This window comes from Centruroides vittatus, unplaced genomic scaffold (assembly GCF_030686945.1).
Source record: "Centruroides vittatus isolate TY-2023 unplaced genomic scaffold, ASM3068694v2 contig_370, whole genome shotgun sequence".
In the NCBI taxonomy this organism is placed as follows: Eukaryota; Metazoa; Arthropoda; class Arachnida; order Scorpiones; family Buthidae; genus Centruroides; species Centruroides vittatus.
The window spans coordinates 2,492,708-2,774,171 of NW_027122193.1; the positions used below are offsets into that span (position 1 = coordinate 2,492,708).

General features: G+C 31.0%; 12 protein-coding genes and 1 pseudogene across 13 annotated transcripts; 7 read left to right on the forward strand and 6 right to left on the reverse strand.

Annotated features, from left to right (window-relative positions):
* Positions 1 to 306: 306 nt before the first annotated feature.
* Positions 307 to 26,787, forward strand: Usp30 (ubiquitin specific protease 30). Its single transcript, XM_067270366.1, has 10 exons — positions 307 to 499; positions 8,617 to 8,790; positions 12,758 to 12,852; positions 15,344 to 15,442; positions 15,527 to 15,667; positions 18,225 to 18,284; positions 19,380 to 19,538; positions 23,321 to 23,523; positions 23,632 to 23,745; positions 26,530 to 26,787. Exons 1-10 carry the CDS (start codon positions 394 to 396, stop codon positions 26,741 to 26,743), a joined length of 1,365 nt encoding a protein of 454 aa, XP_067126467.1. The 5' UTR covers positions 307 to 393; the 3' UTR covers positions 26,744 to 26,787.
* A 2,808-nt stretch (positions 26,788 to 29,595) lies between these two features.
* Positions 29,596 to 31,334, forward strand: LOC136975352 (uncharacterized). Its single transcript, XM_067270409.1, has 7 exons — positions 29,596 to 29,780; positions 30,132 to 30,207; positions 30,362 to 30,421; positions 30,488 to 30,529; positions 30,607 to 30,627; positions 30,937 to 30,999; positions 31,087 to 31,334. Coding segments are annotated over exons 1-7 (438 nt in total). The 5' UTR covers positions 29,596 to 29,778; the 3' UTR covers positions 31,261 to 31,334.
* A 5,308-nt stretch (positions 31,335 to 36,642) lies between these two features.
* On the reverse strand, positions 36,643 to 53,706 carry LOC136975314 (transmembrane protein 127-like). Of its 2 annotated transcripts, none has more exons than XM_067270367.1 (4): positions 53,543 to 53,706; positions 44,585 to 44,889; positions 39,759 to 39,929; positions 36,643 to 38,284 (listed from the first exon to the last, which is right to left on the reverse strand). In XM_067270367.1, the coding sequence occupies exons 2-4, from the start codon at positions 44,859 to 44,861 to the stop codon at positions 37,938 to 37,940; spliced, it is 795 nt and encodes a 264-aa protein (XP_067126468.1). In that variant the 5' UTR covers positions 44,862 to 44,889; positions 53,543 to 53,706; the 3' UTR covers positions 36,643 to 37,937. The 2 variants fall into 2 exon arrangements, with proteins under 2 accessions (XP_067126468.1, XP_067126469.1); XM_067270368.1 differs by having other exon boundaries at positions 53,615 to 53,705.
* A 1,615-nt stretch (positions 53,707 to 55,321) lies between these two features.
* LOC136975353 (deoxyribonuclease-1-like) lies at positions 55,322 to 57,288 on the reverse strand. Its single transcript, XM_067270410.1, has 9 exons — positions 57,046 to 57,288; positions 56,891 to 56,979; positions 56,736 to 56,825; positions 56,546 to 56,646; positions 56,352 to 56,467; positions 56,129 to 56,283; positions 55,962 to 56,058; positions 55,827 to 55,878; positions 55,322 to 55,749 (listed from the first exon to the last, which is right to left on the reverse strand). Exons 1-9 carry the CDS (start codon positions 57,214 to 57,216, stop codon positions 55,343 to 55,345), a joined length of 1,278 nt encoding a protein of 425 aa, XP_067126511.1. The 5' UTR covers positions 57,217 to 57,288; the 3' UTR covers positions 55,322 to 55,342.
* A 970-nt stretch (positions 57,289 to 58,258) lies between these two features.
* LOC136975315 (ribosomal RNA processing protein 36 homolog) lies at positions 58,259 to 71,899 on the forward strand. Its single transcript, XM_067270370.1, has 8 exons — positions 58,259 to 58,337; positions 58,572 to 58,632; positions 58,947 to 59,018; positions 61,041 to 61,107; positions 63,332 to 63,436; positions 64,258 to 64,332; positions 65,426 to 65,543; positions 71,718 to 71,899. The coding sequence occupies exons 1-8, from the start codon at positions 58,310 to 58,312 to the stop codon at positions 71,846 to 71,848; spliced, it is 657 nt and encodes a 218-aa protein (XP_067126471.1). The 5' UTR covers positions 58,259 to 58,309; the 3' UTR covers positions 71,849 to 71,899.
* A 1,715-nt stretch (positions 71,900 to 73,614) lies between these two features.
* LOC136975333 (uncharacterized protein PF3D7_1120600-like) lies at positions 73,615 to 86,223 on the reverse strand. Its single transcript, XM_067270388.1, has 5 exons — positions 86,092 to 86,223; positions 83,869 to 83,938; positions 81,856 to 81,927; positions 78,452 to 78,562; positions 73,615 to 75,623 (listed from the first exon to the last, which is right to left on the reverse strand). Exons 1-5 carry the CDS (start codon positions 86,203 to 86,205, stop codon positions 73,615 to 73,617), a joined length of 2,376 nt encoding a protein of 791 aa, XP_067126489.1. The 5' UTR covers positions 86,206 to 86,223.
* A 246-nt stretch (positions 86,224 to 86,469) lies between these two features.
* LOC136975335 (N-acetylated-alpha-linked acidic dipeptidase 2-like) lies at positions 86,470 to 122,979 on the forward strand. Its single transcript, XM_067270390.1, has 19 exons — positions 86,470 to 86,537; positions 92,145 to 92,553; positions 95,198 to 95,330; positions 95,788 to 95,907; positions 99,480 to 99,597; positions 101,098 to 101,253; positions 103,062 to 103,140; positions 105,170 to 105,259; positions 106,872 to 106,957; positions 107,040 to 107,141; positions 108,751 to 108,833; positions 108,919 to 109,038; positions 109,967 to 110,040; positions 110,513 to 110,597; positions 113,378 to 113,543; positions 113,616 to 113,694; positions 116,742 to 116,834; positions 120,207 to 120,421; positions 122,568 to 122,979. The coding sequence occupies exons 2-18, from the start codon at positions 92,225 to 92,227 to the stop codon at positions 120,391 to 120,393; spliced, it is 2,100 nt and encodes a 699-aa protein (XP_067126491.1). The 5' UTR covers positions 86,470 to 86,537; positions 92,145 to 92,224; the 3' UTR covers positions 120,394 to 120,421; positions 122,568 to 122,979.
* On the reverse strand, positions 86,909 to 87,871 carry LOC136975334 (uncharacterized). The gene has a single exon (XM_067270389.1). The coding sequence runs from the start codon at positions 87,869 to 87,871 to the stop codon at positions 86,909 to 86,911; it is 963 nt and encodes a 320-aa protein (XP_067126490.1).
* A 3,588-nt stretch (positions 122,980 to 126,567) lies between the features above and the next one.
* On the forward strand, positions 126,568 to 128,372 carry LOC136975316 (glutathione peroxidase 1-like). The gene is made up of 2 exons (XM_067270371.1): positions 126,568 to 126,899; positions 127,832 to 128,372. Exons 1-2 carry the CDS (start codon positions 126,684 to 126,686, stop codon positions 128,171 to 128,173), a joined length of 558 nt encoding a protein of 185 aa, XP_067126472.1. The 5' UTR covers positions 126,568 to 126,683; the 3' UTR covers positions 128,174 to 128,372.
* Positions 128,373 to 136,112: 7,740 nt separating this feature from the next.
* LOC136975354 (uncharacterized) lies at positions 136,113 to 140,032 on the forward strand. Its single transcript, XM_067270411.1, has 5 exons — positions 136,113 to 136,479; positions 137,146 to 137,243; positions 137,782 to 137,904; positions 139,475 to 139,667; positions 139,782 to 140,032. Exons 1-5 carry the CDS (start codon positions 136,338 to 136,340, stop codon positions 139,937 to 139,939), a joined length of 714 nt encoding a protein of 237 aa, XP_067126512.1. The 5' UTR covers positions 136,113 to 136,337; the 3' UTR covers positions 139,940 to 140,032.
* Positions 140,033 to 145,783: 5,751 nt separating this feature from the next.
* LOC136975317 (serine-rich adhesin for platelets-like) lies at positions 145,784 to 196,894 on the reverse strand. Its single transcript, XM_067270372.1, has 12 exons — positions 196,367 to 196,894; positions 183,135 to 183,303; positions 182,697 to 182,764; positions 177,655 to 177,866; positions 175,569 to 175,729; positions 171,712 to 171,820; positions 171,569 to 171,614; positions 171,406 to 171,497; positions 166,540 to 166,752; positions 162,198 to 162,362; positions 159,892 to 160,062; positions 145,784 to 148,549 (listed from the first exon to the last, which is right to left on the reverse strand). Exons 1-12 carry the CDS (start codon positions 196,707 to 196,709, stop codon positions 146,066 to 146,068), a joined length of 4,233 nt encoding a protein of 1,410 aa, XP_067126473.1. The 5' UTR covers positions 196,710 to 196,894; the 3' UTR covers positions 145,784 to 146,065.
* A 591-nt stretch (positions 196,895 to 197,485) lies between these two features.
* LOC136975356 (transmembrane emp24 domain-containing protein 5-like) lies at positions 197,486 to 225,295 on the forward strand. Its single transcript, XM_067270412.1, has 4 exons — positions 197,486 to 197,688; positions 206,467 to 206,588; positions 210,154 to 210,346; positions 224,079 to 225,295. Exons 1-4 carry the CDS (start codon positions 197,503 to 197,505, stop codon positions 224,313 to 224,315), a joined length of 738 nt encoding a protein of 245 aa, XP_067126513.1. The 5' UTR covers positions 197,486 to 197,502; the 3' UTR covers positions 224,316 to 225,295.
* Positions 225,296 to 230,224: 4,929 nt separating this feature from the next.
* LOC136975320 (receptor-type tyrosine-protein phosphatase mu-like) lies at positions 230,225 to 274,759 on the reverse strand (annotated as a pseudogene).
* Between the last annotated feature and the right edge of the window lie 6,705 nt (positions 274,760 to 281,464).

Sequence of the window (281,464 nt, forward strand, 5' to 3'; positions counted from 1 at the left end):
CTGTTAAGATATTTCGTTATAAATCGTGTATTTAAAAAAAATATATATATATACGATCTCTATGAAATTATCTCCATAATCAGTAGACGGCGATATATCTGTTGGTGAGCCTACATACTACTGATGGAGAATGCCAATATATTATAGATCTGTAATATTATTTTAGAACCGATAAAGAAAAGTAATAATTTGTACTTTGTTAACACATATTTCCGAATATATAAAATATTAAATAAAATAAACAGAATTCCAAATAACGAAATTGCGCCATCTGTTACGACTTTTAAGAAACGAAAGAATTATTTTTTTACATCCACGTGACGAAAACACAAGTGTGACATCATTAATATGGCAGCGCTCTTGGTAAGTCGTCCGCGATTGAATTAGCAAAAGATGGATAGCGGACGATTGTGTTTTTTGGGTGCTCTGACTGCAGTTTTGATATCTGGCGTTTATATATTATGGGGTCCAACTCCTAAACAGAAGAAAAGAAGGAAAGGTAATTTTAATGCACAGTCCTTGAGTTTTGTACACACAAACTAATCAGTTGCATCATGTGAGATCAATCTGTTTCGCTTTGTATACAAAGATAAGTAATTCGATTAATTGATCGATTAATTAGCGATCAATTAATTGATCGATCACTCAATTGGATTAAATGCGATTTTCGCATTTAATCCAAATTAATTAATTTAATTTAAAATATTTCAAACCTTGTACAGTACATGCATTTAAATCAGATTTTATCATTGTTTATTAGTAAAAATTGTGCAAGTGGTTTATAGAATTTTAATAAAAACATGAATTTAGAATTTTTTTAGCATATAAAATACACTTTTTTTTTTGAGAATTTAATTATGTTCTAGATTGAATGAATAATTAAAATTCTTTTAGGCATTATAATTAATTTAAACAATGAATTTATGTTTGAGTGAGTTTGTATATTATATATAGTAAACATTGATCTGTGCTTGATATATGTGTACGAATTACAATTGCCTGAATATAGTAAATGCATATAAAATGGTATGCATTTCTTATTATAATTTTTGGTTAATGTTACCCTAGGTATCGAGATGGCGGCTCGTCTCCGATCCCAGCAATCGGAAGAAAGAAAACAGTGGGGACGCACGTTCTAACCTAACTTAACCTATTCTAATAATTAATGGTAATTTATTAGAATAGGTTAGAACGTGCGTCCCCACTGTTCCCTGTCTTTTGATTGCTGGGATGGGAGACGAGCCTCCATCTTTGATACCTAGAATAACATTAACCTAATTGTTAGTAAATTAATTGCTTTTCATTTGTAAGTTGTTAAAAATCATTAAAATACATATGTTGACATTCCATTATTTATATTTGGTATTAATTATTATCATTTATACTATGAAAGAAGTTAATGTAAATTTATGAAAAGTTTTAGTGCAATAGTTTTATTCTTGATTAAAAGAATTGTAGTTTTAAACTAATTTCAAATGTATAAGATTTCATATTTTGTTAATTTCAACTGTATATAATGGTTAATATATAATTTAACTGTATAACTTAAAATATTTGGAAGATTATTTTTAAGATGAGAAGATAGAAATGTAAATTTTGTTGCATACACTTTGCATTCCTAGTTCTTATATGTACAAATTAAAACAGTTAATTGAATCTGATTTTTAGATTAATGCCAAATGATTGTTGGCTCGTATCGGGTTATATTAATACAGTAGACTCCCCTATAACACGGGTTCATATAACACAGATTCGTATAACACGGTGAAAAAATTGCGATTGTATTCGTATAACACGCTAAAAGAGACTCGCATAACACGGTAACACGTCATCGCCGACTCGTGTCGCGGCAGGATTGGTAGAATCTGGACCAATAGCGGATATTGTACAAACCGTCAAGTTTAAACCAGCACTGGACCTACTAAAAAACATTTATTATTCAACGGCCATAAAAATTATATTTTTATTAATGATGTCTCCAAAATTAAGTTATTTTTTTGCGAAAAATTCGCTGATCAGAAAACACGCATCCGCCATTCGACGAGCAGCTCTGCGACAAAAACAAGCTTAAGCAATAGTGTCGTCGAACGATACACACTCGGTAAGTAATCCTACAATTTTTTGTTTATAGCATAGTTTATATGGATTATTCCCAAAAAATTATACGTGATTTGGAAATGTTGAGTCAAATTAGTCTAGAATTGATTAATTTTATGGAAGAAAACCTTTCGAACAGCCATAGCCCCTAAACTGCACACGTGCCGGGCCGTGATTGGCTCGTATTTAAGTGATTCTTACAACACGGATTCATATAACACGGATGTATCTACCGTGTTATAGGGGGGGTCTACTGTAATAGCATTAATTTAGCCAGTGGCGTAGCTATGGTGCTCCGGGCCCGGTGCGGAACCAGATTTGTGGGCCCCCGAAAAAATTTTTTGGCAGGGGTGTCCTTTTTTTGTAATGGTAATCGGGAACGTCCAAACAAAAATAAGTAATTTTTTCTATAAATTTCGGCTTTTGAATTTATTTATTCTGTTAAAAACATTGCGTTTAGACGTTCAATTTCTTTCGTTTGATGAATGATGCGTTAGGTATTTTTTAGTTTTGTTTACGTAAACGGACTAAAATATTTTTGTTTAGTGGTTTATATAGTGTATAACTAGATTACAGTTGAGTTGCTGGTTTTCCCGTGTAATAGGGGCCCCAGCTCGAGCATCCAAATGCCGAATTTTGCTTTGTTCTGATTGCCGTGAAAAATTTTTTGGGTCTTTTTTTCTTGTGATTTTGGGGCCCCATGGGCCTATCGCTTTCCAGGGGCCCGGTGTGGACTGCACCCACCACACCGCCACTGATTTAGTCTGACGTAATATTAGTTCTCATATAATCCAATTTTTGGAAATGCGTCTCTTAACCTTTCGACTAACCAAAGCGTACTAAAACAATTCGTTGGGGTTGTATTAGAATGGTCGTCGTAGAATAATATTAAGTATGCCATATTAAAAAAAGTACATTTTTAAGGAATATAAATTTAAAAAATTTTCTGACAATGTCCTTACTGCAACAGACATTTAAAGAAATTTTTTTAAGTTTTAAAAATTAATTTAATTTAAACTTTAATAGATGTTTATATTATCTTTTATTTATACTTTTAAATTAAAATTATTTTGAAAAATAAATTAGGAAATGTTATTTAAGATAACTAAAATTTTAAAATCCTTTATAATAATTATGTTTTTGATTTTTTAACATTTGGTTTAAGTAAATCTCATGAAGAATATAAAATATTTTATTCATTTTACTTTTTATTAATATATAGAATGCATTTAAAATGCAGTACACAAAATTACAATATTTTTAAAATTTTGTAAATAATAGCAAGGTCGAGGCCGAAATTTTAAATGCGAAAACGCGTATGTCGGACGTTCGGCACCGCTTTCCCGTAAGCCTAAAACTTTGACAATGGCGTTTGGAAAGTCGGTGGAATTGTGCTCGACATTCCAAACACCATTGTCAAACTTCTAGGCTTACGGGAAAGCGGTGCCGAACGTCTGGCGTACACGTTTTTGCGTTTAAAACTTCGGTCTCGACCTCTCTAATGTCATTGAATGTTTGAATGTTTTTATTTTATTTCATTTAAAATGATTGGCTAATAGGTTAAAAGTGTTTCAAACTAATTAACAAGGATGAACTAATCACTATAGTTAATTATTTTATCTTATTGGGAACATGAGTAGGGTGAGTGGATTATGCTTGAACTAAGTACAGTCTTCAACAGTAAGAAATAACGGAAAATTTCATTCGAATTTACAGAGTTTGCAGGAATGAGGAAAATATATAAATTTGGGTTACACTATTGATTATTTGTTTATGGACAAAATCACATTATTATCAATAATATCAATATTAAATTAATAAGCAATGAATTTTTCAATTAAATGTAACAATTTTGAAAACTTTATATCTAGTGATACATAATATCAGTAGTTATTGGATGTATATTTTTTATCCATTGTTATCAAGTGATTTTAAAGTACCAACAAAGTACACGATATGATAATATTATAAATATGCTACTGTCATTTAATTACTTGAGAGTTATATAAATTAATAATAATATATTAAAAGATATAGTTATAATAATACATTACATTTTAATAACACAAAATTTTGAAAAAATGCAAAAATACATTACATTGTAATCAATTAAGTTATGAATTTTATGCTATTATTTGTTCTCATATGTTATTGCATGTTTAAAAAAATGTGTATGAATATGTTGTTTATTAAGAACCAGGTATATACAGTCAACTTCTTGTAAAATTTTAATCTAGAGATGCTTTAATAGAATAGTATTAAAAATGCTACAGCATCTTATATACCAGGGGTGGGCAAGCAAGAGTTCAGTGGGAGCCGAAATGAAGATTTTGCAAAATGCATGGGAGCCGTAGTTCTGTACTGTCGTGGCGGATAGTACGGTAAGGCTGGGAAGGATAGCACTTTCGGCAAGAGCCGCACGTAACTCAAAAAGAGCCGCATTTGCTCGTGCCTGTTATATACTATTTTAAATCTTACATACTATCAAATATATTGATGATAAGACTGTCTTCTATTTTCATTTTCACAAAGTGTATGCAATATATCATTTATCTTCATTGTCTCTAATTAAAATGTGATTAAGATGAAATGAAAATTGCAGATTTATTTATTATTTAGATATCTTAAAAAATGATATAGTATTTGCCTACTACTTGTTACCAAACATACCGTATTTTACGGACTATAAGACGCACTTTTTTCTTCAAAAAATTGCCTCCAAAATTCAGGTGCGTCTTATAGTCCATAGCGTCTTATAGTCCGTAAAATACGGTAACAATAATTATACTTTAAAGCAGTACTAAAAAATATATATTATAGGCACAGTTGATTCATTAACCTTGGTTAGCAAACTATATCCTCTGGTCCAAACCTTGCCTACAAAACACAATAATTTAGCCTCAAATATATCACCGGTAACAGTTGTAATTGCAATCAAAGGCAAATTCAAACATTTTCTTACACGTGTCAGTATTTGTTTGATATGCAGTAGATGCTTGTATTTTGATAGATTAGAATGCAAAATGTCAAAATATTGGAGTATGAAGGTGTGTGTCATTGGAATTCTAAAATGATGCATTATGGCCGGTGATCTCTCTCTCGAACACAGTCTCTCACATTAAAACAATATTGACTGAGTCAAATCCACAATAATACAGTAAGCCTTGACAAAGTTATCAAACCACCAATGAAAATTTCTGAATATCTCACCTGGCCTTAAATCTGATTTTCAGAACAGTAGCCTTATGCTTTCACTATTTAATTTCACTATTAATTCTATTCAATATTATTTAACTTAGATATTATAGATGTGAGAAGCCGGATGAGATGAAAATTTTAATTAAATACAACAAAATATATATAATTTATTTAGAATAATGCTTAAATTTCACATATTCTATAAAGAAAAATTTTCTCAATACTTAATGAAAGTGAAGGGATGTGATCGCATCTTTCCCCGGATATACTCTCTCGGTAGGAACTCGTTAACTTAAATATGCAATCGTGTTACGCCATATAGCTTGTCCGATTTAAGCTGCTCTTTGAAGCTAAAGAGAACTCTTTGTTATCCTATACATGCGGGTAAATAATTTATATAAATAAATGGGTATTTTTCCTTTATAAATAAGTTGAAGTGTGCACTTCTTTCGGCTGCATTGTCTCTTGGTCTGTCTCTGTCCCAGACTCCTAGTGTTTACATATGCAACCCCTCGTGCACAATTGGAATAGCAGCCGAGGGTTCTGTATCGGCCTTAAAGGATACAGTGGTGTCAGTCCTGATGTAGGTGATGACCCTCTGGTCGCATAAATAATGTAATTGTAAATATGTAAGATGACATCTCCATATGTTACTTCTTTGGTATTGTTGTAGATCAGTGATTCCCAAGATCAGTTGCCTCCAAGGGGCAGTAGCACCCACTAATGCCCCTAGTATCCCTAGTCTAGTGTCTAGTGTCTATTGAGATCAGAAGGTTGTTCATATCCGGGGATGCTTCTGGTTGTTGCAGCACCTTTTTGATACCAAAGCCATCAATTTTGTTACTTTAAATTAAAAATAAATATGAGAATTCTTTGATAAGTGGGTAAATAACATAGTACTAACATTTACCTATCTATGAGGATATCCTCTTGGGTAAATGTGTTTAACTACCAAATAAATGTTAGCTACATGCAAGTCATGTAATACTTAGTGCTATATCATCCTTGTAAGTTATATTCCAAAATTTTTTAGATGAGTTTCAAACTGATACATGCAATAGTAATGTCATCATATGAGTTTTGATCAAGACAATCCAGAATTTTGGGTTTGAGAATATCATATAGTTTGGAGCAGTACCTTAAATGTAGATTAATTGCAAGACAATAGCACGAGGAACTGGTAAAAGCAGAAGGTAATAATTCTTTCCCATATCAAATGGTTATATACTGGTACAAGTACATTTAAAGTGGAAGATACAGCAGATGAACAATGCATCTGGCATCCACCAACAAAAATTAACATGTTAATTGTAGCCACTGTGTGTATTCTTGAGATTGATTGACGACGGGCTGCATTAATTCAGCAGCAGAGACTGAATCTTACTGACTGTACAGTCATATTCTTTCAAAAATATTGCATAAAAGAAAAGTTTGTACTTTACGGATACCGTATGTCTTGATGATACTTAGTAAAGCAGAATACGTAGTAATGTGTGAATACACGAGAGATTATTTTGAAGGATGTTTGATAAGATGAGCCATTGTTTCATTGCATTAGAATTCATAAAAATTTAGCATAATTTTCTTATTATTCTTACTAACACTAATACTTTACAGCTTCCTCATTTCTATCTAAGTGTCTGTGCAATATCAGCTTCATGATGTTACTGTGACAGATCTATCGTAGCCACATTCGTCAAATTTGTGCCAAAAATTTGTAATATAATTTTGTTAAAACTTCCATTTTTAACCTTATAGAATAATTATGTATGAAACCAAAACAACTAATTTTGATAATTAATTGTGAAAATAAAAAAATGTAATGATTTTATACCTTTTGGAATCACACACAATATAAATCATTCTGTAATTTGTATAATTTATGATTAATCTATCAATTAGGAATTATCGATTACCCAGTTTCTATCGTAGGCACAAAAAACCTTTCACACACTATTTCTAGCAGACAAATTAATGAGCACAAACGTTTTCGGCCGTTTTAAAAGGCCTTCTTCAGGTGCACTGAGGACCCTCAGTGCACCTGAAGAAGGCCTTTTAAAACGGCCGAAAACGTTTGTGCTCATTAATTTGTCTGCTAGAAATAGTGTGTGAAAGGTTTTTTTGTGCCTACGATTTTAAATTAGTTCTAGCTTTGTGTGCAGAGACCAGTTTCTATCTTCTATTTAACAGTTTTCAATAGCTGATGTAAAAAGAATGATCTAAGTTGGATAACTAAGATAATTTTAAGGTATTAACTAATATTCTTGGGAAAATAACAGGTGACACCTGTCTTAGTATTCTCCAAATCTTGAGTAACATCCATATATGCAAGATACTGGTATGCCACTGCATAACGTGGTCGGGTATTTTGTCTCAGAAGACATCTAGCTTGGGTAAAAAAGAGGAAGGGAAAAGATAGAAAGGATAGTTCTAGATCAGACTAAATAGAATGACATTGTTCTTTATTTATATGTATCTTATATATAGTGTGTGTATATATATAGATACACGAGTACATATCAACCCATCTTGAAGCTTGTTGTGTTATGAAAATTATATGATCGTTAAATCTGTGAATGTAATATGATAATATGTTACAAGTTGAACATTATTTTAAAGTAAAACTACTTCCATTCCAGTCATTTCTTAATTAACTTAACCGATTATATCCGTGCTGCGATTATCCGTGCACGAATTTAATTAAAAAATAATAATTATATGTGTATGTATTTTTTAAATAGTTGCTCATTTTTATGTTTACGCATCCTATAAGTGCGCACGTGTTCGTATTTAGATGTTTAAATCAGTAAAAGATTCCTGCAAACTTAATAATAATGAGCATTAAACATGTTAAAATAATTGTCTGGCTTAGAAATGTATAATATGTTGCATTTTAGAAATAAATACTGTAATTATAGTTCGGATTATCCGTGTCACCTCTCCCCACCATTAATATGTATAACTATCTACAGTATAGTGCAGAATTTATGTAATTTCAATAAACTATTAACCATTACACATTAATTAAAAATGGATTTAGTAATTTGACATTTATTAAACTGTACAGTACATTATTAGGAATTGCTGTCAGTCAATTCCTAATAATGTAAAATAAATAAATAAATGCTTGTTATCTAATTATGATTAAGCTATCATTAATGTGCGCAATTATTATAGATGTAATAACTTCTTTAGTTACGTCGCTACAGTCGAGATTATTTAAATTAAATAAATCACAAATATATTAAGCGTAAGATATTTTAATTTATGAAATAATTTCGCATTAGTGTCTGTAATAACAAGTATGAATTTTATTTTCAGATTTAATTCCAGGATTGCAAAATCTTGGAAATTCTTGTTTCTTAAATGTAGTCCTTCAAGCTTTGGCTTCTTGGTCCTCATTTCTTCATTGGTTACAAGGAATTTCCACAAAAAATAAGTTATCAAATAAACCAAACTATAGTCTGGTTGATGCGTTATATCAAACATTGAAAGGTTTGAATATTTAAAATTTATTATTTCAAAAGTTAAAAAAATTTAAATTAAATTAAATTATTTTAATTTTGAATATGTTATTTCTACATATAATTATTTCAAGAGTTTTTAAATATAAATTTTTAATTCATATATTTTAAAATGTGGTGTGTGAAAGGTGAATTGGAAGTCAGAGTTTATACAAGAACAAAACGTTGCTTTATACTTTTACAGAATTCATTTTTAAAATTCTGTAAAAGTATCTGTAAGAAATAATATATACAGAATTTTAACTTTATCACAATGTTATTTTATGCTTTATTGTAAATGAAGAATTACTCAAACACTTGAAAATTATAAAAAATTTTAAAAATGCTTTCGTAAACATCCCAACCCACCCCTTTTATCATGATGGAGACCCACCCACACCATTACATAACATTGGTCTACATCAAGTTTGCTGACTTCAGGCTGACGATTATTAGTAACTGAAGGATGCTGAACCTAAAAGCCTTATCCATTTTTACCAATCACAAAATGATGAGGGATGTAAGTGAAGGTACTGTTACACATCACTTTACCAATTCTCTGTTCTCTGTTGCAAATTTAACCTGGCACGGCAAATGTTTGTGGAAAGTGTAAGAATGTCCCGGACATATTTTGCTACATTTGTGGTTGTTTTATAACACCAAAATAAAGAACAAATATGTGAGATATTCGCTGGCTAGAGATTATTACTCTAAACCCTTCTCGCGAAGTCAGGACCGCTCACTTTGTCACTGGATGGCTTTTCCTAGCAGTTTGGCCTAAGATTGGAAGATGTTAAGTCTAAGAATTTTTTCTGGCACCAGTTAACAAATAACGTCTCTTAACTCACAATTCTATCGAGATGTCCGAATATTGACGTCTGATATCTACTTTGAGGGCTAATCAAGTGGTGGAGTCGTGCATATGTCAATAGGTAATCCGGCCCAAGAGAATTTATCTTGAAACCAATTAAACACTAACAATAAGTTTAATATGATAAATAAATTGAGTATTACATATGTAAAAATATACTGGGACTACATAAAGATAACAAACATATCATTGGCTTCTCTGATGATCCAAAAGGACCAAAATCGAATAACTAGTTACTTAAACTCTAAATGACTGAGAGAGAGTTTACACCGATAAGTGTAATACCTATGGTAGGTAGATGATCGGTTGTCTTCTCGTATAGTCAAGTCGTCGTCGGCATAGGGTCAGGGAGGACTTCACAGGAGACGGGTTTCCAGAGGAGAGACAGGAGATGAGAAGTTGATAGATGGCTTAGGTCCATGCTCTTCGAGAGGAGTGTCTGTCTTGAGACTTGGATCTTTGCCTCTTTTACCTGCTAATCTCCTCCAATTGAGGGAGTTAATCTTTCCTGTGTGACAGAATATAACCGTGGCTTCGCACAGCCAGCTGAGATGTATACTCGCATCTGGATCATCAGTTGATAAGATATGCTCTGGCCGTGGGAAATAACAAACTTCCATCCAGTATATCTATTTCCCATTTGTTATCTGTTCTCACAAACATGTAAAGTGGTCTGATATCTACTTTGAGGGCTAAATCAAGTGGTGAAAACAGCTTAACGGCATTAATCATTAAATGGAAGTTAGGAAAAACTTCTCTTCTTAACAAAAGGCTTTTGTTCCATCTCCAGATGGTCCAATGGTAAAAGCCTATAAAGTGTATTTTGGGGTTCAATTGGGTGACCAGGACAAGCCCTGGATGCCGCATAAAGTATGCAGATCACATGTTGAAAATCACAAATAATGGGCTGAGGGTCAGAGAAAAAGGCCTTAGTTTTTGAATTGCAATAACGTGGTGAAAGCAAGAACATGTTAATGGCTGCTATTTTTTATGGTGAATGCATTAAGCTTCAACAAAAAGTCTAAACATTCCCTATACTATCTAACTTACTTTCCAGGAGTCCCATTCCTCACTGAAATGAAATACCTGTCCTACTTCCATTGTTTGAACTTGCAAATTTGCAAGTTCAAGCAATGAAGGTTCAAGTGTCCTTACAAATACTGATAGTGTGATGAGGACTTTCTGTTGTTGTCAGGTGATGAAAACAAGATGCGCAAACCTTTCACTCAAGCTGAGTTAAATGATCTTGTATTGATAATGAAATGAAATGTATTGATGTGAACAGATTGATTGAAGCTATGGGGTGTAAGTACTGTGCAGAAGATTAAAGTCTCCTCATTGAAGAAAAGTTTAAAATGTGCATTGCTGCACAATGGCAATAAGTTAGCTTCCATTCCAATTGGTCACTCTGTACAAATAAAGGAACTTATGAAACAGTGAAACTTTTTTTTTTAAGATGAAGTATATTGATCACTGGTTTGCTTCAACGTGAAGGTTATATCGTTAATACTAGGTCAGCAGACAAGTTACATGAAATAGCCATGCTTTTTGTGACTATGTTATAGCTGTGCAAGGACTGAACACTGGACAAGAAAAGAGTGGCCTGTTGGAGAAATTTCAGGTTGGGGTCAAAAGAATATACAAAATGACTCCTTGTTGACCCTAATAAAGTTTTACTCTCTCCCCTTCATATGAAATTAGGGCTTATGAAGCAGTATACAAATGCTCTGAATAAAGAAAGTGTACATCTTCAAGTACATCTGTTCTAAATTTCTTGCACTGTTGTCTGGGAAAGGTAAAGATGGTGTTTTTGTGATCTCAAATTATACTACTGATGAAAGACAAAAAATTTTTTAACACAATAAACAGCATGGAGAAAGATTCTTGATGTGCATTTTCTGATGTTAGAAACTTTCAGTCAACTCCATCCAATGAACAAAGCGATAATACAAATACGTCTCACTAACCTTCTATAGCTTTGCAGGTAAAAACTCAGAACGTATCACTAATGTTTTCGACCCACTTTTTAGGGTCTTCTTCAGGTGTTCTATAAATATTTTCTGGTTTTATTCTAATTTTCAAATTTCCAGTTTCCAATGCTTTCTATCCTCGAATTTATTTTTCGAATCTTTTATAGAACGCCCGAAGAAGACCCTAAAAAGTGGGTGAAAAACATTAGTGATACATTCTGAGTTTGTACCTGCAAAGCTATACAAGGTTAGTGAGACGTATTTAGAAACTTTGTTGACAGCTTTTCCAGATGTTAAGAGCAAACATGAGTGTGTTTCCTGCATTTCCTGCACAGCCACATAAAAACTTTTTCCCTCAGATCTTGGTTCCGTAAGTGAGGAACAAGCTTCCACCAAGATATAAAGGTCATGAAACACCAATACCCAGGCATATGAAACAAAAACACAATAGCAGACTATTGTTGGTTCTTTCAATATGACACTATTGATTCCACCTACTCCAGAAAATCAAAGAAGCAAAAGTTGCCTGATTAAGCACTTATACATTTTCATTTACTCTTATGAATGGAAAATTACTTTTTTGTAGTCTTAATATAGTCATAAGTTCATTGTTATGTGTAATGAAGTTTATGAAATAGCTTCATAAAGATGAAACTTCTGTAAATAAATAAGTGTGAATTGTGAAAAATTGAGATGTGATACATAATTTCTGATTGCATATCCGGAATCAGCAGCCTTGAGTTGTGCAAAATCGGTTTAAAAAAAGGTTTATTGCCGACTTAGATGTTTTATGTGTAAACCAGTGTAATATACGTAACAGTAAATCAAAAATTTTCTCTTTCTACCTCACAATATTACTAGTGTAAAATAATGTTATCATCCTAATGGCAAAGATAACTGAATGAGATATGATTGAAGGAGTTATAAATGGATTTCTCTTTAAACTAACCATCAAAGGCTTTCAAGATATACTTGAAGAACGTATAACAAATAACTTTCTGGAATTGAATCCATTTATTAAATGAGGTTTATCTGTACATATATATTTTATGATAGTTGTATACTGAATATTATATAAAAAAAACTTTGTAAGTAAATTTATAATTATTGTATTATAGAACTAAATAATCAGAACAGCCATGATGTATATAGTCCTGTCAATGTCATTGAAGCTTTACAAGCAAGAAGATGGGTCATAACTAGTGAAGAACAGGTATATTATCTTGTTCTATTAATTAATGTTGTTTGATTTTTAACTATTTTGCTTAAAAAATTGTTACGTTATTCTTCTAACTTAAATTTATACATTTTTCTAACATTGCCATAGCAAATATCAATGACATTAATTCCGATGTACAGGTACTCCTCACTTTACGACCGAGTTCCGTTCCGACGACTACGTCCTTAAGCGAATTGGTCGATAAGTGAGGAGCTTGCGCCGGGAATATAGGATCGTTGTAAAATTATACAAATTATGCAACAAACTTCAAATTTATTCATAAAAAGACTATTATAGTATGCTTACTGCGCAATGTCATCATTCACCACTGATCGACACTCGATCTGAGAAAGGGGATTCCCCGAATTGCAGGTCGAAACTCGATTGGTCGTAAGTGCGAGTGGTCGTAAAGTGAGGAGTACCTGTAATTATAAGTAATTTGATATATAAATATTTCAAAAAGAAGTGCGTAAATTCAAATTTTAAATTTTTCTGGCAACATTTAAAATCATTAGAATTTAAATCTCGGCAGTTCCTAACTTACAAACATGTGTTTTTAAAAAAGATCTGTGAATATTGAATGTTATAAAAGAAGTTCCATTTCCAGTGTACAAAATCATTCATTAAGGTTTTAATTTTTTACGGTGAAATGCATAAAAATGTTCTGCAATAAAAATTAAAATGCATAAAACATTCAAAACGTTTAAAACCATAGATTAAACAGGGGGGAAAGAATAATATAGCAGAAAATGCTGCTGCTACAAGCTATTGAACTTGCAAGTTTTGTTTATCCTCTGAAAATGTACGAAAGTATAAATTTATCACATAAAAGTGCCTTATGGTTATCAAAGTAGTACGTAAGTTATCTAAAGTCAAATGTCCAGAAGTCAAGGACTGCGTAATAATTGAAGAAAATGATATGCAATTGGAAATTTAAATTGTTAGTATTAAAAAGTTTTAGATGTTTTATTAGAAACAAATTATTTTATAAATATTAGACATTAATACAAGTGAATTATACTATAAAAAACAGAAGCAAAGTATTATACTAAGTTTTACATTTGTAACAATTATAAAAGATGCACATTTGTGGCTAATTTAAGGCAAATTGTAGTTGAAAAATATAATTATGTTAATGAAATATGTTTGTATTGCTGTCTGATTAAAGCATTATTTTATTTTGGAAAGATTTGCATTATAGTAAACTCTTTTTATTAATCAGTTTTGTAAAAGACTTCATAATTGTCTTTCAAACCTTTGATTCTCTTTAGTTCCGTTGATCATCAATGGAACAAATTGCTTTCAAATCTGTTCTCATCATAGTTTTAATCTCTTTCTAAAAGATTGGGAAGAGTTAAGTTCTTAATTTTAAGTGGAAATATAAACTGCCATTTAAAATTTTAAATTGTACAGTCAAACCCTGTTTATCTGAATCAAATGGGACCAGAACCACTCTGTTTTTGATGACTGAGCAGTAAGTTGGCAGCCGATTACTCTGCGGGGTTGAGGGTTGAAATAAATATTAGACATTAATGCAAGTGCTCCATCCCTCACCATTCAGCCACCCTATTGTGGGCCTAGCCAAAGTCATAATAGGTTTGCTAAAAAATGATTGATTGCGAGCTTATTATATGCAAAACAAATTATGTTTTGCATATAATATATCACGATTTTACTCGTTATTAAGTCCGACCATACTGGAGATACACAACCCCATTATCTCCCCATCCCCTCAACCTTTAATCATCAAAATTTAATAACATCAATCCCCCTAATACACAAACCTCCTTGCAAAATTTCAGAAATTTTTGATGAAAAGCACAGCGAGTTATTAAGCTTCAAAGAGGGTGAACAAACCTAATTTAAAGTTACATGCTTTACTGACTTGAAAACTAGGTGATAGCAATATTTATAATGATCAGTCAATTTGATAAATTAGGGTCGATTTACACACAACAGTGACGTGCCGGCATAGTGACTGTTTGGTGCATAAACGTCGATTAATATCACACATAGCCAGTCAGAGTTTCATCTACGACACGTGATCTGTATTCTGTCGATCATACAAGTGTCGTACACGAAACTCTGATTGGCTATGTGTGATATTTATCGATGCTTACTACATTGTGCCGGCACATCACTGTTGTGTGTAAATCGACTCTTAATCAATATTTATCAGACTGCGCGCCCTTTTTGGTCATTATGAATAATGCTCGATTAATCACTTTGTCCATAACATATGTATATAAACCAGTCTGCATAAAAATGGACTATTTTTTTTATTAATATATGTAGAAATCTCTAGGAGGAATACAATCATAAATCTAATTAGTATATTTCCGATTTTAAGTCATTACATCTTTCGCAAACATATTTTAAATAAGAGTTTTTAAATCTGAATAGTGCATTCCTTTGATACATTTTGAAATTGGACATATTTATTATGAATTTTTACATAACGATTTGATGTATTATTAAAAATTAGGATGCTCACGAGCTATTTCATGTATTAACTACTACATTAGAAGAAGAATTATTGCCTCATTTGTCTGTATTGTCACTTTCTGATGTAAACCAATTAGTGGTGAGTATGATTTTATTAGTTATATAACGTTATATGAACCCATTTTTTTTAATATTCTATATTCATTTTAAAAATACTTTTAAGGATAAAGTAGATGTTACGGATCACCAGACAGGAAAAATTATAAACAGATTTTCTTATCCTCAAACTAAAGTTCTTAAGTATGAATGCCCAACAAGAGGACTTCTTGCTAGTCAGTTAAGATGCAAAACATGTGGATACAGGGTAAGTACAAAGATTAATTATTAAAAAGTAATGTGATCAATTGTAGATGAATTGAACAATATATAATAGAACTGTTGATATTAGAATAAATATTATGTAAATAGAATTAATGTTTTAAATCTTAAATTTACAGTAGAGCATCGATTATCCGACCCCCGATTAACCGACCACATTGTAGTCGGCAAATTCAAATGTTCGCTAGTGATGTGGCGCTACAATATTTGGCTATGTCTTGGCTACAATTTTTAACGATACAATAGTGGCAATTATTATTTTAAAAAAAATTTAGTTAGGCTTAACATCGATGAAAATTCAATGCGAAATAGGTTAATAGTGATATACTAATATACTAATTACATGGGATATACTAATATACTATACTAATAATGTATCTTTTTATACTTTTCGGTTATCCGTTTTTTCAGTTATCCGACCAACCCCAGTCCCCAATTGAGTCGGATAATTGATTCTTTACTGTATATAATTAGAAATTAAATAAATATGTTCAATGTTAGCATAATCAAAGTATTGGTTTGTTTGGAAAGTTCATAGCGATTTTTAAGAGAAATAAAAGAAACTGTTTTAAGATTAAAAATATACTTTTATTCTATTATGTATGCGCCATTGTTTTTAATGACGTGTTGCATCTATGGGGGAGCTTCACGATACTGTCTTCGTAGAACTTTCCAGTTTTTTCCGCAAAAAACTGATCCACGTGGTTTTTGCAAGCTTCCAAAGTATCAAAGTTTTTATCACGAAAGGAATTTTGCAGAGAACGGAACAAATGGTAGTCCGACGGGGCAAGGTCGGGTGAGTAAGGGGGGTGGAGTAAAACATCCCAGCCTAGTTCCAATAATTTTTGGTGTGTTCGTAAAGACTAAAAACAGTAACTAATGCATTATATTTCTTTTAAAAAATGGCTGATGACTTTTGCACATTAAAAAATATGTAGAAGAGACTAAAATGTCTTCATTTTTCGTCATGTCCAATCATCCGGAATGACAGTCTCCCATTGCAGAGATGACTATCGGTGATTGGACATGAGAAAAAATGAAGACATTTTAGTCTCTTCTGTGTATTTTTTAATACCTGTGTTATGATTTGTCATCTGCAAATCATAATACAGGATACTGAAGATATTCTTCAAAAAGCAATACACCAATTAAATCAAATAAGTGGGGAATATAATGCAAAAATTTTTTTAGAGGAAACTAAAAATATGTCATTTGAAAGAAACTTTCGAAAAAGAACAAAAATAATTGTAGATAATAAAATCCTAGAACAAGTAAATAATACATCATTAGTCAAGACATTTGAATTCTTCATAAGGAATCTTTTTCAAAGTTTTTAAATATATAATTGTCTGCAATATTTAATAAAATGTGCAAGACTCATCTTGCACATGTTATTAAAAGGTAATTACAATTATTCAAATATTTTTAATTTTTGAAGTAAACTCCCCCTTTTGGTTTTTCTGGATCTGCCACTGCTTGGTTTACTACTTGATTAAATTTAAGTTCATTTTATTACGATTAATAGATCACAATATTCCATATTATATACATTTATTATGCATATTTCAGAGAATATTTTATGATTTTATGACCTTAAAGTTGCAAAAAATCAAATAAGTCTGGTATCCAAACTATAAACTAAAAGTTATATTTTGGTAATTATACATTGAATTATTTATTATACAACAAATTTTATATTATACAGTGAGTGATCTGTTAACGAACAGTTCGGACTGCGAGCAAACCAGACAACGAACACTTTCACGAAAGATTTTTACGTTCAGACAACAAACGCATGCTCAAATAACAAACATCCGACCGAACAAACAAAGAAGAAGTGATGCTGCATTTAAGATTTGTAAAACTATATTTTAATGACATCTATACGTGGTTTATGGAACGAGACTTTCACAGTTGTATACATAACCTTTTTTGTACTAGTTAATTTCTGTCCTCTGAATACTTGTAAGTGCTTTTCTGAACTTTTATTTAAAAAACTGATAATATTATGGGGCCTAAAAAGAGTGGCGTATCAAGAACTGTGTTCACTATAGAAACTAAGCAAGAGGTAGAGAGTTGGCAGAACGTGTCTGATATTGTAGGTAGATGACTTCAACAGCCTGTAGACCTCTACAGTAGATACGATTTTAGCTAAGAAAGATATAATCAAAAAGATTCGAGCAGACGAGGAGTAACGAAAATTGTCTCTGAGAAACAAAGATGTGCCATCCGTGATAAAATGGAGATATTATTTACATGTAATAACAAACTAAAAGCAAACATAGTAAGAAAGTATGAAAGTTTTTATTCATTTTTTGGGGTTTCCAGAACAAATTAATTCCACAAAAATCTATGGTAAATGGATAATTAGTTAACGAACAATTCAGGTAGCAAACATGGTCTTGGAACAGATTACGTTTGTTAACCGATCGCTCACTGTATATTTTAATATATTTAATTTATATGTATAACATAATTAGAATATTATGTTATACATTATACAATTATATGATTAAATATAATTATTAAAATATATTTTTCAGTATCCCATCTGTTACGACACTTTTGACAGTATTTCTCTCACTATCCCAAATCCTCATTTTGTAAGTTTTTAAATTATTTTTATATTTACTAATGCAATACTTTTATTATATCTTATGATTATAAATAAATGGTATTATTGAAAGTTAATGTAAGGATATTTAATTTAAATATGGCAGACCCTCTTTGACCATTTGTTTTACACGTTTGTTTTTATGACCTGTATAAATTTTTTATTTTAACTGTATGAAATGCTGTATTTAAATGCTTTATGTTTTTGTTGGTTATAACTAGATAGTATGTAGTTGGAAGTATATTATCAGAAATGTAATCTTGAGTCCATATAGGAAGTTAGATGGTTTGTTTAACAGCAGTTTCTTGTTCCATGAAATAAGGCTGTAAAAGTTTTTGTTATACAGTAGACCCCCCATAACATGGGTTCGTATAACACGAATTCGTATAACACAGCGAAAAAATTGCGATAGTATTCGTATAACACGCTAAAAGAGACTCGTATAACACGGTAAAACGTCATCGCCGACTCGTGTCGCAACAGGATTGGTGGAATCTGGATCAATAGCAGATATTGTACAAACCGTTGAGTTTAAACGAGCACTAAAAGACATTTATTATTCAACGGCCATAAAAATTATATTTTTATTAATGATGTCTCCAAAGTTATGTTATTTTTTTGCGAAAAATTCACCAATCGGGAAACACACATCTGCCGTTCGACAAGCCGCTCCGCGACGAAAACAAGCTTAAGCAATGGCATCATCGAACGGTTCACACTCGGTAAGTAATCCTACAATATTTTGTTTATAGCATAGTTTATATGGATTATTCCCAAAAAATTATACATGATTTGGAAATGAGTCAAATTAGTCTAGAATCGATTAATTTTATAGAAGAAAACCTTTCGAAACAGCCGTAGCCCCTAAACTGCACACGTGCCGGGCCATGATTGGCTCATGTATTTAAGTGGCTCGTACAACACGGATTCATATAACACGGGACGTTTCTACCATGTTATAGGGGGGTCTACTGTACTTTAAAACATAATTTTATGGAATACTCCTTAAATTCTATAAATGTTTTTGAACTAATAAATGAATAGTCAAGAGATTTATAAAATACTAAAACTCTTTTTTATTTAGGGCCATCTAAGAATACAAGACTGTTTAAAGAAATTTATATCGTGTGAACTTGTTCAGGATGTCAACTGTGAAGGATGTGCCAACAAACAAAACTTCAAAAACTCTGATGATCAAAATTCCTATAAATCTACATTTATGAAGCAGTTAACAATTGGCAAGGTGAATAGAATTCTATCTTTTTATATATTTATAATTTTTTTGTTCTTAAACCATACTTGAAAATGAATTATTCTTATTTAAAGCTAGTCTTTATAAGTTATAACATCTAATGTTTTTTGAAATTGACGATGCAGAGCTTGTTTATTCAAAATATATTAGTTTCAAACAATATAATGAAAAAGTACAAAAATTATGTAGACTTTACATGTAGAATCTGCTTCAAAATTAATTAAAATCTAATGAAAATCCTATCACATACTTACTCGACTGATATAGTTAAGGTTGTTTTTAAATTTTTGTTATTTGATACATAACTTACAATATAGGTGTGGATGATGGAATTGACTGAAGACACAAACGAATTTATCTGTTAGTGTGGTTTTCTGATCTGGTGGTTGGTGGCTGCATTGTTCCTGGGATACTTTGATCAACATACACCAACCCAACCACTGTATTTTTGATGCAGTTGCCATGCTTTAGCCAGTTGAATTTGCCACTAGTGGCTCAAGGCAGACTATGACAGATATTTTGAACATGAGTCTCTTACTGCCTAACCCGTGAATTACCTTATTAACTTGAGTGACATCTGAATCAGTATTATGCTGAGAATGTGTTAGTCATTTTTTTCCCTACAGAAGTGGATATGCTTATATATCTAAAACCAGGTGTTAAAATATATAGTGTTTATAAATCAGCCACCTGTAACATCTGGAACACCCGCTCTTCAGCAGCTGCCCAGCTGATACAGGGACCTCTAGTAAGAGGACCTCACTAGTTCACTTTTGTATTAATATGTTTAACGTCCAACTCTAATAATTGATAAAATTCATGGCTTCAAAGTTTTATGGAGTTCTTGCAATACTCAGTTGTGAGCAGGAACAGTCATTATGATGAAAGAAAGATCAAATTTGTCCATACTGTCTATTGAGAAAGAACAGCTTGAATTCTTGAAATTGTTGCCAAATATAGAGAAATTAATCGACATGTTTTGCTCTCTTACTTTTTTCAACACATTATAAATGGTCGTAAGTTCTGATGTTTTTTATAAGTTTTGACATTAGAATAGAAAGAAAGAAGTAATGACTCATCTGTACTTGAATTAAGAGTTATAAAAAAATACTAATTAAATAAACCCATAAGTTTATTACTTAAATACATACAAAAAGATTTGGTTAAATTATTTATTGAGTATTCATACAATCATACATCTGTCTTGCTTCTACAATATATTATATATATAATATTAATATTATTTATTAGCACAACGTGTGACCTGGCTCTGCATAAGCACTACCAGGTTATTAATACAGATGCAATAACATGTAATTACAGAAGATATAAAAATTAACACAAAATGAAAGAATAATACAGTAGAACATAAAGCAATAAATATAAATAGACAGCGCAAAGTACAATCTACAATAATACACATGACGAGTAACAATGCTGACAATACATAGAAAAAGTGCATTATATACAGTGATTAAGAGTAGGAACGTTACATTTATATACATTAAGAGAATCAGTAATGACCACAATGAGATACAGAGGTGAGCTTGTGGTAGACCTAAATGATGATGTTAAGGTGAGAATGTAGTTCTTTATTGTCGATCAGATGATGGCAGTCACACGTCCAGTTGAGTTTACTGTTCAAAACTGCACAACGGAGAAAATTCTGTCGGTGACTTAACATGGGGCAGTCAAAGATATAATGATGGCTGCCGTCAGGAACATCACATAATGGGCAGAGGTCAGAGTCGCCAAGGAAAAAACGATGTAAGTAACTATTAAAACGTCCATGATTGGTAAAGAACTGAGTGTTGAAGTGATTATCCTTCTACAACAGTCATTGACTTTTTATTGTAAAGGCCTATATAACTGCTTTTTGCTTCATTTCTCCCTGTGGACTTACTAGAAGCTTGTGCTCTTGCCAACATTGTTTTGTGGCAAGAGCACAAGCTCTTTGCTCTTGTTTTGTAGTTCATTGGAACTACTAAGATCTCTAGTTTCAACAAGGTGATGACTAGCAAGAGAGGAGTTATTATTATTATGTTGGGTTATGCAAGATATATGCAGTTAACACTTTGTACTATGCCAGTCCAAAGTCAAGGTATAGTAACCAAAACAAAAATTAAAGAAGTGTATCAGCGCGTATCTGTATTCAGGAATTTCTTCACAATATGACATGTATTCAATGTAGTGGCCTTCTGTAGTGTGATGTATGTGTTTTTATTCAATTGTAATGTACCCAGGCTTTTGTGTAGTATGTGTAGTATGACACGTGTAGAGGAGAGAACGACGGGTACAATAAGCACTTTATCCATCCTCCACAGATGCCTTATTTCCTGGGCGAGTTCTGTGTACTTGCTGATTTTTTTCAGTGCATGTGTTCTGTACGTTGTGAGTGTTTGGAATGGATATGTCTATAATGTATATGATTTTATTGTGTTTGTCAATGAGTGTGATGTCTGGTCTGTTGTGGTAATTGTTTTATCTGTGATTATGACTCTGTTGTAGTACATTTTATGCATGTTGCTTTCCAATACTGTCTGTGGAATGTATTTGTAGTATGGTTTGTGGATGCCTAATAATTTGTATTTTTTTGCACGCTCTTAGTGTATTATATTTGCTACTTGATTATGTCTGTGTAAATAATTTGTCTGTGACAAGAGCTTTCAACCAGAAGTGATGTATTGTATAGTTTCTGGCATGATGTCATATTTCCTGCATATGTCATTTGTGAATGTTGTATCTTTGAGTATGTGTTTTCTGTAGTTTTTAGTATTTATGACCTGATCCTGTATGGCAATCATGAATCCTTCCGTCTCCCTAAAGAGGCATCCCCGAGCTAACCAGCTGTTTGAAGCAGTTTTGTCAACAAAATCCTGGGCCAGGTTGTAAGGATGCCTGCCATGGAGTGCCTTTCGAGCCCACGATTACTTAATGGTGTCTATGCTTTTTATGTGTTGTGTTGTGTGTGTAAGTTCAACGGTGTGTTATTTGAGTCTGCTAGAGTTACTGCTTTATGTAACTGTGACATTTCTTGTTTTTTGTAGAAAAACTCTCACAGTGACTGTATTTGTTTGTGGTAAGGTTAACTATGTCAATCAGGCTACGTCCACCATCTTTACGTGGAAGGGTTAGACTTTCTGTGGCAGATTTAAGATGATGATGTTTATGCTTAGTAAGTGTTGTTCTTTTTTTTATTTGGAATTGCTCGAGATCTGTGTGAGTCCAGTGTATAACTCCAAAGGAATATGTGAGTACTGGGATGACATGTCTTTATTGCTTTAACTGTGTGTTTTGCATTTAACTGTGTTCTGAGAATAGCATTTAACCTTCTTTGGTATTCTTTAATTAGTCTTTGCTTTATTTGTGCATGTTCTGTTAGTTTGGCCTGTTGGAATCCTAAATACTTGTAGAATTTGCCCTCTTCCATGGATTCAATAATATCTCCATTTCCAAGTGCAAAAATCTTCTTTCTTCTATGTGAATTTTCTGTTTTGATTATATGATAATTGCATATTTTTCTGTTGGTCATTAAAACTATTATTACTAAGAATATCTCAATTTTATGATATTGAAATGATAATTTTTGAAAAATCATTGTAAAATTCACTAATGACAATGGTAAAACCCTCCTTTTACATATTACCTTAGTACTAAACTGTTTTTTAAGACTTTTAGCAATTTCTGATAAAAACAGTGTTAATTTTCTTCAATTTCTGTATAACATGTAATTCTTGTATAATAAATAAATTAATAAATAATTGTTTTGTTAGCTGCCAGTATGTTTGTGCTTCCATATTCAACGAACTATTTGGTTGAGCAATGGCATGCCAATAAAATGTTCGGATCACGTGGCTTTTCCCGAATTTCTGAGCATGGACGACTACGTGTATCACGGAGGGAAAAACAAAAATATGGACGGAGTCATCTATCCTTGGACACGCTTAATTGGCGGAAGTCACTTTGATTGTAATAAGTGAGTTATTTCATAAATTCTATACATATTTTAAAATCGTCACTTGAAATTTTACACAGAAATGAATTAATTATTTTTTTTTATATAATTTTAAATACGAAAATTTAGAACAACAGACATTGGAGAAAATGATTTGAAATCTAAACAAAAAATTCTTATGGATGCATTTAGAAGACATTCTATTCCAAATCCCGAATCTCTTAGCATTTCTTCAGATGGAAGGTATGAGGTTTTTTTAAAATGTTAATCTATTCAAATTCTTTTAATATTAATTTATATTGTATCTTGACAAAGCTGGTGATATAGTGTTTATTATACTGTAGATTTAAAAAGTTACTAAAAATTATGTAATGTCTTATTTTATGTGGTGGTTGCTTGTCAGCAGGACTGCATAAAACAAAATTTATTTCATGGGAATTTGTGCTCCATCCCAAATAGGACCAGATAAGTACAGAGATAATTAAGCAACCATTTACAATTATAAAGTATGTTAAAATGTTAAGTAAAAATGAGATGTAAAATTATATTAGACTAAAAAATGTTATTCATTGTTTCTAAATACACTGCTTGAGAATAATACATTGAAACCAGGACATTCATTGTGAGTAGCATTAAATAATTAGCTGTGTTTGGAATGTCAGAAGCGGGAGAAGCACAGTTTCCATACTTAAGAGTAAAGCTTAGTTCACACTGAGTGCGATTCACTGGTGAAATCGAAAAACAGAGTAACAATAACACATCAGACATGACGTTGTTTCTGGCGAATTTTACCATTTCGCGAATCACTTTGAAGTTCGGAACCGTCGAGGTTTTTTGCTAGCGAAAAAATTTCGCCACCAATCGTATTTCCACTAGTTGTCACGCGGTTCTTGTTGTTTTCGAGATGGCCACAGAAACTTTTTCACACAATAGAGTAAATGTTGTAATTACAGATTTTTAATATTCCTCTCACCCTGCATTGTTTTCTTTTTGACGTATCTTTCTTTCTCGATAAATAAACAGACGTAGTTAACGACGGAATATCTGAAGCGGCCATTTTGTTTTTCGAGATGACATTTTCTCTCGCTTGCAAATGATTGGCAGCTTAAAATTTGCAATCGCTTTTCACTTTTGGTTGTATGGGTCAATTTCACTAAACGAATAAAACTCGTATTTTGCTTTTCTCATACGCTTTCGCTATTCGCTCAGTGTGAACTAAGCTTAAGATTAACTCATTAATAGTTTCTCATGCCACCGAAAATACCATTTACCATCCACATATAACAAGACCTACTGTAACAAGAATTTTGAATTAAGATTGTTATTCAGAGAAAGCTTGTCATTAGTTTTACATAACTAAAACAAATTATATCTTTCTAATTTTTCTTGGCTTTTATCCCATCAATCTGGATTGAAGGTTTGTTTTTCATTGCTTTTTATCTCGAGCAAGTCTGTTTTGCAATATATACTTTCATGTTATTTTGGACTGTCATTTTACATAATTTTGTTATTTCTCTTTGATCCTGATTCAATATACAGATATAGAGGAGACATTTTTTGCAATGAATATGTTGAGGAAAAAAAGAGCAATATTCTTGTCTATATTTTCAGCATTGTAGTTCTAGTTATAAACATACACATTGTCAAAAAATGTGATCACCCAGAACAACATGTTTTATTAGCAAGAAATATTAATAGAAGACAGTTTACATGATGATTCTGTATATCTATCCCTACAGCTATGCACTTCTCTAACTGTTGTGACAATGAATTTTATAGATGTCATGTAGCAACCTGGGGCAATCTGTCCATGCTACTTTTCAGAGCAGCTTCCAAGAAGTAATGTATTACACTGGGTCTCTGTGATTTCTGATATGGCAACCAAGCACTCCCAGACATACTTGATGGGCAAAAAATCTGATGAGTGCGTTGGCCAAGAGAGAACAAGTAGTTCCTCCAGATCTGGTCTTATCTAATGTGTGAATGAGTGTTGTTATGCTACAGTATCCCTCTGGAATGGCTTGTATAAATGGCCAAAAGTGCAGTTCCAAAATCTGATATTGGAATGCTGTAGGATGATTTCAGAAAACTACTAGAACTGATCTATTGTTATAGGATATTGCATCCTGTACCATAATGCAACTTGCAGTGTTTGTCTTTCCACAATCACTTCCAGCAATAGAACCACTCACTTTTTGCCCTCCTAGCCATCCGAAACGACGAGGTCAGGCTTTACCAGCCCGTGCAGAGTAAGTGGTCGGGAAGGGATTAACCCCTGACCCCCTGCTTATCTCACACTACTATTCAAATTTTAACATGTGTCATAACACTTCATTTTGACCTATACCACCTATCAGCTGATTTTGGCATTTGTCATTCCATTCTAAGGGGGTGATCACATTTCATTGACAATAAGTGTATAACTACTACTATAAAATATTCCAGTCTTACCCACCTGCTGAATTGAGGAATATAAAGGTACCACATATTTGATTTATCCAAATCTTATAAATTTGATGAACCAAACTAAATTTTCAGATAAAGATTATTAAATCCTTTTCGCTCCCATCAATTTTTCTTGATCCAGAATCTTTTACAACTTCTTAGTTTTTCATCTACTTCACATTTACTGTTATCTATCAGTGCAAAATTATCTACAAACAAGATTTATCACATCTATAGAAGAGATTCTATATTGTTTGCTTCTTCATAAGTTAAACTCCAACCAAATGCCGAATTCTATTGGGCTAGATATGGCTAAATACTAAATAAATTATGCAACCAGAGGGAGGCGTTATGCGCCATCTTTTATTAACTTTAATAGTTATAAGTATCTTCATAAGTATGTTGAAAATAATGTGTATTTTGAAATATTTTCAAAATATCTTTTTTGGCAGCTAAAATTAGTGAAAATCATACACATTATTTTTTATTCTTGATAAAGATAGCATATTAATGACATCAAATTAAATTCTAAGAGATATATTTTATTTATAATCTCTAATAATGATTAAAAATTAATTTTAGGAAAACTTTAGGAGGCCAAAATTACCTTTACCTGTTGAAAGCAGTCATCGTGCATTTAGGTAACGTTTTCTCCGGACATTTCATTGCGTACCGACGCAGTTCGATCAACCGACAACGATGGTTTTACATGTCCGACACCGTGGTCAGAGAAGTCCAAATTTCCGAAGTTCTACAGTCGTCGGCATACATGCTGTTTTACGAAAGGATTTCTTAAAAACTCCCGAGAATCGGAAGTAGTAATATATTTGTGAAAGATGATTTAAGCGTAGAGATTTTATAAGAACTAATTTAATTTATGAAATTGAGTTCGCCGAGTTTAGCGAACTCAGTTTTTGTAACATAACATTCACCAACTTACGGATTAATTAATTTATTATTATTTTTTAAATATCATTTTACTGTTTTCACTTCAATTTTACACGAGAACAATAATCATTTTACTTAGGAATTAGAAAGATACATATATATATATATATATATGTATCTTTATATATATATATATCTTTCTAATTCTATATATATATATATATATATTTGAAATTTTATACTAATTTCGCAAAGATTAACTTACATTTTGAAAAATTTTGCTGCAAAGATGATTAAACCTAAGTTTTTATATACTTTACAAGGCAATTTTTCATTAGGTGAGAAACGTTCTTCGTACGGCCTTATTCAGATTTATTAAAATTGATGCAAAAAATTTCTCAAGTTGAACAAATTTGTAAATTTTTTTAACATAGGGTGCTGCTAACTTTTTCAATTGACACGGCGTCGTTTGATTTCAATAAATAATTTACATTCTTCAAATCTTAACAAAACTCTGGATGTTTCAGTTAGCATTTTTCTCTCCTAACTTAACAATATTAAAACTGTTACATTAACAGATAAATATCTTCAGACTGACTCAACTTATATTAAAATATCAATATCTAATAGACTTCTTCTTATACAATTACATATCACGACATTTCCGAGTACAATATTTTAGTTAAAAGTTTTCATTAAAACTAAATATTGTCGATTAAAAGCAAGTTAACGAAGCGTATATACGTTTCGGATATCGTTCCGTTCGAACTGCCTACGACCCTATTTATTTTTCGTTTAAGGAGTGCAACCACCGGACGAAAAGTGTCGACCTCGTTATTTTTTAAGTCTTGGCAAAGTTTGCGCCAAAAAAATTTTTGTACAATATATGAATAGTATACTATATATACATACACATTATATATAAATATATATCTTATAAATTTATATAAAATTGCATAAGTTAACTATTTATGTCCAAATAAAGGAATGCCATTCTCGTTGATTATGAAAATGTGTTAGTCCCGCCTGTGATAATTTGTAAATCATTTTGCTAATGATTAAATCATTCATACTATACATGCAATTCATATAATAAAATGATCAAGTTAATGCAATTTTTCTTTTATTACCGGTGTCCGAGTCATTTTATTTACGCCACGGGGAGTTCGGCGCTCGTTACCGGATCGTTTATGGGCACTCGTTGGACACCTTTAAAAGTTTATCGAATTAATCAATATATTATGATTGTAAATGCAAATTAACAATTTGCATTTACAATCATAATATATTGAAGCTGACATAACACTATTTTGGAATTTACTCTCTCCAGCTTAGGGTACATTCTAAACACGATAATGATGTGCAATATCCTTCCAAAACGTGTGGTCATCGTTATCATCATATAATAGTATATGATGATAAGATTTCTAATATGATTGTATGGAAGACCATATTTAATTATGGTATCTGTTGACACTTACAAATGCATTTGTATGATGGTCGAGATGGAATCCGAATCTAATATTATGCCAATTTAACATCGTTCCAGCATTTTATAACGAAAAATTATGAAAATTGCGCCTGATAGAACGAACCCACATCTCTAAGCGGGATAATACTTTTAGGAACATAACCTTAATTTATGGCATTGAGCTTATGGGATGATTTCATAGACTGGAAAAGGTGGGCATCTAATCTGTATATTTTAAAAGATATTTTGGTTAATGTTACCTATGGTTCCAAAATGGCGGCTCGTATATGATTCAAGGAAATAGAAGAAAGGAAACAGTGGGACGCACCTTCTAACCTAACCTAACCTATTCTAATAATTTTGTTGGTAATAATTATCCAACAAAATTATTAGAATAGGTTAGGTTAGGTTAGAAGGTGCGTCCCACTGTTTCCTTTCTTCTATTTCCTTGAATCATATACGAGCCGCCATTTTGGAACCATAGGTAACATTAACCGATATTTTATTTAAATTTCTGATTAAGAACGCCCTATCGTTGTTTGGAATTTTTTAAAATAAAGTGACAAAGCCTTTGTTTTTACTATTATAAAACCAGTGGCGCGTTATCCTATGGCAAAAAGGGCAATTTCCTGGAGCCCCATCAACACGAAGGTCCAAAACCCATCTTTTATAAGAAAAGATTTCCCCAAAAATTCTCCCAAAGAAAACATGTCTGAAGTCAACACTGTATAGGGGTCCCCTAATTCAAATTTGCCTGGTCCCCGTGAATCTATAACGCGCCACTGTATAAAACTATGCATATTTTTTAAATTCGATTCTAAATATCGAATACAATAGCAATACAGTTCGGAAAAATTAGAAAAAAGAAATACTCAAAGAATAAAATGAATGCCAAAAACTAAGGTATAGGCGAAAGGTGATCGACTGGCAAATATAACATTGGAGAATTAGTGTCAAAGTCCCGATATAAATTAGTTTTCACCCATTTTTTACTTCCTTTTTTGTTTTTATTGATAGGATCATCGATCGATTCTGTAAAGAAAAATTAACCTAATAAACGTGTCTCATTTCCCTTTACAACGCCCCGTTTCCTTTATTTATATAGGACATATGTTTTAAAAAAATAAATTATTTTATAGTTTTGATGATTAATATTTTCTAGAAAATTAAATCATTTATAAAAACTGCATTAAAGTTATGAAACTTTCATTACTTTTTACACGGAGTGTCCTTGTTAGACCATTTATCTACGGATTCGTAAATCTTTTATTATTAACATAAAAATTCTATTATTTTCCAACTTCCTTTCTATTTCCTCTGTCGTTCCTCAGTCTATTTAACTTATTATACATATTTATTATTTAAATAAACTTTTTAAAATTCATAAAAATGCCGTCATGCATTCTGTCGCAAGGTTATAAATTCTCGGTTGTTAATGATGCTGCCAACATTATTCTCCACGTCAACATAAAATGTAAGTTGGATTTTTCATTCCTCTCCAGTTTTTAAAATAATAAATAAGGTTGATGTTACCCTTGGTGCCAAGATGGCGGCTCGTCTCTGATTCCAGCAAGGAAACAGTGGGGATGCACGTTCTAACCTAACCTAACCTAACCTATCCTATCCTATTCTAATAATTATCGTAATTATTACCAACAGAATTATTAGTATAGGTTAGGTTAGAACGTGCGTCCCCACTGTTTCCTCGCTGGAATCAGAGACGAGCCGCCATCTTGGTACCAAAGGTAACATTAACCAAAAATAATTAACAGTTTAGAATAATAGAAATTTATAAAATGCTGTGGTAAAACTGATTTATTTGTAGGGATCCGAAGAGAAAGCAAATCGTCGTCTTCACTTTTGTTCTTTTGGTGGCGTTTTGCGAGACGTTTTTCAGTCAGGTAACGTTTTCTATCGTTTATAAACTATTTTGCCATCGTTATAGCCGGCTTCAAAATAAAAATTGATTTAAGTTCTATGAATATTCCGCATTGCATCCTGAAGTACCCCACGTTGCAATTCACGAAAACATTTTCTGTTTGTTTTCTATTGTAGCAAAACATGTTGACTAACATACGTCTGTGCGTGTTATCTACGGATTCGGCGACATTACAGGTATTTAAATGTTTTAAATAAAAATGTACGAAAGTGGAAAGTAAATTGCCATTTCCCGTTTTTCAGAGTCAGTGCGTTCTTTGCAATAGGCAATTATTCCCGTCCACGGTATGTAAATATCCTAATTTTAAGTATATTTATATAAAGTGAATGTAAAATTGATTTTTTTTTTTCTTGTTATCTAGACACAAATGTGTACAAACTCGGTAAGATATGCTTTGTTATTTCACTTGGAATTTTCGGTTAATGTTACCTATGGTTCCAAGATGGCGGCTCGTCTCCGATTTCAGCAAATACAAGAAAGGAAACAGTGGGGACGCACGTTCTAACCTATTCTAATCATTTTGTTGGTAATTTATTAGAATAGGTTAAGTTAGGTTAGAACGTGCGTCCCCACTGTTTCCCTTCCTCTATTTGCTGGAATCGGAGACGAGCCGCCATCTTGGAACCATAGGTAACATTAACCGAATTTTCTGATATTAAGAACTAACAAGACTTTTTTTTTCTATTTAAAGCAACAATTGGCAGCCAATATAACTATTAATCAAGCATTCTGCTTAATCGTCAAGTGTATCGAAGTAAGTTTATTTCACTTTAAAATATTCTCTCTCCTTTTTAGAATAGTTTAAATCTTAAATTTCAACAAACACCGTATATATTTTCAGCAAGTCAATCAACAACCGACAATTATTGGTCGCAAGAAACGAGAACTGAGTAGCATTTTATTATCGAATTGGAGCGATGTGGATCAAGATGGAGAAGTTTGGCAACAGCAGTCGGATCCTCCCAACATAGACCAAGTTTTAGTTTTTGCCGTCGACGAAGAAGAAATAAGCTAGAAATAACGACTGCGAATTAATGATTTTTCTGAGTGATGTATTTAAATATAATAAATTTTAATTAATAATTAAAATGGATGGTTCCTTTGTGGTATATGAAGCAACACAAAGCGGAGGTAACACACCGTTATCACAAAACAAAACTTACATATTATGTATGATTCCTGCCAATGTATGTAAGGCCCTGGTAAGAATTTTTCGCTCCTGACATTTTGTATCTATAACGAAGGCTCCATTGTGGACCTTTGCCACAGACCCGAGATCGTGGGCATTGTGTGAAAGGACATAAATGTAGATATTGTTATTTTTCAAAAAATTTTCCAGATTCTCTCAACCTCGTTTAATTTTTCGGCTCGGTTTGTAATTTTTGTGTAGATTTTTATCGATATTGTCAAACATATAATGAACTTTTTGTGTCGGAAGTTTCGACGTAACAATAGTTAGCCTTGGCTATCAAACAAATGAAGAGGAACGAATGAGGGATGTTTACGAGATGAAGGTCGCATTTGAATTGGTACAAATTATTGGATATAATTTTAGTCACCGACGTAAAGACGTAAATTTAATTATATTTCTTTTTTGGTCTTTTCACACTAATTTTTATCGTTTTTTGTGTTGCATGCTGCACTAAAGAGCTTGGGTTCGTATCTAAGTCACAACTTTCGAGAATTTCCCGCGGACAATTCCACTAACCAGAAATCTAAACTTACATTTATAATGAACACATTTGAACACGCCATTCTATAGAATAATTCATTGTAAAATTGAAGAAATTGCAAATCTTTTTTAATACCCAAACGGTACTTACTTTTTGGATGAGCTTAGTATATTCTGAAATTTAGCCTCCTTTTAAAATTGATTTTAACGTCGAGATTATTCCAAACGCCGTTGTTAAACTTCTAGGCTTACAAGATGGTGGCGCTCAACGTTCGACGTTCACGTTTTAGAGACGAAAACTTCGGCCGCAACTTACCGTTAGCCAAAGAATTTAATACGCCGTTGTACTTTTCTTCCCCTACTGTATTTATTTAGTACGATAAAGTTTTACAAACAAAATTTTTGTTCTTGTATCTTTTTCTTTCTTTTTTTTTTTTAACTCTTTCCGCCCTGTGGGCACTAAGAGGGCCTCTTTTAGTAGGCCCATTATGGGTTCGGCCAGGCCCACAATGGGGCGACCGGGTGGTGAGGGACGGGGCCCGACATATCCGAACGGACCACCCCCCGAAAAATTCCTGGGGATTATTCGACCCGTTCGGATTCGATCCCGGGTCCCCCAGAGCGGTAGGCTGCCACCTTTACCGCTCGGCCATCCGGCCGTCTGTATCTTTTTCTAGGATGGGAACGGATTAATGGATAGCAGGATATCTCGAAATTCATTAAACATCGAGGCTTTGTCGTCTTCGGGAAGTAATTTTATCCATAAGTCGTTCGAACTCTTTTCCACGTGGTCCGTATTTAGTTTTTTGAAAATTCCATCCCCCATCCCAAATATTCTTTTGGAGATGGAGCATTAGACGGGTCGGGAAGATCCTTTTCGTAGAAGTAGCGGGTGACATACGGTTCAAACCGAACACGTTTATTCGATTTTCTCTCATTGCCCCTTTTTATTCCGGAAGAAAAGAAGCGTTTGTCTGCCTTTTTCCCGTCTGATTTGAATAACTTTTTCAAAATAGAACGTGGTTTAGGTTCTACATCTAACTTTACCCGTTCGTGTGTCAATTCTGGTTGCGGAATATTTAATTTGACGTCAGTCGGATTGCTGGATTTTTCTAGTGGCCGCATTTAGTCTTTGGGTCTAATATTTGTGGCATATTCTGGAGCTATAGACCGGTTAACATCATTTACTTGGGTTTCTTTATCAAATGCACTCTTGTTTGAACCGGAACGATTAAATTCGGATGTATCGGTCCCCTGGTCGCAGTTGGGAAGAGGTTGCAGCCAATCGACGTCAGTTTTGTATCGATATACTTCGGGAAATCTGATTATGCGCGACGTGGCAACCCTGGAAATCCACATTTCCATTTTGTGTTTGCACGAGAGAGATAATTCAATAATAACCATAATTAAAAGGCAGGACGTTAGGAATGTTGCGGAGAAACCAATGACGTAGAGCAATAGTTGATGTTTTATGATCCACGAATAATTGAAGTACTCCTCGTGTAGTCCGGATTTCGTATCACCGTAATTAATTGGTGTATTGTTAGTGCTGTTCGGTGTGCCAAGTTCTCCGTTCGAATTTGTTTTATCTCCGACTTCCTTTTTGTATTGTTTTCGGATGTCGTCGATCGAATAATCGTCGTATCGAGGACGATACGAAGTTTGAATCGTTTTTTTCGGATCCTTCTTGTATAAAACTTTGGTTCTATCATCGCGCGACTCTACGGGACTCGTCGAATTATATTAGAGAGGTTGCGGTCATCGTTTTCAGCCCAAAACGTGAACAGCGGACGTTCGAGCGCCGCCATCTGGCAATTCTAGAAGGTTGATAATGGCGTTTGCTTCGTCTAAAAGGTCGATTTAAACTTCTTTATTTTTTTGTGTTCGGCGTTAAAATAATGTCGAATTTTATTAAATAAAATGATTATTTAAGCATTTACGAATAAAATTATAAAGAAAGAAACGATTTTAATCCATAAATTATTTAATTATTCAAGTTTTTTGCAAGCGATGCGAAGTGCCTATAGAATTTACGGCTAATGTAACTCTTGGTGCCAAGATGGCGGTGCTTCCGGTCGCCATCTTGGATTGGCCTGGAGACTGCGCGTTTAGCGCTATTTTGATCGGAGACCACGTGTCTCCGTAAACATAATAATCTAAGATAAAATATTGATAATAAAAAAAACATACTCACGTTAACGATTCCTTTTTTTATATTCGATCCTACTTTTTTTCCCTAGCTTGGTAGATTCCAATTTCATTTTTTGCAGGTCCTTTCTTCCCTAATGTTGTCGTTTCTGCTACAACCTTAAAGGAGTGTTTGGCTGCCCTTTTATTCACACTTGCCTTTTCCTATTCCTTTTCTATTTTCAGTATTTGCTTCTTATTGAAGTTCGGAAGTAGTGTAGACGGAACATATTGTAGATCAAACCATTTTGGAGTTTTCCCAGTCCCTGGACACACCGCAACCAATTGTTTTGCGAAAACTTGGAAACTGTCTCCAGGTTTTCTTTATACTTATTCAATCGGATATATGCTTCGGATAGTGCTGAATGCCGTAATTCCATGTTGCCGTACATTTCAAACAATTTGAGGGCGAACCGAAAGACAAAATACCACCAAAATGGACATTGCCAAATATGCTTTCGAATGTTTCTTTCGTATGCCGAATACTTATTACCACTTTTACAAATCTTAGAAAACATGATTTTAAGTCTCTTCTATAGTATAATTTACATGTTTTAGCACACGAGTTGCACCTTGCATGAGTTCGTTGTAGTCCTAATTTTAAAGCCAATTATTATCATTGTCCCACGCTAATTTCAAATATTCATTTCCTCTGTCTATTAGAATTTGCGGGGAGTTCGACCTAACAAAAATTCACCGGACCTAATTTCTGCATAACGACTAGACACAAAATCACAAGAAATGAAGGTTAATGTTACCTTGGATAGCCAAGATGGCGGCTCGTCTCTAATTCCAGCAAGGAAACAGTGGTATAACCTAACCTATTCTATTATGGTAATTTATTAGAATAGGTTAGGTTAGAACGTGCGTCCCCACTGTTTACTTTCTTCTATTTGCTGGAATCAGAGACGAGCCGCCATTTTGGAACCATAGATAACATTAACCACCTTTTTAACTTTTTTTTGGAAAAACTATTGAAAAAATAAAAATCAAAAATTCCACTATAGATACAACACAACATTGTCAGTATCGTCTAGCTACTGGTTAATTTGCATATTTCCACGAAAAACTACCGTCTAACACGTCATATTTTACAAATTTGCATAATCTTTCACATTCTTTTTTTACATCACGTTAAACGTCATTACGTATTAAGTCAGTAAATTACATGACAGCTCCCTCTATCGCTATTACCTCATGACACCCGGATTGGGGATTACCGGAAGCGTCGCCATCTTGGCACTAAGGGTTACATTAACCGAATTTACATATGTTTGTCTTCATAATAGCTTATCATAATTCTGTAGTAGTAGTGTATCAATTAATTTTTATTAAATTGAAATTATTTTTTAAAATAAAACATGTTTACATTAAATTAAAACACAACGAATACAAATATATCATGTATATCAAAATGCATTATGTGAACAGTTTGATCATACAGGTCGTGGATAACACAGTTATTACATATGTGAAATCTTTAATTTAGCACTTCTTGTTCTCGGAAAACACTCGGATGAATCATTCTTTTTTGTCACATATGCTTTAATAAGGACTTTGAAATATTTATCTGTCAGTAATTTAATACAATTGTCACAGACACCTTTAATATTTGCATTCTTTAAGAAATAGTTAGTTTAGTTTTAATTCCATATGGGTTCCGTAACAAAACTATATTAGAATTGTTTTGAAATGTTGTTCGGAACACGCGACATAACTGTTCTTCAAAGAAGGAAAGTCCCGCGAAGAAGGTGGTTTCCATTTACTGACTGGATGTCGCATTCTAAGTCCAGTTCTCGAACAGGAAACGATGTCCGACAAATGCAGATCGGAATGTCTGAAGTTTCTCTCGACAAAGGTCTATATAACTTTAGGAGGATACGTCGGCAAAGGACCGAGATGAAACCTTGCGGGAAGCACCCCAACAAGGTAATGTTGTAATTACGGCAGTGCCAGTGGTGCCCAGGCACAGGGCGTAGACCCTGGGAAGCGCAGAAATGACCTGGACCAAGTTTTGGGTCATAGTTTTGGGGCGTAGTTACAGATGCTCGTACCGGGTGCATAAAAGGCTAGTTACGGCGCTGCAACGAGAGAGAGCCTCGTGGGACGCCACGGCAAAGAACGAGTGTCCTCGTAACCTGGGCTTAAATGCCTTTTCGTCTTGCAAATCGTTACCTTATTGGTTATTAATCCCCATTTCGGTCCCAGATTGCTATTTCTCCGTTACCGGTGAAATTGGACCAGATCAATTTTCCCGAGAAAGACAATTGATTACGAATAGTAACGTATATTCTGGAGAATTGAAGATCTTGCAGCAGTTTCTTTGTTGAACCTTTGTTCATAGAAATTCAATGTATAAAATTTCTATTCTCACACTACCCAAAACTTTACCTTATCAACCTCCATTATTATTAATCGCCTGTGATCTGACTTAAAATATGGAACAAATTTGAAATTTTAGAGCAAATTTTTCAAGGTTATGGAAGAGTTGTGTTGTTACCTTGAGGTCTTCAATTATACACAAGATATGGCATCAAATTCATTGTTTAGGGAATTTTTTGTCAAAATTAAATTTTATTAAGCAAATTACATGAGCAAAATATGTATTTATATATATAATAAACATTTATTATTTCTCTCTCTAATTTCACATCAAGGCACTTTGGCTTGACAATATCATCTTACATACATTTATATACAATTTATATTACTTAAATATAAAGCATATTTGCATTTGTTTCAATTAAATAATAAATTCCATTAACTATAAAAATATACGAACGATAATATACAACTTCCTTCTTTTGATTAGATACAATCTTTTCGATATTCAAAATAATTTTTACAAGGTTATATATTATTTAATAACAATAATATTGAATAAACTTTTGAATAATACTTTCAACAGTAAAAATTAAAAAGGATTTTTTTGATTTTTGATTTTTAACTTAAGTAATTAATAGATTATCAAAGTATCCGAGAGCCTCTGTAGAATTATTCCTTTAGTTATATACAAAATACATATTTATACAGAAGAATAATGAAGATTTTTGTAGTATTTTACACTTTCGCGTAGCTATTTATACATTATATATACGGTCGAGTCCGCACGAGCCGACGTCCCGAGGGAAAGTGAAAATGTGTCCGGTTATCCGACATGACGACTAAAGTGAAGTTGAAAAAAACCACAATACTGTACTACAATTAGGAAAATACAGTAGGGGAATGTACCTCTCTGACCATCCATCACTGGCACTAAAGTTGGTTTCTACCCCAGCAATTTCCATTGCCTTTTGTTTCAGTATCAGTCCTGAAACAGGAAGATTTGATGAATGAATTTGCTTTAGCCAACGTACCAGAGCATCTTCGACATCTTTGTATGGTGACTTTCTCTAGCGTTTGAGACGGCCACGACGAAAATCCAAGAAAACGTTTGTGGGACAGCAAAAGTAAGTTGATTTATCCGGTGGTGACGAGTTAAACGGTGTCGAGTAAACCGGAGTTTTTTAACATCAATGCCTATGTAAGTCGGCCGGGACCGCAGGAAACCGACTACTTAACCGACGGTGTCGAGTTGTAACCTATGACAACTTATGCGGACTCGACTGTATGTACTGCACATGTATAAATATATTATATAAAACATAACTTGAAAACAACATATAAATAAAGATGAGATTTAAAATATTACAAAATCTTAATGAGTTTGGCGCTTGGACTGTTTAAAATAAATATAGAATTCTAAATGCTAAGAAATGTACAACCATTTTTTCTGATATGCTAGTACTGTCTTCATTTAAGCACTTTTGTATTAAAGAAAAGGAAAATTAATTCTAAGGAGAATAAGGTGGGGGAGCAGATAAATTTTGCATCTGAGAACTCTCGATTCTGTAAGGCCACGTTGACGACACGTGAGGAAAATCAATCGAAAATGTTTCCGTGTTGTCTGCATCGTCGAGGAGCCCTTGGGTGCTTTGGCTCTCTATAATGGGATACCGCCTGAGAAGGTTTGCGGCAGCTGCAAGTATTGCCATGGCTCCCGCTCCGGATACTAAGAAGTAACTTACGTCAAATTTGATCTCGACTTTGGTAGTGGCGTTGATTTTTGTCGACTTCTGTTGCTGTTCCATCAAGGTCGAAATGTAGAAACATAAACCAATGACGACGACACACAATAACACTGAAAATTTACAGATTAATAATAACTTTCTTATGCATTATGTAGGTAACTTTTATGTAAATTTTTTAAAATAAAATAAAATTTTTCTTACTCTGTACATATAAATTAATACAAATCTAATTTTATCTTATTTATGTTATCTGTAAAACAAATCCCTGTTATTTTAACAATTCTTCTTCTTAGTTTTTGCAGTTAAATAACGTTGGCAACTATTTATTTTAGTTTGTAAAATACATCCTTTCCTGAATTTTAATGTATTTCTATAAGGACATCTGTGGCTTATTCTCAATGTATTTGGGTTTTCTCTTTCTTGATTGTGGAATTCAGTAGTGGTGGTAGATGTAACAAGTATAGATGTAACACGATTCTGCATTTTTGTGTATGTGTATACTCTAGATCAGCAATGGCTAATCCTTTTCCAAAGATGGGTCAAAATTAAATTGAAAATTTGATAACTCCAAATTGCGGATGAAATATTTAATTTAAACAATTAAAAACAAAAAAAACACAAATTTTAATTTATTTAACTTTTTAATCTAAGTGAAAAGAAAATAATAATGTGATTATAGCAGAAACATGTATTTCATTTAATAGGAAACCTACTGCTGTTTATTTGATGATAGTTTTTCTAACTAGGTTCATAATTTGTGGCCTTTAACAGTTTTCAGGGAAGACCTTGATTTCACATTACATACGCAAAACTTTGAAATCTATCAAAGACTTTTTTTTGTAATTTATAAAAACCTAATACTTTCTAAACATTAATGCGGAAACTTTGAAATGTTTCCGCATTGAATCCACCTGCAGCAGCGACGAACCCGTGACCAACGAATCACGGGTTTACCGTTGCTGCTCTAGATTCTATAAGAGGCACCTTATCAAAAACCTTGGTAATAAATATTTTTCATTTCGAAGTAATATAGTGTTTATCGAAGATTTCTTTTATACAGGTACTGATATTTCTAGATTGACAGGTTTCCATTTTAAACAGGTTTTCCTGTATTAATGATAAATAAAAGTGAATAATTTAAAATATTCTACTAAAAATTTTTCAAACAAAAATTAATAATAATGAATGTCTTGTAAAATTAACATGTAAAATGAAAATTGTAACAAACATCTGCAGCGTATTTTAATTCAGTTACCTGAAACGTATTATATTTATGAGAATCAGAGCTACAAATTAATTTGAAAAAATGATCTAAATATATTAAATTGCATTGCTAAATCAACAATGATAAAGTAAATAAATGATACAAATATATGATTTTGTTTGTCATATAAATATTTCATTAATTTACAGATAATAGTGATTTGTAAAAAAAAAAAAAAAGAAAGAAACCAATGATAAAAAAAAGTAACTTGCTTTTAAATGTCTCTCTCTCTCTCATATATAAAAGTATTATTTTCTGAATTAATTTAGTATTAAGTGTTATTCTTAAATTAATTTTAAAAATTTCAAAATAAAACTTACCAGTTAGAATATTAAAAAGAGAATTTCTTCTTATTGTTTTCAACCACTTATTTCTAACTCCTATGGTATCAAAAAAGAACTGGACAAGGGTAGTCAAAATTGCAATAAAACAAAGTGCTATAACAGTTCTTATCACATTTACAATGGCTGGTGTTACACAATATTTCATTTCTAGATAATTGGAAAAATTTAAAGTTAACTTATATTTTAAATTAAATCAATAGAAAAGCATTATTTTGAAATGAAGAAAACTTATATTAAATATATAAATTCTCTTATTTTTATATAAATATAACTTTTCTCTCATTAATATAAATCATCATGAGATACAATATATACAAATTCTAAACAGTCCAACTGTATACAGTATACACTAATTCATTTAATAATCTTACTTAATATTATGATTAAATCTAGTAAAATACAGAAATTTCAAGAAGACAAATTTATTTAAAAGTTTCCTAATCATAACTGGTTCGTTTTCAGCTTCACGTCACTTTTAACAGAATTTCTATTAAAAATTTTTTATCTTTATTACATTTCTCTGGTTATTAATATGCAAAATAAATAAATTAATTTAATTTTATAAAAAAGATTTATTAATAAACTTCTTAAACTGGAGTAAAATATAAAATTTAGAGAGTTCTAGCCTTTTCCAGCAAATAAATGTGTTTGATAAATAAATTGTTATACAGCAACACTTCCAAACCTAAAATCCAACGAGAAAAATAAAAACATTTAACCTTTCAAAGGCCATCTTCGAGATCTACTGGTAGAACAAAAACTGAACATAAAAGGAATTTAAATAACGTTTGTTTTGTACGAACATCACATGCGCAGGAATGCAGTAATAAATTACAAAATTAAAATAAAAACGATTAAAAAGAAAACAACATATACAAAAGGTTAAATGCTTATAAATAACAAAAAGTCAGAATAAACTATACCCCAAAAGAATTGGAGTACTGACATACAATGATAAGATATGAACATAATATATATATATATACTAAGCCAGAATTGTTTACAAAGCATTACATATTTTTCTCACTGGAATTTAGGTTTGGAAGTGTTGTCATATTATATACATCCAGTCCGGGATAGGATTTCTACATAAAAAATTGTTGCTGAAACAGACTATAACTCTTTAAAATTTAAAGATTTTATTATAATTTATAGAATACTTTATAACAATAGATGCATAACAACATAAGTTGTCCCAAAAGCTATTAGCAAAATATTAGCAATAGATTATAGTGAATACTTATACTACTGATTCAGAATAGTGTTTTTCCAGTTAGATACTCTCTGAAATAAACTGTAAATTACTTTTGTATCTATAAAAACAAACCGATCATTAAATATGCAACAAGAACAGTCCAGAAGACAGAAGAGACTCAAAGCTGAAATTTAATACGTGAAATATATAACTTCTTTCTTATTACATTAATTATAGGATGATTAAAAAATCATCCTATAATTAATGTAATAAGAAAGAAAAACAAAATATCTAGTTTAAAATACACTTGATATTCCTCATTTTAATTATATTTTGGCAAAAATAATACCAAAATAAAAAAATAATGTTCTAAATATTTACTTAAAAATGATCTTTAAATCTATTGGTATCATTTAGCAACTTCAGTGATTAGTGGATTTTATATGAAAACGAAGTGATTATCCAATGCAATATAACTTTCTTAAACTGCTCACACTGTCAATTAAAGATATAATTTTTATTCATAAAAAATTTATATTAAATACTGCACAATACAGTTAAAGTGAATTGGTCTAATTAGTCCCATTTGAAATCTATATGTCAAGTTAAAATAAAGTTCCTGACCTTCCTTTTTTGATTCTATGTGCTGGTTTATGGAATATTATTCTTTTTAATTTTGAATAAAATATTGTAAAATTTTGTTAAGTATTTTTGTATCTAACAATGTCTGTAACCTACTGATAATTTCTAAAATACTTTATTGCAAATTTAGATAAGATATTCTATTACTAATTGAATGACTTATTATACAAGAGTGACCTAAATTATCTCTCAATAAAATTAGTTATTTATATATATATATATAATGAAATTTACAAACTTATATACAGGTATACCTCGCCTTACGTCGGTAATTGGTTCCGGGAGAGGCGACGCAAGTCGAATTTACTTGTGTAGTTACGACGTAAGTCAAACTACGGTGGAAAATGTCGATAATGAACACTTAAAGACCGCTAAGTAAGACGACAACACAGAAACATAGATGTTTTCGTGTTTCGTTCTCTAGGATTTATGATGATTATATTAACATTTACTGTAAATATACATATTTTAATATGATTTTATGCGCTTTTAACGCTTTTCTAGTGATATTACGACTTCAATATTTGTGGTGGACTGACGTAAAGTAGAATAAAATGACTTAAACTTGATTTTTATTTTTCCATATACTTTTTTGACAAACGACGTATAATCGAGAACGACGTAACTCGAGGTATACCTGTATTCATTTTTTCTTCCAAATAGATAATTAGTGATTTTTATAAGCTTGAACTGCATCCAGACATGACTATATGACATACGAAATTTAATTAAAAGTTTAAACCTGTAATTGATTTTAATGTAAAATGAAATATTAATGAGATGTGAATATTCATCAAATTAATAGTTATAGAGATGTTAATAACAACATTGAAAATACAATTTTCAGTGTAATATATTTAAAAATAGTTGTCAAAAAATTAAATAAGACTAAATTTTTCATTGTTTATAATAATTTTTTTCATTATTAACTAATAATAGATATTGCAGTATGCACGGATAAAGTCGTGCGTACAACAACATCTATTGTACACATAAATATGTACAAAAAAATGTAAGTAAATCACAATAGGTTAATTAAACATCCATATCACATATCTAATGTGGATGTTTAATTAACCTATTGTGATTTTGATTATTATATTATAAATAAAATGGATAAGAAACTGTGTGTGTGTATATATTTATATATAGGATGATCCATTTTAATTAATCAACCCATTGAAATAATTTGAAAAATATGCATCCTACAAAAACAATCACAAAACCAAAAATGTTAGACCTCAAGATCATAATATGGAGCTACAACTGATGAAAAAGGGTCAACTTTATTTTCTTTAATGGGGACCTCTGGCAGCCAGATGGTTAAACAGTTAAAGTGGCAGCCCACTGCTATGGGGAACTTGGAATCAAATTCAGATGTGTCAAAAAATCCTAGGAATTATTCAGGGGGTGGTCTACCTAGATAAGTCACAGCCACATCCCTCAGCACCCTGTTGTGGGTTTGGCCAAACTCTTGATGGGCTTGCTTAAAAAAAATCCTCAAGTACTCACAAGATAGAAATATTTATAAAAGTTTTCTCCTTACAGAAAATGCAACATTGATCGAGTTAATTCAAATAAGTCTGATCCAATTCCATTACCTGAATAGTAAGCCACGTAAGCCATCTGCTGGTCATGAAGTCACCTTTATATATATAATTTCAAAATATGCTTACATCCATACTTAATGACATTGTATTAAATTACAATCTACAAATTGTAAATTACTGTAAAGACTCTTAGGCTGCTTTCAATTTTAAGATCCAAAGATACAGAATATCTCAAATATGTTTACTTTAAAAACTGGAACATGCCATCTTGTATTTACTTTCAGACACAAGTTTACTCTGAGCATACTTAATTTGATGTTTTATTACATGACTGGATGATCGGATCACAATCTATCAAGTTTAAATTCCTGTCCTTCCTTAATCTCGAGAATGGAGGTAGAAAGGTGAAAATCGTAACCAGATACGGAAAGCTTAGGGGCAAGAGGCCCCAATTAACTATATACAAACGTCTGATTTGCACCAGAAGTCATGTTCTTTTCAATTAAAAAATTTTCCCCCGAAAGGAGTTAGATAGATGATCAGTATGACTCTATTGCTAACAGGAAAAGTACAGTCAAACCTGTTTTTATGCGGGGGATAGGGACCGCATTAAAAAAAACGCATAAAAAAAAAATCTCACGAAACTTCACGAATGGCTGTAAATAATAGTTTTCGCAACACAATTAAAAAATATTTTTTTTATGCGGTCAACAGGGACCGCATAAAAAAAGTCTCACATAGAAAATAACTCAAAACCGTACGAAATAGAATTTATTGACAACAGATGTCAGCACTTGACTGCATCGTCTGGTCTATCGTCTGTTTTACATATTTTTGTCCAGGTGGTGTTTTGTTGACTTAAAAAGTAAATTATTTCATTTTTCGCATATTCATGCAATAATATTACTATAATAAGTGCATTTATGCTATAATAAGTTTATTTAGCTATAATAAGTCAACGTGAGTCATGACGAATCGCACGAGACTAGTCGCCAACTATACCGCACAAATTAAAAATTCGCATTAAAAAAATCGCACATAAAAAGAGCGCATAAAAACAGGTTTGACTGTATAATGTACTGTACACAGACATGACACTACTAATTTGAGGTGGAGAACATATATTTTAAATTAAAAATATGATTAAAAATTGCAGCCTGTCGTAACGATGTCACAATAAAATAATTGCTCGTTTCCTATAATGTTTTATAATTTATGATTTCAGTTTCTTTTTAATACTTCAAATATTTAAAATTCTCACAGTGGATTCTGATATTGAAATTATTTTTAAAAATAACCTATTGCAAACTTTCTTGAAAAATATAAAACAAACCATTATTTACAAATTTGTACTTCATTAAATAATAATCTGAACATTAGTTACTTTAAAATATTTTTAAAATTTAATACCTTACCATCATTATAGCCATGATATATAAAATACATGTCACTATCCTTCATCTTTGTAGATTTCACAGATTCGAAATAGCCCATATAAAAAAATTCTTGAACTCCTATATATTCGTGTGTGCAACCTCCTCCTTTTAAATAGAACCATTTAGGTTGCGCTAATGCTGTGGATAATGTTGCAATCACAATTATACTTAATATCGCAGCTGGAATGTTCCTTTCTCTTTCTTTCACCTGCATCCTCCTTTCAACCCAAAATGGACTTGGTGTAATGGCATACATTGTAAAAATTAATTAATTCCTGAACAACCTATAATTATAAGAGATTAAGTAAGAACTAAAATATGAAATAAAATTATATGTTAAACACAAACAATTCATAAAATATAGGATGTTGTAAGGAAATTTCGGCAGCAAAGAAATTATAAGCACACTATACATCTACGCATTGCATGCTAATCTGGTGTAGCCTATTATTATTGGTTGTTCATAAATTCTGTCGATAATGATTCGTACGATCTTTGTTTGCCATAATCATGCTAATTTCTATATTCAAAACAACTCTCAAATCTCAATTTATATTTCCATATTATAACTGATAACTAAATTGTCATGTTTGTCATGCAAATTTTTGTCTCATACTTCATTTTTTTTTTCAATATGATTAAGAAAAGGCTATATACAATTCAATTAAAGAATTACAACTTGGAACACACAGATAGACCATGTCAAAGACAATAATATATTAAATATTATGCCAACGATACAACAGAAAACAAATTATCATGTTAAAGTCAAAGAATGGGATGAAGTAGGAAGAATCCAATAGTTTCTGTCTTGATATGTACATGTTCTGTCCCAAAGGTAAGTGTGCTGATATTTTATTTCAAAGTACACAAGTTACATCAAACTACAAATGATCTCCTTCAAAGTACGACCTTTGCAAGGTCACACAGTGGTTCCAAAGTTTTTCCACTGGTCATAGCAGTATTTGAGGTAGTTTTCCATAAGGGTGTTTAGTTTGTCAGTTATGTTTTTGATGCTTTTCACTGTCCCAAAATGATGACCTTTCAAAATTTGGATTTTATTTTAAGGAATAGGTAGAAGTCACATGGAGCTAGGTCCTGGCTATAGGGAGGTTGTGGGAGTGTGGGGATTTTTTCTTGGCCAAAAACTCTCGAACTGATAGTGCTGTGTGAGCAGGCGCATTATCATGGTGCAGCAATCTTCTGCAATGTCCCTGCAGACTTGCTTGACCCATTTGTTCTACGACATCTTTGTAGTAGGCCTGTCCTGAAGGGTGAAAGTTCTTTGTGCACAATTCCACAGCTATCTAAAAAACTACCGTGGATCTTTGTGCCATCTAAACACCATGTTTCTCAATAAAGTGGCATTTCTATAAGCTTCAGTTAAGTCTGCAAATGTCTCGGTTGCAGATTTCTTGAGTTTCATGCAAAACTTTGATAGCATAACGTTGTTTGAGATTTTTCTCCATTTCAAATGTAACAATGTGTTAAAACACTATCTTACACAAAGATTGTTCAAGTTTGACTTAACTGATCAACTTGAAACAGGTCTAGACTAGTGTTGTGACGAATAGTATATTCAGCCTCAGACTGAATACCGAACATTCGGCCAAGAGCATGGCCGAATAGCCAAATATTTGGCCAAACTATTTGGCTTGATTAACGCACGTACAAAAATTGGCATGCAAACTGCATTATGGCAAGGACTTTGCTCTCCATTGGCCCGCTGTCACTACGCTTCGCCAATCACGTTAATTCTTGACAGTTGTAGCGGACAGACAAGAGCATCATGGCAGTATGTGATAAGTGACGATATCAAATGTGGATAACAATAAAATGACCTACACGTGTAAATAACGGAAAAAGAACAGAGAAGGACCGCGAAGTGAAAATATGAAAATAAATATGAAATTGAGTTGATAACATAATCGAACAAGTCGAGGCAGCTTATTGGAGCAAAATTCATAGCCGTCAATGCCAAATAATTGTTCTCATAAACTTTGGAAAGCTAAATGCTTGTAATGAAAGTCACTTAGTGTGCATGGGCGAATGCCTGGGGCCATTCAGGCTACCAAGATGTCTTGAATATGTAAAATCATAACTGTGACTTATACCAACGTCCTATCTGTCTCTTTTCTCCATTATCACCAGGCTATGAGTCATGTAATTGTAAAATGGGAAATCTATGACGGAAAAGTGACAAATTGAAAGTATCGTGCGTGCACATTATGATGTATGCATAGGCATACGTGGACTAGAGCGATAGAGGAAAGAGAAAGGAAAGAGCAAAGACGAGTGCTTAAAAAGAAGGATAGGCAGGGTCAGACCCTCAGATGTGCGACGATTCTCGAACGAATAGGTGTGTACATGTGCTGATCTTTGTAATTATAAATTGTGAATACATGTGACTGATATTATTTTGTTTATTATTTTCTGCAGGTTATAAGTTATAAATAAATATAAACAAACAACACTAACCCGATAACATTAAATCTAAATACCAAAATGATTAATTTACTGTGTTTTTGTTATTTCTTTCTCCTGTTTTTAGGTATTTGGCCGAATGGTAATTAAATATTTGGTATTCAGCCAAATAGCGAAAAATAAGCCGAATACCGAATAGTAACCGAATATTCATTGCATCACTAGTCTAGACATGCTGCTAAGATATCTAGCAACATAAAAATACCAATTAATGATGTGTTAAGCTGCACAGTCATTAAATAAAAAATCAACACACTTACTTTTGGAACAGATCTTGTATAATAAAACATTGTACAAATTACATGTATAAACATGTTTTTACAAATTGAAAGCAAAATGTGCTAAAACAGTTTAGCTTTATATATTAGTATATTTAGTATATAGTAGTTTAGTATATTTAAATGTGTATAACAGGTATTTATTTATTTTATACCAAATAAAAATGTTTGAATTTAACAACCAAACATTTTTATATGGTACTGAATATCAATTGTGGAAATGAGTAGTTTGATATTTCTTACAAATATTGATAATTTCTACATTATTAACAAACCCAACCTTTATTCAGGAAGATGGACTTCATTAACTTTGAAATATTTTGAGAAATCATCAGCCTCATTACAAATAAAGCAGTATTTATATGTATTTAATGCCTTCTGTGATAGTTTCTTCACAATAAACGTCTTCTACTATTAACACTGCAGTGAGTAACACAAAGTCACTGACAAAAAACCTTTTACAGTGTTGTATACGACAGAGAACCAACTAACGTTTCCAGCCTCCACCAAGGCCTTCTTCAGATTGAGAACTAAATTTCATCCCCCTCCAGACCGCCAGAACGATGCATCTGAGAAATAAACATAGTACGTGTCGCGTTTCACCCCTCCGCCTGGCTCCGTTCGAATTCCTCGAACAGGTACCTCCACACATGCATGCAGGTACCTGTTCATGCACCTCTACGAAGAAAGCCTTGGTGGAGGCCGAAAACGTTAGTTGGTTCTCTGTCATATACAACTCTGTAAAAGAGTTGTATATGACAGAGAACCAGGCCTCTTCTCTTCTTCTTCTCTTTCAAGTTAGAGCATCTCATTACTTAACTAAACATAATAGTACTATGTATTTCAATCATTAAATAGGCAGTTCTATTACATTTAAAAAAATATTACATACAAAGTGATTCGATTCATAATACACAATAATTCAATATAATGAGAGCTACTTTTCTTTCTCTCTTCTCAACTTACAAGACAAAATATTCTAATTGTGAATGTAACAAGATTAAAATTCTTGCATGCTTTAATTATATAACTTGCAGGTTCTTGACTTCACTTTGTTTCATTCCCACTTTATATTTGTTTGTTATATTGCACAGCTGATTTAGAAAAAATGGCAATATGTATACAGTATGTTGTGCAATTTAGTAAACATTACTTCTATGTTACAAACCCTTCTATTGATAACTACAATTTTATTATACTCTATTTGGAAACAGGATAAAATAACCAGGTTATGCTAAAAAATGGCACAAATCTTGACCATAAGAAAAAATGGAAGATATCATCCTTATTTAGGAGAGATTTTCATAAACAAGATACACTCATAAACTGGAGTTACACTGTATTTCAAAGCATAATTTAAATTGATAAAAACATTTCTGAAAAATCAATATTAATTATATTAAACTACTTTAATTCTGTTACTAAGTGAGAAAACTATTCAGATTTGAGCTGTGAAAAAGAAAGAACAAATTACACATAGGCTAGCAGAGATGAAGATACTGTGATAAACATTTGGAGTATCCAAAAAAAAAAGAAATTAAAAAATAAAACTATTCTCACATCCTTAAAACTAACCCATGGCAAAGAAGCTGAAAGAGCTGAACTGTGATGGTTTGGCACATTCAAAGGTCAGAAAACTTCATGTCACATAGTAGAAAATATTGAAATGAAGAAAAAGGAAGAAAGAGGCCTGCCAAGGAAAAGATGGATGGACTGTGTTGGAGCAGACACTAGGAACTCTGGTATAACTAGAGAGATGGCAAAAGATGAAACTTAAATACAGATGATAACTAAATAAAAAAGCAGCTAAATTCAAATTCAATTAAATAACGAAAATTCTCCACTCATTAAATAAGTAAAATCTCAATAATACATAAACATATAATAAATGAAATGTTATATGCTTATATATAAATGTTTTACAACACAATATGATTAGTACATCTGTCATTTGTATGTTTTTCCTAACTTTAGTAATCAAAAAGTGATGATAAACATCTGGAATTACTACAGATATTCTAATTGTTACTGATAATTGTTTCCCAAAAAATAAAATATAATCACCAAATTTTATAATTCAAATATTTTAGTACAGTCAACTCATGTTAATATGAATTGCTAAGAAAACAGAAGTTAGATAACTTTATCAAAAATCTGTATTAACAATTTTCAGGGTAAAAGTTGTATAATTATATGGATATAAGGCTTAATAGGCAATTGAAACCTTTAAATTATAATATTTTGAATTAATTTATGGGTGTACTATAGATTACCCCCTATGGAATTTCAGGACTTTGATTATATATTTGAACTCACGGGACTGACGTGAGACGAGTTCAACGGTACCCTATTTTTGGATCGAAGACGAAAAATAAAAAAGTTATCATACTTTTTTAATGCTCTCACGAAGACGGCACCATAGTTGCTAGTACTGCCATCTTGCGGTAAAGTCTGCAAACCTCGATGTCGGACTACGGTCATCTCTAGGAGGGTTAAACATGTGATACGAGAGCGGAGAGAGCAACGCAACTTCCGATCATCGCGCGATCGCCATTTCGGTTAATGTTACTTATGGCAGTGAACATGGCGGCCGTTCCCACTGTTTGTGCTCCCAACTGACCTCCTGGAGGGGAGTCGCCAGCAGGCCGCCATGTGCTAAACATCACTAGTTATTGATTCACGGTAGTTCTTGAACAAAGTAAAAAAAAGGGGGGGAAAACGTCTACTAAAGGCAATTTTAACGGCAAGCGACGCGACTCTCGATTGCGATAGCGAGGCCGACTTAGCTGAGAGAGTGACGTGACTCCCTATCATCGTGTGATCGCTGGAAAAAAAGTATGATAACTTTTTTATTTTTCGTCTCCGGTCCAGAAGTACGGTATCGTTTAACTCGTCTTGGTCTCCTGAGTTCAGATATATACCCAAAGACCCGAAATTCCATAGGTGGTAATCTATAGTATCCCCTAATTTACTAAACAAAGTTAAATTTATTTAATGATCTAACTGATTTTCAAATCAAACAAAATGAGAAGAGGAAACAGTATTTGTCATTTAGGTATGGATCAGTATATCAGAGTGATTAAACAAAACAAAGCTAAAAGAAATCTGATTTTTTTTCTGCTGATTGTTTGAAGTAGAAAATATTTTTGACTCCAAAAGAGTAAAAAAAAAGGAGCCAAACCTGGTATCATTGTATGCACTCCCCAATATGCAAATAGCATGTATTTTCACATCCATTTAAAGAGGTGGGCATCCTTAAACTTTAATCCCTACTTTGAGTACAGTAGAATGTCCAATAAAACTAGATGTTTGAATTGCTCTACAATAGAAGGTCAAACCAGTCTTTGCTTACTAGAAGAAACTATTCTACTCAAAATAAAACATTTATTAAATATCACGTTTTATTATTCACGTGGAAAAGTATTAAAAGCAACCTTTATTGGAAATAGTGTTATTTCTTTGGGATTGTGAAGGTAATTTACAGTTTGGTTTAACAAATTCTGAATAAAATTTTTGTTTGCTTTATCACGTGAAAATTAACATTGTGACAATAATGTTTTGCTACAGAAATGACAGAATTCACTTTATTGCAAGAATTTGTTTTATCAGTGTTCATTTTAATGCAAGTGGACTGTATTTAAATGATTTTATGATTCTGTTACATAAAAGATAATTTAAAACTCACATTAATTCGCAACATATATTCAATCTCTTCCACTTTTTTCTTATTGAAACATTAAACTAATTAATAATGCCATTTAAATTTCTACTTTTCCACTAATTTTTTAATGTAATTTGAGCACTATTCTTTTTCAAACTTTATATTTAGTCAAAAAATCTATACTAATTTCCAAAATAAGTTTAAAAATTCAAAAAATATAATGAAAAAAAATCTAACCTCTTATGACTTCTTTAAAAAATTACTGTTACATTAAACCTTATTATGTTACTACAGAACAATAGATCCTGACTTTTAATAACCTAATAGGTTCCTAAAAAACTAAGTGAGTCATTGTAAATCAATTGTAAATCTTTGATTTCCCATAGGACTGATACAATATATTAAGATTTGTTCCTGAAAATAAACATATTACACTGAATAATATAATATATTTTATGTTTGATTTACATAATATAACACTGTCATGGCCATTAAACAAGACACTTGCACTTAAATGCATCATTTCACAATTAATTAAAAATTTGTCCTAAGATCAGAGAGAGATAAAGTAGCAGATTTACAAGAATCCGTAAAGCAGAGGGTCTACCGAATTTGCAAAGTCAAATTATTGCCATTGTCAAATGTATAAATGTAAATTTTATTTACACTATAATTCACAATTTAGCAAATAATTAAAATGAATCATTATAAGAATAAATGAAAAGAATTTAGTCTTGCCATAAAGATTACAACTATATAGAAAAAAAATATGGTCAACATTTTCATAAATTTAAATTAAGTATAATCATTATAAGATGATTAATAAATTAATCTTATATTTATATCTTTAATATTTTAATCTTAATCTTATTAATCTTTATACATATACAAACCTGCGTAGCTTACATATTATTAGAATCACGTAATAAGTTCACCAAATTCATTACAGTGTTTAATTAACGTACCGAGTGTATTAAAATTTATTTAATTTAGATCTCTCGTGACATCATATTAACATTATTATAAACAAATACAAACAGTGCAGTCGTGTCCATTCTTATTTAATTTAATATTTTTTGTAACATTTCAAGCAAAAACAGCTTTATTACAAACATACGATGAGTCGTCGTCATCATATGTTTGTACAAAACAGAAAACAGAATTTTCTAAAATTATATCAGTTCACCAATTTTAATCAAAAATATAAATTTTTTATCAGTATAATTAATGTGAATAATTAAATTAACAAAATTTTAATTAATTAAATTTGTAAAGTTTAAATAATTGTTTTATACAAATGATCCTAAGATTACAATTCTCAGATTCTCGACTTCCCGAAAGGATCTGGGCAGGACTGTCGAGAGAGAAGAGCTTGTGGGGTTTCCCCAGGTCTATAGAAAACTTAGTGGGTCTACAGTGTTCATATTCTTATAAATGAATGTTACTTTTTATAACAGAAAATAAAATCTTTAAAAAGGTTTTTTAATTAATAAACATAATAAACAACAGTAGAAACTGGAGAAAGAACTTAGAAATAAAACCACACTCTATATCACTCCGGCGAGTAAAATTTAATAAACCAATAACTCGTCACGCAGACTCACGTACAACAAGAAAATTGTTATACAAAGCGTAGCTTATTTTAAATATTTTCTTTTATTTCATTGTTTTAGTGTGAACATCCAATTCTTTTTGTCCCCTCAAATGTTTTTAAATTTTAAGTAATATATGTTCTATTCCATTTCTACGTTCAACAACCGAAGACGATCCATTAAATCAGATCAAAAATCCTTTCGGCTCGTTAAATTTTACTCGCCAGAGCAATATAAGGCGCAATTTTGTTTCCGAATGCTTTTTATTAATAAAGAAACATTCTACCTACTTAACGCATTCGAAAAATTTCAATGCCTGTCAAGTGGGCAAACAGAAGCGCATGCTATTGAGCTTCGTACGAGCTCTCGGCGGCACTAATCGTAGGCTATTCCCATACGAACAAATAGAAAAATAACTCGACTTCAAAAAGCTCTTCTTCGATACAAGTTATTCCCATTCCGCAATTTACTAAACTTCGGAAGCCGCTACCGTCAGAGACGGGTAAAGACGGTGTTCCTTCCCTCGTTTTTTATCAAGTAGCAATAGCCTGCAATCCTTATACGGAAGGCAACATCCTCAGGAAGTTAAAATCATATCTAAATTAATTAATATGAAAGTATGGCTTAAATTCTTAAATAAATAACCGTAGAGGACAGATTCTGTAGAAAATTTCCTTAGTTAATGAAGCTTTTAATACTTCAGTTGTGTAAATTTTTTTAAAAATTTGGGTTTTTAAAATGTATTTCTCTATTGAATAGAATGTAATTGAAGATAATTTTCAGTATATATATAAAAAAAAAAGTAAATGTGAAGTTTAATATGAATTTAAATGAAATTAATTGCTTAATGCCAATTAATGACATAACAATTATGATTCATGTGAATGTCAAATTTATATATATTAATTTAAAGCATACTTACACCTCAGACATACAAATGAATGCGCAATAATGAAATAAAACGATCAAAATATCTTAATTTGAAATTATTTACTTTTTTTAAACATATTCTCACTTCTCGCGTACGCGCTAAATCGAATACACAAAACTAAAAAGAAAAAATAAATTAAAGTGCTCGTTCGCATCTTTAAGCCACGGCCGTGTTGCCAGATTAGAAAAATAATTTTTTTTAATGACGATAATAAAATTGAAGATAAATAAAATATACAGAGATTTAAATAAATTATTTTTAAAATTAAAATAATAGTATAATTTTGTTTTTGTTTGTTTTTAATTTAATTTTTTTTGGCTTGATGAGGTGCTTAAACTCTTTCCATCTGTTGGCCCGCTCTGTGATGATTATTTAAAAACATACTTATCATAGATACAGACGTGAGAATGGTAAAAAGAAGGATCCAATAAATCCAAGTCACTTTGTTCATGAAAATCTTTGAGCCGAATCAAACTCGAATTTGGATCCTTCTGTCATATGGAGACTAACAAGAGGGTCTTTATCGGGAGTTCGGTCACGTCCACAATGGAGGACATCCAGGACAGACCGCACGTGAAAACTTCCTGGATTGCTCGCCTGGATTCGTTCCTGGGTCCTCCAGAGTGGTGAGCCGATGACTTAACCGCATCGACCGGTCGTTCGACCCCTTTTAGTACGTCTTTTACGTCTTGATGTCAAAACAACACAATAGCTTTAACATGGAGACGTAAAAGAACTTCCAAAAATCCCTTCTTAGTGTGCATTCTCTCGGCGTACCCTAACTGTGTACCAAATTTCAACTTTCAACTCCTAACTGTTGTTTGGGCTCTACGCTTATTATTATCAAAATGAAAGGAGATTCAACTAAATATTAAATGATATGAATTTTGCCAAAAATGTCACGTCCTTATAATTATGTTACATTTAAAAATGCAGTTAATTTCAATAACAGTTTATTTTAACTATCATCATACATTAATGACGACGATTTTTAACATTATTTTGTCTTTATTATTATGTATCTAAAATTTCAAAAGTATATTACAAATTGTAGTTGAGTAATTAAAACTAAATTGTTGTTCTCATAATTCTGTTACAAGATCGATAACGAAAGCCGACAACTGTCAGTTTATACTTGTTATTTTAAGCTTTCTAAAGTTCTGTCTTTTTTCCTGTTGTCTTCACCCCTAATTCGTTTAATTTCGTTCGTAATGCATGCCCCATTCTTCGCAGATGTAGAGAATTTATTTGAAATATGCAGAAGTGTACTTTCGATCACTTTATCTTGTATGTTGTAATCTGCACTTCTTCGTTCCAGAAATAACTATTATTTTTTTTTTTTAATCGAAAACTTTCGGGCTAACAGGCACGTGGAGAGCCATGTTGTCCTGGATATCGATACGATTGACGTCTGCGTGTGCCGTTAATAAGGCCTCGACGATTTCCACCTGCCCCAAATTAGTTGCATCCATAGCAATTTTCCCATTACCATCTCAAATTAGTTGCATCCACAGCAATTTTCCCATTACCATCTCAAATTAGTTGCATCCACAGCAATTTTCCCATTACCATCTCAAATTAGTTGCATCCACAGCAATTTTCCCATTACCATCTCAAATTAGTTGCATCCACAGCAATTTTCCCATTACCATCTCCCATGATTTTACCATTCCCGCATTCTGCGAGGTTCCAAAAACGGGTTGGAATTAAGAATATTTATACTATTAATACGACTTTTGTGCATTCTATCTCCAAAATAAGAACATTACAAATATTTAAAATATTTATTTCTTAATTAATTGTCGTTTGACGACAAGTCAAAGTCGAACATATTAATTGTTGAACGTCACAATAGATGGTTATTGAGTACGATAATAAGCTCGGATCATTGAAAGAACTCTCATCGCTAAGAGCACCATTTTGTGCTTTATATTGAACACTTTGCCACATTTCTTGACTAAGAACGTCGGGAAATCTTTGAGAAAGAAACTGAAACGATTCTAATAAATCATTTAAATTATCAGATTTCTTAATAGCGCTAAAAGTAACGTAATTGCCATTTTGATCTTTAGAAGCACTCGTTCGGAAATCGAATTTCTTTCTCGCTCTATGAATAATCATTGGATCTGAAATTTTTCTATTGTCGGTAATCATGAAACACATCGATGGTTTCAAATTAATTTCAGCTTCGTCGGAAACTAAGATTTTAAAAATATACATATAATTAAAACGCTTAAAATGTGATTCAAATTTTAAATTGAAGTGACAAACTTACTTCTTCCTCTTAATTGAACTTCAATTGGCCAATGATCAGAAACATTCCTAGTCTGCGAATGTTAAGACCAGCGATAGTAATTCGAATCATTTGTGTTTTATACTGAAATAGTCTTTAAAAATAGATGTTGCTTACCTGTTCGATTGTTAATTCATATTCGTTCTGGAAATCGAAAATGTTAGCAGAATGGCGTATCGCCGCTTGATTCATTTCTTCTCCAGCGATGACAATTCTAGAAAAAGTTTTAAAGAAATTACTTGAAGTATAAATATGCCATTAATTTAAGGTACTTGAATATATACCTATCGTAAGGACAACTATTAACGTTGGTGGTTGTATCCACGTGATGCCCAATTAACCACGTAAAATCGCTTCTAGTCCATAAACGAATATTTCTCCAATCGCTAGTTCGAACATTACCACATCCGGCATTCATATCTCCCATAATAATTGCATTCTACAAGATTAATAAATTATATATAAATATTATAATAAGCAATTTATAATGTATTAACTGTTATTCACCTTGGTCTCGTATTTATTTTTGGCATAATCGTAAACATCTGCCAAGAAATCGGTTTCATTAGCCGCGTTACTTGGTTGTGTGTGAATACCAATGGCAATAAATGATGGCAAATTCTCTGTTAAAAGTTTATATAATGTTTTTTTTGTTATTATTTTAAATATATTTTAAAACATAAATAATAATAACAACTAACTAGTTGTTGGAGAGAGGAAATGCACTATATAAGGAGGTCTCATGAAGTTATCATCCTTATCGGGATATACAACTGCACCTAACACGGAAACTTTTTGTTTTCTAGGAAAAAATATAATAAATTAAAATTTGTATTTACAATATTGAATAAATTACGTTAACATATTTTAAATAAATATTTATTCGATTACCGATAGAAGAAAGCATATTGTTCTTTAGCTGTCTTCCTTCCCAGACGTTCACTCAAGGCCATGTCGTATATTACTCCTTCGGGCGCTACACTTTTTGTACAGAAAAAACTGTTAAAATAAACAAATAAAATCTTGCACAAATGATATTCAATTACCTGTTAATTGAATGAAGGAGACCATGAACGAGACTTTCGTCACGCGTTACAATTTCTTGTACAAGGATGACATCGTAACGAATAAGAATCTTGAAGACTTTATAGATTAAAAATTTCCTTCAAAGAGTTATGAATTATTAAATAATTTTACTTACATTCTTTACAATTATCATAATTTCTTCATTTGATATTTTGCTGGGTCCTAGATTTTGGATATTGAAAGATCCAATTCTTAAAGGTCGATCGACCGTTCTCAGACCTTCGTTTGTACAAAGTGTCACTTGATGCAAAGTAAATGCAATGGAGAGAAATATAAAATATTTCATAATTGCAGGAATTCCTAATGGTTTTCTTTACTAATGCACCATTAATTCAATATGTAAAGATGCTGTAAAAAAAGGATGCTTTATATCAATTTCCTTTCAAAGTCTAATAGATATAAAGCTTATCTTATCGCCTTTATTACACATGTAGTTTATAAAAATATATAAATATTTAAGTAAATTATGTAGCTGTACATGACATACATATTTTGTTTTTCCAGATTAGAAGATTAAAGGGTTGTAGTTTTAAAAATGTAAACAATTTTAAGGTTCTATACGTATAAAATGCACGAAATTCATTTACTTTTAAGGATTTTTATAAATAATTTATTAAAAACACATAACGCTAAATAATACGTGAAAGTTTTTAAGGTAAGCTATGGAAATCAATGCTGTAAAATTTAATTGTTTCGGATAAATTTTGTAATAAAGTATTTAATATGGTAATTTTTAAAACTCTTTTCACCCCGTGGGTGCCTTTTTGTCCATGTCCATAATGAATTAGGCAGGCCCACAATCGGGCAGCCGGGTGATTAGTGATGAAGGACGAAGCCCAACGTATCCGACCCATTAAAAAATTCCTGAGGAGATGCCCTCACGGATTCGATTCCGTTTACTCGGAGATGGACCGACGCTTCAACCGCCTCCGCCATCTTGAGTGAGTTAAATAGATTAAAATTAGTTGAAACAAAATTTTTTAAAAGAATTTTTTATTCTATCGACATTATAAAGTCAAACGTGACATAATTATAAATACCAATTTCTGTTCTTTGGTTAAAAGAGAGTGTTTTATCTAAGCATTTCTCATTTAACCAATGAAGATTTTTCAATTAACGGCATGAAAACAATTTGTTTTCTATTTACAGTAAATAACAGAATTTTTCGGGGAGTGATACGACCGGCTATGTCGGCCCCCATTTTCTGAATTCTAAAAAGTAATATATAATTACGGATCTTTCTTCATGAAAAAATTCATATATTTCTTACTCGTTAATTAAAAAAAAAAAAAAAAAAAAAAAAAAAAAAAATTTGCAGGTGGCGCTATTTAAACAGCTGTGCATTCACGTGTAGTTTATTGTGTTTTGGAAAACTTAAGATGGATGAAAACGATTCTTTGCGACGAGGTTAATTATTTTTAACAATTTAATTTAGCTTTAGAAATTATTAATCCTTCGCTTGTAGAATTTGCCAGTATCTTAATAATTTTTGTTCGTTATATATACTAACCTGACACATGTTGTTAGGCTTGATATACAATACAATACAAATAACTGATTACATTTTCTATAGAAAGTTTGTAAATAAATATTTTAATATTATACAAGTAATTCGTATTAACATAACAACTTACATTTTAGAATTATCTTCTACCAGTTTTGAAGAATTACAACAGTTAAAGGATAAAATTGGCATTAAGATGTATGTATTTTAAGTACAATTGAAATTCAATCAATAATTTGTGTAACTTATTTACCGTATAGGTTAATGTAACCCTTCGTGCCAAGATGGCGGCTCGTCTCTAATTCCAGCAAGGAAACAGTGGGACGCACGTTCTAACCTAACCTAACCTATTCTAATAAATTACCATAATTATTAGCAACCAAATTATTAGAATAGGTTCGGTTAGGTTAGGTTACAACCTGCGTCCCACTGTTTCCTTGCTGGAATCAGAGACGAGCCGCCATCTTGGCACCAAGGGTTACATTAATCAAATTGTATATATTTTTTGATAGGTTTAATAAATTAATGTCCAATTCTACAATGACATTGAAAAAAAGGGAATTTAAAAGAGAAAACAAAAATAGGTGAGACTATTATACAGTTTTTTCATTTTATATTTTAAATTATTAAATGTTAATAGATTATTGAAATTGTAAATTAAAAGTATATCTGTTAATAGTATGCGAGCACCTTTAATTATAATCGTGTTATGCCGTTTGTGTTAAAAATTGCAACGTTGCCGAATAGTCGGATAATTTCCTACATATATAATGGCTCGGTATACTAAAATCATCAAAATTTTGTTGTTATTTTATTTGTGTATCAAAATATTTATTTTATTGTCGATTCCTGCCATTTAGCAGAATCGACGAAAATTGTAGCTCGTACTTATTATATTTAAATTAATTGAAAAATTGCTTTTTTCAGTTTCGAGAAAATTATTTTTTTGGCAGAATTGAAATATTGAATTATATAATAATAAAATATGTTGATTTACTTAATAAATATGCTCGAAACTTTTGGTATTTGAATCATTTTGATATGTAGTTCGAGGCATTTAAATTTTATCGCACACGTCAATACGAACAGTGCGCGATTTTATCAATAATTTCGCTACTCTTATTTTTCTTTGACATTTGTGTTTTATTACATTTTGAATGAATATTTCCTAAAATTTTCACTTTTTTCAATAAATATTACTTTAATTATGTCCATGGGTGAATGTAGGAGGTGTGCTGGGTACAGCTGCATCCCCTTCTGGGAGTTTTTCCCAAGTCAGGATCTCAGGAAGTAAAAATTTTGTAAGGCATATTGCTTCCTTTCTGTACCCTTTCTAAAGATTTCTGGATCCACTATTGTTATGTCCTGTCTTTTTCTCTAGATATATATATATATATATATCTAAAGAAAAAGATAGGACATAACAAGGATTATAAGTAGGCTGATGCCATGTAAAATCAGGATAAATTTTAAAAAAGTATTAACATTTTCAAATTCCTCTAGGATGCTCAATAGAAATATAAGGATGTTCTCATTTGAATTTATTATTTGAACTTTTTGCATCGGATGATGGGATAGAGAAGTCCCAAAAAATGTATAACCAAATGAAAAGACTGACTCCTATATTATTCTTAGCATTTAATTTATCCTATATATCTGGAGATAAAGATCCGACAGGATGCCAGATGGCATAGCTGTTATCGTATCTACTCAGATGTTTTTCCTTTTAAACCATATAGATCTCCCGTCTAGTCTTTATCAAGAGTTATAGATTAGAATCCAATTCCAGACTGAACTTTCAGGAAATTTTTATGAAGCTCAATTTTGTAAATAACAGATATGAATTTTATTGTTAATTTAATATTTTTGTTTCATTGTTAATATCCAACTTTGATTAATTCTTTATTAATTTTAATATTTAAATATTATATTATATTTATTTTATTTATACAGGGTATACCATTTTAATTGATACGCACAAATATCTCGAGAAACATACGTCCTATGAAAATAATGAAAAACTGATATCGACTTCAATTTTTCGAATGGAAACATCCATTTTTTAATGTCGTATTCTAATTATATGCAAAAAATACAAACATTAGAAAAACTTTAAAAGATTATATGGTTAATGTTACCTTAGGTAGCCAAGATGGCAGCTCGTCTCTGATTCCAACAAGGAAACAGTGGGACGCACGTTCTAACCTAACCTATTCTAATAATTTGGTTGCTAATAATTATGGTAATTTATTAGAATAGGTTAGGTTAGAACGTGCGTCCCACTGTTTCCTTGCCGGAATCAGACGAGCCGCCATCTTAGCTACCTAAGGTAACATTAACCGATTATATTTTTTGTGTAGTTTGAATATCTCATGAATAAAATGGGTATTCGGTAAAATTAACAATGTATGTAGGAAAACCAATATCGTCATTTTATGACCTCTTTTAATGCGGTAAAAAGTTTTTCTGGAACGTTTCTTTTTGTACGATTCAAATATCTCTAGATATTCACGTATTTTGATTAAAATGGGACATCCTGTACATTTATTAATGACTGTTGCTCTGTATTTTAAATATAGCGATTAACATGTAAAATACTTTTCTAGACCTAGAGAAATATCTTCTAAGAAGCCGGTAGGTACGGCTCGAGACGTTTTTGGAATAAAGAAAAAGGTGATATAAATATATATATTCTTATATTACGAACATTATATGTATCTGTTTTAAATGCTTATCTTTGGATTCATATGCATAAAATGTTAGTACTTTCTCAATTAACCATTTGAGTTTTAATATATTTTGATAAGTAATTATCTATTTCACGAGGAATTGAATCTTGTCTTAATTTATCTTAATTATTCTAATTACTATTTTGTCATTACATTTACTTTGGATTGTCTTTTCAGTTTGTAGTGGTAAATGTTATACTCCTGACTCATTATTCAAAATTCTAATCCAAATGGCTTCTTCTGGAAGATTCATATCATTCTCATAAATGTAGTGCCTCCAATTAAGATTACTTTGATATTTTCAATGAATAAAATGTTTTGTTTAAAATTTGTTTGACAATGGACTATGTAAACGAATAGGCGACAAAGTGTAATGTAAGATGATTTCACCGAGAATGGCTGAACCGGTTTCTATGAAAGTTTTCACGTATATTCAAGATAATTGAGGGAAAGATAGGCTACTTTTCATTACCAAAATCATTAAATTTTATAGCTTTGATAGAATTATATCATTTGGTAAAGTAAATAGTTCACATCTGATTCTTATCGAGTCTTTCACGTGAATAGGAAGTTTTGCTTGGAAGCCGGTGGGTGAAGCGAACCATAAAATTCAAATACAATAAGCTAATGTGGTCATAATGGATAAAAATGGACGTTAGTGAAAGAGATTGCTTTGCATCATTAGACTGTACGACACAAATCATTGATGATGTTGCTATTTAAATTAGATTTCAACGTGCGCGTGGGAAAGATACTATTTCTGTTTTTCAGTACGCACCACAGTTGAATTTAAATCAAATTAATTAATAAAAATCACGTTAAGTGACATTTGCATAATATAAATGGCATCCGAGAATTCGTGTTTAAAGGTGCTCAAGTCAAATTAAATAACAAAAATTTATTATGTAATACATATTTTGCATATTACATTGCATTTATAGGAATTCTTATGCATGAAATACAGCTAAAAAAGTAAAAAAAGATTTTATTTTTGGGTCAGGAATGGATTAATTCATTTTGTATTGTTTTTATGAGAAAATTTGTTTTAGAACAACTTTTATGAATGAATTATGTTCAAAAACTGAGGTTTGATTGTATGAAAAATGACTTTTATTTAGCTTTACTTAAAAAACCCAAACTCCAGCAGTAATGTGCGATATTGGCACTAGAAGTAACTTCGAATAAATTTTTTTTATTCTACGAATGTAAAAAAAATTTGTTCCATGTTCAAATGATTGCAGAACCTGAAGATGGAAGCATAAGAACTCCGAAAACATTAGTTCTAGTGATGACATCACACGTTACTGCTGGAGTTTGGGTATTTTAAGTAAGTCTATTGTTTCCCAGTTAAATAGAGGTTATTTATATAATAGCAAGGTTGAGGCCAAAGTTTTAAACACGAAAATGTGTATGTCAGAAGTTCAGCACCACTTTCCCGTAAGCCTAGAAGTTTGACAATGGTGTTTGGAAAGTCAGTGGAATCATGCTCGACATTCCAAACGCCATTGTCAAACTTTTACGCATATAGGAAGGCTGCGCCGAACGTCCGACGTACACGTTTTTGTGTTTAAAACTGCAGCCTCAACCTCGCTATTGACTTTTAGCTGCAACTCCAGTTCTAACACTTATTAGCCACCAATATTTTTTGAACAGTGAACACGTAATGTCGATCGATAAAATTGAATTAGTTTAGCATTGTGATTCTGAGCAAAAAATCTGACAAGATTGAATTCTCTCATTTCTCTGCTACGGTCGCATTTTTTCAGACAAAGGTTGCCGATATGCCGCAAATTTGTTCAAGTGAGCCAAATGTGTGCATATTGCAATTTCACGCATACACTAATTTTACTTAACAGGCTTATATCATTTTCCCGAGCAAAACTGGGTACCTCAGTTAGTACTGTATATTGATATGACTGAAAAAAAAAAGTCAAATTTATTATAATATGTATGTAATTTTTAAAATCATTTCTATATAATCTTGTAAAAGTATTAGCATCAATATCTTTTCATGCCTTTCCCAGTAAGTTCCATGAATTTATTTCATGCTAGCAAACAAATTTTATTTTAATCAAACCTTATTTTTTTCAATAATTCTGTATTATTATAATTAATTGCATTTGTTAAAACTTCATGTAGTAATTATTGATTTGTTTATGTATTTACAGAAGATCAGAGATCCAAGGTTTGATGATTTATCGGGAGAATATAACGAGTCTCTATTTCAAGAGTCGTATTCATTTCTGAACGAAATGCAACAGAAAGAAAGAATGGTAAACATTACGGACTTATAATAACAACATTTAATTCAAAATTATTTATTTTAAATCACTTACTATTATACTCTTTATTAGCATGTAATTAATAAAATAATTACAAATATACAAACATCTCGTTTATATTATTCTAAATATAAATATTGAAGGCTGAAATTATCAGATTTCACCAGACAACAAGCATTATGAATGATTTGACTAATTACAAGAGAAAAATGTGATTGCACTGGCTTTCATAGTTGAGGAAATTCCCTCAATTAGCAAGGATGGATCCTTTTGAAAAACTTAATTATAAAATGTAGAGATAAAATTGTAGAAAACAAAACATTTAAGGCAGTTAAAGTGCTGGTCTATCACCTTGGAAATTCAGAATTACACCCAAGCGGCCAGAAAATTTCAAGAATTTTTCAGGGAGTGGTTGGTCCCTGTTCCTCACTGCTCGACCACCCATACTGTGGGCCTGGCCAAGCCAGTAAGTAGTGGGAATAAATCATATCCATTCCTCACTGAGAAGTGGACTTGTGGCAATAACTTGTAAGATGGTCCATAGAGTGGGGAGTCAAAACTAAAGAAAAAAACAACTTTATAAGTCTTATGTATCATTTAAAATATTTTTGAAGCCATTAATCCCTCAAATGCCTCATTTAAAACTGTTTCAAAAGAAACCAAGAAAACATACGTTCAAATAAATAAAACACCTCCAATTAATTCTATTAGTATTATTTTGAGACTTTTTATATGAATTAGAGCAAAGATTTGTCTGTATTTTGTTAAGGAATCTGAGAACGTGGAACATTAAATTGTGTTTAATTACATAGGAATTAAAGAAACAGATGAAGAAAGAAACAGATGAAAGGAAAAGAATGAAAATAAAAAAATTAATAAATAAGATTGTAAGTACTGTATTTTATGATATTAGCTCATAAATTTTTGATATTTCTTTAGCATTTACGAGTATTTTTATAACAACTGACTTTAAATCAGTAGTGTCTGATAAAAACCTGTGCTTACAAAAAAAATCTATTGAATGTGAGAAATTTGAAAATTAATTTTTCCGCCGACATGACACGTACAAATAATAATAATAGTTAATTGACTTTACTATTGTTAAAAATATTTGTAACGTTTGTAATTAATTCTGAGTATTACTAGCTACAAGTTATAAGTTCATTTTGCATTGTAGCACATGTACTTACTAACTTAATATATGATGATGATAAAATATTTTTAATAATTCAAAAACTTACTTTTCTGACTGTTATACAATATAACATAGGGAAATAATGGTATATGGTGAAATTTTAATCTATTTTCTTGCATTTCTAAATTTATACTTTTCTAATTTACTATATTGCAAATTATCTTCCAACTAGCAGATAGGCCCGGCGTTGCTCGGGCAAAAAGTAACGATAGAGAAGGTTAAGATTATTACGTTATAGTCGACCTTACCTGTTTTCACAGAATGCAAGAATTGGGTCCCCCTGTTTCCAGACTAATTAGAGAATTTTTAGATGGGTCTAGAAATATGTTCGATTTTCCGCAAAAACGAAAAAAACTGCATCTGCGTCTTGTACGTCGCTTTCTCATAACACTTCCATTGTTGACACCTCTATCAACAATGGAAGTGTTAAGCCTTAATCCTGTCCCTCTCCCCAACGGGGAGGAATTTCGAAAAATTCCTTCTTAGTGTGCGTTCTCGTGAAGTACTCTAACTGTGTACCAAATTTCAACTTTCAACACCTAACCGTTTGGGCTCTGCGCTGATTATTATTATTATCAACTCATCTCGATTATATATATAGATTATCATTTTATTTTATTAAGGTAAAAGGGGTCCCCCAACTCTGGTTACATGCATCCTTTCAACAGCTGATTGTTATATTCTGTTTACAGTGAAATTATTTAATGAATTTGCATTTTTTTCTATAAATTTTACATATTGGTTATTTCATGCTTTAATATATATATTATTTTTTCATAATTTAGGATAATCAAGAAAAGGAGAAACAAAAGAAAAAGCTGAGAGAAAAAAATAAGAAAATAATGAAGCAAGAAGTAATTGAAAAGTTAAAAGAAGGAAAGAAGCCATATTTTCTTAAAAAATGTATGTTAATATTAAAAAATATTTACACTTTTATGCATAAAAATAAAACTGCTTTCTTTTGGAGTTCAAAAGCCTTCAAACTTGGCATTCTAGTAATTTTTAGACAGCAATATTAATCTTCATGAATGCTACATAAAAGATATTGTTGTATAGCATTCTGAAAGATAGCTTCTCTTGTCCAAATGTGCTAGAATGTCGAAATATTGAAGAGGCTTTTAAGTTCAAAGAGAGCATTTATACTTTTAGTAAACTAATATTTTATATGAAAAATATTAAGGTAAAGTTCTTACCTATTTACATTGTTAAAAATATATTTATTCATGTAAATGACAACTCCATTTTAGTGCTAAAAAACAATTTAAAACACAGCAAACATAATCTGAAGAAAATGTTTCAATCACTGATATAAAATATTACATAACTGATGATTAAAATAAAGGAAGAATAAACAAATCCCAATTCAAACTGCTTTTTTTGGTGCAAAAAGTTTAGCACTTTGTGACTGTGTACACATCATCAAGAGAACTAAAGATGGTATTATGCATTTTCTCTCAAAGTAACGTCTCACTACAGGGTGAACATAAACAAACAAAACAAGGAAGATTTTTACACTGCTTCCCATACAATATATACAGGAAAGCTAACACCAAGGCATCTTTAAATCTAAATACTGTATGATGATGCAAGTTATTTTCTTTTAAATATAAAAGAAAATGATACATGTACAAGGTTTGTCTGGAAAATATTCAGCTATTTTAGATATTTTCCAAACCATTCACACAAACTGCCAGCTTACGTCAAGTTCGTCGGAGGAGACGTTACTGCATGTGCGTAAACAGCACTGTTTTGCGGGTCTTTTCTGCCAGCAGAGAGAGACTTAAAGGAACTTGCATACTGTGATTGTCACATTCACAATGATCGAGCAATTAGATCAATGAATCTGTGTCAAATTTTGCTTGAAACTTTGAAATTTGTGTGTGGAAACTATTCAAATGATAAAAGGTCTTTGGGAATGATGAAGCCCAGATTAAATTGTGGTACCAATGTTTCAATGATGCTTCAATTGAAAGCAATCCATGCTCTAAAAAGCCTCCAACAAACAAATACCCAAAAATGTTGAATGTGTACAAAGCATTTTTGAAAATTAATGATTGATGGTGTGAGAATAAGAACATGATCTGGAGATTCTATGGACTATAGTGTCACCTGGGTCTCTGTCCAACGAAGATGCAACAAAGTTAGAGCAATATCAAGGTTGATGGTTTTTCTTTATCTAGAAGGTGTTGTCTACCATGAATATGCTCCTCCAGGCCAGACAATAAAGAGTACTACATCAAAGTCCTTCATCAGCTGAGAGATGTAGTGAGAAAATGGCCACAGTTGTGAGATAGTAGTAACTCACAGCTTTGTTCCACCTACCAATTCTTTAGCTCTAGTACATGGGTCGGCAGTTTGTCAAGTGAGAAGAGCCAAATTGTGATGGAAATAAGATACCGGAAGTACCAAACAGCCACATCGAGGCTTAACTGCTTGGCCGATCGCCGACTGTGTTGAAGGATTCCCCCTAATGTGCGTTACAGGCATTCCGTGATGATAATAAATTCCTATTACAAATATACTAAATTATTTATATTGTTATTAGCTATTGGCCAAATGAATAATAACAATTTATACTGTTAATGTAAATAATAATTTATATTGTTAATTTAAATGTGCGAAATACGACACACGACGGGTGCCTCTAGTGGCCGTTTTTGGCATGACATTACACAGACGGACGAACACGCGTTCAATATGTTATATATATAGATATGCTTTAAATGTTACCACTCGCATGCGATTCATATTGATGAATGCGAGTGGTCATGTGCGGACAGGCTAAAGAATGGTAGAGAGTATGCCGTATGAGTTGAAGTTTGTTCGGCAGCTCTATCTCATAAACGCATAAGTTATAAGGCTGCTTGAGATGAGGTGAGATTGGAGTTTATGTCCGAAGAGCCGCAAACATCTATGCAAAGAGCCGCATGCGGCTCGTGAGCCGCACTTTTCGACCCCTGCTCTAGTACAAACATTTTTGGGAAAAATCACATCAGCAGTTTGATCCCTCAACTTGTGGATTTTCTGAAAGCTAAAGTTGCTATTGAAAGGGGGATTTCAGACTCTGGATGAGATTAAGGAAAATGGAGCAAGGCAGTCAATGGCAATCCTAAAAAGATCACTTTCAAGACTGTTTTGAGAAATAGAAGGAATCTGGGGTCAATGTGAGAGATCCCAAAGGGACTATTAACTTAAAGGGCTAGATACTTTTGGACAAACTTTGTGTATTATTCTGAATTATTACACTGCTGGCCATCGAAAATAGAACACCCTGAAGGAAGCGTCCAAATCAAGTAAAATTTGCACCATGCATTTGCAGCGATGAGATATGCAAATGATTAGCATTTCAGCGCAGATGCACATCACGGGTGCCTGTTGTGTCACCTGCAAGCGCTATATAAAGGGAGAATAGAAGGCTGTTTTGAAGTACTGGAATTGTTCTTTCGTGCATTTTTTTGGCGTAAGCAGCTTCACAGTATGCCACACAGAAGAAAACAAGCGCCTTTCGAGCACGTTTCCGAGTTCGACTGAGGAAGAATAGTTGCCTATGGGGATTGCGGATTATCCTTCAGAGAAATCGCCGATCGTGTTGGACTAACCAAGCAACTGTGATGCGGATCTGTAACTGCTGGATGCAGGAGGAAACGACAGACTGACAGGACCAATTGCACTCACTTCGTTGCACCACTGCACGTGATGACGGGCATATCGTGCGCATGGCAGTGATGGATTGCTGTTTCACATCACGAACCATATCACAACAAATTCAGTCTGTTGCGCAACAATCAGTGTCCACGCGTACCATTCGACGTTGTTTGCAGCAGAGTGGAATGTCCGCAAGGCATCCATTGCTGCGTTTACTGTTGAGTCAAAACTACAGGCGTTTGCGCTGGCAATGGTGCGACGAACGACGGACATGGACAACCGAATGGAACAACATTGTTTTTACTGACGAATCCCACTTCTACCTGCAACACCACAATGGTCGGATTAGAGTCTGGAGAGACCGTGGTGAGAGACTGCTGAACTGTTGCCTTATGCATCACCATACTGATCCTAGACCTGGTATTATGGTTTGGGGTGGTATTGGATTCCACTCCCACACCCCCTAGTACACATTGCCAATACACTGACCAGCCAGCACTACATCTCTGAGGTGTTGGAGCCTGTTGTCCTCCCATATCTTCAGAGCTTGCCAACGGCCACATTCCAACAAAGATAATGCACGACCACACGTGGCACGCATTGCTTAAGACTTCTTCTTCGCCCATCAGATTGCATTGCTGCCTTGGCCTCCTTGTTCTCCCGATCTCTCACCTATAGAAAACATCTGGTCGATGATTGCAGAATGACTGGCCCGGGATACACCACCCAGTGCTACACCAGATCAACTTTGGCAATATGTGGAAGCAGCATGGAATGCTATACTCCAACAACATATCCAAAGCCTCTTTGACTCAATGCCGAGGCGTGTAGCAACGGTTATAGCCAACAATGGCGGCAACACTCCATACTGATTCCATCATCTTCCTCACTTCACAAGACTGTATTTTCAATCATTTGATCTTTGTACAACATGTTATCTCCCAAATAAATTTGGTTATGATATCTCTGGTCCTTCTCGGTGTTGCATTTTGAATGGCCAGCAGTGTATTTTTAATTAAATGATTGTCACCAAATACATAAGTTGCAAATTGATGTTACTTTTTAGTTTTATAACTGGTGAGTCTAAAAAAATGATATAAAAATGTACAATGTCTCAAATGTGTCCCAAATCTGGTTGTTAATGAAAAATTAGCTCAGTCTTTTCATATACAGTCAAACCTTGGGTTACAAACTTAATTCCTTCTTAAAAGTTGTTCGGAAACTGATTTGTTCTCAAATTGAAACAAAATTTCCCATAAGAAACAATGAAAAATGGATTAATCTGTTCTCAACCCCCTCAAATCCTTACTTTTTTACCCTTTTAGCTGTATTTCGTGCATGAAAATGCCTACACATGCAATATAAAATATAATATATACCTATTAAAAGCAAAATATTCCATCACCATCAACAGAAACCAAAATCAAAAATAATTTTGCAAAGTGCTATAGAGACTCAAATCTGCCTGGATGAAATATAACCAAATCAATCAAGGCAGACAAACATCCTGCAAATTATGGACCAAAGCATAGAAGTGGACGCCCTTCAAAACTTACCCTGTGAGACCATAGAAGAATTATTAATGCAGCCTCTAATTCTATTGTTCACATGTAAAATTTGGGACGATTTGGGTATTCAAGTACATCATGAAACCATTTGAAAGGTTTTACACAGAGACAACAACATTGTTCGGTCTTGAATGAGAAGTGTTCCTGCTCTTAAGCCTGAGCACAAAGCTGACTTGATTTTTCTAGGAAAAATATGTCCACTCAATGGAATAAGGTAAGTTTCTCGTTTCGTTCAGACCTATCGCACTAGCACAAGAAATAACTACCTTTTTGTCGTATAGGTAATCTTTTCAAATGAAAAAAAAAATTTATTTGGATGGGCCAGATGGCATTCTACTGGCATGATTTATGAAGAGACCAAGTACTTTTCGTGAAGAAACTTCAGTGGCGGGAGTGTTATGGTTTGGGGTGCTTTTTCTGCATTGGATTTGGCATTCATTATCTTGCACGAACAGTGTCGACTATCAACAAGTTCTGGAGAATAAATTGCTGCCATACAAACGTAGATTCAGAAAAATTCCTGTTATTTTCCAACAGGACAATGCACCTATTCATGTATCATGAGATACAAAACAGTGGTTTGAAAATAAACGGGTTGGCCAGTTCGTCCTATAGAAAACATTCGGGGATCTTGGTTGGCCGAATTTATGACCAAAATCATCAATATGCCAACATTGAACACTTAAAACATGCAATTGTCACTGCTTGGAACTCCCTTGAGACATAGATCATAAAAAAAACCTTGTTGATAGCATGCCAAATCACATTTTCAATGTTACTAATAAAGGCGGTACACAAATAAATTACTAAATTAAACTATTTTATAGTATTTAATGCTTTTTGCATTCATTTACTAGTCAATTCTATACTTTTGTGGTGCTTAAAATCAGTTTGTTTTACAATTTCTGCTGTTTGCTGTGCTATAGGAAACTGAGTTTTGACAAATTATGTTTTCATAAATCTTGAACAATATAAGAAAAGTAGCTGCATCATATGTATAATTCCTAACCTTTATATAATAAATTTGCAACAGTTCTATACTTTTTTGGAGCACCTTATTATGTGAATGTCAATTAATGCAGTTTTATTAATCAATTTCATTTGAATTCAATTGTAATGTGTACCAAAAAATGGAAGACCTTACTCTCATGAGCATTGAAATATAATTTGAATATCATTATCATTGATGATTTGTGTCAAGACATCTAATGATGTGAGGCAATCTCGACATCATTCACTTCTGAATTGGTAGTTCTCTTGTTGATTGGTTGGGCCGCCAACTTTCTTTAACGTAGGAAGTTGACCGTCAGTGGCCAGCTCTGCAGAGTAGCTTGTTCAGAAACAGAGTTATCGTATGGCAGCTGGAGCAAATATGACATTCCAAATTTTGTTCGTAAACAAGGACATTCGTAACCTGAGGTTTGACTGTAGCTCGAATTATTTAGACTGTTGAATGGTTGTGTGGTTAAGGTGGCAGCCTACCACTCAGGGAACCTGGCATCAAATCCACATGGGTTGAAAATCCATAGGAATTTTTTGGGTGTTGTCCATGCAGGTATGTTGGACCCATTCTTCACTACCCAGTTGACTCATTGTGGGCTGTTAAAAAGGCCCACAATGCCTTTTTAGCACCCACAGGCAGAAAGTTAATTGTTTGGGATGTTGTTTTAATCTTTGTATAATATCGTCTTTTAACATTTTATTCAAAATACTTAAATTTTACAACAAAAGGTTTAGTTGATAGCAAATCTTTTAAAATTTTCTAAAAATTAATATTTCTTGACATTACCTGTTACCATAAAACATCATAAGTCCAAACTTTACAGAAAAACTTATGGTTCTAAGTCCAATTTTTTTTCTCTAGCTGAAAGGAAGAAACTTGAATTAATTCAACATTATAAAGAACTGAAAAAGTCTGGAAAATTGGAGAAATATATGCAAAAGAAGAGAAAGAAGAATGCATCCAGAGATTCTAAATGGTTAAAAGATATGTAACTTATTGTCAATCTATTTTTTTATTTATGTAAATAAAAATTAAGATAACAATTGTCCTGCTTGTTTTCTCTAATAATCTCATCCTTCTAAGTAATTTGTATCGATGAATATTTACGATATTCTATAACAGCGGTCAGCAACCTTTCTGACCTCACGGACCACTAAACTCACAATTTTGAATCCCGCAGACCACTATCGTGAATTTTTTTTAAACAATACAAAATCTGTAGAATAATGATCATAAAAGTTCAATTTTACTATATTAATATGAAACTCGCATGTTTAATTATAAAAAATTAATGCAAACCTACAGTCCATTGCTGCTTGTTTGAAATAAGTTTATGGGTTCTTAGCACTTTTCCACGAAGGACGACAATCGTGCACACAATATTGTTTATTGTTCGTTATTTATTGATAACAGTCACTCGTATTTGGATTTAGATTTGAATAAAAAACCCCAACGAGTGAAAAAAGCAACTAAACATTTTGCATTTCTTTTGTAATACTTTGCGTAACCTTCAGTTGATCAACGTACAAATTTCTCCAAGGACCACCCAAATCTTCTCGCGGACCATCAATGTTCCGCAGACCGCCGACCGCCGTTCTATAATACTTGTTTTTAATGCTTACTATTTATACTGATTCAGCCACGAAAAGATAAGTTTCATAAATTCATTAAGTCAGAAACATAATTTATGTAATATATAGATAACAATTGTAAGATATAAATGGTGTGCAACCTTTGAGTCTGTCTGATGTATGCTTATTGTATCTAATATAATGTAAATTAATATACTAATGTATATTCCAAAACTATGATTTGTCCTACACCAAATCATAGTTTTGGAATATGCATTAGTACATTAATTTGTGTTATGAAATTTGTATTTAAAAGCTCATAACACTAAAAGTTTTGGAATACACATTAGTTAATAATTTGGTCTATGTCATTATTTTTCTCAGTTAATATATTGGATGGAGAATTTGAGAGAAAATTTGCAAAAGCACAATATTTACATATAATTGTTTTAAAAATTTATTAAGTGTAACATTTAATTTTATGACACTCTTTCAATAATCAGTCGGATCCACAGGATAGCCAAAAGTCACTTAACTAAGATATATTTTAAAAATGATTAAAACAGATTTGGAATAGCTGTAAGTTATTTGAGATACAGTTAAATGCCTTAAGTTAACTGAATCCCAAATAGAGCGTAACATGCTGTTCTAAATCAATTTAATATTTTAAAGCCAGCCACATTATTCTGCCTCTTCCCAAATTATAGATAGATATGACTTTAATTTTAATCTATGAAATCTATTTATATTAATAAAATAAATATTTTTAATGATGTCCTTAGGACGTCATCTTTATTTTTCAAAGTAAAAAAACATCACAATATTTTACATATATTGTTTATAATTAAGAATCATCAGATTTTATTGAAGATATTAACTGATCTTTAGAATTCTCATATTTATTTTTGAGATAGTCTCAAGATTTAAATCTTGGAGCTAACTAAATACAGTATTTTATATTTAGTGATGGGATGAATTATATCTGTTCCTTTATTAATCAACAAAGCAAGAAACTACATCAAAAACCCATCACTAAATTATTAATATAAAAATATTTTTCAAAAGGTTAAAATTATTCTATTGTTCAACTAATATAACAATATAGAGTTCTTAATTGTACATACTTAAAGTAAAATATTAAAATATTAAGAAAACTGTACAAATTTTATTCAGAAAAATATTTAAACTTATGATAAAAGTTTTAATAGTACATCTTCTTCCACTAACTGATTTCTGTATGATTTTAACATGTTTAATCTAGTATTGTAAGAATGATTATTGTTATTTGTAAATGGTGTAATGCTTAGGCTTTGCTTTTCAAATTGTTGATTCTCATTTTGATATTCTGTTCCATTCATTTCTATGAACGTTCTAGAACCAGGAAATACCTTTGGAGATATTTCTATGACATTTCTGTACTTTTTACAAGATGATTTTGGAGATTTGAATTCTAATCGTCTTGAAACACAGTGTGAATTTACCTCAGAAGTGGTGTGCAACCTTTGAGCACTCTGAGACTGACTTCCATGTAATCTGTTGTTTATCTGAGACACATTACAATTTTTTAGTGGTTCCAATCTTTTTTCTTTTTTACTTTGATATTGTAATTTATTTAATGCATCATTTGACTGTCTGCTCGAAGTTAACTTCTTTACAGTCTGAGATCTATTATTACAAAGTTTATCAATTACATTACAGTCTTGTGCATTGAATCTTTTCTTCACATTCTGGGAATGTCTGTTAGGAGTGTGATGTCCATCAGTACATAAAAAACAATGTCTTGATTCTGCAATTGCCTGTTTCTTTTTACTCTGTAATCTTGTATTATAATCATGTGTATATTCTTCTCTATATGAAACAGTCATTTTATTCTGGTTTAAAGAAATGGATAGTTTTTCTTGTGATAAAGTCCTATTTTTATAGTTTATTGTTGGGATGGTCTTATTTAATTGATTCTTTGACGTTCTTTGTGACACACAAGACCACGTTGTCTGAAAATCAGAATCATCATCTGTTAAAACACTGCTTATTTGTTTGTGTTTTGCCATTTTCTTGTCATGATATACACAAGAATCATTTTGAGAAATTACTGTTTTAAAAGATAAATTTTCTTTTGACACATTTCTCTGAATTTTTGTTTTTTTACTACATTTTACATTACTATGATTCAAAATCTGAATTTGATTTGATTTTCTTTGAAAACAATCTTGGGACTGGATATAAGAACTAGTTTCTTGGCTTGTATTTGAAACTTCTTTTAAATATTGTCTATATGTTATTACCTGATCATTCTGTTTATTTGGAGTATTACGAACTGTTTCCAAAATAGAACCAGTATTCTTGGATTTATTTCCAAATAAAAGACTGAGAGAACAAGGGGTTGGTCGATAACCTAGAGAAGTAACACTTTTATCTTGTAAATTACTGGCTGTTCTATCACTTACGTATGCAATACTGTCTCTCAAAATACCACTCGAGATAGATTTAGATAATTTATTTTGATTACTTGATGTAGATGAAGTGTTACACAATGCCTTTCCTGTATTATTATGATGATAATCCAATTTTAGCCGCTTTGCAGACCTGAGAGAGTTTTTAGTAATTAGGAAATTACTTTGATTGGATTTTAGTTGTTTCTCATTTTTATCACTGTATTGTAAATCGTTTCCAATTTTATAAGTCTTATCTTCATCAAAACTTCTCAGTCTCTCAACATGTACTCTTAAATCTTTTAAAACAACATTTCTGTTGTTTTTTTCACTAGAATTATAAGATAAGTAACCAATATTTTCATTACTATACCTTTTACTTCTTAATGAATTTATATGGTTAGTTTTATCTTGACTGACTGATGTTTCAGAACTTTTGTTGACAGAAATGTGTTTAACAGTATAAGCAGAATTTTGAATATTTGAAAAATTGTTTTGAAAACTAGACTTACATTTCTGTCGTTTTAATAAAGTTGAGTTTTCATTTTTTTTGGATAACATGTCATGCTTAGTGATTAGTTCATCAAAGAGAACTTTGGAGAATTTCAAATCTTGACTGTCGGTTCTCTTAATTTTTAAATTATTTAGATTAAATAATTCAATATCAGTCATTACTTTCTCATTTGGAAGTGGTCTGTTTGTACATTCATGAGAAGATTTGTTATTAAAAGATGATTGTTTCTTGTTATACTTTCTATTCTTTTTCTCTGAAAGAAAAAATATATATTACAAATTCTAATTTTTCATATATTACTTGTTATTAATTATAATGAAAATTTATATATAAACTTTTCCATATTTTTAAAAATTTGTATCATTAAAAAATATTAAAATTTCTAGAAAGTTCATAATAAAATTTCATTTTAGAATATACTTTAACTGTATAAACATTTTAAAAATTTACTCTTAATTACAAATTTAGGTAATTTCTTTAATAATAATTTAAACAATATTTGGTCAGTTATATAGAAAATATATATAAACTTTTAGAACTGTCTATTCAAATATAATTTAAAATTTTCAACCTAACATTTATTATTACGAAGAACTTGCTTTATTATTTGAAAGGAGTTGATACATAAAATTGAAATCATTTACAAAATGACAAAATTAGGTTCAACAGTATAGACAGGAAATTATCTAGAAAAGGCAACATACATATTTCGTAGTAATGTAGAAAATATATTTCTTCCAGTTGCCAATATAAAAATATACATGAAATATGCTTAAATCTATAACATTTCATTCTGAATTTTAATGGACATTTACAGATTATTTTTAAATAATGTATTATCTAATGTACTGTACTTTGCACATTTTTCTGAGTCTAAAAACTCTCATCTTCAATATTTTTTTACTGTAAATTTAATATTCAGTTTTTATAATTTTAGAAGTGTTTTAAACTATTTGCACTGAAAAAAAAAACATCTAGAATGAGCTTGTAAATAAAATAAAATGAAACAAATGGAAAAACAAATGTAAAGTACTTTTTGACAATATTTGAGGAATGCTAGATGATTATAAATATTTCTTTGTGCATTCAGTATAATTTCAATTATCTGATTATTTATCCAGCAATGTATGATAATAATGGGCACAATGTTTGTAAAAGTTCTGTAGAACACTGCAGCAAAGAGAAAGAATGAAAGTTAAAAATAAGAATCAATTATACAATTTTTAAAACAATAAATTAATTTATTACACTGTACTTTTTATAATCATGAATAATGTTAATTATAAGCTTATCCATGTTACATACTTATTGGGCTGCAATTTGATAAAATTGTAAACCTATAAATTCCCACTGTCATCTGTCTTTCTTTGATCTAGAGAACGAAGTTAGATAAATAAAAAATGAGACTTTAGGGGCAGGAGGTGCTGATTAACTATACATGAACTTCCAGTCTAGACCCAGAATCACATGAATTCAATTCAAAAATTTTTCCCTGAATGTAGTTACATAGATAACCAGCATGACTCTGATTCATTCAGGAAATGTAAGTAATGTCTTGCCTCTGTATATCAGACTTGAGATCAGGAGAATATATTTTAAATCAAATAAATTAAGAATGATTAAAAATTGTAGCTCAGCATTGTGACAATGTCACAATAAATAATTGCTTGTTTATTATTCAAATAAATCTACAGTATAAAGTCTATTCTGTTTTACATCCCACATTTTTAATTATATGTATCACTCATTCTTGTTTACATCAACAACTTAAAAACAGACAACAAAAACAAATGCTATTTTAAGTAAATATCCAATATAGGTACGTGGCCGGCGCTATTTACATTTAATAAAAATATAAATACAACTTTTACAAAGAAAAATCATTGCATGTTGTCCTCCTTTTTCATCGTTTGCACCATCAGCAGTCCTTGAACAATTCACACAAATTTCAGAGACGACCTTCCTTTGTAGGCTGCTGCCTCCGCAAAAGAATGTAAAACAGGTAAAGCATCCTCTGGTGCTAATGCCACAATCGTGGCCACGTACCTATATTGGATTTTTACTTAAAATGTAATTTTTACAATTGTGGCATTAGCACCAGAGGATGCTTTACCTGTTTTACATTCTTTTGCGGAGGCAGCAGCCTACAAAGGAAGGTCATCTCCGAAATTTGTGTGAATTGTGCAAGGACTGCTGATGGTGCAAACGATGAAAAAGGAGGACAACATGCAAAGATTTTTCTTTGTAAAAGTCGTATTTATATTTTTATTAAAAACAAATGCCTTTTGAAGTTACTAAATTTTTTATAATTAATTTCCTGACTTAATTTCAGTATATTTTAACCTGAAGTCATAATAAGACATTCTTCAATAGCAATATTTCCCCCATTATTAATGTTAGAACTAAGAAAGAATATTAAAATGGGAATAAATTAGAACAAATGACAATGTTAACTACATGTACTGTTGATGAATGGACTGTAGAATGTAATAAAGCTTAAGAACTTAATTATCTATTGCAATGAAAATAAAAAAATAGAGTATTCTATCCTTGTCATCACTGGATACATATATCCAGTGATGACAGGGATAGAATCAATGAAGATCACTACTAAATTTTTTGTTCTGTATAAAATATATGGTAACTGATTGGAAGCATTTGTTTTGGTTGTATTATTTGATATTTAATTTCAAGTCAGTTGCAATTTATAATTGCATCTCCTTTAAATGAAATAAAACAGGTTGCTTAAAATACTTATAATCTAAAAAATTTCAATCTCTTTCCCAATATTATCTCCCAAATTTATGTTATTACATTCAGTTATCATTCACTAGAGTCAAATGCATAGAATATATTTTAATATTTGGAGAGTAGAAAGCAATAAACAACAAAAATTAACTTTTAAAATTGAAATTTTAAACATATTTCACTCAACTTTTATATACTGTATTCTGTGCAAACTAAAAATCTACAGAAAGGACAAAATGTTAAATATTGTTGACAATAAAAAAGCATATCTTTAGTTAAAAATTATTACACATTTCTTAATATGATTTTAATTAAACAATGAAATTATCCTACCTGATTTAGATTTCTTCTTTCTCCTAAATGCTTTTTGATTTAAGAAATCTGTGTTCTCAGGTAATATATTCTTATTAATTATTCTTGATATTTCCTTTATTTTTAAAATTTCTGTTAAAAACAAAGAAAAATGAGACGTTACAACTAATATCTTGATTATTATAATATTGTATTTTTACCATTTTATGACATTTATTAGTTTTACAAATAAGAAAAATCACTTATATCTAAATATTTTTAAAAGAATTAAGTTTTTCAATATATTAAACTAAAGTAACTAAACATTTTATAACAAAAACGTCTATTAATATGATCATATCATTACCATCAGACACATTTTTGATGAGTAGTTTTTATTGTGACATTGTCTTAATGCTGAACTGCAATTTTTAATTATTTTTTAAGTAAAAAGATCACATGATTTCTGGTCTAGACCAGTAATTCACATAGTCAATTGGGGCCTCCAGCCCTAAGCTTTCCATGTCTAGTCTTAATTTTCACCTAACTCTGTTCTTGAGATAAATGAAGGACAGACAGACAACAGTAGGAATATACAATTTGAAAATTGCTTACTTTCTTTAAAAAAAGTTAAATGTTTTCCTTTTTTTGCTTGTTAACTGTCTTGTCACAATTTACTCGAAGTAGGTGAAGAATGAGTGTTTTTACTGGAAAAATTGTTCTAATTTTATTAGTTTGTACATATAACCGATCCAATTGTTCAATTTTATCTTTTATATATTTAAGCTATTTGTACTTTTTTTTTTTTTAGAGATACAATAGATTATAAAGCTGTATAACAATGTTAAAGACTATTAAATTTCGTCGTTAGATAATTTTTTAGTCGATTCAAGAAGACGTAGTCTGTTCAAAAAGTACTTTTTGAACAGACTACGTCTTCTTGAATCGACTAAAAAATTATCTAACGACGAAATTTAATAATCAAAAATTTTAAAGTTAATTCGTCACCAGAGGGACACCAGAAATCTGCATTAAACAGCGCTTCTCAAGTGGATATAAAAGTCTGGAAATCTGCCACTGGATAGATTAAAATTGAAGATGTCTGTAAGATCCGCCAATTTCTGAATTTTTACCTTTGTTTTAATTTGGATGTTTTATTGTGTTTTTTTAAAGGAACTATTTTAACCCGGCGGCCTAGCAGCCTCGAAGGAAAGGTCCGGTCGTCAAAGGGTGTTCTAGAACACAGTTAAGAAATAAATGGTGGACCCAAAAATTACTTTTTGAACAGACTACGTCTTCTTGAATCGACTAAAAAATTATCTAACGACGAAATTTAATAATCAAAAATTTTAAAGTTAATTCGTCACCAGAGGGACACCAGAAATCTGCATTAAACAGCGCTTCTCAAGTGGATATAAAAGTCTGGAAATCTGCCACTGGATAGATTAAAATTGAAGATGTCTGTAAGATCCGCCAATTTCTGAATTTTTACCTTTGTTTTAATTTGGATGTTTTATTGTGTTTTTTTAAAGGAACTATTTTAACCCGGCGGCCTAGCAGCCTCGAAGGAAAGGTCCGGTCGTCAAAGGGTGTTCTAGAACACAGTTAAGAAATAAATGGTGGACCCAAAAATTACTTTTTGAACAGACTACGTCTTCTTGAATCGACTAAAAAATTATCTAACGACGAAATTTAATAATCAAAAATTTTAAAGTTAATTCGTCACCAGAGGGACACCAGAAATCTGCATTAAACAGCGCTTCTCAAGTGGATATAAAAGTCTGGAAATCTGCCACTGGATAGATTAAAATTGAAGATGTCTGTAAGATCCGCCAATTTCTGAATTTTTACCTTTGTTTTAATTTGGATGTTTTATTGTGTTTTTTTAAAGGAACTATTTTAACCCGGCGGCCTAGCAGCCTCGAAGGAAAGGTCCGGTCGTCAAAGGGTGTTCTAGAACACAGTTAAGAAATAAATGGTGGACCCAAAAATTACTTTTTGAACAGACTACGTCTTCTTGAATCGACTAAAAAATTATCTAACGACGAAATTTAATAATCAAAAATTTTAAAGTTAATTCGTCACCAGAGGGACACCAGAAATCTGCATTAAACAGCGCTTCTCAAGTGGATATAAAAGTCTGGAAATCTGCCACTGGATAGATTAAAATTGAAGATGTCTGTAAGATCCGCCAATTTCTGAATTTTTACCTTTGTTTTAATTTGGATGTTTTATTGTGTTTTTTTAAAGGAACTATTTTAACCCGGCGGCCTAGCAGCCTCGAAGGAAAGGTCCGGTCGTCAAAGGGTGTTCTAGAACACAGTTAAGAAATAAATGGTGGACCCAAAAATTACTTTTTGAACAGACTACGTCTTCTTGAATCGAATGTTAAAGACTATCAATTCATAAATCTTGGAAATATTTTATTAACATTCTGGGAAAACTTTTGTTCCTTTCATTTGTTAATAAACCGAAACTTTAAAGTAATTCTTCAATTTATATGGAAAAAATAAGAATATATTTTAAACTGTAAAGTAAAAATGTGCAATTTTCAATGTTTCTAAATTATAATATATATCAGTTTATTTTAAAAAAATATATACATTTATAATTATATAAAGTATTAAAATTACGGTAAATGCATCTTCACAATTCCTTTTCACACATTGGAATTCCATAATGTAGTCTGAGAAAAGATATGAGTTGACCTTTATTAGAGGTCTTTGTCTGCCTCAATAAATTAAATGTTAAAAAACTGCCCGATGATAGCACAATTATAAACATTATATTCATTTTAATTAGAATATTAGTTTACATTGAAACATACTTTATGCAAATATCACAATGCAGCCATGTATGTTGTATAATCAATTAATATACAAAATTATTGTTATTCAATTATATAAAGTATGTACTTTTGTGTGATAAAGACAAAACTGTGTAATTCAGGTAACCAAAAAAATTTAACTTGGATCCATTTTCTCTTATTTATAATTATTAAATTGAGTAACTTTTTAAACTTTTGTAAATTAAAATAGTTCAATTTGTTCATATTCAATGTTTTTTAAAAATGTTTTGTATTTTTCACCTTGTAGAACAAGGTGAAAAATACAAAACATTTGATATATATGCTGAGAATTGCTCAATTAGGAGCAAAAATATTTCTGAAGAAAACACTTTTGTTAAGTGAATCAGATAATTTATATTCTGGTGCTACCGATTTTCATTTAAAATAGAAAGATACTATAAAACGTATGTATTTCTGCATTATATACTACAGTAGATATCTAGGTGTAGTTATTAGGAAGCAATATGAATATTGTTCCGTTAAAGAAATTTTGAAGATTATTATTAAGGGATTCAATTACTTAAGGTTATCTTTTCTCTTTTCATATATTTTTTTCTATTTAATAATATATTTAAATCAGATACAACGTATGCGTTACCTGCTTCACTTCGACTTTCATACGCTTCTGTAAGTATCCCAAATTTACTTGTTTTTGAATTTCTTAAAACACCTAGAAATAATAGTTTCAATTAGCAGACATTATCAAAATATCCTTTAAAATGTAAGATAAATTTTCATTAACAGAGAACACAATAATCTCTGTTTGATATATAAATATATTACTGATATTTTTAAAGAATAAGTATTCAAAGTAATACACTCAATATTATAGTTAGCACTAATTTCATTTTATTTTTTCCCAAGTACAACTAAATAAACATTTTTCAAAATATTCATTATAGTTTTTATATTTAAACTGTTAATTTATGGTTTACGAAGTAAAATATGTGAATTTTTGCTTTGAAATTAAAATTGTATAGATGAATATACATGATAAAATTACTCATGTCATTTATATTAATTTTCCATTTCTAACAATATGAAGTCATTTGGAAACATAATTTAAAGAATGAAAGATATACAGTGAAACTGCAATATATTGTTCTTGAATGTATTACTTTCCTAGAAACAACATTCAATTTCTAGGGTCTCTGAACAAATCCTATTTAAACTATGGAAATTAAACTCAAATCAGCCATTCCTTAGTTTATCATTTTTGACATTTATCTTTTTCACTTAGGCAAAATTTTATCTAAAAACATTTTAATAATAATTTCATAATATTTATTTTTAGCATTTTCCCTTATTTTTTCAATGAACTTCATAGATATCCACAGATGCATGCTCACATTGTGGTGGCCACATAAAAGTTCGAACTCTCACAATTTATGATAAGTACGTCTTTTGAAAAAATAATTTAGATAAAGGTTTAATTAAACTTGACCCCATTTCCATTGATTATAGTGTTACCACCTGTCCGGTTTTCACCTGGACAGTACGGGAATTGACTCACTGTCTGGGTGAACTATTAATTTTGTCCGGGAATTTTGTAGAAATTGTGAAATTACGATAAAACAAAGTTCTTGCAAATATTTTTATAAATTTACACAATTTGAATAGCGAAAGACCTCACACTCACTGAAACTCATCTGCCATTCTGCCATGTTACTCTGTTTACGCGGACGTGTGATGCGCAACCTGCCTCTCGACCTTTTTCTTTTTTTTTTTTGCTTGTACATCCGTACACATCTTCTATGGAGCTAAATTATCTGCTCTTCCTTAATTTAGGTTACACACGTTACTCCTACACAAGTCCCTAGTCCCTAACTGTAACTGATTTAGAACCGACATGCACGTTACTCTTCTCATTGTAAAATGACATTGCGCATGCGTCGGGAACTTCTGTTCGAACAAATCTGACCTGCCGTCCGGGTCAGCGATTTTGTAAAGGTGGCAACACTAGTTGATTATAGTTTAGTTCCCTCTATGATGAAACCAATAGACCAGTCTTGTGGCTCCCTTGAAGTCTAACATGAAGAATACATATTTATTAAGTTATTCCAGTAGATTAAAATGGACCACCCTGTATATATAAACAAAAGGAAGTCAAAAAACTATAGACAAATTCCTATATTATAAAAAAAAATTATACTTTGTTTGATATATATGTATTTATGCTATAATACAAAGTGCACATTAATTTTACAGATTAATCACGTTTTTAAAACAAATTCTTTTGGACATAAACTAGATTTTGCTAATGGTCTAGATACAATTAATTTCAATTTGGAAATACAAATTGTTAATTAAAATATACTTTTTCTTTTGAACTAATTTAACTTGAATTCATTTTACTAATTACAACTGTTAATTGTAATCTACAGTTCAAACAACTGTTCAGAATTTATTCATCATTATTATTAATATTGGGGAAAGTTTAAATGAAATGGATAAGCATTTTGCCAAACAAAATTTAAAAGTTATCAATTTAAATTCTGCATAGAAAGCTTTAAATGCTATCATTTCTAATTAATTAGAACTTTCTTACTATATAATAATCTTGTTGATAATAAGCTTAATAATAATTTAATAAAATTGCATAAATTCTTACCCCTATCTACAACTATTTTCATATTTTCCAAGTCAATAATGTCGTCATCTTCGTCACCAATGTTTTCATACTGAAAATAGAAAAATAAATCAGGGAAAAAAATTATATTTCATAAATACTAAATCAAATGAAATATTATTGAAATATATTTTATGTAATATATCCACGATAACCTATATTTTGCATTGTCTTAATAGTTTTACATATTGGTAGAAAAGCGTAAGATAATAGTGGATGATGTTCTATCAGTATATTTTGAAACAAAACAACGTATCTCAACTGATTCATTTATAACTATTTTTAAGTAAGTTGCACTAAACAGTAAGATTCAGAAATTTGTGTTACCATACAGTAGCAAAAGATGTTTGTGTTTGTTCCAAATACATAAAACAATATCGATATCTGGAGTCAAGACAGGTCCCTACATGTCTTGACTCCTTGACTTATCAGCTTACTGCTCTGAGGACCAGGATTGAATTTTGGCAAGAATTCCCTGGATTTTTGTGTGTGTCAGATCCCATCCTTTGCCACGTGGCTGCCCCATTGTGGGCATGGCTGAAACTACAATGAGCATGGATATCCACAGAGGGGGAAAAAGGATCACTTGCCATCTTCTGGGGTCAAATAAAAAATTCCTCAGATTATAATTGTAAAAGTGATCGAGATGTGTAATCTTACACCCTCAACCATGGAACACTTTATCTTCTTAAAATTTTATTACTGTATTTTATAATCTACTTGTGAAAAAACCCAAAAAAGAAATAAAAATTTATTGATTGTAATTATTTGTCTTCAAGTTGGGAAAACTTTCTGTGGAGGTCAATGACAGTGGGTATGATTAAATGACCCTCTTAATATCCACAAAGCAGAGAGAGGGGGGAACTATTATTAAAGATATATACAGAAGAGCGTCGTTTATCCGAATCAATTGGGGACTGGGGTTGTTTGGATAACTTATTTTTCGGATAACCGATTATGTACAAACAAATATATTAACCTATCCCAAGGCCACTTCATCGCTTCCCTACTAGCGAAGCAATCAAGTGGTCTTGCCTATCCCATGTTGAAATTTTTCTCCGTTGCATGTCGCTTCGCATTGAATTTTCGTCGACGTCAAGCCTAATGTAAATTTTTTATAATAATAATCGTGGTTATTGCATCGTTAAAAATTATTTCTTTATTTTGTACAAACAAATAAATATATTGAAAAATATAAAAACAAAAAATTTATATTTTGGAAGTTAATCTAGTATCAAAAACATTCGATTCAGCACGACACAGTCTGACTGGAACATTTTCGGTTAACCGACGTTTCGGTCGATCGGCTTTCAGATAAACGACGCTCTACCATATATATATATCTAGTGGAAACTTGATTATCTGAACTTGATAGGACCAGAACTCTTTCAGATAATGCAGAAACTCATATTTGTATTTTGGGTACATCAAAAACTATGCATTTAGTTTCATGTACTATAAATACTGTAATGCAATTACTATATTTGAAAGTAAATACAGGTATTCCTCATACAACATGGTTTCACTCTAATGTGGTTCAAAAATTAAAGATATCCCCCATATAATACTGTTTCTGGTTTCGAATACTGAGTAACGAAGTTTATACTTAAAAAATTGTGAAATTTTGTACAGAAGATTTCCAAAACTGTTTTAGAATGAAACCAGAAACAGTATTATATGGAGGATATTTTTAATTTTTGAACCACATTAGAGTGAAATCATGTTGTATGAGGAATACCTGTATACCTGTAATATATATATATATATATATTTTTTTTTAAGTTCAAATAAGCATGTGTGTTTTCTCAAAGTTTCCCATGGATTTGAAAATATTGAAATTTTCAATTTGTATTGTGCCTTTCGTCAGGCTTACTTTCAGGAAAACTGATAGGTCAAGGAAGAAAAAAATCGTATTAACTTTCCTATCAACCAGGTGTCGTCGTCTTTACTTTCAAACTTTAGCCCTTAACTTGGTGATTCTCGACCTTTTTTGTTGTCACAGTACACTTTTAACAGTCGTCATAACAGTGATTTTTAAATGCAGTTGGTTATTTAGGTCACATTTTCGGAGCACAGTGGTCGAGAATCACTGCCTTAACTTAAGACTGTCACCACGTTTTGTTTTTATACATTAATCTTTGTATTTTGTTAAGTTTATTTAAACATTTTTAGGTAAGATTCCAAAGTTATATATTTGTGTCATACCTTTTCAACGATATTATCGATAGCAGAATAATATCTGTCCCGGGATTTTGAAGATAATTCGTTTAATAAAGTTTCAAAGTAATTTTCTTTTTGTTTGAACATTTTTCTTGTCATTCAGATTACGTTCCTACGATCAAACATCCAACTCGAAATTGGCGCAAACTTTTCGAAAACAAATGTTGCCAACTCGTAGATGTATTTTTATTAAAATTAACTGTAGGTCATCACATACATTAAATTAATTATTAATTAATTAAATGTAATAATAAAGTATAATAAAATGTTTAGCTTCAAAATTTATTATTTGTACGTTAGAATAATAAATATTTATACGATGAAAATGTCTGTCGCCAGAGGGAAAAGTAGTAACGTCAACATTTTTAAATGGAAAAATAATCACGTGTTTGTGGAGTGAAGAGTTTAGATTTATTATTAAATCTATAATGGTATTACTGACTCTATTTTTACTGTTATTTTTAATTAGTAAATGTAAGAATTTATGTAATATCAGAAATGATATTATATCAATATTATTTATTCTTGTAAACTATTTTATAAATATTTTGATGTTCTTTAATATGAAGAAGGTGTTTAACTCTGGAAAAATGAAAAAATATAAAAATAGTATCAAAATCAATTAATTTTTAAATAATTAACTGAGATAATTCGTATTTACCTTATCATGACTCATTATGAATTTATTATTATTATTATTATTATTTTATTAAACCTTTATAAGGAGTATACACAGCAAACGAGATATAAATGCTGGATTTCAAAAAAAAACAAAACCACAAGTCGAACACTTCCCAAGCGTTTAGGACTGTGTGATATATTTTCGAATGATGCGTGCAGATCCAAGTAAGGTGGCCTTTTGCAGCTGACAGATGGTGATTTTGTCAATATTTATGGTTTGCAAATGCCGGCCAAGGTCTTTTGGCACAGCCCCCAGTGTGCCAATAATCACTGGGACCGCCTGTACTGGTTTGTGCCAGAGTCGTTGCAGTTCAATTTTAAGGTCGTGATATCGGTTAAGTTTTTCCTGTTGTTTTTCATCAATTCGGCTGTCACCCGGTATGGCGACATCGATGATCCACACTTTTTCCTTCTCCACAATCGTGAGGTCTGGCGTATTATGTTCCAAAACTTTATCAGTCTGAATTCGGAAGTCCCAAAGTATTTTGGCACATTCATTTTCAACTACTTTTTCGGGTTTATGGTCCCACCAGTTTTTTCCTACAGGTATATGGTAGTTGTGGCACAGATTCCAATGGATCATTTGGGCCACATAATTGTGTCTCTGTTTATAGTCTGTCTGTGCAATTTTTTTACAGCAGCTGAGGATATGATCAATAGTTTCATCAGCTTCTTTACACAATCTGCAAGTTGGGTCATCAGCTGATTTTTCAATTTTGGTCTTAATTGCATTTGTTCTGATTGCTTGTTCCTGGGCTGCCAAAATCAGGCCTTCTGTCTCCTTCTTCAGTGCTCCATTAATAAGCCATAACCAGGTCTTTTCTTTATCAACTTTTCCTTCAATTTTGTCCAGGAACTGCCCATGTAACGCCTTGTTACGCCAGCTGTCAGCTCTAGCTTGTAATGCAGTTTTCTTGTACTGATTCTTTGTTTGCTGTGCTTTAAGGAGTTTTCTATTATTGACAGCAATCAGTGCAGGTTCGTTACTTTCCTTGACATATTCTGCCAGTGCATATTTTTCTTCTTCAACAGTTTGTTTTACTTGTAAAAGTCCTCTACCAACCAACTTTCTGGGCAAATACATCCGGTCTACATCACTGCGGGGATGTAATTAACAGTAAATGGTCATGAGTTTTCTCGTTTTTCTGTCCAGATTGTCCAATTCCGCTTGTGTCCAGTTTATGATACCCGCAGTGTATCTTATGACAGGTATAGCCCAGGTATTTATGGCCTTGATGGTATTACCTCCATTGAGCTTGCTTTTAAGAATTTTTCTGACCCTATGAGTGTACTCTCTGCCAACCACAGTTTTCACCTGCCCGTGTCTGATGCTGTCCAGCTGCAGTATGCCCAGGTATTTATAGGCTTCTGGCTGATGGCACTTTATGGATTGACCATTTGGCATATTTATACCCTCACTTTCAGTGATTTTGCCCCTCCTCAGTGCCACAGTTGCGCACTTGTCCAGTCCAAACTCCATCCTGATATCAGTGCTGAAGATTCGGACAATGTTAGTCAAAGAGCAGATTTCAGCTTCACTTTTTCCGTAGAGCTTCAGGTCATCCATATAAAGCAGATGTGAAATTCTGTGAGATTTTTTTGATATTTGATAACCAAGGTTTGTTTGTTTTAAGATTGCTGACAGAGGAATCATGGCAATGATGAAAAGCAGTGATGACAAGGAGTCTCCCTGAAAAATCCCTCGTTTGATGTTGACCAATCCATAGCTTTCATTTCCAACAAACAGTTCAGTCTTCCAGTACCGCATCATGTTTTCAATGAAGTTAACAACCTTTTTGCAAACCCCAATAGTGTCTAGGCACTTGATTATCCAGCTATGTGGGAGTGAGTCAAAAGCTTTTTTGTAGTCAATCCACGTCATGTGTAGATTAGTTTTTCGGCCTTTGCAGTTTTCCAGAATCATTTTGTCAATTAAAAGCTGATCTTTTGTGCCCCTACTTTTTCGTTTGTTGCCTTTCTGTTCATCTGGCAAAATGTCATTCTCTTCAAGATAATCTTGAATCCTATCAGCTATGATGCCAGTCAGTAATTTAAACATAGTGGGTAGACATGTGATTGGCCTATAGTTTCCAGGAGCTGTTCCCTTTACTGGATCTTTTTGTATCAAGTATGTTCTACCAATTGTTAACCATTCTCTAATATTTTCGTTTTGCAACATCTCGTTGAATTGCTGAGCTATTTTTCCATGCAGACAGGTCAAGTATTTAAGCCAAAATCCGTGCAGTTGATCATTGCCAGGTGAAGTCCAGTTCTTAACTTTTTTTACTCGTTTGTTAATCATTTCAGTTGTTATTTCCATCTGTTGCATTTTATTCTTTAAGAATTTTACTTCAAACTCCTTTATCCATCCAGCATTTTTATTATAGTCCTTCTCATTTTCCCAGAGTTCTTTCCAAAACTCACAATGTAATTGCTCTCTCAGCTGCAATATCCATCAAAATCAAATAAGCACAAGCATTTTAACCCAGTAATGTTTAAATCTGTTAGCTGATTTACATACAAATAAATAGTTTTTTGAGTATTGAACACAAGACTGTGTTATTTATTAAATACTTGGCTTTTTCCACCTTTATTAAAGGTGGAAAAAGCCAAGTGTTTAATAAATAGCACAGTCTTGTGTTCAATACTTAATACACAGTAAAAACATGGTTTCAGGAACAATCAAATTACAAATAAATATTTAGATTCCCGACATTGTGAATAAATGTAGAACTTAATGTATATAGAACAACATTTATATTAATATAAAATGCTTATAACGTTGTTCTGTATTATTCATTAAGTTAAGGACTTTGCTGTTATTTCGATGTTAAAGTTTATTAAGGTTTTATTTTTTGTTCACAAATATTTAGATAAATAAGATCCTTTTATAAGAAATTTAATACACTTATTACTTTAAATATTCTAAATATTTCTATAGTCTCAGTGGGGGTCTGTAGAACTTCCCTTTTCCCACTGTGTAGGGTTATAATATGTCACAAAGCTGTGCTCTAATTGATATTTACACTTGTTTAATGATAACAATAAAATGTATAAAATGTTAATTAATAAAGAATGAATGGTCACCTAGTGCTAAGCCAGTTGGTTTCCAATATATATGCATATATTAAAATTTTTTACAGTATTATATAATTTGTAAGATATATTATTTAATTTTATTATTAATAACATATTAATACAATATTTTCAAGTGTATTTGACGAAAATTAAATTATTAATAAATTTTTTAAAATATGCAACTGCATCCCTGAGAGGATGCATTGACATGTATTGTGATGATCTGCCTAGTCCCGAGCTTCTCTAGGGTGAGCTATTTTAATGGAAGAACTGGTTTAGCAAAAATGCAGTCGTACACATTGACCGAATCGGTAAAAAAACATGCAATGTGGATATGTTTCCGAACATTTTTGTGTTGCTAAAACTTTGTGCCCGAACCCTCACAACATCATGTAAATGTGAATGGTCAGCCAGCATGTTGAGAAGACTGAGCAACTACATGACAACTATAAAAGCTAAACATTGCCTTACAGAACTACCCTAATTTATTGTGATTATTATTTCTATGTCAAAATTGACAAAACTGTAAATATATTTGCATTCAAGGAATATGCAATTAGATGCACTGTAGACAATTGAAGATATGAAACATTATTTTGTAATATAAATTACATAACGTGTTGTTTCTTATTCTGCTAGACTCCCCTGAAAATTTTCTGACGACGCACGAGTCTATCTTTAAAAAAACTAAAAAGGTTAACAGAAAAGATTAGTGATATTTGTTATTTTCTATGCATATCTTCAGAAGATAAATCCCCTTAATTTTTACAACTCTTTCAAAAAACTTGTAAAATTAAAAACCAGCTGAGGAGGACAACATTGTGTTTTGTTGTTGAAATGCATACTAGTCTTTTGTGTGTCGCTAAGTGTTGAATAAACTTAAGTTAGTATATGCTAACTTTAAAATTTGGTTCATTGTGTTTGAACCAAATATTTAATCGATTATTTAAAATACAGACAAAAGGTATTTGATATATGAATAAATATCATATTCATGAATAAATCACCTTGTTTAACTTACTTTTCTTAACATTAAAGTTACTCTTAATGTCTGAAACTGGATCAGAAAAAATCTGATTATATATGTGGTTCCAATAGTATATTGCATTGTTATACATTGTACAAATGACATAGCGACAGCAAAACCAGAAAATTGTGTAACTTTGTATTGGCAAATTTTACAGGAAACCAATAAAACTTTTTATTTTCAAAAGTATACATATATTGCAGACAAAATTTTCAAGCCATCAAATTTATATTATTTACGTATCATGAATCCATAGGCGATATATTAAATTCTACCATTAGATGGTATTAAAATCCTATTTCAATACAGTGACTATATAGGTTACAGTGTGGACATTGCATGTTCCATTTTATATTGGTTAAAAGAGCCATATGATTAAAATTGCCGTTAAGTTTCCAATGAACTGAATTGACAGTAAGCAAACAGATACAAAGAGAGATTTTTTAACAGCTTGTAAGTTTGCAAGATAGATAAAATGATAAATAATAAATGACAGTTTTTTTAATATTGTTTAGCCCTCAATTTTATGTAAAGTATTCATTTATATAAACTTATGTGTACATATTTACTTGAAAAACAATATCTGAAATATTATTTTAATTGAAATTTTATAAACATTTTATTATTTATTTATAAAAATGAGTATGCATTATTTTTTTAGTATATAAAATCTGCTTTGATTCATTTTTGAATATTTAATTGAATGATAACATAACTTTCTAATTGTAAAATTTACTTTAGACTAGAGTTTAGCAAAGTTCGGCTATTTGGAAACGTTGAACTGAACTGAAGTTTTGACAAGCTGCAAGCTGAGCTGTGAGCTTTGATCGGGTTTGAGAGCTGAGCTGAAGAGTGTTGCATTAAAGCCCGTTTTTTAAATTCAATTGCGTCAGTAATAATAATAATGGATACACAGTGTCGGATATGTTTTCATTTATCTGTTATTAAAATGAAAGCATTCAAATAAAATCTATTTGAGCATTAAGCAATTGAACTATAAAAAGTTTTTAGATTAAGAGAATTGTTAAAATAAAGGCTGTGATTGCTTTTTCTTCATTTGTTTCCTAATTAATGCTATGTTATTCAATTCAATTTGCAATGTTTCAAATCTTTTATTCGGGATCTTTTCAAACATGCTCAGTTCCATTCATTTGAAAAAAAAAACTGATAGATGCTTTCTAGTGTTATTTTGAGATGTTATTGTTGGATTTTTACATCTATACTAAAATATTATTATCTATTCTTATTCTAGGTAACAAAGGAAATAAAAGAGTAATGAATGTGTTTATACCCGTAAATAATTGAAAATTAGTGTATATATAGAAATTTAACATGTCTCGTCGTCGAAACATTGAAGCGGTACCATTGATGGATAAAGACGACGATTGGAAAGAACAGGATCTCGAAGATTTAGTTTTGAATGATATATTGGATAATATAAAACATTATCCACAAGTAGTTTCATACAGACAACTCTGGAAATCAATTATTTTGATATCATTAGCTTCATCTGTATTAGGAATTATCACATCTTACTATTTATATAATGTATTTAATGCTAACAATTCAATGGTTCAAGTTGCTAAGAAGAATGTGTATATGCACATGAAAGAAAATCTGTATGAAGCTATTAATCATAAAAACATAGAAGAACATCACAGGTAAAACTTTTGTTAAATACTATCATAAACAATTATGTTTTTTTATATACAATAAACTTTTAAATGATATAAGATATAAGTATTTGTTTTTTAAATTTTTTCCTTGTTAAAACAAGCTAAAATATATGTTAAATTAAATTTATTTATGCATACTGGTTTCACCCATGATGCGGGGAATACAAACTTATAAAAAAATTACAGAGATCAACGTACAACAGTAAAAAATCACTATGATATTATAATTATTATATTACAGAGCATTCATTTCTTTAAAGTTTAATAAAATAATGTAAAAGATAAAAATTACTTCGAAAAAACTCTTATCTTAAAACCGATGGAGTCAGATGAAATCAGTCTTTTTCTTATTTGTACTATATATGTTAGTACACGGAAAGTTAATCTCCACTCTTTTCTGACATACGGAGGCTAGAAATTTCACAGTACTCTAATCTGTTTACTTTTAAACAAAATAAACAAACCCGAATAAAATTAAAAATTGTAAGGCAAATTGTTTAGGTAAATTTTGAGAGAGAAAAAAATTTTTTATTATTCACATTATATTACCCACAAATGCATTTCGCCGCTAACGGCCTCCTCAGTAGGGCTTTTTTCCCGAAGAAACTTTGATGCAAGTCATCCAACAGCAACAGAAACATCATCCACACAGTGAATACTTCGCGTACAATATATCCGATTAAGCTATCTCAGCATTCCGCAGTAATCACACCATTATTCAAATTCATTATGATGGTTTGCATAATGATTGCGTAATGTTCTTTAAATTTCTGCTTAATTACATTTTTTTCCCGATATTATTTTTCCCGATATTATTTTTAATATTAATAATATCGATAGAACAATTATTAGCCCGACAATGTAAAAATACTGGAGAAGTATTAATTTTAAGACGTATCGAGGCCAGGTGTTCCGACAACCTTACTTGTAGTTTCCTTTTCGTTTCCCCCACGTAAAAATTAGGGGTTTTACAGGAACATGGAAGTCTGTAAACCACACCATCTTCTTCCAATAATACTTTTTTCACATTAGGTCTTGTCACAAGTCCAAATAACCTGTTTTAACCTGATCGGAGCCAATTTAGTTAAATTATTACAAAAAATTTTTTGATATTTTTTGAAAATACCTTTAACGTATGGGAAAGAAACATACTTATCCACCGACTGTTTTTCCTTTTTTACTTGAAATCTGTTTTCTAAATATTTATTATACCAATTCTTAAGGAGTCTTTTCGGATAGCCATTCAATAGATATTTGTTGTTTATTTCTTTAATTTCATCTTCTCTTATGCTGGATCTGGTCGTTCTAGAAAAGATCTTACGTATTTCCATTAAGTATATATTTTTCTTTTGGTTAATTGGGCAATAAGATTTAAAGTTTATAACTTTCCTTGCACTACAAGGTTTTTCGTATTTGCAATACTCTAAATGATCATTGAACCTAATAATTGTTATGTCTTGGTAGTTAAGTCTGTTAAACTTTTCACTCTCTTGGGTAAACCTAATATATTTGTTAATCTTATTAGCTCGTTCTACTATTTTTTCTGGAAATGTTACTTTACTATCATACATAATGAATATATCATCTATGTACCGTGCAAGGAACACTATTCCATTAATTGTTGACAGGATTTTATCTGTATCAATCATGACTATTTCTGCTAGCTTCGGGCCTATAACAGAGCCCATAGAAAAGGTCTTTAAAGTTTCTTTTTTTAAAAGTTATGTCTGACTGGTTAATGACTGCATTTTCAGTCCATTCCAATATAGAAGGTGTCCAAAAGTTACCATACAGTAAAGTACTGTCACACTCAGGATTTAATTTTGAGGGGAGTTGAGTGTAGAGTTTGACCTGACAATCATCTTGATCCAACTCGTGTGAGGTTAGCCGACCGGGGGAGCTGTCTCGATAACCGAGCAATCGGCACAGTCGTGTGGGAGTGGAAGAAACTCACTGGGGCAGGCTTTCCATCGTAAATCTTCTTTTCAACAATATGATAAAGCATGTCCAGACTTATCTTCAGGGTCTTAGGAAACATTTACTTTAGAAAGTCAGATGATCTGCCAAATTACCAATCAATGATTAAAATTAATTTATTACAATTATTAAAATTATAATGAGGTTGTAGCTTAACCACCTATCTCTAGACGAAAGTTACTTTGTATATAATTATTAATTTAGCTTAATCATAGCTTGATAATTCATCAGATTGTCTGGCTTTAATCATAAATCATGTTTGTTGAGTTGTAGATTATATACATTTACTGTAGAATCGTCTCCTGTAGAAAGAACTTCAGTACACGGTACTTTAGGGATATCCTATATATATAAAATTCTGTAACTTATATTTAATTTTTATACTATATTTTTGTGCATATAACCCACAGTGGCATAAAAGAAAATTGCTAGAACAAAAATAAAATCTTTGCATAACCTACTCTATCATACACTCTGTACCTATGAGAGCAGAAATTGTTCCACAGGCTCGAGTTCATATTTGCAATTCAAAATCACATCTGTTTTATCACGTAATTCACACCCATTTCGTATTGTCTTCTAAATATGAATAATCTGCGAGTTATATGCACAAAAATACCGTAATTATAAAATTAATGGATTATTTTTTTAGAATTCTACAGAAAACAGGAAATGAGGAATTACTTTCTTATATAAAAAGTAATTGGATAAAAGAAGGGCTTGATACAGTGAATATTATGTCTTACAATTTTCTTACATCTTCTAGTGAAGGACGATCTGAACAGGTATAAAACTTTTTGTTATGCCATTTTGTAAGTGTGAAATGTAGTGATTCTCTTTTAATGATTGAATCCATTAATCACAGGCAAACTTTCATAGTAAATTAGGTCATAGTAAATTTATTTCTTCATTTTTAAAAACTAGAATCAATTTACGTACCGTATTTTCCGGCGTATAAGACGACTTTTTAACCCAGGAAAATCTTCTCAAAAGTCGGGGGTCGTCTTATACGCCGGGTGTCGTCTTATAGGGCGAGTATATCCCAAACTCTATATTTTAACTGTAAAAGTCGGGGGTCGTCTTATATGTCGGAAAATACGGTACTATGAACGTTTTGCTTAAAAGCTTTAATTATTTTTTTACATCTAATAAATTTTAATAGAAACTAAAAACTTATAATATTTTCGAAAATTGTATTAATTCATCTGTAACAATTATGAAATTTTTATATTTATTTTTTAGTTATCGATCATCGAATCAAGTCAGAATAATTCAGAAGGTGCGAAAGACGAAAAGAATCAATTTTATGAAGCAAAATGTATTTATTGTGATTGTCCATTCATAAAGGATCAAATAGCAATCGTAAGATTTGCATTTAAAAAATTTTCTTCATCTAATGCAGTTAACGCTTAGCAATAGTATTAAATTAAAGTTTTCAAATATGCTGTTATAAACCTACATTTTGGCTTCCACTCAACTCTTGCTTGCCCACCCCTGTAATATACTATGGCATTCAAATTATAATGATAAAAATTTTACAACAGACGACACCATAATAATTTCACAAATTATGAGAATATTGTTAATCTATTTAGGGTAATTTCAAGGTTTAAACATTTCTACTCTAGGTTACAAATAACCTCTTAATCAAGCACATCTCCTTTTTTACAAAATTTAATAACAATTCCACAACTTATATTGGTATACATTTGTAATAATATATAGATATATGTCAATTATGTATTCGTAAACTATACAATTCAATATTTACTTTGCCAAATATAATTAAATTTATAATTTATTTTGCAATATGTTTGTAACTACTCTCTTTTTATAGAACCCCAATTATCTAAGGTAAATTTGTGAGTACAGTAGACCCTCCCATAACACGGTAGATACGTTCTGTGTTATGTGAATCCGTGTTGTACGAGTCACTTAAATACATGAGCCAATCACAGCCCGGCACGTGTGCAGTTTAGGGGCTACAGCTGTTTGAAAGGTTTTTTCCATAAAATTAATCGATTCTAGACTAATTTGACTCAAAATTTCCAAAACACATATAATTTTTGGGGAATAATCCATATAAACTATGCTATAAACAAAAAATTGTAGGATTACTTACAGAGTGCGCACCATTCGACGCCGCCATTTCTTAAGCTTGTTTTCGTCGCAGAGCAGCTTGTTGAATGGCGGGCACGTGTTTCCTGATAAGTTATTTTTCTGCAAAAAATTTGCCGAACTTTGGAGACATCATTAATAAAAATATAATTTTTATGGCCATTGAATAATAAATGTTTTTTAGTAGGTCTGCCGCTCTTTTAAACTTGACGGTTTGTACAATATCAGCTATTGGTCTAGATTCTACCAATCCTGTCGCGACACGAGTCGGCGATGACGTTTTACCGTGTTATACGAGTCTCTTTTAGCGTGTTATACGAATACGATCACAATTTTTTTGCCATGTTATACGAATCTGTGTTATATGAACCAGTGTTATAGGGGGTTCTACTGTACACTACTATTCTTATAGCATAATTATAGCGTTTAAACTTAAAAGAAAGTTTAAAACATTAACAGATATTTCAAGATGATTTGTTTTATGATTTAACTACATTAAATCATAAAAGATAACTGACAAATCATTCATATTACTATAAATTAATACATATTTTCATTCTTAAAACTATTATGTATTAGCTGTATAATAAATGATGAGAGTGTTATTTTATTTCTCTTGTTGTAAACACAGAAAGGTAATTACTGCTTTTACAATTCAGTCATTTCATTTAAATACTATCTATACTAATACATGAAACACCCCTCTTCATCAAAGACAGCCGATGTGAATAGCTGTTGTCCTGCCATCTAACAGCATGGAGTAGCATATCGGTTTTTACCTTCTCAACATATTAATATTAAATTTAATATATTACTCTACAATACTGTAATCTATAATCTGTAGGCGACAATTAATTAATGGATAAAAATGTGCCAAATTAATACTGTTTATTACTCATATTTTACTTTCCAAGATTATTGACACTTTCCAATGTTGTTTGTTTGTCTGGTTTGATTGTTTTGACTGTATAGTAGCCTACATTCTGTAGAAATTTTGGTGTACTCATTCTTGTACAACAATACAGTAATATCTCGACTTATGCAAACCCAGAGTTACGTGATTTTCAAATCTCGTTGATATATCTTTTGTTTGAGCACCAAGCAACTCTTGATTACTCACTCCCCCCCACATTATTGTTCAGCTTACATGTTCGGATGTGTTGCGCGGAATCGATGCATAGCTACAATATATTTTGTGTTTGTCGGGGTAGAATCGTGCAGGAACACGATTTCCGCCTTTTTTTTTAAACTGGTAACGGTTGCCGTTACAAAAAGACGGTTGAGGAAGTGACCGTTGGAGTTTGGATGCATATCCGCCGATCGGTCGTCAGACCATCACACCACCTGCGGACCTCCGATAAAGCTACAACCTACACTTTTTTGGTCTTTTTATTTTATTTCTCTAAAACCTTCTTTCATAACAGTTTATTTGAAGTTTTTACCTTGCCATTAATAAGTGCACACATATATTCTGTTGCAAATACCATTACACATTGGTCGCAAACTTCTACATGCTTCAGAACACATACATATTGTAGTAACCGTGTCTTGATATTTTATTTACCCTGTTTAATAATAATATTAAATTTTGATGTGCGTCTAAATGTAGTACCTGAAATTTCTTGCTAACTCAGAAGGGCCTAACATTGTGGCATTTTCATAGCACTTCATTTCCAGGAGAATATCTTTAGGATCACTCAATGGTTCTTGGTACTGCAAATGCTCTTTGCATCGTACACAAGATATTCTGATAGCAGCCCAACCAGCAACATAGCTTTGTATTTTGGTCATCCAAGGATAAATCCTTAAACATTTCCATGATTCTTCTTTTTCTCGTTGCTGGTGGCAAGTGTAAGTTCACTATTAGACGTGGATTTATTCGTTCCAGCTGATCTTTGCATGTCATAAAGTTATCGAGATCTTTCTCACAGTTGCCTGCCTGCGATGGCTGCAACAAGTGGTTTATCATGATGGTTTTCATGACTGTCTGAAATTCACTTGCATTAGGGTTGTACACCTAATTCTCTTTTCATACTGTCTTTTTTTACATGATTTCCGAAATAAGACGGTCAAAGAAAACATTCTGACATTAATTAAAAATTAAAAATAAAATAAAAATTACTGTCAGTGTGAGCAAATGAAACAAAAGGAAGAAAGAGAGTTGATGAAAAGTAATAATTTGTTAGTTCACATAAGGTTTTCAAGTATTGCATCATTCTATCAGTTTATTTTTGAAGTATCATTAGCTCATAACATTTATATTGCTTGAGTGCTTTAGATTGAGAGTTTGGTGCAAACAGAGACAGATCTAGGTTATTCGGGGCCTAGTGCTTATTGAAGTCTAATGGGTCCCAGTTTTTGTTATATATAATGTTAGGTTACAAATAATAATAATATAATAATAATAATAATAACTCTCCCGTGGTCACCACGCTATTTTATTTCTATACGATAAGTGCTCATTGTTAATGAAAAAGTATTAAAAATTTATGATGATAATTCAGTTTCTGTGGACCCTTGGGGGTTCACAGGGTTTAAGCCCTATTATTCCCTATGTAGATCTGCCCCCGGGTTCAAAAGATGATATATGTGGATGGAAGTATTATAAAGCATATTTGTAAACCACAAAAGAATTGCATACTTCTCAGAGATTGTGCTAAACCAGGCCAGAAGATGGCAATGCTGTCACTTTTCAGAGCCAAGTGGAAGGGGATTTTGTGTAGTAGTATATATAATATTTGATAGTACTTTAATAATATATTAATTGTGATTACTTAAAAATGTATTGTATTTAATATTCATTATTATTTTTTTAGGGAGATTTAGTTTATGCAAATTATGCGAGATTTTCAGATTTTTTACAATTACAAGAATTAAATATAAATGTCAGTAAAAAAATTATCATCTCACAAATTGGAGAAATTCCCATAATAAGTAAGGTATGTGCAATTATTATTATTATTATTATTATTATTATTACAAATATTTTATAATATTATATTACAATACATTGTTATAAAATATTAAAAAATATACAATAGTTTGATGATTTGTAAATAGGATTGTTTCAAAACATTTAAAAACCATTTAATATAAAATAACAGTTAATAACATTTCTATTGATACAATATTGATTTTAATATATATATATATATATATATATATACAATGGATGATCATAAAGTCTTTTCGATGCTATCTAGAGAGATATTTAATGGTCGAAATTCAACTGAATCTGATATGATGATATTTCAGGATGTAGAAAATACTTTTGTAAAAAAATTTATTACTAAAACTCACCACTATGGCACTTTTGGCACTGCAAGCAACAAACATTTTATTTGTACAAGATAGTCGTGCTATACAGGAACGCAAGGGACCAAGTGCTGCTCAATTTGGTCCCCCATTTTGAAGATGTAAAAATCTGAAAACAATTAGCAGAGTTCAATGCCAAGCATAATTTGTTCTCTGTGATGTTTCTTGCATGCAACATGATATTGTCTTTCAATGCTGCCAAATTTTGAGCATGTCCTAAATAAACTACACTTTTTTAAGTATCCTCATAAATATAAATCAGAGAGATTAAGAACTGGGAAACAAGGTTGCCAAGTGGTAGGAAATGCACAACTAATCATTCTTTTATCAGTGAAATGCCGTTGCAGAAATTACTGTATGCAGCATTCAATATATGGAGGCATTCCATCTTGCATGAAAGTAGTTGACTCAATACATTCTCACTGTTGTAGTTGGGCAAGTGTTGAGCATCTCTCAGCATCTCTGAATCACCACAATTCATGAAATAAGTCCACTGGGACTAGCTTCTTTGAAGAAGAATGGTTCAAGGATAAAGTGAATGTATGTCATTACCTTTCCTTTTACTGCCCACAGAGTAATGTGAAAAACTAAAAAGTATAATAATAAAACACATCATTGTGTCTCATTATATACTTTTTAATACATACATTTAAATTCTCTAGGTCTTTTAGAATTTATGCTTAAGAAGAATTTCCATAAGTGAAATGCAATTCTGAGTTACTCTACAAATTTATAATTGATGATAACCATTAAAATAGTTAAGGCATCAGCCTACTAATATGGGACTCACAATTATATATGGATGAGAAAACTCTGGAATTTTTAATGGGCGGTCGGTCCCAAATATGTTAAACTTGTTCCTGACCACCTGTTTGCTCCATTGTAAGTTTGATCAAACAAGATTTATAGGCATAGAACAAGATTTGTTTAGTGTCCAGTGTGAAAAGAGTCAAAAAGGAAAAGAAATTTTGGTATATTTTGGTCACCAACAAACATTTTAGCTATTACGATCTCAAAATGATTGAATGACACAAACCTCTCCATTTTTATTTAATTAATTTTGTAATTTTCATAGTTGCATTTTATAATTTACTGTTTTTTTTTTTTTTTTACTTTAAGCTTTTATTGCTAAAGAGTTTGGTGCTGCTGGATTAATTTTATTTCCTTATCAAGGAATATTAAATGCATCAATTAATAGTTCTGCAGCAAAAGATGATCAAGTTCATGCTGGCCATTGTAGTGAATTGCTTCATATCAAAGAAATATCATATGGAGGTACAGTTAATTTTAATATTAGTTGCTAAAATTGTAAATTATGACTAAAAAATGAATGCGAGTGTGACAAAACTCAAACATAGAAATATAAGAATAAGGTTTATCTTTTTTAACTGTTCAACGAAAAAGAAATATAGGTATAAATTATTATTATTGGTATCATTTTCAATAATAATGCAAGAATGATAAGCATAATTAAAGAACAGATATTCAGAGCACTCTACAGAAAGAACTATTGGGAAAATCACAATTAAATTTGATATACATACTTGTCCCGAGCATGTGGTTTTGATTTTTGAGAAAAAATTTTACTGTAGAATTTAACAGTACAGGGGAAATTGGTGTTGTTATCACCTTAATGTGCATATTATGTGTGTTTTCTAATGAATTTTAAGAGTTAGGAAACAAAGTGAAATAATTTTATTTCAATTATAGACGTGATTACAAATGTGGATGGCTATTTTGTTAATATAAGAGTTTATCGAGTAACACACAATTATAACCATAATTGTGTGTTAATTAACCACCCCATACTCTAACCTATGATCATTTGTAACAATGGCAGTTTTCTGTACATGCAAAAAACTAGCAGACATTTTTTATCAAATTAATTTATTTAGCTATCACGAGTACAATTTTTAAAATTCAACCATTAAGTTGAAACTTGGTGATTACAGGATTTTTCAGAATTGTCAAATTTGAGGAAAGACAATTACATGTAGCATAATTATGCATGAAAAATCAGCAGAAAATCATCACCTTACACACATGATTGTGTGAAGAATTAAGTACATGAGATCGCAAGTTAAAGAGTAAAAATTGAAAGAAAAATGATGCATAATGATGAATTGTCTGTTAACAATTCATCATTATGCATTATTTTTCTCCTGTCCTTCAAGTTTCTATACCTATACAGAAACTACTTCAGAAGTATATATTTTTTCAAATTAATTAAATTGATGCTGCAAACTCTGCATATATTAATCTCAATACAGTAAAATATCAATTAACAGACTAATTTGGGTGAAGGAATGTCCATTAAAGCTGAAAGTCCTTTATATAATACAGTAGATTCTCTGAATATGCATGTTAAAAAATTGACTACTTAGTTTATTTATATGTTTTCACTTATGTAGACATGTTTGTGTAATTAAAATTAAGTATGTGTGAGAAATATAATTTCACAGATAAATTTTGTATATTTTATTGCTGCTTATGTACTCACCATAGTTCCAAGACTATAATAAATGAGTGTATGATCTAAATCAAAATAGTACGCAAACATTTTTTGGAAAATACACTTTAATTATATTTAAATAAACAAATAAATAATGTCATTTGACAAAAACACAAAAAAAAATTTCCTATTTCTCTTTGGATGACGACGTATAGAGACACTACTGTTGCGGCATAAAGTTAAGAGTGGGGACTCTCGGATTTGAAAAAATACTAATAACAACTTGTTAATTTAATTACACATAAAAAGTATTTTAAAATAACATGGTGTTAATTTTCACAGGTGACATACAGACTGGAAATTTCGTCTGTTAAATCCGAAGTCTGTTAGATCGAGGTCCGTTGAATTGAGGTTTAACCGTAATTGAAAAACTAAACGTGCCTTATAATTATTTGTGTGTGAAAGACAGTTGTTTACATTATTTTCACATTCTTGTTAATTTTAAAAAGATATTAAGAAAATAAATGAAATATTTGTATAACATTTACTATTTTGAAAATAGCTTACGTTTGTTATATATGTATAAATCACATCATGTTGTTAAATATAAATTTATTTATTTACTTTATAGAAGATGGGCAACTTAAAACATCTTTTCAGATGATTCCGGTTTTTCTTATTTCATTTGAAGATGCTACTAATTTTTTAAGGTAAAAGCTATAATAAGTATTATTTTTATATTTTAATCATAAATAAATTATGTGACCGGAGGGTCGGCACCTCTTTGATGCCTCGTCAGGATAGACACCACCATGTCTCGATGGACACGGAAGCCAAGACAGTGGTAATTCAGTCATGCGAGCGGCCGCATGCGCAGGCAATCGGATTTGGAATGGAGTGAGAGACAGCGCACTGGAAGTGACTCATGCAGAGATTGAATTAGGGTAACGAAACAATGTTTATTTGAAACATGACGTTAGAACACAATGGTCCTCATTAAAGAGGGAAAGATCTAAGATTCTTTCATGGTCAGAGAGAGAGAGTTTACATAAAATTTTGCATGGCGATAAATACCTTTTGTAGCCAATATCCTGTGTAGTCTTGGTTAAAATTGTCGGTAGAGGATGGACTATCCAATAGTTCGTATGTAGAGGCTGTAGTAAAATATCCATGGGCGAGTTGATGAGTAGATGAAGTATACCTTCTGGTAGGTTTGTGCACTCACACTATAAAAATTGGAGAAAGTTGGATGCTGATTTTCCTCGGGAAGGAACAGGCGATGACTGCCCGGAAAGTCCATCTCTTGCTATAGTTAATTGACAAATTTGCGACAATAGGTCGGAAGGTTATGAGAAAGCATCTTTTATTTACTGAGAAATTACTGAACGCTTAACTCCCAGGTGTGAAAGGTTGACAATAATTCGTTACACCGGGAAGGTTAGAAAATTTAGGTCAGATAAATAATGCTAAGTCTCACAATTACAATGCAGTAATTTGATTTAGTTGTACGTTCACAATAGTATACCAGTGCATATAAAAGTTAGTGTGCAAAAAATACATGAATTAACCAATAGTTTTTTAATTGTTAATAGAAAAACTGAATTTTTATTTAAACAAATCACACAGATTCTTATAAGATTTCCTTAAAGAGCAGGAACTATAGATTTTTGTGTGTCAAGATGCGTATACAAAAAAGAAAATCTATTACTGAAGGGTATAAGATTAATTTAAACATAGAAAAATATCAGTAACAAAAAAATTTTAACATTGCTTCAAAATATTGATAATTGTGTAAATAAATACTTTTTTAAACACTTATTATTTATTTAATACAAATATACTTTATTAGGCCGTGACTCTACTAGCATAAAAATGGCCGTAAAACCCCTTGCCATAAAAGCTTTTAATCACGTGACCATGATATTTTATGCCTGAGCAGGTCGTAAAACCAACGTAAAAGCGAGTTGAGCAGTGTTCAACTTTTGAAGCAAATACGGCCGCAAAATGGTACCATCCACCAATCAGAAGTCAGTGAAATCTAGGTCATTGTGACACAGTGCGAAAATGGGGGAAAACGAGCTTTTGTGTACGTTCTCTCATGGCTACTAGGAAAAGAACTAGAATAGATCCAGAAAGATTTATTGAAAACATCCGAAAGTATTCGTGTATCTACAACAAGAGGTATCCCGATTATAATAACGAATGCCTAAAACATGAGATATGGATGGCCAAAAGAAAATCCTTCATTTAGAGGAGTATATAATAAAAAAGCTAAGCTTATAAGTGCTGTATATTATCTTAATAATACAATAATAAAAGTTAATATATGAAAGTAAAGATATTATTTTTACTACATTTGTAATTATAGTACAGAAAAAACTGGTAGAATATAATCATAGTCTTTATATCGATATATCATGTATACAACCGTAATAGTACCGTTGCCGTAAAAAGCTTCGCTAGCCGGACCTCCACCGCAATCCGGGTGCAAACAGAAATAGGTCACGTGATTAAAAGCTTTTACGGCGAGGGGTTTTATGGCCGTTTTTACGCTAGTGGAGTCACGGCCTTACACATATATAGAATATTAAAGGCTTATTGTTAAAACCTATTATTTATTTTATGAGGAAAAAAGGCTCTGTATAAAAAATATGAATTCAATAGCATTCGTACAGAATTAAAATTATTTCTGTTGTAAAATAAAGCATTTTGTAATAAATATAAAATTACTTATTTCAGAAAAATGGTTGGGCCAAAGTTTCCTGATAATTGGATAATTAATGATACATTTCCTTATAAACTTGGACCAGGATTTGAAAATAAGAACAAGTAAGTAGATGATAATAAATAAAACAAATTCAATAAATTGAGCAAAGTGAGAAAAATATTCATTTTAAAAAGTACATTTAACATTTAATAAATCAAGTAGATAATTAAATTAACCGAATTTTTTCTATGTTCAATGAATATTAATTAAGATAAATTATGAGGAAATTAATTTAAGAAAAAAATGTTTTTAAAGTATGAAGAGTCTAATATTTTATAGCTTACACTCATCTTTAGGAATGTCAAAACAATTAAATTAATTTGATTTACGTGCAATATCACACTAACGGCTTTTGATCAACACTCCAAATAACATTCGTCATTAAAATCTGACATTAACAAACATTCATGCCTGATGTGGGATTCAAATCCAAAATCTAGTAAACTAAAAACAATAGCAAGGTCGAGGCTGAAGTTTTAAACGCGAAAACGTGTACGTCGGACGTTCGGCGCCACTTTCCTGTAAGCTTAGAAGTTTGGCAATGGCATTTGGAAAGTCAGTGGAATCGTGCTGGACATTCCGAAAGCCATTGCGAAACTTCTAGGCTTACAGGAAAGCGGCGCCGAACGTCCGACGTACACGTTTTCGCGTTTAAAACTTCGGCCTCAACCTTGCTGGTGTCTTAACACTCAGACACCAAATTGGCCAAATGTATTAACATATTGTAAAAAATTAGAATACCAATTGAAAATCTTAAAACATTTTGAAAATTATTTTCACTCTTCATAAAGCATATTTTTCTCAGTTTGTTTTATCATATTTGACAATCTTTGTATTTATTATATTTAAATAAATCTTATAACCTCGTGGAATAATAAATTATGCTAAATATCCAAGATCAAAGGAGTAGGAATTTTATTTCGGAAGTAAAAAATCCAGCAACGAATTGCTTAACTTTCCCAGCAACATTTAAAATTTTGGTATCGCCATCAGTTATGATATTTTTTATTATTATAAAATGGCAAAAAGCTTAATTTTAAGGGTAGTGAAGGGTTTTATAAAATACTGTAAATACTAATAATGAGTAAATCATCATTCATAAGTCCAACCCTACTCGAGATATGACACACAATCCCCCTTTATTTCCCCAACCCCTCGCTCTTTAACCACCAAAATTTAATAGCATTGTTCTTCTTAATACGCAAAACTCCCTGAAAAATTTTGGAAAGTTTCGACAAAAAGAAAAACACACAGGAATTGTTAAGCTTCAAAGAGGACGAACAAAATCCTGCTCCTAAATCCTTTAGCTGCTCTCTAAATATACTACATTGTTCGAAAGATGCTACTAGATAAAACGATAAGTTAGAGCACAACAAGCGTAGCGCGCAAGTCCGTATTGACGTCATCGGGTCGGGACAACGTTCCGGATCATATTTCTTCACAACTTTGAATCGAAGCGCATTCCGTTAGGGGATCGTTACCCGACGAAAAACTGTTAAGGTTCGAAAACGTTTGTAGTTACTTGGTTTAGAGTGATGATACGCGCCCTGGTAAAAGGCTTTTAGATACATGAAACTATACTACATTCTTTTTTACATATTGTTTTATTATAATTTAGATTATAATGAATAAACTATTAATCTCTAATAAATCAGATTTTTCTTTTAATAAAAGAATAAAACTGGAAATTAAAATTAAAAATGACAGAAATCAAACTGATTATATTATTATTGGAAAAATATTTGGAGGAAGAGAAACAGGTAACAAGAATTAAATGAATAAATCATTAGTATTAAATATTAAAGTATGTTTATTAAAAATATTTCTTAATTTGTATTTAAGACCGATCGGTGATGATAGGAATGTCAAAACAGTTTGGACAATTAAGAGGAATTTCTACTTTATTAGAAATTGTGCGCATCTTTGGAAACTCGTTAAAGAATGGTGAGTTTTAAAAATTATATCAGTAAATTTTTATTCTAAAATGTGACTAAATATTACTTATCAATTAAAATTATTGAAATTAGTTTGTATAATGATGTAATATTTTTAATTTTCCATCAGCTAATTAAACAATTAAAAACAATATGCTTAAGAAATTCTTAGAATCACGGGTTCTTAGAATCATGGGGTTTCATCATCTTTAGAAAATAATGGAATAATTAATTATGCATGTTTTAACTGATGATGAATGAAACAACAGTATTTTGATCTTTTTAAAGTATTAATATTAGCGTAATATTTAGGCGCAGGTGTACACTATCCCCATCTTTTATTTTCTAAGGGTTGTCTTCATACAAAACCCTTTCTGAAGTTTCTTCATCCATGTTGTTATTACATACACTCTTTCTTCTTGGGAGTTTGGAAGCTGGTTCATTATTTCTAGGCTTCTTACCTTTGAGTCTTTTCCCAAAAGATTCAGGACCACATATCTCTTCCTCGTGGCAAAGTAGACATTGTCAGTTGAGTCAACAGTCTGTATATTTCTAATATACATTCATTTAAAGCAGAAAATATTACATAGTACATAAAATATATACAGACTATTATACAGTACATAGATATTACACAACTAGCCATTCGGGACATTCCAATTTTCAACGTTGACTGAACACCGATCTCCACGTTCGTTAAAAGTCATATCTTTTTTTCAACGTTGAAATGGCACTGTTGTCGACGTTGACTCGACACACGTAGCATTCAACAGATATGTTGACCGCTACTTTCTAATGAATTATGGGTAATTGGTGCAAAATTTGAATGAAATCCATCACGCTGAGAATGGAATTATGGGAACTAAGCATTTCGTGCTTGAAGTCGGAACGTCGTCGATGACGTCAAATTGTTGGTTTCGACACTCAACACTCGTGTCGAAAATTGGAATATCCCAACTGTGTCTGTTGTCTTTTGTGTTCATATTTCTTATTTAAGTCAGGCATTCAGACTAACAAAAGTTCAAGAACCATGCCTTATGATTGAAAAAAATCTTGCTGTTTGTGTTGTACAGATATTACAGACAAAAATTGCTGACAGACCAAATAACTTGTGTATGAATGGGTTATAGTGTTATTTATATATCTATTGGCCTTCTAATAAAGAACTCAAAACTCTGCTCTTTGTAATACAACACCAAACGATCGCCTAAATATCGGGCTATAACGTTATAGCCCGATATTTAGGCGATCGTTTGGCATTGTATTATATACTACTCGGGCTTTGAGATGTTGTTATTTATATCTCTTTGTCTAAGTGAGACTTAGCTTAATCGTACAACCATCAATTAATAGTGTTTAATCCCAACAATAACATTTAACTTTTCATTGACAATTTTTAAAAATTATTTACTGTCCATTAGGAGAAGTTATAGTGTCTTTGTCCATTTAGTGCTAAGAGTATATGTTCCTTTCTGTTCTTCTCTAAATTAAACACTTTTTCAATCTTAAAATGTTAAAATCCAATTATTTTATTGAGAAGAAATTAACTTTATTACAGAACATAATATTTAAATAATTGTTTTTAATAAAAATTTGTAATTTAATTTAAAATCTTATAGGAAGAAGACCTAAAAGAAATATCTTATTTTGTATATGGGGTTTTTCTGATATAGAATCTTTTAGCTTTTACAAATGGATAATAGTAAGCATTGCTATTAAATTTTTAATAAAGTTTTTCCACCAAATGTCTCAATTTTAGTAAACAAAACTGTTTATTTTTATTTCAGGAGAATCATAAGAAGTTAGAAGGAGAATTAGTTTCATATATAGATGTATCATCTTTAAAATCTCCCAAAATAATAAGTTCACCATTACTGTATGAAAAAGTTTTAAATATTGTGAATAAAGTAAGAGAATTTTCAAATATTTACGCTTAGTACATTATTTAAAATGTATACCTTGATTATCTGGGTAATGTGGACTAATGCTAACTCGGATAACTAAAAACGCAGATAAAATGAATGGCTACGGTCACTTCGGCTTTAAAATTGAAAATATAAAAGATTTATATAGTAGCACTTTTAAGCTTCTTTTTATACCTTATGTAAGAACAACATATTTTTACATTATTTATTCTACAGCTTACATATATAATAGTTTTAAGAACAACATATGTAACAACCCGATGCAAATAATATTGCCAAATGACACTCGGAATCAGTGGCGCACTCGGGATTTAGTCTCGGGGAGCCAAGTCGAATGGATAAAAAACTTTTTAATGCAAATTGAATAAAATACCCCCCTTATGTGACTACTAATTTACAATAGTATAGGAATAGAAGACACCACAGAATATAACTAAAAAAATTAATTTAATCATTAGAAAATTTTCCAAAAATCTTTTCCCGTTTGGTTTCTTCAGAGGATGCCAGGGCCCCTAGGCTCCCCTCTGGGTGCACCACTACTCTGGATTATCTAAATTAATTAAGTAGATAATACTTCTGAAAACAAAGGTTATTCATTTGAATACAGCAGTGCCTCATACTTCACATTTAATTCACTCCAGGAACAGTTTGAACTCTGAATTGTTCAAAAGTCCAAATCAATTTAACCCATTGGAAATAATGGAAAGTGAATTCATCTATTCTCAGACCCTGCATACTTATATACAGAAATATTGTCAATGGTCATATTTTTATATCACTTTGTCATAAAATCTGTTCTCTTTATAAATTATAATTTAAAAATACAGTTAACGAGACAAATTTAATTTAATTTATCGTATTTTTCTATTTATGATGATGATATATTTATAAATTAGTTTTATTCTTAAAGATATCCAAAATAAACAAAATAACAAAAGAAAAAAATTCAAGATGGCTGAAGAGGATTAATGATGATATACCAGAGTAAGTGTAAAATTTTATTTAATTAATGTTTTAATATTTATTAAAGTTAGGCCCTAATTACAGTTTATATAAGTACTAATTGTTTAAGTATGTATGCTAAAAAATGTATATTATATAAGGTTTGAAGGTTTTAACAGATATAAATAGTTTTCAAGTGCAGGTATACGTGGATGGGTTTGGAATCTTCCCCGATGCGTACGAGAATTTTGTAAAATTTCAAGTTAACAAATTATTAAATGTAACATTATAAAATGTTTTATAACAAATAGATGACTAACCATGAAAATTTTGAGAATGATTTCCACAGTAATATATTGATGCACTGATGGCTGAGGTAGCAAAAGCAATAATTATCTTACATAATAAAATATCAATAATTGAATATTCGTGCAGTGATAGATTGAATTTCGATAAAATTATTACTATTATAATTACTAAAATTTGTGTGTAATTTTTGTATTTTTTTTTGTAGAAATTGCGTTGAGGGAAATAGTTTTGATCCGCTCTATTTTAAATTTGGAATTCCAACTATTCATTTTAAATTCAACTGGAATTTGGTAAGTTCAAATTTTATATTTTATAATAAAAATATATTTAATTAAATTACTCAAAATGTTTAAATCTGTGTTCGATATTTTTAAAATGACGATCATTTAATGATTTTTTTGCAAATAAAAAAAAAAGACACACCTTAGACTTCCAGTATAAATTATTACCTGAAGCAGCTCTATAAATTCGGTTGAGAGTGTAAGCAGAAAAGATTAAGCTTTTGCTGGAAGTCTACGGTGTGTTTTTTTATTTATTATTTGTTCATTGATTTTACATTAAACTCATTTAAAGAAATAAAGAGCATTCTTGTTCAAGTTGTATAAGTTGTTCTCCATCTCAAAACTTATACGACTTTTAAAAATGTGTTTGAAAAGTAGTGGTAATTAATCCAATGGAGCTGATAGGATATTTCAATTCCTATCAACACATCCAAGAAAGGATGTGCCAGACTTTTATCTTGGTTCCTAATAGATAGACTCTTCAGATCATTAATAATCTGAAAACTGCATTTTGGCATGCTATTTTGATAACTTAACCTTTGAACTTTAATGGTCAAAATGACCTTAGCTTTAGAACTGTAAATGATAACCATATCACGGCAGGTAATGTTAAATCTAACACTGCAACCAGATTAGAAATTGAACAAAGCACTCGTAAGCTATACCCAAAAGCATTACCTATTAGATTCTGTTAAAAGTGTAAATAACGAATTGTTTTCACTGAAATATTTTTATTTTGAAATAATAAGATATTGTAAAAAACATCTGGAATTATGTTTACCATGAGTTTTCCACTCAAATTCATTTTGTTTGACAATGATTTATATTCAAAAACAACCAGATTATGAGTTAAAAACACCCTGAAACAATGCTTAGATTTGATCTTACATAAACAGTTTTAATACAGTAAATCAAAGGTAATTCAACTATAAACATCTAAAAGCCTGATTTTTGATTAAAACCAAACAATTGCCAAATTATATCAGGCAATTAATATAGCCTGATATAATCCAGAAATCATTTGACTTTAATCTTAGTTAATCCTGTAACAGTGTTGTAAGAGTTCATTTACCAAGTTTCCTATAAGAGCTAATTAATTCAATCTGACATTTAATGGAAAAACCATACTGAAGTGGGATAAATGATCCCAAAAAGATGCCTTTGGCTATGAAATGGCAATTTATGAAATAAAGATGTTTGACGAACCAAGTGTTGTTTTGGACTAATTAATCAAGAAGTTCCTCTTGATTTTTAATGATAAAATGATAAATTGTGCATTTTAAAATATTAGACAAAACTATTACAGAGAGAAAAACATTTAAGCAATTTTACTATTGTCAAATGTTTCTGTTTTGAATATTTAACAGTTTTCAATGCTTTAAACTTGTAACTGTCTCATTATTTTTCTTTAATTATGAAAATGTTGAGATTTTAATATAAAATCTCTGTTGTAGAAAACTTATCCTTATAGTGGTTTGTGAACCGCCGGAGAGGTAGAGGAAGTCGTATCTCCCCTTTCTGGCAACAGGTCATTGACCTTTCACTTGTCAAGATGGCATGTTTACGTTAATAGTCCCGAGGGGACGGGATTGTTTTGTCCAATTGAGTGGAAGGAGAGTAGGAGGGAGGAGGTGGGGTCGTCGGTAAGGCTACCGGCGATATTTGAGCAAGGAAGACACCAATTAACAAGGAAACCACAGTTTATTGGATAACTAATGAGACATTACACAAAATCTAACATTGAGGGGATTTATTAATTCCTAATACATGACTGGGGAGAGAGAGAGTTCACAAAGGTTGGTTCCATACCTCTTTGATAATCTGTATATAATCTTATAAAATCCGTAGGCACCAGGCAAGGCACAAGAGTAAAATTTGATATCTACAGTGACTCGACGATCGTCCGATCATCTCCCCCGAGGGGGAGAGAAGCGGCTTTTATAATTTCGCGGTGGGAAAATTGTCACGTGATTAATGATCTGGAAGGTAAAGGTGTGTGTGTAGGTGAAAGTTGTCCCCGGGATCCAAATAAAGTGACGAAATCGGATGGTAACTATCAACTTTACCGTCTTGTTGTGTGGGAAAAAGTGTCAAGATAGGCAAATGTTTACATTAATAGAAAGGGAGGTTAGTGTTTCTTAGCAACATCGTACCCTGTTTGTTAGGGAAAGGGAAATTAATCCGGAAAAAAATTTGGTATAACTTCCAGATTTCACAGGTTGTTTGTTCATAGTTATGGATCTGGACAGGTATTGGCACAGTAGCTAAACAGGCTGAAGTCCAGTTTAGGAGCTGTGTTATGAGTCTATACCTTAGAGCTTCACATTTCTACATGTATCGTTATTTGGTGGAGGAAAAAGGCCTGTTATGTTATAGCTTAGTCTTAAGTCCAGTCCTGCATGTGTGTAGTTAATCTTAGATGGAATTTATCACCTAAAGATTCATAGCAATTGCTGTTGTCGGATAGGATGTTAAAGAAGTCCCTAAAGAGTCTCAAGAGTTAGAATTTGAGAATTCAATGCTAAGCATGCGCAAACTCCATCTAAGTCTAAACATGAGAATAATAGTAACCAAATTATTTACTCACTCTAAATTGTAACTAATGAAGAGAAGAATGGAGCAGAGAGTCAATATATTTTCTTGTTTAGGTTGTAGAGAGAGAGAGGAGAATTATCTAAAATATGTTAATTTTAATTGATTATTTTCATAATATTATTTAATTTTGTAACATTTTCAAAATTGTTATTCTAAATACTGGATTACATTTTTTATTAAATATTATTTTGTAGTATAATGTGATATCAGGACAGATTTTGCTAGAAGCAATTCAATCATTATCTGACGATTCAGTCCTTTCTTTTACTTATGAAGAATATATTTCTTATTTTAAAAATGCAACATATTATCTCGAGAAGCAATATAAAAGTTTTTTTAAAGAAAATGGAATAGCATTAAGTGAGTATACTAAATAATAACTTATTTAAATCATTTATAAATTGTTTAAATATTCTTTAATTATTTTTTAAGATTCCCTTGAATTGGCTATTAAAGAATTTTTTCAAGTAGAAGAAGTATTCATGAAAAATTTAAGAGTTAACTCTGAAAAGTAAGAACATTAAAATTAATATATATTTGTTATTTATTTTTTAGGGCATATGTCAGAGGTGGGCAAGCAAGAGTTCGGTGGGAGCCGAAACGTAGGTTTTGCAAAATGCACGGGAGCCGCAGTTCTGTACTGTCGTGGCGGATAGTATGGTAAGGCAGGGGAGGATAGGGTGTCCCCGTCGGGGTCGAGAACTTGTTTTAAAAGAATAGATTTGAAATGTCAATTTAATTTATTGCACCGACTTGGAAATAAATTACTAAATATTACATATATATAATTACATATTTTCACAAAATTGTGGAAATAAAATTGTAAAAATAGTAATAAAAAGCAGAAATTAACACCGTCGGCAAGAGCTGCGTGTAACTCAAAAAGAGCCGCATGCGGTTCTCGGAGCCGCATTTGCCCACGTCTGGCATATATAGTTGATTTAAACTTATTGGAATCATGCTCATGGCAACTGTAAGTCATAAAACTGTCTGTTTCATTTAAGATAATAATACAGTATATAGAAACAAGAAGAACTAAAAGTATTAATGTTGAAAATATGTAAATGAATAAAATTGAATGGAATAAAACTGTTAAAAAATTTATAAATTAAAATTCTATCAAAATAGATGGCTTGGTCTTGTATGGGGAGTACTGTGTGGAAGACCATAGTCTATGACTGATTGAAAGTTAGCAAAAATATAGAATGGAGGGTTAGTTTAGAAGATATGGTCTGGAAATTTCTCTACAGAATTCCTCTGCACATAGCCAATCCCTTCGTAGGTTTCTTTATATAGTGCTTGAAGATGAGTTTATTGTCAGAAGATGATATTAAGACCATTGAAACAGTTTTATTGATGATAATTCTCAAGTGAAGATTTTATAGATTGTGTGTCAAAGTATCAAGAATGTATTTTAAAGCGAGTGGGTTATTATTTATTATCTTGATGTCATCTGCATAAGTGATTGTAAGAGAGTAGATGTATTAATAATAATATTAATACAGACTATTAATAAGATACTACTAAGGATGGAGCCCTGTTGGATGCCTGAAAGGGGTGAAAAGTCCTGAAAAAGATATTCATTAATTCTAATTTTGTATGTCTGTAGTAGATAGTAGTTATTAAGTCAAGAGGTTATTATGGGATTCAGAGATTATTTATCCCACCCCACAGGTTATTGTGGGGTGGGATAAATAATCAAAGTCAATATTTAAAAATTTTTATATTCAGAAAATAAAGAAATAACATTACATATAGCTCTCCATTTTTTTGGATAGAGAATTAGGGAGATTTAAAATGAAATTTAAGGATAGACATGTGAAAACGTTTATATATAAAAAGCAAATTAATACAATTATGATAAAATTAATTACATATAAAACCCAATACATGTTAATAATCAAATGATACAGGTGGATTTGTATTGGACTATAATACAGCTAATTCATTATTAAGATAATAAATAATTTACACCAGAAATTGCCAGTTAAGCTGTCATCTCTCATATTAAATTCATCATTAGAAATATATAAATTTTAATTTAGAATATTTTGGAAGAAGAAGTCAGCTTGGAGTAAGACTTGAACCCACAACTCCTGCCTATTGTGCCAGATGCATCACCAGTTATGCCAATATTACAGTCTAATAAGAATCCAGCTATATTGTTTGATTATGATAAAATTAAAAAAGATTCCCACTACAGACGAAATTTGTTATATTAAATAAGTGTATAAATTTTATAATTTTGCCGTAAATTTTAATTATAAACTTGTAAAATATTCTGCTTCAATAGTATTTAAATTAGAAATTTACTAGTTCTATTAAGAAATCAAAATCTGTATTAAAAAATAAAATCATTTTGATGATACAATTTTTTTCTATCTTAGTAATCACAATAAAAGCAATTTTAATTAAAAATGTTAATTAAAATTTTAATATAAATTTATTAAAATTAACTATCATTTAAACAATTGTAACAACAAAGTCGGATCAAAATAATTATAAAAAATAGTATCGAGTTAATGTGTCCGAGATGGAATTTCTACGACTTTAGCGTCGTCTCAATGACCACAACTTAAGAAAATAACATAAAAGATGAAGATTCAAGGATTAAAAGAAACATTTTTTACAATTATTGTAATAAATATATTGTATAGCAGATAAGCCCGGCATTGCTCGGGCAAAAAGTAACGATAGCGAAGATTAAGATTATTACATTATGGCCAATCTTACCTGTTTTTACAGAATGCAAGAATTGGGTCCCCCCCTGTTTCCAGACCAATTAGAGAATTTTTAGATGGGTCTAAAAATACGTTCGATTTCCCGCAAAAACACAAAAAACTGCATCTGCACCTGTAAATCTTGCACGACGCTTTCTCTTAACACTTCCATTCTTAACACTTCAATTGTTAACACTTCCATTGTTAACGAATACACTTCTTTCATTCCCACGTGGTACCCTACTAAAACACAGTTAAAAATAAAAATTGCATCTACAGCAGTACAGTAGAAGTCAAATTCTTTAGGATAAGCCTTAATCCTCTCCCCTGCAGGAGGGAATTTCGTGTGACATTTATATAATAGTAGGTATATAGAAACACGCACGTATTCGAATGCAACGTCTTTTCAAAATTTCAAAGCAATTGGTGAAGAACTTTTGGAGATTTAAGATTTTAAACAAACGAACATTTACATTTTTATTTATATAGATAAATTATTTTGGTTAATGTTACCTATGGTTCCAAGATGGCGGCCCGTCTGATTCCAGCAAGGAAACAGTGGGGACGCACGTTCTAACCTAACCTAACCCAACCTATTCTAATAATTTCGTTGGTAATAATTATGGTAATTTATTAGAATAGGTTAGGTTAGGTTAGAGCGTGCGTCCCCACTGTTTCCCTTCTTCTATTTGCTGGAATCGGAGACAAGCCGCCATCTTGGAACCAAAGGTAACATTAACCATTATTTTAATATTAAAATAATTCCAAAACTTTTTCTTGCACATATATTTTCATTAATATAATAAAACTTAAATTGATGATAATTTATTTTTAATAGTTCTGATGAAATAAGAAGTATTAACGATATATTAATGAAGACTGAAAGAGCAATGATCAGTTTTAATAATTTCCCACTAAGAAATGACTATAGGTAAAATCTGTTATTACTTATTAAATAATTAATTTAATAGCTAAAATTGTGTGTATATATATATATATATATATATGTGAATTCTACAGTGTTAAGGATCATTTTTAAATGTTTTCATTTTATCATTAAATTTTTTTTAATCTTATTTTTCAAATAAATATTATGTTAATATTAGGCCAGCTCCACATGTTTAGTATTTGCCGATTGCTAAATAATTGTCTATTTGACCCTTTGATTTGGCAAAATATACCAACGAGTGGGAAATGGCAAATACTGAATATTATGAGTAAATCATCCACATTACTTGGTATCAGCACCGTAACTAGCCTTTTATGCCCGGTGCGAGCATCTGTAACTATGCCCCAAAACTTGGTCAAGGTCATTTCTGCACTCCACAGGGTCTACGCCCTGTGCCTGGGCACCGCCCTAGTTACGGCACTGCTCGGTACTAGCCAAATGTTTACTCGGCATTTAGCAAATACTGAATGTGTGGGGCATTAATCTTTATCTAAGAAATTATGCCATGTTATTTTATTGTTTTTAAAGAAAAATGGAAAGTTTTATGGATTTTTAATTTTTAGATATGATAAAAATTAGAAAATGAATTGATTGTATTGATCTTCTATTATTTGGCCTTTATTTGAAATCATATTTCAGATTCAGTCTCCAGTTAGTTTTAGAGTTCATTCATAAATCCAATTTAATTTTACACTGTGCTTAGTCCTGATCTAAATTAATGAAAATGGCTAGTAATATTAAAAATATCAATCATTACTTATATTGGATTCTGGATTCCTCCAATATAAGTAATGATAGGAAAATAGGAAATTAGTTTTGCATTTATCAGCTTTCGTGTTATGGTTGGTTTATGAGGAACTAGTTACAATATTAAAATGTAGGATTGTTAAATGAGATTTAAAATTTATATAATTTTAGGTAATTAAGAATCATGTTTAAAATGCTCATAATTTAAGGTGACTCGGGCATCCCGATTTTTAACAATTTGTCCCACATCCCGTGGTGTTTTTAAAAAGTCCCGAGTTTTAGAAAGATTAAGTTTTTGTCAATTATGTGTCATAAACTTACGTCTTATGTTTAAGATTCGTAAAAATCATTTTGTATCACACGTATCGGTACCAAGGTGTGCGTGGGCATCGGAAATAAAGAATGCTGTGCCGACAAAACCCTTTGTATTTGTAGCAAAGACCGACCCGACAGAAAATGGTTTGGGCACACGGTTGCAGCGACAGAGCAGTGCATGTTCGTAGGCTGTCCAAACCAGCAAACATTTTGTTCATTGCATGTTAGATGGTGCAGAGAAAGGTTGCTGTTGCTGGTGCTGGTGCTGCCTTAGAAAGGTAGTGACTAGCGAGAGTAAGCACGTCTGTTGCTGCCTTAGAAAGCTAGTTACTAGCGAGAGTAAGCACGTCTTTTGCATCGTTCTATTGTTAACGGTAGGGCTGTGGTTCATTTTGGTTACGACAGTATTATATAATAATAAAATTACAAGAATAAAGTGACACTCAAGGCAAATTCAGAGGAAAAGTACAATTTTTGTGTTCTTTGATGTTAAAATTTTGTTGCTCTAGAACAATTTTTTTCAACAAGACAACCACTCCCCCCATCAATTTTGTCTCGCTTCACCAATGTTAAAATCTGGTCAGCTTATCATAATTACAAATATGAACACCTTATAATTAAATTATAATTATTAAATTTAATATGAGATGGTGGCTACGCCTTCCTCTGGGGACAAATTAATCAGTAATTCAAATTATCGTCACCGAAATATAGCCTGATAGTATATGGCAGTTAGTGTGCTCATTTATGCTCATAATTAGCAACGTTTTAGATTTATGTAGTTATGTTTTCCTGAAAAATAATTTAAAACATAAATATATTTAATCAAATCCATATTCCGGCAATTTCAGAAGAGGAAAATAACAATAAAGACCTTTTATTTAATACTGTAATAAATCTGAAGATTCAAAACATACTGCGCATTTATCTTCAGATGTTTTAAGGTTACAATAAAATTTTAATACTGATAACAGACTCTGAAGATGAGTTTATAAACTCAAAAGAAGTTTAAAGAATGAATTATTATGATGACAATGTTAATAATGCATTTAGTTTTCTCTTCGTAAAATATAAAGAATTGATTACTGGAAGAGGCATTAGCTGGATATGGCAATATTTCAGATATATCAACAAAGAGGTAATTTAAATTGGAGACTAAGAAGTTTTCAAAGATGGTCTCAGCTGTATTGGGTGCATTGTAACTCGCTGATAGCATTGTAACTCGTGCTCAGGCAGAATTGAAGCCGGCCACGTAGCCGATAATGTGCTAATGCCTTGTGTCCGCAAACATTCATTCATACTGTACTGACACTTTTCCAACTTGTTTTATTTCTAAATGTAGCATCTAGTAACTGAGTGGCTTAAATAACTAATTTTTATGGCTCTCAAATCTGCTTCTCGTGTAGATGAGTGTCGAAATGTGCTTTCTGGCACAGAACCTCGCATTAAATCCATTATCCTGCAATATGTTTCTTAAAGTTTGATCTTGAAAAACTCAAATTCAAAATATTTTTAAACTTTGTAAAACTTTGTCATTTGCTTGAGCTGTCACAAAATTATTTTAATTTAAAATTTGGGAATAAACTCCAAAAAAAAGAGGACGAAGAGGCTTGAGATGCTACCAGACAGAGGACAGAGTGCTCAAAAGCTGGACATCTGGCCACCTTAATGTCAAATTTATTAGAATAATTGTACTAAAAATTTGAATTTTAAGTGTATTCTGCTCATCTGAAAAACTAGATATCCTGGTTCTAGATTGAATCGCGAGGAAATCAAATTTGTTTGTTTGAAAACATTTAACTTAACATTTCCCACCTCAAAGCGGTTTCACGTACTCTTGAACTCTCTCTTCGAAGTTCTTTTCAACTTTCCCTCACAGTACTTGTTTGCTATCGGTCTCACGGCCGTATTTAGTCTTAGGTGGAGTTTATCACCTGCTTAGGGCTGCACTCCCAAACAACCCGACTCTTGAGAGGTCAAATCCCGAAGCGACCGCGGCAGCTAAGGACCTTGCACCCGCTCCGGGCCAGAGCCCCGGTCGTGGGGACTTGCGCCACGGTTTGCAACATGGAAACCAACCTCCCTAACGCCACATTTCCCACCTCAAAGCAGTTTCACGTACTCTTGAACTCTCTCTTCAAAGTTCTTTTCAACTTTCCCTCACGGTACTTGTTTGCTATCGGTCTCACGGCAGTATTTAGTCTTAGGTAAACTTATATAAAAATTTAATTTGATAATGTTTTTTGTGCTAAAAAGCTGCTTTCTAATATACTTAATGTAATATTTTTTCAGACATATATTGTTTGGGACAAATATATCCAATATTTGTAACATAATCAGTTTTCCTGGAATAGACAATTTATATTTTGAGAGTAAAATTAAACCTGGAAAGCCACTTCAAGATGATATAACAAAACACATTGCTACAATTGAATTTCACATTGAAAGCCTCACAAAAATATTACATGGAAGTTTGTGATACATGTCTTTCATTGAGATGTGACAAGGTAAGTTATGATTAAAAATATATAAATTAATGTTTTTTTTTGTAATTTTAAAGACGATATTAAACATATTAATGGTGTAAATCAAATTAAAATTTGCACTAAAAGACAGAATACACACAAAACACTATAATTGTTGTTTTTACTACCAATAATTAATTTTTATAGCAGTATCTAATGGTGATTTCATATACAGAAATGTCGTGACAGGTTTTTGGAAACTGTGACAGTAAATGAAATGACATATAACAAAACCAATTTTATCACAAGCTAATTGAAGAAAACAAGATATTATTCAGTTAATATTATTTAATTGGATTATATTTGCAACCTCCATCATTTATTTTTCACCTCATACTTTTAGAATCAGTTTTACCATTTATAAATAAAATTCAACAATAATAATTGTTAATGATTTCAAATGTGCTTGTATCTCCTCATTGATATTAATTGAGAATTTGCTGTATACTAAGGCTTCAATTATATGATCTACAAAATGAAAATTTTATAAAATCAAGACGAAATGACCTTTATATTTTATTAATCATCCATTTCTAAGAATTGCTTGGATAATTTGATTTGCTTATCAGCTACCATCAAATTAAAATCATCAGTGAGTAAAGCACTGAGCTCAACATTGTGGGTCCCAGTGGTGTAGCGAACATAACTGGCGCCTGGGGCATGACACTTTATTGGCACCCCCGCCCTCTCCAGAAACACACACAGTTTGTCTTGGAGACCATTTGGGCGCCCCTCTGCGAGTGGTGCCCGGTGCACCCCCTTGCCCTCCTTGCTACGCCACTGGTGGCTCCTGCTTTTTTCTAATTTTTCTGACGTGTGCAGTCTAGTGAATTATTATAAAATATATTTGGCCAAAAATACTGCTTTGTAATGATTAAATCGCTTATATATTTTTAAACCAACAACTGTAGGAAAAATATAGATTCACTATTTGCAGTTGCATTAGTGGAAGGAGTGTTTTAAATTCATCAAAATCCAAGTTATTTTGGGCCATGTTAATATAAGGCAGTGAAGTAACCTACACTTCATACAGATTGCCATGCATCCCTCTTGTCGCAGCATTCCTCTAATTGATACAATGCTATCTACTGTGGGTTTTGTAGTTTTCTAAAGCTTCTAAGTACAGTAGACCCCTCTATAACAGGTAGATGCATTCCGTGTTATATGAATCCGTGTTGTACGAGTCACTGAAATACATGAGCCAATCACAGCCCGGCATATGTGCAGTTTAGGGGCTACGGCTGTTTGAAAGGTTTTCTTCCATAAAATTAATCGATTCTAGACTAATTTGACTCAACATTTCCAAATCACGTATAATTTTTTGGGAATAATCCATATAAACTATGCTATAAACAAAAAATTGTAGGATTACTTACCGAGTGCGCACCGCTCGACGACGCCATTGCTTAAGCTTGTTTTCATTGCAGAGCAGCTCGTCAAATGGCGGGTGCATGTTTCCTGATCAGTGAATTTTTCACAGAAAAATAACTTAACTCTGGAGACATCATCAATAAAAATATAATTTTTATGGCTGTTGAATAATAAATGTTTTTTAGTAGGTCCAGTGCTCATTTAAACTTGACGGTTTGTACAATATCCGCTATTGGTCCAGATTCGACCAATCCTGTCGCGACACGAATCGGCGATGATGTTTTACTATGTTATACGAGTCTCTTTTAGCGTGTTATACAAACACAATCGCAATTTTTTTTGCCGTGTTATATGAAACTGTGTTATAGGGCGGGGTCTACTGTATACAAGTGTAAAATGGTTCCTGCTGGATTCACAAGATGTCTTTTTATTTATTGCTTAGCCTTATTCGGTTTTTCACAATTTTATCACATTGTTTTGGGTCAGAATATCATTTCCTATTGTTAATTTGTGTTGATTGATTCCATTGTGAGTTACACTCTCTTGTAATGATGTTGAGCCTTAATGAATTGAAGCCTTGTGCAGGTAAATTACTTTAATTGGGGATCCAATAAATGCACTTATGCAAATGTGTGAAAGTTACCTACTTGTATAAAATCTAAGAAAATTTAGTAACTTTTAATAATAATTTATAAAAAGATCTTTAAATAAGCGTTAGAGGTATATTATTTTAATATAATTCTAATATTTATTACAGAATGAAATAATTTAGAACCAAGAATTCAAAACTGAAGTTCTGCTTAAAGTATGTTCATCACTTTGTCACAAAAAGATTTAAGATTAACGTTATAAAGAATTTTAGGTTAATGTTACCCTTGGTGCCAAGATGGCGGCTTGTCTCTGATTCCAGCAAGGAAACAGTGGGATGCACGTTCTAACCTAACCTAACCTATTGTAATAAATTACCATAATTATTAGCAACCAAACTATTAGAATAGGTTAGGTTAGGTTAGAATGTGCATCCCACTGTTTTCTTGCTGGAATCAGAGATGAGCCACCATCTTGGCACCAAGGGTAACATTAACCGAATTTTATATTATACTTTAAGAACAACTTTTATATACTTAAACATATTTTACACAATAATAAACAAATATTTTTAAGAAACATCTCATTTATTTGTAAATTAATTTTGGAAAACGTCATTTGTTAATATATTTTATTATTGATATGACTGTTGCTTAATATTTTACAATTAAGAACTTACAAATTTATATTATTATCATTTGTAATTAACTTGATATTGATGAAAATATTTATGCACAGTATTAAGACTTTATATAAATATTTTTATAATTTATTGTCTGTCTTTAGTTAATTTCGGTTAAATAATAATTTATGTTTCTAATAAATAATCTGATGCAGAACAGCAGCCAAGTTCTGCTTTATGAATACAAAAGTTTTGGTTCGAACATTCATATTTGTGTTCAAATTTCGTCTTGCTTTTATAACTTCCGAGAATGAAATATAAGCGATTCTAAAACAAGTTAAAAGAACTTTAATAGATCATTTCAACACTAATTTACTGAAGGTTACTTTTTTATGCTGTTCATCCACGTTTTCATAAACAATGTTAGTTCAGAACATCGGTTGATCACCGATTTTCCGGTACTTTGTCATCCGGCACCCGTCAATCTAAATAGAATTATACGAGGACACTTAAAATTCCCACGACTGCAGACTAGTTTATTAAACGGACACAAATGATATTCCACGTATACTGTACATTTGTCGGACTTATCTACTTTGTGTGAAGCTATGGCTATTGTTTTATGTACTAAAAAAAGATACAATTAGCAGGAATATTAAATGTAAATATTATTTCACGTTTAATTCAACTTTCTAAGTCTATAATGTGTTAGAGACACGAGACATATACAAGTATGGTCCAGTAAATACTGTTGAATTATTATTTACCTCAATTGGTCTGGAAAAACCATTTATCTGGCAAGGATTTAGAATAAAGTATGCAAAAAAATGTATCATAACCATACATTGAGATTTTTCTTATCATTCCAAACTAATATAACAAGTTTTAAATGAACCAAACTGACTAAAAGAAGACAAATTGTAGATAGGAATTTAATAGTGTATGCATTCTGATTAAGAGGATTTTATAAATAACAAATGAAAAAAAAATTATATAGCTTAAAATATACAGTAGAATTTTTCTGTTATTTTTGAGAATTTAAATATATTAAACTGTAAATAAAAGAAAGTAATACAATACAGGCTAAAAACGAAAATAACTCGGCCATTTTTACAAAATAAATATCGTGGAAAGCTCAATTTATACGTCGTAATTAAATTATCGGTTTGCTCGAATGATTTTGATCGTGCAATTAGTTTAATTAAGAATTTGTATAAGAGCAATCAAGCAATTCCGGTAACTCGACCGATCTGACAAAAAACAGGGCCAATTTAATACGAATCACTACACATTTTTAATAAATTCTCTCTTTTGATACTTATATAATGGACTATATAAATGACTAAATCGGTAGTTAACTCCACAAATTATTTTTTTATATTTAGCATTTCCATGACAAAGAGGAGAGGGCCTGTATTCTAATCATCTCTCTGCTTACACCAATGGGCAATTTCCACGAAATTATCAATTTTAAAGTTGTGCTCCAACAATCGTATAATTTAATTCACGTATCAAACATTGATTCGAATGGTTGATCAGTATCAGAATGGAAAATGAATGATTGGATTGAATTATCTTCTAACAGGTTTCTTCCAAGTTTAAAAACATTGAGCTTGAATAATGTATGAAATGTGCTGAATGTAGTTATTATTATTATTATTAGTTGTATTTATAACAACTTGCTGCAATGATGCTAAATTCATCCACAGGTAAATTTATCTTGTTAGCCTATATGTTGCACTTACTCCTGGCATATAAAGTACAACTTTTTTCGCACTGTGTTTACAAAATTGACTTTATTGTACAATTTTTTTCCCTCTTGCCTACGACATTTATCTTTAATGCATTGCAAAATAAAAATAGGTGGACAATTTTGTTTGTTTATAGTACATTTCTGGTTTAATATCCTGCAAAATTTTAGAGTTTAAGACTTTTAAGGATTTAAAAAACTCTAAAATTTATTCTTTCTATAATTTAATACACTTCACAATAACTATATAAAGAAACTGACCCCACTGTTTTCCGTTAAATGACCCAAATTCGAACAATGATATATTATTATTTAGGCCATTTCACGGGAAAATTTCATGTCCTAATGATAAAATTATCAATCAAATTACGTCGTCATCATGAAATTTTATTTATTATAATAAAGAAATGTATCATTTCATCCCAAGTATAACAGAACTAATTTTAAAAAGTCTTCGTCAAACGTGACTCCATCTTCCCTCCCCTCGACTTTCAACCACAGAATCAATCCCACTAATACATAAAACTCCCTGTACAATTTCAGAAATTTCTGACAATTAATGATAATTAAAAATATAAAATGTTTTTCAAATAAAATCTCAAAACAGATGGTGCCAGACGCAATTTTAAAGTTAAGCCGGGAAAGTTACGCAACTGGACTCCTGGCTTTTAGTAGGCCTATTTTAAAAAAAATTAACAAAAGTATAAGTACATCCTTACATTAATACACGTCATAAAGTAAGATTTTTAAAATTAGGAAGTACAGCGTATCGAAAATTCGATTTATCGATACATCTGTCAAAACATCTGAATACGCAGTATTTTGATGGAGTGTTCACTTAGGAAACTTCCCAATCATCGTTCATCTGTTTGACAGTTATTAATGATTCTTTTTCAAAGAGAAAACAAAGTTTCCGCTTCGATTTCTTTCTAATTTTAGAATTTCGAGACAGTTCCGGACATATTTGGCCCCGTCCCTCACCACCCGGTCTGGCCGAACCCACAATGGGAAAAAGGGTCCTCTTCTCGCACACGGTGGAAAGAGTCAAAAGTAATAAAAAAAAATTGCGAGTTAAATATTCAAATCAATTAATAAAACAACGGTCGAAACTCTAACAATAGCCACCTGGAAACGGCGGCCATTTTTTTTAATGTTCCCTCAATGGCCTTTGTTCAGAGTGTTTCTAGTGTAATCCACAAGGACGAGAATTACGGAGAAAGTAAAGGAAAATTTTAAGTAATTTTTCCTATATTCTTATTAAATATATATATATATATATTTATAAATAAGTACAGTGCGTAGGAAAACGTACTGTACTTTTACTATAAGGTGACACGTGCATAAACACGTGCTCTTCATGGATAACTGGACACAATACATCAGGATCATTAGATGAATAATAATACCTTGAATGACTTGCAAATTTTTATTACTGCAATTGGTTTGTAACACACACATAAAAAAAAACAAATATTAAATAAAAGGATTTCCTGTTATTACACAAGGAAATTTTAAAACACGATACGAAAAAAAGGTGAGAATTCCGAGAAAATATGTGGGTGTGTACAGTAGATCATAAGTTAACTTTTTACGTACTGTACCTGCAGCATATATACAGTATATTTATAGATATTTTGTAATAAACTGCAACACGTCACGTAAAAATTTTCTATTTTTCTTCCTTATTTTTTTTTAATCCTCTTTAATTTAATTTAAGAAAGAAAATATTAACGAGTGTTTCCTTAAATGAAATTAAAATCCTTAAGTTACGTAATGCTGGATTTTTGCCAATTCAAATTAAGGATTGTCCGTCGACGTTCCTGGTTTATAAACGAACGGCGGGAAGTGTCCGGCTGACGTCACACGAGCTATATAAAAGCGCGCGTGTTGCATGTCTCTTCAGACTAGGAGCCATGTCTAAGAAGAGTTTCTACGAATTTAGCGCTAGATTATTGAACGGAGAAACTGTTAATTTCTCACGATACCGTGGGAAAGTAGTCCTGATCGAAAATGTAGCATCCCTATGAGGTACAACTGTACGGGATTATACCCAAATGAACGAACTCCTCGATAAATTCGGGGATAAGTTAGAAATTTTGGGTTTCCCGTGCAATCAGTTCGGTCATCAGGTGAGCCATTCTTTTTAATTTTCAATAAACTTTACCTATTTTAAGTATATATTTTAATGAAGTTATTTAGGAATATGATTCGCGACCTTTGAGGTCACGAACTACCGGTTGGGTTATTCTATATTACAAAATATTTAATTTCGTGACTCTACGAATACATTTATTCAATTTTTTGAATAAATTTCGTTTCCACAAAAGCGGGGTACGTGTATTATTATCGATTTCACTTTATTTAGAACGAGTGAAAGTGAAAGGGAAGTTACTTCGTGACCTAGTTATGCAGTGTGACTTCTTATCGACGGAGGGATCCTCCTGATAATTGGTTTATCGTTAAGTGTCAGACCCAGTAGCTTAATTAGAACCGATATTCACCCCTACACCATCGTGAATGTAGTTAGCCACGAGTGTTGTGCTTGAAGAGTAAATATATAAGTGTGTTTTTCTCATTTATTTATTTACATAGATAAGGCCCTGGGTACTCAGGCCCCCTCTGGTTACGCTATCGGTCAAAGGGTTGTCTTCTTACATGGCTTCTATAAGGCTAAATGCTAACAGTTTACTTTGCCCTTATATTTTTGAATCAAATTCCTAAATACCATTCGGATGATACTCTTGAACTCCATTCAGAGGTGAATCATACAGTGGCGTAGCGAACATAACTGGCGCCCCTCCTCCTCCAGAAACACACAGTTTGTCTTGGAGACCATTTGGGCGCCCCTCTGCGAGTGGCGCCCGGTGCACGATACACCCCCTTGCACCCCCCTCGCTACGCCACTGGAATCGTAAGTGGAAAATGTGGAAAGAGATTCATAAAATTGAAACTTTCAATCACGTTTTTCAGGCAATTGACACCTCAACAAGTCCGATTAGAGAGTTCAAGATTTAAATTGAAAATGACTTAATGTATATATATTAATTTCAATCTTTAATAGGAAAATGGGAGCAAGGAAGAGATTACGAATTCCTTAAAATACGTACGACCCGGTAACGGCTTCGAGACCAAAATCACCCTGTTCGAAAAAGTCGAAGTGAACGGATCGGGCACTCATCCCGTCTATCAGTTTCTTAAAAGAGCACTTCCGCTTCCGAGTGACGATTCCGAATCTTTGATGTCCAATCCACTCTTCATCACCTGGTCACCCGTGTGCCGTAACGACGTCAGCTGGAATTTCGAAAAGTTTCTCGTGAGCAAAGACGGAACACCTTTCCGTAGATACAGCAGAAATTTCTTGACTAGCGATATCGGTAATGACATACAATTGCTTCTGAAGTAAGATTTCTTTTTTTTGGAAAATCGATTTCAATTACCGGAATGGTCCGAAACTCGAAATGATATCAAGACCAAAAATTTCTGGGTTTTGATTGATGACAAGGCGAACGACCCGACGATAATTTCCATCGATTATTTTCAAAATATCATGTCAAATAAATGATTATTTTTGTTAGAAAATAAAAACTTAGATGATGATCTTAGCCTGTGGTTGTCCTCTTGTTGATGCGCTCGTTCACCTTGACCTAATTGCCTAGGGATGAAATTTCGAAAGAGTTGTTTGTTGACGAACAGTTTATGCGTTATTTTATATACACTGTACTTTGTACTTGGATAGTCTATCGCGGGTTTTTGCGTTAAGTACAATTCTGTGTAATGTATTCGGGTTGAGAAACGATGACTTAAAGCAACTCAACACCTGGACGATCTGCCGAGGTGTTGTATCTCTCGGGAGGTCTTTCTATGGAAAAATGGCACCTGTTTAGATGAAAATTTCACGTAGATTGATTGTTCGGTGGTTTTATTCACTGGTGGGGCTCGGATCTCTTTAAGACCAGGAATATTCACCAGTTAAATATGAGAAATGTTATGAAATTTCTGGATTGATTTAAGAAATTAAAAAATAAACACTGCATTCTGTTAAATTTCTATAAATAAAGTATTTAAAATAAATATACAATCCTTAATCGAATATATCATCTACATTACATTAGTAGAAGCGAATGTTGTTTCGTTTGTTTAAAGATTTTTCGAAATTACTTCCATCCTATTGTTCGACCGAAGGCGTGGGTAGTGTCCCGAAGGCCAATTTTGACCTCGTACTCGAGCCGAAAACTACTACGACCTCCTCCCAGATGGTCCCCCTCGGTTATTGTCCACCAAAGTGGAATGAGGTTAATGAATATACACGAATACAAAAAAATAATTCGACGCCCTTAATGACATCGTTGTAAACTACCGAGGCCCGAAAAGCCTATTGTGAGGTCCGTCCGGAGGTGGAGACTGACATACTCGATACTCGTTCACCCGAATATTAAAGGGAACGGTCGCGGCTTCAATTAGGTCAGCAATTCTCAATGGTGTTTAACACAATTATATTTTTAATGTTTTGGAGTCGAATTCGCAGACACGTGGGAAGTTTTATTAAAGTTGTGACGTTACCCTACGTTCAGAAGGCTTATTTTTAGAACGTACTCGATATACGATACCGAAAATCAATATTCACTCGAATATTAGCGTACAGTATTCATCACGTGAACCGACGATAATGGCGACGTCGTGGGGTTGTCTTATCGCGTTGATGGGAGCAAATGTTACGCCGACGATTATCTGTGACGCAGAGTTCAGGTATAATGGATGACGACAGTTATATTTCCAGTAGGAGGAGGTGAACGGCCGAAAAGTCTGAAAAATAGACCAATAGAATGGACGGAATGAAACGAGTAACAATACGGTACAAGGGCGGAAATTCGTGATAGTGATTTGCATAAATTGCTACCGATACATTTTAAAACACAAGTCTAATACATGAAATCATATAAAATATTTTTCTCGTGAGCATAACCGTTCCAATTATATTAACCTTTAACCTTTGTTATAAAAATTTTTTAAATATATTAATTAAAGGTTAAGTCCTAAGACAAAATAACTAAAGCTAATGTTGGCGTTTTAATTATATTTACTATTTAGAGAATTCAAGGTTGAACGTGACCACGTTACCCGTCAGCTCTAATTTAGTGCTTCTCAAAGTAAGGGCGCGGCTCGGGGCCGTGAAATTTTTACTTTCCCGGTTGCTACGGGATATAACTTAGAAAACGTACGACGATTGGTCAAATTCTAACATTCCAGGAATACAAAAATACCCTTTACAAATTTCTGTGTCGCCCAAAAATTTGAGACTTGGCAGGATTGTTATAATACCAGTATATGGGACAATGATGTTATTGAACGTTAATTAAAAGTGGGGTCTTGTAAACCTTTTACTATATAGTGCCACTAGGACGGTCCCGGTTTGAATCTACGTCCACCATCCGCTTTGAAGATAAATTTGAATTACTTTCTCTTCTATAAATCCTATATTAAACTGTCTTTTAAGCAAGGAAATGTACCCAATGACGAGTGTATCAATTTATATAACTCGTAATAAAACTTTTAACACCGAATAAATTCTTTTCAAACGATGTGTGGCCTGCCCCTTAAAAAGATGCTCCACCTTCGCATTAGAGAATATTGTAATTGTAAAATTACAATCAACTTTTATTAAATCTTTCAGAAAATTTTAAAATGTAATTGAAATGTACGTACAATTATTAAGAATAAAAAGTTATAATAAACACGGTTTTATTTCACCGCGATGATATTTCGTCTTTAGGTTCATTGGCACAATCGGTGCCATCCAATTGACCGTCTCTGGTAAAATGTTCTTCGTTAATGGACAGCAGGATGTCTCGAAGTTCGTTAAACGTCGAGACTGCGTCGTCTTCGGGAAGTAATTTCATCCATAAGTCGTTCGAACTCTTTTCCACGTGGTCCGTATTAAACGTTTTTCGAAAATTCTTTGCATCCCCCCATCCCAAATATTCTTTGAGAGATGGCGCATTAGACGAGTCGGGAGGATCCTTTTCGTAGAAGTAGCGGGTGACATACGGTTCAAACCGAACACGTTTATTCGATTTTCTCTCATTGCCCCTTTTTATTCCGGAAGAAAAGAAGCGTTTGTCTGCCTTTTTCCCGTCTGATTTGAATAACTTTTTCAAAATAGAACGTGGTTTAGGTTCCACATCTAACTTTACCCGTTCGTGTGTCAATTCTGGTTGCGGAATATTTAATTTGACGTCAGTCGGATTGCTGGATTTTTCTAATGGCCGCATTTGGTCTTTGGGTCTAATATTTGTGGCATATTCCGGAGCTATAGACCGGTTAACATCTTTTACTTGGGTTTCTTTATCAAATGCACTCTTGTTTGAACCGGAACGATTAAATTCGGATGTATCGGTCCCCTGGTCGCAGTTGGGAAGAGGTTGCAGCCAATCGACGTCGTTTTTATATCGATATACTTCGGGAAATCTGATTACGCGCGACGTGGCAACCCTGGAAATCCACATCTCTATTTCGTGTTTGCACGAGAGAAATAATTTTATAACAACCATAATTAAAAGGCAGGACGTTAGGAATGTCGCGGAGAAACCAATGACGTAGAGCAATAGTTGATGTTTGATGATCCACGAATAATTGAAGTACTCCTCGTGTAGTCCGGATTTCGTATCACCGTAATTAATTGGTGTATTGTTAGTGATGTTCGGTGTGCCAAGTTGTCCGTTCGAATTTGTTTTATCTCCGACTTCCTTCTTGTATTGTTTTCGGATGTCGTCGATCGAATAATCGTCGTATCGAGGACGATACGAAGTTTCAATCATTTTATTCGGACCTTTCCTGTATAAAGCTTTGGTTTTATCGTCGCGCGACTCTACGGGACTCGTCGAATTATATTTTCTGTATAAAGACTTTAAAAGTTTCCATTTTTGTCGCATTTTTGCAGACTTTTCTTCGGATACTTTGTATGAATTCTTATTCAATTTTTCTTTAATGTTTGGTTTAACATCGAAGACGGAGAAGAATTTGAGTGGAACTCGGCTTTTATTCTTTGTTTCTCCCTTCTGAGTTGCTTCTGATAGAAACTTGTCATCTGCGGGGGTCTCGAAGGAGGTCCCTTTTAAATTATTATCGGGCAATCTTGACATAAGTCGGTATCTTTTAATGAAATCTTCGATTCCATTCTGCTTTTCGGACCGAATCGGAGCTTCCGCATCCTTCCATTCGTCCGCTGGATATATTTTGTCATACCCGGGGAATGATATTCTTCTCGCATCGATAGACACATCAAAGAATATCAAAATAAATTGATAAATTACGAGCATTTCCATAATTTCACGAAAGAACGTTTCGAGAGCTTCGACAATAGCGTCAACAACGAATCGTGTAATAATAGCGAATGTTCGATTGTTGAGAGAAAACTGAAAATATTAAAATCTTTATTTTTCTAAAATGAACATTTAAAGTGTGTTTTATAAACTAACCCCCAAAATTCTCATATTTTTGTCCATTTTCGCACGTTGTCTCTACGAAATCTCTTCCGATAACAATATTCAACGCTGTATCGCCGGTTACATCTTAAGCATCGGGATCGCATCCTTTTTCTATCAGTTTCTTTATCGCTTCGCTGGCATTTTTCTCGGCTGCACAATGGAGCAAAGTATATTGGCTTCGATCTCGCATTTATGTCTAATTCGTATTTTAGCAATAACCGGAGCAGAGTGATCTATCCTCACCCGCGGCTGCCACCGCATTTTGTGACGAAATGTAAACAATATGGCTACGAATATGGCCGAGCGGTTCCGTTCCCCGAACGTGGGTTCGCGCCTCGCCGGGACGGGCTGGCCACGTGGAATTTTCCGAATTTTCTACACGTCCGTAACGCCCGAATAGGAGCCAGTCACCCTTAACACACCTACCGGGAGGCATTATTCTCCGCGTAACGACTATCGTAAACGCATACTACTACTATTACACAATTACGTCACACTTTATCACGGGGCGACGTAGCCTAAAAGCTCGTGCCCAACTAGCCGATACAAGACAAGACAATTGAGGTGGCTACAAGAGTTTATCCTAAATTAATTTTTACGTTTATATTAGGTCTGGCCGAAAGAACGATCTCTATGACTTTTAGGTCTTCTTTTTATCCTTATACGAAGAGTATTTCCCGACTTTTAATTCTAAATTACACCTCGATACCATCTCCTAGTGTACTGCGCAACGTCGACCAGGGGGAATTCTTCAAATTATTTGGGCACCCCCACTTGCCGTTTCTTCTCAAACTTATCACAACGACTTATGTGTGTTATCCTTTATTTTATTCTTTTTAAGTATTAATACATTTAACAAAATGCATTTCGGACTCGTATCGTCCCTCTTCGGTTGTTGTACAGTTGTCACATATTAAACTGTACAAAACAAAGGTACAAATAAATTCTCGATTTTAACAACAAAATTATTAAAATATAAACACAAGATAAACTCGCATTCGGTGTACAAACCAAATTATTAAACACACACTCGGCTCACAAATCTTCAAATATATTATTAAAATCGACTAGCCGCAAACCATAAAATAAGCACACGTTTAGGGTATAAATAAAACACAAATTGGAGAACTTTTCAGATGTGGAGTTTACTTCTTAAACACGCAGAGGTGTACTTTCGGTCACTTTATCTCGTGTGTCGTAATCCGCACTTCTTTCCACAAATAATTCTAGTCGGCAACGGGAAAATTGCCATCGACATTCCGCAAATCTTCGTATCTGCTCCACGTTATTACGCCGAATAGCTCGGTGAAATTCTCAGATTTTACTATCCGAATCGATTCCACGTATTTTATCCTCCAGAATTAAATGCCGACTCTACCAACGGAAAAAAGATATTCTTTATCAAATGCGAATTTTAATTTCAAATTACCATCTCTACGGGAGTAAACGAAACCGGACCTACAATTCGGAGATGTCGATTGTTGGAAACGCAATATCGTCGTCGGTCACAATTAAATTTCGACAATAAAGTAAAAAAAGATTTTAATTGTTAGACACCGCATTTAATCTAGACTTTAGTCTATTTATTAAAAACACAGAATACGTGCTTTTGTATAGTTATTGGATAATTATTTCGTATTAATTGTACAAGCTTTTATGTAAAATTTACTCGATGCGACGTTTTCGCAGCAAAATCTTTTATTATATCTCCCGTATCTAACTTATTAACATAGAACATCAAATTGCTTCCGATTGTTCTGTCTATCCCGTGTCATTGTGTCGTCGCACTGCGGATATGATTTTTTATAATTTTCGGCTTTGAAAAGGATCTTTGGCCGGTTTCGACAGTCGCGGGTATCGGTCGAATAAATCCTTAGTGCCGTTGACAAAGTGGGGAAAACGCTAAGATCGTTCGAAAATGTATACCCGAGTACGGAAGATGCGGATTAAGAGAAATTAAAATATTTTCTATTTCCTCGCATAATTCCGAAGAATTTATATCGGAAGATTTACCGTCCGTCAATTTTATCTCCAAATCTTTACAATATTTTAATTTTCTGCTTGTCCATTGCTTTTAATAAATAAATGCGAAAACATCATTATGTTCCTTCAATAATGCATATTTTTTACCGAGGTTTGAAATAGCTATTTCGATTATTAATAAATAAATAACCGACTTCGAAATTTTGTTCTTGCCATTCGATAAATTCACTTTCGAACGAGAATATTCTTTTTGTTTTCCGAGGTCTGACTATTGGCATCCAATGAAAAATTGGATGACAATCCACTGTATTTGCAATTTCGGTTGCTTCCCCTATTTTTGAATGCCTCATCTGTTGTAGGCCTACAATCCTTTAAATAAGTTTTTAGGTCTACCGACATTTTCATCATCATAGACATAATTACATCCGGTGTTTTGCACTAAAGCTTTATACAGGAAGGGTCCGAATAAAATGATTGAAACTACGTATCGTCCTCGATACGACGATTATTCGATCGACGACATCCGAAAACAATACAAGAAGAAAGTCGGAGATAAAACAAATTCGAGCGGAGAACTTGGCACACCGAACATCACTAACAATACACCAATTAATTACACTGATACGAAATCCGTACTACACGAGGAGTACTTCAATTATTCGTGGATCATCAAACATCAACTATTGCTCTATGTCTTTGGTTTCTCCGCGACATTCCTAACGTCCTGCCTTTTAATTATGGTTATTATTGAATTATTTCTCTCGTGCAAACACAAAATGGAAATGTGGATTTCCAGAGTTGCCACGTCGCGCATAATCAGATTTCCCGAAGTATATCGATATAAAAACGACGTCGATTGGCTGCAACCTCTTCCCAACTGCGACCAGGGAACCGATACATCCGAATTTAATCGTTCCGGTTCAAACAAGAGTGCATTTGATAAAGAAACCCAAGTAAATGATGTTAACCAGTTTATAGCTCCGGAATATGCCACAAATATTAGACCCAAAGACCAAATGCGGCCACTAGAAAAATCCAGCAATCCGACTGAAATCGAATTAAATATTCCACAACCAGAATTGACACACGAACGGGTTCGAGACATCCTGCTGTCCATTAACGAAGAACATTTTACCAGAGACGGTCAATTGGATGGCACCGATTGTGCCAATGAACCTAAAGACGAAATATCATCGCGGTGAAATAAAACCGTGTTTATTATAACTTTTTATTCTTAATAATTGTACGTACATTTCAATTATATTTTAAAATTTTCTGAAAGATTTAATAAAATTTGATTGTAATTTTCTCAAAATTTGTTTCGATCAATCATTAGATTTACAATATATGCTAATGCGAAGGTGGAGCATCTTTTTAAGGGTAGGCCACATATTATTCAGTGTTAAATATTTTATCGCATATTAAGAGGATACATTCGTGTCTTTTCGTTCAGTTTACTACCGAAAAAACATCAATTCGCTGGTACAATTTTTAAGAGGAGGACAAATTGCAGAATATAGTTCCAAATACCTGGAAGGCAGAGAATCCTGCTGACAATCCCTGTAACATTAGTCACAACTGAAAGAAACTTCGGTGCCTCCTGGAAAGACTTTTACGGGAAACTGGCCCATATTTAGGTGTTAGATACGCGAATAAAACGTGGCCGAAAAATCAAATTACTTAAATTTAAGGTAATCGTGATTGAGGCAGAACCGTTAAAACTTATTTCATAGTTTTAATGCTTATAAAACAAAATTTTTTTTTTGGAATTCCTTTCTTTTTTTACATAAAATTAACTGAAGACATACGAGGATCTAACCAATACGAAGATCGAGTAAAACGCTCCGTTATCTTTCTAGACATTCGAGCATTTGCAATCAATACATAAAGAAGATTCGCATTTGCAAATAAATATCATGTACATTTATCACTAATTTCGATTTGTCAACAGCAGCAATAGAGATCCGAAACTTGCGCATCGTCCTACAGCAAATTTATCGATCGTAATTTCTAAAACGATCCGTTGCCTTGGAAACAGCATCCAGAAGAGTTCGGGGATGCGGAATATTCTAATTTAATACCCGAGAAACTGGTTTTTTGATGATGTTTTTGGAAATAGGGACGGGAAGATGCATTTTCTCTTTAGTTGCGGTTATCTGTTGTTTTGCTGTTTTGTGGCCCAAAGTCTTTTATCCCATGATGCAGGATAGCTTTGCCACGTTATCTGGTGATGACATTTCAAGTAAGTAAGCAAATTGCATTCAAATTTCGTTGTAAGTGTATACATACAGCAGAATATTCATACACATCTATGTTTAGTAGATCAGTAATGGTGGTTAATGTTACCCTTGGTGCCAAGATGGCGGCTCGTCTCTGATTCCAGCAAGGAAACAGTGGAACGCACGTTCTAACCTAACCTAATCTATTCTAATAATTATTAGCAACCAAATTATTAGAATAGGTTAGGTTAGAACGTGAGTCCCACTGTTTCCTTGCTGGAATCAGAGACAAGCCGCCATCTTGTCACCAAGGGTAACATTAACCGTAACGGTAATTACTAAATATTTACTGATCAAAAACTAACAAATTACTGTCTCATACAATACTTCTAGTCTAATCTTGAATGGTTCTTCTATTGGATATATTCAAAAGTGTATAAAATTATTGATTAGATTTTATAAAAAAGATAAAATTTCTAAAAAATTATATTGTACAAATATGTAATATATTGACATCTCTACCATCATTGTCAAAAATAGATTATATGGTTACTGAATGAGAATATAATATGCATAATAGGATATAAATTTGAGTGTTAATTTGAAAGTTAATTTAGTGTATATAACAATATTGAAAATGACACTATTAGATAAGATATTAATAAGGTGACCCTTACCGTTTCCCGTAGTGTATCCTCTTTCCGAAGATTACCTTCCGACCGTGATGAGAGAAGCAATGAGAGAAACTCGCCCCGAAGAATATGGATATAATAAAAAGAACCCCAGAGTAAGTCACAATTTTGACATTTTTTAAGATTACGAACAATAAATTTAGATATAAATTAATGTGAAAATACTTCGAAATATTAATAAACTGTATATAAAATTAAAACAAGATGTACATTGAAGAAACATGTTATAATATGGTATTTCTGTGCATACTTTAATTTGTAATGATGCGAATCTTTGTACATAAATGTTTATATAATGTCAAAATTCTTGTATTGTTAAGTATATATTATAAAGAAAACATATATTCAGTTCTTTATAAAGTTTCAAAATGAGATTAAATGAAGTAGTGGTACCTCAAAACAAAATCGTCCAGCTCGGAACATGGCGAAAGTAACTGGCAAACATACGTCTTTTATATCTTATATTTGAATGAAATATCATAAATTAATCATATAAGATTTCAGAAGATATGTCCTTTGGGTCCAGACTTAATGGATATATTTTTCCTTGTATCACCCTGTATATTTTTTCAAACTTTTGAAACCTCAACTAACGCAATTTTTAATTTTTCTATTATTATTTCTGTTATTTAGATGTTCATTCATCCATTCAGATGGACAACCTTTACACAGCCCAGAAGTAGTACCACATTTGGATTTATCATGCCTTTTTACAGCATTGCCATTGGAATATTTTTTATATATACTATCATGAGAGTGAGTACTATCTTATGCATTTTATTTTCATATTTATGTAACATTTCACTTAAAAGTTATCACTATGTATAAAGAAGTAATATTGAAAAGAGTAATTAATTTAATTGCTTCAATATTAATACATAAAGAGATACAAATTTAACTAAAATGTTCTTTGTACAAGATGATAATCAAATACATCTTTCTTGAGGTTTTAGAACACTAGTAATGTCTTGAAATCAAGATAAAGAATATGAAAATAGTAATTAGCATCGTGAACATCTTTGCGATTGTCCAGTTTGCTCGCTCAATTCTGTGCCTCGTATACGTAGAATTTTGATGAGATCATACGGGATGTCCGTAAAGTCTGCGTGCAATGTAAAAAATTTATAACTTTATTGTATTTTATTAAGTTTCCACACGTCCATCATCATTAGTAATACGAAGGATAATACGATTTTGTAGTTCTCTAAAAACATTTGCCAATTGATTTACCATAATGCCTGAAATCACATTAGTTATTTTAGCTTTCCAGTCTTCTAACGATTGAGGTTGCATACACTATTGATTTCACATGTCTCCATAAAAAATTCTAATGAAGTAAAGTCTGGCAAACATGGAGGCCAAGAAAATGATCCACCTCTTCCAATTTCTAGAAAATTTGTTACTAAATAATTTTACTTAAAACTAGGTACATTAAGCTTTCTAATACTTTTTACAGATTCCTTCTATCACAAATACTAATAAAGTTATAAATTTTTTAAATTGCACACAGACTTTATGGACTCCCTGTAATAAATGCAACTAACCCAATAATTACTTCAAACATCAAACAATATCCTTTATCGGGCTATTAAGGCTAAATAACTACTATGTACTTTGAAAGGAGGGAGGCAGTTAGGATGTTATCAGTTGTTAAATTTAATGATTGATTAAAAAATATATTAATTTAATTTAATTTTAGAATATTCTGAAAGAAAAGATCAACCCGGAATGGGACATGAACCTACACCTTAATTTATTTATATGTAATCGTATTGGTCAGTCAATCCTGCCAAATTACTTAATAATCAAGGAATTCAGCTGTTCAACTCATTCGTGATGACAGAGTAATAATAATTAATCTAATTTCATTTATCTTTTTACATAACTTTTTATTTTTATCAATAAGAAAACAAAACTGATATATTTGTTTTTTATATATTTACCATATCATAGTCTATGAAGTATATATTTCCATTAAGGTTAACCTTCACTTACTTGGGTGTTGGGTGTGTTGTTACTTATATTATTGGGTTTCGTTGATGTTTATTTGTTTAAAAAGTCAGATTCGTTGGCACTAGGCACGGGTTAACCTAACCATTTAGCATTCGTGAAAATGTGAATCTATATACAACAATCCCATGTAAAACAAAACCCTAGTATATAAACTATTAATGGGATCATTGATAATTTATATCTAAGACCATCCTTTATATTAATTAAACAACCAATAATCTGTTGTATAAACACAGACTTTTAGTGAAGAATCTTTATATTGTACAAGATATTTATAAAATTATTTACTAAAAGCCTTCGTTTTTTTTTCTAGCTCTTACAGAACAGAATTCCTAACAACAAGAACAACAACATCCTTCCTGAAACACAACTAACCTTAGATTGTATAAGAAACAAAACAATACAGGTACCATTTCAAACAGTAGATATTTTATCTAAGAAAATATCAACAAAATTTCCTAAAAACAGAACGACACAATTTTTAGAAAATTATGGAAAAGATAAAGGTAATTTTTTCTAAATTCATTCTTCTTATTAATTTTTTCCTTCTATTGCAGTTTGCGGGCATTTTAATTTAGGGAATTTTATTAATTATTAATAATTTTAATGTTATATTTCAGTTAAGAAAGCCTTGAGAACTTTAATCAAAGAAATGACGGAAGGTTCCGACTCGTCTAACCACAGATACAAAGTGGACATTTACAGAACGTCTCCAGATGGAGACTGTTGTAGACTGATATACAGAAGATGCCACAACCAAAATTACAAAATAAAATGAAATAATTTAACCGATACTTCCAAATAATTTCAAAACGAGAGATGTGTTTATCTAAAAATACATAACAGATAATTTAGAAATAATATTTATTATGCTAATTAGAAAAAGTTAAATTTTATAATTCTTAAAATAAAATTCTCTAGTATATATACAATTACAAGTTAACCATTGAATTTCCAGCATGCTCGGTTTCAAAGGTTTTCCAAAGTAACCGAGATCACATTAACAGTAAACTCTAGAGTACTAATTACATGCTTCGAATGTTTTTAGTACTCTTGACTGTTAGAAACTTAATTTAAGTATATATTAAATATGGACGAGTGTTTACATTTGATACCGTGGATACTTTTTGAAGCCACAGCTAGAATTAAATGAAAGCAAAACAAGCTAAAAATAATCGCATAGAATAGAGGGACTGCAATCAATTGCAAAGTAGACAATGTGAGTAAATGCATCATGTCTGTAGACATTCGACGAACTGGTTTGACAGTTGTAGGAATTTTAAGTGTCCTTTCACGATTCTGTCCCGATCAAAAGAGGTACCAGATCGTCAGGTGCTGGAAAATCAATGAACCTGTAATTTCATAATCAATAAACAGAATACTTACTTAATTTTCAAAGTTTTCATCAATCATTCCATTCTTTATTTCATTAAATATTAAAAATTCCTTCTCTTGATCCATAAATTTGATTAAAATTTTCCATCCATTCAACTGTGTACACTCATTATATTTATCTGTAAATAGCGAAGTTGAGGCCGAAGTTTAAAACACGAAAATGTGTACGTCGGACGTTCGGCGCCGCTTTCCCGTAAGCCTAGAAGTTTGACAATGGTGTTTGGAAAGTCAGTGGAATCGTGCTCGACATTCTAAACGCCATTGTCAAACTTCTAGGCTTACGGGAAAGCGGCGCCGAACGTCCGACGTACACGTTTTCGTGTTTTAAACTTTGGCCTCAACCTCGCTAATGTCTGCATATGGTAATTTTTCACTTTGTAATACTTTATCCTGTGATGAAATGTCTTCCAGCATCATTTAGTAATGTACATTAATTGCTACAACACGAAATTATGTTCAGTTAAGAAACTCAATTCTGTGCTATAAATGTAATCATCCATTCTTCAGTTGTTTTCCAGAAACAACATATTTTAAATGTATTTTTCTAATTAAAATAAGTAAATTAAAAATCTGGACTGATTTTCATTCAGAATTATCACATGGACTTATCTGTGTATTAAAAATGCTCTAAAAATACAAAAAAGTATTAAAATTTCAATCTTTCTAGTGAATAAAAGAACATTTCATAAAATTCTAAAATTTTCAACTATCAATTATGTTTTTGATTGTTTGTCCTGCTTATCAATACAACAAATCATATTATCACAAAATAATCAATATATATTTGTTGTAATTGGATTGAATTGATGGAATAAGGTGATGCAAGATTTGGGCAATCCGTCAAAAGCAGTGTCTCATAGGAGGACTTTACCCCTATTTAGGTGTTAGATATGTGAAGAAAACCAGGACAACTCCATTTGGCCAATGAGTTGCAAACTGTAAATCCATAACCAATTTCCATTGTTCAATGGTTTTATTCACTTGGCCATGGTGGACCATTGTAATAAATAAGTTCTACCTTACAATCACTTTGGAGATTTATCTATATAAAAATTAATAGTATGAGTAAGTAAGACTACAGTTAGTGAAAATTCTGATTTTACTGACCTTGATATTAAAGAACATTTAGTTGTTTTGACATGCAAAACAATTAAAAATATATTAAAAAATATTAATTAATAGTAATTCATCCAGCGTGTAATAAAACTGCTAGCATTTATTAATTACTGCTGTATCACAAGCAAATATCAATTAACATTTAAAGCACCAAGTAAGTCTGATAACAAATGCATATTATTAGCCATATGTTGGGAATAATAGTCTGAAAAGATAGCTAAGACATGCCTATTTACCTGAAGATAAAGATTGCTCTGAATACAATAAGCTTTTTACAGTATCTTAAATTGTATGTTTGAGATGCACTTACTTTGATAACATTGGTTAACCGACGACAATCGGGGGTTGTATATTTATCGAATTTTTTATTACCGGTAATATGGTAAATTTTCAAAACGTTACTGGTTTACCAATAAATTAAGAGTAATTTTTAAATTTTGACTCCAAGTGTAAAAATTAGAACACTAGTGATTTCTCTTTTCCTATTTTGAAAAGTAAAAGTTTTGTTGCCTGAAAAATAAAGCATGTTGTAAATTTTTGATTGCAGCGATTATAAAGTGACCAGTACAAGCACTTACATTCAAATAAACGTATTCCGTTTTGCCAACTAAAATCGCTATTGTGCTCTAGGCATTATGGGTTAAGAAACAAATTGTCAAACCATCCACAGTACTGTAATGTGATAGTTTAAAAATTGTAAAGTAATAATTTATAAGATAAATGACAAATCATTTGTACAGTTTAAAAATGTTTGATGCTTCTGTCATTAATATATAAAAATATAAATATAGGTAAATGAGTGTACAGATAAATATTGGGCTTCAAAAACTTATTACACGTCTTTGTAAAAAGGGCTGGCAGAATTACAATTTAATAAAAAGTAAAAAAAACCTTACAGATGGATACTAGTCCAATCTTCGCTGCTTGCCATGTCCAATCACCAGGAACAACCATTTCCATTGCAGAGACAACCTTTCTTTAGAGGCTATGCCTCTGCACAAATATGCAATGGACATGGCAAGCAGTGAGAATTGAACTAGTATCCATCTGTAAGGTTTTTTTTACTTTTTATTAAATTGTAATTCTGCCAGCCCTTTTTACAAAGAAATATTATATTTTTAATTGTGTTGGGATTGTCACCTGTGGACATTTTAAACTGTTTTGCATATTTGTGCAGAGGCATAGCCTCTAAAGAAACTGTTTTGCATATTTGTGCAGAGGCATAGCCTCTAAAGAAACTGTTTTGCATATTTGTGCAGAGGCATAGCCTCTAAAGAAACTGTTTTGCATATTTGTGCAGAGGCATAGCCTCTAAAGAAAGGTTGTCTCTGCAATGGAAATATTTGTTCCTGGTGATTGGACATGGCAAGCAGTGAAGATTGGACTAGTATCCATCTGTAAGGTTTTTTTTTTTTACTTTTTATTAAATTATTACACGTCTGTCTATTTTTTACTAGTAAATTTGGTAAACAATAAGTAGACATATAATTTATATTAATAATTTTTTTTTAAAGCCCAACATTTTGCTGAATTTGCTGGTAAACAGTACACTGTTTACCAGCAAATCCCTAATGATAATATTTGTTATTACAATAAGTACAGGTACTCCTCACTTTACGATTTATCTGCTTAATGACCACTCGCACTTACGACCAATCAAGTTTCGACCTGCAATTCGGGGAATCCCCTTTCTCGGCTTGAGTGTCGGTCAGTGGCGAATGGTGACATGCGCACTAAGCACTATAATCTTATAGTACTATAATAGTCTTTTTATGAATAAATTTGAAGTTTGTTGTAAAATTATCCAAATTATGCAACAATCCTATATTCCCGGCGCAAGCTCCTTGCTTATCGACCAGTTTGCTTAACAACATAGTCATCGGAATGGAACTCCGTCATAAAGTGAGGAGTACCTGTACTGGATTCTCTACTTTGAAATCGTTTTGACTAAAAATAAATAAGTGATAAAAAAAATTAGTAATACTGATGATAGCTATCAACAAAATAAACTTTTTTACTGAATTAAATATGTATAAACAGATTTACAGGCATTTTTGGTTTTCTTGTAAAATCTATTTTCAGAAAATTTATTTGTACTCATAATTTGTGAAAAAATGAATCTCCATATTTCATATAAAATATACATCTGCTCTTTACAAAGCTGTAACTAGTAAATCGCCTTCAAATGCGCCACTGTGACTGAAAATAAAAAGTTTATTGCTCGGGACCAAATTGCAAACGTACAGCCAGTGAATGTCTTCATGTTTACATCATTGTGACTATTTAAAATGATGGCAAATTGGAATAATTAGTTGGAATCATAGCTAATGAACTGGTCTATAACCACAAAAGCCTGTAGAATTTCTTCATCAAAATTTGCAGAAAGATATGTAAAGGATGGATGGCTCTCTCTGATTTTATTTTTTAACACACAAAGTCAATTGTAACCTATACTGTCAACCATTACTTGAATTTCATTGGTCAATTTCTAATCATGTATGTGTGATCACTGATCTAGAACATTAAACTTGTAGCTATCCTAGTTGAAATTGTTTGTATAGTTAAAAACTGCAAAGTGTGACCATTGCTTACATAGAGAATTTCATATCAGTTAAATTTCGTTATATTAATGTACAAAGATTTCTGTAAGGTCTGTTTTTCATTACTAACATTAAAATGTTTTAATAACAGAATTTATTTCTATTTTATGTGAAGTTAAAATAAACAGCATTCATTTTTTAGAGCATTGTAATTGTTGAAATAAACAATTATCTATATATATTGATATTGTAAGGCATATGAAATTTTTTTGGATTGACCAGCCATAATTAGTATCTAAAATTAGTCAGCTGGTCAATAGATTTTGTTGGTAGATTGTCAAAATTTTATCTCTATTGCCAGCAGATACAAATTAATAGCATATAACACAGTAAAATATGTTATTAGTAGATACACAAAACAACAAATGACTAGTAGATACATCAGCAGATACACAAAGAAGTCTAGTATCATGCTAAAATTTTAAGAATTTACAATTATTCGTGGAAAAATTTTAATATTTGTTTAAATGCAGTTTCTACATCAACTGATTTTGTTTTAGTTATCACTGTGAATGTCTTTGTCTACAATCAACATTTCATAAGTAATACAGTGGATCCCCAATATAATGCGCATCTCGGGCGGGAAACAACACCCACGTTATACCGAGCAGTGCGGTGTAACGTGGTTCACCTCTTTACTTTAGCAATAACGTCAAGCTTTTCTTTCACACTGTAAGCTTTCCTTTTACTCATCATGCATACAATAATTAAACACTATTCAAAATACATTCAGGAACTCAATACATACACAATTACTCAATACGCAGTAACAATAAAATGTGCTACTCGCTAACGTTGCACGAACCTGAGCTTATCGCGCCGTGAACATCGTCCGCGCTATAGCGAGCAGCGCTATAACGAAGGTCCACTGTAGCTACAAACAAAAGTGATTTTAATAGAACTGTTATTCTAACATCTGTTTTCATATAGCATCCATAATTAAACTTTTTCTCAATATCAATGAATGAAAAAAGTAATTTGGAGTTTCAAAGTTTGAAGTGTTGTTGCGAGAGTTGAAAAGAGAGTTATCACAGACTAATATGCAAAAATATTTTAAATTTAAATAATAAATTGCAAGTTACCTGAAGAAAATAAGCCATAATATGCTTTATTATATGAATAAATTAAATAATCTTGGCAACAAAACAATACACAGATGAATATATGCTGTAAATTAAAATAAAATTTTTATTAAATGATTATAATTAATTTATCCTCACAAATATAATATTTTATTTAATAAGAATTATTATTATTATTATAAACTTTAAAATAGTAATATTTAATAAATAGATTGCAAAATATTTTAAAATCAAAATCACTTTTATTAACTCACGTAGTAAAAAATATATAATTAAACATCTTTTGTTTAATCAATTATATTTGTAATAAAATTTTATTTTTAATTAACGTTATGTTATTAAAATAAATTTTAAGAAATAATTTATTAAAAAATAGAAAGGAAACAGATAAGAAAAATTAAAAATAAGAATAGAATTACTGGAAAAAAATCTTAGTAGTTTAGATAACTATTTTAAATTAAAAGTAAAGATAAATAAATGTTTGAAATAACAGAATAAATTAAAAAATATCCTGATTTTAAATGCAATATATCACAATATCAGTCTCAACGAGATAAACTCTTTGATCATCTATCGTGAATACTAAAATAGATTTGATATATAATATTTTAAACTTAAAACTTTTATATTTAGATATATAATATTATACATTTATATTTATATATAAATAAATATAAATATAGAGTTTAATATTTTAAAACAAAACATTTATCAAGTATAAATATGATCAACAGGAATATTTTTTTTATGTTCTGCACTGGATTTTTCATTCTGTACAGAGCCGTTCCCTACGATGAGCGGAGATATCACAGTCGTCGGATTTTGTTCTTCTATACAAACCAATGGTTTCTTCACGTTGATATTTTGGTTGCCAAACAGTTTAATCTGATTCGTTTGAATTCCTTGCTGATTGGAATTCGTTTCTAGTACGGGTAGTTGATACTGCATAACTTCGGCATTTTGCACCGAAGGTGATGCCATAATTATTCTATTAACGGATGATCCATTTACTGTTGATTCCACATATTGTTTGATTTGTGTGTTCGAACTGTTTGAATTCACTGTAAATACCTGAATTGGATTAATATGTTTCTGCTTAACTAATATATTTGGAACAGTTTTAACACTCCTGCTATTGTTTATTTGGTTTCCAACATTATTAATTAACAACGATTTATCACATGTTACAGAATTTGTTGTTTTAATTGGAGATAATTGCAATGATTTTGAAGGTGATAATTTCAATGGCTGTTGTACCACTGTGAATGGAAAATTCTGATGAGTCGAAGTCGGAGAGGAAATTATTTTAGAATCAAGTTTACTAGTATTGCCTGATGTTAAAACTGTAATTTCATTAGAAGATAAAATATTGTTAGGTTGAGAAGATGCAGATGTATTTGTGGTAGATGAATCTATAATTATTGATGGTGATTGCGATATTTGAAAAGTTTTTACTAATGTTTCATTCTTCTTTGATGAGCCTGAAGAATTTGTGGGTGATAAGTGTAAAAGTTGGAGTGATGATGCATCTTGAGGGCATTCTAACTTTTGTGATTCTGTTGCTTTAGAAGATAAAATAGATGCATTTCCAATTATTTGTATTGACTGATAAGCAGAAGGCTGAGTGGATGAAAAATTTCTACTCAAAGTAACGGAACTAGATGGAGCAGTAGAATCTAGTTGTGTGGAATGATCATCGTTTATTACAGGCTTTGCATTTTTTATTATAGGAATAACCATTTTTGTTTGAGTATCTTTTAAATAATTATCTAGAGAAATATTTTGTCCTTCTTTAAGATACGCATGACTGTCATTAACATTATTCAATAATATAGAATTTGAATTATTCTGTGTAGAATTTACTGAAATAGCCGTAGGAACAGATAAATTTTTCGAGTTATCTACTGAAACAGCTGTTTCTTTTAATAAAATATGAGGTTTAGTAGTATTAGATGTTGTCATTGCATTGTTTTCTTCAGTTCCTTTGCTTTTTGAAGATTCAGTAGTTTGAGTTACTGGTATACACTGCAGATATATTTTATTTCCTTTGTGATCAACAATAGATAATAACTGAGGGGCAGATTTTGATTGAATAGACGATTTCCGTTCATGTGTATCGTTATTTTTGAAAACTGTTGACGATAATTTCAAATTATAAAACTGCAAATGTGGAGAATTTTTCCCTTCAATAATATTTTTAGAATTTCCTTTAATTTGAATTTTTACTGGTTCGCTATTGGTTTCTTTGTTTGATTTTAAATTCTGCATTTCACTAGAAATACTCATACTATCTTTCTTCTCTTCATAAACTTGTTTTTCTTCTATTCTCTCAATACTTTCACCTTCCAGCTTTGAAGGAATGTTTGATAAAGAACTTGACAATTTTAATTCTGTATCTAAATGTAGAGGTATATTGTTGGAATTAATAGATGAAGTAGATGTGGTTGCATAAGAACATGACTTATATTTTGAGGTAACTGGTTTTGTCTCTAGTTTGATTGAAAAGTCAGCTGCTTCATCAGTTCCGTAAGATCCAGAACTTAGTATTTGATCATCATTACTAACAGAGGAACATAATGCACTTTCGTCTTGTACTTGCTTTGTTTCATTTTCTAATTTAGGGGTATCACAACTCGTTTTTTCTTTCTTTTGGTGTATCGATTTATTTAAAATACTTAATAATTTACTTCCTGATTGTCCTTTTTGTTCCTGAGATTGGTCTTGATCAACTTTATTTACTGATAAAATTATTTGTCTTAACGTTTCCCATTCATACTGCCCTTTTGCTTGATCAACTGTTTTAGAGATCAAATTTTTATTAACACCATCATTCATATTATCTATGTCTAAAGTTGTGTTTGAAGGGTCACAAAGTTTTTCTTTTTGATTACTTATTTTTTTGGTTCTAATTTGACGTTCTTCAGTCACGGTATTCATTTTTCTGATTTTTCGTATACGACCTCTTGAACTTACAGAAAGTTCAAATTCTGAAGAATAATCTACTTCTTCATTGTCATCTTTAGTATTAAAACTGCGTTTACGTTGGGTTCTTGTATTATTGATTTCTTCCTCGGAAGAATCATTATCTGGAGAATCATTACAATCTACAGAGTCTTCGTTATTTTCAGTACAAATGATGGCATTTGCCTGTTCTTCATCTGGTTCGTTGTCCCAGATGGTTTCTGCAGTTTCCTTCTGAAATTCAAATAAAATTTCAAATTAATGGTTCAAAAATAAATATCTAATAGTTTATAAATTAACTGTAATGTAATTTAATTTTAACAATCTCTTAAAACTAATAATTGATATTTTAATAATAAAGATACATCAAGTAATAGTATAAATTATGTTCATAATACATATGTGTTATTTCACTTAAAAAATTTTCAAGCTTTATAAAACTCAAATAAAATTTATATTTTGCGACCTCCACCCAAAGGAATAATAACAGTACGCCTTACTATTACTAATTGAATTTTGACTGTTTATAAATGTAAAGTTTTTAAATATTATATAATCACATTGCACTAATTTTATACATTAAGAAAATACTGACAGTATAAAAAAATGTAATACAACTATTCCTATTATTTTATGTCGCTGCGTTTATAGCGACGGGTATGAACATGCATGTATGACGAGTACATACGTGAGCAATTTACAAGTTCCAACTTGATGTGTACGTGCTCTTTGTAATTTGATCTCCTTCTATAATACTCACCGTGAGAGCATGTTTGAACATGCATATGGATTCTTTTGAACAAGTCATGCTGTCACTAGTATAAAAGAGATGCTGGCGATTTCACCACTTCAGTTAAGTTTCGAATGCAAAGTGTGCGTCTGGTGCTTTTATTTTAGTGTGCAGTCAACCGTGAAACTGAATTGTTTTTTCTAAATTTCTAATGCAAAATGGATAAATTTGTGAAAAAACGAAGTGAGCCGTCTACATCCAGTGAATCGGTTGGTAAAAAGACAAGATTGTACAATGACAGTTATTTAAATTATGGTTTTACCTCATTGGATGGAAAGCCACAGTACATTGTTTGCTCTCAAGTTCTTTCCGATGATCTCCGATGAGCGTGAAGCCATCAAAATTAGTTCGACACTTGGAAACTAAACATTCGGCTCATAAAAACAAACCCTTGGAATTTTTCAAAAGAAAGTTACATACCTTGAGAAATCAACAAACTTCTATTTGTAAGTTAAGCCATACTGATAAAAGTGTACTTGAAGCATCTTATCTCGTAGCATTAAGAGTAGCTAAGATGTCCAAACCCCATACAATCGCCGAAAACCTCATATTGCCTGCTGCAATTGATATGATCAAGTGTTTTAATAGGTGTGGAAGAAGCAAAAAAAAAATTGAGAAAACATTCCACTTTCTAACGACACAATATCAAGGTGAATCGATGAATGGCTGGCGATGTTTTGCGATCAGATAATTCAGCAAGTGAGTTTGAGTGAATTTTTTAGTATACAATTCGACAAATCAACAGATGTAGCAAACATGTCTCAGTTCTTATGTTTTGTGAGGTATGAATGCGACAGGGGACACGTCAATCAAAGAAAATATGTTGTTTTGCAAAACGTACTGGGTCATGCAACGGACAATGTTCTTTTTGATGTTTTTTATGAAGTTAACGAGAAACTATACTAACATAGATTGGACAAAATGTATTGTAAGTATGTAGTGACGTTATCAGGATTCACCAACTCCTATCTAACAACTCTCATAGGCACATCAATCTCTATCAACTGGATTTGTGGACACTCCGGGGTTACCGGCAATGAGGCCGCAGATCATCTAGCCAAAGAGGCTGCTGCCTCTTCTCTCCTCTCAAGCTACAACAAGATTCCAATCTCATTAAGAACTAGTACTGTCAATTAGCTCTTCAAGAATGGCAAACTGAGTGGGATAGCAGTGAGACTGGTAGGTTAACTTACAAATTTATTCCTAGTGTCTATCGACGCCTGGATTGGAAACACTTTACTCCTACCTTTGCCATGAACCAACTTCTCACGGGCCATGGCAACCTCAATGCTCACCTGAAGTGCTTCTGCCTTAAGAACTCTAACGTCTGCCACTGTGATGGAATCTCGAACCAAGACAGCCTGCACTTCCTTATGGACTGTGAACTCTTCAACAGAAACAGAGACAATCTCATCAGCAGTGTGCTCCACACAGGCTATAATTGGCCTTGCACCTTGGACAGCCTTATAGAGAATAAAGACATCTTCAACTGGCTAAAGAAGTACTGTACCTGCAGATGACTAATGCTCTCGATCCACTCAGTCGATCGATAACAGCGCATGGCTCCAGGTGAACAGACTTTGATCACTTGATAAGCCAGGACGTCCTACCTGTTAGCAAAGGCGTCTCAGGTGGACTGACCCGATTTGCGCCGTAATAGGGGTGAGGAAATCGAGCTGGAGGGACTAATTGTGCAGTCAAGCGTGCTGCAGGTTGACATTACTAATCGCTCATCGCTTGCCTAATGCTGGGTTCGAACCATCGGTCGTTTGTTTTTTTTATTGTAAATTTCCGCCATCGATTAGCAGAAATTATGATTTTATCTGTTATTTTTATACTTTTCTTTCTTTATAACGTTTTTTTACGTTTATTTTCCTGTAATTTGAGACGATACAGCTTTAAAATAAACAGATCACGTTTCACTTGCCAATAGACTATCTTTATTGACATCGGTTTCTTTGTAATCGGAGAGGAATAGATCCTGGGTCAATTACAAGCGTGTATTGCTTTTGTAGTAATCTGAGTAGAGCGGGGGAAGTCACTTAATAAACTGCCAAGTGTTTTATTACCCTTTAAACAACTCCTTCCCACTTGTTATTCTTAGTAATCGGAGAGGGGTAGATCGTGTGTCAAGGTCAGTAAAAGTTTATTACTTTAGCAACAGGGTGTCATATGAGCTGCCACCCACTCCCCACTCTTAATGACAACAACGCGCTAAGTGTATTATTACTATGTAAACAAAAACTCCTTTCCCTGTCAGAAGTGGGTCAGATGTCAAGGCTACTGTTTGATTGTATTGAACAGAATGCTGTCCTTGATATTTACGAATCATTTTGTCAGAACTGTTTACTTTTAATACCTTTCTTGTAATTTATTTCCGTTTCGGTTATAAAATTGTTTTTATCATGTTTTAAATCTGCGCGTTTTATAATACGCTTGTATAAAGTAACGAATTAAAATTGAAATGCACATTTCATTGTTTCATAAAATATTTATTGATTATACAGAGTTGAAGTTTGCAAAAATGTTTCCATATCTCTACATCTTCGTTATTACATATATATGAATAAAATATATTGCCATTTTATAAACAGATCTTATTGAATTCAATTTGTTTTATTTTATTGTATTTATATTCGTATTGTATTCGAATTCACCATTTTATAATTTGTAAATATGCACGTATCACATTATATTTCATTCGTTTAATTCTATACTACTTATGTAAAAGCTATTTTTATATCTTTTAATTTCCTTTTATATGTTTTTAATTAGTTTTTTAAGCTAATGCGACCTAATCTACGAATGGCAGCTTCCCACGCATCACATAGAATTCTACGGGAAAGCCATCATTGCAGGCGTAAAGTTGCCTCTGTAAAGTTGTTTATCCGGGTAACATGCCGATCAGGTGTTATTTGCAGTCATGGGTTCATAATGCGTATTAGCATAATGTGTTGCATTTATCAGAAAATTCGAGGTAAAAACCTTCAGTAATTAAAAGGAGACATACACAGTAAATAAGGACACATTTTCTTCTATATTATTTATGTCTGTTTCCCCGAAATTAAATTCAATTGTCAAGGGAAGCGACAGTATATAAAGCCTTTGCTGAAGTGCTGGATTAATTCATCGAACATGCCGAAACCTCTGGCAAAAGAGATTCGACAGTTAATCGTTCAACATCATGACGATGGCAAAACTATACAAGAGATTGCGGAAAGCCTCCGAATCTCAACGAGGTCCGTTTCTAGAATTCTAAAATTACGTCAGGAGACTGGTTCTGTGTCCCCTGGACGATCATCCGGCAGACCGCGCCTGACGACTCCTGCTCAGGACGAGCAGATCAAGGCAGAAGGTCAGGCAAATCCATTCGCCACCGCCTCTACTCACAAGTCGGCGTTGGGATTACAAGTATCTGTGAACACCGTCAAGCGAAGGTAAGTAACATTTGTAGTATAATAATCCAACCTTCCAACGAAATATATTTCTATCGATATGATGAACTGCCAGACATTTATGTTAACGTGCTCTTGTGTATACAGAAATGTAGGAAGCAGGATAATACATATGTTTTATTTTATTTATAGGTTGCGAGAAGCAAACCTGTTTGGGCGGATTGCTGCTAAGAAGCAAACATTGAGTATAACCAACCAAATGGACAGAGTTGGGTTTGCCCAACAATATGGGCAATGGACTAAGGCGGATTGGGCAAAGGTCATCTTTTCGGATGAAGCAGTTTTCTGCTCTTGTAGCAGTGGGCCGGTTTTGGTTCGGCGGCCACCAGGCACTCGCCATGATCCTAAATATGTGTGGCCCACTCAAAGAAGTGGGCGTTTTTCGCTAGGTGAGTGTTTTTAATGTGGTGTTTTCGTGTATATATGTCATTACCTCTTTAAACATGACAACTTATCTGCTTTTTTTGTTTACAGCCGTCTGGGGATGGATGAGTGATGCGGGTCCCGGGGAGTTGGTTCGCATAGACGGTAACCTCACCGCCGTGCAGTATATCGAGATCTTGGATCAGGTATTACTGCCGACGGTGAGGGCCGTCTATGGCGATGAGCGTTTTTTTTTCGTTCAGGACCGCTCCCCGGTCCACACATCACGAATCGTCTCAAGCTGGTTAGACGACCATCCGCAAGTAGTGGATCTGGGATGGCCGGGGAGAGGGGCGGACCTCAACCCAATCGAACATCTTTGGGCCAAGCTCAAAGACGAACCCATTCAGGCTGCCAATCCCAACGACCTTTGGGACATTGTCTCTGGTCGTTGGGAGAAGCTTCGCGAGGGCATGCTTTGCCACACTCTTGTGGAAAGCATGCCCGAGCGACTGAATGAGGTCGTCGAAAGAGTTGGATTGTGGTCGAGGTTCTAAACCTCTCCCCTCCATCTGCGTTTTGTTTTGATGTTAGCGGATGCTAACATAGTTATGTTTTGTTTTGCTATGTTTTGTTAACGAGCCATCAAGGCCGTGATTAATTGCTATGTTTTGTTAACGAGCCATCAAGGCCGTGATTAATTGCTATGTTTTGTTAACGAGCCATCAAGGCCGTGATTAATTGCTATGTTTTGTTAACGAGTTGTTTGTAACTAGAGTTAATAAATGTATTTACTCATTTCTAATCTGAGTGTTTTGCACACAAGTCATAAAATTGTTGCACAATTAAATGTTATAATAGTTATTATAACTGTTACTTGATATTAATGTGCATTGCTGGCAGATTGGTCGCTTACATATATTTGTGACCTCTGATTGGCGATTCTGATATAGGTCGGTAATGATTTACGGCCAATACGCTTTATGCAGGGTGTGACCAACAATAATGACCAATCAAGCAATTAGAAGAAGGTGTGGCTAAAACCATTTAACAAATCATGTTCAAGGAAATTTTCCAATGTTTTATTGGATAATAACAAACCAATACACTTCGTGTTTTGTCTGTCAACTTTCAAAACTTAATCAGTAAGCAATACAGTGGTGAGTTTGCGAAAAGGGGAGGGGAAATAAAATTCAGAAAGAAAAAGCGATTAGGAAAGAAACGTAGATGTGGAAAAAAACAAAAGCATGTCACCTTTATAGTTGAACCTGTTTACTTAGAAAAACAAATTGGAATCTTAAAGAGTGGGTCTTCGAAGTAACACATGAGTCCCAATTTCCTGTCGTTGCTCTCCAATTAATTTCTTTTCTATATCCAGGTAACGGCAGACTAGATCAGTTGTAGAGAAAGGACAATGTTCGATATTCATCAACCGAATTGTAAGAATAAAAGTTTCATTACCTGGTTTGACATTCGTAGCATTACAAATCGTGTGTTTGTCGAGTCTACTCAGAACCCGAAAATTGATGATGACGATAATGCGATGTATCGCTCTTAATTATGCCATTTAGAATAAATATTGTCATTGTAGTTCAAAACATCTTCAGATTGTTTCCAATATGTTAACTTCTTCATTAGAAGGCTTCTATCGAAATCGTGCTCAGAAAAATGTATAGCTTTGTTAAAATAAAAAAGTATTCATTAAAAATTTAAACAAGTGTGTATATTTATTTTCTTTTAAAATGTCGAAAAGGATTCCTGATCGGCATGTTACCCAGATAAACAACTTTACAGAGGCAACTTTACGCCTGCAATGATGGCTTTCCCGTAGAATTCTATGTGATGCGTGGGAAGCTGCCATTCGTAGATTAGGTCGCATTAGCTTAAAAAACTAATTAAAAACATATAAAAGGAAATTAAATGATATAAAAATAGTTTTTACATAAGTAGTATAGAATTAAACGAATGAAATATAATGTGATACGTGCATATTTACAAATTATAAAATGGTGAATTCGAATACAATACGAATATAAATACAATAAAATAAAACAAATTGAATTCAATAAGATCTGTTTATAAAATGGCAATATATTTTATTCATATATATGTAATAACGAAGATGTAGAGATATGGAAACATTTTTGCAAACTTCAACTCTGTATAATCAATAAATATTTTATGAAACAATGAAATGTGCATTTCAATTTTAATTCGTTACTTTATACAAGCGTATTATAAAACGCGCAGATTTAAAACATGATAAAAACAATTTTATAACCGAAACGGAAATAAATTACAAGAAAGGTATTAAAAGTAAACAGTTCTGACAAAATGATTCGTAAATATCAAGGACAGCATTCTGTTCAATACAATCAAACAGTAGCCTTGACATCTGACCCACTTCTGACAGGGAAAGGAGTTTTTGTTTACATAGTAATAATACACTTAGCGCGTTGTTGTCATTAAGAGTGGGGAGTGGGTGGCAGCTCATATGACACCCTGTTGCTAAAGTAATAAACTTTTACTGACCTTGACACACGATCTACCCCTCTCCGATTACTAAGAATAACAAGTGGGAAGGAGTTGTTTAAAGGGTAATAAAACACTTGGCAGTTTATTAAGTGACTTCCCCCGCTCTACTCAGATTACTACAAAAGCAATACACGCTTGTAATTGACCCAGGATCTATTCCTCTCCGATTACAAAGAAACCGATGTCAATAAAGATAGTCTATTGGCAAGTGAAACGTGATCTGTTTATTTTAAAGCTGTATCGTCTCAAATTACAGGAAAATAAACGTAAAAAAACGTTATAAAGAAAGAAAAGTATAAAAATAACAGATAAAATCATAATTTCTGCTAATCGATGGCGGAAATTTACAATAAAAAAAACAAACGACCGATGGTTCGAACCCAGCATTAGGCAAGCGATGAGCGATTAGTAATGTCAACCTGCAGCACGCTTGACTGCACAATTAGTCCCTCCAGCTCGATTTCCTCACCCCTATTACGGCGCAAATCGGGTCAGTCCACCTGAGACGCCTTTGCTAACAGGTAGGACGTCCTGGCTTATCAAGTGATCAATTTCCGGAGCTGCGCTGTCGATCGACTGATAGACTAGAATTATGGTCGGGACTGTACCTGCAGATGACTAATGCTCTCGATCCACCAGCGCTGATAACAACCATGGTTCAAGGTGAACAGACTTTTCTTCACTTTTTGACCTTGTTATCGCTTTTCATCACCTACAGGTACTGTTTTGTCTCTGTATTACTTGTTTGCCAACTTCTCTCCACGCGTTACACCTTTGTTTCGCTTAGTGTTAATAGTCTGCATTTGTATGTGCTCACTTTACCATAAATTGGTGCTTAATGTTACTTTCACCTGTTGTTCTTAGTGTTCAGTTTTCACAGCATTCTGTTACATTTGTATTATTATTTCACTGTTGTACAAGTGTATACCTTGTCTCCCATGTTGCGATCTTCAAAATCTGCAATGTACTTTTCTTCATGTTACTCTGTTTTTGTATGTTATCCTATAGTTTATTTTATGTAATCACTTTGCTTTTGTTAACAACTTAATTGTCGTGCCACCCATTTGTATACATTTGTATGTATTATTCTCATGTATGTTTTTTGATGTTTTGTATACTGTTTATTTCAATTATTGCAATGCAGGCGCTCAAGTTCTCATCTTTATGCTGACCCACTTTCATCTCCTAATCTTCTTACTTCTCCCTCTTCTTTCATCTCCTTTTTCCTCCTGGTCATACCTCTGAGTGATACCAGGAGTCCCCCTCTTTCAACTAATGTAATGTAGTATGTAGTGACGGTGCAAAGGCAATAACAGGAAAAAACAGTGGATTAATGAAAATATTAAGAGATCATCTTATACCAAGGGCGGAATGGACGCACTGCTTCCTTCACAGATATGCTCGTCATAAAAAATATGTCGGAAAATCTCAATCAAATTCTTCGTGAAGCTGTAAAGTTGGTTAATTTTATTAAAAGCCGACCATTACAGAGCAGGCTGTTTGCTAAACTATGTGATGAAATGAACAAAAATAAAAAATCTCTTCTTTTCCATACAGAAGTTAGATGGTTATTGCGAGGAAAAGTGTTAACCTGGGTATTGAAATTGCGAGATGAATTAATAATATTTTTCCAACATAAACAAATGCCATTCTCATTGGTTTTACAGAATAATGAGTATGTTGTTGTTGGCTTACTTAGCTGATGTATTTTCGCATTTAAATGACTTGAATGTGAATTTACAAGGACATGAAAAAATCATTTTATTAATGACAAAGTTCATGCATTCATTAAAAAGCTTGATATCTAGATTATTCATCTTCAAAGCAAAAATTTGGATATGTTCCCACTCACACTGGATTATATTGAGAAAAAATTTGAATGAACAAGACACTATTATTCACCACAGTTTGGATTGCATGAAGATGCATTCGCACGAGCTAAAAACTCATTGATGGAGTATTTCCCGGGAGATAAAAATGATTTCTCGAAGAGATGGGTACTGAATCCTTATAGTGAAAATGTTGTTGCCGCTGTTAAGTTACCAGTTGAGATACACGACCAGTTCATCAAAATGTCTGCCGACAAAACGCTACAACTGCAATTAACATCTGAAGATTTAAATACATTTTGGTTTGCTTGTTAACACAAATATGGAAATTTAGTCATAGAAGCATTGAAAATATTAATCCCTTTCTCCACTTCTTATCTCTGTGAAAAGGGTTTCTCGTCTATGGTTGACTAAAAACTAAATACGGGAATCGTCTTTTATCACTCGAAAACAATTTGCTTTTGTGTGTTTCTAACGTAGATCCACGTTCAGAGAAAATTTTAAATGAAAAACAAATGCAACCATCACATTAATTTCTTTTCTTTACATGTGTACTTATTGTAAGTAAAATGTTTATAATAAATGATTTTTCTCATAAAATGATTTCATTATTGTTTCGCGACCCCCCCTTTAATATCGCCGTGACCCCCAGGTTGAGAAACGCTGCTCTAAAGGAATAGGATCCTACTCCTACAGTGAAAAGGTGGTTAAGGATAAAATCACACAGCCGATGATGCTTGGATAAACGCAAAGAAATTTGCAAGTGAGAAAACCAATCGAGAAGCAATATGGAAATATCTTAAATAAGTTTTAAATAAAATATTATTGTTGGGTATTATCATTAATATTTTAAAACTCTTTCTTATAACATAATCTAGTTTTGTGTACTTCTTTTATTGTTCTTAAGTATTAACTGCATGAAATAATACACTACTCTTCGAGATATCATTTTTTACACTTAAAATAATCATTAGGGTAGCAAACCGGTTAACTTATTTGAATCCCACCACTGCATATATCCAAATAAAATTCACTGTAATAATTTCTTAAATTAAGTATTTCCTTTTATATATTTTGAATTTGATCATATTATTTAATTGTAAAATAAATTATTTAAAGTGTTTTTTTTTTTAAATGAGAAACAATTGTGGTATTATAGAATCAATTTATTTACAAACAAAGAATTATTGTTTTAAGAGCCAAAAATATTATCAACTTTTTAAATAAAAACAATATTAATAGCAATACAACTGATTTTTTAGAAAATATATTGTCTTTAGCTGAATACACACTCAAAGGTATTATGTATGTATGCATGTATAAAATATGATATGATGAAAACACTTGCAATATCATCAAAATTAAAATTGACAACAACAATAATGTCAGTATTATCAATATCAACACTACAATGTAAATCAATCTATAGCCTACAATAACATTATGCAACCACAACTAAAAATGTAGTACAGTAGCTCCTCATTATATCACACTTGTTGGAAGACAAAGAAAAAGTGCGATATAACAGAGTACTAAAAATTCTGGGCTTATACTAAACAGATTATACATGTTATGGAAGCTCTAGCCTATATTCTTTCATCAGCAAGTGTTTCTGATATAAAATAAGTTTAGTTTTTCAATACTAAATTTATTCATGGTTATATTGTATTAATTGACGTTTACATAAACATTGCTACCACGAATGCCCATTTACCATTATTGTTTCTTTAACAATGACATTTAAGGACAAATACTGTCAATATAAAAAAAAAAAAAAAAAAAAAATCAGTTGCAATCTTATTACACAGTACTATATTTTGTAATAAATCACTTATTAAAAATTCACGTAATTTATATTTTTCAATATAAATTATAAATACAGTAATTGAAAATTAAAAAAATAAATATTGAACATATAATAGAACATCAAAACTTACAAAATTACAGAGTAAAAATTCTCTAAAAAGTAAAATAAAGTTACTACTGTATAAAAATTTTAGAACTTTCTGTTCAGAAACAAAGAAATCTTTTCCTTACACATTACTCTGTGAATTTACCAATTCAAGAAACTTGTAAATGAGATAGTACTTAAAACCAATAAATAAACAACTTTTAATATCAAAAGGAAACATAATTGATGTGATCTGTCCATTTGTTTTGCTTATTTAGATCTTACCAATTTATTGTTTCACCTTCAGTGGTAGTTTTGAGGACAATGGTAGAAATAAAATACTGTATTTCGTTGCAAAAAGAAATTCAATGCCATTTGGTAATTAAAAATTTATTGGCTCAAATGCACCAAGAAAATTAAATATATCCAAATCAGCAATATAATGAGGGGTTACTGTTTTTGAATTTTTATATTTATAACAGAATATTCTTATTTTTTTGCATTTATTTTATTTCACGCACAAATATTTCAGTTAGTTTTTAAAAACATTACATGGATATTTAATTAGGGTTTTTAAACATCTATTATTTATTTACATATAAACAATCAACTAGCCTAACTTATTAAAACTAAACCAATAATCAGGCTTAGATATTTTATTTTATATTTATTTAATGAAATATTAAACTTTTAAAGTAATCAAATTTACATACCTCTTCTCCTTTTGTTGCCTTCAATTTGTAATTATCCCATTCTTTTTTTAAACGAACTCTTGCTCGTTTAACTACTTGCTGTAATTTAGATTCCCAAGGTTCCAGTTCTTCAAGAAGATTGCATAATGTTTTATATAAATGAATTTCACATTGTGGTTGTTCATTTTTTCCCTTTAAAATTAAAAAAATAGTAATTTTAGGTATTATTTCAATTACACAAATAAATTCTGTCAACATTTAAAAGAAACTGTAAAAAGTCCAAATTTAAATATAAAAAATATGATAAAACCCAAAGTTTGTGATTATTATTATTATTTCAAATTAACTCACTTTTCTACATGAATACCTTGCATGTTATTTAATTAAAATTATAATTATGAAATTTATCAAGAGATGGGGCCTAATGCCTAACTCTAGTGCCAAATTGTCTTATAAATTATTAATATAGCCATTTCTAGCCCAATAATATTTGACATTAATTGCTGGATAGTATTTAAAATTTACAAAACATGACAATTAAAACCAAAGTTTAACTTAAATTAACAAATTTCTGAAACGTATTATACAGGATGTCCCATATAAAACTGGTCCTGCTCATCAATTAAGTAAATTTTTGTAATCATCTTATTGGAAAAAAAAAATGAATGAGACAAAATAAATTTTGACAAAAGAACTTTTTGAAAACACATATTCATTCACAAAATATTATGAAAACTTGCAAAATGCTTTGTCATTTAAGACAAGTTGGTTTTATTCAATAGGTGTATAAAGCTTGTTTTATATGGGACACCCTGTATATTTCAAAACTTTCTGAATTATAAAATAGCTTGCAAAAGTTATATTAATGATTGATAATGACAAAAAAATAAACTTTCTATTTCCTAAATATTTGAGATTTTATATCAGAAAAAAATTCAAATATTTAGAGGTGGCTGTTGGGTTGGTTCATTTTAGTTTGCTATAGAGACAATGTGTCTCTTTTTTTAATTTGTAATCAAGACTTTTTAATAAATATAAATATTTATTAGAAGATAATTATTACGGTTAATTAAATTAGCATAACTAAATTAAACACGTGCACTCAATCCCTTTTCAAGACAAAGTGAAGCCCAAGTGAGTATATGTGTATAAACAATTCTATCCCCCAAGACACAAAAATGAACCAACACAATAGCCAACTCTAATTGTGCCGATTATGGATATAATAAATTACAATATAATATCTTCTACAAAATAATGGCTAGTTGCTATCACATCTCTTACCAATATCTACATTATAATCAGTAGTAGTTTTTAAATCAGTTTTAGGATTTCTGTCAAACAGGTTTTACATAACACTCAATTTCTTGTGATGGTGTAAAATAATGCCCCTTCAGATGTTCTTTTAATACTACTGAACAACAAATACCTCTTAAAGAAAATACTGCTGAAGCCAGATCATAAAGGTAAGAAACTGTGAGATTACAGAAATCCCTTTTTAGCTAGATATTGTTGGATGTCAAATGCTCAATGCATCTAGAAATTACCAAAAAGGACTATATATAGACCAATGTGAAATAGCTGCAGTGTGACTGTCTATAGTTTGCTGATGTCTCATCTAATTTTGCTCTGAATCCTAGCAATTACTTCTGTATTTCTTACTATTGTCCACATATTGGTCATCTTCCACATATGCTCTATCTTTGAATCTCTTGTACCATTCATACACTTGAGTTTTCACTATAAAAATATTTGTTATAAAATATAAAAGCTTCGCTACAAAATACCTCAAGCTTACAGCAATAATTATTAATTTAGATTAGAGATGACACCTAATGTCTACCTCTTGTACCAAATTACTTAGTTTCTAACTATTAATTACAGCATGATTAATTATGGTAGGAGTTTGCATTATTTACAGTAAACCTGATATTAATTTGCTGTTCCATTCTCAATGCTTCAAATTTCAGAAGTAAATATCTAATTATCATTTTTATTGTAGCTATATTCTCATATATCTACTTAATGCAGCATGTCAAAGCATATTATAAGCTAAGCTTTTAACTGTAGTATGCGGAATGAACAAATAGCTATGTTGCCAAATGCTGCTGATTTCACATTTACTTTTGACTCTAACTTAAAAATGTCTATGTCATTTAACAAATTCCATTAATAATGATATTGAAAATCGTTTATTAATTGAAATTAATTCATTCACTCCAAATATAAACAATTAAGTAAATTATGTCTAAATAAAAATTCATATTACAAGCTTCTTACAAAATTTTATTTCTTAAAAAATTAAACTGAATTTTATAAGAACCTACTTTTTTATTTTTAGCATCTTCAACTTCAGAAAATTCTGCAATAAGATTCCTCAAAGATTCAACTCCATCTACTATTAATTCAAATTTTTCTATATCGGGATGAATTTCTTTCTTCTTATTTTTTTTCAATATTTTGGCATTTTCGGTTGAAAATTTCTTATTTTCCTTATTATAAGTAAAAATTATTTATTAATAAAAACAGTCTTAGATTAAATAATTATTAATATATAAATTAAAACAGTTGTAACCTCTTTCAGCAGAAATATTTTATTTATCAAATGTTTTCAGCTGACTTGGGAGCAATCATCAGGCAGCCATCAGCCAAAAACATTTGATAAATGAAATATTTCTGCTGGAAGAGGTTACAACTGTTTTCATTTATTCAATACACAGATTTATAACTATTAATGTACTGTACTAGTAAAGTAGGTCACATCGAGAAACTCAAAATGATGTTTATTGATGCAGTTAGCCTGGGCGACCAGTTTGAGCAGTAATATGTCACAAATGAAAGATTATAAGTGCTTTATTGTTGAGAAAAAAAAAAAGATAAAAAGTACAGGTAAAAAAGAAAAGTATAATAAAGAGATTACCATATATCTCGGCAGATGATAATTGAATCATAAAAAAAGGCTCCCAAAATCCAGGGTCGTCTTATAAGACAGATATAAAATATTAGATTGAAATTTATATAAATTAAAACCATTATAAAAATACGGACAAACCGTAATTATTTACTAGTAGAGAGTAGGGTATGTGCACAAAATAGAATAGCCCATACGACGTTTTTGTGAATGATCAAGGTCATTACCCGAATGCCGAATCTGTGCGAATGCTTGCAACAATTGCAAGGAAGTGCTGCCAGATGCAAGAAAATAAATTTGTTCATTTGAAAAATTACAAATAGGACATAATTCCGTGAACTCTATACAGTATTATTATTCAGATGATGATTGCTGATCTAGGCCATTGATAGTTTGGGGATCGTCTTATCTGCCGAGATATACGATAAATTAAACTAAATGAAAGTAAAGTAAACTAAACTAAAGTTAAAACCATCCATGTTTGACATTTTGTTCGGTCTGGACTGAAAGAACTGTGTCTCAAACATAACATCAGCAAGTTGCTTGACACAGCTAAAAAACATATATTTGAAATAGTTACATAAATGTTGAAAACATTAAAATACATAAAAATTGAAAATTTCCAAAGGGATGAGAGGAAGGAGTTGAGCGTAACTGCTGACATGTCGACGAAAGGAAATGACAATTTGTTTAAATCGGTACTGGCCTGGGCATGCAGTTACAGCAGATGCAATCAAACAGCTAGGTAACACGGTGCCATCTAGCATGGATGTGAAATGTAAATCTTGTTCCTTTTTCTTAGAACTCTGATAACTTTTCCATAGTTCAACCAAAATTCCCCAAACTCTGCAAAAATATGAAGCAACTGTCTGGCTTTATATTTCAAAAAACAGCACCCAAAAATGTCAATACATCTTTTAGTCATTAAGTGTCAAAGATTAAACATTTTTTGATTATATCTTATCTGAGAGTTAATTATATTTTCCAAAAATAATTTATACAAACGCCAGGGCTCTACTGGGCATTTTGACACTAAAATCATCAAAATCTAACATGGGAATTTTTTTAAAAGACACAAAACTGCAAAAATCATCCCAGAAGCATGTGCTTGCTTACTGCTTGTCCAGGCAAATATATAAGAAAATTCATAATAAACTATTTTATGACTTGAATAGTTTTATATCTATACAAAAAAGTTTTCTTCTTTAAAAGATAAGATATTTTATCTTTCAAATATTATAATTTATTCAAATTCAAATAGTTTTCCCTTGCCTGGAGCTAATAAAATCTGTGAGCTTACTACTATTTTAAATATAATTGATAACATTAAAAGTATTAAATCAAACAAATAACTATAATTAATATAATCTGTAAAACTTTTTTATTCTAAAATTGAAAACACTAATCCTATTACTTAATTGTGTTACTGACTTAATATTGACACTATTCATATTAAATTACCAAGAATCTTATATACATTTAAATTTATTAAATTAATTTTTTAAATACATGAAATAAAATCTATAAAAGTTTATTTTATTCCATATATTAAAAAAAATTTGTTATTCTATTATTTATGCCAAAAATCTTTTAATGTTTTTAAATATTTGATAATACCTGTAGGGTTTGGGAAGTCTCGACATTCTTAAAGTCCCGGGACACGAGACAACCCACAATCGATGTCCCGGGACTTAGAGACTTCTCAGAATAAAATTAGAATAGAGTTCATTTTTGGCGAGATATATCAATTAAAAAGCAATTTTAGTAAAAATCAACATTTACTGAGCATAAAATCAAATCCTAACATTTATAACGTTAATCAAAGTCTAAACAATTCGTATGTTTAATTCTTATAATCATGGATTCATTTTTTGACAGTAAAATCTTATAATTATAAAACCAACTTAGTGATCATACTAATCATTAATAATCATCACCTAGTCTCTATTCATTAGTCATATAAATAATATAATAAACTAGTAATTAGACTTCTTTTCTGATTTAATAAAATGGGCATTTAAAAAAAATCAAAGCATTTACAGCTTTCTCCGACAATCTGTTTCTGATTTTTGCAATAATGCCTCCGGACAAGGAGAACACTCGCTCGTTTTCAACAGATGTCGGTTTTATTGTGTTTAAAGCTTTATAAAGTATGGTAGTTCCAAACTTTTGGTACGTTTTCCGGTTGTTTCGAATAACTGGAACTCCTTTTTTAATGTTGCTCTTGATCTTTTTGCAAGAATTTTGGGTACATTTACATCGATTTTTTTTTTTTTATTGCCTGTTCCATTTGACTTTGAAACGGCACGTTGGGTTCGTTGTGTACTGTAGAGCTACTGGTTCTGGGTTCGGCGTCCATTATTTCCGAATCTGGCGTTTGGATACGAGGGGTATTTTCAAAAAGTCTGCAATACAGATTTTCCGCAAAAGCAATAAGTGCAGTTTTATTCAAATTCGAAGTAAAAAAGTCCATATTTTGTGACCGTGAGCTGTGGTGGCCAGTGTGCAAATATTTTAACAAACAAATAACACGTTGTGATCTTCTTTCTTCTAGACGGGCTTTCGATGTTTCAAAGAACCGCACCGCCAGATTATCATTTGTCGTTGTCGATTGAATTTTTTTCAGTAAAACGTCAATTATTGCTTCGGCTGTGAGTAACAAAGAGTTTTGTCCACTTAAGGCTTCTACAGCTATCTTGACTGGCTGCAATAAAGTAACGATTAACTGCAAAAGAAGAAGATTGTCTTCATTCCATTTTCTAACATGTTTAAATAAATCAACACTTTACGCAATTTTTGAGCTTCAAAAACCTTTTTGCCATTACAATTATAGAATTCCACCTCATTTTGACATCCAGTAATAAACTGAGTTCTTTTCCAAATTCCGATTTAACATATTTCTGTAATTGGCTGTTTTTCGGTGGACTCTTTCTAAACAATTTCACTAGGAATCGAGTTTCATCGAGCACTATTTTAATTTCATCAATTGGTTATAATGGGTAGTTTGTTTCGTAGCTGGCATTGCAGTTCTCTTCTTCATCAGAAGAGTTTTTGTTCTCCACGATTTCATCATCACTATCATCAGTATCTTCGGAGGTAAAAGCTGCGGATGAGGCAGCAGCCTGATTTTTTTTATAAAATGTGTCTACGACTCCTAGATGTATTACGTGGTTCAAGCATAGGATCATCTCGCTGGGACACACCTCATAAAGTGAAATTGACGACTGACTGACTGAGCTGACATTGCTGACACAGACAGTCATAAATATCACAATCTCATAAACAAACGTCACAAAATAACAATATGGCAACGAACGTATTTATTGTGTACTCACTCAGTAAGTTATGTAGGAGTATCAAGTAATTACTCCTTAAGCTAACAGATGGCACTCTCGATGACAGAGCGCGGGAAGCTAATAAAGTTTATTATGACCTTTCGAAAATAAAATTATTACGATACAATTTCGACAAGTGTGTCTTGAGTCTTGACCCGAAAGTCCCGGGACCCGAGACAATTAAATTTAGAAAAAGTTTCGGGACTTCGAGACACAAGACGTCCCGGGACCCAAACCCTAAATACCTGACACTGATATAAAAAAAATTATTCCTATATAAACTTTTTTGTTTCTAACTTATAGCTTGATTACATTGTCAATTGATTTTTTACATTATAAAAATAATCATAAGAAAACTAAAAATATTACACAAACAAACAAACTCAAAATATATACATTTATATACATATAAATTTGAATTACCTTTGATCTTTTCCTCTGAGATCTTGCATGCAAAATAAAATCTGGAGTTTGAAATGTTTTACATATGGATTGCCTATATATACGTACATCTAATCCACAAAACTGGGGAAAATGTATGTAACATTTATCATGTCTATCCACGCCCAGAATGAGTTCTTTCTGATCCAACCATGTATTTTCACTAATAGCATCTTGAATAGTTTTATGTTTATTCTAAAGAAAAATTATTCTATTAAAATATTATATTTCTTTCAAACATTATAATTTATTCATATTCAAAATAAACTTCAAAAATAGAATAGAATATAATTTCAAATAGATCTAATATTGTAGTTTATTCTAATATATAATCATCATAATCATAACAATATTAAAGAAAAACTATATTTACTCTGTTAACATATTGCAGTTAGATTGCAAATTCACTTCTGTATTATTCATCATTTACAGTAAACAAATCACAAGTATATATAAAAAAAATATTACGCAGAGACATATAATATTGCGGAGGCAAAACCTCTAAGGTTATGCCTCTGCAAGTTATTTGTTTGATATAATTAAAAGGTTGTCTCTGTGAAGGAAAACTGTTTTCTTCCTAGTGATTGGATGTAATAGAAGTGAAAAAGACAGTTTCTTCTGTATTTTTAATTACGTAAAAATACTGCCTGCCACATATATATATAGTAATGGTTTAGTGATGCCAACAATTGTCTGAAAGTGACAACTAATGCAGTCATATTTATGAGAATTTACTAAATCTATGATCTATATATTTGACAAAACTAAAGGTTTTTCAAATACAAACTATGCTATCATTTTAAACAGTTTGCTACAAAAACTAGCATTTTTTTTTTTTTATGAGAAGCTTTAAATGAAAATAGAGTAATTATTAAAATGATTTTTCAGATATCCCAACTATAACAATAATATAAAGGTTTCTATCAAAAGCAAATTAGTTGACAGAAAATGTCTAGCCTGCAATTTGTTGAATTAATGATACCAATTTTTAAATCAATATTAAATTATTTTCTTGTTAATATAATATCATATGAATAACTTAGCAAAAATTAAGTAGAAATCCATATTACTTTAAATTAAAATTTTTACTATAATATCATTTAAATGAACACATTTTAAAACAAAATGCTAAATATTAGTAATTTCTTCCACTACAATAAATGATTTGGGTGTAATGAATAAACTTTAGAATTTATCATCGTATCTATAATGACTAATAACAGTCTTCTCAAACTTACTGGGGTGAGTAAATAAACAATCACAAACAAAACCTTTTTAACCAGTAATTGAACTTTAACGTAGTTTCTGAATGTTTTCAGCCTTCACCAAGGCCTGCCTCAAGTGTTTAACTAAACTGACTTCCAAAAATTGGAACGTTAGAAAGATGATGCTCGACTTTAAACTGAATGTATCAAATTCACGTGGTTGATTGACTTCGTTCGAATTTCTCATATAGGTACTTTCATGCATGCGCCATTCTCTCACAGTCTTTAAAGTTAATACAGTTTTCTTTCAAGTTGGCTTTATAAATTTCCCAAGCCTTTCAAACAGACCACATTTGTAGCCTGGAATCTTGGAAAATTTATAAAGCCAACTTGAAAGAAAATTGTATTAACTTTAAAGACTGCGAGATGGTGGCACATGCGTGGAAGTACCTAGTTAAACATTTAGTTAAACACCCGAGGCAGACCTTGGTAAAGGCCAAAAGTGTTCGGAAACTATGTTGAAGTTCAATTACTGGTTAAAAAGGTTTTGTTTGTGATTGTATCTATAATGCATTATTAAAATACTTTTTTTATTTGTTGTAGAATAATATAATAATTTGATAATTTTTGCTATCTAACTATATATCTTTTTTAACTTACTACAGAAATAAATACTCTTACTATACTCTCTTGTTTGAAATTTTATTAATTTTCATTTTATAAATGTAAATTGAAAGTTTATCATAATTTGATAATAGAAGTAACTTTTTTAATTTGCAACAGTCAGCTTATAATGAGTATAAAAATTATAACAAATTACAATCATAAAAAATATTCAAAATTAAATCTTCAGTATCTTCAATACACAGCTGAATCTTAGTTCAAATAGTAAAAAAAAATACAAAAAAAAAAATTAAATTATCAAAAATCATTCCTTTTGAAAATTAAACTAGTTATCTGCTGTTTGGCAGTATTCCATATTATTCAACAATATCATATTTTCTCTTTATATTCTTATCAACTTTTTCAAGTAAAGATAAACTTCTTTACTTCTACGAGGGCTGTTCGGAAAGTTCGCGGCCTTGCCTATATGCGGCGCTGCGATCAATTTAATTTTTGGCGGGAATTATTCAGACATCTTTGCTAAAGATACAATACCAATTTCCGCTTGATTTGTTGTAAAGTTTTGCCACGACTGCTTAGCAGATAGATAGTGTGCAAGTGCTTTGTCAAAATGAAGAAAACGGAGACTCGTGCGGTCATAAAATACCTGACGAAAAAAGGGTTGACCCCATCTCAAATCAAAGCTGACATGGATGAAGTTTTGGGAGAGTCTGCTCCTTCGTACACCACTGTGAAAAAATGGACAGCCCTTTTTAAATCTGGCAGAGAGAGTGTGGAAGATGACCCTTGCAGTGGACGGCTGTCAACTGCTGTCACTGAAGAAAATATCAACAAAGTTCACGATTTTGTGTTAGCAGATTGCCGTTTGAAAACGCGTGAGATAGCTGAGACAACAGGCATCTCTGTCGACCGAGTGCACCACATCTTAACCAAAAATTTGGATATGACAAAGGTCTCAGCAAGGTTGTTGCCGCATCTGCTGACCGCCGAGCAAAATTGGGTTCGCACTTTAATGTCAAAGGAGTGTTTGGACTTCTATCAGAAAAATCCACAGAATTTCTTGCATTGGTTTGTGACTACTGATGAAATGTGGATCCATTACTACATTCCTGAAACAAAAGAACAGTCGAAGCAGTGGAAACACCACAGTTTGCCACCACCAAAGAAGGCAAAGACAGTTAAATCAGCAGGGAAAGTGATAGCTTCAGTTTTTTGGGATGCTAAAGGCATCATCTTTATTGACTACCTAGAAAGAGGCAAGACCATCAATGCTGTCTATTACTGTGAACTTTTGGAAAAACTGAAGAAAGAAATCGAAGAAAAGAGGCAACACTTGAAGAAGAAAAAGGGTTCTGTTCCACCACAATAATGCACCTGCACATTCCGCCAGAATCTCCAAACAAAAGATAAACAAACTTCGCTTCCAATTAGTTCCACATCCACTGTACTCACCTGATTTGGCCTCCAGTAACTTCCACCTTTTTCCAAACCTAAAAAAATTTTTGGCTGGAAAGAGATTCCACTCAAATGACGAAGTCATTTCTGAAGTGAATGAGTATTTTGCACACCTTGACAAATCGACCTATTGTGATGGCATAAAAAAGCTAGAACATCGCTGGAATAAGTGCATTGCTAATAAAGAAAACTATATTGAAAAATAAGAAAAGTTTTAATATTATTTTGTTTGTTGTTCTATTTGAGGCCGCGAACTTTCCGAACAGCCCTCATATGCTTATACATTATAAAAGGATAGCTAAACAACTTTGCGATCATAAATGCAAATTCTAATAAAACTATGAAATGTGATGATTTTGTCTACAACCCCAGAAATTTACAGAATATGTGCATTACACGGAATTCTGGAAATGCATACATTCTATAAATAAATTAATTAATTACAAATCACTTTTTCTTTGCAGATTTCTTTTTCAAAATACTTTGAAAACTTAGCTTCAAATTACCCACTTTATACTTAAAAACTGAATATCAATTTATATTTTCAGTATATAAAAATGAAAACATTTAATTTACAAGACCATCTTCAGCATTTTTGTAAAAATTTAAAATAATTTTTAAGAAAGAAAATTCACTATAGTATATTCTGATTTTGTTTTAACAGATATTTTAATTTTTTTTCACAAAGAAATTCATAAATAATTCAACTTTTACTACTTTAGATTTAGTAAATAATTGTTAAAATTGATAAAACAAAAGGCATCAATTTTAAAAATATAAAAAAAATAAATTGAAAATACTATAACAGTTACTTATTTATCAATTACAAAATTATAACAACTAAAGTTTTTGAAAATATATTAAGTTATAGATGTACAGTACATATATAAAAATCAAGAGTATATATATATTAAACATAGACTATTGTTCTTTACATGTAAATTGAATGAAACTAATTGTTACACTGACATGAAATAGTGAAAAAAATATTCAATATAAATGAGTAATTATTTGTGACATCATAACAATTGCAGGCTGCAATTTTTAATCATATTTTTAATAATTTTTTAATTTAAAATATGTGCTTTCCAGCTCAAATTAGTAGTGTCATGCTCTTGTAAATCAAACTTTTCTGTTAGCAATAGAGTCGTGCGAATCATCCATTAACTGTTTTCAGAGAAAAATTTTTGAATTGAAATAATGTGACTTCCAGTTTGCATCAGAAGCTTGTATATAGTTAAACGGGACCTCCTCCCCTAATTTTTCCATACCCGGTCTCGGCTTTGATCTATCTAACTCCATTCTCGAGATTAAGGAGACAGACAAATGACAGTGGGAATTTATAGGTCTACAATTTTTTCAAATTGCAGGTGATTTGGTTCTAAGGATCAAAGTTTAATGTGTAAACAATGAAGACATAATTAATACTGATATATTTTTAAAATATATATAAGTAGGTGGAAAAAAAGAAAGAAAATCTTAAGACTCAAAAAATGATATGAAAGGTATTAAAAAAATAAGAAAATCTGCAAATTTATTTTAAAATTAAGTAATTAATACATACCAAACAATGATCACATAATGCTTTAACAAGCCACACTCTTTGATGGTAAGTCAATTCATGAAAATCTTTTTTCAGAAAAGGATTCGTATCACCTATTAAGTAATTAGCAAAATTAATTAAGATTTTTAATTGCATAAAATTAATATTTTATTTTATTACAAACCTAAAACGTTAAAAAAATCTGGCTCAATTCCAACAATATCAAATACCTAACAAAAAATAAGAAGCATTTATTTAATCATTTTATATTTTAAAAAGATAATTATGAACTTTCTAGAGAATAAAAATATATTAAATATAAGTTACCTTCCTGGTATTTTTATGTTTAGCATTATACAATTTATACCAATTCTCAACTCGAAGTTTTAACCGTTCATGCCAAATACGATAGGGCATTGGAGGTTTTCGATGTAATCTAGATTATATAAAGTAAATGAAAAAATTATAATACAATTCTTCACTTTCAATTAAATAAAAATGTGAATAATTGTAAAAAATTCTGTTCTTAATCAATAAGTTATTATGCATACTTAACTTCTAAATATTTTTAAAATACAAATATATTACTGTAAGAACCAGGGCTGTGGAGTCATTTAAAAATCTACAGACTCTGACCAGGGGGGACAGACTTGTTACCAAAATAAGTCCGGGAATTCTGACTTCATAACGTGACCTCAGAATAAAAGCTTTAATAAATAGAGTTCTAATAAAGATAGAACATAGAAACTTTTTTATTCCAAAGCTAAAAGACTCCTCTATGTAATGACATAGTCAATATATAAATATGTATTTGATAATTTTTACTTTTCCTGGGTGTTTATACATGGTACAATCCAAAAGTTTGGGGACTGCAGTAATCCATGACAACAAAAGCGTGTATTTGAAGTTACAGCAGATGAAATGGATTCTACCAAACCACCTCTACGTGTTCAGGTTAATTTCACCCATGTCATGTGATTAAACCGCGAGTGCTACTGTTTTTTTCCAGAGATAGTTACCTTTGTTCTGCGTAATAAAAGTGGAGTTTCAAGAACAACCTCCAACATTTCAACTTTGCCGTGGTAGAATCACCGTACACCTTTCTTAGCAATTTTAAAGTCTCCGTAGGTGTTTTATCTAAACACTGACAAAATTTAATGTTGGAGATTGTTCTTGAAACTCCACTTTTATTATGTCACAGAACAAAGGTAACTATCTCCGGAAAAAAACAGCAGCACTCGCAGTTTAATCACATGATATGGGTGAAATTAACCTGAACATGAGAGGTGGTTTGGTAGAATCCATTTCATATGCTGAAACTTCAAATACATGCTTTTGTTGTCATAGATTACTGCAGTCCCTGAACTTTTGGATCGTACCACGTATAAAACAGAGGGAAAGTGCAGCGATTGAATCAAAAAATGATCCCTCCCAAATTTTTACATTTTTTGACTAAGAACACCTTGAAATGTTAAGAGATGCAAAAGATTTGGGGTTTTTGTTTCTGTATGTATTGATGTTAGAATATGTGTAAGGCATGATTTTGTTCACTCTGTTTAAAGATTAATAACTTCTGTGGTTTTTGAAATGGAGTTAGATGGTTTAACACAGGAGTTATTAAGCTTCAAAGTGGTTGAACTTGAATTAAATTGTGACCCCACACACATTCTAACATCCGTGCATACAGAAAAAACACCAAATATTTTTGAACTTCATTTTAAGGCATCCTGAGTACAAAAGAGTAAACATCTGGAGAAGTTATCTTTTGACTAATTGTCATTTTTTCCTTTGTTATAAGCCTATACTGTATAACAGCTAGGAAAGTAATATATACATAACAAGTTGGGAAAGTAAAAAGGAGTTAGAGTTAGCAAATTTTTAATGACTCCAACTAAAACACTAAAACCCCACAATTCTAACTCCAAAGCCCTAGTAAGAACTAATGTTTCAGAATGATGACAATTTTTATAAATACAAAAACTTCATATTAAAATTTTATGACATGCATGTACACACACAGTAGAATTCTTATTGTAGTCATAAATAGTTATTATTCTTTGTGTCACCTTTGTTTGTTTTCAGCTCTGAAGAATATCCATAATCTTTGAATTTATACATTCAATCTAAAACTATAAATCAACAAGTTTTTCAACAAATTATGTACAACTTTGTGAATTTTTAAGGATTGCTGATGGTGTAACAACGAAAAAGAAGGACAAAAGCAAGGTGTTTGCATGTGCAAAAAAGTCGTATTTACATTTTTATTTATTAAATGTAAATAGCACCAGCCATGTTCCTTTACTATTTTTTTTACTTAAATGTAATATTATGATAGTGGCGAAGAACACCAGCAAACGCTCTACCTGTTGTTATATTTTTACATTTTCTTTCCAGAGGCAGTAGCCTAGAAAGGAAGGCTGTCTCTGTAACTTTGTGAATTTTTAAGGATTGCTGATGGTGTAACGGCAAAAAAGAAGAACAAAAGCAAGGTGTTTGCTTGTGCGAGAAAGTCGTATTTATATTTTTATTTATTAAAAAAAAAAATTATGCACAGTTTCATCATATCCATAGTCTTAATACTTTACAGAGAATTAAACAATGATTTCTTGTGGAAATTCAGAAATGTAACAATGTTAATTTTGAAACAATTTATTCACTTGATTCATCTATTCAAAACATTGATTAGGTAATTTGTTACCTAATCAATGTTTTGACTAGTAACTTGAGATTTATTTATTTATTTATTTGCTTTCTAGTCACCATACCCTAAACCAAACTTCCTTGAAATTATCAAGCAATTCAAATTTCAGCCTGTCTGTCTTTTCAAAGTTTTTCCTCATTCTACAAAAACTCCCTATTCTGGGATTGCCCAACTCTACAATTATAAATCAAAAACAAACATGTATAATCAAATCTTTCTTATACCTGCTCTATGTTAGGACCTTCTGCTATGTTCTAAATAAATTCTTTACACCTCAAACTATGTCTCAAAACAATCCAAAGTTTGCATTATGTCTCTTGCAGATCACTACTCAATCAAAGTACTACATGAGACTATATTCTAAAATCTACATTGTGCTTCATGCAGTTTGCTCCAAAACGTTATTCATCTATCCAGATAAATGGATAGCATGAAGATATAATGAAAGCACAGCTAAGCAGGTCACTTGGGTGAAAAAATGCTCATGAGAAAAGTAATAGGTGCAGAAAATCACCACTACCACATGTGATTACAATAAGCAGATTTTACTATACATGTATAATGACATTATACATCATACTAATCAACTAGGTATATTTTATGAAATTTAAATTAATAAATTAGTTAAAACAGCAAATTTCATTATAAAATTCTTTTTAAATTGAAGCATGTATACTTTTATTTATAATGCTAAAAAATCTGAATTAAAAATTTCAATAAACTATTAAATCTTTGTAAAATTTGTAATTAAGACTAGCCAAACTGAAAAAAATTATTTTATTTAAATACTTGTACAGTAACTAAATGCAGTAACAATAATATAAAACTTAAATAGCCTTTTTAAATAAAGAAAAATGAAAATTAAATATATATCAATGCTAGCTTAGCAAATAAGACTGTAAATTATATTTCAAATCTCTCAGATTGTCTAGATATAAATGAAAGCATTGTGTTTTTGAAAAATAATTTAAATCAAACTCATTTATTTACTACATATCAATGCATCAATTAATGAAAAAGACATTTTTATTTCTGTATAATTTAAAGGTTTGGTTTGATTTGTTTGAGTTTCTTAGCACAAGAGCCATATAGACTATGCTGCACCATGACAAATGATGTATAAAGAATAAATGACAAATACATACAACAATATAAATAACAACAACTATATAATAGGTATAATACACTGTAAACAAATACATCTAATCATACCGTTCACAACAAGGTATAAATAACCATATTTGTTTATATACATTAATGACTTTCAGAAAGACTAGTATAATGTCAAGATTTGGCTTCTGGCCCAAAATTCTTGTCAAACTTGCATTTCTAAAAAGACATTTATGAGCCCTATCAAATTCAGAGCATTCCAACAGTATATATATTTGTAAAAATAAATTACTGTATAAATTAAAACTTTTTAAACTGTTTTCACCACCTTTAATTATTAAATTAATGAGATGTAATCTTTTTCATTACTTACTTTGTGCGTTGATATGGTGAACTTAATAATGATGTAATAATCGTTGCTAAATATATGCTCTCACGAGGCATAAGAAATACTCGTTCAAGTGCATACATATGCAATTCTGGAATATTTAATGTTTTCTGTGCAAGAAACAGGAAATGTCCAATCTGTGGTAACTGTAAATTAAAAACAATTTTAAGATAATAAAATTCAATATAAAATTTACATTGTCAATGCATTTTAAGAACTAGTAATTATTATTTTCTTTTTATATTTTATTTTCTACTTCATGTATAACATCTAAACATCATTTCACATAAAAAACAATAAATTACAATGCATCACACCTGGGAAATAGTTAACAACGTACACAGAACCAATAACCAGTGTAAAATGATAAAAATAAAGAACAAAAACTATTACAAACATTTTCCAACTCCTTTAGGAAGAAGTGTATATATCAATAATCTGATGATAAACTAAAAATACAATAATAATATCTGTTGATTTAATTGAAAACATAATCATTTATTTTGATCTACAGTACAGAAAATTTTATGTATTAATATTTAAATATGTCTAAAGCTCAGATTTCAGAATATACAACTTTTATTTGTTTCTAATCTAAAATAACTTCTAATTAGTGAATTTTTATTTGTATGTATTGCACTGCATCCATAATACTAAACATAAAAATCACAATGTAAAAATTTATTACGTGAAATAGCAAATGGAATATTATCATGAAATTAATTGCTAAATTAAGATAACCTAACTATTTGTTCTTTTAAAAAATGCCCTACTTGGAGTGTTATACTAAATAAACTAAGTCCAGAAAAAATTTTAAAATATTTCTTAAAATATAAACATTTTAATTATCTCATTTAGCAGCTAATTGCATGATATTTGTATTTAATATCAACTTTTACAAAATTCTTTGAATGGAATATAAATAATTTTTGTTCTAATGATTCAATTAAAACATAAAATGTAAATTTAAAATGATAAGAATATATAGATGCAAATAGATGGCAACACAATATCCACTAAAGTCCATTACAAACCATGCTACACTCCATTATTCATCCCTGCCGTTTCGGAGGACCCCTTCTCTTACAAGGTAGCTGCCTTCCGTGCCCTTACGAAAAGAGCCTTCACGCACCACTCCAGAATCGAGGACACCATATCTGAATTAGAGCGCATCCAGATCATAGCCACAAGACACGGCTATAGCCGTACATTAGTTCATAACCTTGCGTCTGCACATTTGCATCGTACTGACAACACCAACACACGCACTAACGACTCCAATACCACTCAAGCACTTGTAGTAGTTGAATATAATAAACACCTAGACTCCATTTACAGGGAAATTGCCGCATACACCAACAAAAAGATCGCTTACAAGAGACGTAACACTATATATGACCTCAAGCGCAATTCCAAGGACATCGTAGATAAAAGAATGGCACAGGGGGTATACTCTGTTCCATTATGGGATAGCAGATTCCATAGAGAGCTTGTATACATCAGTTCAACGAAACGGTCGCTCGACAAGCGTCTACGCGAGCATAAATATGATATCGACCGCAACAGAGGCACCACTACCCTCTCTGCTTATGCCTCGAACCCGGGCATAAGTGCTGATCTGCAAAACGCGGAATTGATTAAAATATCCCACCGATTGGACCATCTGCGATCCCTGGAAAGTCTGGAAATATACAAGGCTGGGCTGCACACAACCTGCATCAATTCTAAAGATGCGTGTAACATTTCTCAAGCTTGGAAGTTTTGTTACGAAGGGGATGTTCCCCATAGCTCCATTTAATTCGTTTGTATATGGATTGTAATTTCGTTGTGTTTTGCGCCACACGTATTACGCATGCCAACACGTAACACGAATGCGCAACGGTTCTATTCGAAAATTTGAATACGTTCTGGAACAGTTTTGAATCTCAATAGTTGGAACCTGATGAAGACCGAGTTAACGGTCGAAAACATTTGTTTTCAAATTTTTATTACTGGTTTTTAAAAGGTTGAATGTGAATTATTTAAAATGATAATTTATTACTGCTTTTGCATAAAATATAAATAATCCTACCTCCCACATAGCTTTCATGTTGACCGAATGTTCTTGAATAAGTTTGTTTTCCCACTCGATCACTTCTGAATAATCCCTCTTTCTTCCCACTTTTCTCCCTGGTACATGTTTCTTTTTGTTCTCTTTTTCCATTTTATCCTTTATTTTATTCACATAAAATAAAATTCGAGATGTATCATTTAATGAGGAGTTTAAAGAACGTTTGCTTTCCACTGTAAAATAAATTATATATTAGTTATATTATATAATTAACTAGATAAAAATAAATTTTTTTTATGTTGAAATAATATTTATTTTGTAATATGCCCATAATATACATTTTAATTAATTTGGAAATGCATTTTTTTACAATTATATAAATTAATTATTACCATTTAATATTTCATCATTGTAAACAATCAAAATGCATATACAGGAAATCCTTGTTAGTTCAAACTTGGATAGTTCGAAATCCCATCAAATTGTAACTGTACTTTTATCCTGGCTAAGGATACATAGATTTACATGTTAAGGAATTCAGTTAGTTTGAAATACGGTTTCTTCGTAATCCAAAGTGAAAGTTCTGTCCAAACTGTGCTAACTTGTTCATTTAGATCAAAGTGCACCATACTATAAAAGAACCATAGACTAAGAACAACACTAATCTGGTCAATATGGCTTTGCTTTTACAATAACACATTATCAGATGTCACCTTACCCACGGACTATCTTTTTTTTCTCTTATCTCACAAAAGATGACTGGTTTTTGGGATTGCAAGATTGGACTACAAATAGCAGATTAAAACATTTGTAGGCTCTAAGCTACTACATTTGGCAACTTAACTACTTTTCGGGTCACTTTAAAAAATAATTTGGGCTACATTCCAAGGAATTTTGCTTTACTGTTTATAAAACCTATCTGACAACCTGTGAGGTTCTCACCAGACATGAGCTGTTTACTTGCAGTTTATTTATATTATTATTATTATTTATGAACTTACAAAATTTGCATTCTGTATATGTAGCTGCACTCAGTTTCCTTAATAAATTACATCAATTACATGACATTTGGCATATTAGCTGAGATTTACATATTTCTGTACAATTCAATGTCATGATTATTTCGTCCCTTGAAGTTTGAGCTAACGAGGATTTCCTGTATGATTTAATTTGTGTTTACCACTTTAAAATAATTCTAATAACTTTAAACTTTACTAGTTCTTTTACTTTAAAGCTCTACTATCATTTGATACATAAGATTTATGAAATTATACAATTTTAAATTAATTGAATACCATCCATTCTTTGAACAGTTAAAATATACATAGCTCAATACAAAATTTTAGTTAAAGTCAATGCAACAAAAATAAGTTATAATTGTATAAATACAAATGTTTGTAGTTAATTTTGTAATTTTCCTGTTTTAGTTTTTATATTTATATCTCAAAATCTATTATTTTTGTATTTTTAATTTCATTTCTCAGAATTAATTTAATTTCTCTTTTCCTTCTTATTATGAAATTTAGTAATAAAAAATGTCATCATTCAGTTTTCAAATATCAGTTCCCTGGCCATATCAAATTAAGTTATAATTTGTATTCATCAAAGTTACAGAATTATTATTGAATCAATATCAATTAAAAATACAAGTGTTAAACTATAATTATTAATGAAAATTTATTTAAATTATTCTTAATCTTCAGAAAATCCTGAATCCTCAAAATAGATGTCAAAATTAGAAATGAAAATGTTAAAAGCATTTAATTTATTGCCTTGTCTTGGCTAAATCTTGTAATCTTTATTAATTGTAAACTTAAGATCATTTAGTTTCAGTACAAATTTTTTGCAAGTCAATTTTGGCTCTCAACATTAAGTCAGGCTGCTTAAAAATATTAAGGAAAGTCTCTACTGAAGTCTGTTTATGATCAGTATATAAAATATCATTATTACTTTAAATTTTTCTCATTTAATTAGTTTTTCTATTTTTGGTTGTTGCCATTTTCAAATTTACTCACATCTACATTAACTCTTCAAATTCAGGATTTCAAAAATTCCAGAATTCTTTAACATATTAGCCTAGGCAACAAAAAGTGTATTAAGCATGTTAATTAGATGACTGATTATAAGATATGATTATTAACCAAACACATAGATCAAATATAGAACCTTTTTTTCATTAATTTAAAAATTGGATCTTGGGAAATTGCAATTATAAGCTCTTTAGCAATTCTAGCTGGCAATTTTCTCTCTGGCTAATATCAAAGATATTTTATTCCTGTGCTCTTGAATTTCAAATCATTTTCTCCTCCAAGGCTGTATTGGATTTAAAATTTTTAATACCAATTTGTTCTTTTTTTCATGCCTTAGCATAATTAAAACCTCATATTACATCAGAGAGAAACAACCTCATATTGTATCAGTAGCGTATGCAAGGACAAATACTGATGATACAATATGAGATGGTTTAAACAAAATATGCAATTACCATCAAACCAGCAAAAATTCAATTTAACTAATTGTTAAACAAACGTGGTCTAAAAATGAGGATCGGGGAGCATAAATACAGTCGGGTCCACATAAGTCGACACCCCAAGGGGAAGTGGAAATGTGTCAAGTTATCCAATGTGACGACTAAAGTGAAATTGGAAAAAAAAAACCACAAAACTACAATTAGGAAAATACAGTAGTGCATTATACAGTAGTATAGGCTTACAATACATTGTGTCCTCCATTTACAATTACAGTAGAGAGTCGTAAATCGGCACCCTGGTAATCGGAATGGCCGGTAATTGGCACGATTTTCAGTCGAACTGTGTCGTGCTGAATCGAATGTTTTTGATACTAAATTTACTTGTAAAGTATAATTTTCATGTTTTTATATTCTTCAATATATTTATTTTGCTTGTACAAAATGCAGAAATAATTTTTAATGATACGATAGCCTCGATTATTATTATAAAAATTTTCGTTAGGCTTAAAATAGACGAAAATTCAACACGAAGCGACACGCAACGGAGAAAAATTCAACACAAAGTGACACGCAACGGAGAAAAATTTGAACATCGGACAGGTTAATATATTTTTTCGTACATAGACCGTAATCGGAACAAATCCCTAATCTGAACAACCCCAGTCCCCAATTGATTCCGATTTTCGGTTCTCTACTGTACTCTGAAGATGAAAAACTGAAAAATTTGTTTAGTGTTGTTTGTTTTGAGCACTTAACTGTCTCGACTTTCTTTTTCAACAATCATGAATGCCTTGAAAACATCATCTTCGCAATTGTCAATTGTTGGCAAGTAACGTCTAAGGATTCTTAATTCCTCTGGCATGAGAAAATTCAAAATTGGATTCTGGTGTGACATTGATATAGATTGTATATTTTCTTTTTGTTTATCTGTTATTATTTTATACATAAAAATACATAAAATGTTAAGGCATTTTTATTAATATGTATATATATATATATTAATTATATATTAATAAATAAATAGACTCCCCCTCCTGAAAAAAAATGAGTTTGCACCACATGTGCGGAGTAAATTCATTTTTTCAGGAGGGGTGACAACTTATCAGAGTGTGGGACAGCAAAAGTATGTCGACTTGTCCAGTGGTGACGAGTTAAACGGTGTCGAGTAAACCGGAGTTTTTTAACATTAATGCCTATGTAAGTCGGCCGGAACCACAGAAAAGTGACTACTTAACCGATGGTGTCGACTTATGCAGACTCGACTGTATATGAATCAGAAAGGTCTATCCACTACTGAATTGACTGCTTTTGCCTGTGATAACGATGTCAAAGTTAAATTTGACAAAGCCTGATTACTGCAATGTTGCGATGACCCTGCCAGACGTGAAATATCTCAAACAACTGAAAATATTTAAAGCATTTAGGAGAACGACAGCAATTAATTTTAAAGAAATGGACTTATTAGCAGAGGTGTGGAGGGCATGCTTTGATGTGCAACAGATCTTGGTTGAGTTTCATTTTTATATTTTGTATAAATTTGGCATTTTTTTTTTAAAACTGGAAGCCAGTTTGAAGTCTAATTTAACCTTGTTAAATGCGACATTAAGCATGCGCATATTTTCATGATGTGCAGCATTTTAAAAAGTTTGAAATTTGCATTGGACAAGCATTCCATTACTTCAAAACCTGAGGATGACTGTTGAAAACAGATGAAAACATTTGTTTAATAATTAGTTAAATCAAATTTTTCTGGTTTGATGGTACTTACATATTTTATTTGTCTTATACCAGTAATACTGTGAATGAAGCCCAGGTCTTATAAGAGCATAAATTCATTATGTTGTTCCAAGTGATAATAAAACACATTAAATACATTAAATATATTAATTAAAAGTTTAAGTTTCTGAAATTCAATACGAGAATAACAAAACAATGATGTATCATTTATTGAGATAAAATGCTGTCAAATTAGTTAAAACTTGGCAAAGCAGTGTTAAAATGGCCATAAAAATGCATGAAAATCAAAAAGTGAGTTTTGGTACAAATTTTTTGCAAGTCAATTTTGGCTCTCAACATTAAGTCGAGCTGCTTAAAAAAATATTAAGGCAAGTCAAGTTAGTTGAAAAAATAATAATTTACGTATCAAATGTGAATTAGTGAAATCCCTGAATAATTTTAAAATTTCTCTTCCTGATAGTACAGTACATCTTATAATCAAAGAAATATGGCCAAATGTCTAATTGGTTAAGGAGCCAGCCTATTTGTTTCTAGCTCTGGCAGACCTGGAAACAAATCTGGATCAATTGAAAAATTTCAGAAATTTTTTTAGAGAATGGTTTGTCCCAGATATGTTAGGCTCTTCCCTCACCAACCAGCAGCCCCACTGTGGGTCTGGTTGAACCCACAATTGGTGTGATAAAAGACCCTCTTAGTGTGGAAAGAGTAAAACATATTACATAAGTGTACAGTTAAATTTTAACAATTTATACCAAACTGAATTTTCATAAACCCAGTTTGACTGCTATCTTATACAACATTTAATTCATAACAATAAATTTACATTAAATTTTATAAATTATAAGGGATTTCTTACTCTGAACTCCAGATTCTTTAATTAACGGCATTGATGTCAATTCTATTGTGGTTTTATCTTTAATTTTTCTATAAATTTATAAATTAAAATATTTTAATAATGAAAATAAAATTTACATAAACAACATTTTACATTTTAATTGTTTAAAAACTATTATTCGATTTATACTCTATCCTATTAAATAGAAACATTATATAAATATCACATTGAACACATTAAGTCCAGTTAAAATCTAAAGAAATTATTAAATTAATATTAATTTATATTAAAAGAATAACTAAACTAAATCTTAATCACACGTGATGCTGAAAAACAATTTTAAAATAACTGTATCCTCATATAAAGCCATGTTTGAGATATTTTTAGTTGTTTCTAACAAGAATGTTATTTTTGATATTCAATAAATGACTTACAAAGTGAGTTAAAATTAACACTTACCTTGTTAATAATGCTAATTTTTGTTCTAACAACATTTCTAACTTCAAAGCTCTCTTAAAAAACATATGACTAGACTTATAAGAACGATAACAATTTTCAAAAATTAAACGTATATCACGTACAACTTCTGTTATGGTATTATATTTTCCTCCCAACAATAATGTTTTCACTGGAAAATAAAATTTTTATTAATTATTTTACTGGGATTCGAAGTATAAGAAATTCTCTTACTTCTTTCTTGATTTGTAAACCGGAAACATTTGATGCAATTTTCTATTCCGAATTTAAACTGTCCGGAATTGCAGTCGAATCAAGAAAGAAGTTAAAAAAAAAAAATTTTTTTTTATCATTTATAAATAAAGTAAAAGTTAAATATACTTAAAAGATTTTTTTTTTAGAGAGAAATTCATTAATTTCAAATATTCCAATATGAAAATTTCATAAGTAAAGTTTTTGTCAACACTGTTGTAAAAGCAAATTTTCATTTAAAATATTGAAATTCTTAATAACTTTTTCTTTAAATAGTTCTGTATAATATATATTTTTGCCTTGAGGCATGTTGCCTTTTGCAGAATCTCTTCCTGTTCCTTCCTTTCTAAGCTTTCACTTCTTTTCTTTGGATCAAATCATAGACTCCTTAAAAGTATCTACTCTGGAAGACTAACTTTTCCAATTGGACTGGATTTTTCTATACAGAATGATCACAACTGCATGCATTTCTTTATCAATTAAAAGGATTATTTATGCTGCTTTGATTCTTGAAGAACAAGAGCAAATTCCTAAGTAGAAAATTTCACTTAAATGAATTTACTAGCCACAAATTCTTATTTTCTAATCATTCTTCATATACACAGAGTGATCCAAAAGCCAGTTAATCAGGATATATATAGTTTTTATAATTATTCTAAGAATGGTTAAAATTAGTTAGAAACAGCTACATGTTGATTCTATAATCCTGAAAGGAATGAAATACATGGTAATGTCCTCTAAACTTTATGAAAAACAACTAAATATTTCAGTAATTGTTCTCACTAATTCACGATTTATCAGTTAATCATCACGAATTCTTTCTAATTCAAATTGCTTCACCGAGTTACCAAGAGCAAAGATAAATACATTTTTAATGCTTTCTAGAACAAGAACTGATCTTCAGAATTTATTCAACAGAACAATTATATTTAAAAAATAATTATACATGAAAGGAAATTACAAAACATCAATATTTTCATTTGAAATAAACGTTGATAATGTTGGAATAAGAAATATTAACTTTGTAATAAATACAAGGAAAATTATAATTATATATAAAAGCTTGAAAAAGTAATTTAATAAAGCCAATAATAAAATTTATATTTAGATAAATATCCATAATTAATTTAATTATAATAAATTTTTAAACAATATCAAAGTATGGATTAAATTATATATATTTATGAATTCAAAAAATTATTCCATATAGGCTACATTCAATTTTACAAAAAACAAAATGAATGATCTATAAAATATAAATTTTCTCAAATATTTTAATTAAATACTAAAATTAATACCGTCCTCTCAATTTCCAGCATTTACTGATTAAAAATAAACTTATATTATTACGTGTGTAATTGGTTGCCGCTATTTTTTAAGGTGTTATCTAATATAGATTCTTTATTGTTAATGCAGCTTCCTTTAAGTGTTGCAGCAAATATTTCAAATGCTTTCATGGTTTAGTTTATGGTTATCAAATCTGCATTTCAAAAGTTTTGCTTCTACCCATCATGGAGACACCTGCATATTGTGCTATATTTGTTTTTACTAATATCATATTGGTGCTCTCCGAGCATTTGCATCAAGGATCTGTTTGTTGACCATATATATGTTAGATTTCTGTTGAATCTGTTGTCATACAGTGGTATGAAATATACCCCAGGAATTTTGTTATCTTCAATCTTATCTTTATTGTTGTTGAGTAGTTTGTATACAGTTGGGTTACATTTATAAATGATAGGCAGAAGCAAAGCTTTTAAAATGCACATTCAATAACAATAAACAAAGAACCATGGAAGCATTCGAAATATTTGCTGCAACACTTAAAGGAAACTGCATTAACAATAAAGAATCTAAATCCACATCCAAGGCATGGCAACCTATATTAGTTAATTTGTTAAAACTATTTTAATCCTTACGTAAATATAGTATATTTTAATTCAAAGACAACTACATCAAAGGAAATTGGGATTTTTCAAAACTTCAAATCTGCCATAGACTTTCAATATAGAATCTGCTTAGCCTGTCACAGGCCACCAAATGTAGCAGAAAATACTTGTTTTTAATTAGTGAATGCTGGAAATTGAGAGGAAGGTGTTAATTTTAGTATTTAGAAGATAGCTTCAGCTTTAGAATTAACAAGTTTATTTTAATTAAATATTAAAATATTTGTTCAGCTTTTACAGAAAACATAAAACAGGGCCCTAAACTGAAACAAACTTTTACTGGTTTTCAGTCATATAAATTAATATAATAAATGCTATTAATAGATACTGAAGAACCTATTTTAATATCTATATTAAATATATGTAATAAAAAAATAATATAAAATTATTTATGATTATAATCTGCATTTAAAAATTCTATTTTTGAGAAAACATGAGATATAACAGAAAAATTTGCTTTAACAGACTATTAAAAATTTAGAATAAAATAAAAATTTGAATGAGCTTTCATTTATCTTCAGGAAATCTTAAAATATAAATTATCATTAATTAGAAAATTCCATAATCTCGCATCTGCAGGTGTATAGGTAATGAGTTATCATCATCACAGTAAGGGTGTGACTATGCAGACGTGAGCGAGCGAATTTTCCGAGCGAGCGAGAATATGTGGCAAGAAGAGGCAAGACACAATAAATATCAAAACCTGTCAGATATGCGAGAGAACCAGAAATTCGCTCTTGCCAGCGTTATTTCTCGCTTCTTGCTTGTGCATGGTTTTCCTTTGCGAAAACTAAATCGCTCGCAACCTCTCACTCGGCTCTAAATTCGCTTCTGCATAGTCGCACCCTAACACCATTTAAACAATGCATTATTAAGGAAGAATAAAAATAAAAAATTCATTAATAGAAATTTTATGTTTTTATACTCCATTACAGCAAATTTTTAAAAATTATATTTAAAGATTAACACGTTGACTGCATCTACGAGATGACTCGTAGTTACCGTTTCTGCCTAGGACGCCACCTACGAGTTATATCGTAGTTTGTTTCCTTGCCATATTTGTGCAGCTACGATGTAATTCGTAGTATATCAGTGTAAATATGAATAGATAGCTTCAGGGGCAAGAACAAAAAATCAAGTTTGGCTTACATGAACAGAACATTTATTAATAAATGAACAGAAAATATAATCATAAAAAGTTTATTCAAAATCGAAAGCAAAACAATATTTTTATTGTTTGTGATAATTTATAAAACAGAAATATAAATTTAAACGAACAGAAAATATTATAAAATGTTTTTTCAAAATCAAAAGCAAAACGATATTTTTATTGTTTGTGATAATTTTTAAAACAATCTTCTACGCAAAGGGCTGGCTTCTCAAGACAGATTGGACAGAAATAACGCGTTTCTCGGCGTTTTTTAGCTTTGGTACAAATTCGACATGGCTTTGTCAGATGTTGTTTTTTCTGAGTAGATGGGATACTCTGTAAATAGTGGAGCTTCTGCAATTTAATTTTTTTTGAAACTGGTTGAATCTCTTCTCCAATCAACGCTTTGACGAATGCTTCTCTAAACTTTATAAGTTTTATTTTAGAAGAAGTTGCTTTTTGAAAGAGTTTGTGCGCATTATGTATATATATTTCTATAATATGTAATGCAACCTTTTTGGGCCATCTAATAGTCTTTCTTAGAGCTGTGTAGTACGATAGCATTTGATCTGATCGTCAATGCCAGACATTCCATGATTATAATCTCGAATTATATTCGGTTTCATCGAACATTTTCCATTGCGATTGAACACCTCTACCATTTCAACAACGTGCATGTTTGAAATGGTAAGGACTTCTCGTTTGTCTTTCCATTTACATACAGTAACAGGACCATTTCGCTGCCAAATAAACTCCCCCATCCTCACCAAAAATTTTGTCAGATTCTGAATCACTTAGATTAGTGTAGTAATCAAGTTGTTTTTTAGTCAGTGGTCTTTTCTTATCCATTTTGGGATATTTATAATTTGATTATAAAAATAAATAAAAAATAACACTCTCAAAAAAGACGTAAATGTGATGTGCTCGCCTCTATATCCGATTTATTACTAATGAATTTAGACGCACATCTCCGATTGGCTGTAGCGAAGTGACAGGACGAATCGTGTCTGTGCACGAATTAACTCGTAGTTTGGCTTTAGCGAAGAGCTTTCTGTTACATAAGCCAACTACGAGATAATTCGTAATACCTTTATTTTAAGAAAAACACATCGGCTCTAAATTCGCTTCTGCATAGTCGCACCCTAACACCATTTAAACAATGCATTATTAAGGAAGAATAAAAATAAAAAATTCATTAATAGAAATTTTATGTTTTTATACTCCATTACAGCAAATTTTTAAAAATTATATTTAAAGATTAAAGTGTCTTTTATACATTAATAAAAAAAAAAATTAACACATTAAATAATTGTTGTTCTTACAATTACTTAGGAAGTTAATTTTCTCAGATATTCTAAACTGTAATTAAATAAATCAAAATCAATTTTTGATTTATTCAATTAAAACAGAACTTAAATATTATCAAAATTAAACTGCTTCGAAACTGAAATCAAAAAAATTTCCATCTGATATTCATAAACCTTTGATATTGTTACACTAATGCAAATATTTGTAAAAAAAGTATTACTTTAAAATCAATTATTCAAGCATTACATATTCATAAATTAAAAAGTAGAATCTTTTATATAAGATTGGAAGTTTGAAATTAATGATATAAAGATTATCGAGGACCTATTCTAAGTTAAGTGATTAATCGAGGCTTTATAAAAAAATTTCCTGTAGGATATGCTGTATATTCCGGCGTATAAGACGACTTTTTAACCCAGGAAAATCATCTCAAAAGTCGAGGATCGTCTTATAGGGTGAATATATCCCAAACTCTATATTTTAACTGTAAAAGTCGGGGGTCGTCTAATACACCGGAATATACGGTACTTTTATTAGTATTTAAAAAAAAATAGAAAAATAAAAGAGAGAACATTATATATACTAAGATGAAACAAAAATCATTGTATAAAATTACAACTGAGTTGATTTATGCATATTTCCAAGAATTAGGTCTCACGATACACACAGTTTATGTAAAGAAATGTTTGATTGTAAAGAAAACAGTATGACACAAAGCATTATAAATTTAATTTATTCTATACGCTTAGTGTGGGATGGTTACTTAAAAATAAATATAACTTATTCAATATGAAAGCTACGCTTTGTATAGATACTTTTTCTTTGGACTTAATAAAATTACCATAATTATCTGTATGCAATCTGCAAAAATTGCTAAGATACATATCTGTACTGCTTTCAAATTGACTTACAAAGGTTATCAATAGTTTTAGATTGAAAGAGGCCTAACAACTGAATCAACTAACAAGAGATTAAATGCAATCTATAAATACAATTTAAATTGTATTATATAGAGTATAGAGCACTGAACTGTTTTCTATACTTAAAATATATAAATGAATAAAATCAACAGATTTCAGTTGAATTAGGAATAATTATTATTTTTTTAATAAAAGTTTATAGAAATGCAAAATGTCAATAGTCATTAATACTAGTTAATGTTATCATCATAATTAAGTAATGATAAAATTTATTCATTATTCAAAACAGGAGGTAGAAGTATGGAATTTACCAATATTCCATTGGGGAAAGGTTACTTTTAATGAATGTTTTACCAACACTAATACATAGCAAATTTGATTGTGATACTAAATATTGCAGAAAAATGCATAAGTAAAGTACAATGTATATGTTACATAATTACTTTTACAAGTTAATTTAATTAATTTCTAAACAAATTTCTGCTATTATTATTTTTATTAAACAGTGTTTTGTTATAAATATGTTAGATGTTAAGTTATTAAATATGATTAGTGCATCAGACTAATTTTCATATTTCATTTCATAGCATATTCTTCAATAAAATCTGTAACTAATCTTTGTTTTTAGATTGTCAAATAGTATTTCAAAGTTCACACCAAATTAGATATAATACTAGATGTATACAGTCAGACGGCATTAAAATTTTAATGCCGTCCGACAGTGTGTGCCATACATCTAGTATTATGTTTTGAAATTGTAAAAGAAATGTTCAACAAACAGATATAAAGAACAAGAAGAAAATAATAATTTGCCAGTTTGTTCTTGGTCAACTAAATAAAAAAATTCCTTTTCATATTTCTAATTAATCAGTTAATAAATTAGATAGAAGACATTTAAAGAAGTATTCAATATAACACAGTTCTACATAAGCATCAGCAGCTTTAGTTTAGCAGGTTAAATTAAAAAAAAAAAAAAACCCATAGAAGAGCAGTATAAACTTTCATTAATGCTAATGAAAGACAAGTATGCTCTATCTTCACTGAATATATCATTATTTAAAACTGGAAAAGCTCCTAATATTCAACTGTATGATGAAACATTTGTATTAAGTATAAAGCAGTACTTGAACTGCTTGCAATTCTTTTATATTCTGATTATTATACAGTAAGGTTATTTAATAAAAACAAAATCTTTGATTACACTTTTCTGCATGTTTTTAATACTAATTTAATAGGATTCAATCTGGGACACATATTTATGATTTTTTTTTTAAAATTTATTACACTTGAAACTTCGCATTTTTAAAATTATGCATATACAGTTGACTCCGCATAAGTCGACACCCAGATAACTCGACACTGTAGGTTAATTAGTCAGTTTTCTGTGGTCCCAGCCAACTTACATGACATGTCCATTTGAGCTGACACAATGGCACAGAAGTAATTCAGTTGTTCAAACTTTTACACCCTGAAAAGATAAGAACTTCAATGTGAAAGTTCTCGAAAATAAAAGTAAGAGGGTTTCTTTTTTAAAAAACCAGAATTGAGGGTATAAAAAAGTGGTCTACAAAACTTTACTGTCTTAGTCTTTGAGCATGCTGTGCTTACAATGCCCACTGAAACAACTATGTTGAGCTTACGTGAAAAATGTGAGATTTACATTTACAGAGACCAAAATCAAAAACATGTCAGCAAGAAATCGCTGGTCACTTTTTGCTTTTGTGGAAAAATCCATCAACAGAAGTGCACTAGTGACACTTTTCAAACACAGACAAGGTAACCACCTTGTCACCTACTGTACATCTTCAATGGCAACAAAATTGAAAGAAGTCAAATATAGAACCTGAGTATGTCCTAACACTAAGGATCAATAAAGTAAATGTTAAGCACAGCAATGACAGATACAATCTTTAACAGCAAGCAAAAGAGTTTGGTAAAAGGATAAGAATTGTGGAATTTAATTGTAGCAATGGTTGGTTATCTTAATTTAAACAGATTTAACCCTTCTAAGAGCTGCCGCAAACTACAGGAAGCAAGAGCTAGCATACGCTCAGTTGTGCTCCCAAGTCCCGCCTCTTTTTCTCATGATGCTATGGGCCATTTTTGCTAGGTAAGCTACGCGGGCACAAAGCAGCCGCAAAATACACAACGTTTGCTCGCGTAACGTAGTTCACATGACGTGGATTCCACAGATGTGGATTGGCTATAGAACAAAGATTTTATTATAACCTATACTCGTAATCAGTCAGTTTTTGTTCTGAACTTTGAAACAGCATGGGAAAAATATGCCTACTAGTTAAACCTAAGTAGGCTTAAGCCTATTTAAAAATAACTATTTACTATTTTAATATACAACGTTTATACCATTTTCTTTTCAATACTGAATGTATTAATCATGTAATTTGTGTACATCGATAAAATTCTATTATTTCTTTTTCAACATGTGGCATGTAGTCGTCCATTTTCCCCTGCTCTCTCTTGCTAGCGTAACTGCTCTCGTTGAATTCTGTGAACAGCGAGAGTACTCTCATATCACTGCTCTAGCAAAAGAAAAACCACGTGAGCAAGAAGAGAGAGGCGGCACTTTTGACATCATCGGTTGTGCTAGGGCATGTTTGCTAGCATTTTGCTCTCTCAAAGCACTAGTTTGCAGCAGTTCTAAGTATGTCAGGTAATGCAAAACTGCTGAAGATGTGATGACAATCACTCACTTGCAAAAAGTAAAATTATTGGTACATATAAGTTAAGGAATGTGTACATTATGAATGAAAGTTACCTATAAAAGCAAACCTGATAATTATTATTAATCAAATAATATTGTTATCAAGATATAAAATGACTAATAATAAAATGTCTAGTCCAAATTGTTTGTTTTCTTATTAATAAATTAGCCAAATTGTAGGCCAATAAGAATCTGACTGTAACAAACACTCAAATAACCTTCAAACAGCAGCAAAAATTTTAGTAATTAAACTGTTTTCAAACATTTCTAACAACCTTCTTCATGTCAATTATAATATATAATGGAATGCCACAACAGTAGTTTGGATAATAATGTTCCAGAATACAAATTCAAATTTAACCATCCAAATGTTAACATATCATAAAATGAACGTATAACTTTGAAAATATTCAAAAAAGATCACACACAAATAAAAAAATAAAATAAAATAAAGGAATAAATGAAAATTAATAAAGTTTTAAACAGCTACATACACCAAATATCAATAGAGAAAAGATAACGTATACCACTGTCAGTCAGCATTACAAAAAACAATTTATTTAATTTATGAAAAAGGAAAATTACAAAATAAAACATTAAAATTAATTAAATATAAAATATCATTAAACAATGAACCCACATCTATTAAATCGAACAATGTAAACAGTCCATGCCATAGTCTTTGCAAGACAGTCATTTACGCAGAGAGTATACAAAAAGGGACCTCCAAGCTGCTGACATAGAGTTAATGTGAATATCCTGTACACATTGGTTTATAAATATGGAATGCTTCTGCATACCATATGTGTCAGTGATTCCCTTTTCTTGATGATTTGAGCTTGGTCCCATTCAATACTTGTAGAACTTTGATCGGCAATGGTTGAGTTGGATTTCCTATCATCATCCTGGTGTTCTTTTAAGCGTTACTGCATGGATCTCAAGCTCATGAATTTCAATGTAGCAGAGATCATACACGAGTCTCTGCTTCATTACTGGTATGTTATAAACACTTGGAACCAGTCCTATGTCCAGGGAATCCTTATCATTTCTTAATAATCTATAAACAGTAGGGTTTCTTCTGTGGGTGATGCTGCAACCAGTGGTGTTGCCTATCTCTTTAAAGATGTTCCATAGGCAAGCAGCATAATCAAAGATTAGATGTTCAGCCTGTGAAGGATTCCTGGAATGTCCCTCCCATTTTGTGTTGAAACGCATCAATGAGGGTTTTAATGGTTTATAAATAAAAGGATTTTAATTTATAACCAAATCTCACACTAATGAAAATGATGTAATCTAATTCCTTGTTTCTATCATAGGCATCCATGCAATGTGTGTGGGTTCTCCTGATCAACTTGGATTATATCATTTCCATTAAATGATATAATCTAATATATTAAATGCTTATATGTCTTTAATACATAACACTATAAATACTGTGTATATATGAAAGTATACAAATAAATATTTAGCTTCAAAAAATTATTATATAGCTACTTATTTTTACCAAATTTAACTGTAAAAATATCAAATTCCTAGTGTACTTACCAATGCACTTTTTTAATTGATTACCAGTAAAAAAGTAATGCAATTCCTAGTTACAGAATTATGAGTCAAGATTCCATTGCAGAATTATGTTCTGCAATGTAATGATACAGGTGATTCTGATAAATGTATGTCAAAAAACTTAAATACTCTTTAAATTCCTTGACAATAGTTTGTTAATTTTAATACTGTAGTAATGATTAAATCTTATTCTTATATCATAAATTCAATTAGTTAGCAAATAACAGGTTTGATCTAACAAATTTAACTAAAACACTAAACTAAAACAAGCATTAATTACTAAATAATAATAATAATAATAATAATAATAAAAACATTAATTTATATGAATTTGAAATTATATATAAAGGTTAATGTTACATTAGGTAGCCAAGATAGTGGCTAGTCTCTAATTCCAGCAAGGAAACAGTGGGATGCACGTTCTAACCTAACCTAACCTATTCTAATAAATTACCATAATTATTAGCAACCAAATTATTAGAATAGGTTAGGTTAGGTTAGGTTAGAACATGCGTCCCACTGTTTTCATCTGTTTTACCTGAACACATCTTTTTTGTTTTGGACCCATTGTGTCCTTTTTGTGTCCTATAAATCAGGGGTGGCCAATAAGTCGATCGCGATCGACCGGTTGATCGCCAAGCCAATTTTGGTCGATCGCTAGCGATGTCTTGACTTAATGTATTATATTTGTAACCGAACGCAACTGTATGCATGCAGTTATGACTTGACTCATAAGCAGTGAGTGCACTTCGTACTGAAACACAGTGTATAAACATAGTATGTATTTCACACTCCCCCCTCCCACTTAGACTATGCCTATGACAACAAGTCGATCGCGACACATTTTTACGATAAAAAGTAGATCTTATGTGCACAAAAGTTGGCCACCCCTGCTATAGATCATACCAGTATAATAAGTCTTCTTAGTATACATAAGTCCTAATAGACAATAATTAAACAATAATAAATTGTAAATTATGTTTTTGTGATTATTTTTGAAATTGTTTGTCCAATTTCCTTTTTATTTTTGAATAAATATTTATGTAAAATTGTATATATATATATAAAAAAACAGTTTAATGTAAATATAAAAATCAACTGCATGAAATTCTCTGTATCAAACAACCTTTTGTTTTCAGCTGTACTTATATCAACAGAACAGTGAATCATTAGGCTTACATTAATATATCATTTAAAGTATTATTTAAATATCTCAACCATGATTCATAAAATCATAAACTGGATTATATTTGGTTAAACAAGCATAATGCTCATTTAACTTGTTTTAATAAAAAAAAAAAGTCAAATTTCTTATATTTTTATTATGAATCTTATATATCGTGAATCATATTTTGCAAGTTTGAGCAACGATACATTAAATTTTGCTTTCTTTTAATCTTATATCAACCTCATAGATATTGTATGAGGTTGTATGCTCAATCTATGTTAGAAAGATTGACATAGATTGGCATGTACTGTACAGCACATAACATCTGATAGGTTTACATAATCATTAGAAAAGCTATTATAACAGATGAATTTACTCATCCTCTGTGACATATCAACAATGATTAAATGTAAAAAAATCATTGTTTCCAATGAGAAAAATAATCACAAGAAAGAAACATATTATATGTAAACTTATTGTTTACATTTTTTATCAATTCACATGAGAAAATATTACGGTTATTAATCACTTAAGTATTTTTATATGCAGCAATCAGATATTGCGTATGGGAAATATTATACAATTACAATCACTAAAACTTTTAAGACATAAATCTCAAGATAAGTTTTATTATATCATTTAACTTTTTGATATGGTTCATGTGAATAATTCCCACAAAGATTTTTTGTCAAATGAATTATATTGATTAAATAAGCAAAATATTTGATGTCAGTTCTGAATCTTCTCAAAGATGGTTATACATAATTAAATAACTCCACTAAAAATCATCAAAAGAACCAGCACACTAATATATGGAGTTGTTTATTTGATGTAAAATCCAGAAAGCATTTTGGTCTATTATTATTTTTTTAGGTTTTCATGTCCTTATAATATTTTATCATTTTATCAGCTGTTCTAATATTGTAATAGAAGTTAAACTAGTCAATTCAATGTTTAGGATAAGTTATGTAAAAGTATTAATACCCAGATATACTTTTTATCAATAGTACAATAGAAATAAAGGTCTCCCAGTTTATAAAATTTGAGAAACAATATATAAGTTAACCATATAATCTGTAAGACTTATTTATATTGAAACAATCATCTGTGCAGTTTCAAATATTAATATTTCTTAAACAACCAATCTTACTCATTAACTTGACCAAAATCTTTTTCTGAAGCAAAACCAAAACAAATCTAAACTTAAGTTGAAGTCTAAGGGTACGACTATGCAGATGCAAGCGAGTGAGAATATGTGGCAAGAAGAGGCGAGATGCGATAAATATCAAACCCTGTCAGATATGTGTGAGAACCAGAAATTCACTCTCACCAACGATATTTCGTGCTTCTCGCTTGTGCATGTTTTCCTTTGCGAGAACTATATCGCTCACTACTAAATTTGCGTCTGCATAGTCGCACCCTAAATGCTTTTTGGCTTATAGGCCTATTACCAATCTTTGGAAGTTTGAACATTTTTGCTTCAGCAAACTTATTTTAGTCAGACAGTTAAGGAAATTTCACAGCAAACATTTACTGTATTTTACGGACTATAAGACGCACCTTAATTTTTAAGCAATTTAAAAAAAAAAATACCTGTAAGACGCTACGGACTATAAGACGCACCTGAATTTTGGAGGCAATTTTTTGAAGAAAAAAGTGAGTCTTATAGTCCGTAAAATACGGTATAAAAATATGAATTTTAAAGCTGGAACTTAACAGCAATGGAGATGTCCGAAAGACAACGTAGTCAAAATTATTCGTCAGACAACATCTCCATTTCTGGAAGAGTGCTTAGGTTGAATCTGGTACATATTACAAAACATATATTAAAACATATTAACATTGTCAAATATTAAACTTGTTTAACAAATATAATCCAGTTTACCACACCAAAGAAGACATATTCCTTATGCAATGTTTCATATACGAATTTTAAAGCTAGGTTCACGCCGTCGTACAAACCACTACGAACAAACAAGAAACGTTAATCAAAGTGAAATGTAGTTTGCTTTATAGAACAAGACACAAACAGAATTATAATGCAATTAGTCGAAAAGATTTCGAACGCTAGACGAAAAGTTAGTCGGTCGAACAACCCGAAAATAGTTTCGACTCCTAACGAACGGCCGAACGTTCGCAACGGTCGGTACACCGACGCAAACCTAGCTTAACTCGACATCCAATAAGCAAAATTATCTTCGTTCACCTTTTCCTAACCACATAGATCTTTTAACTTCTTTCGAACCATCCAAACAACGTTCTTCCATGAAGGGTCGATTAGCACTTTTAATAGTAGGAGACATTAGATACTGAATTATATTATAGGCATTTGTAAGTTCATAGTTTAAATAAGATGCATTTTTCTTCTTTTTCGACCTACATTGTCTTCTTCTACAGCGCTTTAAAGGTGATACTATCGGTTCCCAATCAGAAGACGAATCATCATCATCATCAATAGATACTTGAAGAGTATCGTTTGAATTGGAATCTTTTTCACGAACCGATTCATTTTCACACGAACTTGCTTCAACCTGTTGATTTTCATTCATTTTTAGTCGAATTAATGTATAATTTAATCAATCGTTCAATAAATAACGATCTTCCTAACGAGATAAAACGATTTAATACTGTTTAAATTACTAAACATTTCATAAACTTTACAAAACAAAAAAGTTTTTAAATTTAATCAAAACCAATATCATCAATCACGAGCACTCTCGTCTTCGCTTCTACATTTATAACTGATGTCTATGGTTATATAAATTAAACCATTTAAATATTTATTAATAATATTAATAATATTTTTACGAATATTTTTAAGTTTAAGATATTATTATACACTTCTTTTTAAATCGGAAGGATTATTATTATTTTTTATCTCGGAAATAAATATTAAAAAAATAATAATAAATTAATACGGAATTATTTTAAACGTTTTGTATTTTTTTTAAACTTTAATTTAGATTAAAAGTATTTTATTATATTTAATTAGAAGCTAATTTTTTGCGAATTTTTTTGGTCTGTCGTCAAAATTAAAGTTTCGTATTCACAGTTTTACTTTTATAATATGTTAAACGTATTTATTAAATAATAAAAATAATTATTAATTAATTATAACACCATTTTATGAAGAAATATTTTAAAGTTAAACGAATAATTTTATAAAAATTTTCAATTATACGCTTTTTAAAAAATAAAATTAAAAAAAGTAATTAATTAACGTTAATATATATTTTTTTAATTTTAAATAATTTAAATATATGATTAAATTTTAATTTTTAATTAAGAGGTTCCTTAACATTTACAAAAATACGAAAGTAAAGTATAAGTCGAGAGTTTTCGATGGATCCGGTTTGGTGTTTTAGCAGACAGAAGTTATTTTGTATTTTTATTTTAGTAAATTATATAACGAAAGGGGAGTTTGTCGATATATTTGAAAATGAATTAACAATTAAAATTCGACCGGGAACCGAAGAATGTTTTTATCAGAAAGCCAACGCAGGACAAGTTCTGGACGTTGAATATCAGGTTAGGCTTTTGACGTTTTGTATTTGGCGCTTGTTTCTAATGTCGTTTGGTCGAGTCACGTCTTTAATTTAACGACTTTTAACTTAAATAATACGTTTTTTAAAGTTAAATAAATTATTTACATTTTAAAATCAAGTTAATTAAATTATTTTTAGGTAATTTTACCTAAATTTGTATTATATTTTTATGATTTGTATGGCAGGGTTATCGTCTCTGCCAATGCTGCTGGAATCCTGGTAAGATTGCAGGGTTTTGCCAAATGGAGCCATAGATTTGGCTTGTTAACCTTGGCAAGTATTCTTCAAAACTGTAATATATTACTTAAACGCAGACGAACGATTCTTTTCGGTTAACTGGATGCCGGAAGACGATGGCAAAAGACTGTCACGTTTAACGATTTAGCCCACTTGACCGTTTATGGAGTACTTGATGTTATGTAGTTTTAGCTGGTATGGGGGCTTGCCCACACCTGGGCGCCTTGGTAAGAAGCATGTAGAATAGGTGGTATACTTATACGTGTTAAAAACTGATTTTTAGAGATGAATATCTTGCAAAATATTAAACGTGTCTGGGGGTGACACGAAACCCTTCGTTCAGAGCTTGAATCTTACCCATTGTCGTACTTGTTGGCTGGTGTTCTGTTAACCGAAAAATACCGACAAACCGCTTGAACTGACGTGCGTTAATTCAAAATGGCACTTTTTTTGCTAATATTTTTGTCTGTTTATAGTCCTGTTTGGGTACAATATGTATAATGCAGAACTAAACTGAATAAGTTACAAATTCAGTTTTAAATTATTTAAGTTTACTAATCATCCCAAAGCCCGATACGTAGATACTTGACCGAGTGATCGCCTTAAATTATCGGGCTATAAATCCACTATTATTAATGATTAGATAGTACGTAATTGCTACTAGAGGTAGACGTTAGGCACCATCTCTTATCTAAGTTAATAATTATAATTTTAATAATTTATTAAATAATTTAGAACCATCTGGAAGAAAAGAACAAGTCTGGAGCAGGGCTAGTTCTACCTCTAGTACCAAATTAACTGATATCTAATCATTAATAATAGCAGATTTATAGCCCAATTGTTTAAGGCAATCGCAGGTACATCAACAACTGCCATAAATGATCGGGCTAAATTTCAGATAAATGATTATAGATTAGAAATGAATTTGGCACTAGAGTTAGGTGTTAGGTGCCATCTCTTATTAAAGTTAATAACCGTGGATGGTTATATCTTAGTCTTATATATGCTGGAAGAGGAGATTGGATCAAAGGTCTGGGTAGCTTAACAGGCAGCATGTCCGCATGGTAAGTGGGAGTTGCGGGTTTGAGTCTTGCTTTGGGCCTATTCTTTTCTTCCAGTTTAATTTAAATTAATGAATTAAATATTTTAATTATTAATTTTAATAAGAGATGGTACAGTACCTAACGCCTAACTCTAGTGCCAAATTTATTTCAAATCTATAATTATTTATCCAAAATTTAGCCTGATCATTTACGGCAGTTATTGATGTATTTGCTTACGATATTGGGTTTCATTTGATGTGTGTTTTTAAGGCAATCATTTGGTTGAGTTTAAATTATTTTTCAGACAAATTACATTTTTAGTTTAAAATAATTTTTCAAACAAATTTTGTAATTTGTTTATAAAAGCATATTCAATTTTAATTTGTTCAGTTTAGTTCTGCATTATATGTATTGTATCTAAAGATGTCTGTTATAAACATATGAAAATGTTAGTCAGTGTGTGCTGATTTGAGTTAATGTGTGCTGGTTTGGGTGTTTAAATGTGTAAATTACCTTTATGAGATTTTGCTTTTTAAAAGTTGACTCCTGAATTGTTTGCCAACATCAGCAAAAATTTAAAATAATAAAAATTGGAGGGTACTATTTCATTAACTGGGCACCATTCAATTGATGAGATATGAATCACGTTTACTTCTTAAAATTGGCTTTAATTCACAATAAACAGCTTTTGTAGTGATTTCGGATTCAAAGCTAACCTTTCTACTAATATTGTTTAAAATTTATAAAAGTCTATTATGTTTTTAAACAACATTAATTAGAACCAGTTTATCACTGCAAATGATTTGCATATTTATACAATAGCACTATTGTAGTCATGAAAATTTTACATATTGTTAATTTTCTGCATTTCTAAAGTTTGATCTTGAGTTCATCTACCACCGGGCGGAGCAGGGCAAGAGTTCACTTTATGAGATCATTTACCACCAACCAAAGCTGAAATTATCGGGCTGGAAACGTTTCCAGCCCAATAATTTCGGCTTTGGTTGATGGTAGCTTTATATGTTACGGGTTGGGTGTTGATTATTTGACTTCATCTTTTGTTTCCGACTTAAAATGATTATACACTGTGGGATTTACCCAATGATGAGGAAAGTGCAATACATTTTTTCAAGAAAAAGGTATTTTGCACAGCTAAAGGTACTGTTTAAAAATCATCCAACGACATTGTATTTTTGCTCCTCTGACGTCTCAAGATTGAGATGTCATAACTGCTCTTGTAATGAAAAGGAGGGTGTAAGAACTCATAACTGGTTTGAAGGAGACAAATTAATAGAACTGGTTATGAACACTTTCAGGTAAATCATAAGTATAATTTTGTGGATCCAAATACAGGCTGTCACACCCAAAATATAGAAAAGTTGTGGGGCAGTGCACACTGGTGAAATAAAGTTCATCGTGGAACTTCATGTAACCACTTAAAGTCATATTTAACAGAATTTATGTGGCGCAGACAATATACCAAAAATGAAATGTTTACAGCAATCTTAAAAGACATATCAAAATTTATGCCACCCGTTCGATACGGTGAAAATTTGTAAATGTTAATCTTTGAAAATTTATAATTTCATAGGTACTTTTTCTTTGTAATTTTATAACGTTAATAAATTAACATCTGTGTAAACAATGCAAAATGAAATACTGTTATTTGTAAAAAAGGAATAAAAATGATTGGCACTTGGTAAACTGAAGAGCACCAATTGGAGCAATAATAAGACAGAATTTAAGATTATGGCTGCTTTGCAGCAATTAAGGTGGTAGCCTACTGCTCTGAGGGACCAAGGATTGAATCCAGTCAGGTTGAAAAATTCCTGGGAGTTTTTGGGGGTCCATACAGATTTGTTGGGTTCTATTTCTCATCACCCAGCCACCCTATTGTGGGCCTGGCTGAACCCATAATAGGCTTTCTACAAATGATCCTCTTAGTGGCAACAAGACAGAAGGAGTTAAAAAATAAAACAAACTACTTTACAAAATAAAGTTTCTTTCTTAGCAATAAATTTGTCAATTTGACGACAACTGAACGTTGTGTTTACACAGTTTGGTTGTTTTCCCATATAACCCATTCTGTCTTCTTTCCCCCTCTCATCTTTCTTTCCAACTTCTAGTTTATTAGTTCTACTTATTTGTTTTATTTTCTATAACATGGACATAAATATGTTTTTAATTCATAATTAATGGATGTAAAAGTTTTTTAATTGATAATTAACAACTCCATTGTGTCAAAGAGAAGAAACAAAACAACTACTATATAATCACTCTTTAAACTGAAAAAAAAGGAAGTTTAGAACAAACTGTGGCTCCTTTTGATAAGAAAAAAACAACTTGGTTGAAACATGGCCTTTGGCAAAATGGAGAGTACCTGTCCCATTTATTTTTTACATTGGCTCCAATCAGCCCATGATATTCATTGTGGCCATCAGAGTGGTCCAATTTAGTTTAATTCATTTTTATCAAGCCACTTGCCAGACTTCTTGCCTGAACATGCAGGATTTTTCTTGCTGAGCAACTGCTGGTACTATATTCCTGCTACTTATGTTGTTTGCCATTATTCTGGCTAAAAAATATCCCTATGTTTAACCCACAGAAAATTGCTAGAATAAACTAAAATCTTCACATAACCACCCTATCATATACTTTGGGTCTATGGGTGCAACCTCTGAACAGTGGCTTCTGAACAAGCTTATTGAGTGGACATGACCACCTGAAACCAAGTGTAAAGATTTCTAATTTCAGAATAAGTCTATCTTGATCATAAATTGGACAATGATAGTTCATATGGTTGATGGTGTCTAAGTTTTCTGTAGAGCAAAAGCAAGAGGAAGTTTTTGCCCGGTTATACATCACCAGGTAGCTTCTAAAATTACCATGCTCAGTAAGTAGTTGAGCAGTAGCAAACATTAAATCTCTAAGTGATGATGAGAATGATGAGAACATGCATTCACCACTAGGGAAATAGTCTTGTTATTCTACCAGTTTTATTGCTCAACCATTGTTGATTCCACTTTTGCATAGCATTGTCATGAATATAATTTTAAAGGCTGCTACATGAGCGAGGGATGTGAGTGTAGTCTAGTCAGTGTCCTTTGCAGCTGACTTAGCCTCAAAGTCGGCTTTTTCATTTCCTAGTATACCAGTATGGCCAGGAACAAATATAAAAGTTATCTTATTGACAAGAGTTTTAATATGCTGGATGTATGTGATTTTATCGTTATTGCAATTGGGACTTAATAGAGCTTTTAGGACAGACTGAGAATCACTGTAAATGTTGATAGACAGAGTTTTGTTTGGTAGTTAAGTGGCCCATTGAACAGCTTGGTAGACAGCATCTTTTTCAGCTTGATAGATGGAGATATTTGGGGGTATCTGTACCTTCTAACATATTTTGGGCAAAATACGTCAGTTTGGAGGAAGATACAGATACTTGAGCTGACATGAAGACCCGTCTGTGTAGATATTAATGTCTGCATAGTTATCCGTGGAGGAAGCAGATGACACCAAATGTACCCTGGGGATAATCTTTTTTACAGGGTAATGATCAGAGATAGTAGGATAATTGCAATGTGGTAGCATATGAACAGCCATAGATAGGAGTAGAGCCTGTTGTTGAGCCTTTGATGTTTGTAGTTCTGATGTAATTTAGAACTTTTTTTACAATATATAGTGGCAAAAGAAGGAGCTCTGCTAGTATCAGAGAAGCATTAGTACAAACAGTTCTATAGCACTTTGAAATTCTGATGGCAAACTGTCTTTGAAGAGAGTGTACTTGCTACTGAATTGAAGAGATTTACTTGCTACTGAATTTTTACTAGTTACATGATCCCACATAAAGTAGCATTGATTGTGTTTCCCCATTATATAGAGTTTTACAAGTTTTATGATTTAGTCTCCAGGTGCACCTAGTACATTTTAACAGCATGTACTGTACAGTAGTTTATTTTCTTGGTCTTAGTCAAGATTTAATCAATATGGCAACGGAATGTGGTTTCTCTCTATTCTCTCTTCTTTAATTTTGTATGACGTTTCTGTTTACACATGTACTAGCTAGTCGATATGTCAAAGTTTTCTGTGTCCTCCTGTGAAAATTAAAATTAATATAAAAATGAATATTATGATATTGATTAATGATGATGATAAAAAGATTCAAGTATTGACACAAAAACCTTTATAATGCAGCTTTTTAATTCAAATTTCTAACGTTTTCAACCATTTTGAAAGGTTTTTGTGTTGATACTTGAATAGTAATTAAGTGCAGTTAAAAAATAAAATAAAAAGATTGTTAATAATTAAAAAATAAAGTTCTTAAAATAAATTGTTTATTTGAATTCATTAAATTTTTATATTTTAAAATTTGTTCACATAGTCTTTAATAAATAATAGTACATATTAATTAACTAATTAATAATTATATATTTTGGACCTAAGGTTTTTTAGGGTTTCATAAAAAAATTTTTTTTTAAATCTTTCTATAAAATTATGTCTAAAGATTATGTAAGATAGGAAAGGGGGGGATCAACGAAAATATTACGGTTTCTAACACGTGTGGGTGGGGGTCTAGAATGGTTGAAATCGACCTTATGTAATTTATGGACGGCCCCTTACTGATATCCTTCACAAAACTTGGCACCTTGATAAATAATACACACAATTGCTAATTAAGGAAACCAATAATGTTTTATTGATTTTCTTACTTTTTTGTTTCTCAACTTTTAAATATTTATAGGCCAAGTGATTGCCATAATGAATCAGGCTACTTTACCACTACTGTTAATAATTAAATTCTAAATAATTTGGTACTAGAGACAGGCATTAGGTGCCATCTCTTATTAAATTTAATAATTACAATTAAATTAATATTTACTAAATAATTTAGAATATTCTGGAAGAAAAGAAATGGCCTGGAGTGGGACTTGAACCCACAACTCTCTCTTACCATGTGGATATGTTGCCAATTATGCTATCCAGAACATCATCTGACCCTTTGCTTCCAGTCATATTTAATTTAGATATAATCATCCATGGTTACTTATGGCACCAACTGGAGACAACGTATATGTCCATGGCCTATAATAACCCACTATGGCAATTATTAATAGTAGCAGTAAAGTAGTCCAATTCATTATGGCAATCATTTTGCATATTATTAAAAAACATTGGGCTTTGAGATGTTTATAGATTTAAGTATTTATATACTTTCTTTTATAAAAGTTTAATTTTTTTATTTTATTTTGGAGTTGTATATTTAGTTAAAATAAATAGTTTCAAACCGTTTGAAAGTAATATTACAGTCAAACCTGTCTATAAAGGAACCTGTATATAGCAAAAACCTGTCATTAATGGAAAATTTTATGGGTCCCTTGAATTTTTTGCAAAAATTAACGTAAATTATACCTGTATATTGCAGAAATTGAAAGGAAAATCAGACCGTATAACAGAAAAATTAGTATCTTTATTCGATTTGACACAAATTTAACAAGTAGCATGTATAAATCATAAAAGTCAAAATACACATACACAATGCAAAATGTGACTGCTGTATTACAGCAGTTTTATTGGGATTTGAACAAAGTTTTGTTAACAGCTGTTTTTACCTAACATAGATACTTGTATGTAATGTAATTATAAGTTGTGAAATTTAAAACATTATCCCTGATGTGAGATTATATTTTTTGTTTTGAAGTTTTTAAAACTTTTTTACATTACATTTCATTTGAATAAAATCAAGTTGAAATATCTGCAAATAAAATGCACATTGGGCATATACATGCTTTTTAAGTTTCATAAAGGATATCACATTATACAAACAGTAAAAAATACCCGTACTGTGTATGTGGAAAATGCTTATAAACTCCGAACGTGTCAAATGTGGTTTTGAAAGTTTCGTTCGGGAAATTTTGAACTAATGGAGGATACAAAACATATGACCTCCAAAAACTGTTGAAGGGAAATTGTGGGAAGAAATTGTTAAAGATTGATGACTCGTGAATTTGCAACAAATCTTGTGTGTGACAGATGTATTTTTATCTACTTGAAATGGTTGTAAAACATGCTGATGATTGTGTTCCACACGCAGTTTGTTTTTATCCACTTATTAAAAAATTAATCGAATTGAGTATAATTTTATACGACGAAGGTAGGCAGCTGTGAAGTTTCATTTTAATTTTCAATTGGTTACTCATTTTTATCTTGGAGAACTTTTTTACAGATGAATGAAAAAGTTAAAATAACACTACTTGTTATTAACCAAAAATTTGTTCTAGAGGGTGGTAATTGTTCAGTTGAGTACCAAGGTTCTACTGTATTTGGTTAATGTGATTTTGATATACACAGTACAAATCGAGAAATTTATTAATTGCATTAATGAAGGGATAACTGTAGTAGGTAACCTGTATATAGTGGAAACCTGTCTGTGTTAAGTCCCTTGGGGTTCCATTACAGACAAGTTTAACTGTATTTTTATATTATTAAATTCACATGAATTTTTATTTGTTGTTTTATTTAATAATAATACTATATTTTTTGCTATGTTGAATGGCTGAGAAGTAAACTACAGGGTTTCCCATATAAAACATAATCTCTCCATTTACTGCCATGGTTCTTGTTTTCATTCATGCCAAACAAATTGCCAAATTATCAAGTTATAATATTGCTATGTAATTAATTAAATAATAATTCATTTGTCTAGAGGTAGGCAATTATGCTGCCATCTCATGTTAGATTTAATAATAATAGAAGAAAAAAAAATTTAATTTATTATCAATATAGCTACCAATTTGGCTGTTAATGAGGACTTACCACATCAGAGTCAAAAAGGTGACCAGAATAGAACTTCTTTATTTTTTTTAGTTGACTCCAAAAGATCCATTTAGTATTTAATTAATTACATAGCAATGTTATAACTCAATAATTTGGCAGTTTGTTTGGCCTTAACTATAAACCAGTTCATTTATATCTTGTATGTTCCTTGTTGTTATCAGAACCTGTCTAAACTTCGTCACCAGTATATTTAGCTGACATCTTATTAGGAACTTTACTCTCTAGGTACTTATGACAAAATCGTTATGCACTGTACTCAAAAATTACATATGGAAATAAGTCTTGGTGATAAAAACCAAATTCCTCTTGCAAATACATCCATTTTCTCTCGCACAGTACCGAGAACATTGGTTGCACTGTAACTGCTATTGGGAAAAGTCTATTGATTTGGCAGGATAGTCATATGTTAGACAAGTTGATTCAAGCAAGTAGTACTGTGTTTTTGTCGGGTGATTCATATTCCCCAGTACACTAATAGATTTCATTTTATATGGGACATTCTGTATGTAGTTGGTTAAAATCATTTATTATATTATATTCTGGAGTTTATATTTTGAGATTTTTGTTTTGTATGAATTTAGAATTCTAATTTATAGTAATTAATATTTGAAAATTTTAAAATAATAATCTGTTATAAATTTTTTAAGGTTTTAGATACAGATTATGAAAATATTGATACAAAAAATAAACTGGAAATAAGTTTTGCTCTGTATTCTCCTCAAGGAAAGAATCTCATTTCTGAGACGAAAAAATCTGATGGAATACATAGGCAAGTTTATTACAAAATTTTAACTTTTTTGGAAAAATGTTGTCATTTTAAAAATTTTAGTAAAATCTTCAATTTAGTTAAGTAAAACTATTTATTTTGCAAACTTGATAATGTAAATGGTTAATTTGTTCTAATGAATATAATATATTGCTTAAAGATATTCTTTCATTTTCAGTTTATATCCTCTGAAATGGTTTTTGGCAATTTCAAATAACCATATGATACGAAAATCAATTATCAATTTATTGATAAAATTATTTTAAGTAAATAAATGATAAATATCATTTTTAAAATCATTTGATTGATTAATTAACAAAATACTTTTTTGATATATTTGAAATAACAAGAAGTAATATAAAATCAAATACATGTTATTAATACTTTATCATTCAAATAGGATATGTATTCAAATATGACAAACCTAATAAAAATTTCTTTTAAATTTTATTAATAAAATTTTAAACAATATATGACAGAATTTTATATTACTATATATAGTATTTAGTATCGGTAGTCTTTTTGACTTCTGTTTCTCAAGTGGGGTTATCAGGTCAAATGCACCTCAATCTAAGAGGTCCTTTCTGCACCCTACTGAGGGAGAAACTTGTATTCTGCTTTGTAATAGGTATGAGGGTGGATTAAAAGGTTTCTGGAATGACAATGAAAACCAAATAAATGATTTTGAAGTTTTGCTTTGCTTTTCAGCATAATCCCCTCGAATCTTAACATACTTGATCCAACATTTCTCCAGTTTTTTGATTTCCTGTCAGAAGTGATTTTTTCCACATTCTCCAAAATAGCTGTTTACAGCTTTGATCACCTCTTCATTGGACCAAAATCTCTTTCCATCTAGGAATGTTTTGAGTTTCAAGAACAGGTATGTTTGACAGAGCCAAATCTGACAAATATGGTGGATTTGGAAGGATTTCAAAGTTAATTTCTGCCAGTTTTTGCTGAACAACTGCACTTGAATGAGAGGGTGCATTGTCAGAGTAAAACTTTTTTTTAATCATTCCCGGGCATTTTTCCTGGATTGCTGCTTTGGGTTTGTCCAAAAGTGTTGCATATATTGACCAGTGACAGTTTTTCCTTTTCAAGATAGTCAATTAACAAAATTCCTTTGGCATCTCACAAACCAATGCCATCACCTTGCCAGCTGAATGAATGGTCTTTGCCTTCTTTGGAACCTGCTCACCATCTCAAATCTGTTTTGATTGAATTTTTATTTCCAGTATGTAGTTGTGAATCCAGGTCTCATTTGATATGCGAAATATGAATTACTCATTCATAGGAGATGCCCACAGCTTCTCAATTTCTCACACTTTGATTTGATGATTTTCTAACATCATGTCATGGATTTTATCCACAATTTCTGGAGTGATAGCAGTTTTTGGACATCCTGAATGTGGTTAAGCACTTCTGTGTGGAGCCATGTTTGATTTCCAAAACCCAAAAACTTACTATGGAAAATGAAGGTGAATTGCCAAGAACATTGCCCACCTGGATTTGATTTTCGTTGCAGTTGTTTTTCCCTCTAAATTGAAAAATTTGGTAACAGCTTTTCTCCATGTACAAACAGGCACACAGACACAGGATATCTCACTTTGTTGCTTCTAAAACCTAACTATTGGCCAGATTGATGTGAAATTTGAAGTCACTACATATGAAAGATTTACTAATACAATGCAGGAAAACTATTTCCAAACAAAACACTCCCAGTGGCAATTCTGGAAACTTTTCAATCCATTCCTTGTACTTTGAGTTCAAAAATAAGATAGATTAGTTTTTTATTGATTTATGAGTTAGAATTTGGTAAAGAATTATACAAGTGCATTACAAGAAAGGTTATTGTAAAATAATTTGTATTAACATTTAAAATTTGACTTAAGCCCACCTTTAAACATGAGTTATTGGATTCCATTTATAATATGTAAATGTCAATTAATGTGGGTTTTGTTAATTTGATTTAAATTCAACTGCAGCACATACTGAAAAACGAAAGTAGTATTTATTCTGCATGCTCATTGAAATCTAATTTAAATAGCAACACTATCGATAATTTTTCATAATATTTAATGACGTGAGGCAATCTCAGCGCCACTAATTTCTGAATCAGTAGTCCTGTTATTGATTGGTTGGGCTGTTGACTTTTTTAACAAAAAATAAAACAACTTCTTGCAGAATTACCAAGAATGATAATCCACACACAAGAAGCTTCTTATATCCCAGTAACAACAAATTTTAATTAAAACTATAACATTTTCGACCATAATGATGGTCAATTTTCTTCTAGTGTTTAAATGTTTCGGTAATTTAAAATAATTTTAAACATGTTCGACGTGTTCCATATTTGAATTGTACTGGTCAAAAGCCTGAGGAAGACCATGATTATGGTCGAAAATGTTAGTTTTAATTGAAATTTGTTGTTACTGGGATATAAGAAGGTTCTTGTGTGTGAATTTCTTTAACATAGGAAGTATAGGAAGTTTACCATCTGTAGTAAGGTTTTTGCCAATAGCTTGTTTAGCAACTGAGTTATTGTACAGCAACTGGTGCAATTTTGAGTTTGAAATTCTGTTCATAAACTGATTTGTTTGAAAAGTGAGACATTTGAAAACTGAGGTTTGACTGTATTGAAAATTTCCATATACAGTAGAATTTTTTTTAATGGATTGCTTGGACCACCAAAAATCATTCGTTGTTCTGAGAAACTGTTATTTCATGAACAATGGATTTTTTGAAAACTCAGGAAAATAGCTATTATTTAACCCTCTACATATAAGAAAAACCTGTACTTGAAATTATTCAGTCTTTTGAGATCTCTATTCTTCATTCTATGGAAATATGTGTTACAAGATCATGTATACAACAAAGCTGACAGAAATTGTATAGGCTTATACTGCAAGCACAAAAACAAGAAAATTATGTATAGTCATTAGCACTTCACTTGTCTTCACAATTTGTTAAAAAAGACATATTTGTCTTGGTTTGTTTTGATGCTGCTTTTCTGCCTATTGAATACAGTAATCATTTGATATTAGCAATGTCATGTACAGCCTGTTCCTTTATGCTGAAACTTATCAGGAGGGTCTTCATGACTTGGAAAGACTCGATGGCTTTGCTAAATTTTGGAATTACATTTGGACCAGCATCAGAATGATTTATATGTGGCTCCTTCTCAGTCATCAGTCTTCTGACTCTCTTTGTAAAATTCTTCAATTGCACATATCCCAGATGTAAAAAGTGCATCATCAAACTTTACAAATTTCTGAAAACATTGAATATTAACTAAACATTGAAAAAATGTGACGTATACAATAGATGAGGCTAGAAAAAAAACTTGTTATTTTGAGTTACGGATCTGCTAAAAGGGGGTAAAATTGCATTAATTTGGTGGAACCTAGGGGAAAAAATTTGTTAGTCCAAGAAATCTGTTGTTCTGCAATCTGTTAAAACAAGATTCTACTGTATGTATTTAGTTGAACGTTATCTATTTCATAAATAATTTGAAAAGTCTATATTGAGAAGATTTGAGTGCATTTTTTAAAATTATTTTTAATTATAGGTATGATATTCAAGAAACAGGAGATTACAAATTTTGTTTTGATAATAAATTTAGTCATTTTTCAACAAAAACTGTGTACTTTGACATTTTCATTGATTCTGATGATGACGACGACGATGAAGAAGCATGGAATAATCCAGATATTACATTCCAACCAGATACTTTACAAAATGATACTTTGAGTCAAATTAAAGTAAGTGAATTTTATATGTTATTGTATAGTGTTATGAGATATATTATTTATAGGAAAACTATTACACAAAAGTGTTAGATGAACAAGTTAAAATAAATGTCATAGTACAGGCTGTAGAAAGTAAATACATGTTTATTCTTTTTCTTTTATCTGTAGAATTAAAGGAAAAGATAGAAAACATATAACTTCATGCAGGTTTATTATGTAGATGACAAATATTATCATTACTATGTATCTCCATTATGTTTGCCATCATTACTATTGAGCAAAGCATGATTGCTTGACCAAGGGAGGGAAAAATTATATTAAGCCTTCTAAAATTGCATTAAATTGCATAAAAATCATTCTTTGAACATGGTGATTCTCTTAAGTATAAAATTTTATCAGAAAGATATTTAAATTACTTTGTTTTCTTTGTTCAAGTATAAGTAATTTATAATTGTTTGTTTCCCCTCCATTTAAAATCCTAGACATTCTTCAATTCTGGACATGATCTTGGAATTTGCCATGATTCCAGGACTGTCCAGACCAAATCAGGATATATGATTACTTCATACTTAAGTTATATTCATATCAAATTAGATATTAGATTTAATACAAATCAAATATCATGTAAATTTTGTACACCATTTGAATCTTTTAACACACAATTTAATATGAAGGTAGATACTTTATTTATTGTTTTTCTTTTACTGAAAGTAAAAGAAAAACAATAAATAGTATTTATTTAACTTTAAAGTATTTATTTAACTTTTTCTATATTATATGCAAAATAACATTAATGTATGTGTTTTTAATGTAACTCAGTAAATAGAACAACATATTAAAAGTTATTAATAAAAGCAATATCGTAGCAGGAATTTAACACTTGATATTCAAAAACATGAAATTTTTGCAGAATAGCTCTATTATATATGGCAAAAATTTACTTTTAAATAGTAATATTGATTTTTCCATTAATAAGTAAATAAAAAAAGTGTAGTTTGATATGATCAAATCAGAACATTATGTAATACTTCATGTATTTTTCTTAAAAGGTGTGATATTTATTTCCAGGCAGATATTTATCAATCAAAGATTTGTTTAATAAGATAAAACCACACTAATTTTTTTTTCTTAAATACATTTGATTCTTATTATACATTACAAAATAACCATGATATACAAAGTAGGCTAATATCAACATGTTTTTTTCTATACTTTGTTGTTATCTTAAATTTTTTAGAAGCAGTTTTATTTGATTTTTCTTTGTAATTTGGGGGTTTTAAATATCTTAGTCTATTTCCATTTTGTTTAATGTATTTAATAAATCTTCTGTTTTTGAACTACCATCCATCTTCATTTGTTTCACAACAATATATAAATACATTTCTGTTCAAAGATGGCAATTCTACAGAAAGTAAGAATAATCTAATAATTCTGTTTGCAATTTTGTAGTTGAATGAAAATTAGTTTAAATCTTGGTTCTGATCTGCTGAACTATTTACAATACAACAGTTATTTTTGCAGAGTTATTTTTGCAATTTAAAAAATTGTAGACCTATAAATTCCCATTGTTATTTGTCTCTTTCTTTAATCTCAAGAATGGAGTTAGTTAGATGAAATTTGAGACCAGATATTGAAAGCTTAGGGGTGAGAGGTCTTAATTAACTATATACAAACTTCCAGTTCATATATAGTTAATTGGGACAGAAATCACATTATTTCAATTCAAAAATTTTCCCTGAAAGGCATGTTAGATAGATGACCAGCACAACTATTCCTAATGGGAAAAGTATGATGTACATTGGCACAACACTACTAATTTGAGGTGGAGAGCATATATTTTAACTTAAATAAATTTAAAAATTGCTGCCTGGCATTATGATGATGATACAATAAATAATTGCTTATATTATATAGGTTACAACAATATTCTGACAAGTTGTGATTATCGTTACTGACAACTTTGAAATGTCTATTTTTTTATTAGTATTTTTTTCTTCTTTTGAAGCTCAGAAATTATTGGAAGCATTACATAAAAATGAAAACAGGAGTCAGTTGGTGCCAGGCCTAGACTTTTAAACAGGCAAAAAAAAAAATAAATGATAATAAAAAAATAAATAAATAATGTAAAGTAAAAAACTTACCCTACAAAAAGCTTGAAATAATTACTGGACTATATTAAAAAAGGAAAAATTCTATGTATAACCAACTATGTACAATACAAAATAAGTTAGAAAATTTGTAAAAGATACTTTATCTAACCAAAACAAAAACAAGTATATACAAAAATCTTTCCTGACAATTGGGAACTTAAAACTAACTTAGAATTATGAAAAAGAAACTTCTAATCTGTCATCAAATTCAAAAGCCTCTTTCCTGTTCTTTAATCTCGTTCGACCGTTAGCTTCACCCTGTCAATTTGCGGTTCATCTTTCTTCTTATAGTGCTGGGATGGTGACATTTCATTACTATGTCCACTCAATACTATTTACATACTTATAGTTAACAATTATTTATTTCTAGCAATCTTCTTTACATGTCATGTCATCACCCTCACATTATTTTCTTTTAAAATTTTCGGTGAAAGTTTGGGGTAAGTAATTGGCCTGCCCATGGGTATAGCCAATGGAGGAAGAAAGGAGGAGGAGATAGTATGGAGGGTTCCCTTGGTTGTTTGACGGGAATTGTTTATTAATAAAACGATTGCATCCAGACAAGGACAAATTATTTACACCAATAAACAGTAATAACAATACAATATTTACAGAAGTATTGACCCACATTGGTCCAATACAAGTTGAATCCGTACAAATATACCTGGAGACAATCTAGTAACAGTATGTGGAAAGCCACAGAAAGGCTACAGCAATGACTGTGGCTTCATTCACCAAAGATTCTCCAATAATGGAAGGGGCATATTGAAAATAAGCTTGGACGTAGATTAGTCGAAGATCTTGATGGTATTGATGAATGTTCTGAAGGCTGAGAAAATATCTATGTTGTCCAAAAGAGAGTTTAAAGGGCATGGCCAGTACGTTTTCTTCTTTTACAGCCTTAATAAGAGGGGTCTTTTCCCTCGTGCCTTGTGCAATTAAAAGTTACATGACAGGAGTCTTCAATCTCCCCGAGGGAACATAAACAGATCTCATCTCCCTTGTTCAAGAATGCACAAGAAAGGCCTACAAAGTATCATGTCTTGTCAGAACCTGTGTCAACTGAAAGGGAGATCATGAATTTACACTTTAATTCAACTGATGGGCACCTTGGTTTAACAATAGTTGTTGAGGTGAACAGGGGCTTTTTTCACCAGGAGATTGGCCATGTTGTTACCCTGGTTGCCCAAATGCCCCTTAACCCAGCAGAGGGTGACTCAGATCTTACTCTGCAGGTGATTAAGGAAAGCACCCATGTCCTTTACAATTGGAAGGGTGACATTATACTTCCTAATTTGTTGGAGTGCTATCTTGCTGTCGCTAAAAATGGTAATGTTTTCCTTCCTGTGCAGTATTGGTGTGTTACTGATGTGCTGCACCACCTTCAGAATGGCCAGGGACTCTGCCTGATTGACAATGTGTAGTGGCCACTAAGCTTGAAATACTGCTGATGGTGATACTTGTCATCCTTACTGATGATGGCAAAAGAACCACCCACCCCATTCTTGGATTTGGAGACAGTTTGGGGTGGGAGATCATTCTTTTAACTTTCCTTTGGAATTCTCTCCCTGAGATGTCATTTCCAGGTTAATGTATTTGATTTGCCCTTGGCAGATGTCTGAGTAAGGTGAGCTTCATTTTTAGTTTTAGAAGTTTGAGTGAAGTGCAGTGGTCTGTAATAAAATAAATAGAAAAAAAATGAACTAAAAATAATTCCCAAACAAAACAAAACAGGTCAGAATTGACTCCTTACACCTTGTAGTTAACAATCATACAGTTTTATTCTCTGCTTGATTAAAGTCTGAAAATCAATCCATTTTCCAAAAATATTAAGTTATTTTACTCTGACAGTATAATACTATAAGATGTTTTGAAATACCTTTACATTCAGATTTCATAATAATTTATTACAAACAATTGTCAAATAATTTGGTAGGAAATTAATAATGTTATGAAATTTTAATGATGATTAATAGCAAATTTGTATATCTGTTTCTGTTATTGTATCTGCCAAAAAAATTATAAATTTATCTGTTTCAATTCTTTCCCAATTTTTATAGGAAAAGGAAAAGTATATTAAATTTGTTCAAAACCTATATACGTTGCATATCATTTTGATCAGCTGGATGTAAAAATGATCCAAAAATCACAGAACATGAGAAAAATCGCTTTTAATAGAAAATATTGGGTTGTTTGGAAAGTTCATAGCAATTTTTCATAGCTGACGGTTGAGACACTGGATGAAGCAAAAGTTATTAGAATTGTAAGAATTTATGAATATTGCAAAAAGTGATGTTTTTGTAGTGAATGTTTAATTTATTTTGTTGTAAAAATGAAATAAGCAAGTTGCATTTTCAACATTTCTTTCTTTTCTTTTATTGAAAAGGCAAAAATACCGTACAAAACAGCAAAAGAAATATGATGTTTATGATGAGGATGCTGTAGCAGAGTCAGTTGTTCAAAAGTGGATTGCTAAATTTAATGTGGGTCATTTCAACCTTGAAGATGCTCCACATTCTGGAAGACTTGCCATTATTGATGAAGACCAGACAAAAACATTATTTAATGAAACCCTCATTACGTAACTCGAGAGATAGCAGACATAGTGTAGTCATCAAACAGTACTGTATTTCAACATCTAAAGAAGCTCAGATATGTGAATTGCAGGCCTCGGAGTCGCTCACTTTTCTCACTTGTACTCACTTTTCTGAAGTATCCTCACTTTTCTCACTTTTCAGGTCATTTTCTCACTTTTCTCACTTTTTTGGTCATTTTCACGTGCTTAATTAAGATGTGGGGCAAATCAAAAATAATTTTAAAGCCAAACGAATTGCCGAATTATCGGACTATCGGAATAGAATTTTTTAGAAGAAAATACGCGGCCCTGAGCAGACTCAAAATTGCAACTGCCCACTCAGTGTCGTTAGGTTATAGAAAACAAAAATTTATTTAACGTATTTAAAAAAATCTTTTATGCACTTAAAAAATCCCTCTCATTACAAATTCAGAAGCCAGTGTTGAGTAAAGTTATGTACTCATGCCATATTTTCATTATTTGCCAAAATCTACCTTATCCGAATTGCATTTTCTTCTACAGAGTTTAAAAATAAGTATTCTAAGCATCCCTGCAGTTTTGGCTGTTTTCTAAGAAAATCACTAAAGTCCTTTTGCAGGGGAAAGCACATTACGCAGAGGGATTAATCTCTCAAGCTGACAACACTGCTGCCGCTTTTAAATTCAAAATATATAATTATTAAAATTAACACGAGATAGTAGCGTAACCTCCTACCACTAAAAAAGATTTCGTTTCTGACCATTTAGTTATCCTGGTTATAGCCCAATAATTTGGCAGATTATTTGGTTTTAATTAACAATCGGGTTATGGAGTTGTCGTTTACAAAAATATTTTTTTACTTGATTTATCTTTAAATAATTTCATAAACTTGAGTTTAATAAAATTACTTTAATGATTTCATAGCATATTGTTAATGTTAAATCACATCTACATCTTCCCATAAATGTATGTTTAAATTGACTACAAGTATAATTATTCCATATAGCAAGTGTTATTTTCATAAAATGTGTGATTACTTTGCTTGTGAAATATCCATTTTTTAATCTTCTCTTATGCCGATTATAATTGTGCATTAATTGAGAGACTAAAAAAGTAAACGAAAATGTAAATTCATATTTACATATAAAATTTACCAAATAAATTAAAATATTCGAAGTGTTGTAAAAAGTACAACACGTAATTGCTTGTGAGAAAGATTTTCACAGGCTTCCCAAAGGTTAACAACTTTGCAACGATGTTGGTTTTTATTCATCTGCAGGAAAAAGTTTTTTGTTATTTATGAAATCATTAATAAAATATTATTTTACTTATATTATTTGGAGTATATTTATTTCAGATTTATTATTTTATTTGGAAATCAATATTTACACATCTCGAAGCATTAAAAAATAAACAGTTTCTGATAATGATAAATATCCGAGAATAGCCAAATTAGTGAAATCAGCATCGAAAATCCCGTTCCCATGAATGAGAGGATCAATTTTATGCCGGGCACTTTCTCCTGATAGAGCATCAGTGTTGGAAAGAATGCTTAATTCACTTTTGATTGTTAAGGAGGGACTAAACATGTATGACCAAAGCCCACACCTTGTACCTATTGCAAAGGACGACTGAAATTAGCTTCCTCGGTGCATGGAAATTATCAAGAACGATTGGAAAATGAAAAGAAGTTAAAAGAATAAGAGAAACGGAAAAAAGAGCACAGAAATGTTTTGAAGAACAACAAAAGAAAGCTGTTCGTAACATGAAGATTATGGAACGGCAACTGAGTTTAAACCAGAAAAATGTAGAAGAAAATGAAATACATGCGACAGTCTAAGTTTTGTTAGAAGCAGCAAACAAAAAAACTGGAGAAGGCTATTAACAGCAAGAACATGAATGAAGTACAGTACAAGCAGCACGTGTGATGCTTATTAGTGCTAAGTGTTCAAAAGCAAGAGGAAGCGAAATAGAAGGAAGTTGATAACATGCAGAATAATCTTAATAAAAGAACATCATCTTTCATGACTGATTATTTACAGAAGCCAAAGACTTTTCAAGTATTCATGGTTTACTGGAAATACAGAAGCCACTGATTATCGGGAAACAGAAAAAAAAACGCGATATAACCGAGTAATAAAAATTCTGGGCTTTTACTAAACAGATTATACATGCTATGGAATCTCTGTTCTTTCATCAGCAAGTGTTTCTGATATAAAATAAGCTTAGTTTTTCAATCCTGAATTTTATTCGTAGGTTATATCGAATTAATTGACGTTTACGTAAACATCGAAACCATGAACGCCCATTTAGCATTGTTTCTTTAACAATGACATTGAAAGACAAATACTGTCGATATAAAAACATCAATTGCGATTTTATTATACAGTACTATATAAATCGCTTATTAGAAATTCGTGTAGTTTATATTTTTCAATAAAAATTATAAATGCTGTAATTGAAAATTTAAAAAAAATGAATATTGAATATATAATAGAACATCAAAACTTATAAAATTACAGAGTAAAAATTCTCTAAAAAGCAAAATGAAGTTACTACTGTATAAAAATTTTAGAAGTTTTCGTTCAGAATTAGAGATCTTTTCCTTACACGTTATGCAGCGAATTCGAAATTTCACACCTTTATGTGAATTGACGCAATACCGTTAATTCACATAAATGTATGAAATTTCGAATTCACAGAAACTTGTAAATGAGGAGACTGTACTTAAAACTAATAAATAAACAACTTTTATATCAAAAGGAAACAAATGACAATCGATCTATCCACCTGTTCTGCATATTTAGCTCTTTCTCGTATTTCGTTGCAAATAGAAATTCAGTGGTAATTGGTAATTTAAAATTAATTGACTCAAATGCTTTTAAAATTTAGGGGACCAAAAAAATGCGATATAACGAGTGGCTACTATATTACAGTATATACAGAAATTTTTAAAATGTGTTTAACCATAACAGAATAAAAAGAAATAACAATTTTTACTGCTGTTTTGCTGAGTTTTCCTTCTGTGTTTTCACTTTGTTTTGTCACTATTGCACTCACTTTTTATTCACTTTTTCTGTATTTCAACTCACTTTTCTCACTTTTTCAAAGGGGAAATAGCACTCCGAGGCCTGGAATTGTTATGACATTTGGGTACTTCACAAATTAACAGAAAATAACTTATTGAATCACATCTCCATTTGTGATTCTCTTCAAAAACAAAATGAAAATGACCCTTTTCTGAAACATTTAGTGACAGGTGATAAAAGTGGATTGTTTATAACATCAGTTGAATATGATTATGATGCAAGAAACATAAACAATCATTAAAAACTGCAAGGGTTGATCTTCATTCAAAAAAGGTCAAGCTCACCCTCTGGTGGGATTGGAAAGGAATTCTGTGGTGAGAGCTACTTCCATACAATCAATCAATCAATTCTGATAAGTATCATTTCCAACTGGATCAATTGAAGATGGCAATTGAAGGAAAACATCTGGAATTGGCCAACAGAAAAGGCATTGTGTTTCATCAAGGTAATGCCAGACTGCACATTTCTTTATAAATACAGTAGAGCGTCGAAAAGTGGAACCAATTGGGGACTGGGGTCCTTCCAGTTTCCGACTTTGTACGAAAAAATACATTAACCTGTCCGATGTTCAAATTTTTCTCCGTTGCGTATCGCTTCCTGTTGAATTTTTCTCCGTTGCGTGTCGCTTCGTGTTGAATTTTCGTCGATTTTAAGCCTAACGAAAATTTTTATAATAATCATCGAGGCTATCGTATCGTTAAAAATTATTTCTGCATTTTGTACAAACAAAATAAATATATTAAAGAATATAAAAACATGAAAATTATACTTTAGAAGTAAATTTAGTATCAAAAACATTCGATTCAGCACGACACACTCCGACTGAAAATCGTTCCACTTTCTGGCCATTCCACTTACCGACGTTCCACTTATCAACGCTCTACTGTAGTCCAAAAATTTTTGTAACTAGGCTGGTGTGTTTTATTCCATCTCCATACTCATCTGATCTTGCCTTGTCAAACAACCATTTGTTCCATACTGTAGAATTCCCTTTGTGATAAAAACTTTAACAGTTTGGAAGCTTGCAAAAACCACATGGAACAGTTTTTTCCAGAAAAAAAAAGTTAGGAAATTTTATGAAATGGTGTATTATGAAGCTTCCTGATAGATGGCAATATGCCATTAAAAACAACAATGCATTATTGAATACAGGTATGTTTTTAGTTTTAAAACTGTTTATTTCTCTTAAAAATTGCTATGAACTTTTCAAACAACCTGAATAGAATGTGCAGAAATCAAATTTTCCTGTAGACTTGATGGTTGTTTGGTGGGAAATTTCAGAAACAGATGACAATTGCTTTGGCAACTCTAAAGCCAGGGCAAGATTAAGCTCATTTGATTTGATTTATGAATTTGTTTGCTTTTTTTCTTGTTTTTAATCTATTTGAAAACAATTTTCAACATAAATTTTGAACTAATGACACATTTGCGTACTGTAACCTACTCACCAAAAATCTTTTATTCCAGCCAGCAAGAGTTTCATGTAAATTTGGACAAACATTTTTCACTTAATTACAAGTTTTCTTCAGGTCTCAATTTTTTGTTCTCCGGAGACCTGAAGCAGATTTCAAAGGTCGGACTGCATAGTCCCAAAATTGCCACTTGACAATATTCTTATTAAAGTGGCAATGAAAATATAATACTGGTGATAGCAAGTGGCAATAAAATCCTAGTTGGCGTGATTTTGACATTCAGTGTGAAATTGAATCACAAATCAACACTTAAGGAAAAATAGCAAAATATTGAACTTTTATACAATGGAAGTCCTGTGTACCACATATTTTGCAATTTCAGGATGTCACATGACAAGTTTGGGAGAAAAGTATGTGGTGACGTTGAGAATTGAAGGCAGTTTTGTGCAATGCCACCCAGCATTTGCAGGTTGGGATTTTTTATCAACTGACAGATATTTTGGGGAATTTCTTTTGTTATGACTCTTTCACTTTGATTTACTTTTTCAGTGGACTAAAACAAAAATTTTGACATGACAGAACCTGCGAAATACTGTTTAAACATTATGATAAAATGTGTTATTCAGAATTATTCATTAAAAATGTATTCAAAAATGATTTCTATTACTAACAAGGGGATGGCCAGACTTTTAGGTTTCCAATTCGAACTTCTGACCTATTTTTTGAAAACGTTTGAAAAGTGGATTCTATTATTTGGACAAAGAGTTCTTTGTGTTTAAGGCTACATGCTCGCCAAGTTTTGTTCAAATTGGAGATCCAAATGTCTGATCCTCTGTTTGTAAGTGACATGTTTAACATGTTACTTTTGCTTTCCAGACACCAAACTGATAAGGCTACCAGCATCTGCATTAATTAGTAAGTTAAATTGGTGGTGATAAATAATTTGAAGTGGCAAAAAAAATTAAAACTGGCAAAATGGTGGTGATATTTTCAGATTTTCCAGAGTGAACCCTGAGACTTATAATTAGGTCAAAAATGTTTGTCCAAATTTACATGAAACTCTTGCTGGATGGAATAAAAGGGTTTTTGATGAGTAGATTAAAATGTCCAGCTTTTGAAAGATATTATGGAGCCATATTGTAACAGCTGCTGATTTGAGTAGCCAATTGTTTTTTAATCTTCTTGCCCATAAAACTGTTTGTGTACCAAACACAGGTTTAAACCATGAAACAGAAATAAATGATTCCATGTATATATATTAGGAAGAAAAACTGGAAACTGTTGAAGAGTCATAAAGTACTTAATCTAATTATGACTCCTTTAACAATTTGGAATTTTTCATCCTAAACAAATGTTTCCCTATTTAGAATATAAATGTTTTTATATTTTTTATAAACTCTCATTTAAAAAGCTATTTTATATAAATCATTCTCTTTCATCATTTAATTCAGAAAATACATGTTTGTTCTAGTTTAAATGTTTATGATGGAATAATAGTTCTAAAAATATTTAAGCTGTAAAATAACTATATCGGTTCTTATGAAAAATCATCATGATGTAAGTAATGGAGATATAATATTATAGTTAATGAATAAATTTCAGTTTTAGTCCAGTTCTAAATTTTTTAGTTAGAAAACAATGAATTATTTATATTTAAAAAGCATATAAAATTAGGATTACTTTGGTATTATTTGTATGTGTAAGGAAGATATCAGATGATACAGATCTAACTTGATCATCTGAACCTTTATTATGATTTAAGGTCAAATTTCTTAAATTTCTGGATATAGTGGCTCTTGCATCAACTTGATTAGTAGAAAAGAGTAAAATTTAAATAACAATTATACTAAAATACTCAATGATATTTTTAATAATAATTTTCTCTAAGAATTCAGCAGTGCTTTTTTTTTTTTAATCTAATTTTATTTAATAATACAGCAGCCCCTCATTATATTGCTCATGTTGAGAGAGAAACCAAATAAGTGATATATTAGATGATGTGATCTAACCAATGTACGAGGGCTATTTTTTACATAAGGTTTGTTTGTGAATGAGAGTGAGAATAATCCGCAATCACGGCAGTATGCATGCGCTTCTGCTCCGAGCAAGCTTGGCGCACGTTTTGACGCCATTTGCAGCCATATTGTCTGTCTGTATGCTGAGCTGTAGAAGTTTAAAATGTTTAAGAAAATTGAGTCTCCCGCCGACCGTGAGATACAATCTATTATTCGATTCTTGAGTGCAAGAAACTTGGCAGCAGCGGAAATTCACCGTCAGATTTGTGAAGTTTATGGTGATAATGCTATGAGTAACAGTAAAGTTTGAAAATGGGTAAGAATGTTCAAGGATGGGCGGGTTAATGTGCATGATGAGCCACGCCCTGGCTAACCTTCTCTAATTTCTGAAGATTTGGTTCGTGATGTGGATAACAAAATCCAAGAGGACTGACGATTCACGATTTCAACGTTATCAATTGAATTTCCACAGATTTCAAGATCAGTTTTGTATACCATTGTTTCAGAGAAACTGAATTATCGAAAATTGTGTTCTCGGTGGGTTCAAGACTGCTTTCTGACGATCATAAAACAAAAAGATTGGATAGTGCTTTATCATTTTTGACTCGATACGATCAGGAAGGAGATGAATTGTTGGACCACATCGTTACAGGAGATGAGACTTGGGTGTCTCACATGACTCCTGAGTCCAAGCAACACTCAATGGAATGGTGGCACACATTTTTGCCAACCAAAGTGAAAGCCAGACAGACATTTCAGCACGAAAGATCATGGCAACCGTTTTTTGGGACAGGAAAGGGATTTTGTTAGTAGATTTTATGCCAAGAGGCACAACAATCAATTCTGATACATATTGTGTGACTTTGAGAAAACTCCGGCGTGCCATACAAAACAAGTGGCGTGGCCTACTGTCTTCCAGTGTAATGTTGCTCCATGACAATGCAAGGCCAGATGTTTCTGCACAAACACAAGGTCTAATCAGTTCTTTTGGATGGGAACAACTGGATCATCCACCTTACAGTCCAGACCTTGCACCCAGTGATTTTCACTTGTTTCGATACTTAACCCCTTCTTAGTCTAATTTTTTTCAGATTGATCATCCAAGAGAGTCAATTTTTTTTTATAATTGATATTTGATATATAATTAAATAAGATGAAAAATATGCAAAGTATTAGCTCCTACATGATTTTTTTTAGAATGAAATAATTATTTATTTATTTTATAAATTAAATTAATAATTTAAATTGTTATTTATTAATTGTTTAATAATAATTATAAACTAATTTTAGTTTTTTCTTAAATATCTGAAACAAGTTACATAGATGCTTTCAAATTCCAAAATGAAACTAAATTTTCCTGCCAAAAACAGCTACATAATTTCTGTAACAATGCCATCTATTGGAGAAATGGTGAAATTAACATTAGTGAAATAAAATAATTATTTCACTATTTCTAACATCAGAGATGTTAAAATACAAATTTCTAGGGCATTTTTTTGTACCAAACATATGACCTACATTGAAGCAAAAAGTGATCAATGCACATGGATGTATGGGAGGCAACAGTATCTGAGAAGGGATTAAAGTGACCGCTGGATAGCTAATTGGTTAAGGTGTCATCCTATTGCTCCTGACATCCATAGGGTCTCTGGAGTAAATCCAGAGTCTCTAGGAGCAGTCAAAATGGTCAAAAAAAATACTAGGAATTTTTTGGCTGTTGGTCCATTTCAAATATGACATGTCCTATCCCCCACCACTTCATTCTGGGCTATGATTAAAAGACCTTATTAGTGCACAAAGGTGAAAGGACTCTAAAAATAATATTTATTTCTTTATGATTAAAATAATACACACACAAGAACAGTCAATCTCATTCTGATTTTATTTAGATGTAGAATTTAATGTAGATATACTTTAGGAATCATATTTTTCTTAACTATAGCTCTTTATTTTCTCCATTATTAACTCTCTACTATTTTTTTCCTTAAAAATATATAATTAAAGTTTAATTGTGTTTTAGAATTTATACATATGTGAAATCATTAATACTAGTTTGTAAGTTTTGTGTAAATATTGTCTAGAATAGAAAAATGTTGGAATTTTTATATTCGTTTCAAAAATGTGCTATCTTTGCTATAAGTTAATAGAAAGACATCCATGAATGACAAGTTGACAAAAGAATGTGCTTTCCTCACTAAAATTATGTCATCTGTTTGTCGAATTTTGAAACTCCTGCCAAGTTATTTGCATCTATAAGTAGCTTCCTGCATATGACATTCTTTTTTCTTTTGGCACTACCGAGACATTTTCTTTCTATGACAAAATAGCAGGATAAAAGTTGAAACAAAATCAAAATTAACAAAGCAGAGACTGCTTATATAACAAATTGTTACACATCATTTATACATGTTATGTCTTTTTTATATGTAAACATTGCTAATTTTATTATTTACCTACTTTTAATTTTTATTGAAATGTTTTAATGTATAATTATTACAGCTGTAATTTTTGTTTTAACTTTTAGCAATCTATCAATAATGTCAGGGATAAATTGAATCAAATTCAGCATTTCCAAAATCAGAGAAGATCGATTGGAACTCGTCGCCAGAATATCCAGGAACACAATCATTCTGCCATAAATACTTTCTCCATTATCATTATAATAACTATGTTTCTAGTTGGAAGTGTTCAAGTTATAATGGTAAGAAGTTTATTTGAAGAAAAAAGTAAACTGCACAAAATATTTAAACTATTATCATAAGGAAATAGAGTTTACACAATTAGATTTTAAATTGTTTTGTTATTTTACTTATAATTCTGACCAATGAGAATATAAAATCTGATTTTATATATATTTTGAATATAAAATCTCATCAGCACGCTGTAATTAGGGATGTACTGACTGTTGGTTTTGATATCAGTTGGCTATCAGTAGGCTATCAGTTATTAAAAAATACAAATTAAAATATTTGCAATAATCCATCGTGTGTCATTGTTCATTATAAAGGTTAATATTTATTTACACTTAAAATTTATTTACAAACAACTAAGTTTATAATATGTACACAAACTAAGAATTTAATTTAGTATTATACTTAACTAAATTTGTATTTTGTTGATAGCATCCTATCTTGTAATTGACGAGATTACGTCTCACCTCTAAAATTGTGTTGCTGTCGACGGCTGCACACCTTAGAGTATGAAGGAGTACATGTCAGGAGTTGCAATTAGGTGCAGAGTATTTGCACCAAATTGCATCGTGCGTGCACAAAATAAACCAGACTTGTAGGTAGTCAGGAGACCAAGAACCGGGTCAAAAGAAAATACAAAATGCTGAAACTATTTCTACAAACAGGCATGAGTGTGAGATTTGTGCATGCATTGCTTGTGTTCTCCAAGACATAGTCTCGTCCCAAATATGGCTTCGCTGTTTTACTTGTTTTTAAGATAGAACAAGTAGTTTTTGAAAGATAACATTTATGACAGATGCATTTTATATATGCCATTTAAAAGTTGTTTTTGATTTGAAAATGGCTCATTCTATAATTCTGAACAAACTCTTAGCTTTGTCCAGAATTTATTAATGTTTGTGAAGAAACTTTCATAGAACAAAGGATTGAAATATTTTAATATTGTAATTATTAAATTATATGGATGAATTAGTCCTTTGTATAGACTGGTTTTTAATTAAGAAAGAGAGAGATTTTATACTGCATGTAATTTTGTAATTTTAAAAAAAGAAAAAATTATCATCTTACAGAAAATATGAATTTTTTTTAATTTTAGAAAAGGTAATTTTATTAGATCAAATGTGAAATAAATTTATTATCTGTTCTTCCTGACAAATTGATTACTTCTTAGTAATTCCAATTTACATAGAAAAAATAAAAATTAGTTAAAAGAACATTTGCTTGAAGAAGCAAAGGCTGATTTTTTTTTAATTCAGCAAAAAGCTAATAAAGCAGATGAATTTTGTACCTTTAAGGTGTGAAGTTGTTTATTGTTTATCAATAATAAAACTGCAAATTGAATACACTAATCATTTATTAGATATTTTAATTTTTAAAAGCATATGACTGTGTTAAAGAAAATAAATCACAAATATTTCTGTATTTTACATTTTACTGGAACTATGTTCATATTCCTACAGTTCAGAATCTTTGTTAACTTTCTTGCAGTTCAATTTGCAGACAGTGTTATTTTCTAATTATATAAATTTTAAAAGACCATACAAGAGTGTATTTGTCATTTTTAGAATATGCTTGTTAATAATGCACTAAAAAGGAAGATTACCATATATATTATACCATAAAGATTACCAAAAAAAAAGTACAAACACAACTAGCCAATTGACTGGAAAAACTGTATTCAGCACATCCCTAATTATAATTTAAGCATATTTTTTTTTTTTCCATTCTTGTGTCACATATTTGAAACTTATTTCCAATTTTTAAGTTGTGTTTAAATGTGATATTTTATAAATTTACACAAATTGAATATATTATATATATTACATTGTCAAATATAACAGTTTACAGTATTTATATTATATTATATTAATATAATAAAAATTTAAAAATTACTACTTAATTATAAATTCTGTTAATCAAAATGAAAAATTTTTGACAAAAATGTTTTTCAATAATTAAAATACTTTTATAAAAGTAAATTAAGTAAAATTTTGCATCAATGTAATTGATAAATAATAAAGCTGATCTTATTTATAAACAAATGTATCTTTCTTAAACAAACAATATTACTCATTTATGTACAATTTATGATTTTTACTAGTAATGAAAGATTTCATTACTTTATATTAATAAAGGGATAATAATTTCAAAATCAAGTAATTATCCAATGTTTCAACAGTTTTATTTCATTTGCCCAATCAAGTCTGCTTTATTGGTAGTCGTTATTAATTTTTGCATCTTCCAAAGTTTTTTAATTACTAAGACCTTTATAAATCTTCCAAGAAATATTCAGAGAAAAACATGCATGAAACAGTAATGGTCTTCAAAATGTTATAGAAGTTTAAGATTTATTTTTCTAATTATGTTTGTTGTAAAGTCGGCTAAGATTGATACTCTTGTAATCAACAAACATAAAAGATTTTTCTAATTTATATTCAAAAGAAAAAATTATTTTGTTTTCTGTATTTGCTAACTTAATTATTACAGCAGAAGTTTATTAATCTGGCATCCAATAATCCAGAATGTCTGGTAATCCACACCCTTTGATTTGCAGGATACTAGCATGCTGGATTATCATTGAAATGTAGCTAACAGTCCTGAATTGTCCAGAGTTTTTTGGGCATGTGGTGTGAAAATAATTATTATATTATTATGTACAACATGAATGATTGTAAATATTGAATTTTCAATAACATGTTTACTGACATTTTTACAGTATAGGACTGTGTTAAACTTGACTGAATATTCTGTATCTTTTCAGACTAAATATGCTTAAACAAATTATAATCAATTATATAATATGGTTATATTTTTGAATCGGTACATACTAACTGCAACATTCAGACTGTATATAACTTTAACCACCAATTTTTTTTCAAAATACAATTACATCCAATAATGTGACACCACTTTAGTCCTGTAGGTGCTGGACTGAGGAACTTCTACTATACATACAGTATATTGTTGGTTTTGTCTTATATAAAAATTAAAAATCTCATTAGTAATGTTGGAAATTTTGTCATATATTATGATTTGGAAGTGTTAATTTTCTTTAAAAACCTGTACAGATTACTTGTTATAATTTTTATTTATTACATTTATAATAGTATCAAACAGCATTTGTTATATTATAATAATACATCTATTATTGGTAACAAAGCTTATAGAAAGATATGTACAACAACAATTTTTTTAATTGTTTTTATATAAAATTCTATATTTTGCTTCATTTGACAATTTTGCATACGGCACACTATCACAAATTACAATTCATTGTCACAAACACATTTCTAATTTACAAATTTACTTAAGCATTTTATACACAAATGTACAAATTATTCACTTATATATTTATATATAGATATATATTTTTGTATACATACATTTTTAAATATACTCTTTCATTGAGAGAGAATATAATTAAAAAATTGAAATTTTAAAGATACCAGGATATTATTAGTGGTCCCTGGTTATATAAAGATGACTGGAATTTTGATTATAAATCTAGCAATTGATGATAATCATAATCTATCAGATACAAACGTTAAAATTTTGGCTTCACTCACTCTGTAATTAGAAGTGTAATACGTATTGTATAATATAAAAGGATTGATTTGAATCGATATATAATTGATTTGAATATAGAAATAATCAACTGATCCCATGTGTGATAGATGCATACTGTGTGTATGAAAATATTCATTTATTTCCTAAAACTTTAATATCTGCACAGATAAAAATTCCCTGCAATTTTTGGCAATCTGACAGAGAGGTGTTTAGCACGTCAAGGCACACCATTTTTAGTTTTTTTTTCTTTGCATCTAAGTTAAAATAATAATTTGCAAATTCTTTCCTCCATATCAGTTATGAAGTATACATGATTTTAATATACAAAAGTCTTTGTTTTCTTATCGGTAGATAGACTCCATGTGGCATGGAAAAATGTAGTCACCTATAACAGTGATTCTCAACCACTGTGACGCGGCACTTTAGTGTGCCGCGAGATTTTTGAAGTGTGCCGCCACTGCGAATACCCATACATAAGCGACGTCAGACAAGTAGTTCATTCGGTTTTACCTTGTAACCGGTGTTATCGGTAACTGTCGGTAGTTACCAAGGCGTTCAGAAAATATTACCTAAATAACCAGCTGCACACTGCATTACTACAAACAAACTACTTCAAACAACCTTTACTCTGCAGTAAAATTAATTCTTTAATCTAACATTTTCGGTTAGCTTTACTAACCCTCTTCAGGATTGCCAAAAAAATCGTTATTTCGAAAATTACGTTCGAAAAACTCTTTACAATTTAGAATGTTTTTAAACTTTCCGGCTGCGCAATCTCAGATCATTCTTTCACAGCTTCATACCGGCCGCTCTCCAAGCTGAAGGGATTCGATATGATTCTTTAAAATTAATGCTTTGTTCTTTTTCATTATACTTGTTAATACACCATGCCTCCGTATATTTAAGTTGCCTTATATTTGCCACTTTCTGTACAATTTTCGCATTGTCCCAGTTGATAGACACCTCGTCCGGATCCGCTATCGCATAGTTGGCTAACGCCGTAACTGGTTGCCTGCATCTTACATTTCTTTTATGCTCCTCTATCAACTGGGACAATGCGAAAATTGTACAGAAAGTGGCAAATATAAGGCAACTTAAATATACGGAGGCATGGTGTATTAACAAGTATAATGAAAAAGAACAAAGCATTAATTTTAAAGAATCATATCGAATCCCTTCAGCTTGGAGAGCGGCCGGTATGCAGCTGTGAAAGAATGATCTGAGTTTGCGCAGCCGGAAAGTTTAAAAACATTCTAAATTGTAAAGAGTTTTTCGAACGTAATTTTCGAAATAACGATTTTTTTGGCAATCCTGAAGAGGGTTAGTAAAGCTAACCGAAAACGTTAGATTAAAGAATTAATTTTACTGCAGAGTAAAGGTTGTTTGAAGTAGTTTGTAACCAGCTGCATTTAAAAATCACTATTATGACGTCACCGGTTGCCTGCGGTACTTACCGAAGTAACCGCGTGTGCCGCCTAATTTTTAAATTATTAAAAGTGTACCGTGACAAAAAAAAAGTTGAGAATCACTGACCTATAAGATTGCTCTCAGTGGTGACAATGTGCCAATATCATTTGATTTTTTTGGCACAACATGGACAAATCCAGGTTTGATGTTAATTAAACTTGCTTCTCTGAAATGTGCCTATGTTAATACTTGCCAATGGACAGTAAGACTCATTGTAGAAAGGCAATTTTGGATGTTCTAGTCAGATTTTTGTCACATGCTTCCACTACACTAAGTAGCTAACGGTGTATAAAAATTTATGTTTTGGCATAAAGAACTTTCAAATTCATTATAACAGTATATTATGTGCATAGATGTAATTCAAACAGTTCAAATGTTTTAAAATTTCACTACATCAAAATAGTTGATAATTTTTTACATATATATTTTTCTACAATATAATACATTTGATAATTTAACTTTTTCTTAGTAGATAAATATTTTTGATACTCCAAAAGTTAATAGTCTGCCATTAATGAATCTGAAAAGTTGCATTTTGGATGACGATTGGTAGACTCTTGATTATCCTTAACGGATGAGAAAGACAATCTTTGATAAGCAAACTAACAGTTGCTGCTTGGCCGGCGCAAAACATATGCATTTTTATACATTGTAACATGGATTTTGGTTTATGACAAAATAGTCTTTTCCACTACATTTGTACCATCTGGTGCAAAATGTTTAGTTGTATGTCTTAACAAATTTTTGCAATCGTCTTTTTCTGTACTTACTACTTTTGGACATGCTGCTAGATCCAAATCCGATAGCCAAGAGTCTACCACATAATACTGCATTAATGTTAAAACTTGTCCAAAATCAATTAATCTAAAAGACTCATTAGATATATACATTTAAATTCATAAATTTGGAAATGCAAACTTAACTATAACCCGAAGATAATTTTTTAAATGAATCTTTTACAGTGTAGAATTAATAAATATTATCTAATACTTTTTGAATAAGGACTTGTTCATGTGTTATAATGATTTTTTTTATAAATGCATTAAATGTGTGTTTTTGTATGTTAATTTCTGCAAGAAATACAACTTGTGTGTTACAAACAAAATATTTTTGCCAACATCCAAATAGAAATTAACTTAAAAAAATCAATTTGTTATTGTTGGACTTTAAATCAATTCAAAATCATTTGAAATTTGTTGGCTCTTCTCATTCTTTATGAAGATAATGAAGAATATAGTGCAGAACCAAATCATAGCAGTACTTATATTCTGTCTGTTAAAAAATATAAATTTACAACATTAGTATTTTGGAATGACAAAAACAAAATCTAATAACATATTGTATGACTTATATTTATCTTATTTCAATTAACAAATCATCTTTAAGGCAAATGAAGTAGGTCTCGTATTACTCTACTGTTTCTCTTCAAAAGAAATGAACTTCAAAAGTAAAAGGATTTAATGTTTACTCTCTATAGATTCAGACTGCTAAACTTTTTGAAGCAGACATTTAAATGGAATTAATAATAATTACATACATTTTATAAACAAATAAATATTTTATTCTGACTTCTTGGAGTGAAAACCAAAAACTGCTTTATATGGAACACTCACATGAACCAACAACCATGCACTTTTGAAACCTTGCTCCATCATCAGGGTCCGCTTACAAAAATTCATCATTAAATGGAACATTTGATCATCAAATTTTTGTAGGTGGACGCTGATGACGGAGCAAGGTTCCAAAAGTGCACGGTTGTTGGTTTATGTGAGTGGGCCAGATAAAGCAGTTTTTGGTTTTCATTTGTCAAAACAAAGAATGATAATTTTATTTATGAACTGTAACAACAGATTAAACAGTTTTGTTGTTAATACTTATAAAAATTCACTACCAAATGAATTCAAACACTACACATGATACTTAAGCAAACAATTGTAAACATAAAAATATAATTAATTTGTAGTTGTTAAATGTTCTTAAAAGGAAAAAATACTTTTTTAAATTAATCTTTAACTATCCAGAAGTTTAACACACAAGGAATTTGTTTATTAAATAAGTAACTGATGACAAAAGTACATAAATTAGATCCCATTGTTATCTGTATCTACATTTTGTCATCATATCACTGTGCAAAATCTTTTTATAGTAGAAAGATACTTTTTACTATTTAATAGATTAACTAAATAATTTGTATGCAAATCAAATACAGCATATTTATTAATGTATACTAATATATAAAAAGCACATCCCCAAAGAAATTGTTTTCGGACATCAAATATATGTATTTCAGTGACATTCCAAATGCTCCAGATGATAAAAGATATGTTCAAACCCATCTTTTTTATGTGGTATGTTGTTTTTTTTTAGTAATGAAAATATAGTTGTACAATTTATTTTTTTTATTATCTGTAAATAGTGTTAAAAATTCTGTTTTGATTAAATTCATATCAACAAAAAAATGAAGTTATTTCTAAAATGTTAAATTATGGTGAATATGTGATGTAATAATTACCATATTTTCGACAAGTTGAGGTCTATGGCGACGGACCGTCTTCACAGCTTGGAAAATGTCAACTTCTCTGTGTTGTACAACCTGCTCTGTTGCTACATTTGCAGCACAATACACTCCTACCCTACTCCTTCCATTCCTTTAGCAAAATGAATTGTTTGAATTATCTATTTGATTACATGAATACAGTACATTTATTTAATTCTAACAGTCTATTCTGCATGTTTTATTAAAATTATTTAAATATAATTTCATTTTTCATATGTATTATTTCACAAAGAAACTGTAGATTTTTTTTAATCGGATACTTACGCAGATAACACCACAACCGGGCCATACTCCGTCCTTTGCCTCCATCTCTCTACCATGTTCATCAATTCTACTAAAGCATTAGTAGACGTAGGCACTTTGTGACCTACCGGCCAACACGTCAGTTGAAACAACTGAGTCGTTCTCGGTTCGGCTTTGACGCCGGCCATCAGTTCCGTGAGCGACACTATCTGCGGAAATTTTTACACCCCTTAGTTTTTACCAAACTTTTTATTTTAATAGACGACAGAATAAAAATTCCAAATATTTAACATCAAAAAGTAAAAATTCAACATGTTCAAGATCAAATTAGAAATATAACAGAATTATATTTGTCTACATCTAATTTACAGGAAACTAACAAGATTTGGTGATCATTGGGTGTGTCTAACACTAAAATAATTTGTAAGTAATGTGTACAAGGTGCAAATATCTACAGTCTGATGGGAAAAAATACTAAAAAATGACTATATATTTATCCATTCATTGTTTCCAAAACACTAAATACTTATGAATTTTAGGTAATATAATGGTGCAATAACAATTTTTGTTTGCTCTTAAATTGTAATTTAGAAAATATTAAGGATATTTGTAAAAAAAAAAACAGCTTTGTTCTTACATATTTCCATCCCAAATTGCAAGACAACAGGATTTTTTTTTTATTTGTGATATTTCAAATCAAAGAGAACCATAGAGTTGTTTAAGCACAAACTGATTATTAACTCCCTTGCAAAATAAGTTGATTATAATATCTATCTGAACAACAACAAGCTTTAAATGCTAACATCCAAAAACTAAAAATGCTTATTGATATATAATCAATATCAGTTTAATTTATAAGTCTATCCTTTGCCATAAACTTTAATCATTATATTTATTTGTAAAGTATATTACCTTAAATCAGTATTTATTAGTCTATTTGAGTTAAAAACTGTTTTATTGTTAGCTTTTAAACAGCATTAATCTTTGCAAGTCTAGAATTTTTTGACATTTTAAATGGTTTTTGGAAGAATTGTCAGTTCAACTGTATTTCGTCAAGAAGCAGCAAACCAGCAAAACTGATGTAGTTCCAAAAAAGATCATACGAAGAATAATATTTGCTATCTAAGAACTAAGCTGTTAATATAGAATATTGTAAATTTTACTAAAATTTGAATAAAGAAAGCAAATATACGTAATATATTAGTTAGAAAAAGATTTACAGGAAAACAATGAATTTAAATATATAGGATTTGTAATCATGCGATATTATTTAGGAGGTAATTTACAAGTGTTTTTAAAGTAATGGAAGAAATTTATAAAGGAGGAAAAATTATATTGCCTTTATTTTCTTTAAAACACATAATAATGCCATTATTCTATTTGTGCAGATTATTTTTTTTTCTCCTCATGTTTTACAGAGCAGTATTCCATTCCTCTTTCTTTAATGTGTCAAATCCTACACAAATTATGCAATTTGTCTTTCGTGCATATTTTAACGAGTGCCGAGGAATATTAATTTGAAGTTCGACAATACCTTACGTCATTCGACGGAAGTGGCGATTCTAAGAGGATATTTTTATTATTTTACCGAAAGTTGGGAAGGAATAAAAAATTTATTGGCAAATCACAAGAGAAATTTCTTCGTTATATAATTTTACTCTTAAAACTCATTACCATTTTGATTTTGTATGGATTGGCCAATTAGTTTTCGAAGCAATGTTTCGTATTATAATTATTTATCTTTACATCCCTAAAATTCATTATTAATTTTACATTTGAGTTTTGTAGCCCGACGCGTATCGCTTAAGCAATTAATGCGAGAAAACGAAACAACCTACTCTCTTTAAAAGAAGCTTTTGCAACCACCCCAGAATTCAGAAGGTGCGAGCAATGGATAAAGTTACAAAACTTTGAAAATTACTAGTTTTAAAACACTTGAATTTTTTAAGAAGTGACATTTTCATTTCAATATAGTAGTAAATATTTTATATTGTTTTCCACCTTAATAGTTAATCTGTTCCGACACGTCGGACGATAGAACAAACCATTTAGCAAGGTATTAATTACGAATATTATCAAAGAAGGCTTACTTTCCAATAAATTTAAAAGGTTACAGGTAACTAACTAACTGAATATTTTGAAATAGAAATTTTTTTCTTTAATCTTCATTTGCAAGAATAAGAAGGGTTGTTTTGCAATTTTTAATGTAATTTGCCGAAGGGTTTGTCATTTAGTATAATTATAAATTATTTTATCTTTTTGTGAAGCTTTGTCTTTTGTACGAATTGCCTTAACAATATTACAAGTTTTTTAGAAATAATTAAATTCTATTTATCAAATGTTTTAAAGAAAATAAAGTTTAGGCCATAATAATTATTATTTTCTATAGCAGGGAAATCGAAAATAATTATCTCCCAAATAATATATTCTAACTTCTTAAGGGAATGAGGTAGTCGTATAGAGGATACGAATATTGGATTTAGGGTAAAAGTAAACAAATTGTCAAAACTTGTGCTGGAAGAACCTGGGTGGCAGACGTGGATGCTCTCGGTTGTGAATCTGTGCACTTAAATATCCCGGGAATGAAGTGGTAAGAGGAACGATAAGACTTCTGAACAAACGTGTAGGGACGTCACAAGCACACGGCGTGAAAACAGAGAAACAACTTTATGGTTAAGTCGTATAATATAATAATGAGCTGACTGACATAAACACAAAATGTTGAAGATTAGTAGAAATTTGGGAAGAAGATTAAAGAAATGTTATTTTGTGGGGTGGTATATTGAATTAGTTATCGCAAAATTACAATTAAAAAATACCTTCTTTAAAATCTTGAAGATCCACGTTTTGATATTGGGATAATGGTTATAGGAGACGAGTTCTACGGTGAAAACGGGTCCGTACTTTTTTCGTTTCTCTCTCTCCGTGGGCCAAAACGGGGGAAATGCCTAAAAAGAAAGATAAGTTTAAAATTGTACGGTAAATTTGCTTTTACGATTCGTAGAAAATACGTCTGTCCAATATAAAACACTTTGACTCGATATTAAGTAGCGAAAGATTCCTTCCCGAAAGAGTATTACAAAGGTCAAAACAATAGTTTTGAGTGTTACCGAGTGAGTTCCATTAACCAAGAGATAAAAGGAAGAGTTAGTTTTTTACAGTCAATGTGTTACAATGCAAAGTCATTATTTAATACGTTAAAAGGTTATTTTTCCAAGAAGGTTTCACTCGTGTTCACGGGAAGGAAGGAAAGAACTATCTCTTTTTTTACTTTCTTGAATAATAGAATTTTGAGAATCAATTTATTTTAATAGTTCTGTCTCTAGGTGTCCCGTTGTTTGGAAGACTTTTAGTGTCGGCGGAGTCTTCGCTCGTTCGTTACGTGCTTTGATTTATTCAGTGTAGCCTAAGTATAAAGGAATACGATATCGACCGATTAGTTAACCAACTTAAATCGTATATGTATTGCCTCTCCGAGATAAAATCTTACGATAATAAACAAGAAAACACCCCGTAAGTAAGTACTCACATTACAAGGAACGGGACTGCATAAGACGATGACGGAATTACATTCGTGATCGTACACCAACGACCAAAAATCCGCGATGGTTTTCTGTAAAGGCCACTCCGTCACGATGTATTCCTTCGGTCTCGTATAACCCTAAAGAATAAAATCAAAAATATTAAAAATGGCCGTAATTTGTCTTGTACGTTTCTAAAGCACTACAACAGTATCATTGACACTTGCGTACAAGTAGCTAACCTCCAGCTGCATATTTTAAATTACAACTCGGTTCGGTCACAAAACGTAACAAATCATTGCAAATGTTATCTATTCTCGCAAGTATCGATTCATTCTACCGCCCGCTTGAATTATTGCTATTGATTAAAGTAATTCTTGTAAATTCATTTCTTTCGACTTCATCTTCGTAATTTTATGGCACTTAAAGATAAGTTTACTCAACTTTAATATAAAATGTCGAAATATATAAAAGTAAAGGCTACAAAATAGAATTTTTAGGAGGGAAGAGAGAAAACATCCCGCGTGCATTACAGGCAATTCGATAGTCTAAGGCGCATCTGCAGCCTCCAGAGACCTTACAAACCACATTATAATTTTAATAAAATAGATCACGTTCCGGTGACATAAAGCACGGTTGCATTTTTATCAGATATTTATCTCATTCGCCAACAAACTAACGTTTACACCACGAAACACTCCAACGACATTTCTCGATACAAAGAATCACGTGTCATTTCTAAAAAATACGTCACAAAGAATATCAATGATAATTCAATATCTAATAATAAGTACACACATTACGCTTTTCCCTCTGGCCCCCTCCCTAGGCTTAAGCCTAGGGAGGGGGCCAGAGAAAACAAAAATTGTTTAGTTGATACGTTACGTAACGTAACTTAATGTCACTTTAATCAGAGGAGGACAGGGAGCAAGGTCGGGGAAGACTTACTAAATCTCAACGAAGGCCAGGGTGATATATATATATATATATAACGATTTTACAGTAGATAAATAGGATTAATTCTGTTTGAACAGTAAATATTCAGCGATAATTAATAAATGGGACCTTTTTTACCATTCCTACTATCCTAATGAAGTGTTCCGTTTACAATAACTCGCGAGAATTTGCCGAAGCTGTTAATGACTTTCCTCCATGCTGCTTAATTATTTGCGCATACAAGATTAAAATAAACAATTAATTTAACACGGTTAATATTTTATTATTCCAAAAACACAATAAAACAAAAATGCCTCTTTGTTTTGGTGTTGCGCTTTGCCAACAGGGATCTATATTTTTAATGCGGTAATAAATTTTCTTTCCCAGAAAACAATTTTTGTATATTTAAAGGGGGACATAAAAATACCTCGTTTAGTTTGATACCCGGTTAACAGATGGCAGAACGATTTTGACAGTTAAAACCATAGAAATCGATGGTTCTTCCAATGGCAACGTTAACAAACCAATTGAATTTGTAAGAAAGTTTTTATTACGTTAACACATCGCATCGATCGCCAATTTTACAACCTTCTCCGCCATTTTCTTTTCTAAATATTCCAGCTTATATTTTTTTTTTTATATAATTAACCTACAAACCAAACTTTCTGCCATGTTTTTTTACCTGAAACATTTGAAAATCTTTTAAGATTTTAAAACATTTACAACATTTATGCCAAAATAAATTTGGCAACTATATTCGTAACAAAGTTTACCCTTTAAAAAATATCCATTAGAACGATAACAAAGTTAGTCGGCCGGAAAATGTATTCTAGAAAAAAAAAGAAAATCTAGAATTATGACGTGTAAAAACGTCAACTTCGACGTAACGAATATTTGAAATAACGATGTTAGGAGCGTGTAGAATGAATTATTTACATAGTTCTGTAAATAAGTAATGACGTTTAATTGATTCGGAAATACTTGGAAGTTGCAAACACTGGAGAAAATACGTTACGCTACTGATTGGCCGTTCTCTGACAATTACGCCAATGCTAATTATTTCCAACGTTAATGAACGTTCTGCTACTGTTTGGTTCCGAATTAAACTGTTTACTACCATTCTAACAGAATATAAAACGATAATTTCGCTTCGGTTACTATCTGTAATGTATTTGTATAGAGTACAATGCAAGTAACTGAGTAAATTCGCTCCGAAGTAATGCTCGTTAACTGGCGTAACTCGTTAGAAATACGAGAAATTCTAGATTTTTTATTACTAATTAAATCGATGGAAATACGCTTGATCTATAATATAGATTCTTCGAACAAACGATGCGTAATTTTAATTTTAATTCCCGAATAGCTTAATAAATAATTCTGAAAGCCAATAAGAAATCCCGTTTTAAAGTCCGTTAATTAAAATTATCGTCCTTAATAATTTTTAACCATAAAATTTTCAATGAAAATTATTTACTGATCCATAAAAAAATCCAGTAACGAGTTGCTTAACTTTCCCGGAAACATTTAAAATTTTGGGGCGCCATTTTTACGATATTTTATTTAAAAATTTTTTTTTTCTATTTTTAACTATTGTAAAATGGCAAAAAGCTTAATTTTGACGGTAGGGATGGGTTTTATTATTAATAGTAACGAGTAAAATCGCCATTAAGTCCGACCACACTCGAAATACGACACACAATCCTTTTTATCTCCCCAATCCCTCGACCTTTAACCACCAAAATTTAACAGCATTAATCACCCTAATAAACAAATCCATTTGCCAAATTTCAGAAATTTTCGACAAAAAGCTCGGGAGTTATTAAGCTTTAAATAGGATGAACACACACACACACACTAACATCCGTACATACAGAAAAAACATTCGAATTTTTTGCATTTCCGGTCGTTTCGAGGTGACCCGAGTGCAAAAATTAAAAATTTGAGGAGCTATTTTTTCCACCGATTGCCATACTTTCCCTCTGTTATACATAACAGAGGCCGGAAAATACAATGCGTAAGATGGCGATGAACAATTGAAGGTTAATGTTACCTATGGTTCCAAAATGGCGGCTCGTCTCTGATTCCAGCAAATAGAAAAAAGGAAACAGTGGAGACGCACGTTCTAACCTAACCTAACCTATTCTAATAATTTTGTTGGTAATAATTATGGTAATTTATTAGAATAGGTTAGGTTAGGTTAGAACGTGCGTTCCCACTGTTTCCTTTCTTGTATTTGCTGGAATCAGAGACGAGCCACCATTTTGGAACCATAGGTAACATTAACCCAATTGAACATTTACTAATATTTTTTCTAATTATTTTTCGAATACGAACATTGCATCGGTGCGTGCAATAAAACGAATTGTATTGTCCAAAAGAAGTGCTCTGATGGTGGAGGGAAGAACTTTGACAATATTCAAATACTTGCAAATCTAGCGAGATAATTTTACAAATATCAAAACCACTTAAGCGTTATAAAATTCGCAATAAAACGGGAAAGTATTTGTTTAATTAACGATAATAATCTACCGGCGTGTAATGAATTCTCAAAGAGAAATTTGCAATTCAGAAAATTATCATCATCTACACTAGGAAGCCGCTCCCCGAGGAATTTTTAAGATTTACTTGTCTTATAAATCATGAAACCTCTAGAATTTTCTCTCCATCTTTAAATAACGTCTTTCTTAAAATACGAATTTACATATTAATCAACAGATTAAATTATATTCACGCGTGTTTAGGCCGAAATCTGCTTACTGGAGCGCGTGTTTTAATCTTATAACCAAGTGTTTGTTCATAAAATTTGAATTCTGACGTTAAGTTAAATTAATTTTCCGGACATTTTTCTCGGGTTTATTAATCGAAATTGTTTGCATTTTACTAAATTTAATCGAGCGCTACAAATATTGTAAATATTTAGAAAATTGTTGTATATAAAATTCAAAGAAAGCCCATACGAGACACACCACAACCGCGTGAAAATACACATCAAAATATAGTTTATGATAAATTTAAAATAACAACATAGACAAGGAACGTTCCTTGTTTTCGAGGCCAATTTTTGATAGACGTATAGTACAGTACATAAGACAATAGACATAAAGGGGTCTAATGAACGATGCTTATTTGCAGGATAGGTTAGAATTTTGTTTCTGTTGTATGTTAATAATGGAATTTGGGGTCCTTTGAGGATTAGGAAAACGACAACACAGACCAAGGGCACCCCTACACATTTCATAATGGTACAGGCCTATATTTTTAGATATAGGAATGATCTAATTGGACTGCAATTTGAAAAAATCGTAGGCCTATAAATTCTCACTGTCGTCTTTCCTTAATCTCGAGAACGAAGTTCCATAGATGAAAGTCGAGATTAGACACCGAAACCTTAGGGGCAGGAAGCCCCTATTAACTACATATAAACTTCCCACGCAAAGCGGAAGTCACGTTATTTTCAATTCAAAAATTTTCCCCAAAAAGGTATTAGAAAGATGACCGGCACAACTCCATCGTTAAAGGAAAAGTATGACGTACAAAGGCACGACGCCACTAATTTGAGGTTGAGAGCATATATTTTAAATTAAATAAATAAGATTAAAATTGCAGCCCGGCAGTGCGACCGTGTCACAATAAATAATTGCTCGTTTATATATATTATAACGTGTAATTTATGTACTAAATAAAGTATTTAATATACATTTTGTGTGTATATAAATTTAGCGCCCAGTTCGATCGCCTCCGAAATTGGCACTAAACCGAGTGTGGCGCTAAACCAAAGTACCTCAAACAATAAGAATTGTGTCGTTATAGATTCGACAAGTATTCGTTGGCGCTATATCAAGGTCTGGTTGTACACACATACGTACAGGTATAAAATTAAAAAAGTAAAAAAACAAACTTACATCGACGAAGACGGCGTTGATATAATCGGTGTTATCGTTACTTTGAAACGACGTTAAATATGGCCGAAAATTATCAGCTGAAAACGAAAAAAAAAATAATAATTATAATTTTAATTAAAAAATTATGCAAAACGACAAAATAGAATAATCTTGATTAACGGCGATGAAATTAAATTGAAAAGTAATTAATTATGCGCCTATTTTCCATATTGCTTAATTAGAATAATCGTTTAGAAGTTCTCCGTGCAATTTTTTTTACCATTTAATTAAATAAACGGCAACTTTTTAAATATACAAACGATATTTATTTATTTACTCCGACTGAATTCTTAATTTTGTACAGTCGATTCGGTTTAATTTCATTACGTGCTCCGTTAAGTTGGCCACTTTTGTATTCTTTACATAATTCATCGACGTCGCTTGTGTATATCTACGCGTAAACTATACATAAACACACGCGTACACGTTATCCTATGGGCGAAAAAGGGCAAATGTCTGAAGTCAAACGCTGTATATATGACCCCTAATTCAAATTCGCCCGGGTCCCTCAAATCCATAACGAGCCACTGATTTATATAAATGAAATTTGTCAGCTTTATTTGCAATTTAGGAAAACTGAATTAAGTTGTACATTGCTGTTTCGGCGATCGATACGCCTCGTTTTTGTTAACTTCTTTAGAAAAGGAAACGAATAAAGAAGAATTTTACTTAATTTCGAACTTAGAAAAAAGGATATTACACGAAAAATCGATTCATCAATCATAACTTCGGTATCGAGATACGTTTGTCTACGGACATAAATCATTGGTGGGCAAACCCTCGGAGTTGAAGAATATTTTCAAAAATTATAAGATACGAAACAAAAGCTTGACACTACTTCGCTATTGTATAATTACAACTAAAAGTAAATGATAATTGCGGCCGTGCCAAATTTCTGCCTAAAAATGGTGGCCGTTTTAAGCGTGAGGCCCCTGCCAAAAGAAACATTACGTAGATATAGAACGAATACAGAGACGAGGGCCCTAAGAGGAATGGGCATTTCCAGTAGTGGGCACACTGAGGTAATGGTATTATGTACCTATTCCTCAACAGATAATAGATGTACGGTACATAAAAAGTTTTCGGAGTACACGACGCATAAAATTATAAATGTTTTATTATATATAATTGTACCATTACGAGAGCCCGTGCACCATTATTTGCGTGTTATTTACCCCGTAAATAAATAAAATTGTTATCTAGAATATTAGCGCACCCACCGAATAATTGATTAAAAATGCAAAACAGTATTTCAAACGTGCAATTTAGAAGTATTTATTAAAAGTTCATCCGTTCGGAATTGTAGAAAACTCGTGAATAGCAGCTACTTTAGTACAGCCGTTCTGGTTTATTTTTATTCTTAAACTATATAAAAGCATCGGTAAATTCGACTTTCATATGTCTTTATGCTGTAAAAAAAAGAGAGAAATTCTTTTGTCGAAGAGATTTAAAATATTTATATTAACTATAAACATTTCAAAGACCCGCACAACTGCAAGTTTAGTTCTGTGAATTGGTAGATGATAACAAAAGAGTATAGAAGCTGTAGAATTTAAATGGGGGGAATGGAAAACATTCGAGGCGTGTGTGCTTTGAATACTTTACGTCATAACTTTGTAAATTTGTAAAATTTATTTTCTAGTTTTGGCTTAAAAAATCGATTATTCCCTCTGTAATATTACTGTCGATACGTTATAAAATAATGTACTCACGTGGTACAATTGCAACATCTCTGTTCTTTTCTCTGTTTTCGGGTCGATGTCCTCCGGCGCAATCACCAATCGACAACTTGGAGGCCATTTTGCATATTTTCTACACGTTTAAAAATAATAAAAATTTCATTATTAAAAAAGGGAGGGGTGCGGATTCGTAAATTAATTTAAGAAATAAATAAACCATCGAATGGTACAACAGAATCAAGCAAATATTTCATGCATTTTGTACAATCGACAGCATTTAGTAAACAAGGTCTGTATTAAAAATCGTTTCTAAGAATTACGGCTTAAAAATCGATGGTATATTTAATAATTTAATAGGTTTTTTAAGGTATTTTTTACTCGTTTACTGTGGAAATTTATCCAGTTTTATACAATGTAAGCATACGTAAAATGGAAGGGCCTTTACAAATAATCCACTTCTATCCAAAATGAATACATAATTAAAAATAATATCCACATTCTGAACATATTTATGCAAGGCTAATAAAATGAAGAAGCGTGGAAATTAAATTGTAAAGAAATAATAGTGGAATTTCTTTGAAATTTAAGCAGAAAATGTCGATTGGCATGCAGCAGGCCAATAACGTAAATATATCCGAAAGGAAAGAATTAATTCTTATTTAATTTTTTCTTAAAATTCAATTCTAAACAACCATATTTATTTACTTATTTGTTTACTGAAGCGGGCCATATCCAGCATATTAAAAAAAGCACATAACTGTTACGAGGGATTCCACATCAAGAGAACTTTTCGGTACTTACCAAACACTATACAAAGTTAGCATTGCGGAGAAAATTAAAATTAAAAAATGGTGCTTTAAATAAAAGATAAATTAAAATGCAAATCATCTTAATATAAATTAAATTTATTTAATTTATATCCTTCCTTAATTCTAATTTATGCTCAACTTATATGAAAAATCTTTATTCTACCAATGAAATTAGCATTAATCTTGATATTATAATTTATATTATTATAATAAAACGTTAATCTAATTCTTATTTTTATAGTTATTAACGATATAAACCGGCTTAAAACCATTATCATTAGTTATAATCTCATAAAATTGAATTATTACAGAAGAGGATTAATGGAGAAGCCATTAAAAATTCAATTCATTCCAACTTGGAGATTAACGTGATTGTTTTTTTTTCTTGTTGCAGAAGCAAAAATACTAAAAAAATCCTCTCGATTATAATCTATTAACGATTAAAATTAACGCCTAATACATCTTTGCTTCTCTAGAATTAAGTTTTTTATGGTTAAATTCGTCAATTCCCACAATACTAATTGGGTTAATTGCACGACAAACTGAAGATTTACATCAAGATCCACTAATGGTAGCATTGGTACGACGTATAAAGAGCAATTTTTATTGAATTTTTAAGCAATTCTGCCGAATTTTTTTGTGGTTTCATTAACTTTCTAGAACTTCATTAGTCCAAGAGCCATCTTTTTCATTAAGAATAATTAGCCGACAATGCAAATTGATATATACACGTATAATAATTCAGGCAATTAAAATTTCATCAACAATCCTGAAAAAAGAAAAAACCGCCTTTGAGTTAAGAAGATTGCATCGATTAATCAATTACACGGTGCAATTAATCCACTAATCTCCTGATGGTACTTCATATTTAAACCGCCATTTTAAAAAGGTACAATTAAGTTTCCCCCCCCTCCACAATAAAATGCTTAATCTGTGTTCTATCGTCGCCAGTTTAACTGATTTTATGTTTTAATTTTGCTAAACTTTTCAAGTTATGTGCAAATGTAATTAACATTACCTTCGGGAATACGCTAATTGCCCGTGTTCTATACACAAATTATCAATTTTAAGCAGTATAGGCCTATAGAAAGTGAAATTGTGTGTGTCTAAATTATATTTCGTGTTCTTTTGCCCTTAATTATAATGAGAGTTGTGTTTAACTTTAATTATTCTGGTAACGTGAAATACTGGTAATTAAATTACTCCTCCTCCTACTTTATAAATCAAATCAATCATAAATTAAATGGGGGAAAAAATCTAAAGAAGAATATATATTGAGATTAAGGTTAAAGTTTATCGAATAAATGAAAGAAATATCACTTTTCTTATTATTTTCGTGTGTTTTAGAAGCTGGAAAGCATTAAAGTTTATTATCTGTCGAAAGATTCGTCCAAATCTGTAAAAATTCTCTTATTTTCGCTAAATTCCTTCAATCGAATAATCAAAGTATGGCACTTTACTTAATGTATAATTAATTTAGGTTAATGTTACCTATGGTTCCAAAATGGCGGCTCGTCTCTGATTCCAGCAAATAGAAGAAAGGAAACAGTGAGGACGCGCGTTCTCACCTAACCTAACCCAACCCATTCTAATAAATTACCATAATTATTACCAACAAAATTATTAGAATACAGTAGACCTCCCTATAACACGGTAGAAAAATTCCGTGTTATATGAATCCGTGTTATATGAATCCATGAGCCAATCACAGTCCGGCACACGGGCTGTGATTGGCTCATGTAGTTAAGTGACTCGTACAACACGGAATCATATAACACGGAACTTTTCTACCGTGTTATAGGGGGGGTCTACTGTAAGTTAAGTAAGGTTAGAACGTGTGTCCCCACTGTTTCCTTTCTTCTATTTGCTAGAAACAGAGACGAGCCGCCATTTTGGAACCGTAGGTAACATTAACCTTAATTTATAACTGATTACATTCAAAATTAAAAGTAACTCGGGAGCTAAAAAATTATAAAAATTCTATAATTTTCTAACATTTCTTTCAATTTTTAAAGTAAAATGTATAAAATAAGATCAATTTTTCAACAAGATCTTTGAATTAACATTATCTTTTTTATTAATTCAGTGCATTAATACTCTATCAAAACCTGTATTAATGCCGAGAAAATATTCAATTAGATTAAACGTTTTTAAATAAATGAATAAAAATATTTATACTTTACAGTAATCACACGTTAGAAATTCCTATTATTACATCCGTTTTAAATCAATAAAACCATTAAAAAAAAATAGGGGAAAATTCAATCCACTTAATTTTATATCATCATCATCATCATCATCATCATCATTATAATAATTACATTGAAAATACCGAAAATCCGAAAGGAAAATTACAAATTAAGTTTATTTAACTTTTAAAGTATGCGATAATTACAATAAATTTGAAGTTACAAATTGTTTAGCGAGTGTTTGCAGTCATTTAATTAAAGAACCAGCCAAAGGTTGACTTACTACGGAATTGTTTCGAGTTCCAGTAACTAAAACGTTTAATTTATTATCATAATATGAAAGTTTCCTCGTTTAATTTACTAAATTTTGGAAAGTTTTAGGTCCTTCCTTTGTAGTTTACTCGCTAAGAACACCTCCTCCCCTAACTTTCCTTATCTGGATGTATCTAAAACCGTTCTGGCGATTAAGGAAAGACTTTATAAGTCCACGAGTTTTCCAAATTGCACCCCAAAAAATTTTAATATTTAATCGCTTATTGTTTCTACGTGTTTTCCTTTAATAAAAGCAGAATATATTATCGAGTTTGTCTTAGATACTTTCACACATTTTCTTTGTAGTAGAGGATTTCTCCCCTTTTCTTTTCATAGAAATTGCGTGACTTTAGGAAAGAAAATCAGTAGAAGAAGCGAGTTATCACGATAGAAAGAAAGCAAAAACGTGGATTTCGTGCTCTACTAGTTATTCAATAAGAGATCGGCGAGTGTAGTGTGCAACATTGTTTGCCAGAAGTGAAAATATATTCACTCACCTAATGGAAAACATTTTTATTTTGTAACGTATGTTGGCAGGAGAAGGAAACAAATAAATTTAAATTTTTTACGAGATAAAAACGTGTTTAAAACGATACTTAATTGTTAAATAATTAACTATTTAAGACGTTAGTTTAGAGTTTTGATCTCGTTCTTCCACGATAAATGCATCAAATCCATTTAATGCTAGATATAAAATACTAAAAGCAACGATTATTCCGTCTTCTAGCAAAGCCTCGGGGATTTTACGAGAAAAGAAAAGGGGAGAAATGTCTGGAAAGTAAAATGAAAAATAAAAAGTGAAAGGAAATAATATTATTTTTCTTGTTAATCGAAAATTATAAGTTAAATCTTCAATATTCTCGTTATAGATGTAAGTTTTTATGATTATAAATTTGTTTTTTTACATTTTACCTTCTTTTTAAATAAATTATTTTACATATTTTTTACTTTTTATACAAAGAAGGATTAATTCTGATTTTTTTTTAAATTAAAAAATAAAAAATAATATATTTCATTGACTGCGATGTTATCTTTATTACATAACATTTTATTTTGAAGTGAAGAAAATGCAATAATTTATATACTTCCCCCCCGTTGTAATAAGGATAATAAATAATTAAATTAATTATTAATGAAAATGACAAATTAACATTGACTTTATAGCAAGGAATTAAAGAATCCATTTTCTGAATTAATTCTCCACTGTGTAAACGAGTTGGTAAAGTAAAGAAAACGGAAATAAATAGGACCATTTACGAAGAAAATACAAGGGAAAAAATAATAATAAAAACAGATATATGAATGGAAATAAAAGAGAAAATAATAAAATATAGAAAGATTCAGAATCCAGATTGGAAGAGAATAATCTCTAATGGATGAAGTTCGTCCCTTTGATGATGTAACAGATTAATTGATGAAGATAGTTTAGAAATATTGTGACAAGATGGCCGGATAAAAAATAATTAATAAAATTGTCTTAAGATGGAAGTAAAATTTACTGTAAAGTTGCAGAATCTATTTTTGACTTAGCTTCTCTACTCGAGTTGGCTTTTTATGAGATAGCTTTTGTTGATTTATGGCTTTTTCTTCTTTATCTTTCTCCGTTCTACTTGTCACCACTCGAATCTGGTAATGCATTTGGAATATCTCGCAACATTTCTTTCTTCCACTTATTTTACTTTCTCATTTATTTACTTGTATTTACTTTCCTCAAATTTAGCAATTTTCTATATTTTACCGTCGATATCGAATAAAATTCGAGTGAATAGAACCATGTAATATTGTTATAAATAATAATATAAACGTAGGGAAATGTTAGGTATTGTGCGCTTTTATATGTAATCTCTCTAATGTCTTACATTTCAATTTTTCTCTTGCCATTTAATTTTATAGGCAATTGTTCAATGGATAGTCTGGAAGTGCAGTTTCTTCTTCCAAGTTGGCACATAGTGCAGTTTCTTTTTCCTTTTTTCTACTCTCTACGACTGAACTAAAATCAACTAGTTCATATCTCTAGTGACAACTCGCTCCATTTTTTTACATTTTTATATGTAATGTAACGTAATGAATTACATTACACAATAGCCTTTTTACAGATTAATTTATCTCAAAAATTTATTCTATAAATTTATCAATTCAAAGTTTTTATAACCGTATTTATAAGCATATTATCGTATTAAAATTTCAGTTAAATCGTACGAATCTTATCTTAGATTTTAAATTTTAAGTGCTAAACATACAAGTAATTTACAATTGTTTCTAAAGGCGTACACACCTCGTATTCTCTCTGGTATTCGTTTTGTTTGGTTATAGGATTCTTCATGGATTTGTGCTTGAGTTGTTGAGAAATTTGGGTGACGGGAAACCAAGTGATACCACACACGTGGGCTTCTTCCAACGTTTCGTGGATAAATCTATAATGATCCTACCAAAAAAACACGACAAAATTAGGAAAATTTCGATTGTTTAAGAGCTAATTCTGAAGACATTTTTTTTTGAAAATCTTACCACGTTTTCTACCATTCCCCTTCTGGATTGTCTTAACTTTTTTGTATACCCGAATGCATCGTATACGTTGTCTTCTTCGGCTAATTCTAGATTAGCATCGATACAAAGATAAGTTCCGGTACGACCACAACCGTCACTAGAAAATATATTAAAAGTCGTACAATCGTACAATACAAAAGGCAACGTTGGAGTGGCAAAAATAATCGAAACACTGCATAAATATTGGCTTTAAAAAATACAAAACGGCTGGATACTATGTTATTTAGACTATTCTCGTATACCAAGATACGTTACGATTGGAGTATTTATTACGATAATTAAGTTTATTTAAAGTTTAATACAGTAATAAAAGAAAAAAATAATAATCGGTAATCAATGTAATGATCTTTTTATAACATGAAACTTTTTGAAGTTAAATTTATCTGAATTTTATGTAAAAATCGATCAAATTTAATAGGCTGTATAATATATCTTTCCCAGGCAGAAATTATTATTAAAGATTAGGATAGAGCCAAAACTTACATTGTTATTGGAAAAAATATATCTTCATCGCGATGTATTTCATTGAAAGTCAAGATTGAAACTGTACAAGTGGTCAATATATCATCATTTTGGGGGAAAGACAACTTAAAATCGATATTTAAAAATTCCTTTTAAACATTTTTTAAATATATTTATAAGTTACTTTCTTGCATCTATATTTTTTAATGGACGGAAAAGTTGAATCTTAAGAAAAAAGTTATTAGAAACACGATAAACAATACTTCCACTATTACCTTCCACATATACAATACATTTGCTGTATACTGTAAATGTATACAGTATATATAATGTTATTTTTAAGGCCTTAAATGTACAATATAAATGTTCCGAACTAAAATCGTGTATAAATTAAACTCATTATTAAGCTATAAAGTATTTTTTTAAATATAGCAGTTAATGTTGTTTCCTATCAAAATACACATAAAAACAATAGCATTATTTAAAATGTTAATTAGTTCTAAAAGCCCGAAAGGTATTTACTAAAAGGTCTCATAGGTTCATTAATCGTGAGTTTTAAGTAATATTATCCGCAGTAATTAATCAACATTTCAACCATTATCTAAATTATTTTCGAAGCAAGTATTGTAAAGTTGCATTTTTAAAGTAAAATATACATTATTATATTTGGCTACAATATAATTTATAGCTTTGAAGCAAAACTGATATAATGATAATCGTATCCTATTCTATATTATTGCCCCTGTACGTCATACTTCTCCTGATAACAATGGAGTCATGCCGGTCACCTATCTGGAGAAAATTCTGAATTGAAATCACGTGATTTCCGGGTCTAGCCCGGAAGTTCGTATATATCTAATCGAGGCCTTCGACCCTAACCTTTCATATCCTATCTCGACTTTTATTTATCTAACTCCGTTCTCGAGATTAACATAAGACAACAGACATACAGAAGGATTGCAGCCCAATAGAAAACTATTTTATATAAGTCCTTACTTTGATCCTATTGCTTTCAACAAAATCAAAACCTACATTTAAAAAAGTTATATAAAAAAGTCATATGTTTTAATGTTTTTTCATTTAATAATTGGCTTGTTATTTATCTCTTCCTGCATTTCTGCCAAAAAAACAGTCAATTTAAAGGCATCATTTCATTAATAAAGATAATAGAAAAAATTTAAATATAGTACAAAAAGTTAACAAGTGTTTTATTATAAAGAGACATTAAACATTTATAAATTTCAGGAATAATGCACTAGAATATATATTCAATTATTCACTATATTGTACTTTCCTAGTTACCACTTGTGTATTATATTAAGCTAATTTACTGTATTACTGTAGTAAATTAGTAAGGATAATTTATATATATTTAAAATTAATTCTATTCATATTTTTCATCTAATACACTATATAAAACACGGATTTTTCATTTTTACTATTTCATAAATAATAATAATAGGAACCATCGTTCTAATTTATGCCATATTTTCTATTAGAATCTGGGATAAATGATTGTACTTCGAGACGAGTTACGATATAATAAAATTTATCCCACCAAAAATAGAATTGAATGCAATATATCTTACCTACAATGGACGATAGTAGGACCCGAGTTGGGAGGGTAACTCATATAAATCCTGACTCTACGTCTAAACTCCAATAAAGCACTGGAAAATGGGCAAGTGTGCGAGGGCCAATTGGTATAGTGTAATTGAGTAATGTCTCTCACTTCGTCACCCTTGAAGAAGAACGTAATTCTTACTTAACCTGAAGAGTGATCATACATTACAACAAAGAAATATCTTACTTTTCTTAACCTGATGGTTCTAATAAGAAAGTTGGCTAGCATTTCTTCGGAGAGTAATATCGTCTCTAAATCTCCGTACGATTCCGATTGATTGATTTCGCTAGGCCAATATTGGACACACATAACCTATATAAAAATATTAACTTTCAAACTACATACCGTACGAGTAAGGAAATAACATTATTTTTTTAATAGAAAGAAATATAAATAGATTAATATATAAATGTTTACAATTGAATACAATAGAAGCTCTTCCCTGAAGCTTCTGTATAGCTTTGTTCTGAGAGCCATGCAGAGCTTCGATGTAGTAATTAATGATAATATTACTTACTCTGATAAAGTCAAATACTTTGGTCAACATAACAATAACGTAAGAATTTTGTTCCCAAACCATCCTCCAGAAGTCAGCAATGGTATATTCATTTGGTCCTTTTTTAAAAAGAAAATTAAAGCTATATTTATTTTTTATTGTCAAAAGGAATAAGGAGAAAGATATTTATAAAATGCTTACCTTGAGCTGCTATGTAGGCGTTTGGCTTAACAATACTCTAGAATAGAAATTATTATATATATTTTTGTATTAAAGAAATCATGTAGAATAATAATAATAATCGTATTAGTAACAATTCCCAATGACAATGTAGCCTGTAAGAAATAATTCAGGAAATACAATAAACAAAACAGAATTATACAAAATAATAATGACGATAACTGTTAAATTTATGTGATAAAATATTATAAAAAGTTTTACGTTCTCTCTTTAAACAATTCAATTGCATTTATTTTATTTATTTATACAACCCTAAGCTCAGCAGATGAAATATTTTGAATGCAGAACAAATTATTCTGTAAAAAGAGGACACTTATGGCGTGTTTGAATCGATGGCATCCATTTTCTTTACAGTCAATATGGAGGCTATATGATATTAAAACAGTGAGATGTTCTTATTTTGGAGGACAAATAACACATGGCAATTCTTAATTCTATCTTGGATAGAAAGTATATACTATATACGGTTAATGTTACCTACGGTTCCAAAATGGCGGCTCGTCTCTGATTCCAGCAAATAGAAGAAAGGAAACAGTGGGGACGCACGTTCTAACCTAACCTAACCTATTCTAATAATTTTGTTGGTAATAATTATGATAATTTATTAAAATAGTTTAGGTTAGAACGTGCGCTCCCACTGTTTCCTTTCTTCTGTTTGCTGGAATCAGAGACGAGCCGCCGTTTTGCAACCATAGGTAACATTAACCCTATATATTGATATACAACTGAATTTCTTAATATTTAATTTACTTTTCATTATAAAATACTTAGACATTTCATTGTATTAGAATTTAAAACAAATTTATACATAATTTTTATATTAAATAATATATTTAACAAAATGTATTAGATTTTATTAATTTTCGCAATTTATTTTAATTATTATCCCATAATACACTATTAAAAATTAAGCATCCTATTAGCGAAATTGTTAACAAATTAATACGATTATTAAATTATTATTATTTTTAATTTTTAATTTATATTATTAAATATTCATTCCTGTTTAACTCATTTATTATTCATTTCTACCAAATTGTAGAGAAAAACCAGAATAAAATAACAGTAAAATTCCAAAATATGGTAAATTTGAAATCCAAATTACCAAACCTTAACGTTCAAATAAAATAAAATTATGCAAGAATAATAATAATAATAATAAACTTAATTATTACTTTTTTTCCAGCAACGTACGAATCGATCTTCCAATTTTTAAAACGTGAGAGAATTAGAAATAATTTACATAGACGAGCGTTATGATATTGAATAGTAATTCAAATTAACGAAAAAAAAATTGAATATTACTTCCAAATCAATATACTTTTTTAAAAAATAAGTAAATATTCAGTTTGTTTGAAGAGAAATAAAGAAAATTTGCGAAACGTGCCACTGAAATAAGCAAAAATTTTTAATACTTTTCGTGTTGACTAATCGAAAGGAAGTAATAAAATAAAAACTTCACTCGATAATTATTACACCGAATTTGTTTTGTTGCCATTTTTTGCTTTTTCACTTTCCTATTTTCATTAATAAAAATTGTAAACGAATCAAATTTAAAAAAAAAAACAATTTCCAGCAACGAGTTGCTTAACTTTCCCGGTAACGTTTAAAATTTTGGTGGCGCCATCTGTTACGGCTGTCCCAAAACTTTTTATATTTTTAATTATTATATAATACCAAAAAGATTAATTTTGAAGGTAGGGACGGGATTTATTAATAATAATAAAGAGTAAAATCCGACCACACTCGAGATACGACACACCACGCCGTTTATCTCCCCAACCCCTCGACCTTTAACCACCAAAATTTAACAGCATCAATCCCCCCAATAAACGAACTTCCCTGCTAAATTTCAGAAATTTTCGACATAAAGCGCAGGAGTTATTAAGCTTTAAAGAGGGTGTAACGTGCAGAATAAAAACCCCGAATTTTTTGCATTTCACGGTGTCCGGAGCCCAAAAATGAGGGTCATTTTGATCGCCTCTGTTATACGTAAACAGAACCAGAAAAAATAAAAATAAAAATAAGATAAGTTTTATTTTTTTTAAACCAATTTAGTGTATAAATTACTTACGTTAACAAAGTAAAATACATGACCCTCATTTTTGTGTTTATATGAATTTGTCATTCAAATTTGTCGATAATCCTTTTTGGATTTTGTCCAAACAAAATATATATATTAATATGATATTATTTTTAAAGGAAAGAATTAATTAACGTCTCGCCTTTTTGTTATCATAAATTTTTTAAAAATTGTTATATAATTGGCTTAATAACAATTAAAAATTGTACATTTTATATTTAATCGCTTTAATTTCTTATTAAAAATCATTAAAAAAATAATTATAATATATAAAATACAACGAACTGTATGATAAACAATAATACAATTGTTTATTTTTATGAATTTTAAACCATTTATTGAAGAGTTAACGTAATAAATGGAATGAATTTTTAAAGAAAATATATTTAGTTTTTTATATTTTATCACATTATTTTCGATGGATAAAATTTTTCGACAAGAAACTGTGATTTTACAGAAAATTGTATTGTTATTTCCTACAAAAAAAATCAATTTGTTTGTATTGGCAAGTGCTTTTTATTAAAAAAACAATAAAACTACAGAATATTTTTGGCCTTCCGGATACGAATACTTAAAAAATACATTTCCAGAAAATGAATAAGGGAATTGTTTGTGTTCAGTTGATTCTAGAAATCAAGAAAAAAATGTTTCTGTAAATTTTCAAGGCAAGGTAGATCCGTAAACAGTACATAAATACAGTAAAAGTGCTATTATGATGCAAGTTTACCTATACAAACACCAACTTTTAAGTCCGAAACAACCGAATTTAAACTTATTGTCACTTAGCAATCATCACTAATACAGGAAAATTTCAGCTAAAGGTGTATCCACCGCTTCACTATTAAGTATAATATTTATATTTCGATTTTAAATATAGCTTTGTAATAATAAACGAAAAAATCCACCCAAGAAAGGGGGAAAAATTGCTTTTGTCAGTTTTTAAACCAATCGATTTGCTGGATTCCCAACGTTACTTTTATTGTATGAAAACGTGAAAGTCCTGACAAAAATTAGATTATGTTTAGAATATTTTTCCGGTAATATTAATGTTTGTTGCGTAAAGTATTTTAGAGATTCGCATTCATCAATTTCAATTTTAATTTTCATTCTGCCGATAATATAAAACGTAATTTTTCTTCTTGACATTGTTGTTTACTCCAGTTAAAAGATGTCCCAAAAGCCCATTTCGTGTATTAATAACAACAACTTCTAGAAAAATGGAGATTCAGAAATGGGTTTGTGTCTAGGCACTGAATCGATGGATACCGAATCCAACAGTGACCACCTCCATGACCTTGACCTAATTCTTGGGGATTAAATTATTATTTAAACCTTCGAGGATGGGGGAAATTTTAAATCTGTAGACTCGTTTCAAACGGGAAATTATGGGGAAATATCCCTCCACACGTAGACTTTTAAGGTAATAATGATGCAGACACATCACGTCTACATAAATTGATGCAGAAAATCAAAGACCAATTCTAGAGTGTTATCGGGTCTAGCGTAACACAAACCATTATAGGCCGTATAATGGTTTGTGATTTGTCTTATAGGGCCTAAGTTACATTCTAGATTTTAAAAAAAATAATAATAAACTTATAGATTTATACTTACGTCGATATACGAGGCATTTACATAATCCGAGTCTGGAACTCCGTGGATATTTTCCAAGACTACTCTATTAAAATCAACTGGAAAAAAATAACAATAAATAATTTTAGGAAATAAAAAAAATAGATATGGAATTGTAAATATGAGGAATATTTACTGTAAACTCAGTCGACAGCATTTAAAATACACGTTTCAGGATCTTCCTTAATCTCGAGAATGGAGTTTGATAAATGAAAGGCGATACTAGCTATGGAAACAATAGGAGCAGGAGGCCTCAATTAACTATATATAAACATCCCGTGAAAATCGAATGTCACGTTATTTCAATTCAAAAGTTTTCACCCGAAAGGTGTTAGATAGATGACCGGCACGACTCTGTTGCTAACAGGAAAAGTATGATTTACAGGGGCACAACATTACTAATTTGAGGTGGAGAGCGTATATTTCGAATAATTTTAATAAAATAAATAATATTTTTAGTACTAAAACAGAAAAAATATTCTCGAAATCTTTTCTAAATTAAACAAATATTTAATTTTTAATTCCGTATTACTAGAAAACTTAAGTAAATAGAAAAGGAAAAAAAAAATAATTTCATATAGGCCCTTATCATTTTATATAAAATAAGTTAAATATTAATTTTCTAGATGCTTTAATATCGGATGCAACAAGTTTATATTACATTTTCGCATCGCCAACTACAAAATTGATGTTTTTTGCCCGAGGAATTTAGAAATCGTTGGCTCAAGATAGAGCTAAAACGATCAGAAATCTGTCAACTCTCGCATTTTTCTATAATAAATGTCGTGTAGATTAAATTTTCTTCGGTTCTCTTCTATAATTCCTTATTGCATAATATATCTGATTAAGAATTACTAAGTACTAGAATATAAAAATATAATAAGTTAGAAGAAAACTCCACATTTGTCTTGTAACACATAAAATGAATTACAAATCAAGCTGATGTGTAATTCATTTTATGTAGATCAAATATAAAATAATTTTTTTTTCCTCTCTATATCTTGTGATATATTTATCCTAATATTAAAGATAAATATACCAGAGGATTTAGGGAAGAAATGCGTGGCCAATATTAAGGATTAGATAGTATAATAGATTGTACTAGAAGAATATTGTGGGAAACAATAGTTTTCTGTGAAAAAAATTTAAACAGGAAACTATAACTAGATTATTTCATATATTTTTGTAATAAGTTTGACTTTCAGTGCTTTATAAAGATTCTTAAAACTATCTAAGGCCAAACTTTTACTTATCAAATCAGTTATTCAGGCATACTTAAGCATCATTATATTTTAAACACTCGATACGAGCGCAATATAACACAAAATAATAATAATAATCATTAAATATTTACTACTAAATCTAGAATATTCAAAAATTATTAAAATTTCTCGATATTATCCAGGAAAATCATTATTTACGAGATCCAAAAACCTTAAAAATGTGATAAATTTATTCGTATATCTGAGATATTCGTTATTTAACTTATATATGAGAAGCTATTAGATTTGATAAAGCGAGTAAGTAGATACAATAATAAACTCCTTACTCGATATATAAGCTTAATGCCTTGTACGATGTCAGATTCACCTAAAGAATATAATAAGGATATCAGATTACATCCCAAATATTTCTAGTAGCTGCTGCAACTGGCAGCAATATAATACTAAGGAATATATATATATATATATATAATTTTGAAGGAAGATCGGCATCGTGTTGCTCGTGTTCATAAATCAGCCACTGAACGGTAACTACCAAAATTTGAGAACCGAGTTAAACGATCCTTCCGGACACTCCTTTAATCAATAATAGTTAGGCTATCTCTCATACCAATGCTTATAAATATATAACTATAACAGCAATTTATTAACTTTTATCGAGTAATACACAGACGTTTAAGATAACGTAATTCGTATTAATTATCTCCAATAGAAATCTACTAAATTTTAAGTGTAAATTAATTATGAACACGATACTAAATGGTAAACAGAACTAATTGAAGTTATGAAGCGGCATCCAGGATTTTGGACATTACAGATTAACAAATATCATTATGTTATTTGTTATTTGTAGGAGCAGGTGTCTCGTAAAAGGATCCCAAAATCGTCTTTTCACGACATGTCTCCATTCTCTCGGGGGCCCTACAAGTATCTCGCATCACTAATTTAATTTACATCCGAGTACATATATATTTCTTCCGTTCTATTTGATAAATGCATAAGATATTTTGCTAAATGTTCGATTAAATATATTTGAAAAATAAATAAATAATTCTTCCTTTTCGAAAAAGATAAGGAAAAAAGATTTCGAAATTTCTAAACACTCTCCATTAAAAAAAATCGAAATCCATTACTAAAAATGGATCGTGTATAACATTTTCAAACAAAAAATTTTAATATGTAAATTACTAAAAACCACGAAATCTCTTATGAATAATCTTTATATAAATATAAGCCGATTTTTCCTTTATTGATTATCAAGAAAAGTGCAATTCATCTTATAAGAAGTGGGAGAAACTAGGGTCTAAGAACTGAATCCTCGTCTCGTAAAGGACTGAACAGGTGGCTCGTGTAACAAATGTAACAATAGATGTAATATAAGAGGAGAAAAAAATTATCTGTAACGACGTAATATCGGGTTAATTAATTAATTTATTTTAAATTTATTATAAAAAATAATATCATAATTATCGAATCTTGAGTATTTTTTAGACTTATAAGAAATAGGAAATTTTTTAATCGAATTTTAAATACGTTAAGAATTAAAATAAGACAGTGTTTTTTTTCGTTGTAAAGATATTAAATATGGATGTTTTTATGGAAAATTTCGTGTTGCAAGCATAAAGCAATTGTTGGAGAGAAATATCTGAGATTCAAACGAGGAGTTCTCTTCGTTTGCAAACGTTTTTACACGAAAAATCGATAATCGATGCCATGTTAAATCGTTCGATAATAATGCATTGTACTGTCCTACATTACAAGATCGGGTTTAATATAAATTAAAATCGAGAATTATAAAATTTTCTTATAAAAATACTTCCAATGTTACGTTTATCTTCTCTTATCTATTATTGAACAGTACTTAAAATGTAATTTTGTTATATCCCTTCTTTTACAAGTTATATGTCACAGAAAAATGATGAAAGGATATAGTTATAAATCATTTCTATGGTTCACGTGAAGAGCAGAAAGCTTTCCTGGATCACCAGCAGCTTCTTTCAAGCTAAAAATTGAATAAGATGGAAAATCTTTTATAACTCCAATTGAAAATTAGAATAAGAAATTGCCAACATGTTTTTTTTTCACAACATGAGAGATTTATTAACCTTTATCCAAAATTTCGGCTCTTCAGTGTGAAATTAATAAGAACACAATTACAGTATTCAGTACGTTTTGCAAAGTTATTTTTTTGGAATTATTCTTAAAAATAAGCAAAAATTCAGATATAATTTTAGACAAATTTTTAAAAAATCCAGCAACGAGTTGTTTAACTTTCCCGGCAACGTTTAACATTTTGATGGCGCTATCTGTTATAATATTTTATTTTAAATACTCTTTATATATATATATATTTTAATTATTATAAAATGGCGGGGTTAGGACGGGTTTTATAAAAAAAAAAATATAAATGCTAAGACGAGTAAAATCGTCATTAAGTCCGACCCAAACTCGGGATACGACACACGATCCCCTTTATCTCCCCAACCCCTAGACCTTTAAGCACCAAAATTTATCATCATCAAACCCCTTAATAAACAAACCTCCCTGCCAAATTTCAGAAATTTTCGACAAATGGTACAGGGGTTATTAAGCTTCAAAGAGGGTGAACACACACGCATTAACATCGAAAAAATCTGGGGGAATCATTCTTTGACCCATCTCTATACTTTCCCTCTGTCGTATACAATAAAGCCAGAAAGTAAAACCAGACAACGTTACAAGACAAATTTTGATACTTTTTAAAATATACCTCCCTACAAAACAATCTTTAATGACACTTTGTGTGTCCATCAGTAAGTTTTCTGTGATTAAAAGACTGAAAGTCGAAATTTTCAGAGACTTTGATGGATAAAATCTCATGGAAGAATTTCATATCGAATTACTCCCTCTTCAGTATACTATTAAAGCAAATTATAATAATAATCTATGTGACAGCGTTTGAGTGACGTTATAAATGACGTCAACGGCGATTACAATTTGAAAAAAAATAAATCCCCTATTGATTGCTATGCTATTTTTTTCTAGTTTGACCTTGGCATGATAATTAATTACAATAAATAATTTAATATTTTAATTGTAATATTATTGTGATAGAGACAGGGAAGAGGAGGAGAAAAGAGAGAGAGAGAGAGAGAGAGAGAGAGAGAGAGAGAGAGAGAGAGGGGGGGGGGTCAAAACCTGGCAAAAAAGTTCTTGTCATTCAGATCTGACTTCGAATCCTAACTAATCCCCACGTGGTTTTTTCCCCATAGATAGATAGTTTTACACGATAATCTCATTACTCATTCAACGTAGCCAGCCAAATTTAATACAAGTAATACCCATTAGTGATGAAAATATTAGGGGAAAAAATAGTAAAGCCTCAAAAAAATCCTTGAAAAACTTCCAAATCTTTATGTCACTTAATAAAACAACCTTTAGATTGAAACACAAAAGTATAAATATTTCCATTCTCACCACAAATTGATTAAAAATTTTCTAAAATAACCCAACATAATATTTATTTTCCTTTCTAAACAACAAATAGATTTGATTTAATTTATCAAAACACTGAAAAGATCCTTCTACACAATTCAAAAACTTTGTAAATATAATAATTATAATATATATTTAATACAGCATTAATAATTTCTATATTTACATTCAGTTATAATTTTAAGATATAATTTACTATGTTATAACATTTATAAACAACCCTATCGATATTTTAAGATATATTTCTTGAAATTATATAATGTTTTCGCACCTACTACTTTTATTATATATTTTATAAAAATGGAAAGAATTCCGCAACATCCCTTACAATTTATTTAAACACTTAAGTTTGATCCAGAATTTATTGCGAAACTTTCAATAAATTTTTAAGAATATAAAATATTGACTAAAATAAAATAAAATCAAGTCGTATCCTTTGAAAAAAATATATAAAAAAAGGTTTAAAAAATGTAGAAAAAAGGTTAAAAATGTAAGAAAAAAGGTTAAAAAAATATAAGAAAAAGGTAAAAAAATCTTTGTATTTTAATAAATATTTCTGAATTAAACGATGCAGATTTGAAAGAACAAATGACCTTTATTTTTTAATAGAACCAGTGGAATCTGTAATCGATTCCCGTCCCTGACTTTTCTCTTTCAGTTTTCTAGCAGACTCCATTACAAGGTTTCTCTAGCAGTAGTTGGTATTCTAGTGATAGCATCATAAAACTAGAAACAACCAATCTTAAAACCTCGTTGCCATTTTATTACACGGGGTGTTGTAACTAATGTCCGGCTAGCCAACTAACCGAACGTCAAATGCACTTTACTTCTTCGATAATTTCCGAAAATTCTAATGATAAACAAGGGTATAAATTAATTATAAAACTAATTACAACCATTTGTAGAAGCAAATCTAATAATCTTCGTAACGTTATTCGGCAATAATTCTAATTAAATTTCTTATTCATTTTTAATGAAACAATATTGAAAAGTTGAAAATCCGTCAGATTACAAAAGGCCAAAGAGTTGCGGGTAGTGATCCAAGGAAAGGAAATTAAATGGTTAATTAAATTTAGTTGTTTTGGTCGTGATTTCACAATATACATACAGAGGAAACGAGAAATTACTCGGAAAAAATAGCTAGACGTGGAGGGGAAAAAAACATGATTATTGTCAAATAAATATCTTTTAACAAGAATCAGAGTTTTAATACTCTCTTAAAACTTTCCATTAAAACAAATAAAATTCTCCGCTGTGTGTGAAAATATATTATAAAATGTTTAGGCAATAAATATTATTAATGTAACTGCGTTAGATGAAAAAAGGAAAGTAATGAATCAACGCGGAGATATAAAAAAAATTAAACAACGGTTCAATTATTTTAAATGAAAAATGGAAGAATATAATAAAATAAAACTTCTATCATATCTTATACCGATAAAAATGTGTCAGGTAATGCTAATTCCTTGTTGTTAAATCTGCAAACTTAGCCTAATTAAAATATCCCTTTATCTATCATACCCCTAGTTAATGAGCATGGCCGAACTCACAATGGGCACCATTAAAAAAGCCCATAGTAGACAAATTGCACTATTCTCTTGTCTTTGTTATCAATTGCGGTGTTCGCTAATTGGTAAATTGTGAAAAAATACACCTTAGATAATACCGTGTTAACCTCGATTAATCGGGACGTTACTGTAATATATGACTGAATCTTCTCACAAATATCGGTATAATGTTTATATGTTTAAAATATAATGGTAAAAACAATTTAACCAACCTTAGCTTGTGCATAATATGAGCTATGACAATACGACATACCGTTCTCGAGATTTAGGAAAGACGGGTCTACAATATTTTCGTATTGCAGCCCAATAAAAGTAAATATTTATAGTATAATTGAAGTAAAATTTTATTTAATTTATAAGGTATTAAATTCGAACATTAATAATTTATACTTAAAAGAAAATTAAATTTCGAATTATTCTACTCGCGTTAAGATAATTAACAAAGACGGATGACATAATTATCGTACTGAATTCGGGAAATTATTTTCTTCATTTTTTTCCCTACGTCGTAATATAATTTTGTCATATCGATTCGTCGGAAAAATCTCCAGTTTCCGTTAAGGAAAGTTCGCTTCACTAATCTCTTAGAAAATTGATATTATGTTTAATATTAAAAAAAAGAAGAAGAATTCTTTTTTAAATCTAAGTATTTGAATAAAAACTCACATGGAACTAGCTTTTTGTAGCTGTTTTTTAATTCGTTGCCTGGTTTGAGTGCGTGGCGAACACTATGGGATTCACCTTTGGTAGAAACCTGTAAAATAAAATAATAATTTTACTCATTTCGTTTATTAATATGATACTGGATTTAAATTATGGGTTTTAAATAAGCAATTCCTTAAAAATTTTAATAAAAAAACGATTAAATGCATTATTTAACTTTTGTATTTTGAAACCTTACTCAAATTTCACTGGCTTCTAATTAGGATACAAGTCTGAAACTTTGAGGACGATGATGTTTTAGGGGACGGCCCACCCCCTAAAACGTCATTGCAGTGTTTTCAAACCACCCCAACCCCGTAATGCATATTCTCAGTTCCTGAACTGTACTAAGGCATAATACACTTGTATAAAGTACAAAGCAGTGACGTAAACAGTAAGGTTAGCTACGTAACAATAAAAACGAATCGTTTTGTTACCCAAGAGTTGAGATTAAGCTTTCTGCCATTTCATAATAGTTAAAGATATAAAAAAAAAAACTTTTTAAATAAAAAATACGATAACAGATGGCGCCACCGAAATTTTATATGTTGCCGGGAAAGTTGAACAACTCATCGCTGGCTTATTAAAAAAAAAAAAAAAAAGGTTGTTTACGTAAGATAATTACAATGTGCTTAAATTATGCTTCAAATTAGCAGTTAAATTAATTGAAAAAGTCTAAATAAAAGCGATTCTAGCTGAGAATTAATGTTATCGTTGGCGATTGTTTGATGCTGAATATGAAAATATTCTTAAGTCGATTCTTTACATTTGCAAAGGACATCTTTATAAGCATTCCTGTAGGCCCTACTTAAATCCACCTATCGAAATTATGCATTAAATCGATTTTAAATGAAATCTGCTAACAAAAAAAAAATCACTTATTCATTTAAATTTGATACACTGACAGTAAGAATCCATAAAAATTTGAATAAATTTCAGATGTTATTTGCATTAGATCTCACTTTCGTTATTTTAAATATTAAATACATTTTTAAAAATTTAAATACAATCAATATATACATAAAATTTATAATTTTGCTACCTAAAAATTTAAATTAATAGAAAAAAATATATATATATATTAATACAATTTAATACCATTAAATTTATGTAAACAAAGGCCCTAAATGAAGATCAAACCCGTTTCTACATCGAAATAATACCGTTAATTTTAAAATTTAAATTTCTATTCGACCAATCAGATCAATTTCAATTCTAGAAATTGATTATTCTAGAAGTATCATTTATATTACGAATATAATTAATTTATTGTTTAAATTTCTATCATTTTTGCTACAGTATAATAGATTTATTATATTATTTTAAAATTAATTGCTACCAGACATTTACCCACGTGGTTTATGTCAGTATTTATATAATTAGCAACGGAAGGTTTAAATCAAAAATGATGCAACGTTCCTCAGTTTAAACTCTTAATTAACCGAAGAAATTAATTGAGATATCCTTGTAGAATATTCGAAATTATTATGATTAATTATTATAAACATAAATTTAAATTAATCTACGCTTTCTAACGAAAATTAAATTGAATTTTGTGTGGAATAAACGATAAAAAAAAAGCTGGCAAAGTTGTTGAAGGACTTTCCCGACATTCTTTATTTATTTATTTTTCATCCCTAATAATTGCTACCATCCTTTGTAAGTCTTCAGATTGGTTCGGGAGAATGGGGCATATCTCCGGAACCAATGGTCAGATTTTCCTGAAAATTATATAAAATATTCCACCCTAATACACAAACAACCCTGAAAAATTTCATAAATTTTGGACAAAAGGAACGGGATTTATTATGCTTTAAAGTGAGTGAACAAAGTTGTGCACCCCCCACACACAAAAATCTATACATACAGAAAAACCCAACTTTCTTCAAGGTCCCGAGTCCAAAAATATAAAAAACTTGGAGGGGCCATACTTTCCCTCTGTCGTAGAAAGTAATTAAGTGCTTTTTTTTCTAAATTTCGCAAGGTGTTCTGTATATTATTCTGTATATTTCTATTGAAATAATATTGATACAACCGAACAGGAGTTGAGATAAATCATTTGATAGTGCACTTGTTAACCGCGTATTTCGCTCGAATAAATTTAATTAAAGTGCCTTTTTTTTATGAAGTTGATTTTTATCAGTAAAGTGTATGGATTTATATCCCGTTATCTGGTATAAAAGGTTGAATAAAAATTGCTTTCCTTGTTGTCTCTCTTGACTTTTGTTTTATCTTCAGTGCTCGACTTTATCTATAACTCTATTTCTATAAACTAGTTTCGCTCAAATTGGCTCTAGATAAATTAGAAAGCGGAAGATACGCTGTATAAACAGTGATGTTTCCTCGAAAGAAAAACTGATTTTAATCATTAAAAAATAATGGACTTTTGGGGATCACAATCTACAGGTTTCATTAATGCTATTATAAGCTATCCCTTTTAAAGAAGTGCTTATGAAATCTATCCATAATTTTTTTTAAAAATTTATAATGATATTAAGTTTCTAGAAGAAAAAAATGCTAAAAATATCAATTAAAATCTTCTAAATTTCAGAATTAACTCAAAAATACTTGAATTAAGCTATCCTATCTCTCCAACGAGATAAAAAAAACAAAATTCTCTTTAAATATTCGGAAATTTGATATCTAATGCTAACTTTTAATTAATCTACTGAAACTAATTAACGGAAATAAAATGAATAACTAATAGAAAATTTTAAGATAAATTTAATTATATAGGCTACCTACGTAAAGTGAAATTATATACCACAGTTACCCAAATAGTAGACCGCGATCTCACAGGGGACGATTTCACTTCTGGTTATCTTGTTACTGGTTAAACCCATTCGAGATATGACACGTGACCCTTCTATCTCCCCACCCCTTCGACCTCTAACCACCAAAATTTAATGGCACCAATGCCACTTACACCCAAACTTCCATACAAAATTTCGGAAATTTTCGACAAAAGGCACAGACAGATACACGCACACACTCGAAATACACCGTCACACGCAACATTTTTTTTTAAAATATCTCTTTTCAATTTATACGTTAACACACACTTATCAAATTATATACAGCTAGGAACAAATGCTATTTATCCATTCTGATCGTTCTAAACATCTGTCATGGATTATTAATATACAACAGTTTATTATATAAAATATATGCTTACTCTTGGAACGTTTATATGCAGAATTTATATCATAAATCACTTATTTTAAAAGAAATTCTTCACTGTTTACTTCTGCCAAGAGAGGAAAAAAATATATTATTTTTGAAATGTTTATAAATTATTGATTCGATTTTCCAGAGTATTTTTTTCTTTTTTCCGGACGTAAAATGGTTTCTAGAATTATTGAATTTTCTTAAGTTTATAATAAATTTAGTACTAAAATAGTTGGTAACTTTATTAGATTTTGCCATAAATTTTGCAGGTTACTAAATATAATGTTTTTATTCGTGCCTATCAGTTAATGGTAATTGCTTTCTGATCGTCGGATACGATTAAATTCTATATTAACTATTGCCGAAGCGGGAGTTGAATGCTGTTACTAACTCATTTTAAATTTATTTAATTTCTATATTCTAAGGTAAAATTATTATAGGCCTGTGCAGTAAAGTATAACTAACAATAGTATCTGCAAGTACTGCAACTTTAAAATAAGAATTGTATATGACAGATGTATCTTATCTGCTTTACATGATTAAAATTAGGCCAGAGACTGTTTCAATCTGTAGAAGTTTTATATATATATAAAAAAAAACCGGTTAAGTGAATAAGAAATTTAAAAATAAACACGGATTTTATATAAATTGATATCCGACAGACATATTATTAATGTTATTCTATCGTAGAGTGTAGGTAAAGAACTTAAAAATTATAAATTTGTCATCAATTTATAACAGTCCAACAAAAATCAGTTTTTATAGTCCCAGAACGAACTTTATTCCTACATTTTCTTCAATATTTGCATAAAATTCATTGTGTCTAAGGCAAAATGGACAATGGAATTGCCTACGAGGTTCTTCAGTTATGCGTGGTTCGTGAGATTACTTTGAATAGTTACATGTGAGTTTCGGTCGGACTGGTCCACCGGGGTATGGTTGAACCGCAGTAAAATTTATTAGAATTCTTTATTATTTTATAGAAAGAATCTCGTGTTTGTCTCTTGCTTGTACGTTCCTTCGTTCGGCACTGAATCAGGTGATACACTATTTTTGTTCCATCTCCCGTTTTTGAGCTTTTTGTTCCTTAATTCATTGTTCCTTCGTGCATTGTTACGCTGAGCGAGAATAAGATTTCGGCATGTTTTTTTGCGCCGAATCAACACGGTCGCGCACAAGGAAAACGTGCCTTTTGCATATGAAGACGTGTAGACGAAATCATGGGAAAACAAGCACAAAGGGAGAAGGTTATGGATCTTTTACAAAATAATTTTTATAAGTGTTCTTGTTTATTTCACCTTCAGGTTCATCTTAATCGTTTATTTAAGTGTTTTTGCTTCGTAGATAAGTGGCAATATCTCTAAATGGTACCAAGCGTAGGTGTTGAGTGGGTACGCATTCACCCAGAAGGTGCATGTCTCTTGGAATAACAGTGTAAAGATCTTCTAGGGCTTGTGCGCCAAACCTTCCATCCCGAAAATACATAGACGAGCACTATCATTCCGTTTAAAGAAGTTGAAATAGCAATAATAGCAATCGATCATTTTATATTTATATCTTGTATACTAATACTAATGCAATAAATATAAAATTGAAAACACGAATGGAAGAATGCGAACAGAAACTAAATCGTACAGAGAATGTTACTATTAAACCAATGTTCGAGTGTTAAACTAGGTAAAAACACTATAATAGTGACATTCAATCGAGAGCCGCATTGTCGACATTGCTATAATGCAACATCTTTCACTTATTTGCTGTGTTAGCAAACAATAAAAGATGCCGAAACGTAGATAAAGAATGGTCAGAGTAAATAATATATTTAAGATTTGCGAGAAGAATGAATCAAATAATATCGTTGCTTCTTATAAATACCTTTAAAAAAGCACTTTTAAGATAGAAAATTAACAAAAGAAACATTTAATTTTCAAAAACAATACATCAGAACCCCAATTATCCGTGGTAACGTGGACGGATTGCATCTCGGATAACCGAAAATTCAGATAATACGGACGACCGCAATCAAATTGAATCGTACACAGTTACAGTTACATTTTAATATGAATGGTCTGTCTCACATTGAAGTTAAATGATAAAAGGTCAAATCATTGTGTAATATGAATTATCGTTTTAAACTGTCTCTCGTGGAGAAAATTATTGTATTCGATTACAATTTTGCCTCGGATAAACGAGGTTCTACAGTATTAACGAAGGAGGTATGCCGTGTACCGTGGGAACAAAAAATCCCTGTATAACGTTCCTCGATTTGTTCGTAAATTACGTAACGTAAACACGAGAATGGTGGATATGCAGGTAATCGTTACGATGCGTTACGAGGGATGGAGATGTTTACAAAAACGTTACGTAATGTTAGAGTAACAGAATGATTAATGTTTGTTTCCGAAATATTGCGTAACGGATCGTACCTTATTTATTTTGCTGCTTTCTTACAGTACGTTACGCATGTAATTAATAAAAAATAACGTAACGGTTCGATACACCGTTCTGTGCATTACGCCCTTAAGGAGGGTGATCGAGGACACGAGTTACGTAATTTTGGGGTGGGGTATACGCGTTACGGATTCTTAACTCTTTTCTTGAGATTGAGGAAGGACAGACAGCAACCAGACGGACGAAAGTGGGAATTTATAGTGGGTCAAATTGCAGCCTAATTACAAAATTCTCAATTTTCTTCTTTATAAAACTCCAGTTAAAGTGATCGTTACAAAACTTTTGTACTTAATTCTACAATGTGAATAAATTATTTAAACATTTAAAAGTACAGTATATTAAAAGAGCGTTTACTTATTAGACCGGAACGATCCGAACTAATAAGCGAACGCTCTTTTAATATCTGCCATCTGCGCACACGTTAGAACTTAATCCATTATTAAAACGTGCAGACCATAACTTGGATTGGAGTAGTCAGAACTAATAAATGAACGCATTTATAATAAATCAAGTCGATCCTTAATGACGTAACGGGAAGTTGAAACAGGACACTACGGGATTATATTCCCTCCATTTCATTAGCAAACAGCGAATAAATAATCCGTAAAATATTTAAAAACTAAATTTGTGGTATGATTTACGAAACTTGTTATCTCCGCGAACGTATAATTTATTGCCCGATGTCATATTTCGTTAGGCGCCATCTTTATTAGTAATAAAAATCGGCAAAGTTAAAACGGATTCAAAGAAATATTCGTTTCTAACGCCTCCAAATCCATTCAATTAATGACTTAAGTAATAATAAATTAAATAATATAATAAATAAATAATTTTAATAATAAAATCAACAAACTCTTTCATCCAGAAAGTTCAACAGACTTAGTTCCTAGCAATGGCGTCCAGGTGGCGTCTCGACAAATTGCTTTTGGCAGACGATTGTTTGAAAAGGTAATTCATATTTTTTTTTATATAATATTCTTTTTCTGTTTTTATTATTAAATAAAATTAAAAATAATCGTGAATGGTAAAGTTCATTAAAATTTATAACGCGGTTTTATAATTTCTCTTTAAATGACATCATCATCATTAAAGCGCCATCACGATTTAAACTTAGTTTTGATCTCCAAAAAAATAATAATAAATCCGATTTATCATTTATAAAAAGACTTTACAACTGTTACTTTTATTTACATATAATAATACTTTAAAAATAATAAAACGTAATAATATATTATTAATAACGATTAAAACGTTGCCAAAAAATAAAACGCGGACGTTTCGGGAGTATTGTTTTAAAAAATTCAACGATCAACGCTTCTAATTTTCTTAAAGAAAGTTATAAATAGATGGCCGCGAAGATAATAAATAAGTTTATATGTGCTAGTAGCGTAAAATGATGATGATTTATGCGAATTAAATGTTAAGATGAAGCGGGCGCGAGAGCGGCGATGCAGAAAAACCCTCTTTCAGCTTCATTTACATAAGTTTTGTTGTCCCTAAAGCTCATCCTTCATCGATGATCCTTACGTATTTTAAATGAAATCGATATCGTCATATACGCTCGGGTTTCTCTCTCTCTCTCTTTTTTTTAAATATATATATTTCAGCAATCGTTTCGGCGATGATTTTGTCACGGTTTGAATGATTTTAATCTATATTCGAAGCGAAATAACAGCTTGAGACAAAGCGCTGTCAATTTTCCAGATGTCGATCGGACTCGTCCTTCTATTCCTTGTCACAGTCCAGCAACTTCAGTCCTCCGCTGCTCCTGGTAACCATAGTAACCTCCTCTTGTCGTCCTCGATGAAGGAAACGGCACAGACACTAGCCATTCGCTTGAAGAGAGACAATGAACAGGATAATAATACATCTTCAATGCTCTAACGAAGTATACGTTTTGCATGTTTTTTTTTCTTTTTTTTCTTTTTTATTTTTAACTAGAAACAAACTGAAATTACACAAAATCTCTTGCCTTTCTCGTTATAAATCACCATCGCAACCGTTATATAAACAAACAGGTTTAATATTTACGATTTTAAGAGATCGAAAATCGAATATATTTATCGTAATAAATATTTTTCAGACAATAAATCGATTATACGTGGTGCCATCCCGTTGATCTCTCTAGAAATTATACAGTCGATCGTCGTTAAATCAGTCCATTTATACGAAATTTAAAGAAAACTTTCGTCTATAACCCCCCCTTTTTTAATCTATAAATATTCATTTTATTAAATTAAATCTTACTTTAAAAAAAGGTAAATTTATCTTTCCATTAAGCGAGCTCGAAGGAGAAACATGATTTACAGGGGCTAATATAAACTTGCTAAAATTGATCTCTTCTAAGCTTACTTTAATAAACAATCGTGTCATATATTATCTAAAATATATTTTCATAATTTTAATAGCTTTTTCTTTTATTTATTAAGGAAAGTTATTAATTTTTTTTTTTATATGCCATTAAAACGAATTCCAAAATCAATTAATGTTGAAAATTACACTCGGAAGAAAATATTTATTAAGTAATACGTCTCACCTATTCTTACGTAAAAAGTAATTTGGGTTTTTTTTAAAGATTATATCGTTGGAAATTGGTAAATTCCGTACAAAAATATAGGGAAATTTAGTCGAGAAAATAGACTTTTATGCAAAGCAAACACGAAATTTAAGAGAAGTCCAATGAAAATTTGCATTATATTACGAATAAAATTATTAAATATTAACGGTGATAAGGAATACTTTTACTTAATATATACAATTATTTTATATTTTAAATATAATAAAATAATTAAATTTTCTCCATCTTCCATAAGATGTTTTAACGGTTGCTTATTTAAAATTAATTGATTAAATCGTGATGATTTTTTTTAATCTTTAGACAGACAGACACACTTACGCACACGCCCCTATTTGATGAATAATACTAAATATTTTAACAGTTTTTTTTCCACAATTTTATCGATAATTGTAATTATTTCATAACCGATAACAGTTATCTTTCGTTCTACAATAAAATATATTGCCAAGAGTAATTAACAGAAAATATTTTTTGATAAATTTCGTTTCTTTTTAACGATATAATTGTTTAATTTAATTATTTTTATTGAGTTTCATCTAAATAATATCATTTAGAATTTCTATACTAATACTTAAAGAATCTCTGTAGAAGGATGAAGATGAGGAGGATGAGGATGAGAGGAAGGAGGAGAAAGCAGAATAAGAAATAATTCAAATGTGTGAAAAATATATTAAAATTAACATAAATTAATCATAATAACATTACTTAAAATATATAGATTATAAGAGGCCCTTCCTCTTCACTACATAATAATAATAAATTTACAAAAAAAGATGCCTTCAACTGAAGCTTTTTATCACTGGGCCCTAAGCCCTAGCTTGTTTAGCTTACGTGTAAATCCCTTCTCGATCCTCTTACAAGTCAATTTGGAGCAAAACTTCGCAAGAAAATAATCCAAATTACCACATTTTCTTTTAATCAAAACAATATCGATCGTAAAAAATAACATTTCTCAATCGAAAGGGATGGATATATTTTCTAAAAAAAGAACCTTTTACTTATATTATCCCATCGATATGTGGTAAATATACATATAAAACTATTTGAGATGACGTCCTCTCCTATTGAAATTTGAATATTAAAATATTCGAAATCTTTGCACAGGAGGGGTCTATAGCCAGTTATAATAAAACGAGTATTCAATTGACACATCCCTTACCCCATTTCTTTTTCTTTTTAATGTATGTGCTGCTTATAAACTGACATATTTAAGGAAATTTGAATGGTGATACGCATCACTTTACACGGATATTTTTTCCGAAGAAATTTAACCGCCTTCTTCAAGGAATTTTTCAAATATCGATTCTGATATTACCTGTCATGCATTGTTGAGTATTTTTTCTTCATATCATCGTATCTAACTCCAAAACTTTCATAGAAATCTGCATAAAGGATGCCATTAAATACTGAAATTGTCAAAGTTTATACGAAGTTTTCAAGAAAAAATAATAATAATCACCGTTAAGAATTTGTACATTTTTTACAGTTTTTAATAAGAAAATAAACAGAAATTTAAATATTTTACAGTATTTAATTCAAAATATAACTCTAATTAGTCAATTAAACTGATTCTGCAGTGAAAACCTCGTTAATTCATTAAAACGCTTTCCATTTCTATTATAAATTATAATTATTATATTTTCTGTGTTATATTATATAATAATATATATATTATAATTCTTAATTAATTTTTAATATTTAATCGATTTTAGTAATTATTCCGATGCATTATTTAGGCCATAGAACGTGATTGAATGAAGTAGGATGTTGCAGCATCTTCATTCTTATCTTTTTTTAAATCATCATTTATTGAGATTGTTGTATAATTAACGTAATAAAACTTAAAGTATGTTAAAGTAAGATATTTTAAAATAAATTCTGTTCTTTAATTATAATTCCACATGATTATTTTCGTATGATGAATCCTTTCTTAATGTTACGGATGCTTAATGAGACAATTTCGATTTCTGCTATGATCATTAAGCGAAAGAAAGAAGACAACGTTCTAATTCATAAAAAACTATGTTAAAAATCGAAAAAAATCAACGTAAAATATAAATTTAATTACATAAATCCTCTATTTACTAAGGCAAATTAGGTAAAAAAAGAATCAATATTGGGGGAAAGTTGTTTTAGGGGGGCAATTAAAATAAATGAAATAAGAAATTTCGTAGGTATATTTCATTATTTTTGAAATTTATTTACATATATTTCGGTATGGAAATGACTTTATTGTCCTACAAGAACACCTATATCGTAAAAAGACCACTTTCAATAGCTGTCTCGACATCACCCTCCACATGACATGTCCTTTGTGGAGATTGCATTCAACAATGAAGAGAAACCCACGCTGGTTGAGAGAAAATGAAAGTGAATTGCGGTTTTTTTAGATGAATAAAAAGGTCAAGGTACATCGATTTTTTTTAAATTCAACCCTTCATTAAATACTTGTTTGAATAAATTCTAAACTATATCCACTATACGTTACTCCATTTACAAATTATCGACTCTCCGATCTTTCTTCCTCTTCCGAAAAAAAAAGGAAAAACACCACTCCATTACAGATTTTTACGCAAAAAAATGCAATTTAGTTCGAATAAAATCTTTATGAGAAATTACCCGATTGTTAAAAATCGGGTAATTTAAAAATCGGCTAATTTCTCACCGATTTATCGCTTAAATAGCACAAACTTCGGCGCTAATTGTTACGTCGACACCTCTGTAAACACGGGATGTAGGGAAAAAATTCCCTGATTTTTTTTCCTGGAAGCCGGATATGACAATCGGAGATACTTCAACGGTTATTGGTGCAACTAATTATAGAAAGTGGCAACGAGATATTTTGTCGGGAAGCCCAATTTGGACGCTTCAAAGTGTGACAGAATATTCTATAAGTTTGTGTTATTGGAATGTTCGTATACACGCGATAAATGCATTCGTCTCTCTAGACAATGTTTGCCTTGTAATTTTTCTCCTATTCGATGGTGCTTACGTTCGTTTATCGATTTTTAAATTGGAGATTTTACTGTTTAGATTGTATACGGTATAGTTGGTTAAATGTGGCGTAATTAATTCTACATTTATGTGCAGGGTGTTGTGTATGTTACGCGCCAGTAAATAAGTTAGTTACTCGACGAATATTCGACGTAAATGAGTGGTAAACAGCCTAGGTTAGTAATTAACTCGATAATTGGATGTGTCGATAAATAAGCATACATGTATGCACGTAAGTAAGGAAGAAACGTGTTAATAAACGGAGTAGCAAACGAGTGTTTTTGTTGGTAAGAGATTATGTTAATACACGCCTTAATAAATAGCTAAAGCAGTATGTTTATAAACAATGCGCTTGTAAATATGTTAATAACTAATATACGCTTTTAATATTTGGAAAATAAGGTTAAGAAACGTGCGTGTAGCGTATAAATGCATCGATAAATATGTATTAGGAGAAACTGAAACCGAAAAAACATCCGAAATATAATACAAGACAATTTTCGAATTTGTAATCTCTCGCAACAATTTTTGCTGTAAAATGTGCGAAAAACATTTAAAAAATAATAAAATAATGTTAAAATATATTTCTACATCCGTCAATTCATCATTTATCATCTAACAATACACAATACTTAAGCTAAGAGATTAATTTATTAAGATAATCAAACGTTTTAAATTAAGGCATTTATTATTATATTTTCTGCAAAAAAAATTTTCTTAAAAATTAAAGTATAATTTAACCATAAAAAAATAATATTTTTAATTCGATTCGCCGAGTTAAAATATAATTAATTTATTAACTTTTTTAATATATTTATATTTTTAAGTATTTGATTTGTAAATAACGATAATAGAGTCAGTTCATCCAGGCGAAATAATGGATGATCCCTATTTGTACCACTTCATTCTCTCTTCATCTCGTTACGGAAATAAAAATCTATCCTTACGTAAGTCGAGGGAAATCAATTTTACTACCTTTTTACTTATTTTTTTTCATCGGAAGAAAAGAACGAGTGCATTTCATATCTGAAATCTCATTATAGCAACAATGCTTCCCTGCCATTAGAAACAATCAGCGAATTCTCTACAAAACTTCCAGAAAGTAAAACAATTCTCCCTCCTCCCTTCCTACAAAACTTTCTGGACTTCCTCTTCCATTTATTAACGAGCTAACGTACGGACGGATAAAGCGCTAACCGCAGCCATTTCCTACTTAAAAACGAAGTTAAATAAGAGAAGAAATTAATTAGTAAGTACGATGCAAATTTAAAATTTGTTTATTTTTGAAACGGAGAGGAAACACGACATAAACGAGTGACAAGGTCATGGGAGAAGACCCGTGTGGTAACCCATTCCCGTTATAACTGCTTGTTTGTTGATATAAAAAGGTATAACACGACCTCGTTTACTCGACAGCAACAAGTGTCCAACTTCAAATTTCAAATAAATAATAATAATTAAAAAAATTAACAAATTCACTAGAAGATTCGAGTAGGCAAGAGTTGCCTCCTCGCGTATTACCAAGTATTTTTAATTAATTAAACCTACCTGGAATTCCGTTTTAAGAGTATGTCGTATTTTCTTAAATTTTCGACGTGTTTAGGGAATTTATGCAACTCTATGGGCTTCTGTGGTATGAGGTTGGTGGCTTTGTCACCGTCGGACACGTTGATTAAGCCGCTGTTCAGCAACGACAGTTGTAACTTGCTGATGCACGGATCTCTCTGCTGCTTGCTACGGAATAGAGACCTGCTAGAATCGTTCTTGGCCTTGTTGGTCTTCCCCATTTTCGTCTTGATCTGCTCCAGAATGTCGGTTCGGTATACGAGATGTATAGCGGAGAGTGGAGGTGGCGAGTAAAAATAGCGAAAATTCTTCTCTCGTCGGCTTGTCGGCGATGGGATGGAGGTGAGGGGAGGCGCGAGACCGGACAGAAGGCGACGACGGCACGAGATTTGTTCTTTACCAAGCGTCCCGGACGTGGCCACATCTCGAATAGGCCAACCTTATCGATACGGACGAGAGGTGAGGGCGCTCGACCACACCGAGCTGACGTCGTCGTGGTGAAGGAGCAACGACGTCAGCCATTGGTCATAATCTCCGCACGTGGATTTGGGAAATTGGAGGACGTTCGGCCCACCTCGTGAGCTTTTCTTTCCCCCTTCTTCTTCTCCTCCTCCACTCCTTCGTGTAAACATTTTACCACTTTTTTTTTTTGCTTATTAAATGTTATCAATTATTTAGACTAATGAATGATTTGGGAAGGACAAACCTTCCCCTATCGTCGTTTATTTTATTTATTAAACATTTTATGTGTTTTTAATCGTAATTTATTATTTATATAAATTGGGGAAAATTTTCCGCGGTTCTAGCTACTTTTCTCTCTATAAAAAAAACCATAAATAGCGAATTTCTATCAAAACTTTGCCTTTCTAACTCCTCCTAAATGGTACATTTACTCAATAAAAAATAATGTGAATAATTGGTAATTTTAAGAGCAGATTCGTAAGTAAAAATAAAGTAATTTTTGCGTAATTTATTACAGCGCTTAATAAATATGAGGCCGTAAAATAACAAGTTACAATTACTCTTTGATTTATCTTTTTAATAAGTGTAATAATAAAGTGGAGTCGGTTCTCTCGCATATAATCCAGTGCGTAGGTACTTCAAATGTTTCTGAAGGGCCTTTGATGTGTACATAAGATCGAAACTTAATATAGAGATAAAAGCGCAGCAAAAGAATTCGACAAATTCAATAATTAAATCGATTTTCTTTTTTTTTTATTTCAATTTTTATACTCTAAAATACAACATTACGAATCGAATAAACCGGTGAAACAATAGGAGTAATCGACTTTAATCGATTGCAACGAAATCGACGAGATTTCTTTTATAATCGATTTTAATCGAATAATAAATCGATTTATTTAATTATTAATTGAACAAAGGATTCATAATCGATTAAATCGATTATGAAAATGATTAAAACTAAAAATAATCGATTATTTCTGTAATCGATTATTTCTGTAATTTAATCGATCAGAAATTTATTTTAATAGATTTAATCGATATAAATGATAAATCACCGTTCGAAATTAGAGGAACATTTAAAAATAGATCGGTTGATTAATTTCTATGCAAATTTTAATTTGGAAATATTTAAAACGAAATTAAGGGCACTCGATAAATAGGAGAAGTTTATCGATCAAGTTAATTAAAGTTTGTTTTCGTCTCCTCGAATTCTTGAAAAGATTTTTAAATGAATTTCTTCTGCGCTTCTCTTTCTACAAATGAAACATTGTAGTTCAGTTACAGCAAGGTTAATATCGATTTTTTTCCTCGTTTCTCTAATTGCTTTTCGTCTTCAACGAACAGTTAACCCGCAATTCGGTTAAAGTTTTAACTGCACGGCGTTAAAAAGCAGTTACACCTAGACTTTCGGTAGGAAAATTCAACGCTTTATCATAGAAAAATGGAGGTACGATTAATAAAACAATGCCGTTTACATTATAATTGATACAAAAATATATAAATATAGACGAGTACAGTAAAAGATTGGCTCGTCGTAAATCGAAGCCTAATTTCCCATAGACTCGGTGTTATAAACTGAGGTTTTTAAACCGTATATCGACAAAGAAAAATGGAGAAAATGGGCTTAAATATAGCATTTTATATCCTCGTAATAGAAAATTTACACGTCGTAAAGAAATGAGGGCGGTAAAGCTAACAGTCGTAAAGCGAGGGTCTACCGTATGTAAGTTGTACGTCTTAAAAAATACATCTAGTTTAAAATTATCTTTATATTATTTTAAATTATCTAGAAATATTTACATTCTTTACGGTAAAAAACACACATTAGAGTAGTTGTAAAGATGACAGAGTTCGATTATGTTTTAATATTTTCAATGTTTAGAATAACTTATATGCTAAAAAATACCTTTTTTTATGTGTAACATAACAAGTTTAGAAGAAAAAAACAAACAAAATATTTCGAAATTTATTTGTTTATTTTTTTAAAATTGAAGCAAAATTTTGAATAATTTAAAAATATCAAAAAAACGTAGTAAACGGGATATTTTTCAGTCAAAATCAGTCAAAAAACATTTTTTTTCAGTCGAAATTCTATCGAATTTATCAGAATTTATTTTAAATTTTAATTGATTTTTTTTCCTAAAATTTCTTATTAAATTATTAATTCAGACAAAAGTTAATAAATAATTCTAATTTTTATCATTTTAAATCTGTTTAAAAATATATTATATGATTATTAATTAATAAACTATATTATTCTTCTTATCTAAAAAAGGAAATATATATATATATATATTAAAGATTTAATTGACTTAATACTTAATTGATAGACGGCAATCTCCGGTTGAGAGATTTATTTCTGTGTAGCTGGGAAATTTAAGTTTCTGCTGAAACTTTTTCTAATGATTTTCAAATTTGTAGCACGTCTGTCGGTAGATCATACCTCCCAGTAATGGTGTTCGACCAATTGGAGAGATTTATAGATTTTCAAACTAATATTCTCCATCCAAAATGCCAAAATTTCTATTAAGTTTCGCAACATTTAGATCGCGATCTACCAGTATGGAAAAAATTATTTTTCTTACCCTGTAGAAAAGCGTAAAGCATAACTTCAATGGCATATACTACAGCGAGGACGTAAATTTCCCGTATAGGATAGATTTTCCTCGTAGATCCGTCTTTACTGTAGAAAAAAATCCATTTTCCATACTGTAGTATGGGAACATCCTATGAAAATTTATAGTTTAAGAGCCTACAAGATAGTATAAATGCTAATAACAAATGAATTTTCTGTACGGCGAAAAATAGGACCCAATTAAGGAAGCGTTAGAATGCGTTTTATTCGATTTTCTCCCCATTAAATATTAAAAATCAATTTTATGATCCTATCAGAGTTAAAGTAATAACACAACATTTAATCAAGCATAGGAAATTTTTCTAAACAGCGAATTAATATCGAGTTGCCTTCTCATCTATAACCCTCGGTAATTATACTCTTTTAATAAACAGAGCCATTTTTCACGTGTTTACTATCTTCCCCTTTTTTTAGATATATTCTTCTCTCGGTGTATTGATCACACGTGTGACGAGGGGAGGAGGGAATGGCGTCATTAATCAGCTCGAATGCTTCGCGTGCCGAATAAATATATTAGCTAAATCCTCATTAGTTTGTGCTTTTGTTGAGCGAGGTCAGAGAAAATGCCCTTGAAAATCCTCTTTGTTGCTAGCTAAATAAATGTCGCAGTTAGGCATTAATGCTCTTAATAAGGAGAGATTGCTTGTTGATACTCTCTTAACTTCTAAATCCACCATTTATTTTATTCGAAATATAATTATTTTCAAATTTATTACAGTATATTATACTGCAAAAAGCATGTTTATATTATACTGCACTACATGTTTTTATAGCAAACTGTATTTTATACAGTTTAAGCATACAGCATTTTAATCCTTAAAACATTGCAGTATGTTATACTCCATTATATACAATACACACTACTTTTCAGTATTTACAATAGATTACATAACATTCAATACAGTATAATACATTTTAATATTTCTAGTATAGAATATTTTCAGCATTTATGCATAAATTATACCTCTATCTACAATATAACTTATACCACAATGTCTAAAATTAAGCTACACTTTTATTGTTTACAGTACAATATTTACAACTTAGTTTATACTATAAACAGTGGAAGTGTACTTTCATTGTAGACATTGCGGCCTAATTTATATTGTAGATAGAGGTATAGTATACTGTTATCGTGTTTAAACTTTGTACTGTATACTTTCAGTGTTTACAGTATAAAGTGAGTTTAATGTTTACAGCTTCAGCATCTACAGTACAGTACATGTACTGTGTATTTTACCGTCCAAACTGTAAAAAATGGCTTTAACCACCCGTAAAACTAGTCTACTATGAGCTATTTTACAAGGAAGACGTATCGTAAATAAGAAAAAAGGTACCAAAATTGATGTTTGGACGTAACAATATTTAATAGTTGGGAAATGAAGGCAACAGAAGCAATCTTTTGCCATCATTTTTAGATAGGAAAAAAAAAAAAAAAAAGATTAAATTTAGTATTCGGAGTCATCTGGACCAATCCGAGATGCTGTTGCCATGGTGATGAATCGGACGCATCGATGGATGAAGCTGGCGATTTGCTTCATTCGGATTAGTAAGACGTCACCCATAACCTATCGATTTATTAAATGCGACTAAGGAGATTCTCCAAATCAGAAGTGTTTTAAAGTTAAGCACCTCCTTAACCGGTTTCTCGCGTTCTCCTATAACATAACACCTTTCGCTATATCAAAGCCTTACAAAAAATTGAAGAACACCACGTACTTATGCAGGATACCGTTTCGTAACCGGTAGTTCGCGAACTACCGGTTGGTCGAATTGATTTTTCGCTTTTAAGATGATGTTTGTAACAAAATAAAGTTTGAGACTTCACTACATTAAAATAACAGACTACAATTTCCCAACCGGTAGCTTGCGAACCACTATTTGGAAAATAATTGCTATATAAAATAATTTTTTAAAGGTTTATTCTTAAATTCTTAAAAAAAAAGGTTTTCTTTATTTAAGAAGTAGCTCGCGAACTAGTACTTGGATAACAATACACGTAATCTAGTAAGAGTGTAAGACTTCTCTCTACCAACAGGTAGGTTGCGAACTACTAGTTGAGGAATTAAATCTTGTATTATTTTTTAGTAGTGTTATTTAATACGTTATTATAAAAATTGCATCCGAAAAGAATGATGAAGCAGTAAAAAGTGAACGAGGATGATGACGAAACAGGATGATGAGAGTCTGACAAATCAAGAAATGAATGATTAATGATGAAAATATTAGTGAATTATTAATAACGACTGTTGATTATTTATTACAAATATTATTAGATAATAAAATAATAAACATAAATCCAAAATTTTGTAATTTTTTGGATTTTCTAATAGTAAAAGTCTTAATTAAAAATTAAATTAAACTTGAATTTTACGAGTTTTTATTCATTAAATTGACAAAATTCGTTCACAAATTGCTCTTACTTACATTTTTACAAATTTGAATAAATAAAATTTTAAAGTTTTGTATTTATTGATCCATTCGCGTGTCTGTCCGCAAAACTACCAAGAAAACTTATGAAATTCTTCGAAAGAAAAAGTTAAATTAATGAGATTTTTTAAAGATCATTTTTGTAATATTAAGAATCTTTAAAAAAATTAATACTAATATAAATTTGTTGAATTTTGAAAATTTTTCATGATTTTTCCTTGGTAAAAATGTAATTTTTTTCGAACTTTTAATCATTTTAAAACACGCTGAACAATATTTTAGAAATTTTTAAAATGCAGATTAAAAAAATAATTTTCAAATATCTTTTTGAATACTTTTTGAATTTATTGTAAAAATGCGAAATTTTTAGAAAAATTCTCTCTTGTGTTTTTTAGAACATTTAAAAAATTAATTTTTTTTTCAAAAATTTGTATTTTTAGCAAATAATATTAAACATTAAAATGTACAAAATACTACAGAAAAATTATTTAAAAATTTAAAAACTTACAGAAAAATATTTTAAATATTACAAAAAAATACAGAAAAATTGCAAAAAATACAGAAAAATTGCAAAAAATACAGAAAAATTACCCAAAAATACAGAAAAATCACCAAAAATACAAAAAATTGCAAAAATGCATAAAAATTACAAAAAATGCAGAGAAATACAAAAAAATGCAGGAAAAATTTTGTATTTTTTTAAATTACAAAAAAATTACAAAACATATACAAAAAATTACGTAAAAAATTACTAAAATTATAAGAAAATTACAGAAAAAGTGTAAAAATATGTTGCAAAAGTAAAGGAATAAGGATGAATTACACAAAAATATAAAATAATTTTCAAAAATAAATCTTTAAAAATGTTATAAATAACTTTTTTTGAAAGAATTTTACATAAATTCTCGCAAAACTCAACGCTCGTATTTTTTGAAACGATCGACAGACAAACACACAAAAATTATTCAAAAATTTCTCTATTAAACGAACAAAAAATAATTTCTAATTTTAAAAAATTAGCAAAAATTTAAATAATTTTATTTTTAATTATTAAATAAAACTCAAAAATTATTTTATGTTTCTAAGAAAAAAAAATGAATAATGCATTTAAAAAATAATTATGAACGGGTTCATTTTTGGATAAATTTTAAACGTGGCTCCATCTAGTGCCAGAAGGAACAATTATCGCAACACTGCTAGAGAATAATGTCGAGCTCTTGTCTTTAGAAGTGGATTTTTCCGCTTTAGACTCTACTTGTCCGTGATAAATGATAGATCTAAAAATTCCCGAAAAAATCTATTTTCGTTTGAAAAGAGTAAATTACGTATATTTCCCGAGAGAATCAAAAAAATCCAACCATCTTTCCATCACATCCTTCAACCGACCTCCGAAATTTAACGTTTTCCTCTTTAAATATCTACAGAAATTTCCCTTAAACTGCTTGTAAAATATCCCCAAACGTCTAAAAAACGTTCTATAATTAAAATTTAAGTAATTAAATCGGTTAAAAATTCATTTTTGGACAATTTCATTGCGCTTATTCACGTTTTGTATATAGATGAGCATCGATTTAGACATCCATTTATATGATTTTCTACAACGAAAACAATACAGGGATTCTTTAATATGTAAATTTAGGGATTTTAGAAGATTTTACGCG

Excerpts from the sequence above, each read along its gene's own strand:
- Usp30 (XM_067270366.1), top strand. The coding sequence starts at position 394 with ATGGATAGCGGACGATTGTGTTTTTTGGGTGCTCTGACTGCAGTTTTG. Across the intron at positions 8,791-12,757 it reads GTTATATCAAACATTGAAAG|AACTAAATAATCAGAACAGC; the intron begins GTTTGAATATTT and ends ATTGTATTATAG. Across the intron at positions 15,668-18,224 it reads GCAAAACATGTGGATACAGG|TATCCCATCTGTTACGACAC; the intron begins GTAAGTACAAAG and ends TATATTTTTCAG.
- LOC136975352 (XM_067270409.1), top strand. Across the intron at positions 30,208-30,361 it reads GCGAGACGTTTTTCAGTCAG|CAAAACATGTTGACTAACAT; the intron begins GTAACGTTTTCT and ends TTTCTATTGTAG. Across the intron at positions 30,628-30,936 it reads CACAAATGTGTACAAACTCG|CAACAATTGGCAGCCAATAT; the intron begins GTAAGATATGCT and ends TTCTATTTAAAG.
- LOC136975314 (XM_067270367.1), bottom strand. The coding sequence starts at position 44,861 with ATGTATGCCATTACACCAAGTCCATTTTGGGTTGAAAGGAGGATGCAG. Across the intron at positions 39,930-44,584 it reads ATATCATGGCTATAATGATG|AAATGAAATATTGTGTAACA; the intron begins GTAAGGTATTAA and ends CCAATTATCTAG. Across the intron at positions 38,285-39,758 it reads TCTTTTTAATATTCTAACTG|TGTTATTGTGTGTCGTCGTC; the intron begins GTAAGTTTTATT and ends GTAAATTTTCAG.
- LOC136975353 (XM_067270410.1), bottom strand. The coding sequence starts at position 57,216 with ATGAAATATTTTATATTTCTCTCCATTGCATTTACTTTGCATCAAGTG. Across the intron at positions 56,059-56,128 it reads AATAGTTGTCCTTACGATAG|AATTGTCATCGCTGGAGAAG; the intron begins GTATATATTCAA and ends AACTTTTTCTAG. Across the intron at positions 55,750-55,826 it reads AGTTCAATTAAGAGGAAGAA|TTTCCGACGAAGCTGAAATT; the intron begins GTAAGTTTGTCA and ends TTAAAATCTTAG.
- LOC136975315 (XM_067270370.1), top strand. The coding sequence starts at position 58,310 with ATGGATGAAAACGATTCTTTGCGACGAG. Across the intron at positions 58,633-58,946 it reads GATAAAATTGGCATTAAGAT|GTTTAATAAATTAATGTCCA; the intron begins GTATGTATTTTA and ends ATTTTTTGATAG. Across the intron at positions 63,437-64,257 it reads TGCAACAGAAAGAAAGAATG|GAATTAAAGAAACAGATGAA; the intron begins GTAAACATTACG and ends TTAATTACATAG.
- LOC136975333 (XM_067270388.1), bottom strand. The coding sequence starts at position 86,205 with ATGACAAGAAAAATGTTCAAACAAAAAGAAAATTACTTTGAAACTTTA. Across the intron at positions 81,928-83,868 it reads GAAAATAGTTGTAGATAGGG|GTGTTTTAAGAAATTCAAAA; the intron begins GTAAGAATTTAT and ends TATTATTTCTAG. Across the intron at positions 78,563-81,855 it reads TGAAAGTCGAAGTGAAGCAG|AAATTTTAAAAATAAAGGAA; the intron begins GTAACGCATACG and ends TGTTTTTAACAG.
- LOC136975334 (XM_067270389.1), bottom strand. The coding sequence starts at position 87,871 with ATGTATTTGCCCAGAAAGTTGGTTGGTAGAGGACTTTTACAAGTAAAA.
- LOC136975335 (XM_067270390.1), top strand. The coding sequence starts at position 92,225 with ATGTCTCGTCGTCGAAACATTGAAGCGGTACCATTGATGGATAAAGAC. Across the intron at positions 95,331-95,787 it reads GTGAAGGACGATCTGAACAG|TTATCGATCATCGAATCAAG; the intron begins GTATAAAACTTT and ends TTTATTTTTTAG. Across the intron at positions 109,039-109,966 it reads TTTTAAATATTGTGAATAAA|ATATCCAAAATAAACAAAAT; the intron begins GTAAGAGAATTT and ends TTATTCTTAAAG.
- LOC136975354 (XM_067270411.1), top strand. The coding sequence starts at position 136,338 with ATGATGTTTTTGGAAATAGGGACGGGAAGATGCATTTTCTCTTTAGTT. Across the intron at positions 136,480-137,145 it reads ATCTGGTGATGACATTTCAA|TGTATCCTCTTTCCGAAGAT; the intron begins GTAAGTAAGCAA and ends CGTTTCCCGTAG. Across the intron at positions 137,244-137,781 it reads ATAATAAAAAGAACCCCAGA|ATGTTCATTCATCCATTCAG; the intron begins GTAAGTCACAAT and ends TCTGTTATTTAG.
- LOC136975317 (XM_067270372.1), bottom strand. The coding sequence starts at position 196,709 with ATGAATGAAAATCAACAGGTTGAAGCAAGTTCGTGTGAAAATGAATCG. Across the intron at positions 166,753-171,405 it reads CATTATGTGATCATTGTTTG|AATAAACATAAAACTATTCA; the intron begins GTATGTATTAAT and ends ATTTTTCTTTAG. Across the intron at positions 160,063-162,197 it reads AAGATGCTAAAAATAAAAAA|GGAAAAAATGAACAACCACA; the intron begins GTAGGTTCTTAT and ends TTAATTTTAAAG.
- LOC136975356 (XM_067270412.1), top strand. The coding sequence starts at position 197,503 with ATGGATCCGGTTTGGTGTTTTAGCAGACAGAAGTTATTTTGTATTTTT. Across the intron at positions 197,689-206,466 it reads TTCTGGACGTTGAATATCAG|GTTTTAGATACAGATTATGA; the intron begins GTTAGGCTTTTG and ends AAATTTTTTAAG. Across the intron at positions 210,347-224,078 it reads ATACTTTGAGTCAAATTAAA|CAATCTATCAATAATGTCAG; the intron begins GTAAGTGAATTT and ends TTTAACTTTTAG.